The 273,390-nt window shown below is 42.6% G+C and overlaps 9 protein-coding genes and 1 pseudogene across 20 annotated transcripts; 6 read left to right on the top strand and 4 right to left on the bottom strand.

The window, feature by feature from the left end:
- Positions 1-13,038: 13,038 nt before the first annotated feature.
- Positions 13,039-36,085, top strand: Tekt1 (tektin 1). 2 transcript variants are annotated; one of them, XM_046424956.2, is made up of 8 exons: positions 13,039-13,154; positions 14,693-14,898; positions 22,588-22,753; positions 25,134-25,262; positions 25,668-25,811; positions 27,770-27,992; positions 35,116-35,312; positions 35,761-36,083. In XM_046424956.2, exons 2-8 carry the CDS (start codon positions 14,709-14,711, stop codon positions 35,966-35,968), a joined length of 1,257 nt encoding a protein of 418 aa, XP_046280912.1. In that variant the 5' UTR covers positions 13,039-13,154; positions 14,693-14,708; the 3' UTR covers positions 35,969-36,083. The 2 variants fall into 2 exon arrangements, with proteins under 2 accessions (XP_046280912.1, XP_046280913.1); XM_046424957.2 differs by lacking the exon at positions 25,134-25,262 and having other exon boundaries at positions 35,761-36,085.
- A 21,563-nt stretch (positions 36,086-57,648) lies between these two features.
- Positions 57,649-60,874, bottom strand: Fbxo39 (F-box protein 39). Its single transcript, XM_046424977.1, has 3 exons — positions 59,849-60,874; positions 58,398-58,574; positions 57,649-57,777 (listed from the first exon to the last, which is right to left on the bottom strand). Exons 1-3 carry the CDS (start codon positions 60,872-60,874, stop codon positions 57,649-57,651), a joined length of 1,332 nt encoding a protein of 443 aa, XP_046280933.1.
- A 4,079-nt stretch (positions 60,875-64,953) lies between these two features.
- Xaf1 (XIAP associated factor 1) lies at positions 64,954-80,411 on the bottom strand. Of its 3 annotated transcripts, XM_046425094.1 has the most exons (8): positions 80,307-80,374; positions 78,808-78,900; positions 78,499-78,634; positions 77,293-77,488; positions 76,006-76,091; positions 68,106-68,447; positions 65,209-65,276; positions 64,954-65,109 (listed from the first exon to the last, which is right to left on the bottom strand). In XM_046425094.1, the coding sequence occupies exons 3-7, from the start codon at positions 78,529-78,531 to the stop codon at positions 65,220-65,222; spliced, it is 714 nt and encodes a 237-aa protein (XP_046281050.1). In that variant the 5' UTR covers positions 78,532-78,634; positions 78,808-78,900; positions 80,307-80,374; the 3' UTR covers positions 64,954-65,109; positions 65,209-65,219. The 3 variants fall into 3 exon arrangements, with proteins under 3 accessions (XP_046281050.1, XP_046281049.1, XP_046281051.1); XM_046425093.1 differs by lacking the exon at positions 78,808-78,900 and having other exon boundaries at positions 80,307-80,411; XM_046425095.1 differs by lacking the exons at positions 68,106-68,447; positions 78,808-78,900 and having other exon boundaries at positions 80,307-80,411.
- Positions 80,412-109,280: 28,869 nt separating this feature from the next.
- On the top strand, positions 109,281-109,917 carry LOC124079510 (large ribosomal subunit protein uL16-like; annotated as a pseudogene).
- Positions 109,918-122,423: 12,506 nt separating this feature from the next.
- Positions 122,424-152,122, top strand: Slc13a5 (solute carrier family 13 member 5). 3 transcript variants are annotated; one of them, XR_006847383.2, is made up of 13 exons: positions 122,429-123,244; positions 128,885-129,013; positions 129,274-129,410; positions 131,849-132,036; positions 133,343-133,511; positions 135,016-135,138; positions 139,437-139,649; positions 140,418-140,518; positions 141,569-141,687; positions 144,482-144,643; positions 147,929-148,066; positions 149,215-149,618; positions 151,777-152,122. XR_006847383.2 is itself a non-coding variant. In XM_046425069.2 (12 exons), the coding sequence occupies exons 1-12, from the start codon at positions 123,143-123,145 to the stop codon at positions 149,344-149,346; spliced, it is 1,713 nt and encodes a 570-aa protein (XP_046281025.1). In that variant the 5' UTR covers positions 122,429-123,142; the 3' UTR covers positions 149,347-152,122. The 3 variants fall into 3 exon arrangements, 2 of the variants coding, with proteins under 2 accessions (XP_046281027.1, XP_046281025.1); XM_046425069.2 differs by having other exon boundaries at positions 149,215-152,122; XM_046425071.2 differs by lacking the exon at positions 147,929-148,066 and having other exon boundaries at positions 122,424-123,244; positions 149,215-152,122.
- An 18,993-nt stretch (positions 152,123-171,115) lies between these two features.
- Positions 171,116-180,551, bottom strand: CUNH17orf100 (chromosome unknown C17orf100 homolog). The gene is made up of 2 exons (XM_046424972.2): positions 179,555-180,551; positions 171,116-176,900 (listed from the first exon to the last, which is right to left on the bottom strand). Exon 1 carries the CDS (start codon positions 180,208-180,210, stop codon positions 179,872-179,874), a length of 339 nt encoding a protein of 112 aa, XP_046280928.1. The 5' UTR covers positions 180,211-180,551; the 3' UTR covers positions 171,116-176,900; positions 179,555-179,871.
- A 17-nt stretch (positions 180,552-180,568) lies between these two features.
- Positions 180,569-187,352, top strand: Med31 (mediator complex subunit 31). Its single transcript, XM_046424968.2, has 4 exons — positions 180,569-180,710; positions 181,681-181,758; positions 182,030-182,126; positions 185,995-187,352. Exons 1-4 carry the CDS (start codon positions 180,683-180,685, stop codon positions 186,185-186,187), a joined length of 396 nt encoding a protein of 131 aa, XP_046280924.1. The 5' UTR covers positions 180,569-180,682; the 3' UTR covers positions 186,188-187,352.
- On the top strand, positions 181,697-255,788 carry Kiaa0753 (KIAA0753 ortholog). 6 transcript variants are annotated; one of them, XR_006847373.2, is made up of 20 exons: positions 189,741-190,050; positions 195,117-195,276; positions 202,482-203,106; positions 206,438-206,544; positions 207,949-208,011; positions 208,488-208,703; positions 210,870-211,077; positions 221,868-222,100; positions 223,750-223,916; positions 226,490-226,606; positions 227,750-227,839; positions 228,059-228,148; positions 234,755-234,833; positions 235,799-235,882; positions 239,618-239,803; positions 240,895-240,976; positions 245,564-245,696; positions 246,438-246,662; positions 246,966-247,099; positions 254,254-254,391. XR_006847373.2 is itself a non-coding variant. In XM_058572814.1 (19 exons), the coding sequence occupies exons 2-19, from the start codon at positions 195,184-195,186 to the stop codon at positions 254,369-254,371; spliced, it is 2,916 nt and encodes a 971-aa protein (XP_058428797.1). In that variant the 5' UTR covers positions 181,697-181,758; positions 195,117-195,183; the 3' UTR covers positions 254,372-255,788. The 6 variants fall into 6 exon arrangements, 5 of the variants coding, with proteins under 5 accessions (XP_058428797.1, XP_046280920.1, XP_058428798.1 ...); XM_058572814.1 differs by lacking the exons at positions 189,741-190,050; positions 246,966-247,099 and adding an exon at positions 181,697-181,758 and having other exon boundaries at positions 254,254-255,788; XM_046424964.2 differs by lacking the exon at positions 246,966-247,099 and having other exon boundaries at positions 254,254-255,788.
- On the bottom strand, positions 187,427-189,727 carry Txndc17 (thioredoxin domain containing 17). 2 transcript variants are annotated; one of them, XM_046424971.2, is made up of 5 exons: positions 189,593-189,727; positions 189,393-189,513; positions 188,980-189,061; positions 188,491-188,566; positions 187,427-187,665 (listed from the first exon to the last, which is right to left on the bottom strand). In XM_046424971.2, exons 1-5 carry the CDS (start codon positions 189,608-189,610, stop codon positions 187,597-187,599), a joined length of 366 nt encoding a protein of 121 aa, XP_046280927.1. In that variant the 5' UTR covers positions 189,611-189,727; the 3' UTR covers positions 187,427-187,596. The 2 variants fall into 2 exon arrangements, with proteins under 2 accessions (XP_046280927.1, XP_046280925.1); XM_046424969.2 differs by having other exon boundaries at positions 189,466-189,684.
- Positions 190,371-194,503, top strand: LOC124079441 (collagen alpha-2(I) chain). Its single transcript, XM_046424973.2, has one exon. It carries the CDS (start codon positions 190,371-190,373, stop codon positions 193,572-193,574), a length of 3,204 nt encoding a protein of 1,067 aa, XP_046280929.1. The 3' UTR covers positions 193,575-194,503.
- Positions 255,789-273,390: the final 17,602 nt, after the last annotated feature.

Here is a 273,390-nt window from a genome sequence, read left to right as displayed (position 1 = left end):
TCAGAGCTACCATAAGGATTAAAGAGATAATCCATGTAAAGCACCCGGCCTAGTACTCAGAGTTCAAAAAAAGCTAGTGATGGCTGTTATTACCTTTCCCAATTTAACCCTCCTGCAAACTTGGTAGCTCCAGGCACAACTGCAGATGAGGACTCTTATGGGTAGGAAGCTTTTCCAAGGGCTGAAGCAAAGGAAATGTGATCTCCTTGATTTTGTTTGTAGCATCTACTAGATCACATAGCAACAGAGCAACAATAGCAACTAAATGAGAGCAATTCCATTTTGTTCCAAGTCTGTCTACTTGCCTTTTTTAAAAAAAATCATTTGGACTTAAAAAAAAAAAAAAACAAAACCCAAAACTTCTTGAGTAGTTTTGACGTCATGCAGAGAAACTCTAAAGTAAAGGTGGTATTTCTCATCACAAATTTTAAAACTGATCAAAATTCCCTTCCTCTGCTCTTCTGAGCCAACAGTCTTAGAAACAAGTTACTATACTGCCCTCTAATGGAACATAATGATTTCTCTGAGTTTAGGTCCTGGCTTAGATTTAGACTTCCTTATTTGAACTCTAAAAATCTTACTTATTTGAAGGTTTATTTGAAGCTACAGTATTAGGATTTGGATCTGGAATGTTCCCCAAAGACTCAAGTTGAAGGTCTGGTCCCTAAGGCAGCAACGTTCAGAGGTGGGAATTTTGGGGAGTGACTGGATCATGAGGGTGTTTATCAGTGGATTAATCCATCAAGGGATTCACATTTGCTGACATTATTGGGAGGTGGTAGAAACTGTAGGCAGTGGGACTTACTTGGTGGAATTAGGTCACTGGGGGTGTTCCCTGGAAGGGCATATCTCATCCCTGCCCCTTCCTTGCTCACTCTCTCTCTGCTTCCCCTCTGCCATGAGACCATCACCTTTGCTCCAGCATGCCCTTCCGCCATGATGTTTCTGCAATGGAAACTGCAAGTCAAACTAAATCTTTCTTCTTTCAAGTTGACTCTTTCAGGTATTTGTCATAGCAACAAAAAGCTAACGTGTACGGTTTATCTGTATATATTACAAGACCATTACAAATGACCTATTTAAGTCATTTGAACTATGAGACAGTTTTTACCAAGATTCTGTCCCTACGGAGTCATCCTACCTGGTGGACACATCAAATTTCTTCTGTAGCTTCCACCAGAGGGATAAGGTCATTCATAACCCAGTTTACAGCAGTCAGGGATGGTGGGGAGACCAGGCCTCACCAGGGCACAGGCCAGTCCTTCAGCCAAGGGTTGTGGTCAGCAATCAAAGAAACTGCCAGAAAACACCCTTTTGTTCCAGCCTTGTCCAGCTTCTCCCCAGCTGGATGTGCTGATGATAATAACAAGGCTCAGAATACACAATCCTGAATGTGTCATACTGGCAGAAGGATTATTTTGAGCTATAGGCAATAAAGAAACAGATGTAGGAAAAATTCCCTGCTGTTCCCTTCTCTGCAGAATAGCAGTGTATAAATTCTCCTTTGAGGAAGATGCCCCTGTGTACTAGGAAGAGGAGACTGACTCTTATCTCTGGTGATGGGGAATCACATTGAGCTGAGTCTGCAAAAGCAGATCCTACTAACAGAATCCTTGTCTTCCATTAGTTTCCCCCATATATTTCCTAGGCACCTTTCTACAATTTATTGCCCTTAGAAGCCCCAATCCCCTTCCCTTTTTTCAGTCACTTCTTCATAATGTATCACATTTTGTTAAAATGGTATAAAAGTCCCCAAGGCTCATCACATCTTTTGAGTTTTGACTTCTTTTTTTGAACACATGCAGATAAAAATATTAAGATGAATAAAAATTATATGCCTTATCTCCTGTTGTCTTTCATCAGTTTACTTTGCAGGCCCCCAGACACTTTACATATGAGGGTAGGGGATAACTTTTCCAGGTGTGGAGTTGGTCATGAGAGGGGCAGGTGGTGGGTCAGCAACCTTGGCTCCCCTCTCTAGAAGTGCATCTTGGAGTCGATTCTGCTCTTGACTGTTACTACTTTGTCAGATTCAGTAGTATCAGCTGCTGTGCCTGACAAATGGCAAAAAGACAAACCAACCACACAAAGAGTCCAGCATGCCCTTTCCCCTTTCTCATCTTGACTTTCAGGTGGCTTTATGTGCCTGTGAAATGGTAATCCTCTAGGGTGAAATCTAAGCTGGCTTATTCTCAGAGCCACCAGGGCCAGCTATGTTGGTGAGCAAAGAAACACTGCATTTCTTCCCCTAAAATACAAGGGATCTATTCAGTGGACTCACGGTCACAGCACAAAAAGCCATTCTTGAATCAGATTAGCAAAGGAAACTGGTCCAAGCGCAAAGGCAATTTTAGATTTATGTTCTGTTTCCTGTCGAAAAGTGAAACCCAAGGGCGGGTCGCTGGGAGGAGAGGGCAAACACCCCTGAAGGTGAAGCATTTCTTAAACTCAAGTTCTGATTCAGCAGGTTTGCAGGGCAGCCTGGGAATCCATCCTTTTCACAAGCATCCCCCTGGGGGGTTCTGATGCTGGGTGCTGGAGGGCTGCCTGCATTCTTAGAGACTTTGGGTGCTGTCTGCCAAAATTCAACAACAGACATCATTAAAACTATGAGGAGACATGAGGCTGGGTTAAAGAGGAAGAGGATAAATATATTTTCATTTTCCAGGGTTTGGCCCAATCAGACTTTGCTTGGCCTACATCATTGCCAGATGATAGGTATTTACAAACAATAAATATATGTTTAGCACCCTGAGCTGTACTTTTAAAATAGAACATTAAGAAACTGTCATGATTTGTGCAGTTCCTAAACCTGTAATTAACATTTAAGAAAACTAACAGTCAACACATAATTTTTTACTGTGCAATTCTAAGTTTAAAAGACCTTTCATAACACCAGGGATAAGGCCTTGTTCAAACTTTTGCAGAAAGTCTGGCTTGCACCAGTATCCATTACCAACTCCTGGAAACTGGACCTTCAGATCTTGTTGATGTGTCTGATAATTCCATCATAAAGAACAAAGATAACTCTATACCTGGACATTGTCTGCCAGAGTGTGGAATTCTTCTTTGTGAAATCTGTTAAATACATTTTTTTTTAGTGAAAAAAAAAAGGATGCTCTTCAAGAATGCTCTTCAAGAGAAAAGAAAGCCCTCAAAATTTACTTTTTCTGGAAGATTCCAATATTGGTATTAGAAAATGCAATCCAGTTTAGCATATAGTTTTAATTTATAGGCTAATTAATTTAAAAAAAATTACTAAGTGCCCGTTTTATGCCAGGTCCTCTTCTCAGTATTGCACTTTGGAGCAATTTTTCAGTGAATATACTTTATGCTGATTATATCTTATATAGTTTCCTGTGATTAACAGAAAAAGAATATTTCTTTGTGGTCCCTGCTGAGTTCCATAGGGGTGGCCGTCACACACTTGTGCCCTTGGATGCCCCAAAGCCCATCCTCCATCTGGTCCCTTTATCTCCTGGGGCTTTGGAAGATCAGGGAAGGGCTGTCTCTGCCTCCAAGCCAATGTCAGGATCAGAATCATGGATAGAAGGCGCCGTCAGCTCAGCCTGCACCTAGAATCCTTTAGGGCCCTCTCTCTGTTTTTCTCATTGCGTTCTGGGAGCCCAACTCTGGCTTTTCTTGGCCACTTTTCATCCCCGTGGGTCTTGGGAAGGCCTGTTTTCTGCCTTCCCTGACCAACCCTGCCCAGAGAGGTCAGGATGGAACTACCTCATTCGGCAAATTAGCCCCAAGTCGGAGCATTGAATCACGGTTCCCATCAGATCAGACATCATCTCTGAAGTCTCTGGAAATCCTGATCCCTCCATTCCTCAGCTGCTTTCTCAAGGCAGTCCCCACCCCCACCCTGCCACCCCTGCCCAAAGTTCTCCGCCAGGGAGACCTCCTCCAGCTGTGTGCGGGTCCAAAAGCTTTGAGAGATGGAGATGAGCCAGAAACCACATGGGGTCTGTCTCCCATGGTGTCCTGTCCAACACGGGGCTACCCTGACCCCCACTCTCCCAGGCTGCCCACCAAGGGCTTTTAGGGCTAGGTCATTCCCACATGGGAGACAGGTTAGGGGCAAGGCTTTGTCAAGACTCCATCTGCTTAGGCAAGATAGGGTTTAGACTGCTGTCCCTTGTATGGGCATTGATTGCAGACTCTCTCGTTGCTATCCAGGTGTGTCCTGCCACCTGGGCCTCCAGCTCCTCTGACCTTTCCAGAGCCCTGTACCAAGCCCTTGCTTGGTGCCAACACCTCCTTTCCCTCTGTCCATCTTCCCTGGAGAATCCTGAGCCAAGCATGACTCGGGAAGCTTTTCAGCACTACCCCTGGGTTCAGCCCGCCACTTTCTTTCTACAGCAAACACCATCTCCACCATCTTAGCCTAGAGAATCAGCCTGAGGGGGCTGGGAGAAAAAAATTGACCCAGTGAGCAAGGAACAGCTTCTAGCCAGAAACCCCTGCCCTGAGAGCCCACCTTTCTTCATCTTTCCCATTGATGGCTTTCGGCTTGACCCTTCGGTCTCCCATGGGGGCAGAATTCTACGAGCACAATTCACGGATCTTTCCCTCCGCTTTACATTGCTAATAATGGATGTTAATCTTGAATCTTTCAGCATCTCTTCCATTGAATTAGAATGGCTTTCTCATAGATGTTCAATATACTAAAGCAAACCAGAAAAAAAAAAAGAAAATGGAATATTCAAAAATTATTTTGTTGAGTGTCATTTTAGTAGAAGTTCTACTTCCTTTTCCTTTATGCAGAGCAAATATGTTTTCCCCTAATGCTGAAGGGCAGAGACAGTGAGTGGCCAGGAGAGAATTCTTTCTGTTCAAGAATAAGTTGGAAAGCTGACATTATTCTAGCATCTGAAGGACAGGTGGCAAAAGTGTTCTCATACCCTAATTGTTGCCACCTAAAAAGTTCAGGAGCTTGGCTGAGATCATGCCCTTTAAGTTATATGCTTACAGAATGAGGCACTGCAGAAAGATCCCAAAATTTCCAATTAAAAAATATGTAAAAATGTATATTGGTGTCTTCCTATTCAGATCAGCAGAATATATGCTGTTCCCATTTACATTGGATGTATGAGATAGTTTTCAAATGATAAATTCCTAATAAAGGTTTAAATTTAAAATTGCTTGAACAGGGCTGGGAATGTGGCTCAGTAATAGCTTGCATAGCAGGCATGAGGCCTAAGTTTCCATCCTCAGCACTAAAAAAGAAGAAGAAGAAGTAGAAGAAGAAGAAGAAGAAGAAGAAGAAGAAGAAGAAGAAGAAGAAGAAGAAGAAGAAGTCGTCTTGCAGGATGAATGAATAAAAGGATTTTAAAAGATTGAAATCATTTTATTTTTGTGAAGATTATTGAGTCTCATTCTTTCTGCTTCACATACTGGCTCCACCTGAAAATTAAATAAAAGTGGAAAATATATATATTTTTTTGCTTTGATGAAGGGTTACTATATCTGTGATAAAAACTGGACATAAAGGAAAATATATTCATAATGAATTAACAAATAGGAAATTTCATCAGAAAAATAGAAACTACTAAAAAACCTGAAATGGTGGAATTTTAGAACAAAAAAAAAACACATATAATATCTGAAATAGACAATTTATTGGATGGGCTTACAGCACAATGGAAGTGACCCCCTCCCCAAAAGTCAGTGAACTTGAAGACAGATCAATAGAAATTACCCAATTTGAAGAATGCAGAGAAAAAAAATTGTGAAAAATGAGACATATTTTTGGAAAATTTTTGGCCCTTGGGAGGGAAAAAGGAGCCAGGGGCAAGGAATAGGAAGTTTGCTTTTTATCGTATGTTATTTGAAACTTTAGAGCTGGGAATGAGGCTCAGTAGTAGAGTTCTTGCCCAATGTACAAAGCCCTGGGTTCAGTCCTCAGCACTGCAAAACAAAAACAAAACATCAACATTTATAATCTACTTAAATAAATACACACTGTATCCATATGCCTTATCCTTAACCTTGGTGTTCCAATTGAGTTAGTCTAAGAACTGTCCAAAAAGGTTTTCCATTGCTGTTGATATGAACTGCTGGTTAGGATCTATGGTCCTCTCCTTACTGGAGTGGGGCTCTTGGGTCCAGAAACTATGGAGATGAGACGACCCTTGGAAGAACTCAAACACAGGCAAGGCTGTACCAGGGCTTCTGCTCCAGCAAGAAGCTGATGCAGCTCCAACCAAGAATGTGTCAGGCTGGATATGCCCCCAGCAAAGAAAGGGACCAGTTTTTATTCTTGGAGGAGGAGGGCTAGAGTCTCGGAATCTGCCTTGGTTTGGGGCATGGTTTCAAAAGATGTTTTCTTGTTTTGTTCATTATGGTCACTGGGACACTGTATTGACATTCATTCCGACCTTGAGGAACAGGCTGTCAGCGTGGAGCCCAGGGACTGCTCATTCCCTCCATTGGTGCCTCATCCTGCATGAACATCCTGGTCCTGGGATGAGGGTGAGTCGCTGCAGCCGTCAAGAGAGCACATAGATGGGAGTGGGAGAAACACAAATCATGTGAGTGACAGGTGACCGGCCCTGGGGATTGCCTTTAGCCCTTTGTGGCCATCCCCACAGATTTATTCTTTTATCCTATTCTCCCCGGATTCCTTATGGCGAGGGCATCCTGGCTTTAATGATGCACCTGGTTTTTGAGGTTGATAAGATTGTTTGGGAGAGCGAGAGGGTCGGGGAGAGCATGTGCCATACTTTTAAGGGGAAACAGCTAGGAGTTAGGGTTCTTAGAATGTGTGTCCTCTTTTTCATGGGGTCCCTGACTGTCTCACTATGATAAATGCCCTTTTTGTATCACTTATTTGTTAAATATATTGCTTTTTGAAAGAATCCTCCAGAGCACACAAAGGCACCAAACACTTTGAAGAGAAATGAAGGACATAGAATGATTTTTGAGCACCCATAGCCCTTTGCACATATGATTTCATTTAATTCCTAGATACCTCGTGTGCTAGACATTGTTTTGACCACGTTTATGAATGAGGACACTGAGATGCACAGAGATCAGTGACTTGTCCACGATCTCACAGCTGGTAGGAGCCTGAATTGGACTTGAATTCAGGTCTGAGACCAGAGGCTGACCCCATGGTACCTATCCCAAAGCACCTAGAACAATACTATGCGGTGAGTGGGTTGAAGCAAGCATTTGTTGAATGAATGCTTGAATAATAGAACTTCCTGAGATGTAGGCACTTAGGGATGGTGCGGCAAGTGTCCCCCAAGGCCCATATGCTAGAGGCTTGGTCACCAGCCTGTAGCGGTATTGGAAGGTGGGGCTTGGGAGAAGGAAGGTAGGTCACTAGGGGTGTGCCCTTGAAGGGGCCATTGGGATATAGGTCCCTTCATCTCCCTTTCTGCCTCCCACCATGAGATGAGCAGCGGTCCTCCACCCCTCCATAGCCACAGGTCCAAAGGCAATGGGGTCTAAGGATCATGAACTTAAACCTCTGAAACTATGCACCAACTAAAACTTTCATCCTTATTTATGAAGCATGTATTATATGTCAGGGAATCTGCAAAGTGATTTGTAGATATTATTCCATTTAATCTACATGACAACTGCCATGGTTGAATGTCCCCTGAAGACCAACGTGTTAAAGGCTTTATCCCCAGGGTGGAGCTACTAGGAGGTGGTGGAAACTGTAAGAGATGGGGTCTCATGGGGGAGTCTTTAGACCTTTCGGAGGATGCCCTTGAAGGGGATGGTGGGACCCCAGCCTCTTCTTCTTTCTCACTTTTATTTCCTGGCTATAAGGTGAGTGGTTTTGCTCTGCCACATGCCTCGTCCATGATGTGCTGCCTTGCCACAGGCCCAAAGCAAAGGGGCAAATGGATCATGGACTAGGACCTCTAAAACTGTTAGCCAAAATAAAACTTTTCTCTTTATAAGTTGATCATCTGAGGCATTTTGTTACAGTAACCGAAAGCTGGCTAATACAATAACCCTTTGTAGAAATTGAACATACAAACAAAAACATTCTTGTCATACCTATCTACATTTCTGACTTAGGAATTTACAAAAAACAAAAAAGTTGAGAAATATTTAATCAAGCATTTTGGGAAGCAGGATTTTCATGCCTTTCTTGTTTCTGCTGGATAATTACACTTGCCTCATTGATCCGAGCTCTAAATCACAAAGAAAATGATGCCAGTTTCTTATTTTCCCTTTCAAGTGTCTGAAGTGATTGCTCAAGAATTCAAGTTGCCAAACCTACAGACTGAAAGGAAAGGAAAAATAGCAATGTTTCTTAATCTAGGCTGCAAGGGGCTGTGCTACACAGTGCAGAAAACAGACTGAAACATGAAACATCCAGTCATTCGATGGAGTCGATTGCGTGACGCTCCGTAACCATTCCCAGGATTAAAAAATATATATATATATATGTATTTTTTAGGTGTAGATGGACACAACACAATGCCTTTATTGAACCCGGGTCCCGCCGGTGCTAGGCGAGTGCTCTGCCTCTGAGCCACCATCCCAGCCCTCCCAGGGTTTTTTCACTAAACCTGTCCAATCAACCAAGTGTTTTGCACCTTACCTCCCCAGGGGAGGCCCAGCTGTTAGTGGGGCAGGGCTTTCCCACCCACAGGTGCAAGTGCTTCTTGGTATGATATGGGTCCTCCACTCCTGGAGCTTTAAATCTTACTGTTATGTTCACCGGGACAGAATGGAATGGTGGTGTCCCTGGAATTAGAGCCGGCAGGACGTTTAGAGTTCAAATCAGTTGTTTATGATATGTCCCCCTTTTTTGATGTCATTGTTTTAGCAAAGGAACCTCTTTAGTTTTTTTTTTTTAATTGAAATCTTGTGTAAGACCTCAATGTATAAGAGAGAGAAGGGGACATGAGGTTATTTTATAGAAACTCAAATTTATAATGTAAGAATAATGAAGCTGTTCAACAAATATAAACTTTAAATGAACTTCATATTATAGGTAAAAATAATATTTTTATGAGCTCTATTGTGCCTTAAGTGCTATTGCAACTGTTTTATAAGTATTAATTCACAAATATTCATTGCTATCCTATGAGTTAGTGCTTTAATTTTTTATTTACTTTTTAAATATTTATTCTTAAGTTTTAGGTGGACATAGTATCCTTATTTTACATTTATGTGGTGCTGAGGCTCGAACCTAGTGCCTCATGAATGCTAGGCAAGCACTCTACCACTGAGCTACAGCCCCAGCTCCGAATTATGCTCTGTTTTGCCCACAATCCTGCATTGCTTAAGGATGAGGATGTGTTCTAGGAAATGTTAGGAGATTTCATTGTTGTAGGAACACTGTAGAGTGTACTTATGCTAACCCAGGTGGCATGTCCTACTACACACCTGGGCTATGTGGTACACACACACACACGCACACACACGTACACAGCATAGTCTCTTGGCCCTGTGGAGACTATAAACAAAACAACAAGACTGAACCAAGTACCAGAGAAGATGATGCAGACAGGCACTTGGGTGTAAGAGGCTGCTGCCGACAAAACAAGGCCTAGTTTTAAGCAGACTTTTATTTATTTTTTATTATTAGAGATAAATTCTAAAAAATGATAAAACCTTAGTGTGGTAAATACATACACAGTAACAGAGTCACTATCCCAGCCAGAGCCAGTTATGCAGCTATTATCGGAGGTTTCTTCTCACCATACGTCTGCGTTGGTTCTACTCTTTCTTGTAGCCAGTGCCTTCCTCTTGCTGGATGGTTTTTTTTTTTTTTTTAAAGGTGTTGAGATTTTAGTTTTTTGTTTTGTTTTTAAGTTGTAAAAACTATGTATGAATTTTGTTCCAGACATCTAATATTACAAAAAATAACAAGTAAAATTTCCCTGCCTTCCTTCCATTCCATTCCACTTCTCAGAACTGGTTACTGTTAGCAGTGGTACATCTGTTTTTTCAAACAATTAGAGGCTACTTTAAAATACATAAAATGTATAATCACATGTATATTCAACTTATGTACATATACAGATATACAACTGTGCATGTATATACATGTAAACACAGTATACACACACCACAATGTATAAGATAACACAAATATCAGGAGGATTTTTCTTTCTTTTTGAATACTTCCTTTTTCCCTGCCCCTGAATGATTTATTGGTTTCAAAGAGGGTATGCTCTACTTTTTTTTAGAGCCAGCATGCCTACAAACATCTTTATTTTGATATGTGGGCCAAAATAGACTTTTCCTCCTCAAAATTGCTCTTATTAGGTATTTTGCTCTTATACAGGAGCTGTTTTGACTTGGTTTTATGCAATTCCAGATTTGGAATAATTTCCACTCGAATTTTGAAGACATGATTCTAGCATCATTTCTTACACCCTCTGTTAGAGACGAAAAGCTTGATGTTGCTTCATTCCTTTTCTCCTTATTCTTGAATTTCCACCAGAATAGGTGTGTGTGTGTGTATATATATATATTTTTTGTGTGTGTGTGTGTGAGAGAGAGAGAGAGAGAGAGAGAGAATTTCATGGGCCTTTCAGCCCAAAAGCTTGAGTCTCCAGCTCAAGGTCTACATTCCCCTCTTTCCCATCATCGTTTGGCTATTTTGTTGCCATTGGTAATGAAGTATCCCTCAAAAAAACTTATGTGTTAGCTAACACAGGAATGTTCAGAAGCGAAATGATTAAATTATGAAACTCTAACCTCATTAGTGGATTAATCCACTTGGTGGATTAATAATTTGAACTCACTACTGGGTGTTAATGGAGACAGGTGGGTGTGAGTGGAGGAAGTATGCCCCTGGAGGCATGCCCATGGGGTCACATTTTGTCCCTGGCTCCTCCGACTCTCTCTGCTTCCAGGCTGCCGTGAGCTGAGTATCTTTCCTGCACAGTGCCCTTCCACCATGATGTTCTGTCTCACTTTGGACCCAGAGCAATGGAGCTGGCTGGCCATGCACTGAGACCTCAGAAACTATGGGCCAAAAAAGACTTTTCCTCCTCTAAGTTGCTCTTTTCAGGTATTTTGCTCACAGCAAGGAAAGCTGACTAGCGCCATTCATTGTTGTTTTACCATTTTTTCCCCTTTCCTTCTGGAAGTCCTACTGCTACTGGTCTTGAGAGATCAGGTCCTCGCCCCACCCCTTCCCTGGTGTTGAAGCTTAAATACCAGAGAAAGGCCGAGGCAAGAGTAGAAAGTAAATTTTATTTAAGGGATAGGAGAGAGAGAGAATCCTGGGACCCAGAGCTGGTGCGTGTGGGAGTGAAGGTGTCCTGCCCCTTTATAGATTTTACTTTTCCTTTCTTCTCCTGTCCCTGTCCCCTCCTCCTCCTATGTACCTACTTGACCAAAAGGCAGAAAAGAAAACAAAAAACAAAAAACAAAAAACAAAAAAACCTGATAAAAGCCCCGGGGGTGGGGGTGATCTCTTGTGTTGGAAAGTGTGATCCTTCTCCTCCCCAGGAGGTGTTAGCAACCTGCTGTTGGGGAAGTATTAAATACCCATTTCCTTTCTTTGTTAACCAATTATCTGTCCTTTGTCCCATCTCACTACTTTAGAAATATTGAATCTCCTGGAGTGGTCCTCTCTGGCTTAATTTTTCTCCCATACTTCCCACCTCCCAGTAGATAGAGAGGGACCTTTGGGGTACTGGTAGAGTGACCCATTCAGGCCTCCCACACAGAAAAAAACCAGTCATAGAAACCTATACAGACTCTGGAGGAAACTCATTGTCACTTAAATAAATGACTAAGTTGGTTTCCTGATTCTAACTCCCACTTCCAGGGTGAAAGTGTTGAGAGGTGAAGTCAGATATGGGGTTCACCTTCTCTGGTTCTTCTATGGTTCCTGAACCCACAGGAGGATTAAACTTATCAACTCCCCACTGGATTGGAAAAAAATCATTTTGATCTTTCTAAATAGGTTTACTAGTGAGTTGGGATCCTAGTACTGATAAACACCAAAACTAAAAATCAAGTGATCTTTGCCAACATCAAACCAAACATCTACTTATTAGAAACAAGTTCATTCTCCTTACTGAGGAACTTGGTTTCAGATGTAAATTCTTAAAGAATAGGTTAGGTTTGTCATTACTTTTGTTTCATTGTTTTAAAACAACATTCGATTTTATGTTGCTTTGTTTTATTTTATTTGTATTTATGTGTTTTATTTTATTTCTATTTCTGTCACACAGGTGATATTAATTTTCCATTTCTGGTAGTGGTGCAGTCTCCTTTTAAAATAAATATGCTACATATAAAATGAATGCCTTGAAGAATAACATCAAAATAATTTTACAGGTGGTGCATTGACAGGATACAAAGTTGGTGTCAGACTGGGAGTTTAGCTCCGTGATAGAGCACTTGCCTAAAGAAAAAAAAATTGGTATAAAATGTTGCCCATATGGAAGCTTAACTATTCCAATCCACAAAAATCTCAAGACCACATAAAATTGAAATACACCTTGCATTTTTTTTTTTTTTTACCTTGAGGAACGGCTTTAGCTGTATGCTCATTCATTTAGTAAATTCTAAGCCTTGGGCTGCATATCTGCTTGGAATCCATTATTTCCTACCCACATACTGGGGCTAGCTGTGCATTGTGTATAATCCCACACCTGCAGCTGCGCTGTGCCAGGATCCCCCCGGGGTCCTGAAGTTTCCTTTCTAAAGTTGAATGTCTGAAGCTTCTTCTTCCTACCCCAGGCCGTGATAACCCCAGGAATCTCTCTCGCCCCCTCCACCTGCAGGGCTGAGTCTGTGGCTGGGTGGTCCTGCACCCGCCTGCGCCTGCGCTCTCCAGGGCCAGGCTGTAACACCCAGCCGGACCCCATTGTACACCGGGGGAATCCGAGACCCCGCAGGGACAGAGCGGCCCGAGGTGACCCAGACCTCGACGCTGGCCACTCTGAGTGGTGGATTGCGAGGGCCCGGGGTCTGCCCCCACGGTCCGCTGCATCCCTAAGTCTCCGACCCTGGGACGGGAGAATTCGCGCTTGCGCAGTGTCTCCCGGCGATGCAACTTGGTGGGGGAACCCGCCCCCTTTGCCCCGGCGACGCGTCACCAGTTGTCATGGTGACCATCTTGTTTCCCAGTTTTGCAAGAGCCGGAAGCTCCAGTTGGGGTAAGGAGGTCCCCATCTCGAGCTTGTTTAATAGTTCTTTTTGGCGCTGAGGTAAGTAGACCCAGGCGGGCCCACTCCCCTCCACCCACCCCTCCTCGCTACCTGTACACTTGGGCGGGTTGGGGTCAGCTCTAATTTTAGGTCCCCACCCACTCCGAGGGAGGGCTACCTAGACGGAGCCAGGAGACTTGGGGTAAATTTTGGACCCCACACTCGGACAAACTTGGGAGAGGTCATAGGAGGGACTGGACTAGAGAGAAATGGGGAGACCCCAAGTGTCTGAGGGGCTGGGTGGGCTGAGGTGCTCAGCCTAGCCGAGATCTGACTCAGCTTTCAACTTTGTGTGAAGGATTCAGAAATCCAGAGGTCTCTGAGGGCAGGAGCTCAGATTTTGGGGGGGCTGGGGTGGGGTTGGGGGCACAGCCCAGCCCTGTTGGTAGAAGGCAGCTCTTAGTCACCCAAAGCTGTGTGCTGAAGAGGCGGGTACCTTTTAGTCTTGGTGTTGCTGCTAGAGCTGGGTGGGGAGGGGGGAGGTAGGGAGGAGTTAACTCAGTGGAGCACTTGCTTAGCCTGAGCCAGGCTCTGGGTTCAATCCCCAGCCCTGGGGAAAAACAATGCTGGAGACATGTTACTGCTGGCCTCTGCTGGCTGCCTTCCTTTGAATTTCCCTTCTTGTTCTTTGCCTTGGGAAGTTATTTTATTTTATTTTATTTTTATTTTTTTGGTGCTGAGGATTGAACCCAGGGCCTCAAGCATGCTAGGCAAACACTCTACCACTAAGCCACATCTCCAGCCTTCAATTCTTTTATCTGTCGAATAGGCTTGAGACTGAATTGTCAGTTTACACTAGTCACACTTACTCATTAAAAAATTTTTTAAAATTGTAGATGGGCACAACACCCTTATTTTACTTATTTATCGGTGCTGAGGATCGAACTCAGTGCTCCACGCAGACAAGGCATGTGCTCCACCACTGAGCCACAACCCCAACCCACATTTATTCATTTTTAAGGAAACATTTCTGGGCTCATCTGTATGGTAGAACTTAATTCCATGACTCAGCAATTCTAATGAGTCATAAAAAAGAACATATGCATTTACCAAAAGCTGCACATGAGAATAGTCACAGCATTCTCATTATACGACTAAAGTGGAACAAGCCAAGAAAAAAGCAGTAGAAAAAGATGAGTTTTGATGTATTTATCCAATGGCACACCACACAACAATGAGAAAGAACAACCTCAACTATACAAGTAATACAGATGAATCTTATGAATATTGAATGAAAGAAGTCAGATGCAGAAGAATGCATAGTGTATGATTCCATTTATATTAAGTTTGAAACTAGAGGAATAATTTGGATTATTAATGCTCAGGTTAGTGTCACCTTGTGGGGCTTAGGCAGTGACTAGTGACTAGAAAGAGGGTTGAGATGTTCCTTGATCTGAGTGCTGGCTACATAGATGTGTTCATTTTGTGTGCATGGTTTGTGATGTTTGCACTTTTTGATATGTCATACTTAAATAATAATTTTAAAAATAAAAAAATTGCTTTTATTTAACCTAAAAAAAATGTCTGCCTTTGATCAGGTTTTGGAAATCTCAAATGGCTAAGCTACTACAATCTCCACCCAAGTTTCTGCCCTCAGAGTGGCACATCTCTAATAAGAATCAGTACCACAGGGCAGAGGCCCAGAGGTCCCAATCGGAACGCCTGGTGGCAGAAAGCCAGAGGCTTGTGGATGAAATTGATAAGACCACAAGGAAATCTCAAAGTGATGCTAACAAGAAAATTGGTAAGACCTCCCATATTCAGATGAGGCTACTGAGTTTTGTCTGTAGTGTCACATTCAAGTGTGGCAATGTATCACTCTTGAAGTATTAGGTGACATCCTGTATATTCCCCAGGCTCTGTGTTTTAGCTCACTGCTCTCAGACAGACACATAGTAACTCAGTCTGATTTTCAGCCATCTTCCAGCCATCATTGATTTGGTACAGGTTTAGAGATCTGTGGATCTATGCCCTGGGAATGATCAGAATCTCTGCTTTTTAGGGGCTCCTGGTTAGAGAGGAGAAAGATATAAAAGTTGGTGTTCAGACTATAACCAGATAGGTGCTGGAATAGGAAAATTAAGGGAGGGATGGGGTAGGAATTGGAAAATTGGGAATGTTTTCCTAGAGAGAAAGGAAGAATAATTTTCTTAAGGAAGAATAATTTTCTCTTGACAATTCCATACTTAAAATGGTATTTAAAGAATAGTACCCCTAAATAAGTAAGAACAAAAATAAATATAAAGCAAAACAAGCAACATCTCCTGAACACCAAGAGATGATAGGCCAGAGGCTACAATTCAAATATCTATAGTGGCCAGGTAGGTAACAAAGGGGTTGGATGTAAGACCATAGTGAGTGGTGACAACTGATTTTCAAACTCTAAATTTTAATGTCATTGATTCATTGAATAATTTAGAAGCTTAGTCATTTATAGTGTCATTAAAAAAACATCAAGGGCTGGGGGATGTAGCTTAGTGGTAAAGCATGTGTTTTGTATGTAGAAGGCCCTGGGTTTGATCTCTAGCACTGCAAAAACACAACAATAACAATAACAAAAATCTCATGCTTAGGAATAAATCTAACAAAAGATGTGCAAGAGTTCTACACTGAAAATTACAACCCATTATTGTAAAAAACTAAAGTGGTTATAAATAAATGCAAGGATATATGAGTTAATGGATTAGAAGAATCAGTATTTTAAAGATGCCAATTCTCCCTACGTTAATCTATAAATTCAGTGCAATACTAATAAAAAAAAGTCTCAGCAGAATTTCTGGTGAAATTGGCAAACTGTTTCTAAATTCATGTGGCAATACAAAGGGTCAAGCATAGACATGACTAAGTTCCAGAAGAACACAGCTGGGAGACTGTGGATTATAAGACCTATTCTTATAAAGCAACGATAATTAAGGCAATGAAATATAGGCAAGGATAGACAAATTGACATAGGAACAAATTGACAAGGATAGACAATGAGACATAGTGGAGAGTTGAGAAATAAACCTATACGTTTATGTTCATCTGATTTATGATAAAAGCAATACTGTAGTGTGATGGAAAGGGATTGTCTTTTTTAAAATTAAAAAAAAATTTAGATGTTGATGGACTTTTATTTTATTCATTTATTTGTATGCTGTGCTGAGAATTGAACCCTGTGCCTCACACACACTAGGCAAGCACTGCACCACTGAGCTACAACCCCAGCCCCAGGATCATCTTTTCAATAAATTGGCCAGTTGGACATTCACATGAAAAAATTATATCCCAAGCCCTACTTCATATCATGTATTAAAAAATCAAATTGAGGTGAGTGCATATCTAAATGGGAAAGATAAATTAATAAAACTTTTAGCAAACATCTTAATGACTTGGAAAAGGAAAAGATGTCTTATTTTTAAAAAACCATAAAAGCAAAAAATAATAAATGAGATTAAATTAAAGGGTACATTTGTTTATCAAAGATATAGGAAGAGCTTGTTGAACTTCATTAGTCATTAAGGACATGGAAATTAAAAACACAGTTTGAATGTCATTATACACCCACAGTGACTGAACTGAAAAAGCAGAGGCAATCCAAAAGAAAGGAAAAAGAAAAATCTAAGCATTAGGAAGGATGTGGAGTTACTGGAACTCTCTTCTGGTGGAAGTATAAATTGTTATGACCACTTTATAAAGCTTTGGCAGCATCTACCAAAGTTGGACATGTATAACCTTTCACCTTGCCATTCCATTTTGAGGTACCAGAATCCATCCATCCATCCATCCATCCATCCATCCATCCATCCATCCTTTCCTTTATTTGTTCATCTGTTAAAGAGGTCCATCACATGCTAGATTTACCAGAGTATAAAGTTGAAGATAGACACGTTTTAATAATTGTAAGATATAAAACACAAAAGATAAGTTAATACAATTATTCCATGTTAGCCTGGATTAAAGCAATGGTTGGAAAGATGAAGAGCAGAGGTGGTCAATAATTAGCATGTTGGATCCGTGAATTAATTTTAACAATGGAAGACAAGGACAAAATAATAAAGGCAAGATGCAGGTAGCATTTATGGGGAATGAGAAGAGGTCCAAGTTGTGGTACCGAGTACAGGAAGGAGAGCAGCATGCTGGAGACGAGTGGACCTGAGTGGGAGTCAAGGCTGGACCCTGGCTGAAGGAGACCTTGAATTTGGAAGGTTCAGTTCAGTAAGTAGCTAGTTAGAATTTAGGAGGCAGCATTAGAAATCTAGAGACATCACCTTAAGACAGGAAGTAGACTACTCAAAGAAGATGTTGTAAGAGAAGAAAAGAGGGCAGATAATGAAAAGGATTTGGGGAAGTGTTGGGGTACAAGAGCTTGGGTAGAAGAACAAAAAGATCAAGGTCAGGAAGTACAAAAGACGGGGGCTCTGTGGGCGAGGAAGTCTTGTGTTGTATCCAAGTCTGTCTAAATGTCAAGGAGGCGGAGAGTTGAACAAGAAGGAATCTGAACAGGTGACTTGAAGATTATTGGGGACCTTGGAGATAACAGGTCTAACAGAGAAGGTAGTGAAGGATGCAAGGTGGGGGTGGAAGTAAACTCCAAAGTAAGGGGGGAGACTTCCTTTTACATGGTGGATGGAACACAAGTGATGGTCTCCTCTCCCTTTTCAACTTCCAACAAATAGCAGTAAAAGATTCATGCAAGCTATGTCTCCAGAACAAAGAGACAGGTGGAAGGAAACAATAGTAGCCTAGTGATGAGAAGAATCTGGAAGCTAGAAAGCAATAAGTCAAGTGGTGACACACTCAGGAACTGCAAAAGGCCAGGAGGAGTAGAGGACAGTGAGAATGTTGCTGATTGGTGCTGCAGAAGCTCATTCAAAGCAGTCGATTTGCCAAGTTTCCATGATGTTCACGTTGGATAGATCCAAGTTACTTCTGAAGATGAAGCTTCAAGATAGAACCAGAAACCAGATGGGTTGAAAGTCTTTATCAAAAGCCCCTTCTCCACTCCACAGAAAGCTCAAAGCCGAAGGACTCAATGAGAATCTACTGCTGAATGGTGGTTCTTCCCGCTAGCTCCCAGGACAATGGTAATGCAACTTCTTCCCCCAGACAGGGGAGACTGAAAGGTTTTTCTATGGAGAAAATAACTGGTCCAAAAAGAAAGCTCTACCAACATTAACCTTTGCGCGTTCTCCAGTGAGATTCCTGGACTCTGCCTGATCAGTTTGTATAATAAAGCATTCTGGTTGACAAGCACTGTCCTCCACAAGTGGAGCCCCTGGTTAGCCTTTTAGCACACCATTCTTAAATCAGATAAGGACCACTGTGTTAAGTCAGCTCTTTGTCATTGTGATAAAAATACCTGATGAGAACAAATTAGAGGAGGAAAAGTTTATTTTGGGCTCACGATTTCAGAGGTCTCAGTCCATAGATGGCCATCTCCATTGCTCTTGGTCTGAGGTCAGGCAGAACATAATGGCAGAGGGCTTGGTTTGGTGGAGGGAAGTTTTCAGCTCATGGTAGCCCAAAAGGAGGGGAGGGAGATATCATGGAGAGAGAGAGAGAGAGAGATAGATAGATCATGGATCGAGAAAGAGAGAGAGAGAGAGAGAGAGAGAGAGAGAGAGAGAGAGAGAGAGAGAGAGGTATCATGGATATCCAGGGACAAGATATAATCCCAGGACATACCCCCCAATGACCTCATTCCTCTAGCTATGCCCACCTCTTACAGTTACCACCCAGGAATCTATTCAAAGTATTAGCCCATCAAGCTGATTAATCCACTGATGAGTTTACAGTTCTTATCATTGCCTAAAAGCCCCACCTCTGCACCTTACTGTACTGGGTACCATGCACCTAAAACATGTGCTTTTCAAGGGGACATTTCCAAATCCAAACCATAACAATCACTAAACATTTAAAGAAAACCTCTAACAGAGCAGACACCAAAACAAACAGTCAAGCAGATGGAAACTTGGGAAATTGATTGCATTGAACAAAACACAAAATACACTATCAGCTCCTTGAGTATCAAGAGAAGATATTGAGTTGAGTACAAGTTAAAGAATGGTTACTAAGGTCTAGACAATCATTGTCCAATCCATGGAACAAGAAGAGGAATCTTGAAAAAGAACATTCAGTGAAAAGTTATTGGAAATTAAAAGCATGAGAGCAGAAAAAAAATATATTAGACATCCAAATAAATGTTGAAAGATAAAGTTGAAGAATCCTCAGAAAGTAGAGGTAGGAAAAGGCCAGGCACGGTGCATGCCTATAGTCCTAACTGGTTGGGAGGCCGAGGCAGGCAGATCCTTTGAACTTAAGAGTTCAAGACCAGCCTGGGCAATAAACTGAGTGAAATCCCATCTCAAAAACAAAAACAAATTTGAGAACACCAAGAAAACAGAGAAATTCCTAAAAGTTTTCAGAGTGGAGAAAACAGACTACATAAAAAAAAAAGTCAGGAATCAGAATGGATTCAGACTTCTCAACAAAAACCCTGAGAAGTAGAAGAAAATGGAGCCAAGCCATCAGAATTCTCAATGGAAAGGATTTACAATCTATGAACCAGTGCATAGTCAAATGTCATCAAAGGGTGAGGGTAGAATACATGTGGGTTTAGACTTGCAAGTTCTTAAAGATTTTAATCATAGAGGCATCCATTTCTTAGGAAGTTGCCAAAGGATGTGCTTCTGCAAGTTGAAAGGGTAATTCAAGGAGGAGGAAGAAATGCAATCTAGGAAATGGGAGTCCAGCTCATGAGAAAGGTGAAGGGGATTCCTTAGAGCAAAGTCATAAGATTGTAAGCGTTCAGAATGTTATGGCTAGATTGCAATAAATCACCCAGTTGATCTGAAAGCAGGAGACAGAACCATCTTTATTCACCAAATGGCAGTCTGGATTCATCAGCTGGTGGGCTGTAATGCCAGATTCATGGGACCCCAACAGACCTCCAGGAGCCAAATCCAATGCAATCACACAAGAGTCTTTATTGCAAGCTCGAGCTTGGACTCAGCGGCCCAGGGAGTGAGTCCTGGTCCTTTGTTTAGTGAGATTTTATAGGTTTTGGAGGGTTATTCTATGTGTCAGAACATCACACAGCAAATCATTCCATACAGAGGGAAAATCAAACAACAACTCTTAACATTGATTAGCACATTCACTGGCGGGAACAAGTTGGGTAGGGGTGATTGGTTAGTACAAGAGGGGGATTCCTTTGAACTGATTGGTTTAAGCCACGAGGGGTGTACGTGCTAAACTACATGGTTTCCCAATATGTTATCAACCACCATAAACTACTGGGGGGTCATCTGGCATCCCAGGTATTTTCCCTGTCTCATGCTGATTGGTGGTTGCTAAGGGGTTGCTATGGGTCCTCCCCTAGCCTAACTGAGTCAGGGACACCTGGCTCCGCAGATCTCTCCTGTTATTTACAGACAAACAACTCAGCAGGATGGCTATCTGCCTAGAAAGGCTCTGTGGGTTTTTCCAAGGACAAGGGTCACGCCCCCTTCCTCAGGACAGGCCTTGAGGTAGAAGCTGCTGTTATTTATTTATTTCAAAAACGGAGTCACATCATTTTCTTAGGCCAAGGGGCAGGCTGCAAGTCTATACCCTTCAAATCCCTCTAAGGGTTAGAGTACACATTTATAGTCCCAAACCACATTAAGTGTAAGTGGCTGTTGCTATGATTCAAGACCATAAACAAACATCACGAGATCTAAAATCATCAGCAGAAGGGGTCAAAACGACCCTAGTTGAGTACAAGTTAAAGAATGGTTACTAGCGTCTAGGCAATCATTGTCCAAGAAAAATGGGAACCCAAAAGAGAACAATTTCACATTGTATAAGAACTGCCATTTTGTGTTGCCAAACACACTATAAGCAACTGTTGATGGGCATAGAGGTGGGGTATTGCCATGGGAGAAGCATTTCTTATGGGACATAGAGTCTCAGGGTAAAATGGAGTCTGTTTAGTCATTGCTCACATAGCCTGGCCCGTAACAAAAAAAAAATAGAGAGCCAACCAGGAGGAGAAAGGGTTCTGGGAGAGATGCCTCCAAAGAAGAAATAAAATGGTTTGGAACATATTCAGAGGATACTTAAGGTCCTGTCAGAAAGTTTGAGAAGTTAATAATAAATAAATAGAAAGTGAAACGATCACTACCATAACCATTTTGCTGTCTCTGTGTATCCCACAGTACAGTCTAAACTTCAAATATACACAATAAAATGTACCTTAAGAAAAATAAGAGTCATTTTACAGAAAGGAAAATTGATAGTTTTACAACCAATACTTTATGAATTTATAATTCAAATACCAAACTGCTCATTCTGAACTCATTATGTACTATGTAGTTTTCCTATTACAATCAGTTATCTTTTCCTTAAAATGCTTAGTAAAAAAAAAAAAAGGAATATTGTAAGAAATTTATTATAGCATAGTATACTACATGATTCAGGTGCAAATGATATTTACAAACTTACAAAAATATGACTAGAAAATAAGTCATTATTTAATGAAAAGGTGATGCAAATATATTGGGAGATGGAAGGATCATGTTGTTTGAGTTGGTTAAAAGCAAATCATGCCAGATGTGGTGGCACATTCCTATAATTCCAGCTACTCAGGGGTCTGAGACAGGAGGATCACCAGTTTGAGGCCAGCCTGGGCAATTTACTGAGAACCTGTCTGAAAATAAGAAATTAAAAGGGCTGAAGATACACCTCAGTGGTAAAGTATCCTGGGTTCAATCTTCAGTATGCTCAAAAACAAACAAGACCAAAACAACCCCCCCCCCAAAAAAAAAAAAACTCCAAAAAACAAAACTAAGAAAATCATTATCTTTCATCATAGGAAATCAATAGATTCAATATTAAACTAATAATGTGTAAATATCAGTGTAAGCAAATGTTAGAAGAAATAATAAAAGTGTTTAACTTGGTTGTTCCCTGAGAGTGGGAGTCTGTGGGGATGGGTCAGAGAATTGTAATACTTTGTGATACTTGTTGGACTTTTCAAGCAATGTACATTTATATCCTTGATAAAATTAAAAGTTATTCCAAACAGTGGGCATTGAAGAATTAGTGTAGAACGATAAATCTGATGTTTAACGTGGGAAGAACTGTCTTCCTTTCTGTTAATAAACATCTGTAACGATAAAAAAAAATGCTCCAAGAAGCACTAAGAAGAATGAACATGTCTCAGGTGGTTTCTCAATAGTTCTCTAGGTTCGAAGTTAGTGGTTGGCTGGGGCTGGGGTGCAGCTCAGTGGCAGAGCGCTTGCCTATCGCCTCACATGCGTAGGCTCTGGGTTCCATCTCTGCAAAAACAGAAAAGCTCACAGCAGAGAGAAATATGCAAGAGAAATATACTACCCACTCTAGGGGGAAAGAAGAAAGGTGATCTTTTGGGAATCCATTAACCCTGGCATAACTTCTCTGTGTGCTTCAGAACAGAGACTCGAGGAAGTCAGGTTCTGGAAGAAGGAGTTAGATGACAAACTTGAGCAGCTTGTGAATGAAACTGATGATCTACTCAATTATAAGATACGAGTGGAAAAATCCCTGGAGAGCTTTAAAGAGCCCTTATTCATCACCGAGAGGTGCCTGGCTTACAGGTAGGAGGGGAGTTTCCTCAATGAGTCATCTGCTCTGAGAAGCGCCATGCTAGGTAGCAAGAGCTGATTGTGCCAGGTGATGGGTTAGAGTGAATCAGATGAGCAGGTGTTCCTTTAACACCTGCAAATGCCCATGGTGCTGGGCAGTGGGAGAAGTATATTGGGTTTGGTTCATGTCTAAATTCTGCTCTTAAATAACTTATTATAAGTTAGGACTAAATTTGGTTGTGAATATCAGAAAACTGTAAAATGACATTAAACTCAAACAAAAATAATTTCTGTCTTACATTTAAGTGGTGTAGAGGTGGTCCGTTCAAGTTGGAATGATATGCCACAGTTTGAAGGTTCCAGGCTTTTTTTCTATATTGTTGTTTCTCTGCCCATGGCCTTAGTTCCCCAGATTACTTCATGATTTAAGATGGCAATTGGAGATCCAGCCATCATATCTACACTCTCCAGCAGGTAGGAATAAGTAGGATTTGGCATTCACCATTTCTCTTTGCATGCCACTCACCAGAACTTAATCACATGGGCACACCACTAAAAGCTAAGAAAAAATGATTGTATTTATTTCAGGCAACCAGGTGCTTAGTTAAAAAAATTAGGGGTTCTATTGCCAAAGAAGAAGGTGAGTACAGATATTATAGCTCCTGGGAGACAATAAATCTGCCTGTGATCCAGGGAGCCACACAGAGGCACTTTGTAATCCAGAGACCACTATACACACATACCTTTTTATTATTATTTTTTTCTTCTGTAAACCTGAGTCAGATGATCCTCTGACTCTGGGGAGATGCCGATTTCCAGACCCGTTCCCTGTTGGCAGCCCTAGCTAGAGCACCCCGACAGGCCTTCTAGCTGCAAGGATAGCCCCGTCAATCTAGTATATCCTCCACACTGGCTACCGAGTGACTTTTTCCAAATGCAGGTTTGTATAGGTTACCCCCATGCTTCAAACCTTTTAATTAGAATCCCAGGCCCCAATGGCTTCAAGATAAAGCTCACGCTTCTTACCACAGCAAACAAAGGTCATCACGACGGGGTCCTCAGTGATCTCTCCAGGCCACAGTAGGGGCTTAGGAGTGCTGAGCTTTTGCAGTTTCCCAAATGCACCTGTTCCCTTCAGGATCCTGGCCTGTGCATCAACAAGGCAGCAACGCCACCCCCCCCCCCCGCCCACAGCCAGATTTAGAGGTATGTGAAACAAAGGTGATGGCAGCTGACCAATTTGCTCAAGCTCACACCCAATTACCCAATTTTCTCATGTCTAATCCTAATGATAATACAGAGGTTGTTAAATTTATTTAGGATGTACTTACTATGTGCCAGGGACTGTACTGTATGCTTTTTATCTCGTTTGCTCCTTGGCATACCCCATGAAGTACTCATAGTTATCCCCATCTTACAGAAGAGGAAACCAAGGCACAGATGAGTTATGTAATGTGCCTCAGGACAAACATCCAGTGGTTAGGAGAGCTTTCCTTCCAGCCATGATCATGCAAAATAGAAAAGAATAAAGCATGAGGCAGTGGAGTAGGTTTGGGGAATGAAATAGCACAGTGATTGAAAGCATGTGTAATGCCCAGTTTGTGACCCTGGGCAAGTTGCTTAACCTGTCTGAGACTCAGTTTTCCTGATCTGTACTTGAAAAGGTTAAGCAGGAATATTTATATAAAAACCCAGTGCCTGTCACTGTGCTCCATGCTCACTGAGGTAATATTGATATAAACTCAATATTATAATAATATTTATTAAAATGTTTATTAAAAGAAAACATCTCACTAAATTCAATTCCTCGTCAAAGATGAGGATCAAGGAAGGAAACACGTTGGAAATTCTAAGTCAAAAGACAATGTTCTCTCCGTGTGTGGTGGCCATGCCTGTAATCCCAGTGACTCAGGAGGCTGAGGCAGGAGGATCACAAGTTTAAAGCCAGCCTCACCAATTTAGTGAGACCCTCAGCAACTTAATGAGATCATGTCTCAAAAAAAAAAAAAAAAAAAAAGAAAAAGATTGAGGATGTACCTCAGTGATAAAGTGCCCTTGGGTTAGATCTCCTGTACTCCTCCCCAAAAAAGACAATATTTCCAATGAATAGGTAAAAGGATGAGGCTTCAGGATCAATGGCCAAATTAGGGGGGGAAAAGTCCATTTGACACTTTTCAGACCCAGTGGCCAGTCCCCATTCAATTGTCCTTCCTTGGGTTTTGGGTATTTTGAAGTGGGACATACACCAACTAGTGTCCATCTTCAAGTGTGTCACCCGGAAGGATCTGGTGATACCCAAGTCGGTTGTCCAGGTACCTTTACAGGTCCTGATGTGGGCAGATACCGAACTGTCCCTGCATGCATTGGCTGACCGGCCTCTCCCCCTGGCCAGGGAGAAGCGTGTGGGCATTGACCTGGTGAATGACGAAGTGGACCAGGAGTTGCAGAAGGAGGCGGAGATCATCCGGGGCGTCATGGCCCTGCTGACCCGTACTCTTGAGGAGATAACAGAGCAGATTAGGTATCGCCTTCTGGGCCTGCCCTCCGAGTCTCCACTGTGAATTTTGAGAAGAAGTGGTGCCCACCAAGGCTGGCTCCAGAGGACTGGGGTTCACCACTCCCCCTGGGGTTGTGGGGGAGGGTGGGCTGGTTTCACTGGTGGTGATGAACTAGGGGACACTGGAGCCCACTGCTGCCAGGCCTGACCCCTTATATCAAAAAAATGTCACCATGGAAGGGAGGATCTTGAAGTCCAGGTTTGGTTATGTCAAGCCACCAATCATCAAAAGGCCACGTGGGTGTGTGTTAGTGGGATAGGGAGGTGGGGATGGAAGTGTGGCCACCCTGTCGCAGACCTGGTCCCAAGAAGCTGTAGTGCCACTTGGGCTTTCCAGGGGGAGAAACCCAGCTTACCCTCTCCCTTCAGGCTGAACCGTTCTGCCAAGTACAATCTGGAAAGGGATTTGAAGGACAAGTTTGTGGCTTTGACCATTGATGACATCTGCTTGTCACTCAACAATAACTCACCAAACATCAGATATTCTGAAAATGTCCTGAGGATCGAACCCAAGTAAGTGAGGCCCTGATGTTGGTAATGTCCCAGACCCCTTCAGGCAGGCAGGACCTGACAAAGCATCCTACCGACAGCCAGGAGCTGGGGAGAGGCGGGCTCAGGGCAAAGACAGGCGCTGACCAGTGCCCACCCAGACACAGTGCCCAGAGGCTCCTCTCTCTGAAAGTCTGCTGTTACACCTTCTTTTACCTATTCATGTTTTTAAAAAGTAAAAGATCCTAAAAACATAAAAGGTGAGTTAATAATTTTCCTCTACCTTTCTTTTTCCATCTTTCATCCTCCAAGATAAACAGTGTTACCTGTGGGCTCATACAAATAGTTGTATGCACACTCACCCACACAAGTATATTTTGTTTAGTTTGCAAGGATGAAAATATACTACATACCTCTTCTGTAACATCTAACTTGCAATTTTCAATTAATATTAAATCATAGACCTAACTCATTCTAATTAAAAAAAAATCACTTTGAAATAACTATACATACAGAAAAGTGCACAATACTGTACAGTTAAGTGGACTGTATTATAATAATACAATAATATCTTTTGCTGTATAACAGTTTACTCCAAAATTTAGCAGCTTGAAACAATAAACATTTATTTATTTTTTTCATGGTTTCAGTGGGTTGAAAGCTGAGGCACTGCTTAGCTGGGTGCCTCTGTTTAACCTCTCCCAAGGTTGAGGTCAAGCTGGCTGTGATGGCAGGCCTGAGTTCCTTGCCACACAAACTTCTCATGACACGACAGTCTCATGACATGACAGCGGGCTTCTCCCACACTGAGTAATCTAAAAGAAAAAGAGGGGGAAGGGGCCAGGCTTGTGGCTCAGTGGTACAGCGCTTGCCTAGCATGCGTGAGATGCGTGAGGCACTGAATTCGATCCCTGGCACCAAATAAAAACAAATAAGATAAAGGTATTGTGTCCATCTACAACTCAAAAAATAAAAAAATAAAATAAAGAGGGAGGTGGAGGGAGAGGGAGAGAACCCAAGACAGAGGCCACAGTCCTTTTTACACCCTAATCCCAGGACTGACATCTCATCTTTCTACTTGTGAGAAACAAGCCAGTTTCCTCCCATACTCCAGGTGAGGAGACTACACAAAGATGGGATGACCAGGAGGCAGGGATCACTGGGGATCAGCTCAGAGGCTTCCTCCAATCACAAAGTGGACAATCCTCATGTAACCAACAACCAGGGCAAGAAAGAAAACATCTCTACCCCTTCACCACCACAGAAACCCTTCCGGTCCCCTTCTGACCAATACTTTTTCTTTTCCCTAAATATAGCCACTCTCCTCTCTTCTAAAAGGTTTGTTTTGACCGCTTTTTATTACACAGCATCATATATATATTCCATATCTGTTTTCTTGCAATTAACTTTGAGGTTCGTCAATGCTGTCAAAGTTCCTCATCAAACTAGCAATTATTTCTCCCTCCTCTTCCTCCGCCCCCTCCCCCTCCTCCTCCTCCTCCTCCTCCTCCTCCTCCTCCTCCTCCTCCTCCTCCTCCTCCTCCTCCTCTTCTTTTTCTTTTTGTATTTGTATGGGCTCATGGTTTCCTATGTTATCTAGCTTGTTACAGCCCATTACTATTTATTATTCTGATGCTCAATTTGTTCCTAGCCCTGTGATCTAGACCAGGTTACTTCATTTTTCCAAGACTTAGTTTGCTTCCTCCTTAAAAAAGGGTTATAAAAGTTAGCTCACTAGGCTGTTATGAGGATTAAATGAGGCAATGTCTATAAGGTCCCCGTCCAGTGGGAGGTTTCCCAAAGATATTGTCATTGACAGACCACTGTTCTCTCTCCCTGGAGACAGGAAGAACATTCTAGGTGCTTCTGCTGGTGAAGGTAGACTTAACTTCCAGAGCATTTCCGGGGCTCGGGCCCCTCCCTGCCCTTCTTCCCCAGCCCAGACGTGCTATGAATGGCTGAGTGTGTGGGTTGCGTTTCAGCTCGGTGAGTCTGGAAGACTGGTTGGACTTCTCCAACACCAATGTGGAGAAGGCTGACAAGCAGAGGAACAATTCCCTGGCCCTGAAGGCCCTGGTGGATAGCATCCTGTCCCAGACGACCAGCGACCTGCGCAAGCAGTGTGAGGTGGTAGACTTGGCATTCGAGAACGGGCTGAAGGTGATCAAGGACGCCAGGGACAAGCTGGCTACTCATCTGGCCAAGGTGAGGCCCCTGGGGAATGGGGGACAGAGAAGAGAGGATTTGGGAGGTTTTGCCATGGAACCAAAAAGGCCATCTGGACTGGGTACTGTCATCCTGGTTTACCTCATAAATAAGGGTCATTTGCATCTCTTCATCTTAGCAGCAGGCTTTGGGTTTGGGGGGACTGGAGTGTGGCTTTTCCCCACTCTGGGTTTCCAGCGTCAGAGATACGAGGAATACAGCACAGAGGCAGGAGATGGGAGGCTTGGGGGTCTGGCTGGCTCTCTGACATCCCAGGCTTCAGCCCTTTTTATGTGACATGGAGATATGAGCTGCCTGGTCTCAGACATCTTTTATGACTCTGAACTCCCATGAGTTGATGCTACCGGCTTCTCCCAATCCAGCTGTCACTCTGGGTCTCTGGCCAGTCGTCCCTCCCATTATCCAGGTGTTCTTGTAAACTAGCTTTTGGGGTTGGGTGCAGGAGGGGAAAAAGGCTCTGAGTTGTGGAATTTGCAGATTTCCACGGTGTAAATATTTCCACTGTGGTCAGTTTTGAGCTACCTATTTAGCAATGGGCAGGCAGAGTTGTTGAATACCTAACAACCAGGCTCCAGCACAACTTCCTCACCGTCCCATCCTGGATCCTGATGACCAGCACCCCCGACCCGCACCCCAGGCTAAGCCATCTAGAGGAACGGTGCTACATTTGGTCCAAATGTAAGAGACGGGGGCCAAACTCCAGTCTGGTGATAGCTAGCTGGGTTCCTTTAGCAGACACCTCAAGCTTTCTGAGCCCTTTGCCTCAACTCCAACACGGGAGTTGGGGCTCTGCATTCCAGAGAAACAGAGTCTAGGGAACCGGAGTCCAACACAGTGCAAGCCATACACGTCATTTTACATTTTCAAGTAGTCACTTTTAAAAAAAAGCAAAAAGAAACAGGTAAAATCAATTGTTATGTTTTATTTAACCTGCTATGTAAAAAAACCCTATTACTTCAACATATCATCAACATAACTAGTGATATATATTAATTTGGTGGTGGGGGGGAGTAGGGCAGGGAGTGCTGGAGTTTTAGCCCTGGGGCTCTTTACCACTGATCTACAGCCTCAGTACTTTTTAGCTTTTGAGACAGGATCTTGCTAAGTTGCTGAGGGTCTCACTAAAGTTGCTGAAACTGGCCTTGAACTTATGATGCTCCTGCCTCAGCCTCCCAAGTCACTGGGATTTCAGACATGCACCACTGTGCCTGGTTATTTTACTTTTTTTTTTTTTTTTTAAACCAAGAGGTGTATAGCTATCCCTTGATATTTTTAAGGACTAATCGCAGGACCTTCCTTACATACCAAAATTTGTGGATGCTGAGTGGTTTTATATAAAAATGGTGTAGTATTTGCAGCTAATATTCATACATCTTCCCATACACTTTAGTTCATCTCCAGATAATTTATAATCCAAAGTGGTGTAATGCTATGTAAATAGCCATTACGCTGTATGGTTTATGGGATAATGACAAGAAAAAAAATCTGTACATACTCATTACAGACATGATTGTTTTCCAAATATTTTCTATCCATGGCTGGTTGAAATTAGCAGATGCAGAACCTGAGGATGCAGAGGACTGTCATTTGACACTAACAGCACAGCTCAGTTAGGGCTAGACACATTTCACATACTAAGTGGTCACATGTGACCAGTGGCTGCTAGGTTAGTCTTCACTGTGGAAGGGTGCAAGAAGGTTCATATAAGAGGGATGGGCTTGGAGACTGCGGGCACCAAAATTTAATCTGAAATCATTTTAATATTCAGAACAGTTGTGGTGTAAGAGAAAGAAAATATATATATATATATACACACACACACACACACTTTTTTGATTTGATTTCATCAAATGCAAAGGCATGAGGAGTTAACAGGGGAAATCACTTAGGCCTCCTAAGAGCTAAAATATTCAAAATCCAACTAAGAGACTTAGCCACCTGGATGGGGGTGGCATTGCTATGTGAACTGAAAGATTAGGGAGTGTGTGCTTTGAATAACTCTGAGGCCCTTCACCCTTATTGGGAGGCCACCAACCTAGGTTTTATAAGAAAAGAGTCCGCCTGGCTGTCATCTTGCCAGAAGCCTCCTTGGTCATGGGGGACTCACCAAGCTCAAAAGAAGACCTCCAAATTAAACAGAGAATAACCTTCACTTTGTTTATAATGACACAATTGTTTTCTTATAGGGCAAAACGTATTTTAACCTCAGATTTACAATTAAGTCTAGAATTTTTTTTTTTTTTTTTTTTTTTTTTTTGTGGTACTGGAGATTAAACTCAAGGCCTTGTCCATGAGAGGCACGCACTCTACCATCTCAGCTATATTCCCAGCCCTAGTCTAGGAATTTTTAAGATAATGTAGCACAGAGGTAGCCAACTGTTTTGATGAAAAGGTCAAGTTGGAAGTATTTTAGGCTTTGTGGGAAAAGGGGAAAAAATAAAGGATATTATGTTGATATTTAGTAAGGGAGAAAACAAATTTCCACAAATTCATTTGTGAAATTCAAAATAGAGTAATAATAATGACTGAGAGTGTGTGTGTGTGTATATACACACAAACATATAGTAATATAGGTCTACTAAGAAGAAGAAGGGAATTATGTTTTAGAGAGAAATGTAACATATTGCTTTGTTGGGATTCAAAGTTAATGTTTTCTATAAATTCATTTGCAAATATTCATCTGTTAATGTTGATCTGTAGTGAGACTTTACATAATCCATCTCTGAAAATATCTTTGCATTCAGATAGGTACTGCCAATTTATGCTAACAAGTTGTGAGCATATGATTTTAATTGAACATATTCATTACTTGGAAGGCATTTATAGAATGCTGTGAGAGTCTTTTGGTGTTTGCTTTTTAGCATGTCATTCATTACCTTTCAGATTAATCACTTCCCATTGAAGATGAGGTAGAAGCTCCTTAACTGAACAAGTTAAGTGGATTTTGAAATATGAAATTTCCTTTGGACTTGCTGTGAGGTCCAAGAAAACACTACTGGAACTTGGAGAATATTTGTTGCAGATTTCTGTGGGAGTAGAGGTCTTGCTTCTTGTTTTAACATTTGCTAGCACAGGATATGCATAAAGCAGGGCATCATTTGTAATTAAAATCATGGTTAGTTTTTGAAATGACTTACATTGGAACCCTCAAGAAATATGAAGTCTGTGGCAGAAGCTAATTGAGGGTATCTTTTTTTTTTAAATTTTTTAGGGTGATTTTTTTTTTTTAAATGTCAATCTTTGTTAGAATCTGTAAACAAGTCAAAATAACACCTGGCATTTTGCCAGGGGAATGTTAAAGTTCATAAACAAGTCTGGATGGTGCCTGGCAAAATGCCAGAGGGAGTGGTTTGAGAAGTAACAAAAGCGAGCCATTAAGTGTGGAGATTCCTTATTGGTTGACTGATGTATCTAGTTTATGCTAATTAGATAAGCTGTGTGGAATGTATAAATACTGCTCCTGTCCAGCAATAAACGGCTCCTACTCCTGCTGTATCAATCTACACAAGTCGTTCGTCACCCCCCGGGCTATTTTGCCCAGCCAGCCGGGCTGCGGCAAATCTTGGTCCTGAGCTAAAATTAATCACAAGAAAATCTTACCACTACTGAGACATTGAATTACTGAGTGGTAGGACATATTAGGATATTCAACTTCTATTTCTGACAAAAATTCACAGAAATATAATGGTTGAGAGCTAATGAAGTTCACTGTTGTGGATGCTGGCTCAATATCACATGATAGATCCAAATATTTTCTTAGAAGTTCCTTCTGATGAATAATACAACGATAGGCTCTAAATAACATATTTTTTGCACGCTCTATAAATTTGTTCAGCCAAGCCTTTTTCTGTTCAACACCACTTCTTAGCAGATTCCACTTCATGTTGTACTTAATTAGCATTTTCTCTACTTTTTGGAAATACTTATGTCATGCAGAATATATTCATAGAGCTAATTATCTAGTTACTTCAAACTCAGCATTGACTCCTTGAATAAACATCACTAAGCAGTATCAGAACACCTGTCAACTCATTAAGGAGAACCATCTCCAAATGACTTGCCTTTTTTCTTAATTGATTATTAATCTACTCCCTATGCCCTCAACACTTTGCAATCGTTCTATAGAAAGACTAATGGTCTCAAATAAGTTTATATTCTCTGGACACACTTCCTTAGTCACTGCAGTCAAACATGATTTCATTAGCTAGCAAATGGCTTTCCTTGCCTGGCTAACGAATGAGCCATTGGGAACTTTAATTTGATTGTAGCCTCATTTTCATTTTTGAGATGCTCTGCAGTGATGAGATACTCTATTTTAAATTTTCTAATTTTTCTGATCATTGCTTTCCTGTGAGTTGAGATTATTGCGATCAATGCTTAGTCTGAAAACTCATTGTACTTTTTTGGCACAGCTACAGTGTCATCGGCTAATAAATGCACTGATTTGACATCTAATTCATTAACAAAACCTATGCTCCACTGGGCCATTAAAATGCATCACATGAAGCCCAATTTTCTTGTTTTAACATGATGAGTATGCTCTGTGCTATGGTTTGACTGTTTATGACCCTTCCAAAATTTACTTTGAAACTCAATCTCAATCAACAGTGTTAAAAGATGGAACTTCAGGAGTGATCCTCAAGATCTTTTTTTTTTCTCTTTTTTTTTTTAGAGAGAGAGAGAGAATTTTTAATTTTTTTTTTATTTTATTTTTCGGTGGACACAACATCTTTATTTTATTTTTATGTGGTGCTGAGGATCGAACCCAGCACCCTGCGCATGCCAGGCGAGCACGCTATCGCTTGAGCCACATCCCCAGCCCTCAGGAGTGATCCTAATGGATGGGAATGAAAGCCTTAATAAAGAGCCAGATGGAACTAGTAAGGCCTTTTTGCTCTTCTGCCATCCACATGGGTGGGTGGTCATTCATCTCCTCTTAAGGTCTTTGCAACAGGGTACCATTTTGAAACAGAGAAAGTAGCCCTCAACAGACACTGAATCTGCTGGTGCCTTGATGTTGAACTCCCTAGCTCCAGAATTACGAGAACCGAATTTCTGATCTTTATAAATTAGCCAGTTTCAGGTATTTAAAAAACAGCCGCAGGAATGGACTAAGACATACTGGAACTAAAACAAGAAAATAAGATGTCATGGTATGTGTGGTGATACGTGGCTGGAAGACTCTCAAGTTACATCCATGTCACTGTGATTTGCAGTCCTCTGGGCAACACTGCAAACCAACCACATACAGTCTGTTGCAACCCCTTGGCTCTGCCACTGTAGTAGACAGAAATAAACGCATGAGCATGGCTTGGTTCCAATACCACTTTATTTATTGACACTGAAAACTGAGCTTTATGTAATTTCCACATGACATGAGATATTCTGCGTTTGATCGTTTCAACCATTTATAAATGTAAAACTTCTAAGTGAATAAAAAGATAAGCCACAGTCTCAGGTGAAATATTTGCAGGGAACCTATCTGATAAAGGACTGTTATCCAAAATATACAAAGGACTCTTAAAACTCAACAATAAGGAAAGAAACAGCTAAAAATGGGCAAAAGATCTGGACAGACACCTTAGAGACAAAGATACAGCCATGGCAATTAAGCATATGAAATACGTTCAACATCATATGCCATTTGGAAATTGCAAATTTAAAAAAAACAATAAGATACCTCTATATGCCTATAGAAATCTCCAAAATATGGTAAACATCAAATGCTGGTGAGGGGTTGGGGCAACAGCAACTCTTAGGCAGTCCTGGTGGGAATGCAAAATGGGACAGCTGCTTTGATAGACAGTTTGGCTTCTTCTTACAAAACTAAACATACTCTTACATTATCAATCTCATGTCTTAGTATTTGCCCAGAAGAGTTGAAAATTTACGTTCACACAAATTGCTGTACATGTTAGTAGCAGCTTTTTTTTCTTCTTGGCTTTTACTGGTGCATTATAACTGTATATAATAGTTGGGTTCGTTTTGACATAATCATGTATGCTTGGAATTTTATTTATTCCATTTCAGTCCCCAGTGCCCCTGCTTTCCTCCCTTCCCCCTACCACTTTTTCCTTCTATTTTAATGGTCTACTTTCCACACATTTCCACTGTGTATAAATATACCACAGTGAATAAAATTCACTGTGGTATATTTATACATGCACATCACATAATTTTGTCAAATTCTGTATTTCCTCCCCTTTCCTGTACTTCCTCCCTCCCTCTCAGTCTCCTGCTATCTTAGACATATTCACTCAAGTATCTGAGACTGAAATGACATATGATCTAGGTTTTGCTGATTGATGGAGGACCTGGGGAGAGGGAGATATGGATGAAACAAGACTGGCCATCTATTGATTACTGTTTATATTGATATGGGTACATGAGACTCATTAGTCTATTTATCTTGGTGTATGTTTGGAAATTTCCATGGTACAAAGTTAAAAAAAACAATACAAAACAAACCAACTCAAGGAAGAAATGCATTTTTTTTCCCCCTTGTTGGTACTGGGCATGCTAGACACATGCGCTATCACTGAGCAACATCCCCAGCTATAACTAAATAGTATTCTTTTTTTTTTAAATATTTTTTCGTTGTAGTTGACACATACTTTTATTTTATTTACTTATTTTTATGTGGTGCTGAGGATTGAACCCAGGGCCCCGCAGGTGCTAGGTGAGCGCTCTACCGCTGAGCCACAACCCCAGCCCCACTAAATAGTATTCTTAAAAAAACCAAGTAACTTGTGAGTGATCTTTCTGTGCACAAAGCCACCCTCAAGAACACTGACAAAGCTCAGATGTCTCTGCCACACTCTCTCCCCAGGCTTCAGGAAGACAGAACCTGGGGGAGTTCATAGGAAATAGTCTCTGCTCCTATCTGAAGGTGCTTTGTATCCAGGTAGTGAGGCCTGAGCAGGCCTGGCTTTTGCTGAGGGCCTTCTCTGGGGGTGGAAGCTGTTTACATCACATTACATTTTGCGGTTCTGCTCAGACAGAAATCTGAGTTCCCTTCTCCCTAACACACATAATCACAACAGGTCTGGCTGTGCACTGTTGAGTTTTGAGGAGTACAACCTGGCCTAATTCTTTCCATAAGGTCATGGAAGAGATTGCTTCCCAGGAGAAAAACATTTCACTTCTTGAAAAAGCCATCCTTGATCAAGAGGGGCCTGCCAAAGTGGCACACACACGCCTGGAGAACAGGACCTACCGGCCCAATGTGGAGCTGTGTCGTGATGTTGCCCAGTACCGACTCCTCAAGGAGGTTCACGAGATCAACCATAATGTTGCACGGTAGGGCAGCAGCCAGGGGCAGAGAGGCCCAGAGTGCCACCCAATCTGGATTGTAACCCTAACCTGGATGGCAAGCAGGGACTAGCCAGTGGCCTTACAGGGAGAAACCTGCTCTGTATCAGAGATTTCCTTCCTCTACTAACTCCAGCCAAAATTGTTGCCCTGTGGGAAATGGATCCCCATGTTGAGATTTTTTCCAAATCCAGATGTTTAGGTAAAATCTGCGGTTTTAAATATTGGCATTTTTATGGAAAAGTCACGAATCTGGCCTAAGGCCACCAATCAGAAATATTTGTTCCAAAGAGAGAGGGAAGGGAAGAGCACATACCAATTTGGCTTCCAGTTGGATACCCAGACACCTCCCACCCCCCCACCCCCCCAAAAAAACCCAAAAAACAAAAAACGATGCAGAGAGAGAAATCATTCCTTTGTGTTCTCCTTCCTGCAGATTAAAGGAAACCTTGGCCCAAGCTCACGTGGAACTGAAGGGGCTGCATCGCAGACAGCTTGCCCTGCAGGAGGAAATCCAGGTGAAAGAGAACACCATCTACATAGATGAAGTGCTGTGCATGCAGATGAGGAAGTCCATTCCGCCCCGGGAAGGCGATGAACTCTCGGGCTGGTCCGGGGGCAGCTGCCCGGAGGCGGTCTGCTAATAGTAGGGACAGTTGAGATTTTCATTAAACTACATCATTAAACAATATAAAGAACTCTGGTTTCAGGTCGGCAGTGAAACTTGAGTCAGCCTGCCACAATTTCTGGGGAGGTGGGGGAAGGATTCCAGCTTCCTTGCGGGGGCTGAGATGCTGGGGTGAGGTGGTGGTGGGGGATTTGGTGGGCGGCGAGGTTCAATTCTGCCGCTGCTGGCGTGGTGGGTGCTTAGTAGTTCAATGCTACGCGCAGGCCGCTGATAGTATTACGGGACTCAGGGTGGGGGAGGGGAGTTCAAGATGTTTTAATTGAGGTTCATTTTAATAGAGTGGCTGGGCTGGATCCCCTATCCAGGCAGGTCCCTCTTACTCAGGAGATGGGTTGCTACTATTTCTCTTGGCTCTCAAAATCCCTTTTCCCTAGAAAGCAAGGTGGTGATTGCTGACCTAACCCCTCCTGGCTGGTCAGTGGAAAGTCTACTGAAAACTCACAAAACTTAGGCGAATGAGGGCAGTCCTGGATCTGGAGCCCTCCTGAGTGAAATGAGAAAGGATTAGGGACACGGGACCTTCCAGGTTTTAAAAATTAGATCTAGCATGAAGAAGGGAGGAGCCAGGTTGCTGAGGTTCTGGGGTCATGGGTAATAGAGTGGGACGTCTCTGGACTAGGAAGCCAGGACCCCTCTGCACATATCTGCTGCGGGGTGGGCGGGGCTTGGCTTGTGCACCGACCTGTGGATTTCGAGTTTGGGAAAGAACCACAACTGTTCCTGGGCTCCGGAGGCGTCTTCTACTGGTGAAGCGTGTCCTTTAGCGCCCCCACGCGGCAAGTAATTATATACATACGTTCTTTTGAATGGAAACCCTTAAGAGTGTGTTTGGTGTTGGTTTCCAGACCAATTAGTATATTTTCCCTATAAATAATCAAGTAATAATAAAAGAAAGGAAAAATACTCCAAATTCTTGTTCTTGCTACACCTTCAAATCTGTGGTTAAGAGGGTATATTCTGGGACTGGGTGTGTAGTTCAGTGGTAGAGTGCTTGCTTGGTACATGTAGAGGCCCTGGATTTCCTCTCCAGCACCAAAACCAAACCAAATGATTAAAGATTCTGGAGCCAGAAATCCCTGAGCTCAAGTTGTACTGTAGCACCTACCTCATAGGGCTACGGGAGGACTGAATGAGATAACCCGCGGGAAGGGCTTCATGCAGGGCCTGTGTCATGCATACAAGGTATGAATAAGTATGAGCCATTGGGAACAGTTCCTACCCCATACCAGCATACTTTCTGCACAGTTATTCTCATGGCATAGTCTCAACTTTGTATAATTATTTTTTCCCTTAATTGTATGTTGCAAGCAGTTTTCCATGTTGCTATGTCATTATTTTAATGCTTACATACCTCTTTAAAAGTTTCCACTAAGCTTATTTCCATATACTCACTGTTTCTTTAGCTCTGCTTATAGCCAACTGCCTTCTGCTGAGCACAGCAGCTCAGGAACGTGGCTGGGTAGTTGTCAAAGGAAGACCTTTACTGTTGGCAGTTGCTCATTCATTCATTTAAAAAAAATTTTTTTTAGTTGTTATAGACCTTTATTTTTATTTATATGTGATGCTGAGAATCTAACCCAGTGCCTCACACATGCCAAGCAAGTGCACTAAACTGCTGAGCCACAGCCCCTGCTCATTCATTCTTCCCATAGCAAAAGAGCACTTTCCAAGAATGAAGCTCTCTCAGTGTCTTGTCATGTGTGGAGCTGTTCCTATACTCTGTGCCAACGTTTGGTTCCTAATGCTTATTGGACACTTGGTGATGAGAGCACAGCACATTTGGGAGGCAGGAAATCAAGATTCTGGTCTCTACACTTCCAGGAAAGTCCCTCCCTCTCATAGGGTTATCTGTAGTGTAAGAGGATTAGACTAGATGGTGTAGAACCCTTTTCATATCTGATGTTCCCTAAATCTGGCTGCCTGGCTCTAAGTGTGCTATTGTAGGACACAAGGACAATGTAGGATGTGAACCTAACACCTGGGAGGTTAGGAATCTAAGTGTCCGCTGATCCCATTTTAGAATCTAAGTGATCATTGCTGTCAGCAAAGAGTATTCCCAACCTGGGGTGGAGAAATCCTCTCTGAAGTCAAGAGCATGGGCTTAATGCTGATCTGTGCCATCTTAGTTCTGCACAAAAACCTCTCAGGGTGCTGAGCAAATGGGCAGCCCTGCCCATGTCCTGAGCAAGATGGGAACCCCATCTTTGCCCCTTGGGAAGTCTCTGGGTGCTCTTCTGCTCAGGCATGGAAGGATCCAAATATCCCTCCTCAGTTTGGAGAAAAGATCTCAGAATTTGTGCTAACTCGGTGTGGCTTGTGAAGCCTGCCCCAATGGATGTAGCCCTCAAGGTTCTAGGGGAGACTCCTCCTCTTGAATAGAGCTCTTAGGGCCTGGCAGGCTCCGAGGTTAGTTTAGTTCACAGGTTCTGTAATGAGACATGGTTCAGAATAGCTCCATCACCTGTGGTGGATCCAGAACAAGGTACTCAGCTTCCCTGAGCTTCAGTTGCCCCATATGTAAAATGAAACTTAATAAAGCCTGAATCTGAGAGCTAGGCACGCTGGCACATGCCGGTAATCCCAGCAATTTAGGAGGCTTAGGCAGGAGGATCCTAATTTTGAGACTAGCCATGGCAATTTAGTGAGATCCTTAACAACTTAGTGAGATTCTGTCTCAAAATTAAAAAAGAAAAGAAAAGAACTAGGGATGAGTGATAGAGCGACCTTGAATTAATCTCCAGTACCTGTCCCCAAAAGCCTTAACCTGTGGCATAAAATATGTTAAGCCTCTCAACAGTGTCTGGCATGAGCTATCTTTATGGGAAATATTATTTTGGTGGTTAAAGCTATTTCTCAATATGTAGATACCAAGTGCAAAAATATCAAGATTTCACGAGAACAAATTTCTGTTAGCAACCTGGTTCACACACTTCCTAGCTCTCACTTGGCCTCCGTGTTTTATTAATGAAATCCAGTATCACTCCATATTTCATTGAGGGCACTCCAACTATCCTGTAGTCGCAAAAGCCTTTGTAGCTAGTAAGTCCACCCTGTGCCATCCCCTCCAACTTATGCAAACCAAATATTCTTTCAAGATAACAGAAAACATTATTCTTAGATAATAAAAATTTTTATTTTTAAAATGTCATTCTTTAAAATGGGAGTCATTTAAGCATGTATTTTCTCTAGTTAGAACCAAAGTTGATTTGTCTATCACCAACATAAAAGAAACACAGCATCAAAATTTTACAACTTCAGGATTCAGTTAGCAGCAACGAGTGGAAATTCTCCCAAGCAGAATTGGGCATGCTTGGAAAAAAATCTCAGGAAGTTTGGGCCTGTCTAGGTCATTTTATAGATGAGGAAACAGCATTGTGGATGAATTCTTGTGTCATCCTGAAATTCATATGTCGAAATTCTGTCTCCTAATGTAATGCTGTTAAGAGTTTATAAGGATTAAATGTAATCAAGAGGACTGTAGCCCTTCTGAATAGGATTAAGTGTCCTCATAAGTGTTTTGAGAGCTAGCTTCTCTCTGCTATGTGAGGACACAGCAAGAAGGAACCATCTATGAACTAAGAAACGGGCTCTCACCAGACCCTGAATCTGTCCATGTCTTGGTCTTGGACTTCCCAGTTTCTAGAACTATGAGAAATAAAGGTTTGGTTTTTAAGCCTATTAGTCTATGGTATTCTTAGTCAGAGTTGATGAAGACATAGAGATTCAGAGAGAAATGGGGGAAAGAATGCTCTGTTTCTCAGGTCACCCTGAAGTTTCGGGACTCTTGGCCTTAAATTCATGGTTGTTTTCACTGTGGCTTGAAATCACTTCCCAGGCCCCAGTAATTTCTTCTCTGAGAGCCACACTTCAAGAGGACTTTCCAACCATGTCCATATAACATGACTTGCCCTCCCTGGCCACTACTCTGTGACCCAACTTGGGCTGTTCTGATTCTGCCTGAACAGGATTTTGAAATTGGAACACACTGGGGGTGGAAGTGACTAAAGGAGGGTCACAAACTCCTTACTAGAGTGGAAGAAGCCTGGGTTCTCTCTTTCAAAGAGTCGAATGACTACCTTCCAATGAAATGTTCCAATATTGTCCCTTTCTTGGCTGAAGCTTCCAGAAGTTTCTGTTCTCTTAGGAACCTTCACCAATAGAGGTTGAAGGAAAGAGAGTTGGTGGCTCTGTTGGGACCAGAGAACGTGGGGACATTGCTTTTGAAAGTGAAACAGGACTCTGAATAGGTAGCAGGGTGACTTGCTTATCTTCAAACTCCTGCATTGCACTGTGAAAGAGTCCCCTCCCAGGGACCATCCCTGCCCTCTATGGGATTCCGCAGAAGCCACCATATTGCCCAACCTGCTCTCTCTCCTCCTCACCTGTTGATTGGGTCAGGAGTGAGCTGCTAATGGAAATTGGGTCAATGGCCCCTCTCCTGAGGAATTTGAACTTGGGACTTGGAGATTTCAGTTCCACCTGGCTGCTCTCTTGAATGGAGGAGATGTCAGCTTTGGATCGTGGATGACAGCCATCCTTTGTTACGTGGATGGGAAATAGCCATTTTGCAAAAAGAGAAAAAGTGGAAGCCAAATGCATTAAGACAGAGAGAGGAGAATCCCCTGAAGCCCCTGCAGCTCCCTCTTCCTTGGCTCCAGAAGCTTTCTGAGGCCCTTGGGTGCAGTGACACACTCAAGCATCCTTAGAATGCACCCCTCTTTCCGCTCACTGACTCCCAGTGGTTCTTCCATGGCTCCCACCAGAGAGAGCAGCAACTCACAGATCATCCCTGAGGAGTGGTTTGAGGGTAGGTGGGAGCAGGACCGCCCCTGCAAGGGGATCTTGAGGGAGAAACAGATGCTGGCCTTTTGCAGAAACAGAGGGGGACATTCCAAATAGTGGCACAGCATACACAAAGTCAAGGGGTCTCAGTTAAATCTGTTTCCCGAGCAGTCAAGAATGGGGTGTGGGTCCCTACAAAGGATGTTACCATCTCAAATCAAAACCAAGGAGGGGTTTTTATGCCTTAGGAGACAAGTACCCTGTTGGCAATGTTGACGATCATGACAATCATGACAACCACTAACGCACTGAGCGCTTATGAGTGTAGTGCAAACGGTTATTCCCATTGTACAGGTGGGGAAACTGAGAGCTTGGAGGCTTCACAAATAACATTCAGATTCAAGTAGCCTAATGATAACTCACACACTTCTAAAACCATGTCAGCCCACCATTTAGAAGCAAGGAAAGATGCTCTATGGAGAAACTGAGGCACAGAGCCAATCACTTGCTCATAGTGACTCAGTGTCAGATATAGAGACCAAGCTTCAAGTGTTCAGATCTGACCTGAGGTTTTAATACCTTAATCTTGGGAAATCTGTTTCCTGTGATGACTTAGACTCTATCCTTTGCCTCAAGATTTGGAAGGGGCTGGGTAACCACAGGTCCCAGATGAATGCCAAAAATGGTCTTTTGAGAAACCGCAATCAGTGACTCCACTTCCCAATTGCAGAAGAAAAGCGTTGATGGAAATTATGAACTCAATCCCATGAGCTGATTTGGTTTGTGGATTTCCTAACCACCCTGCATCTGAGGGTACTTGCACTTGATTGTGGCTTTGGGGATACATCCTGTTGGTGCAATCCCTCCCATGCTCTGGATGGTCAGCCACACACAGATCTCCCAGGTGGGGAGGACACGGCTGACTCAGCAGCCATGCAACCTCTGGGGTCTCCCTTGCTCACCACAACTGTGGATGTTACAGGAGCAAAATCCATTCTCAGTCTTCCTTGCAAATAGGGGTGGCTATGAGATTCGGTTCTGGCTAAGGAGGTAAAAGCAAAAGTTGGCTGGGGGATTTTGGAAAAGCCCGTGCTGCTGTCCTTTCCTTCTCTTCCTCCTGCCTTGACAGTGGATGAATGTTTGGGGCTATAGCAGCCCCTGAGAGACCATGGGGAAAGGCCAAGAGAAGCATAGAGTTGAAATGCTGGTGCCAATCTTGGGGAGCCCCCAAAGTAAACCAGCAGCCAGTCAACTCTAGATTTCCTATTAGGAAAAAAAAAAGCCTTCATTTGTTTAAGCCACAGGTGAGTCTGCTTATCTAGATTGGAGTATATTCTGACTGATACCCTACTTCAGAGGATGGACCTGGAAGTCAATCAGCTAGCTCAATATTTCAGTTCTCTTTTTTCACTCCAGAAATTTTTGGCAGAATTGACTTTAAGAGGTGGCGTCTAATGGGAGGTTCTTAGGTCACTGGGGAATGTCCTTGAAGGGGACTGTGGAACTCCATCTCTTCCTCCCTCTCCTCCTGGCTCCCTGGCCATGAGGTGAGCAGGTTTACTCTGCCACACACTTGCGTCAAGTGCTGCCTCACCCAAAGCAACCAGGCCAACTAATCTAAACTATGAGCCTCTAAAACTGTGAGCCAATATAAACCTTTTCTCTATATAAGTCAATTATCTTAGATATTTGTTATAGTAACAGAAGGCTGGCTAACAAAGGGGGTGTATCCACATTTGCTTATTCATTCACACACAAGTATTTACAAGGCTTCTATTTACAGAGCGAGGGGCTGTGCTAGGTGCTGCTAACAGGGATGCATGAGAGCTCTCTGTTCTCTTGGAACGCAATCCAGAGGCTGACCGTACTGGTGAACAACAAAGCCATTCTAGATAGTGCAAAGTGCCAAGATGGAAATAGGTGATGTGATAGGAAGCAGGTGGCAGGCCAAGTGCAGGGCCACTTGAGACTGGGTGGTCAGGGAAGGCCTTTCTGATGGACTGACACTGAAGCTGAGATAAAGGTGACTAACAAGAAGAGGTGGTCATGTGAGTACCTGGGGGAAATTGTTTCCTCTGGGCTCTTTAAGTGAACAGCCAGTGAGCCTGGAGAAAAAGGGAAGGTGGTATGAGATGAGATCAAAGAGGTAGACTGAAGTCAAATTATGTAGATCCAAGAAAAGTTCAAGCCAGCTCCTGGAAAAAGACTTCGAATCTGGCAGGGGTGGCCTAGGGGTGCGTTCTGGGAGGTAGCTAGAAATGAATGAGTCCTTCAGCCCATTGATCCAAATACTCCCGGGAGCTGGGCATGGTGGCACAAGCCTGTAATCCCAGTGGCTTGGGAGGCTGAGGTAGCAGAATCGTGAGTTCAAAACCAGCCTCAGCAACTTTGCAAGACCCTGTCTCTAAATAAAAATATAAAACATGGCTGGGGATATGGCTCAGTGGTTAAGCACCTCTGGGTTCATTCCCTGGTACAAAAAAACCAAAACCAAAACAAAAAACCTCAGGAGGATGAGGGGCGTGGCCTGAGGCCTGGGCTCTAGCCAATCAGAGGCTGGGGGTAGATCTAGGGGCCAGAGGGTCCTGACCTCTCCAGCCTATCTCATTTCTCTTCATGCCATCTCCCACCTACCCAGGAAAGGAGCCCTGCAGGGGCTGCAGGGAATTCTTTATTTCCCGGTTTCCTGGACAACCCAGAAAGGAAACCCTGGTCTTCCAGCATCCCATCCTCTTCCTGCAAGGAGAAGGAAGCAGTGGCCTTTGAGCTGGAGATAATGGCTCCCACCTGTCAAGATAGCTTCCCAGCAGTTCAAAGCAGAGAAATCCATTAATATGTCCATTTCCTCCCAAAGCAAATCGACTTTTTGATTGAGCATCACTTGTTGAGTTACATTATTCATTGATGCATCAGTTTCTCCTTGCTCAGGTGGGGTGGTGGTGATAGCTGGGAGGCGGGGTGGGGGCTATGGCGAAGAGTGTGGTGAGCTCCAGAGGCCTGAAGGGCCTGAAGGGCTGGCTGGTTCTGTGGAGAGGGTCAAGTCCTGACCACAACACTGACCTCATGGTACTGTGGTACTGAATGATGTGTGCGAGGTGGGGTGGGGCGGGCAGATCTTGGCAATCTCCGCCCAGCCCACCAGCTCCTGTGTGCATTTACTTCATATAATGTTTTTTTTTTTTTTTGCTTAATAGTTATACAACTCCATATAGTTTTAAAAAACATAAATAGTATTGATCTAGATGTATTGTCCTGCAACTTGCTTTTTTTCTTTTATTTATTTATTTATTTATTTTTTTGCTTTGCTTTTTTTCCTTTTGGCTATCCTGAAGGATGGTCAAGTGAAGACACGAAGATCCAACCTAGTCATTTACTTATCACACGACAGAGAATTACCAGCTTTTACGTCACCCATTCCCAGCAGATGAACCTTTTAATTGGTTGTAATTTTCTGCTATTAGTAACCGCCCTTCAGTAAACATCGTTGTCATTCTTTCCTGAATTGTATTTCTCTATGGTGGTTTTAGTCTTCCACCACAGGCAAGCTATCAATTACATGGATTAGTGATAAGGTTAAATTGGGATCTAACAAGGTTCTGATGGGGACAGATTGGATGGAAGGGGATCTGGATAAATTCTCTGGGGGATAGCTTTGGTTCACAGAGCAAGCAGGCCTGGACTCATTCCTGGTTTTGGTCTCAGCTGTGCTAGAATCTTAGGGTAGGTAGGTCCTCCCTGACTGGAGCCGTATTTTTCTCATCTGCAAAGAAAAAGCATTGAGGTTGGGTGAGAGGGCCTGGGGAAGTGATTTGTGAGGTTTCTGCCTGCTGAAAATTTTTTAAAAAGACAAAACAACAGCAACAATAACAACAACAAAACCAAATAGTGAATGCTGCCATTGTTTCTAGAACAGTTCAAGGCCCTGGGGACTCATGTTGAATAAAGCCAGATTTCATGTTCCAAGGAAGTTACTTCCACTTGAGCATTTAAGATTGTGTATGTGTGTCTAGATCATATTTTAAACCTCTGTGCTTTTGCAAATACAGAGAAATATTAATCTGATTAATTTTCTAAGCATTCCTCAGGGAAGTCTCACAATGTGATTCCTCTCCCTGTGTGGTATTCAACCAATGAATATAGGATTCTGTGGTTTTAGATTGCCAATTCAAATTTCTGTGGGCCCTCTCTCTGCCATAGCTGTTTGGGTAATATGCATAAAGGATTTATGCCCATCAAAGAAGAGGGATATTTTATGTTTATAAAAAATTGCTTCTTTCAAGTTGCAGTTGGTGATGTTTTTTTTTTTCCTGAAACAATGACATCCATCATTCTTAACCTGTCATAATTTTCACCAAAATCGATGAAAGTGGAGGACATTATGTTAATGAAAAAAGCCAGACACAGCAAGACAAATATTGTGTGTTATCACTCATATGTGGAAGCTAAAAAAAGTTGGTCTTGAAGAAGAAAGAGAGAAGAATAGGGATTACTAGAGGCTGAGAAGGGTGGGGGCAGATGGAGGGAGGTTGGATAATGCATATCAAAATATAGAGTTAGGAGGAATCAGTTCTAACATTCTATAACAGGGTAGGGTGACTATGGTTTACAACAACCTATTATTTGATTATTATTTTTAAGAACTTAAAAAGAGAAGTTTGAAGGCTCCAAACACAAGAAATGATAAGGAGTTGCAAATGTTAATTATTCTGATTTGGTGATTATACATTGTATATATGTATTGAATTATCATATTGTACCCTATAAACATGTACAACTATGTGTCAGTTAAAAATAAAAAATAAAATTATAACAAATAGTAAAGGCATCCTAAAGATATATTCATATATTTGTTTTACTTCAATATATTTGATTTTTATGAGCTGTATCTGTTAAACCAAAACTCTTTGAGACCAAGGGATCTCTGAGAGTGTTATAGTTTGGGTCTGGAATGTTCCCTAGAGGCTCAAGTGTTGAAGGTTTGGTCTCCAGTACAGTAATGTTTAGAGGTGGGACTTTGGACAGTGACTGAATCATGAGGGCTCTGACCTCATCAATGGATTGATCCATGGAAGAACTCAGTGTTGAATGGAGTGCTGGGAGGTGATAGAAACAGGAGGTGGGACCTAACTGAAGGGAGTGGGTCCTTGGGAGGTATGCCTCTGGGGACTATATCCTGTCCCTGGCTCCTTCCTTTCTCTCTCTCTCTCTCTCTCTCTCTCTCTCTCTCTCTCTCTCTCTCTCTCTCTCTCTCTCTCTCCTTCTCAGCCATCATGAATTGATCAGCTATGCCCCACCATACCTTCTCTACCACCATGTCACCATACCCTCTCCATAATGATGTTCTGCCTTACACAGGCCCATAATGATGGAGCCAACCAATCATGGACTGAAAACTCTGAAACTGAGCCAAAATAAATCTTTCCTTCATTAAGTTGTTTTTGTCAGGTATTTGGTCATAGCTTCTGGTTAGCCCCATTACAGGGGCTAACCAGAAAAAGGACCATGTCTGGGGATAATTCCTGCAAGGACCAGCAGGGGTTTAAGTAGAAATTGGAAAACTGTCCACTGGAACCAGAGCTAAAAACAATTTTATGATGAAAATCTGGGGAAGCAAAGTATCTGAATCTTCATTGGCTGTAGATGAGAGGGGCAGGATAACAGGAAGCAAGAAAAGGTTGGAATAGGAGGATGAGCCATGGTCTCTGTTAGGTGCAGGACAGGCTGAGTAAACTGTCTGCAGGGCATGCCAAACAAAGTTAGCTGCAGGATGACCTGGCCACTCAAACCCTCTGTCTGGTTCTTTATCAACTATTTGCTTCAAGCCCAAACGCCCAAGCCCCCGCTCAAGGATGAACACTCAACCCCCTGCTCAAGGCCGAACACGTAACCCCCCTTGTGCCAACAAGGCAGCTTGCAGACCCAGAGACCAAATTAGATTTGGGCTATAAAAACTCCCTCCTGCCGGGCCCCTCTCTCTCTTGTTTTCTCTGTCTCTCTTGCTCTCTCTTGCTTTCTCTGTCTCTCTTGCGCGTGCTTCCCCCCCCCCCTCTCTCTCTCTCTCTCTCTCTCTCTCTCTCTTTCTCTCTCTTCTCCTTTGTTGCACTGCTGCAATAAAGATCTCTTGGTTGCTCTGAGTGTTGTGGTCACTTTTCTTTCATTTGGTGCCGAAAACCTGGGAGAGGGTTAAAATCCACTTTTGGGTCCCTCTTCCTTCGGAAGTGCCACTCACCGGACGACCTGAACCCATTTTCTCGATCGCCAGAACTCCATCCACCACCGGCCTTCGATTGGTGAGTTTCCCCTTCCTGGAGTCCTAAACCCAATGGTGGTTTCAGGAGGATTTGACCGTTGATTGTCCGGCAAACCTCTTTGCCCACCTGCGGGGAGGAAAACACCCCACCACAGCCTTTAAGGCCATGGTGGCCCTCAGGGACTCCTTCCTAGGGCAGAATAGACACCTGGGTTCAAAATTATTCCCTTCCCTTCCCAGCTGGTAGTTTCCCAGCATAGGCTTTGTAGGTCTCCCTCAAAGGACTGTGTACCCTGGGGACACATAACAGAGAACTGAACATCACACCCCACCCAGACCTTCACAGTCTCAGTGGCTCTCCTAAAATCCTAATCCTCACACCTTCAAGACTCGGCCGCTAGAGAGAACCTTACCCTCCCCTTCCTCCCTCTTCCCCTGTCTCTCTCTTTCCCCTCTTTCCGGCCCTGGGAGTATCTGGCCTCTCTAGGAGTGGTCCCAAAAAGCCTTGGCCAAGGTCTCCCACGGCTCCGGCTCTGTCCAGGACAAGAGCTTCGACTGTCAGGATTCGGTGACGACCAATCTCTGCAGCTTGAACCTGCCACTAAGGCACTCCTGATTTTTGGCTCTAATGGGGACGCCCCTTTTGCCAATAAATCGGTTTCCCCTACAATGCCTCTTGGATAACCTCAAAACCCTCTCCTTGACACCAGACATCAAACCCCCAAAATTGATCAAATATAGCACCCAGGCCTGGCCCACTTATCCCTTAGACAACCAAAGCAGATGGCCCTCTTTTGGGTCCCTAGATCCCTCCATTCTAAGGGATCTCTACAATTACTGTGAACATTCAAAAAAATGGGTAGAGATCACTTTCTTCTTGCTCCAATCCAATCCTGCTCTCTGCACCTCTTGCAGACCTCTACAAATTCTTCCAGCTTGCAAACTAACTCCCCCAACCACAATCCCCAACTTTCTCCTCCTCCGGACTCATCCACTACTTTTGATCCTACTAATGAACCTCCACCCTGTCGCCTGGCTGGAATAGGTCCTCACCCTCAGCCTTCTCCCACCTCAGTTAACCTGCTTTCTCCCCTCCAATTACTAGATCAAAAACCCAAACCACCACCCTTCCTCAGACTGTTGCCCCCTTGCTGAGGTAGCAGTTACTGAAAGAATCCCTCGACCCACTCACTCCTCTCTTCTACTGTTAGCACCCACACCGGGTCCCACCAGGTCCTCTTAGCAGCTAACCGAAAGCTCAAATGAGCTGAGGAGAACCCTTAGAGCCCTATCCAAGATCTGGTGAAAATGGCCTTTAAACTTGCTTTGTCATCACTGAAAACAGGTTACTAAGAATTAAAGTCCCTTATAGGCTTTTTAGGATATTCACTCCCGTCTTCCCCTCTGCTCTACCTGTTCTGCTGCTCAAGTTTTCCTTGCTAGGGAAAATCCCAAACCCCTTTCCCATTATTCTTTTACATCTCTCCTTTCTCATTCTCAGATCCACTGGAGCTGCTCTCAGCCCCGCCTTCCTGTCTTCCCCCTCCCTACCCAGGCCCACAGAAAAGTCTTAACTGACCTTCTCCAGAATATTCACCATGGCTGATTTTAGGACTTTCAGCAAAAGAATCTCTACAAAAGAGTTCAGTGTAGATAAACTTCTTCTTTTCGTGTTGCCCTGTTCTACTTGGCCACTCTCTGGGAAAAATCAGCACTTCAGGTGCTGGATACCCCCTTACTAATTTTTCACAAAAAAATGTAAACAAGGCCTTTGGCCTTGAGCTGGGCTTCACAGTGATGACTACATTTCTAAGATAAGGGAGTTACTAACTGGGCTCCATGGTAACAGCTGGCAGGGGGAGGAAAGAAAAAAAAAAAAAAGCTCTCCCCTTCCCAGGTGTCCTTGAAGGGTTAACTTGCCCAGAACAGAAAAAAAAAAAAAAACCCTGCTATTTATGAACTTCTGCAGACTGTGAACTTCTGAGCCCCTCCCTTTACATGCTGGGTGCAAAATTCTGAAACTATCTAAACTTGGGGTTCAGGGTATTAATTGATTACAGCAGAAGCAGTGCCCTCTGAATCTGGCTGCAACCAAATAAGACTGTTTCCCTACCTTCAGTGCTATCTTAGGTGCCTTGCCTTGTCCATCCCTACAACAGTATATCCTATATACTTAAACATTGTTAATGTTTTCATGAAATGGTAAACAGATGTGATTAATTGTGTACTGCAAATAACAAAATATCTCTTATTAAAATGGAATAATTTACCTAAATTCAGAAATTTATAAGGATTAGTTCAAAGTGCAAATAAAGAAGGAGTTAACAGATAGGAAAGAAAAATTAGAAGGTTCTAAGTATGGATTTAATAGAAGGAAAAGGTGTTTCTGAATAAGAGAGTCTATTAAGTAAATAAGAGTCTATTAAGTAAATAAGCAAGTGATAAAGAAGGTCTGTGTACGTTGGCTATATAGGTGTAAGTAAGTGCTAAAGAAGGTCTGTGTATACAACTATGGTTAAACAACAACTGTTATTTTGCAATATTATAATATGTTATTTCTTTAAGAGCTAAACTTGATTAATATAAAAAACATCAATGTAATGGTGGTACTATTACTCTTCTCTGTATATTAAATGTGTTCATATTTTCCAGGTATATAAGTCTTTAAGATAGAAGCTTTAAAAAAAATTGTATCAAGCTGATGTTCTCCAAAAGGTTGCATGGTAATTTTAGGCTTATAAAAATAACATATTGGAGATTTATTTATATCATTTAATTTTCTATAACTGGACCTGTTATCAATAAGATTAATATAAAGTTCTATACCCTGGGTACAATTTAAATGTAATATACTGTATTACCTAGTATTCATGTGACATCAAGCAACAACATATATAAACTTTATAAAATGATATTTAAAAACAAAGATGAGTTCGATACTAGAACATTTTACCTAAGATTTATAAAGAGCCCTGCCTTACCTGAGATAAGGCTGTGCCTCCCATCTTACTACATGTCAGAATGACTCCAAAGTAGGCCAGACTTCAGCTAAAGCCCAGTACTCTTAATTTAAGGTGAAACTGACTTTGCTGGATGTTTAAGATCAAGACTTAAACTTAAATGAAAATGGCCAAGAAAACCAATATTTGACTCTGGCCCTCTGAGTCAGTCTGAAATCCAAGGAACAGGGAACTTCTCTAAAGAGCTTTGCAACTCTGGGCCACATAACCTCCTGATCAGGGAGATTAATGAGACCACTGGAGAATGAAAAGCCAATCAGTGCATTTGCTATGAAGGGGAGGGTCATTAGAGACAAGAGACATCCCTGATGCTTCCAAGGGAAGCCATATAGTCAAGCAAGACCTGGACCCATCCTAGTGCAAATGGCACTAGCAGAACTAAGAAGCTGCTCTCAAGTTCCCCCACGAGTGACCCATATGGGAACTCGGCTGACTTTTAACAATAGATAAATACAAAGTCAATTTTGACCAGCTTGATCTTAAACACCTACCAAACAGTTAAGCCAAAACACAGTCATTCCTGGGAGTAATGAAGGACAAGAACAGCTAGAAAAGAGGAGTCAGCAACTAGGCCAACAGGCTCCATGGGGAATGTTCAGTCAAGTATGGCCTTGGCTTCTCCCCCTTGCAGGACCCCTATTAGTCCTCTTTACATTTAACCTAATAGGACCATGACTATTAAATTGCCTTCAGAAGTTCCTGCAAGATCAGATACACAAATTCACCAACCAGTCAGTCAATCAATTACTTCTTTAAGACTACCAGCCCCTGATGCCCAAGTCAGAGACCTATGACTCATAACCAACTCCTCTGGCTCCAGAGACTCTGCCCCCACCTAAAACCCTCTCTAGCCCCTTTTCCAGGTTTTACAACCTTTCTTTCACTTCCTAGGAATGAGAACTACTCTCTGGCAGGTACACTCTGCTTGTTCTGTCTGCTCTACAGTATCCCCACAAGGAAGCATCAAAACTAAACTCCCCAGGCATCAGATGAGGAGCCACTAGCCAGGCAAAGACTGGTAGATCAACTTTACTCATATGCCTAGGCACAAAAACCTTCACTGCCTACTTACTTTGGTTGATACTTTTCAGGTTGGATAGATGCCTTCCCTACATCCAGGGAAATTGCTGACACCATTGCCTCCATCCTCATTGAGGGGATCATAACCAGGTTCGAACTTCCCGCCTCCATCCAGTGAGACAGTGGTCCAGCTCTCACTTCTCAGGCTGTTCAACTAGTCTCCAAAGGCCTCAACATCACTTGGAGGCTCCACATCTCCCACCAACCCCAATCCTTGGGTAAGGTTGAGAGGCCTAACCGCATTCTCAAAGATCATCTCACTAAACTTCCTATTGAACTTAGGCTCTCCTGACCCAATCTCCTGCCGTTGGCCCTCATCTGAATTCAGGCAGCCCCATAGAGCTCCCTCAGGCCTTAGCCCCTTTGAGCAATTCTATGGATGCCCTTTCTTAACCACCCAAAGCTTTACAGTCACTTCTCCTCCCCTGTGCCCTACCTGCCCTATCTCACACTTCAACGCAAACTCCTAAGGGAACATGCAGACCAGTGCCTTCCTGCGCCATTCGCCTCAATCCTGGTACAATCACAAACTGAATTGGACCCTCTTCAACTGGGTGACTCAGTCTTACTTCAGGAACTGCATTCTCAATTGTTGGAACCTCACTGGACGGGACCCCATATAATCATACTTACTACCCCAATGGTGACGAAGCTTTTGGGCCATTCCCCCTGGTACCATGCCTCCTGCCTTAAAACGGCACCTGTTCCAAATGTCCAGTCCTGGACTTTCACCACGACCACCAAACTCAAAATTTCTCGCCAACTCTCTTCTTCGTTTACTAAGCATTATTCTCTCTCAAGTTTTTATCTCAAAGCACAGATGCCGCTTCTACAACCAAGCCACCAGGATGACACCACCCACTCTCAGTTTATGGGTCAAGGCGATTGCTCTTCCACTGGCTGCAATCAGGCTGTCACCCTTAACATTACTGGATTCAACCAAGCCACTTCAATACTTCCTAGAGCCCCTACAACAAGACCAATGACTGATACCAAAGATCTCCTCCGCTCAGAAATGGTTTGATGCCATTGACAACCTATGGCTTCAAGGAACTTTTATGGACTTTACCTCTACCAAAGTAGTTATCTATAGCCACTGAGTGTTATTTTTGGCTGCCCTGGTGTTCTTAGACCTGTCCCCCGAACATTCCTCCGCTTCCCCTTCTAGGCCCAACGCCGCCCACCATTAAGCAGGAAGTAGCCAGAGGACTTTACGTCGTCCCCCATGTCACTTAGAAAAACAAAAAGGGAAAAATGTTAGGTGCAGGACAGGCTGAGTAAGCTGTCTGCAGGGCATGCCAAACAAAGTTAGCTGCAGGATGACCTGGCCACTCAAACCCTCTGTCTGGTTCTTTATCAACTATTTGCTTCAAGCCCAAACGCCCAAGTCCCCGCTCAAGGATGAACACTCAACCCCCTGCTCAAGGCCGAACACGTAACCCCCCTTGTGCCAACAAGGCAGCTTGCAGACCCAGAGACCTCATTAGATTTGGGCTATAAAAACTTCCTCCTTCCGGGCCCTCTCTCTCTTGCTTTCTCTATCTCTCTTGCTTTCTCTGACTCTCTTGCGCGCACTTCCTCTCTCTCTCTCTCTCTCTCTCTCTCTCTCTCTCTCTCTCTTCTCCTCTGTTGCACTGCTGCAATAAAGATCTCTTGGTTGCTCTGAGTGTTGTGGTCACTTTTCTTTCAGTTTCTGGATTGGTTGAGATTGTAAGCAGGATGCGATGGCACCCGGAGAGTCATCCGTCTGGGATTCTGAATCAGAGTTTTAATATCCATTCAGGAGTGTGGAATAAGCTCACTCCATTCTCTGAATAATTTTCCTTAAGTCTTTCCCTCCTCCCTCCTCTGGCTCTTGTAATTAAATGGAAGACTTCTCAGAATTTTTCCGTTATTGTATTTTACACAGTAGCATTTCTAGGCTAAACAGAAATTTTCACTGAACTTCTCTTCCAAATGCTCTTGCACTTAATGGAATTCCAGAGTAATGGATTCCAAATCTTACTGTGGGATGCAACCTGTATGTAGTGATTAGGAGGTTGGCTCTGGAATTGGGGTGGGTTTGACACTCACTTTCAGCACATTCTACACAAACTTCAGGCAGGTTAGCCTTGCAAAAACTTCAGTTTCCTTATCTCTAAAAGAGGGGTGATGGTAGTCTCTACTTTGCAGAGCTGCTGTGGGGATTACATAGGACTGTGTGAATTAACACCTAGCATGAACACGCTCAATAGGTGATCACTTTAATTACCTGTCTGACCCGGGCTAGTGAGGGAAATGGGAGGAATTGAATTCTTCCCATTTTATTGTTTATGTAGAAGAGCAAGCTCTGGGCTCTGAATCAGGAAAGTACAGTATTGGTTCTGCCACTGGTAGACTGTGTGGCTCTGGGCAAGTTACCTTCCTGTCCTCCTTCAAGTCTCTTTTTCCATGTATTAAACAAGATACAAACCAACATTCACTGAATACCCATGGGCCAGGGTTGTGTATTGTATCACGTGCACTAATTTATTCTTCTATTTATTAATATATCCCTCTCTATACAGAACAGCTGTCCAGGAGGTTAAACATTCACCCCAGGGATGCAGGTAGGTGGCAGGCCAGAACTCAAAGCCAGGCTGCCTGGTTCTCAAGGCCAGATGCTTCACGCCACTGCAGCCCTTCACATCCCTGCTCAGCCTCCCAGACCTGTGTCCCAAGACTGACATCTGAAGGACCTCAGAGATAACAGCATTTCTCAGCTCCTCCCATTTTATACATAGTGAAAACTAAGGCCGAAACAGAGTAAGAAACTTAATTCAGGTTCACACAGATGGCCCAAACTGTCTGCAAATCTAGGCCTTAGGCTCCATCTAGCCCAGAAAATTAAAGGTCCAACCCTGAGTCTTTTCAAAAGCAAAAATCCGCCCTTATATTGTCAGTGTGTCGGCAGATAATGATTTACACTCTAGTTTGATCAAATCCCTACTTTCCTTACATATTTGTGGTTTCAGTCAGTTCAGGCTGATGTAGCAAGATACCACAGAGTTGAGTAGCTTGTGAACAGCAGGAATTTATTTTCCCCAGTTATAGAGGCTTGGTGGTCTTAATTAGCACACCAGCATGGTTGGGTTCTGGGGAGGGCTGTCTACTAGGTTGCAGGCTGATAACTTCTCTTTGTATCCTCACATCATACTAAGAGAGTGAAAAGGCTTTCTGGGGCCTCTTTTATAAGGACACTAATCCCTTTCATGAGGGCCCTACCCTGGTGACCTAATTATTTTCCAAAGACCCCACCTCCAAATATCATCACCTTGGGGATTACATTTTATAATACATAATTTTTGGAGGGTATACAAATGTTCAGTCCATTACAACTTGGATATCTTGGGAAATTGACCCCAGTCACTTTGTCACCAGAGCTGCTTCAGCTGTAAGCCAACAACCCAAGGGGATCCTAGAAAGTCAGTATGTGTCTCTTGCTTCTAAGGATAGGACCAGGAACACATTGGAGCTGTCCTATGTATTTCTGCAAAAAAACCAGGTGCTCTTTGCAGACCCTTAACCCTGTGAGCCATGTGGGAATCTGTCCCTCCATCTTCTTGCTTTTTATTGGAGAACAAGGACAAGTATAAAAAAAGAAGCTGTTAGCCCTCTCCTCGGTCTATACCCAAATGACTTAAAAACAGCATATTACAGGGACACAGCCACATCAATGTTTATAGCCGCACAATTCACAATAGCTAAACTGTGGAACCAACCTATATGCCCTTCAGTAGATAAATGGATAAAGAAAATGAGGTATATATACACAATGGAATATTATTCAGCATTAAAAGAGAATAAAATCATGGCATTTGCAGGTAGGTTAATGGATGGAACTGGAGATTATAATGCTAAGTGAAATTAGTCAATCCCAAAAAACCAAATGCCAAATGTTTTCTCTGATTTAAGGATGCTGATTCATAATGTGGCTGGTGGGGGTGGGGAGCATGGGAGGATTAGATGAACTCTAGATAGGGCAAAGGGGAAGGAAAGGAAGGGAGGGGTCATAGGGGTAGGAAAGATGGTGGAATGAGATGGACATCATTACCCTAAGTATATGTATGAAGACACGAATGGTGTGACTCTACTTTCAACCAGAGATATGAAAAATTGTGCTTTATATGTGCAATATGAATCATAATGTATTCTGCTGTCATATATAACAAATTAAAATAAAAATGTTTTCATAAAATAAAAAAAAAAGAAGTTGTTATTCAGGAATACAGAGGTCATAAGTCAGTTAGCTGACTCTATTTACCCCTGGGCCTTTGAAGATGGCAATTAAAAAAAAGGGGGGATGATATTTGCTTTAATATTTTAAATAGTATTTAAATATGTGGCAACCTCCTGCACTATGACTCTCCTGCTGTTGAGCCTGGTTCAGTTCCTCTGGGGAGCCAGACTGATTTAGTGTAGTTCTCTGTGTGGTCAGGGGATCTCTGAGGGTCCCCGAGTTCCTCCTTTCAAGGGATCCGTGAGATTAAAACTGTTTTAACAATTGTGTCAAGATATTACATGCCTTTTTTTACTCCCATTTTATCTGGAGTTTTCTGGAGGTGACATGGTATGTGATATCTCAGCAGACTGAAGGCAGAAGCATGGAGAGAATCCAGCGGTCTACAATTCCACCAGACATGGCAGATTTGCAAAGCTATAAGATGAACCCTCTCCTTATTTGGAGAGAATTTTCATAGAACTTGAACACACCTGTTCATGTAAGAGTTACCTATATGTAGATTCCATGTTTGGGATGAAAAGAATCATCCATAGTACAAAGAAATCACACCCATCGAACCATCTGCCAGGTGGTCAGAATTCCAGCCGAAGCCCCTCTCTGACCCCAGGAAAATCACCTCCTTTGGGCCACTGAGTAAGGGATTGCTTCCTTGGCCCCTTTAGCTTTTAGCTTTTTATAATTTAAGGTGTCGTTCCCCATCAGAATCAGGAGCTTCCTCCTGAATGCTCATGAAACGGTGACCGTGTCTACCAAACAGCATTGCAGGAGAATGAACCAGATGATCGTGACCATGAAAGTGCTTTGAGAATTAAAAAGCACTAGTTTGGGGCTGGGGATGTGGCTCAAGCGGTAGTGCACTCGCTCGCACTTGCCCAGCATGCACGGAGCACTGGGTTCGATCCTCAGCACCACATAAAAATAAAATAAAGATGTTGTATCCACCGAAAACTAAAAAATAAATATTAAAAAAATTCTCTCTCTAAAAAAAAAAGCACTAGTTAAATACAAATTCTAATAAAAGGTTAAAAAGCATAAATATGGACACGCAGCACACAAAGGCAAGCCAACAAGTCTGAAACTAATCACTTATTAAAAATATTCTGGAATTTTATTTATTTATATACACTGAAAAAGAGAATAACAGGCTACTATGAGCACAAAAAAAATCTCAAAGGACCAGAAGTAAAAGATGTCTATGGCATGGACTCAGGAATTTAAAATTACTCATTATTTTAAATACACTAGATTTTTTCCTAATGATAAAAAATTAAAAAATGGTCTTTGTAGAAAAGTTCAGAAATATAAACATAAAAAGGAGAATAAAAACCACCTATAATTCTATCCCCTCAGAAATAACTCCTAACATTTTTGGGTTAAAAAAAAAAACCTTAGATTTGTTTTATATGATTGATATCATACTAAATATGGAGGTCTGTGTTCTGCTTTCTTCACTTAGCATCGCATTGAGAACACCTCCCCCAGGACATTACAGATTCTTCGTAAACACGAGTGCAGTGGCTGCTTCTGTTTCAGCCCCACATTGAGGACTGAGCGTCCGCAGCAGGCTGGGCCTGAATAGAAAACTAAAGACATAGCAAAGCCAAGGCAGGAGAACTGAGTCCACAAGACTGAAAAAAATCAGGGCCTGAGTTCCTCCTCCCCGGGGGGAGGGAGTTCCAGCTCTGAACAGGCTCCTTCTGAAAGTGGGGGATTCTCCTGCTTCGTCCTAGGACAGGCTGGCGGATTTCCATTTAGGTGAGGTCAGTCCCTGACCATGTCAATGTCAGGAGACTCTGACATGAAGGATCTAGTTCTAAACTGGCAACGTGGGTCATAGATTCTTTTTTGCTTACTGGCTAGTCACACACCTTTTTAGGAGCACTGGTAGCGTCTCCTAGTAGGAAGCTACTTCTGGTGACTTTCGGGTGTGTGTGTGTGTGTGTGTGTGTGTTTTTCCCCCCTCTGTGGCTGAATGAGGGTGTCAAAAAGCAAAAAAAAAAAAAACCCAAAATGATAAAAAGAGAAATTACTCCTGGATAGTTGGTAAAGATAGCACTTTAAAGTCACCTAGGGCCTTCACATCCCCAGCAGTCCCAGCCTTTGCTGGGCTGTTCATGATGGTGTGGGATTGGCAAAAAGGAGAGGAAAGAAGGTTGGAGGTGGGGTGCCACAAGGGTAGTTCTCTGAGAACTGGATTTTCAAGTTCAAAGTGCTCCTAGCTTTCTTCTTCCGGACAGTGCTCTTCACATCATGGGATAAGCGATGACAAAATAATTTAGCTCTGAATCGATCAGCTTTCTGTACTTCCTGTAAATTTCCCGGAGGGTCCTGTCTTCTTCATTTGTCTCGTATCTGTTTGTATAAATTCTCACCTGGACCAACAGAGAAATGCACCCCCCCCCCCCCACACACACACAGTGACCACATCATTCAGGACCTAACAATTAATCCAAAGGATCTGATAGAATTAGGAAAAGTTTAAACTAGCTACAGTCATCCCTTGGTATCTATAAGGGATTGTTTCCAGGACTCCCCCCTGTTCAGATACCAAATCCATGGATGCTCAAGTCCCTTTTATAAAATGGCATAGTATTTGAATATAACCTATGTGCATCCTCCTGTATACTTTGAATCACCTGGAGATGACTTATAATACCTAAGGCAACGTAAATGTTATGTAAATAGTTGTTATACTGCATTGTTTAGGGAATAGCAATAAGAAAAAGAGTCTGTATATCTTCAGGACAGACCCAGCATTTTTCCCCAAATATTTTCTATCTGTAGTCAGTTGAATGCACAGATGTGGAACCCATGGATACTGAGGCCTGAGTGTAATATGGAAGGGAGCTCTCTGTGAAACTGTTCGATTCAGGTGTGATGACTGCCCCCTGCCCAGCCGTCACTTCATCTCTGACCTGCATCTCAGAGCAGAATCACCATGTCCAGACACCAAGGGTGTCCAGACACCAGAGAACCAATTGGGGGCTCTTACCTTGAGGGTGCGCAGGGCACACTGCCCCTCCTCTTGGCTCTTCAGAATTCGCTCTACAAATCTAACATCGAGGAAAGCCCAGATTTTAAAGTAAAACAGTTTTCTGCAGTTTAGAATGAGAAGGTGCAGCTCTTCATCCAGTGACTCATGGTTGTTGTTGAACTCAAAAATTAATTTCTGGAAAAGTACCAAAGAGGGGAGTGTGTGGGCAGGGTTGCTGGGACTGGCTGGGTCATTCTACCTTATCTGCAAGGCCCAGCTTTGGGCCTGATGATAGCTGGAGTGGTTTGCAAGCTTTTTAGATAAGGGACACTAGATATTTAATTCTCAAAGGAAGAGATTTGAGAATAAGTGTGATTGCATGCAAATTTGAAAAACTTGGAATGTGGAGGCAAGTGCATTTGGAATCCAGAGACCAAAGTGCTGACCTCAGCCCTGGGATGGACTGGCTGGGTGATAGTGGGCAGGCTGCCAAACTTCAGGTTTTTTCTGTAGCTCTGAGAAATCATAGTGATGTCTGCCCTGCACGCCTCATGGTTATGCGGACATCAAATGAGCTATTAGCATCTTCATCCATGCTCATAATGTTATTTATAGTTATTCATGTCAATTGTTACAACCACTGGGAGGCCTTTAGGAGGGACAAAAATGATTTTATATATGGGGGGAAAATGCAAGATTAGAGAATAGCCCAGAACCTCCAAGCTCTTCAGTGGACTAAACTGAATTTAGCTTTTAGGTTAGTTTGGTTCTCTCCCAACCCATCTTTCCAAGTAGCAGGCACTTCTGTAATCCAATAGGTCCCTGCAGAGCACCGACCACAGGAGCCACAGGGACTCTGTGTTCTGCTGTGGCCTGGTAGGAAGGTGGAAGAGGCTGACCACCTGTCACTTGGAAGGCTCCTCCTAACTCTGACTTCACAGCTCTGAGCTAAGGATATAGAGGATTTTCTTGGTTAACAACCAACCAGAAAATTCCTGTATTTCAGGAAAAGCTCAAACCAGCTACAGTCATCCTTTGGTATCTATAAAGGATTGCTTCCAGGACTCCCCCTGTTCAGATACCAAAATCCATGGATGCTCAAGTCCGTTTTATAAAATGGCATAGCATTTGAATATAACCTATGTGCATCCTCCTGTATACTTTAAATCACCTGGAGATGACTTATAATACCTAAGAACAACGTAAATGTTATGTAAATAGTTGTTATTCTGCATTGTTTAGGGAATAGCAATAAGAAAAGAGTCTGTGATGAGCAGCAGTCTTTGTCATCTGCTGTGGTATTGGGGACACGGGGGAAGTTGGTCTGGCAAACATTTCTTAGACCCTCAATTTGAGATGTGTGGGAGCTGAGCTAAGAACGGGCAGCAGAGGGCTTTCCTCTGGGAAAGCCAGTCACCTGAATGACAGTCGCTCTTCTCAAGCCTTCCTGAGTCTCACTTCCCACTTACCTGCAGAGTGTGCCGGAAGGTGGGGAGGAGGTCCATCAGAGTGGGCCGCATGGACCAGTCTGGATCACTGAAATAGCAGCTTCTCAGACTGATGCTCCTGACCGGGATCTCCTGCAGGAGGATCCGGGCCAAGCGCTCGAATTTCATGACCCGCTCAAAGAAGAAGTTCACCTTCAGGTTGTTGGCCTGTCTGGCCAGCTTGGCCCAGGACATGCCCCAGACAACTTGGCCATGGGGATCATGAATATGGCATTTGATGTTCATGGTCCAGAGGGTGCTGGCGTTGTTCTCACCCAAGTTCTCGAGCAGCTCATCGGAGATACAGTTGTAGTTGAGCGTCAGTGACACCAGGTTGTGGAACATGGCCATGGTCTTGTTGAACTGGGGGCTGCTATAGACGGCCAGGTGATGGCTGAAGTAATCCTCAATGTTGAGTTCCGAGGCGATGCTCTCGTTCCGCAGGTAGCTCAGGGAGTTGAGGACATGGCAGCCTTGCTCCACTGTGAGCCTGGCCCCTTTCAGGCTGAGGTAGTCCAGGTGTTTGCCCATTTTCTTCAGGAAGAAGCTCAGGCTCTTGATGAGAGAGCTCCTGATGCTGTTCCTCCAGACCAGACGGTCCAGTTCCAAGTGCTGAATGGAAAGAGACTTCAGGCGGTTGTTACTCTTGCCCAGGCACGAGAGAAGACCTCGCATGGTGACCTGAAACTTCTTAGTCAAGACAGCATTGTAAGGATTCAGGAATTTGATCTCCAGGTGTTCCAGATAACGGCCAAATTTCTTAACATACCAAAGTGCTGACTCAAATTCGGATGCATGTACCCGGGAAGGTCTCCCGCTGAAGGTGATGGTCCTGTATCGCCAGAGGTCAGCTGAATACATCATCTGGTTCCACTTCCTGCAGACCAGGGCTGCCCTGGACCTGTCCCTGTCTCCCAGCCACCAGAAGACACGTCGCAGGCATACATCGGGCAGGGTGGCCCAGCAACTCTGGTCTTGAGGCTGGATGGGTTCACTTTCTTCATCCATCAAAGAACCCAGATGTGTTGTGCAGCTGCGTGGTAAGCAGGGCTTCCAAAAATGAGGAAAGACAAGCAATTGTTTTCTGTGGGGAGTACAAAGGAAGAGCCATTACCTGCCCAGCAGAAGTTAAACTCAGTTGAACCAACTTTCTCTGTGGTCCTCTGTGTGCTATATTAGGCATGGTACCAGCTGAGGGGGGTTCAGATTCACCTCATGACACAACCCACACCTGTAAGGATTGCACAGTCTATCCAGGGACGAGGATCGGTCCTCAATTTCACCACAATGCAAGAAGTGAAAAGGTCCAGGCATAGTCACTGTAGACCAAGAGTCTACCATTTATTGTCTCTGGGCAGGGAGGAAGTAGAGAGGGCTGCTCAGAGAAAGTGACATAGGTGACATGGTTTTGAAGGTCAGATCTGCAAGGCAGATCCACTTGGCCTGGTGGTGGTGGTGGAAGTACTGATACATTCCAGGCAGAGGGGACGATAAATATGTGAGAGGCCACAGGGCTGTGAATGCATAGGATGTGTTCACCTTCAGGGAAGTAAAATATTGGACATGTGGCAAAGGTGCTAGATCCAGTAGGACCTACAGGAGGTCCTGCATGGAGGGGGCCTAAAGACTGTGTCCAAGAGGCCAGGTTTCCTGTTGTTCCTTCTCCCTGAGTGTTTGGAATTCTGACATGGTCTGCCTGCTTCTCTGGATGCGAGCCTCTGTGTGCTCTGAGCTGCATTGCTGATGTACATTCAAGAGGTAGAGCAGCAGAACAGCGGTGGAGAACCTCAGCTAAGGTCAGGGACCACTATGAAGAGGAAGGGTCATCTGTGTGGAGGTGATGTGGTCAGTCTCGGGTGTAGAATGGACATACTGGGGGAGTAGAGGAAGGATGGTCGTGGGAAATCCAGGCACTGCGGTGGAAACTGGGTCTGTGAGGGCCTTAGAGGATATGATTTGACAACTGGTGTTTCTGATTTGGCTGTTGGATTGCAGGTGGTGCCACCAGCCAACCTTGGGAGTCCCACTGACCCCATGGGGGTCTCCCTGTCCTGCCTGATACAAAGAATCTGCTGAAGTTTTCACAAGTTTTTTTCTTTCAAAGTTTCTCCTGCTCAAAACTTCCTTTATTTTCCTTGCTTCTCCCAACCCCCTACCCCCGTACGTCCAGGTTCAAGCTTTTATTGGCTACTCTATCAAGGAAGCCTAAGATTGTTGGTCCCAGCTCATAAAATCATAGCACTGGAAATAGACCTGAGAATTGGTTTCAGGTGCATGCTGGAGCCTAGAGAGGTAAAGGATCTTGCCTGAGTTCACACAGCAAGTGAGTAACAGGACCCCAGAACTAGAACCTGGGCTTTCTGACTCTTTTCTCTTGAACTTTTTTTCTTACCTCTATTTTTTGGGGGCCTCAAATGCAAAGGGGAAAATTATATTTTTCTTAATGTGGGATAGACATTGTTTGTGCACGAGACACCACTTTGGTTTTACTTATTCATTTATTCCCTTTAGCTCTTTATCTCATTCCATCACTCTCTTCTGTACATGGTAGACAACTAATCCAGTATGTTTGATGTGCCCCTTTTTGTATGTGTGTTTGACAAGTGTGTGTTTAATGTCTGTAAGATTCCTTCCGTGGCTCTGTGTATATTTCACCCATTGCATCCTGCTGAACAGGACCCATGGTGGTTTACCTGTCTTTGTCCCATCCTCTGTTTCCCTTGATGGGCCCAGGTCTCCTCCTGCTCCCATCAACACCACAGACAATGAGCATCCTCTAGCAAGTGCTATGTGGGCCTTCCTGGTGACCTTCTCTTTTATTATTCCTCCTCCATCAAGTTCCCTTCCTACCCACTGAACAGTTTGGCCCCTGCCTGCAGCAGGCCCTCCCCCTCATTCAGATCTGGACAGACTTCCAAGAAGGATTTAATAGTAGCCTGCTGTCACCCGTGACCCCAGGCTCTAGCCGGTTCCCAGAGTCCCTGCCTGCATGTTCAGCATGCTCCCTTCTCTGTTCCTTCTTACCAGTGTGCATCACTGTGTATGATCTGTGTCCTTGTCTTTCTCTCCTAAGGGATCCACACTGCTTGGGACTAGGGCCATCCCCAGTCTTCTACCGAGTAAGTACTTAAACATTTAACAAATGAAAAATTTGGGATGTCTCTTCAATCACTTGTAAGCTACTCAAGGTTGGGGAACCTCTGCAGGCCATACTACGGATCAAGACATTGAAAAGGTGTGCCCCCAAATCTAAACCAATTCAAAAGCCAAACTGAAGGGGTGGAGGTGTCACTCAGGGGTACAGTACTTGCCTTGCATGTGTGAAGCCCTAAGTTGCATCTCTAACACTGCAAAATCAAACAAACAAAAACAAAACAAAGCTAACCCCCTCTCCTCCTCAAAGTCAAAAGTGGGAAGAACCATAGATATTTAAACAGTCGGGGTGTGGGTAGAAGAATATGTTTGGTGGAACTGGAGAAGTTTTTTTGAGGAACCCCCAATCAAATATGATGACTGAGAGAACCCTAGACCCTCATCACAAGTGAGGCAGTGTAGCTTTGTGGGTTGGGCTCTGGCCTGTTGATTCCTTCTGTGTTACCTTAATTTCTTTGTGCCTCAGTCTCTGCATCTGTAAATAGGGTAATGGTACCTTTCTCCTAGTGTTGGGAGTATTATATGAGCTGAGTTAGGGAAAGTGACAGAAGAGCGCTTAGAACATTGGAAACCCTACCCAAACGTTGGCTGCCATTAGGAAGTAGGAGGGGACCAAGATACTTCTGCCCCATCCTCTTCAGAAAGAGATGAATCCATCCACTTTACAAATGGAGAAATAAAAGGTAAGACCTTGGATTCCAACCCAAGCTGGGACTCCAAGCTGGGCTCAATCTACCATTTCACACAGCCAGTCAGGAAACCTAAGGATGTCCTATCCATCGGGCGATGCAGGGTGGCTGGAGAAACTCCCAAGGACGTCCAGGAGGAGGCGGGCGAGGAAGGCAGCCCGCCCCTCGCGCTCCAGACCTCTGGGCGTCCCTCCGCCACTCCGCCTGCGCCTCCCGGAGGGACTTGGCAGCCTGCAACCCGCGCCCCCTCGCCAGTTACCCACTTGCTGCGCCCCGCTCCGGCTGTGCCCGGTTTGGGCTGCAGGGATGGCGAGTGCCTGCTTGCTTTACCCACGCCGCTGCTGCTCGGACGCCAACTCTGAGCACCCGGGGTCCGCACCCTGCCATCGCCCAGGTAAATAAATGTCCATCTCCGGGTCGCCTTTGTGACGCCCCGCCCGCCCGCCCGCACGGCTCTGCTCAGCACCACAGGTCTCAGGGGCTCACACTTGGAGTCGCCAAGTCAGTTGATGGTGTGTAGAGGGCATCGAGCAACCCGCGCTGACTGCCCAGGAGAAGACCCTACCGGCGCTTGGAGGCAGGGGGCTCGCGTGGCACTCGGGGTAAACATGGTCATGCACTCTACCCTTCCATGCAAGGAAGAGGTTCTGTTGGGAAATTGGGGCTCAGTCCACAACCTGTCGGGTCCTGACCTAGCCTCTGGGTCCCTCCAAGCCTCTGGAGACCCAGCTTTTGCGCCTCTCTTTAGGAAGTCGCTGTTGCAGGCTTTACCCTGGGGCTCTCCTTTCTTCTCTTTGGACAAGGCCCCCCCAAGAAAGGCCAGAAGCAAATCTGAACGTTTGCTAGAGAGCTGCCCCACCTTTTCAATCCCTGCCGCCTCCTCCTATCCAGGATGTGGTTTTCCTAACCCACCCACCTTCCTTGGCCCTTCCCTACTCCAGCCAGGGAGTTGGTGCCCAAAGAGATCTCCTCAATGTCCAATGCCCCCGAGAAGAAAATTGAGTGTACTGTTTGTCCCCAGGTAGGCTGCATCTCCAGACTCCCCCTCCTTCCCTACCCAAAGTCTTCAAAGCTGCCCCTTTGTCACTTGACCCTTGAGCCTCATTTCTCCCTCTAACTGCTTTCTTTTCTTTCCTCTTCTGTCCCCCACCCCCTCCTTTCCCCTGCTCATCCTCTTATCCTGGCTCCTGCCATCTCTTGCCCTGGAAAACCAGCGAGAAATTCCAAAGAAAGTGAACAAGAAGGTTCCAGGAAGGACATTTTTATTCTTCAGGGCAAAGCTGAGGTCTCTTAGACATGGGCCAGCTGTTGAGTCCAGATGACTAATCAGAATGCTCAGCCAGAAGAACTGGAATCCTTTTTCTTCTTGGTCATTTGTATCCCTTGGGTAAACCTATGTCTCTGTTCAAAAGAAGAAATATGGTTAACATGCAAAGCTTTTCTTCTAAAGCCTAAAGAATAAGGAACACCGGTGTAATAGGAAATCTAAATTCTTAGTACCTTTTCCAAATCTAGCTGGACTTTCTCACTTGTTTTCCTTTCCATGAAGCTAACCGCAGGCATTTCTCCTAAAAAAAAAAAATGGATATAAAAAAGTTCAATATGTTCCCAGTGGCAAGTGCTGGTTTCTGAAATGTCTCTGAATATTGCTGTCCCCTGTTCCTGAGCATGAGCTCCAAGATAAAGATGGGGTGGGATGGCATAGAAGAGGCCCCACTGAGCCAGGAGGGGATCAGGAGATTCTAGGAGAGTGTTAAAAGAGGCTGGTGATCATGGGGAAGGAGCAGAAGAGAGACTCTCATGCAAGGACTCCTATGTAGCCATTGAAAACAATAAGCCACATTGTTTGACTCAAAGGGATTTTACTTGGGTATTGCTGGATCATAATATTAAGATGCAAGGAAATGTGTATAATAGTGCTCCAAATGTACATGTTTGCATATGATTATATAACAAGAATATCCAATATAACATAGGATGGATACGCAGTTAAATTTTAATTTCAGAGAAACCAAGAATCATTTCATGGGGGCATACGTATATTTAAAAATGCTTTGTTTCTATGAAATCCAAATTTGATTATCATCTGGTAATTTCATTTGCTCAATCTGGCAATCCTATTGTATAAGAATGGAGAGGGGTTGGGGATTTAGCTCAGTAGCAGAGTGCTTGCCTAGTGCAAGGCCCTCAGCCCTGAGTTCGTTCCTCAGCCCTGAAGGAAAAGAAAAAAAAAGAAATGAAGAAAAGAGAAATAGCCCTAATAGCACCCCCAGTAAATATGAATTAGTTCATTTTTAAAAAATCATTGCATATATTGATGATAAAGAAGTTAGAAGAAAAGATTTAGATCTACCTTTGTGTAGAGAGTATGTGACATACATTAAATGGAAAAGGCAAATGACTATATAAAACTAATATGTGAATATAATGAATATATAAAACTAATATGTGGGGAAACCGAAACAATTCAAGCCATGCATATGTTTGTCAGGGTTTGTGTGAAAAAAAAGATAAAGCTTTGAAAAAGGACACCCACAAGGCTGTTGAAATCTCAGGGCATAGGAGTGGGGAAGGGTAAGAGTGGGGAATGATTAATTACCTTTGATTCCATACTCTTTAATATGATATTATATCAGGTAGTTTCAACAAAAATCTAGTACTTTGTATTTTAAATAATATCAAACAAACAAACCAGTCCAGAGCTTAAGAACATAAATTTTAGAGCTATATATGTGAGGATTATGGACTGGGTTCTGGCACTTTATAATTGCACAATCCTGGGAAAGGTAGTCTACCTTTCTGTTCAGTTTCCTCACCTGTAAAATGAAGATAAAATACCTGTTTTTATTGTTTACAATGAAGATTAAGTCAGCCACTCGACCAGCACGCTAGCTTCATAATAGAGGTTCGAAGCATAGAAATTAACTAATGAGTTTAAATTAAATTGACATGACTCTCAGTTACCTTTTTTGCTCAGCTCAGAGATGGCTCCTCCTAGCTCCTGCCTCCAGCCACCTAATGCGGTAGCGAGGTTAACACGAGAGGCCATCGAGAGAGAGAGAGAGAGAGAGAGAGAGAGAGAGAGAGAGAGGGAGGGAGAGAGAGGGAGAGAGAGAGAGGGAGGGGGGGAGGGGGGAGAGAGGGGAGGGGGAGGGGGGAGGGGGGCGGGGAAAGAGAGAGAGAGAGAGAGAGAGAGAGAGAGAGAGAGAACACAAGCCAGGGAGTGAGCTTTTATTGGGGAACAAAAAATTAAAGGGAAAATTCCATCCAATGAAGGTTGAGGGGGGCAGCATTCCAAGGTCAGGGTCAGTGATTGGTCTTCAGGTCAGTGGTCAGGCACACCCCCACACGGACAAGCCTTCGCACCTGAGACAGGGTGGGGAAGGCTCTGACAAAGCTTGCCTGAGAGCCTCTCACCCAGCCAGGGAGGTAACTCAAAAATCATGTTCGAGAATGGCTTCCCACAATTAACCATTATTCAAGAGCTCAGCATTGCAACTTGCATACAATTGTTAACTACCTCTAATACCAACTCACAATAAAATGACCTAGGATATTAAAAAAAACATAATATTGAGGGAGATGGCTGCAAATCCTGATCTGCTTAATTTTTTTTTTTTTTTTGGTGGGGAGAGGACTGGAGCTTGAACTTGGGGCACTCAACCACTGAGCTACATCCCCAGTCCTATTTTTAATATTTTATTTACAAACAGGGTCTCACTGAGTTGCCTAGCACCTCATTTTTGCTGAGGATGGTTCTGAACTCTTGATTCTGCTGCCTCAGCCTCCTGAGCTGCTGGGATTTCAAGCGTGTATCACCACGGCTGGCTTAAAGCAATCGTGACCTGCTGGAGGCAAACCACCAACTGACTTAGAATCTGGAGCAAGACACGTTTTCTTTTTTTTTTTTTTTTAATTTTTAATATTTATTTTTTAGTTATCGGCGGATACAACATCTTCGTTTTGTATGTGGTGCTGAGGATCGAACCTGGGCCGCACGCATGCCAGGCGAGCGCGCTACCGCTTGAGCCACATCCCCAGCCCGCAAGACACGTTTGCTCTCTGACCCTTCTGCACCATTCCAGGCCCATGTCTCCCTCAATGATCTACACCTTCAGGAAGAGAGAGACTGGCTATCCTTGGTTTCACTCCAGTTTTAGAGCATTTTGCCATGTGTTGGTGCTTTGCTAGGAGCTGGGGACTCAAGAGATCTGGTTCTACTTTCTAAGGTGATCCAGTATCTAGGAGGTAACACAAATAAACCTTGGGCACACAGAGAAGTTAGGGAAAGGCCCGTTCAGTTGCAACACTGCGTAGCATCCTGCAAGTCTTGGACTTCTGTAAGATACTATCCAAATGGTTCACTGCCATGTAAGGAGAGAAGAGAGGCTGCTTACCTGATGTTGACATAGGGTGGGAAGGGGAAGTAGGATACCACACTGAGAACATCCCCTTAAAATGTCATAGGCTGCCTCATCTTCTGTAAGAAAGGCAGTCTTTGGCTTGTGCTCAGCCTTCAAAGGCAGGTTCATGGTTCTGTTTTTGTTTCTCTGTGCTTTCTGTGTTGAATTTTCAGAAAAACGAGGAAATTTTTTTCTATATTTTGTCTTTGGACGAACATCTCTCTCAGCGGTGGATGTTTGATTTCCAGCAGGCTCACTTGGAAAGGACAGAGGAAGAATTTTTGGCTTTCCAGATGGATGATGTTTCCCAGACTCTGAGACTGAATAACACTTACCCTGCAATTGTGAGTAATATTTCAAATTAAATAGTGACCTCATTGGTTGAACAGTATAGTTGATTAGATTATCTGAAAACTTTCTACAAGAAGCACCTACATAGGATGGATGAAATATGACAGATATTCAATTGAAATTCATAGTTGACTTTTAAGTGAGAGAGAGAAAACCAAGTTCCAGGAATGAAGGTCTGAATGGTTGCTGTGGTTTGAAGAGGTCCCCTCCAAAATCCACATATGGCCAGTGTGATAGTATTAAGAAGCAGGGCCTCTAAGAGGTCATTAGATCATAGGAGCCGGAGACTCAGAGATCTGGCTCTCCCTACAGTTGCCCAGCACTGTGGTGCATGCCCATTGATGGAATTAAGGACTTTATGAAAGCAGCTTCATGCGGCATTTGAATTAACTCGCTCTTCCACCTTCTGCTCCAGGAGGATGAAGCAAGAATACCCTCACCAGAAACCAAATGCTAATACCTTGATCTTGGATTTCTAACTTTCAGAATTGTGAGAATTAAATTTCGGTTCTGTATAAATTACCTTGTCTGTGGTATTCTGTTACAGCAGCACAAATAGACCATGACACAGGTTAAGCAAATGAGCAGACACTTGGTTTTGGGAGGAGATGTGGGGTCAATCTTGTAAGTAGGGGCTTGGATGAGAGAAATGTCCCATTCACATAAGGTGGGAAAATGGAAGTAACAATCCCCTCTCCCTGCCCAATGTTGGGACTCTTAAAGGCTAAATTATGGTATCTAAGAGAAAAGAATCAGCTAATTAAAAAAGGAAAGTGGTAGAGAGCTTTCCTATTTTGGGCAGAGTTTGAATGTGGAGAAGCAAAAAAAAAAAACAAAAAACAAAAAAATGTGTCCCTGCAAACTCAAAATCACAGGCCCATACCATTGCAGTGCTTAGGGTTCAGATTTATATTAGCCTCATTTTTGGAGAAAACATAAGCAGAAAAAATTAACATAAAATTGGGAAGTAATCACACAATACCTCTGGAAGGTACATAACCTCAAAATAGATCATAAAGGATTCTCACAAGTAGAGATCCACCAAATAGAAACTCACAGTTCAAATTTACAAATACTTGTGGGAACAATCCACCTTGAGTAAATCAAAACAAATAGTAGTGTTAATATCCAAGAAATTCAGATAATAGAATTATATCTAGCTAAACTATCATTCAGAAATTCAGGGGGAAAAAGCTCATTTTCAGGAAATTAAAAATTTACTACTCACAGGTTCTTGCTGAAAGGACTACTGATACATACATCAGGCAGAGAGGAAACCATGGCAAGAAGGAAAACTTGTGATCCAAGAAAGAATGTGAGCAAAGAGAAGGGTAAACTTGTGAGTATAACCAAATAGGCATGAATTGCATATCGTAACAATAACGCTAATGACTAAAGAGGAGTAGTATGAAAACAAAGCAGATCAGAATTATGGAAACATTTTAATATAAAATAGGATTAAAGGGTTTGAGTTAGCATATTTTCAAATCCATATACGTTTGTAAAGAGAGTTGAGATAAAGATTCACTGTGGACTTTATTAAGTTTTCATATTTAAATGTTATTAATATTTCTATTATTAAAATAATAGAAAGAAAATGCAAAATTGCCAAATCAATAGAAAAGAAGAAAAATAAGAAAATAAACTTGTTCCATGTAACAGAAGGCAGGGGAGGGAAAAGCAGCTGAAGTAGTAATGAATAAGTGTGGTAAATGGAAGGCTTCTCAAAAGGTGGTGAAAAGAACTACTGTCAGTATGGCAGTATGTAAAAACGTGGATGTATAACTGATGTGATTCTGCAATCTGTATACGGGGTAAAAATGGGAGTTCATAACCCACTTGAATCAAATGTATGAAATATGATATGTCAAGAGCTATGTAATGTTTTGAACAACTAATAATAAAAAAAAAGAAAAAAAAAGAACTACTGTCAATATCATTAGATGTAATAAAGGCACCATGGTTAAGTGAAAAAAAAAATGACCATATTTAAAAATGTATCTTTAAATGGTGAAATAGCAAGATATCTTGAATTTGCTTTGAAATATTTCAGGAAAAAATGAAAGAAAAAATAAAAATACAAAAAGAATGGAAAAAGTAAATATGGAAAACTTTTAATTATTGTATCTCAGGGATGAATACATAGGTTTTCTTTGTATTAGCTTTCTACTTTCATTTAAAAAATTTTATAGTTCTAATTGCCTTTATTTTATTTGCTTATTTTCATATGGTGCTGAGAATTGAACCCAGTGCCTCATGCCTCAAGCTCTCCGCCACTGAGCTATAGCCCCAGCCCTCTACTTTCATTTTATTTGAATGTTTTTATAATAATTTTCTTAAAAATTAAGAAGATTGATTCTATTGTCATTAGGTCTAAAAAATTTATTCCCTCGCTTTCTTTCTCAAGAGACAATTGGAGAATATATCTATCAAATAAGTAATAAACCAAGAAAAAAAAGGAAGACCTGACCTGAGATTTGAAGAAAAGAATTCTAACTTTGGAAAAAGTGGAAGAAATTCCCAGGATGAGCTAGGGAATAACATGCTCCCAACATGAAATCAATAGAATACCTGGTGTGTTTAATTAAACTGAGGGGAAAATTTCTGATCTGGTAGAATCTTTTAAGGATGATTTAGTGATAGGTAACTAGAAAGTGAAACAAATGAAAAAAAAGGAGGCAACTACTAACTTCAGGGGAAACAAAGAGTTGTATAAAAAAGTAAATCTGATCATATGGCAAATCATTTATAATGTTTACATGGTCAGAGTAATGTAATATTCAGTACTGATTTAACCAGAATGAATGAAGTCAATAAATTGAGGGGAGGGAATGAAGAAACTTGAATGAAACCTGTATTCCTAAATCCTAATAAGTCAGTAGATAATATCTAAAATTGAAAAGAATCAGTAAAAGAAAGTGCTTTAGAAATATGGAGGTTGCCGGGGACTATGCTGCATGCCTGTAATTCCAGCAATTCAGGAGGCTGAGGCAGGATGATCAAGTTCAACCAGCCTCAGCAACTTAATAAGGCTTCCTAAGCAACTTAGCAAGACCCTGTCTCTAAATAAAATATGAAAAGGGCTGGGGATGTTGCTCAGTGGGTAAGTGCCCCTGGGTTCAATCCCTGGGACCAAAAAAAAAAAAAAAAAAAAAAAGAAAGAAATATAATATGCAGGTAATTTATCATAGGAAACAGCGAAAAGAGAAAAATAAGAGTATTTGTGTCTATGAAGCCATTAATATGAAAGGAAGCGGTGGGGATTTTATTTTAATTTTAACTGAGACTATAGGAGGCAATTAATAAGGGCCATAATAAATAATTAAACTAGATAATATATTAGAAGTTGATAGATACTATGAAAAATACAGAGGAAGGTGAGGGGTGGTGGGCATGTGATGGGGAGGGGTTGCAATTTTAAATGGGTTGTCAAGGGATGCTCCTTGTGAAGGTGTCATTTGAGCAAAGACTTGAGGTGGCTCTTTGAATATGGCAGGGAGTGGGGTGACGGGGTGACTTTCCGGCAGAGGAAACAGCCAGGGAAAATGCTCTAAGGCACCGTGTGCTCAGGAAAACCACCAGGAGGCCAGCGGGCTGGGAAATGAGATGGAGAGGTGATGAGGAGGAAAGAGAGGCGCAGAAGACGCAGGGCCCAGAGGCCCTTGTTCAGATTTCGACTGTGTGAAATGGGGGCGGGAACGGTACAGAATGTTGAGCAGAGGAATGAAATTATTGTATTTTTAAAGGCTCGTGTTGACGGCCGTGGTGAGAACACACTGCAGTGGGCAAGGTGGGTGGTAGGGAGCCCAATGAGGAGGCGACAGCAGCAATTCGGGGTTGGAGGTGACGGTGGCTGGCACCAGGGTACCCACACTGATGGAAGGATGGCAGTCAAGGATGCACCTGAAATTGTGGCCTGAGCAGTTGGAAGGATAGAGTTGCCATCGCAGGAGATGGGCAAAGCAGTGGCGGAGAGGATGCCATTTCGGATGTGTTATGATTAAGCTGCCTGCCCAGCATTCAAGCATCGATGCCTGAATCGGCAAGGATTCCTGAATCTGGAGTTTAGGGTAAAAAGTTGAGACTGAGATATAAATTTAGGAGTGTCAGTTTACATATGGCATTAAGAAAAAAAAAAAGGAGATTAGATGAAATGACTGAGGCAGCAGGTGTAGGAATAATAGAGACCAGAGACCACAATGGTGCTCCAAGTGTGGAAGGAAACTCCTGTCCCTCCCAAAGCTGAAGCTAAAGCAAAGGCTCCCAAGACAGTGCTAAAAGGTGGCCACACACACACACACACACACACACACTTGCCCATCATCCCACCTTCTGCCCTAGGCCCTGTGACTCCCCAGTCCACCCAGATATCCTTCAAACAGCACCGCTGGGAAAGATCAGCTCCACCCCTCTGCCATCAAGCTGCACCTGACCACTGGGTCTGCCATAAAGAAGGTACGATGACAACACACTTGGGTTTTTCGTGGGTGTCAAGACCAAAAAGCATCTGAACATACTTTAAAGAGGCTCTCATATATCGATGTGGCCAAGGTCAACACCCTGACCAGACCTGGTGGAGACAGAAGGCATGATTAACTGGCTCCTGATTATGATGCTTTAGGTGTTGCCAAAAAAAAAAAAAAAAAAATAGGATCAGCTAAACCGAGTCCTGCTGGTTAATTTCAATTACACATATTTTCACCATAAAAAAAGGAGATAAGAGACTGAGCTCTGCCCTGTCCCCATTTATTAGGAGGTTAGAGGGGGTGTCTAGTGGAAACCAGAAGAGTGGAGTCCCCTGGAAGCCAAGAAAAATGAATTGAGGAAGAGGGAGGGATGAGCTGGGGTGTTAAAAGCTCATTATATTTTTTAATTTTAATATTTATTTATTTATTTTTAGTTTTTCGGCGGACACAACATCTTTGTTTGTATGTGGTGCTGAGGATCAAACCCGGGCCTTATGCATGCCAGGCGAGCGCGCTACCGCTTGAGCCACATCCCCAGCCCTAAAAGCTCATTATTAATTGATGACTAAGAAATGAGAATTAGATTTAGCCAGGCAAAGGTCATTGATGATTTTGAGAAGAGCACTTTTGGTAGAGTTGGAGGAAGTAGTGGGTTCAAAAGCCGGTATGGAGTGTTTGTGAGAACATAGACAGTGAGTTCAAATATTTTGCTACCAAGGGAAACAGAGATAATATGATGGCTCTCTGGCAGGAAATGGATGAAGAGAAGTATTTTTTGTTTTTCTGGTTTTGGGTCGTTACTATTAAAGTTAAGGACAGCACCATGAAACTACCTAGTGTACACTATATCAGTCCCCAGTTCTCAAAATAAATAAATAAATAAAAGATGCCTTCCATGTAAGGTCAGAGAGAATACCATGGGTAGAAGTGTTACTATCACCTCTTTAAACATTCATAACAAATATTTGAACATAGCGGGGAGAACTGTTTTGAGATTTTGTCGTTGCTTGCATGTACAGCGCATTTAACCTCTCCGTGTTGCAGAAGAGAGAAGAGAGAACTGCTCTAATGGGGTAGCAGTGACCTTGTGCAGGCAAGAAGGAAGGATGTGGAGCATCAGGAAGGGATAAGTGTTTGACAGGAGCACAGAAAGCCCTTCTATGATAGTGGATGGGAAGGCAGCGGATGTGAATATAGATGCTGGTAAGGAGGGGGCTCTGGTGTTGAGTGGTTGTGGCTGTCCTCTTTTCATGAACAAGTAGATAAATCTTTGTCCCCATTTTCCACAAAATAAGAAAGAAGCTCAGGGAGGGTGCACAGAGTAAGTTGCAGATGCTTTAGATGTTGCCAAAAAAATTAGGATCAGCTAAACCGAGTCCCGTAAAACTCAAGAGTTTCTGACCACAAATAAATCCAGTCCCATGGTTATTATAGCTCCCCCCACCTTCAAACAAATATGTAGGTGTCCTTGGTTACAGGTTGGAGCATTTTGAAGGGGAGTAATCATCTTCACTCTTTTTAAAAAAATTTTTTTTTAGTTGTAGATGGACACAATACCTTTATTTTGTTATTTTTTTTTAATGTGGTGCCGAGGATCGAACCCAGTGCCTCACACATGCTAGGCAAGCGCTCTACCACTGTGCCACATCCCTAGCAATCAACTTCACTCTTATGTTGGTGCATAACAAGTATCTGATCAAACAAACAAACAAACAAAAAACACAGGCAACTTAGAGATAAATATCAGTATTAAGGTAACTTATAGGTGATTTTGATGTGCAGCTAAGGCTGGTCATCACTTGGCTGAGGCAGCAATTCTCAAACTTGAAACACCCAGGAAATCTTGTCATATTCTTTCAAAATTTTTTTTCCTATAGTTGTAGATGGATAGCATGCCTTTATTTTATTTGTGTATTATTTTTTTTTATGCCGTGCTAAGGATCGAACCCAGTGTCTCATATGTGCTAAGCAAGTGCTCTGCCACTGAGCTACAGCCCCAGCCCTCACCCTGCATATTCTGATTTAGCATTTCTAGAGAAGGGGACTGAGAGTCTGTCTTTCTAACCAACTTCTGGGTGATGCTGAGGTTGATGGTCCATAGACCTGCAGTTTAAAAAGCAAGGAGCCAAAGGCAGAAGGAACCCAAGCATTCTTGTCTGGCAACAGATTGGATAAACATAAGGCAGCATGACTATAAAAAGATCCTAAAGGAGGGCTGGGGATATAGCTAGTTGGGAGAGTGCTTGCCTTGCATGCACAAGACCCTGGGTTTGATCCCCAGCACCAAAAAACAAAAAACAAAACAAAACAAAAAAAGATCATAAAAGGAATAAAGTTCCCATACGTGTCAAAGCTACAACATGGATGAGTCTTGAAAACGTTATGCTAACTGAAGGAAGCCAGTCACAGAGGACCACAGAGGATTTGACTAATATAAAATGTCCACAGAACCTGGGAAAAGGAAGGAATGGGGAGTAGCTGCCAGTGGGCCCAGGGTTTCTTTTTGGGGCGATGAAAATGCCCTGGAATTAGAGAGTGGTGATGGCCACATAACACTGTGAAAGTCAAATATGTCACTAATGGTGAATTTCATGGTATCTTACTATAGTGATAAAAAAAGCAAAAAGATCTCATTAGTTCTGATATTCTGTAAGTTCTATGAACTGAAGGGTTTAGAAAGGTAAACAGCTCTCTGTCCAAAGAGGAGTTGAGGTCTTTGGAGAGAAGTTGTGGTGACTTTTCTGTCTTGTACAAAAGAAGGGAACAACTTGGCACAGCAATGCACTAACAAGGCACTGAGGGCCCTGCAGGTCCTGAAAGTTGTAGAGGGTCAGAGGTGATCAGAAATATCAGGGGAGGTCATGGGTACTCCTTGAAGGTCAATTATGTATGCTAAATTCACTGAAAGGAATTCACTAAAATCCTTTTTGGAACCAAGCAAAAAATAAATATGGGAACCTTTAATATATGTGCTATGACAAATTGGGCCAGTATCTGCTCTTTCACGTCACTTTTTTTTTTTTTAAGAATATGAATTAGCTATTGGCATCATGATAAAACGACTAATTGCTACTCACCCTATGGAGGACGTACTCATTTTCTGAATACTTTTGGTTGCAATAAACACGGTGGATCTTCCTTTCAGGAGCTGAAATTCTCTTCTCTGAATAAGCACAGAAACAACACCACAAATGATCGCCCTTGACAATGGTTAGCCCAGCTCTCCCCTGACTGCCTGCATGGCGTGTACCTGTGAGCATGAACTGCCCCCAGGCCTGCCCCATCGTAAGTCTCCTGCGTTGCCAGCATCCTCAGCCACACAGGGATGTGGTCACATTGTGCACTCAGGGCAGCGTGCCACCCTGGGGAAGAGACATTTAGCAGGGCTGGGTTTTTAAGGAGATAAGGGGAGCCATTACCACAGGGGCCACACCTGTCTAACAACTCTCTCGTTCTACTCATTTCCAAGATCTGTGATCCAACTAGATGTTGACTGTACACATCATTAGGTTGAAGCCATGTTGTATTGAACTTGTGTTGATGAAGTTGTGGTGCAGGTTGTGTTGGTTGTGTGGAAGCCCAGGCACACTGGAATGAAGGAAGCATGCATGGATCTCTCGCTGTCCAGTTTTCATTGGTCAATTTTGACCCTGGGTAGAGAATTATCATCTAAGGGGTTTACCAGGAAAGATTTATCATCTAAGGGGTTTTAGGCTTTCTCCACCCCCATGTTACCACACGGTGGTAACAAAAACATCGGCCACATTGAGAGCTGTGTCCTCAACACACCTTCACAAAGAATTAATTGAATTGGGCCAAGAGAACAGAAGGTGATACCAAGTGGCCAACACACAGGCCTGATGAAGTTTAGGAGCTACAGATAGCTCTCGTCTGGCCATTGCAGATGGTGGAAAGAACTAGATTTTGTATCAGGAAACATGAGTGTCCAGTCTTATTTCTGCTTTGAGAAAGCCCTGCTTCATTCTTAGATTTCTCATTTATAAAAGGATTCAGGAGCAGGTCTCACTAGGCAAAAATTGTGTGGAGGAGTTCAAAGAGACCCCCCCCCCATTTTGATGACTCCCCATGACTTCCTGACTCCTATGTGTGGTTCTCAGCCCCTGCCCCCATCCCGCCCAGGCCTCTTGGTCTTCCTGGACCATTCATTTAAAGACCTCAGCAGACACACAAGAAGACCCCTCTAGAGCCTGGTGCAGAACTAGAATAGCAGATGAACTGATACACACAAGGAACACCCTTCTCCTCTGCACCATGGAGGACATCCAGTCCCTTGCATCCTGCCCAGGAGAGGCTCTGATCCTTGAGGCTTCCTGCTTCCTCCCCAGGCTTTCCCTGATGCTCACCTTTTCCAAGCTGAGCCTGTCTACCCGGACAGACTTCTTGGTGCTGGGCTAGCACTTGAAGCCTGATGAACTGGCCACAGTGTAGGCAGCACTCTGTCTGCTTGTCACAGCGGGACTCGTGGATCTGCAGCTCCTTCAGGGACCCCGTCAGCTCACAGAACTTGCACTTGATGGAGTCTTGCTGGCGTTCCTCGGTCTGTGGGAGGCAGCAGGAAGGGTATGATCATTGGCCTCTTGGACAGAAGACAGGTCAAGAACCCGAACCCATCTCCCTAGGGAACTGAAGCCAATCAGAGAAGGCGAGGGCAAGGGCCAGAGTACAGGACAGTCTTCTAGGAATCTGAACTCTCTTGGACCCCTGGACCTACAGAAAACCCTCCTATCCAACATCTGAGGATGGGGGGAATGTGTTTTCCTGAGGGGGGCTGGTTCTTCATTGCTCTCTGAACCCACTTGGGTGAGAAGGCAATGTTTAGAGGGAATTTATGACTAGCTGCTTCTCCCTTTTGCTCTCCTTCTCCCATGTTGGACTGCTTGACTGTAGAGGAGGAATCGCACCTGACTCTTACTGCATGCAATTCCAGCAAGAGCTTCTGTACTTTACTGACACATCTCACACCTGATTTAAACAGAGAAAGAATGACAGAGAGAGAGAGAGAGAGAGAGAGAAAGAGAGAGAGAGAGACTTCACCCCACACTCCCAGCCTTCCCCACATCCACCTTGGTGCTTGGTGTTTCTAGAAGGTGGGGATCAGGTGTGGCTACCTCACTCCTTCTAGCACCTAGCCCAGGGTTCAAGAAGCATTTGCTGGACGAGTTTGAGCTGAAACAGATGCCCAAGCCTGAGGACTTCCAGACAGACAGACAAGGGGGCCCCAAGACGGACTGACATAAAAAAGCAGGAAAGAAGAAGCGATGCTTGTCTGCCCTCCTTTCTTGCTTTCCCTGGTTAGGAATCTTGAAAGAATATTTAAGCTTCCCTGAAACAGGAACCCCTGGTCTTGGCCAGACCCATGAACCTGTAGGGAAAGAATCTGAGAAAGAGAAACTGCAGGCAGAGTCACTCTAGTGTGAGAAAGACAGGGTCATATTCCTTTTTATACATAGGGGCTAAACAGGGGCTGAACAGCTTGCCCACAGGGACCAGGGAGGACTGGACTCTGGCCCCCAAGCCCTAGGTTCCCATCCCTCCTGCCACCTGCTTACCTGCTGGTGCTCATTTTCAAAATGCTCCTTCATCTTCGACTGTGGGACAGGCTCCTCACACTCTGGGCAAAGGACCAGGAACCGCAGGCAGTGGGCCTCGTGGAGGGTGAAGTGGGCAGAAGCCACACTTCTTCTGCTGTGGGAGCCAGGGGGGAGAAAAACAGGCTTATTGTCATGGTATAGAACACAGAGCTTATTTTCTACCCAGGGCCAGCTCCTCGGAGTCCATCAGCACTGAAAATATGATGGCGTTGACCCCACCTGCCCTGCCTTCCCCAATGTTGGTCCAGAATCAGAACAATGCAGTACCTCGTAATAAGTCTAAGGACGATTTACAAAGTTCCTCCAGTGCTGGACCCAGCAGGTGCGAAGAAGCAGGAGGCAGGGATTGCAAGGGGAAACCTTTGGGCGGGGGGGGGGGGGGATAGATAAATTCATTTCCTGGATCGTGGAATGGTTTCATGGGTAATGAACATACATCCCAAGTGGTACTTTAGAGACATCCAGTTTATAGGTCAATTATACATCAGTAAAGCTGTAATCAAAATAAGTAACAAATATTTAATTCTTTCAAAGCTTTTTCCTCATTTTCTGGTGCCTCTGCTGATTCAAGCCAGTTACCCTGCCAGTCCCAGGCTTCCTGCAAGGATGACGACAACTGAGAATCTCCAATGCGAGAGTGATCCATGTCTCTGAGAGGCCACCCACCTGTTCCCTGCTAGAGAGGTCACAAAACCCCTTCTCAGAAACCTCAATGAATCAAGGCTTCTGAGCCTCCCACTTCCTGGGCAGTTAGTTTTTCCAACAATCTTTGTCACTCTCTCAGCTCAGCTATTTTGGACATTCTGGGTCAGGCCTGTCCCAACTGGGCTACTCATACGTGTCAGAACTTAGGTCCTAACTTGGAGTTCTGATAATATGATCTTCACACCAAACTGTGAAAGAAGGGGGCCCATGGAGATTCCCCCCGGACCATTCCCACCCTCGTTTCCATCAATTCTTGCTGGCAGCTTGGGAGGAAGAAGACTATAGAGACTGTAGCCCTACAGGCTCAGATGTCCAGAGAAGAGCCTGTCTAAGTCCCTAGCATGTGGGACTGGGCCAAGAGTGACCATCAAATCTCACTGCTCTTGGTTAGAACAAGCTGCCTGGTCAGAGGCACGTAAGTGGCTTTACCTCCCCTTTCTCCTGTTCCCCACTCTCTACTCTGCCTGTTCCTGTTCCCTGAGATCTTCCTAAGCTTGTTCCGAGGACCAGAGATCTAGAAAGGTCTGGTTGGAGCAAAGCTCTCTGGGGATGTTCCACCCTGGTTCCTGCCGCTGGTAGAGAGCGTTGAGAGTGAGGCTCTTCCACGGGCCAGCTGCCACTCACAGAGAGGTGTGGGCCTGGTACCTGCTCAGCTCGCTCTCAAGGTGATGGTGGAAATGGTCCCTGGGAATCTCCGTGGGTCCCTTTCCTCCCTAAATTGGTGTGGAGGCCACATTATCCGAACTCCAAGTCAGTTTCTAAGTTCCAAGTATGAGTAGCTCAGTCAGGACAATTCTGCTGCATGTTTCACTCCAGGCCTGATCCAGAAAGTCTGAACTAGCTGATCTGAGGGAGGGTACTGAAGCTCAAGTACTGCTGACTACCCTATCCAGAGATCCACAGGGTTTCAACATCCCAACCCCAGGGGATCCCAGTCCCCACCCTCCTGCCCTCCTCGGTGTTTGAATGCAAAGATCACATTGTGTCCTCCTCACTTCAAAAACAGCCTTCTCTGGTCTGACCCTCACTAGTGGTCTCTGCTAGAGAAAGTGCCTTCTTACCAGTTCCCGCACACTTGGAAGTCTCCCTCCATGTTCTGCTCCCTGGACTTTCTCTATTGAGTTTCGTTTCTCAGGACGAGAAAACAAAACCGAAAGTGTTACAACAGCCCAGCCCACAACCCCAGGGAGGGAGGGGAATCTCTGAATTTGGAACCCAGACACTCCCAGGAAGCCTCTCTGCAGCAGGTGCAGCCCCTGCCAGTTCCCTGGACCTATGCTGTCCCCCTGTGCTGCTGTCACAGGCTGTTTCTACAACCTCAAGAGCAGGAGTCAGAGGCCAGACGTCCCCACATGCTTTGCTCCCTCTGGGTCTCCATCCCCTTTCCCTGCCATTGACTTCCCACTCCTACCCCTTTTCTTGCTCTTCTGTGGTCCTTCCTCTGCAGGGAAGAGATGGCTTTTCATGCTGAACTCCAGGGCTGCTCTCTGAAGAAGCTAATCCCGGACCCTCTGCACCCTGCTCTTGTGCCAGTCAGTCATGACTTTGAAAATGGGGTCGGTGGCAGCTATCCCCACTCCTCGGCTTATACCCAAAGGACTTTAAACAGCATATTACAGGGACACAGCCACATCAATGTTTATAGCAGCACAATTCACAATAGCTAAACTGTGGAGCCAACCTAGATGCCTTTCAATAGATGAATGGAAACTTTGGTATATATATACACAATGGAACTTTACTCAGCATTAAAAGAGAATAAAATAATGGCATTTGCAGGTAAATGGATGGAGTTGGAGAATATAATGCTAACTGAGCAAGCCAATCCCCAAAAAACAAAGGCCGAATGTTTTCTTTGATATGAGGATGCAGACGCATAGGTAGGATGCATGCGATTGGGGAAGAGCATGGGAGGAGTGGAGGAACTTTAGATAGGGCAAAGGTGAAGGAGGGGAAGGGCGGGGATATGGGGGTAGGAATGACAGTGGAATAAGTGAGACATCATTACCCTAAGTACATGTAAAGACACGAATGGTGTGGAAATACAACCACTGACGTGAAAAATTGTGCTCTACATGTGTAATATGAAATGAATTGCATTCTGCCACCATGTATAACAAATTAGAATAAATAAATAATAAAAAAGAAAAACGCAAACTAAGAATAAAATTGAAGAAAAAGAAAAAGAAAATGGGGTCGGTGGAAGAAATTTGGATGCAGAGTGCTGTGCCGGGTTTCTGTTCTCATGACTAAAAGGCTCAGGGGTCACTCTAGTTAAACTGGGCTAACTGGGCTGCATGAAATAACCACACAAGAGACACAAATACCTTTTTCTTTGGGGTTGCTGTGACGGCTCCTCTGACCTTAACGGTCTGCAGAAAGAGAGAGAGAGCGCGAGAGCTTGTGCTGACCCCTTTTATAGAGGAGAAGCTATTCAAATGAGGCAAGGGGTCAGGTTTCAGGGGGCTGAGTCTATCTTCATGATGTCCACTGTCAGCAGGTTGACTGACACCTGGGTAGGCCACACCCAAGGGCACAGTAAGAGGAGGGGACACACACAAGGCACTTCCATGGAAGATTCTCTCCTAAACAGGGCAAGGGGTTATATTACAAAGGAACAGGTGAGCATAGCTTCACCCATGGGGCTGTAGCAAGACACACCCATTTCTGTGACTGAGCGCCTCAGCACCCAGCTGGGGAGTGTAACTCAGTCACTCGTAAGGTTGGCCTCCCACAGTGCTGTGTTCCCAGACTATAGGCTTTGGATCACATCGTGGGAATGGAGTCACATATACCATTTGGCAGGTTGGTGGCCAGGGGAAAGTGCCTATCTCCCTGAACTTTCCCCACCGGCACCCGCCCCAGTGCTGGGGATCCAACCTGGGGCTTTGCATGCTAGACTCTGCTATTGAGCTACAACGGCAGCCCTTTTAATCTTATTTCAAGACAGGGTCTCACTAAGTTGTCCAGGCTGGCCTCAAACTTGCAATCCTCCTGCCTCAGCCTCCCATGTAACTGGGATTAGAGGTATGTGCCACTACACTCAGCAAGCTTGTCCTTCTGATTATAAAGTAATCATAGCAAACACTGATATAATGCCAAGTGGTAGGCATTGTGAGAAGATCCTGTTATTGTCATCCCATTTTCAGCTAATGAAACTAAAGTACCAAGGGGCTTTATAATCTGCACAAGTCGCATAACCAATAGGCAGCTCAACCAACCAGGCTTTGAACACAGGCAACCTGGCGTTAGGTTTCTCTCCTGGAATAGCCAGGGACTGATAGCTTGAGTTATCTTAGCCTTTTTGAGATTCTGTTGACATTCTCTTGTTTATTGGACCACATGGTTGGGGGGATGTCCCAGTAATTGTGTGCAAAATTGTTTTTGCCTGAGGAGGCACCCAGAACCCCAAATAAATAAGAATGACTAGACCAGTCTTTGAATCTTTGAGGGTCAAAGAAACCATGTTCTGGGGTTGGGGCTGTAGCTCAGTGGTAGAGCATTTGCCTTGCATATGTGAGGTACTGGGTTCGATCCTCAGCACCACACAAAAATAAACAAATAAATAAAGATACTATACCAACTACCACTAAAAAGGAAAGAAAGAAAGTTCTGTTAAAGGCAACACATGTCCAAAGTAATAATGCATAATTGAATTAAGTGAACATATAACATTTGCAAATTTGTCTACTAGTGTTTGTTCTTTTCAAAAGAAGAAGTGGTGTGTGTTTAGTTAGATCAATAAAAGTGACAAAACAGGGTTGGGGGCATTGAGTAGTGGTAGAGTGCTTGCCTAGCATGTGTGAGGCCCTGGGTTTTGTTCCCAGCAGACACACATTCAATAAATATGACAAAAGAGTGTATTTAGCAGCTCAGTGAAAACTGAAATATATTTGCACTGCATAATGTTAGTTTGGTCAACAATGGGCCAGAACAAGACAGTGGTCTCTTAAGATTATAACTGAAAAACCCCTATCACCTAGTAATGCTATGGCTTCTCTCACATCTTAGCACAAAGTGTTATTTGTGTTTATGGTAATGCTGCTGTATGCAAACCTATCGTGTGGATACAATTACCAGTTGTATACAAGTATTTCACACACAATTGTGTACAGTGCATACTTGATAATAATGGTAAATGACTAGGTCACTGGTATATGGGTTTGCTACACTTTCTACTGTTATTTGAGAGTGCTCCTACTTAGAAATCATCATTGAGGGCTGGCGATATAGCTTGGGGTAGAGCACTTGCCTAGCATGTGTGAGGCCCTGTGTTCCAATCTCCCACAGGGCAAAAAATTACTTCATTAAAAATCTAAAAAAAATTTACTGTAAAACAGTTTGCTGTGTTATGCCAGCTGCCGCCTCACCCATCTCATGATTACTGCATTTCTTGGTTCCACTGAGAGGGCGCATTGAGTAATTGATCTACACGGCCTAGTTTTGTTGAGCATGTTCTAGAAAGTTCACACCCCAATGAAATCCCCCAATGACTCATTTCTCAGGGCATGTGCCTACTTTTGAGTGCTGAATGACTGCACTTGTGACTCCATTAAAAACCTTTGAAGACTGAGCCTGTGCTGCTGCAAAGAGGAGAGCCAGGACCAGTATGCTGGGGGCCCAGGAGATGCTGAAGTTCCTCCTGGGTGGACCTGCTGAGGATGGAGGGGAGCCAGCCCCAGGAGTAAGGTAAGGCAAGAAGTGTCTGGGATATAGTGAGCACCAAGCCTTCATGCTGCTCCCCCTGTGAGTGAGCTCACGAAGAATCCCACCCAAGCCAAGGGGCAGTAGGCATGCTGTCATCTAGCTGGCCTAGGATAGCACCCAGGGGGAGAAGAGGGGTGGCCAGAGGGGTTGGGGTGCCACAGAGATGTGGGAACAAGATGCTGAGCTGTTTACATCCCCTCTGGCTCAAGAGACCTACTCCAGAGTGCTCTCTACTGGTGTCCTTAGAGTGTCCAAGATTCAGGCATGGTTTTATTAACAGAAGCACTTTAAACTATGGTGTTTTTTTTTTTTTTTTTGGTATCAGGGATTGAATCCAGTGGTGCTTAACCATTGAGCCACATCCCCAGATCTTTTTAATATTTTATTTAGAGACAGGGACTTGCCCCATTGTTTTAGGACCTCACTAAGTTGCTGAGGCTGGCTTTGAACTCGTGATTCTCTTGCTTCAGCCTCCTGAGCCGCTGGGATTATAGGTATGCACCGACAAGCAGGCTCAGAGAATTCTGTGCAAACAGGGTGGGAGCAGCCTCTCTGAGGAAGAAAACAGGATTAGAAAGTGCCCAGAGTTGGGCTCCAGCCTCCACATAGACTCTAAAATTCAGGCAATAAACAAGAAATTGTGTGTGTGTGTGTGTGTGTGTGTGTGTGAGAGAGAGAGAGAGAGAGAGAGAGAGAGAGAGAGAAAGAGAGAGAGAGAGAGAAAGGAGATACTAGTGAGTGACTGTATCAACATTTCTGTGTCCCAGGTACTACACTAAACATCTTGTAGGTATTGTCTTTCATTCTGCTGTAAACATTATTAGCCCCATTTTGCAAATGTAGATAAGGAAGCTCAGAGAGGTGAAGCTCAAGGGCACACAGTGAAGTTCAGAGCTGGGTCCAGATGGGTTCATCTGACTCAGATCTCTATGTACCTCACCAAGACCCCATCTGACTCACTGGACAGCTGGAGTGGGGAGGGCACTGGGCTAGGAGTCAGAGAGGCCACAGTCGACATCCTGATCCCCTTCCTCATCCTGATCCCCTTCCTCATCAAGGGGAAGTTCCTCCGCCTCCCACTCCTGTCTTCCTCTGGGCAGTTTGTAAATACCAATAATATTAATAATACCAATAATAATAATAATCTCCTGCTGAGATGCCCAGGGAGGATGTCATAAAGGACAGAAATCTGTGACAGGGCGGTAAGGCTGGCATCAGAAGAGATCGTGAGTTTTCTTCCTTTACATTCTAATTTTCTTCTCGTTCCATTTCCAGCCCTTCTCTTCCTTTCCCTATTGAAATTCCAACAGTCCTTCAACACAAGTCCTCTGCCATCCCCGATACAGGACCTACCTCCTTTGTCCCTGGTTATAGATACTGGCTTGTCTTTCTGTGTCATCTCAATTTGTCCCCACCCAACCACAGGTGCAGGTGATTTGAGAGGAAGCTCTGTCACAGTTTGGATCTTGAGTGTTGCCCAAAGATCCACATGATGAAGACCCAGTCCCTGGTCATGGCCCTACTGCGAGGTGGTCAAATCTTTAGGTGGCCTGGTGGCCTGGTGGGAGGGATTTGGGGTTGGGGGGCGTGCCCTTAAAGGGGATATATTAGGACAGGACCTCTTCCTCTCTCTCTGCTTTCTAGTGTTATGACGGATTCTTGGGACCCCAATAGACCTCCAGGAGCCGAATCCGATGCAATCACACAAGAGTCTTTATTGCAAGCTCCAGCCTGGACTCACAATGGTTTCCGACGCAGCGGTCCCAGGGAGTGAGTCCTGTCCTTTGTTCAGTGAGGATTTATAGTTTTTTGGGAGGGATACTCTATGCGTCACAACATCACACAGCAAATCATTCCATACAGAGGGAAAATCAAACAACAACTCTTAACATTGATTAGCACATTTACTGGCAGGAACAAATTGGGTAGGGGTGATTGGATAGTACAAGGCGCAGGGTGGGGGGGTGGGGGTCCTTTGAACTGATTGGTTTAAGCCATGAAGGGAGTACGCGCTAAACTACATGGTTTCCCAACATGTTATCAACCACCATAAACTACTGGGGGGTCATCTGGCATCCCAGGTATTTTCCCTGTCTCATGCTGATTAGAGGTTGCTAGGGGGGTTGCTATGGGTCCTCACCTAGCCTGACTGAGTCAGGGACACCTGGCGCCACAGACCTCTCCTGTTATTTACAGACAAACAACTCAGCAGGGTGGGTATGTGCTTAGGAGTGCTCTGTGGGTTTTTCCAAGGACAAGGGTCACGCCCCCTTTCTTAGGTCAGGCCTTGAGGTAGAAGCTGCTGTTATTTATTTATTTTTTAAAATGGAGTCACATCAGTTTCTCACTAGCTGTCATGGGGTACAGGCCTCTTCTGCCATGTGCCACTACAGGCCCCAAACAATGGGGCCAAGAGACCATGGACTCAAACCTCTGAAACCATGAGCCAAAATAAACCCTTCCTCTTTATAAGCTGTTTATCTCAGGTAGTTTGTCATGGTGATGGAATGCTGGGGAACAACACCTGCGCACATCAGTTGCCCTCTGTATTTCTGAAGGGATCAATGTGCTTTGGGCCCAGGAGACAATGAAGTACTGTGGTTTGCAGTAATGGGCATTCAAATGTTGGCTGACCTGAGTGGATGTGGATGGACGAACATTTAGGACAATTAAGCAGTATTAAGAATCTCCCCCGCCACACACGCAACACCCCAGAACCTGAGGACCACAGTAATGGCCATTTCCTTTTGATTCTAAAGAAAACTCATAATTACATAACTATGCATGGATATGCTTTCTTTTTTCTTTTTCTTTCTTTCTTTTTTTTTTTTTTAAAGAAAATAGACTATTACAGAGAAAGCAGACTTTCTTGCCCACCATGCCCGGTTCCTGTGCCATGCTATTTTAAACCAGGGTGTGTGTGCGGGCACATTCTGGTTAGCACAAAAGATTGTCCCCGTTCCCATTACAACCAGGAATCAGTGCTGTGGGCTTGCATGATTTCATCACTGTCACCCATCCTTGGCCTGTCGCCAACCCTCCCCCCTAAAACCCCACTCCATTAAAAAAATAAAGTAGATGAGACACGCTTTGTTGTGGGCTTAGAATTCCTTTCTAGGACACTGTGGCTACCCGCTGGGCAGATGTCAGGAGTTTCCGGCAATCTCTTTGTGTCAGGCCTGCGGGTCAGGGGAGGGGGCGTGGCGAAGGTTGTCACCGGGAACCAATCCTGCAGACGTGATGGGGCCTGGCTCCCCTGTAGTACCTTTCCCTGGAACCAGGAACTCTGGGCTGCACCAGGAAGCACGAATCAATATATACTTCGATGCATTGTTCTGAAGCTAAATATAGAAATTTAGCATGAAAGCTGCTGGAGGTCATGAAATATAAGAGAATATGCAAAGAAGATTGTTTCAATAGTTGGCCTGGGAGGGATCTTATTTAGGCTTTCTTCTTTCAAGAGATCGCTATGCGAAGAAAAATGATGTAACGACAGAGATATTTCACTTCCCAGACAGAAATTACATGGTGGGATTGTACATACTTCTGTTGGCTGTGCCCTTGAAGGATTCTGTGGTCAGAGTGGGCCTGAGTTCTGGGAGACATGATCCTATAGATTTTGCAGCCTCCCTAAGTACAATGTATTTGAGTGGGAGTTTGATTTTTAGACCACATGCAATTGCATCAGATGACTGGTCTCTGGATACAATTCAAGCCTGCGGGTAGCTGTGATTGCGTGTGGGGCTAACTCTGGGCCTGACTGGGCAGCAATGCAAGGGAATGTCCTAACAGCTCCTGCTTAGTTGGCAAGTGAAGGGGAGGAAACTTGTCATTAAACTGATGGGCAACCTTGTCATTATACTTCATGGCATTCTCTCTGTGTCGGTGGTCACCAGTAGTTTTCCCTTCCTTTCCCCCTGCAGGAAGTCTGTTTTCACAAGTTCACAGTCTTTCTCCTGGTTAATGCACCTCCTCATCAACTCCATCACCAACCCCCAGATCTACCCAATCAGCAATCCCAATCCAAGTGGCAAGGGTCATTTCAGGGTCCCTCTAGGGGCCTTCTCCCTCTCCTACTTGATGTTGTCATTCTTATTTTTATTGATTGATTTGTATTTGCTGTTTATTTAGTTGCTTATTGCAGTGCTGAGGATCGAACCCAGGGCCTTGTGCATGCCAGGCACACACTCCACCACTGAGCTCCACCCCAGCCCAGATGATGCTCTTAGGTCTCACTCATGCCACTGCCACCTTGGTCGCTGCCAAATCTCATGGGACACAAGGTAAATGACCATGTATATCATATTTTTGTTGTCCTTCCTTGGGGAGAACACGAAAGGGAAATATTCAGGTTCGGAAATATTCAGGTTGTCATATTGGGACAAACTTAACTGTGTATTGTGAAATCCTGGTGGTTAAGCAGTCACTTGGACTCTCATTTTAGAGATTAGTGTCTTTTAATTTTTTAAAATGGAATCTTATGTGTATTTGTATCTTGAAGGATAACATCTTCTACTCTTTGTCTCTATGAGTGTTTCTTTTTACCCTGACCTTGACCTCAGGTGGTCTTCCTGCAATGGCTTCCTTTGACTCCAAGATCTTCTTATGCCCGTCTCTTCCCAATTTTCCATTCATGAGGTCATGTTGGTAACTTGAAATTGGCTGTGGTGGGAGTATTTACACCATGAAAATTGGAAAATACTATAAACCAGGCCACCACTTCCCAGAGAGTTGGTAGTTAAACCTTTAGCAGCACACTTCTGCCTTTCTATCACGGGGTCTGTGCAGAAGGCCAGGAGGTCCCTGGGGGAAAGAGAAGTTCACTGCTGTTGAGAGCCACAGCCAAAGGGGCCCCAGCAAACTTCCAGCTGCCAGCAAACTTCCAGCTGCTGGCTGATGATTGGCTCACAGCGGCCCCAGCAACATCTAGCTGATTGGCTCCTCGGCCCCAGCAACATCTAGCTGATTGGCTCCTCTGCGGTGATGCTCATTGGGCTGTTTCCCTGCCCTTTCAGACCACGGAGCTGCTCATTGGGGGACTTTTTTGGCTCCGCCCACGTGACCCAGCCAATCGGCCTCAAGAGCAGGAGGATTGTGGGAGGTGGGGAGAAGCTTGGGTGGGAGAGAGAGGCTTGGGGAAAGCCGGTGGTGGCAGTTGAGGCTCTGAGGGTTTTTCCTGAGAGGCTATTTTGTTTGTCGTGTGTGGTTCTAAAAATAAAGTTAGTTTCTTTTGACAAGTGGCTCCTGATTGTGCCCAGCCAGACTGCGGCATTTGGTGGCTCGCACGGGGAGCGACTGAGGGTAAGTGAACTGCTCGCCCCTGAGGGCAGGGCGAGAGGATGGGTAGCCATTTTAAGATTCTTCTTTTGTTATTTTGTTTCACTTTTGTTTTAAGTTGCCTGTCCCTGGAGATGTGTAAGATGGAAGAAAAACCGCTCACATCTGAGGAACAGATAGGGAGAAAGGACGGATGGACATTTCAGGAGGCTATTATAATGATTTTGTGTTGTTCCAATTTTGTTTCACTCAGTTTCAGTTTTGTTAGGCGTTATCTTGTTGGGTTGTATTATAGTAGAAATACGGGATCAGAAATTAGTAAAAAACAAACTGAAAGAGTGTTAAGTAAATTGTTAGAGGAAGGAGGCATCTCAGTAAAATCAAGAACAATCAGGGCATACGTTGATACAATACAAAAATGTAGCCCATGGCTTTTTAAGGAGGAGTTGTTAAATATATCACAATGGAACCATCATGGTGAAGATTTAAAAAGAATAGAAAAGAAAAGCCCAGGGACTCTGCCAGTTGGCACATTGCCATTGTGGACATTCGTATCTTGGTTGCTTAGTCCAAAGCCTTCAGTTCAGACAATGGTAGAGGAAGGAGAAGACATAATGATTCAAGTAAAAGAGAAGGTCTCTCAAGTTAGTCAGACAGAGGAAAAGATTCAAGTAAAAGAGAAGGCCTCTCAAGCTAGTCAGACAGAGAAAGAAAGTGTAAAACAGAAAAAGCCATCAGGGGGAAAGTTACAACAGGAGACTGCTACTAACACCTTTCTATCACCAGAGGGTGTAAGTGTCCAACCAACAGCACCACCTCTACAGGAGACTGCTACTAACACCTTTCTATCACCAGAGGGCGTAAGTGTCCAACCAACAGCGCCACCTCCATATGCTGGGAGGCCCCCAACCCCCGCAGTTGATAGTTGGGATCCTGAGACAAGGTCTCAAATATTAACATGCCCTGTATTTGAGGCAGGAGGGCAGCGATTTTACCAAGTTTTAAATTTCAAAACAGTGAAGCAGCTAAAAGAGGCTGTAACAACCTATGGTCCTCAAGCACCCTTCACTGTAAGCTTGGTCGAATCCATTAACAACTTGAACATGACGCCAGCAGATTGGGCTAATATGTGTAAAGCTGTGCTAAATGGAGGACAATACCTGTTATGGAAGGTTGCCAATGAGGAATTTTGCAAGGAGACGGCTAGGCGAAATGCAGCAGCTGGTTATCCTCAGAGAAATCTAGATATGTTGTTAGGAAAGGGACCTTATGAGGATCAGCAGCAACAAATTGCATATGATCCTGGCGTATACGCACAAATTGCTGCAGATGCAATTAAGGCATGGAAGACTTTACAAGGACATGGAGGTTTACAAGGTCAATTATCTAAGGTAATACAAGGAGCTAATGAACCTTATGCTGAATTTGTAGATAGGCTTATTCAAACAGCTACCAGAGTTTTTGGGAATACAGAACAAGCAATGCCATTACTAAAACACCTGGCTTATGAGCAAGCGAATCGTTGGTGCAGAGATATCATTAGACCATGGAAACATGAAGATTTAAACACATATATTAAATTATGTAGAGACATTAATGAACAAGAGCAAGTCGTGGCAGCTGCAGTAAAACAGGCTTTAGATGCCAGAGACATTAATGAACAAGGGCAAATTGTGGCAGCTGCAGTAAAACAGGCTTTAGATGCCAGGCCAAGAACATGCTACAATTGTGAACAAACAGGACATTTTAAAAGGAATTGCCCCATTGGAGGAGGGTTTAACAAAACTAGGTATCAAAGGAGTAGAATACCAGGTATTTGCCCACGATGCCGTAAAGGGAGACATTGGGCTAATGAATGCCGTTCTCAAACCACCATAGAGGGTACTCCATTATCAAAAAACGAACAAGGACCAGGTGTTTATCCACGATATCGTGGAGAAAGGCATCGGGCTCCATTGCCAAAAAACGGACAGGGGGGCCCAATGCTCCGGGGCCCAAAACCACAAATATACGGAGCACTGGAGGAACCCAGCAACCCCATCAGGGTAGTGCCCAGGACACATTGTCCATCAGATCCCTCATCAGACAAACCAGAGGGAGCGCAGGGTTGGACATCTGCGCCTCCGCCAGAGCAGTACTAACTCCAGAGATGGGAGTTCAAATCATTCCCACAGGGGTGAAAGGACCTCTTCCCAAAGGAACAGTAGGCTTATTATTGGGACGCAGCTCTTCTACTCTAAAAGGACTTATGATAAGTCCTGGGGTAATTGATCCCGATTATGAAGGTGAAATAAAAATTATAGCCAGTTCTCCAAAGGGTATATCAGTAATTTCACCAGGAGATAGAATAGCACAGTTACTAATAATACCCAGCCTACATGATAAATTTTCCAGTCGTACTGTAGAAAGAGGTTCCAAGGGATTAGGCTCCACAGGTGTAGATTGGGCTATGCTTTCTTTAAATTTAGATTCTCGCCCCATGCTAAAACTAAATATTCAAGGACATGAATTTAATGGGCTACTGGATACAGGTGCAGACCTTAGCATCATCTCTCGTCAAGAATGGCCAAAACATTGGCCATTACAACAAGCCACTCAAACGCTTCGAGGCCTAGGAGTGGCAACTAATCCCCATAGAAGTGCAATGGTATTAGATTGGAAGGATCCTGAAGGATGTGAAGGAACTATACAGCCATATGTATTGGATCATCTTCCTATAAATTTATGGGGACGAGATGTCCTAGATCAATTAGGTTTGACATTAACAAATAACATCAACCAAAATGCACCCACTATTATGACTAGACAAGGTTTTAGGAAAGGAAAAAGATTAGAAAAACAAGAACAAGGTATAGCAGCACCAATACAAATAGATCAAGGAACAGACAGACATGGGTTGGATTTTCAGAAAGGGCCACTGAGACAATAAAAATTACTTGGAAATCAGAAAGACCAGTATGGGTTCCTCAGTGGCCCCTGACTAAAGAAAAGATACAAGCAGCCCATGACCTGGTCAAACAACAATTAGCAGAAGGACATATACAACCTTCTGTATCTCCCCATAATACTCCCATTTTTGTCATCAAAAAGAAATCTGGTAAATGGAGATTATTGCAAGATTTAAGAGCCATTAATAATGAGATGGTTATTATGGGACCTGCTCAATCAGGGATTCCTCAGTTGTCTGCTTTGCCAAAAACCTGGTATGTTTTAGTTATAGATATTAAAGATTGTTTTTTTTCAATTCCAATTCATCCTGAGGATAGTCCACGTTTTGCATTTACTATCCCTACACTGAATCATGAAGGTCCTGATCAGAGATATGAATGGAAAGTACTCCCTCAAGGGATGGCTAACAGCCCAACTATGTGTCAAATTTATGTTAACAAAGTAATCCAGCCACTTAGAAATCAAAATCCTGAACTACAAATATTTCACTATATGGATGATGTATTATTAGCACACAAAGATAAAAACACATTGCTAGAATGTTATGCCACACTTACAAACTTATTAAAAAATTATAATCTAGAGATAGCAATAGATAAAGTACAATTAAATTTTCCAATTAATTATTTAGGAGTTCTATTATCCTCAACCATGGTCCGTCCACCAAAAATTCAAATACGAGTAGATCAACTCAAATCACTTAATGACTTTCAAAAGTTATTAGGAGACATAAATTGGATAAGGCCTTATTTAGGTATACCAACAGGAGAGTTGGGACCTTTATTTGATATCCTAAAAGGTCCATCAGATCCAAATTCACCCCGAATGTTAACACCTGAAGCAAGAAAGGCATTAAAAATCATTGAAACATATATGGAAAATATGCATTTGGATAGAATTGATATAAGTTTGCCTTTATTATTTATTGTACTACCAACAAAAAATATTCCTACAGGAGTATTTTGGCAAGAAGGTCCATTATTATGGATACATTTATCTTATTCTCCTAACACTATTCTTACTAGGTATCCTGAGGCTGTAGGACAATTAATACTCAAAGGAATAAAAGCAGCAAAGGGAGTGTTTGGAATTTCTCCCAATAAAATTATTACTCCATATACTATGAATCAAATTGATGAGTTAGCTAATGAGTTAAATACTTGGGCAATAATCATGTGCAAATCTAATGTTTCATTTGATAACCACTTACCATCTAATCCTTTATTGTCTTTTTGGTCATTGCATCCTGTAATTTTTCCAAAAATGACAAGAAAAACACCTATCATGAATGCTCCAAATATATTCACTGATGGGTCAAATAATGGTACAGCAGCAGTAGTTACCCCTGATCAAACTTTTACATTTTTAGTACCCAAACAATCAGCTCAAAAGGTAGAGCTTAATGCAGTTTTACAAGCTTTTGTGATGTTTAAAGATTCTGTATTTAATTTATTTTCTGATAGTCAGTATGTAGTTAATGCTATAGTATCTCTTGAAGATGCTGGTAGGATTTCCCCTTCTTCTACTGTTTTCTCTTTGCTTTCCACTATACAAAGTCTAATCTGGGACAGAAAAGATCCATTCTTTATAGGACATATCAGGGCACATACAGGATTGCCTGGAGCCCTTAGTTTGGGCAATGATTTAGCAGATAAAACTACACATGACATACATATTTTCTCTACACTAGAAGAAGCTATAAATTTTCATAAAAAGTTCCATGTCAATGCTAATACTTTACAAAAGCGTTTTAAAATAACTAAGGAACAAGCTAGACAAATAATAAAACAATGTCAAAATTGTGTGACCTTTTTACCACAAGTTAATCTTGGAATCAATCCTAGAGGATTGATACCTAACCATATTTGGCAGATGGATGTCACACACTTGCCAGAATTTGGAAAATTAAAATATTTGCATGTTACAGTTGATACTTCTTCTGGATTTTTGATGGGCTCCCTTCATGCCGGAGAAAAAACTAAAGATGTTATAGCTCATTGCTTACAAAATTTTGCCACTGTGGGTGTTCCAAAACAGTTAAAAACAGATAATGCCCCTGGTTATACTTCTACCTCTTTTAAACAATTTTGCTCAACATTTGGCATTACTCATATAACAGGAATCCCATACAATCCACAGGGACAAGGCATAGTTGAAAGAGCTCATCAAACTATTAAAATGTACTTATTAAAGCAAAAAGAAGGAATTGGGAAGGGGTATATATTCCCCAAAGATAAACTTAAAATAACCCTTTTTACTCTAAACTTTTTAAATTTGGATTCATCAGGACTTAGTGCTGCGGAAAGGCATATGTGTCCAAAAAATGTACATAAGCCCAAGGTACTTTGGAAGGATATTCTAACAGGACAATGGAAAGGTCCTGACCCAGTAATTGTCTGGAGTCGGGGGTCTGTTTGTGTGTTTCCACAGGGAGAACAGCAGCCGATTTGGATTCCAGAGAGATTAACCAAGGTCCTGACCCAGTGATTGTCTGGAGTCGGGGGTCTGTTTATGTGTTTCCACAGGGAGAACAGCAGCCGATTTGGATTCCAGAAAGATTAACTAAAGCAATTTCTACAGACCAAAAAGAAGATGATTTGGCTCAAATCCATAACAACTGATATCCAAAACTCCAGTTTGGCTATTCTTACATCTGCAACAGAACCAGGATGCTTTTTTCAATATCTATTTTATTATTGCCCTTTGCCATATCATGAAGTTCTATTTTGTTTTTTGAGCTCATACAGACCTAGGTTAATGTTTTGCTGATCAGTTCTATTTTTTGACTATAGAGTTTTTAAGCATTGCAATGGAGATTTCACCTGTAAAAAGTTATAAGGCCTTTACTATAATGTTATGTGTTGTATGTATTATATTATGTGTGCACACTTGTGTTTTGTGTTATATGTTTGAATGTACGTATGTCCATATATCATATATGATGAGCGCTCATGATAAAATGGATCCAAATATTTTTTTTTTCACGTGATTTATATGGTTTAATTTAAATTGGGTAAACAACTGTTGAGGATTGTTTTAATATGTAAACAAAAAAGAAGGTTAACAGATCTGTTTGTTTACTTTTACCTTTCCTTTTCATTATATTTAATAATTCTCTTAAAGATAATGTAAATTGTTAAGAAAATTGTTTTCTTTTAGTGCCTTCTGTAGTGTTACATAATTTTTTCTTTAGCCATTATTGCCAGAATTCCTATCTTCATCCCAGTGCCGGTGAAGACAATGTAAATTGTTAAGAAAATTGTTTTCTTTTAGTGCCTTCTGGAATGTTACATAATTTTTTCTTTAGCCATTATTGCCAGAATTCCTATCTTCATCCCAGTGCTGGTGAAGTGAAAGATAAAACCAATCTACAGCTTCTACAATAGCCATCACTGAACTGCTTGCAGAACTTGCCTGGACACATTGTGAGCTCACCTGTATGCATTGTGAACTATCTGTTGGTACAGCGAATTGTGGTAGTGCTGGAGTATTTTTGCTGATGCTGTCACCGGTGGTACAATTTTTCAAAGGAGCCCTCAATTGGCTTAATGTCATGGCATTTTGCATCCTCCTCTACTAGTGATGGTCTAAAATTTGGGGGCCAACAGAGGTGAGGCAAAGAACCTCACCCCCCCACAGGTGCAAAGGCCTATCCACAAGTATGGCTGTATGCTGGACCGGTAGTCAGTGACGGGTATGATCCAATTGCAGTGGTACCAACCTAAGACAGGAGGCTGACGCCTAGAGGTCAGTTCATCTGATGACGGGTAAGGACCATATGTTGAATTGGACTGCCTAACAGGCACGGTCCCTAAGCCACATGCTTGTTGTTTAAACAGAGAGGGGGAGATGTTGAGAGCCACAGCCAAAGGGGCCCCAGCAAACTTCCAGCTGCCAGCAAACTTCCAGCTGCTGGCTGATGATTGGCTCACAGCGGCCCCAGCAACATCTAGCTGATTGGCTCCTCGGCCCCAGCAACATCTAGCTGATTGGCTCCTCTGCGGTGATGCTCATTGGGCTGTTTCCCTGCCCTTTCAGACCACGGAGCTGCTCATTGGGGGACTTTTTTGGCTCCGCCCACGTGACCCAGCCAATCGGCCTCAAGAGCAGGAGGATTGTGGGAGGTGGGGAGAAGCTTGGGTGGGAGAGAGAGGCTTGGGGAAAGCCGGTGGTGGCAGTTGAGGCTCTGAGGGTTTTTCCTGAGAGGCTATTTTGTTTGTCGTGTGTGGTTCTAAAAATAAAGTTAGTTTCTTTTGACAAGTGGCTCCTGATTGTGCCCAGCCAGACTGCGGCACACTGCTCCTTAATAATTGTCATAAAAATGTCAGAAATTCATCTGAGGGATGTTAAAAGAATCAACATTTGCATTGACACATGAACTTATTTCCTTCATATAAGAGAATTAAGGAAAGAACGTTGATTTGTTTGAACAGATCTGTCTATATTGGTTGGTGAAAAAATATGATACCATGCTGAATTGACAGGATGTTATTTCACAAAGCAGAGGGCATGGTCTGGATTGAATGATTATGTTCATGTGTATAAGGGTAGGTGTAGCTTATCATATTCATCACTTATATTTGTTTACTATTAATGTAATTGATAGTCAAAAGGCATATATATGTATATATGAGATTAGTGTCTATATATATGAGATTAGTATATATCTGGCTCAGGGGCTATAGTCACAAATAAAATAAATTCCAGCATTTTGTGCATTCACATACCTAGATCTAATCTCACCCATGCAGGTGAGCAGAAAGATGTATTTTCATTGGAGTGTTGTGTGTGGGGTAAATGGTCAGATGAGATCACCTTCATGGAAAGGTAAGACCTAAGTGTGTGTGTGTGTGTGTTTTGCATGTTGGGGGTGAGGGTGCAGCGAGATAGGATGGACACTCCAGGCTGAAGGTGTATGAAAATGGAATAGCATATTACATCACGTGGACACAAACCAGCTCTTTCATATGGGTATAGCAAGCAATTGGGGTGGAAGATCCATTCTTTGTCCCCAGAAAGCAAGAAGTTGGGAAGTTGCTTCCAATTCCATATGTTAATTGAGGAGCTTAGTTTTAATATGTTAATATTTATACACTTATTAATATGGTTGACTTAAGGTCTGCTACATTATTGTCATTTTTCCTATATGTCCCCTGGTTTTTGTTTCTTTGTTCCTCCTTCCTTGACTTCTTTTGGATTTTTTGGATATTTTTTCTTTTTTTTTAAGAGAGAGAGAGAGAGAGAGAAAATTTTAATATATATATATATATTTTTTAGTTTTCGGCAGACACAACATCTTTGTTTGTATGTGGTGCTGAGGATCGAACCCGGGCCGCACGCATGCCAGGCGAGTGCGCTACCGCTTGAGCCACATTCCCAGCCCTCTTTGGGTATTTTTGAGAATTCCATTTTCATCGATCCTTGGGGTCGTGTCACCTTCCTAGCACATTAGTGCTGATCATTAATGAGGGAGCTTCTCTGAGCCTTGTTTCTATTGAAGATCTGAGTTTTCATTCACTTTTCTTTTATCCTGAAGCACTTTATTTTGTAGTGAGGTGTTTTGGCAATTAATTCTTTTCTTGTTTTTTTTTTTTAATCTGAAAGCATCTTTGTTTTGCCTCAATTCTTGAAAGATGTTTTCATCAAATATAGAATTTGGGGTGGAGAACTTTTTTTTTTTCAGTACATTAAAAATGCTGCCTGGCCTTGATAGTATCTGGTAAGAAGTCCTTGGTCATCTGAGTAATGATTTCCCTCTAAGAACTCCGTCATTTTCTTCTGGCTACCACCAGGTTTTGATCTTTGATTTTCATCAATTTGATAAGGATTTGCCTGGGCATAATTTTCTTCATATTTATCCTGATTGGGGTTTCCTGAACTTCTTATCCTGTTATGTGTTTTGCCAAATTTGGGGAAATTTTTAGCCATCATTTTGCAAGTATTTTTTGTCCCATTATATCTCTCCTCTTCTGGGATTCTGATTAAATGTGTGTTAGACATTTTGATATTTTCCCACAGGTCTGAGGTTTTGTTCTTTTTCTTTTTCCCACCTTTTCTTCAGATTATGTATTTTCTATTGATCTAGCTCCAAATTCACTGATTTTTTCCCCTCTGTCATCTTTTATCTGCTGCTAATATTTAATTTCATATATTGACTTTTAAATTTTGGAATTTTCCATCTGGTTTATTTTTATAGTCTTTAGTTATCAGCTGAGCTCTTCTATTTATTTGTTCATTACAGATATATTTTTCTTTATTTCATTAATTGTGGTTACAATAGCTTTTTCTAAAATCCTTGTCTACTAATTACAACATAGGAGCCCTTATAGAGTTGCGCTCTGTTGATTGGATTTTCTTTTGAGAATGGATCACATTTATCTGTTTTTTTTTTTTTTTGTTTTTCGCTTGCCAAGTAAATTGGGACCAAATCCAGGATGTTGCAGATACTGTGTTGTAGATAGTCGATTATATTCCTCTGAAAAGGATTGAGTTTTTAAAAAATTTTTTTTTTATTTTAGCAGATAATTAACTGATTGTATACAAATGAAAACTTTGCATCTTGGATCTCAGTTCAGATTTTTTATTCCTAACTTTATTGCTGCGGGTCTGCCTTAAGCATGTGTGATTCAGGGGCCAGCCAGCGATTTGAGCAGAGTCAATACATACAATTTAAGGCTCTCCTTCTCTGAAATCACCTTCCTGAGATTTTCCCCATCATTTTCCAGCTGCTGAGGCTGTTGACAGGTCCTTCAGGCCAAAGAGAGTGTGAATTTTCTATTGGAGCTTTAGGTAGCCCGTGTGCCTGCCCTGAGACTAGAAAACGTGAAAACAGAAACTCACCAGTGCTGTTTCCTCCTTCCAAGTGCCAACCAGTGTCAGGTTTTCCCAAGTACTGGGTGGTGCTACTCCTTTCTTTTAAATGTTGACTCCCTCCAGAACCTTCTTTTTTCTTGTAGTAATTTCAGGTAGTAGTTGTTTTGGACTTTGTCCAGAATTAATAGTTATTGTTTATATAGGGAGATGTCACTATGAGTGCAATGACTGGGGAGGGACTTGGAGATGTGAAACTCGCAAGGACACTTTTCAAGAAGGAGTTTGGTTTTTCAAGAGTAGGAGGAAGGTAATGTGGTCACTGATGGGGCTGTGGTGCCAGATCAAGCAAGAGTTTTTAAACCTGGGGGACACTTGAGCAAATTTTCATGCTGAAGTTAAAGTTGGAGAGTCAGTGGAAAGAACATGTACCAGATACAAGGGAAGACTGGAGACAAAGATGGAGGTCAAATGCAAGTCGTCATGTGGAACAAGTGGGACCCTAAGCTCTTTCTCTCCATCCATTTCTCAGGTTTGTAGCAGCCAGGCAGGCATGGGCAAGATTATTCCCTGAGCAGCTCAAGAGAGTAGATCCACAGTTACTGACACCTGGGAGTCTCTCAGTGGGAGTCTCTCAATGACAAAAGCAAATAGGACACCCAACCCCAACAGTGAGTGAGCAAACCCATGCTTGCACTGCTCGGCAGGGCCTGACACCAAACCTGGCAGCACACTGAAGAGTCTCTCTTGAGAACTAGAAAAGCAAGCAGCAAATACACCATCAAATACAGCCCCCTGTGTATCTTGGTTCTACATCCATGGAATGAAAGTATTTGGGGAAAAAAATCGCGTCTGTACTGAACATGCAGACTTTTCTCCTTATCATTATTCCCTAAACAATATAGAATAACAACTATTTGCAAAACGCTTACACTGTATAATTAGGTATTATGAGTAATCTAGAGATGACTTAAAGTACATGGAAGGCTATATATATAAGTTATATGCAAATACTATAAACTACATTTAAAATAAGGGACTTGAGCATGTGAGGATTCTGTTACCTGTAGGGGCTCTTAGGACCAATCCCCCATCAGTGCCAAGACATGGCTATAAAAGCATTTTAGAAGAAGCAAAGATAGGGAAGGAAAAAAACTTATGGGAAAAAGACACCTTAATTGCCACATACAACAACTAATATCCTCGGAGAAGGGAGGTATTACATCAATAAAAGAAAACCCTCGATAGTATATAAAAGCAAACAACAACATAAGAAAGTTTGAAGCCAGGTGTGGTGGTGTATGCCTGTAATCTCACTGACTTGGGAGGCTAAGGCAAGAGGACTGCAAGTTTGAGGTCAGCCTCAGCAATTTAGCAAGGCCCTCAGTAAAAAAGAAAAAGGGCTGGGGATGTAGCTCAGTAGAAAGTAAAAATGATGACTTAGCATGCATGATACCTGGGTTCTATCCCCAGCACTGAGGGGGAAAAAAAAATCAACTGAATGTGTGTCATTGTTTGGATCTTAAATATGCTTTTGTGTTGAAAGCTTGGTCCCCAGCTGATAGCACTAATTGGCCCATTCCTCTCTCTCTTTGCTTCCCAATCACCATTAGGTGAGCATATTTGCTCCACTGTAAGAACCCCACCATGATATTTTGCCTTACTACACATCCAAAATCAATAGAGAAAACTGACCGTGGACTGAAACCTCTGAAATTATGAGCCAAAACAAACCTTTCCTCTCATAAGTTGATTATCTCAGGTATTTTGTCACAGCAATGAAATGCTAATATAGAATTATTACCTACTCAAACTATCAGTTAGGTCATTCACTTTGGTCTCATAATCTCTCCTTCTGGGAAGCTACTAAAGAATATATTCCGTCAAGATGAGGGCATAAACCAAGAAAGAGTATGGCTATTGAATTAGAGAATCCAACAAAAAGAGAGACAAAGAGAATTTTCAGGATGATAGAGAAATCAGAGGTGACAGCTGTACAAGCAGGTTTAGTGAATGAGCACTTCAAATTGCAGAAGAATGGAGGATCCAAGGAGACAGTCATTTACTTGTGGTTAAAAAGGGAAATCTTCTGTGTTTGACCATGTGGAAGATGGTCAGAGGCTATTTGAAAATGCAAAGAGAGTTTGGGAAGTATGAGGTACTTTAAAAACTTAAGCCAATGGAAAATGAGTAGTAGCTCTAAGAAAAATGAAAAGCTAGAAAAGAAGTGAAACTTAATGATGGTGCTTGGCTCAACATCTCATCCTCCTGATAATTTAGAGACCAGTTTAACCAACAGGTGGATATTCAGTATTGAGAAGACCCAAGGAAAAGAATGTGCAGATCTTTTACAATGGGAAATCCAGAAAAATGTTTTTAAGATCGGGAAGAGATGAAACAGTTTATTTTATTGAAAAATGTGGAGGTGAATGCTGGAAGAACATACTGGAATAGTACTTGCTGTTCCAAGTGCTGCTCTGGGGAATGAGAGGGCAGAGGGCGGGTGGGCAGGATGACTCATTAGTTGTTGAAATATCTGTTGAGTGCTGTTGAACATCTCATTCTGGTTCCTTCTTGGGGCCCTCCCAGCCCTTTCAAGTGGTACAAGGGTCAAGGAAAGCAGAAGAGATTGCAGGCTGCCACAGTGACCACTATTTACCCGTCAGATGGGAGCTGTCACTAGAAAAATGAGCTCTGTCATCTTTCATTACAGGGACACTTGTATGTGGGGATGCTGGCCGGAAAAGCAAGTGAGGCAATGCAGATCAGGCCACAGTGGCCTATTTGACCTCACCAGTAGCCTAGTTGGTAGAAACAAACACCAGGTTTCAGAGTAACAAAAAACATTCTAGAGCATGAGGTGGAGAACACTCAAATTTTTATACCATCCAAAGTTTTATCTCCCCATCCTTATTCTTCCGAAGCTATCTATACTATACTCAGGGCAGATGACAAATACCGCATCTAACAATTTTCAAATTAGTTCAAATATCCATCGTTTGGGAATTTTAATAAGAGAAGTCATTTCAGCACACTGGGAAGCCTTACCTTCTGCTTGCATAATTTTCTTTCTGTTGCAATTTCTTCTTGATTGTTTTTTGTTCAATTGCATACAGGTCACTGATAAAATTAAGCACAACTAGACCATTTTCTTACATCTTGTCAATGACAGGTGGGGTTTTAGGAATATCTTCTTCTGCTATCCTTGTATGTTTTATTCCAACTTGTCTAAAGATAGACCTGATTTTCCCACGTCCCCATTCTGTTTCTTTTAAATAATATTTGAACTTCCTATAAACTTTATTTTTGAGCTAGTCCCCTCATTTGGTGCATTTAAGTGAAAATATTGCTATGAAAAAAATTTTAAATTAAAAGCAAAGAAATGTCATTAATATGTGCCCATTACTCAGCTTTAGAAAATTATATTAGGATAAAAAGTTTGTTATTCCTTTCTGTTTTCCTGCCTTCTCATCTGTAACTTACTCTCTGAACTTGGAGTTTATGATTCCCTTGCATGGTTTAAAATTATTGATTACATATATGTGGCCCATACACAGTGTTGAATGTAGTTGGAGTTTAAATGTGTACATCTCTGTGCATCTTGCTTTCCCCCCACAGTTTTGTGATTTTGAGATGTATTCACATTCAAACCTATAGTTCTAGTTTATTCAATTTAATTCCTGTAAGATATCCGATCATCTGACAATGAGGTATTGTTCCATCCACAACTAAAAGAAAAAAAAAAACACAACAAACTAAAGGAAACCTAGATATAGAACTACAGAAGCTTGGAGAATGATGTCTTAACAAATGGAGACTATCAACTACTAAGTTGATAATCTATTCTCCTGTGAATTATGATTTAAGATTTTCCATTTCTCTCATCCTTCAAAACAATGCCAAAATGAAAGGTCTTCAAAAGAGCTGACACAATACACTTGGAAAGACATTAGAAAAATGATATTTCCTGAAACAAGAGAATGCTATAAAAAGACTAAAGAACAACAACAACAACAAAAAAAAACTCACACTTAGATATTAGAAGCATAATAACCGAAATAAAAATAATTCAATAGAAATCTTAGAAGATAAAGCTGAGAAAACTGCCCCCAAATAAAGTAAAAGACAGACAAAAAGGAAAAACAGGAGAGAAACTATGGTGGGGTTGAAGCAGGGGGTGGGGAGGAAAATTGATTTTAAGGAATTGGTTCATGTGATTGTGGGACAGGCAAATCCAAATCTTCCAGAGCAGGCTTACAGTCTGGAAATTCCAGCAGGGGGCGATGTTGCAGTCTTGAGTTTGAAGACAGTTTGGGCATAGAATTTCTTTCTTTGGAAAGCCTCAGTCTTTTCTCTTAATGCCTTCAACTGATTGAATGAGACCAACCTACATTATGGAGGATAATATACTCTATTCACTGTCTTCTTATTTAAATGTCTATTGTATCTAGATCACCTAGATATGTTTCGCCAAAGAGCTGGGCACCAAAACCCATCCAAGCTGAGACAAAATTGACCATCACATTCCCTGAGGGAGCAGAGACATTGATATCAACTGTCTTAAATATTCTTCAAAAGCTAAAGGAGGGCTGGGGCTGTAGCTCAGTGGTAGAGAGCTTGCCTAACATGTGTGAGGCACTGGGTTCTGTCCTCAGCACCACATTAAAAATAATAATAATAATAAAATAAGGTATTGTTCCATCTACAACTAAAAAAAAAAAGAAAAGAAAAAGAAAGAAAAAATGCTAAAGGAAACCTGGATATAGAACTACAGAAGATTGGGGAATGATGTCTCAACAAATGGAGACTATCAATAGTTACAGAAATTATAAAAAGGAACCAAATAGGAACTTTGGAGCTGAAAAGTACAACTGAAAATGAGAAATGCACTAGACGCTTTCAATAGCAGATTACAACAGACAGGAGAAATAAGGTAGGAACTCGAGGATAGATCAATTGAAAATATCCACTCTGAGGAAGAGAAATACAGATGAAGAAAAATGAACAGAGTCTTGTAAGAGTCCTATGGAATGTCATGGATATACCAACAGGGCAAATGGGAGTCCCAGAAGGAGAGGAGAGAGAGGAAGGGCTAAAAGACTACTTAAAAATAACGGCCATCACCTTCCCAAAGTTGATTTAAAAAAAACCATGAATCTACACACCCAAGAACTCCAAGTATGATACATTCAAAGAAATCCACAATTTTTATCTCTATAATGTTTGAATGCCTCATCCCTTTTTTGCTTCTCTGGGTCTGTACTCTCTATTAAATAGTTCCCTGTGTTTCCTTGGGCTCCCTTTTCTAGGAAGCCTGAGTGTCCTTGTTCATTTGGGCTGCTAGGACAAAATACCTTACATTGGGTGATTTGTGAACATCAGACGTTTATTGCTCACAATTTTGAAGCTGAGAAGTCCAAGATCAGGACAACAGCTGAATCTGAATTTGGTGAGAGCTTATTCTGCTTCAGAGATGGCAACTTCTTGCCGGGTCCTCCTATTGGGGCAAGGGCCAGAGAAGGTGGAGCCCTCATGACTTGATGGCTTTCCCAAAGCCTAACTCATTAATACCATAACATTGGATATCAGATTCCAACATAGAAATTCAGACCATAGCATTGAACTCCAAAAGAAAGGGAAAAGGAAGCTATCATAATCTGCAGGTACACAAGGATACATTTAGATAATCATAAAGAATCTACACTTAAATTATTTTAAAAATTTAAATGACGTTAGTAAGATTTCTGGATGCCAAAAATAGGCCAAATATTCTCTTTTGTTAAAAGTCAAATGTAACCAGATTGCTGGGTATTGTGGTGCATGCCTGTAATCCCAATGACTCAGGAGGCTGAGGCAGGAGGACTGCAAATTTGAGGTCAGTATTAGAAACTTAGCCTCCGAATCTTGTCTCATAAGATAAAAAAAAGTCTAGGAATGTAGCTTGGTGGTAGAATTCCCTTGGGCTCAATTCCCAATATACACACAAAAAACATTAAATAGATAGAAGGAGGATTGCAAGTTTGAGGTTAGAGAGGTTATTTTATATAATGATAAAATTTTATCATCATTATAAAGATGATGTAATCATCATGAGCCTTTTACATAGAAATGATTATGTAGCAAAATACAAAATATTGATAGAAATGCAAGTGAAGTGGAGTATTTCAGTACCTTTGAGACACTTCCCTCAGACTAAGAATTGAATAATACAGTCAATAAACTTGATTTATATTTATATTTAGAACTGTGTACCTCTCAAATAGAGAATATACATTGAAAAATGCCCATGGAACCTCTCTATAAATCAATCATGTACATGCCTTGCTTATGACCTAGCAATTCCATTCCCAAGCATACATGGACAGAAAAACACATACATCTCCACCGAGTTTACCACAGTGTTCACGGCAGCATTTTTAATAAGAGTTCCCAACTGAAGCTGGTGCAGGTGGCACACACCTGTAATCTCAGAGGCTCAGGAGGTTGAGGCAGGAGGATTGTGAGTTTGAGGCCAGCCTCAGCAACTTAGCAAGACCGTGTCATAAAATAAAAAATAAAAAGGGCTGGGGATGTGATTCAGTGGTAGAGTACCCTTGGATTCATCCCCAGCACACCCCTGCCCTGCCAATAAAGAAAAAAGATTCTATAATATGGATAAACTTTGAGAGCAATATGCTCACCGAAAAGACAATCACAAAACACCACATAGTATATTATCCCATTTATATATATTATCCCATTTATGTAAAATAGGAAGATCTGTAGACTTAAGGTAGATTAGTGGGTTCCTGGGGCTGAGTGGGGGCTGGAGGGGGTGGGGATGGTGACTGCTAATGGGTTCACGGTTTCTTTTGGAATATTTTATTTTCAAAAATTGATTGTGATGATGGTTACACAATTCTGTGAGTATACTAAAAACCATTGACTGTATACTTTAAGTGGGTGAATTGTATAGGATGTTGATATTTTCTGAATAAAGCTAATACATATTTACATATATAAATATGACCTCAACAAAACTTATACATAAATACATAATAATTTTGTATGTATAATACAACATGTATTTTATATGCACATCATAATGCATATTTTGTTATAATTTATATAAAATCTAATTATATATGCACACATAGGTGGCTGGATGTGGAAAACTGGTGCCCCGCATTCACTCTACTCTCCCCTCCATGTGCTGCATTCCCCTGCAGCTAGGATTTCAGATGTGCTGCTCCTCTAACAATCCAAAGCCTGGCAAGAAATTTCCAAGAAAGGTAGAGGGCAGAGTCTGGGCGTCCCTCTGCTTTCTATTGGCTTTGGGTTTTCCTGAGTCCAGCATCAGCAGAGGTACCAGTGTCTTGTCACCAGCTTTATCATGACATGAGCACAGAGCTTTTCCTTTATTCCTATTTCTTTTTCTTTTTTCTTTTGGCTTGCTTTATTGCTGTGAATCTTCCTGCCCCGCTACGTGGCCCTCTGCATCCTCACCCACCCTTACCCACGGCCCCATAGTCCCTTCTTCCTGTCAAGGGTAAGTCCACTCAACCTTCCATGATGTTCCTTCATAGCATTCCTACTTTCTTTTCTTTCCTTCCTTCCTTCCTTCCTTCCTTCCTTCCTTCCTTCCTTCCTTCCTTCTTCTCCTCCTCCTCCTCCTCCTCCTCCTCCTCCTCCTAACTGTCCACTTCTTCCTTTGACATATAAAAATGGGCATGTCTCTCCCATTATAAAAGCCAACCAACCAACAACTAAAAGCAACAACAAAAGTCCTTTAAATCTCCAACTCCTCTCTCTCTCTCTCCATATATATATATATATATATATATATATATATATATATATATATATATATATATTTAACCCCTTGTGATCAAACATCTGAAGAGAGAGGCTGGTCTAGGTGCTGCTTCTCTGCATCACCTCCCATTCTCTCCTTACCTTGCTGCAAGGTGGCTTGTTCCTCCACCATTCCAGTGAACCACACGGACCATCTGACAATGACCTTGTTGCCCAGACTCATCCACCTGCCAATCAGTACTGTAACCCTCTCCCTCCTTCATGATGCCCTTTTGGTCCTTGATATCTGTGGGTTTCCTCTGGCTTGGTTTATCCTCCTTCTTTAGACACACCTTTTCTTTTTTTTTTTTTTTCCATCAGCATATCTTTCCCCTTCCACCTGCCTGAAGCTGGTGTTTTCCAGGGCTCTAGCCGAGACTGCTTTTTTCAGGGTGTATCTTCTCCCTCTAGGAATCATTATTAGATGACTCCTACCTCTTCATTTCCAGCAGATCCACTCTCCCGATCTCAATGGAGGAAATTAATTGTTCTGACAGCAGGTGACTCTGATCCAACCAGTCAAAAATGAATCTTCACTGACTTGCTTTCTTTACCTCCATTCACCTCCATCTCCCAGATCCATCCTTATCTCAGCAAATGATGCCACCATTCACTAGTCACCCAAGCCAGAAATCTGGAAGTCACATTGGCCTGTCCGTCTCCCTTCCACCTTTATTCACTGAGCAAGTGTTTGTTAAGCACCTAATACATGTAAGACATCATTCCAATTCTCTGAACCAAAAATGGTCTCTGCTCGAATAGAGTTTATACTCTAATGGGGGAGAGAAGAGGCTAACAAAAAATATAGTTATGCTCTATCAGGCCATGGGAGGAGTTATAAAAATAAAGCCTGGAAGACGGTTGTGAGTTATGCACAGTGATGCTATTTGTACAGGGCAAGCAGAAAAGGTCTTCTCATAAGATGGCATTATTTAGAGATCTGAAGGAAGTGAGGGAGACAACCACATGGATATCTATGGAGAGAATGTTCTAGGATGAAAACACTGTACTTGCAAAGGTCCTGAGGTGGAAGTAGCCATGGCAGGCGACAGGATCAGAAAGGAAGAGCAGCAGGAGTAGAGTGGACAGGGCAATTAGGAGGCCAAATCATGGGGTGCTGTGACCATTTTAAGGACCTTCACTTTGTGGAACATAGGGTAGAAAATCAGGGGAGGATTTTAGCAGAGAAGTGGCATGATGTGGCTTGTTTTAAAAGGTTATTTCTGGAGGCTGTGCTGTGGATATCCTAAAGGAGGATAAGTGTGGAGGCAGGGAGATCAGTTAGAAATTCAGGGAAAGTGTCTGTGATTGCATTGGTCCCCGCAGAAGTGACGGGAGGAGTCACCTTATGGGTATATTTAGAAGGCAAAGCCCACAGGATTGCTGCTGATGGGTTGGGAGTCTGGGTGTTCAAAAGAGTCAAGAATAACTCCATGTTTTTTCAGCCTCAGCAATTAGAGAGACAGACTTGCTATTTACTACGATGGGAGAGATGTCAGAAGAGCGGTTTATGCTGGGCCAGAGCATCCTGGAGTTATTTTGGACATGTTAAGTGTGAAATGTTCCTAAGGAATTCAAGTAGGCAATCCGAGGTGCAAATCTGGCATTCACGAGAGAGGCGTGGACTGACCCAGAGACAAAAATGTGGGAGCTGTCACCAGGGATAGTGTCTAAAGCCCTGGGGCTGGATGAAATCTGGAACTGAGCCCCTGGGACACTCCAATATTTGGAGTGTGAAGTGACCTAGTAAAAGAGACCAAGAAGAAGCCACCAGGAAGGTACAAAGAAAGCCAGAGAGCATGGTCTCTGGGAGGCAAGTGGAGGAGCTGGTAAGAAAGAGCGAGCAGGTGAGGTCAGGACTGAGAGTTGGCCATGAGAGCCAGCCACGAAGAGGTCATGGTGACCTTGACAGTCTAAGTAGAATTACAAGGATGAAATCCAGACTGGAATAGGTTCAAGAGAGAATGGGGAGGGGGGTTAGAGAATGGAATGGGAAGTATAGAGGACTCTTCTTGGACCTTTGCTATGAAGGCCACAAGGAAACAGGGCTTTCCCTGGTGAGGGATGAGAGTGTAAGGGAGAGAAGGTTCTCTTGGGATGGAGATGTGGCTGAATATTTGTATACTGTTGAGAATCTTTCAGTAAAGGGAAAAAATTTCTCCAACAGTGTCTTTCTTTTAAATAGCTACACCAGCCGGTAATAGTAGCATGGAACTGTTAATTCTAGTAACTTGGGAGGCTGAGGAAGGAGGATCACGAGTTTTAAGTCAGCCTGAGCAACTTAGTGAGACCCTGTCTAAAAACAACAAAAAACAAAAAACAAACAAACAAAAAAACACACACACAATATTGAGGATGTAGCTCAGTGCTAGAGTTCCCCTGAGATTCATCCCCAGTACCAAAAAATAATAAGAGTGCCTCTTTTCCTTTGATGTGCCACCAAAGATCCTGATGTCACCATGGGCTACCACCCCTCCTGGTGCTACCTGTATTGTAAAAACAAGCCTTACCAAAGTCTCATTTCTGCTGGGGTGTCCCTGACGCCAAAATCCGCATCTTTGACCTTGGGCAGAAAAATGCAAAAGTAGATGAGTTGCACCCTGTGGCCACACGGTGTCTGATGAATATGAGCAGCTATCCTCTGAAGCCTTGGAGGCTGCCGGTATTTGTGACAAGTACATGGTAAAATCTGTGGCAAAGATGGCTTTCATATCCGAGCGCGGCTCCACCCCTTCCATGTCATCCGTATCAACAAGGTGTTGTCCTGTGCTCTGACTGACAGATCCAGACAGGTATGCGGGGTGCCTTGGGAAACCCCAGGGCACAATGGCCAGGGTTCACATTGGCCAAGTCATCATGTCCATCTGCACCAAGCTGCAGAACAAGGAACATGTGATTGAGGCCTTACACGGGGCCAAGTTCAAGATCCCTGGCTGCCAGAAGATCCACATCTCAAAGAAGTGGGGCTTTACCAAGTTTAATGCTGATGAATTGGAAGACATGGTGGCTGAGAAGCGGCTCATCCCTGATGGCTGTGGGGTTACATATATCCCCAATTGTGGTCCCCCGGACCAGTGGCGGGCCCTGCACTCATGAGGGCTTCCACTGTGCTCTCCCCTCTTACTCTCACACATACCAATAAATTTTGTATTGTGTTAATAATAATAATAATAATAATAACAATAATAAATTATTTCTGGGCATGGTGGTGCATGCCTGTAATCTCAGCAGTTCTGGAGGCTGAGGGAGAAAGATCACAAGTTCAAAGCCAGCCTCAGCAAGTTAGTGAGGCCCTAAGCAACTCAGTGAGATGTTGCCTCTAGAAAAAATACAATAAAGAGATGGGGAGGTGGCTCAGTGGTTAAGTGCCCCTGAGTTCAATTCCCAGTAAAATAAATAAATAAATAAAAATTTTTAAAAATTACCTAATTAAATTCAGAGGGTGAGAACTTTATATAGTGTCTTTAATAATGATGTGCAGTGCACCATAAAAATTTTGTTGATGCAAAGATATCCCTCACATATGCACACATTTTTATCTTTTCTATTGATGAGTGTAGCTAGAAAAGAAAAAAAGGACTTTGGAAGAGCAGTATAGGCCATTCAGCAAGAAGAGAATTAATAAATAGAGCAAAGGGGAGAATTTGAAACCTCATTCAGTCCAAAGGAAACCATGGATTTAGATTTGTCATTCAAGGCCACTATTACTATTTAGTGATACTAAACTTTGAACCCAACGTCAATTTGGGAAAAGAATCAAAGTCCACATTTTAATCCAGACATCATTTATATACACAGTGATAAAAGTAAACTTGCTTAACTTAAAAACACACAATACAGTCTTTTCATTTCTGGGCTGCTCTCTAACTGAACTGCCTCCCATTGTCGCCACCCCCCCTCCCCAAAAAAGGATAGTTTTAGAAGGAATTAACTTTGCAGTGAGACATTAGCTGTTCTTATTTTGTCTGAGATATATTTTTCCTTTATTTTATGACTTGAGCCTCATTTAAAAAAAAAACATGTTTGAGGGGCTGGGGTTGTGGCTCAGCAGTAGAGTACTTGCCTAGCACATGTGAGGAGCTGGGTTCGATCCTCAGCACCACATAAAAACACATAAATAGATAAATAAATTAATTAAAGGTATTGTGTCCAACTACAACTAAAAACAATTTTTGAAAAACCATGTTTGAGGAGATTAATATGGTTAAGTTGATTTAAATACACAGTGTATACACATATAATAATATATCACTACCTCATATATCAATTTAAAAATAAATATGAAGTTGATACTTTTTAACATGTATCCAATGAACAAATAAAAATTCTTTAAAGTATCCAATGAAATCTAAGCAACACTGTTTTAATACTTGCCATTATTCACTTTAAAAATGCCAAGACTCTTCCTTGACAGACCAAAATTTTATGTAATTGTTTCTTCTTATTTATCTTGTCTTTCCATTCCACGGAACCCATAAGACCTCTGGCAAGGGCTGGGAATATAGCTTGGTAGTAGGGCACTTGCTTAGCATGTGCAAGGCCCTGGGTTCAATTCTTCGCACCCCTCCCCCCAAAAAAACCTTTGTTAACTATTTTAAATTAGAAACCTTCTATTGTTTTCCCAATCATATTTTACTGTAATAAAACTATGTGCATAAATTGAAATATTGATATTTTACATTTTCTTATGACAACCAAACTCCAAATATGAACATTTTTTTTTCTGCTTTTCTTACTGGGGTCAAGCTTCTGGGCTCCTTCAATTCAAGTATTCAAAGTTTATTCACGGCTGGCCCTGAAGAGGACACATGGGGGCGGGGCCTCCAAGCTCCATCTCTTTCTGGGCTCAGGAAAGGAGACTCTTGCTTGGATTTTTTTTTTGTTTTTTTGAGACAGGGTCTCACTAAGTTGCTTAGGTTCCTTGGGATTTGGACCTCCTTTGGTTAGCTACTACAAAAGGGAATTATGAATATTATTCGAGTTGGGTGAATATAGAGATTTCACACCTGTAATGCTAGTGACTCCGGAGGCTGAGGCAGGAGGATCGAAAGTTCGATGGCAGCCTGGGCAAGCAATTTAGTGAAACCATCTCAAAATTAATTAATTAATTAATTAATTTAAAAGACTGAGGATGTAGCTCAGTGGTAGAGCTCTCCTGAGTCTGATCCCCAGTGCCCCTCCACCCCCAAAAGTTTAGGTGAGGCCTGTCCTCAAATTTTAGATTATTCAGGGGAGGCCTCTCCTTAGAGTTTGGAGTACAAGGTAAAAAGGGAGGAATACCAAAGGATTAGGAAGGAGAGGTGAGAGCAATCCTGCCAAGGACAGCTTCCAGAAGGGGCTGCCCTGTAACAGGGTGAGCTATTCTAACAACAATCATTAGTACACATTTGACCAAAGCAGTGTAAGTATAACATGGATTCTGACAAATAATTATATATAAAAAGTACCCCCCCAAAAAAAAAGTAACCTTTGATTTGAAAGTCAGCTCGGTCAGGTTAGCAGGGCTTTGGTGTTTCCATTTAGTCATGGGTGAGTGTTTTTTTATTACTAGGAGGAAGCAGGACTCAGCACCAAGTCTATTCCTTATTTTCTGCTATAGATATAAACCCTGAGAAATTTTTAAATTAATAGATAAGAATGTAAGAAGTTTTTAAGATCTGAAATGCACCCCCAAAGCTCATATATTGAAGGCTGGGTACCCAAAGCAGCAGTGTTCAGAGGAAGGGCTTATGGGAGGTAAATCCCATAGGCTCTGACCTCATCGATTAATCCATGGATAGATTCATAGCTTAGTGGGTTATTGTGAGGTGGTGCTTTAAATATACTTTTGTCAAAAACTAGGAGGTAGCGTCTAGTTGGGGAAGTAGGTCACTGGGGGCATGCTCTTGAAGGTGATATTTTGTCCCCATTTCCTCTCTTTCTCCTTGTTGGCTGCTGGGAGGTGAGCAGCTTTGCTCCACTAAGCCCTTCTGCCATGATGCTCTGCCTGACCACAGGCCCAGAAACAATCATCTGGTCAATCGTGGACTAAAACCATGAGCCAAAATAAATCTTTCCTCCTTTAAGTTGATTTTCTCAGGTATTTTGTCACAGGATACAAAGTTGACTATCAAAATCATGTTGTTTTTAATACTTTATCGTGCAACAACTTGATTGGGTCCTCATCCCATTTTGTTGACAGCAAGGTCTTAAAAATCAACTGACTTGGAAAAGCATTTGTTGCTCAGTCGTCAGAGGTATTTTCGTGTTCAACAAAATATATTTAGAAAGTATATTGTCTTAGTCTGTTTGGGCTACTGTAACAAAATTCCATAAACTGGTTATCTTATGAATAACAGATTTATTTTCCCCCCTCATAGTTTTAGATGCTGAGAAGTCCAAGATCAAGGTAGATCTGGTATCTGGTAAAGACCTGATTTCTGGTCTACTGATGACTCCTTCTAGCTGTGTCCTCATAAGGGGAAAGGGGCAATTTGACTTATGGGGTGTCTTTTATAATGGTTCTAATCCCATTCATGGGAACTCACCCTTATGACATAATCATCTCCCACAGATCTCACCTTCTCATATAATCACTCTGGGGATTAGGATTTCAGCATATAAATGTTAGGGAGACACAATCATTTTTAACATTGTATACACCAGTCTTTATTAATATCTTCAAATAATAACTAAATATCTCACTGGGGTGTGTGTGTGTGTGTGTGTGTGTGTGTGTGTGTGTTGGTTAGGATATGGTTAACACTAGGTTACAGTTACAGTGTGTGTTTTACTGGGGATTGAACCCTGGGTTTTGTACAATATAGGCAGTGCTCTACTACTGAGATATATCCCCAGCATCTTTTAAGATCCAGTATATTCAGGAAAACTTAGGAAAATGAAAATATTGTTACTTTCAATACATCATGGCCAATAGAATAAAAAGTTTTCTGTTATCATATGCTTTAAATATACTTTTGTCAAAACCTTGGAGCTACTAATTTAGCTTAGTCCGCTTATAAGAAGCATCCTCTTATAAAAGCTAATGGGTAAAGTTAGTCTTAATTATCAACTTAATCATTAAATCAGACATACTTTTATCAATAAAAAGTCTGATTTCATTTTCCAATTTGATTAGATATGTTAATTTGCATCCCTATGACCATCATGTGCAAATTCATATAACTCATAGAACGGAACTCATGTAAGTTGGTCCCATTTCCACATGCATCCCTCTAAAGATGTGCAAAAGCAACTCCCTAGACTTAATAATATGTATCATGGATGGTATATTTTACTATCTGCTCACAATTATTAATCTGCTCCACCTTTTCCATCCTTCCTGATAGATGAGAATATTTCCCTACCCTGTTGACTTTGAACTTGGCCACGGGACTTGCTTTGGCTACTAGAAGGTGAGAGATGGGAAGTGCAGGAACCTCAACAGAGGTTTTTAGAGTTACTGCAAATTCCTATCAGCCCTCTGGGCACTTACTCTCTGTTGTGAGAACAATGTGCTCCCCAAGTGCATTTGCTTCCTCAGCCTGGGTGAAGTACATTCAGAATGAGAATATAGAGCTGCCCACCATCCACCCACAGCAGGACGCAGAGTTCCAGACTTCTAGATGATCCATAGTGCTCATGCAAATATTTGTCATAAGTCAAATCTGGGGGAAGTTAATGTCAACATCCAGTACCTGACTTTTTAGCAACTAAGGTTTGTTTACAAATAAAACAGCATTCCCAAGTTAAAGCATGAAAAACAATAATTAGACCGCTCTTGTGATCAGTCATTGTAGCAGTCCTATCCAAAGAAATATTCCCGCACTATTCCCAAATAAGTGTGAATAAGCCCAAATGGAAGTACCCAAAGTCTAAGACAATCTACATACCATCCGTGTGTCTTTGCATGTCACAATCTTATCAGCAATGCCATTTTCTGAGCTGTTAATATTGATCATTAAATAGGAACTGGAAAGTATTGGATTCAGCTGTGTAAAATATATTTAATTTACCACAATTTAAAAATGTTTTTTTTAATTTTGAAATAGTTTGACTCATAAGGAGTTACAAAAAATAGTACAAAGAGTTCCTATGTAGAATTCCCCTGATTCCCCCAATGACGATACCTCAATGACCACAGTGAATTATTAAAAATAATAATACTAGTTAGGTGTGGTGGTGCACATCTGTAATCTCAGCTACTCAGGCAGGAGGATCACAAGTTCCAGGACAGGCTGGGCAACTTAGCAAAATAAAATATTTTTAAAAAGGGCTGGAGGAACCAGTCTAGGTGACCACCGATGCATGAATCGACAAAGAACATGTGTTACATATACACAGTGGAGTTTTATTCAGCCATAAAGAAAAATGAAATTTTGTCTTTTGTAGAGAAGTAGGTGGAACTTGAGAAAATTATGTCAAGTGAAATTCAGAAAGACAAGGGTCATATGTTTTCTCTCATTTGAAAGCTAGAGAGGAAAAAGGAAAAGAAAGGTGGGGGAATCTCATGAAAATCAAAGGAAGATTGTCAGGGGCTGCCCTGGACAGGAGCTATGCACATACCTTTAAGCCCTGAGTAAAGAGGTACCGGACTGGTATTGCACCCATTGCAATGCATGGTGAAGCTCTGGGAGTGGGCGTCACCCGATGGGGTTGAATCACACCCACCTGTTTGTTGTAACCCTACCCTTTGCCCTTTTTTGGATAGAATGTTCCATGGATAGCTCCCCCCATTAATAAAACCCGGGTTCGAGGCATGCTCCCTCTCTTTGTTGCCTGCCTTGCCTCCTTTGTGGGAACTGGGTCAGAGGGGCCGTCACAGAACCCAAAGAAAAAGGTATTTCTCTGTCATTATTTCATGCCAGCCCAGTTCACCTGGAGTGACCCTGACTGGTTATGTTGGGCCAGGAGATCAGTAGCCTAGAGGAAAGGGATCAGGGGAGGGAGGAAAAGAGGAACAGGGAAACACTGGGGAATGACATTGACCAAATTATATGGTATATTGTGTGAACGTAAATATTACCATTATGTACAACTATAATGCACCAACAAAAAAATGTGAAAAAAGATTTTTTTTTTTTAAAAAGGAGTGTGAATGTATCTCAGTGGTAGAGTACCTCTGGTTTCAATTCTCAGTACCACCACCACCACAACAACAATAAAGAAAACAAATGAAGTTTGAGGAGAATTTAATTAAGAAATGCTATCACTACATTGATTTTTCTATGATAGTTATGTTATAAAAAAATAATATCTAATTTTAAAGGACTTTTTTTCTTTGTTCTCCCTTTAAGATGAGATCAAAATCAAGCTTAAAAAATTAGATATGCTTATCAGTGGTGGTGCATGCCTATAATCTCAGCATCTCATCTCAGAGGCTGAGACAGGAGGCTTGTGAGTTCAAAGCCAGCCTCGGCTAAAGTAACTCAGTGAGACCCTGTCTCTAAAGAAAATACAAAATAGGGCTGGGGATGTGGCTCAGTGGTCGAGAGCCCCTGAGTTCAACCCCTAGTAACCACCCCCCCAAAATTAGATATGCTTAAGGGGATGAAATATTATACAATGTATACATGTATTGAAATATCATATCACATGTTGTCCCAGAAATATGAACAATTTTGCTGGGCGTGGTGGCTCATGCCTGCAATCGCAGTGGCTTGGGAGATTGAGTCAGGAGGATCACAAGTTCAAAGACAGCCTCAGCAATGGCCAGGCACTAAGCAACTCAATGAGACCCTGTCTCTAAATAAAATACAAAAAAGGGCTGGGGGTGTGACTCAGTGAAAACATACCCCTGAGTTCAAATCCCTGGTACCAAAAAAAGAACAATTTTTTATGTATCAGTTAAAGATAAATTTAAAGTAAAATAACATGAAACCAGGAAATTGATGTTGGTATAGTACTACCAATTCAACTAGAGATCTTACTTAGATTTAGTAGGTTTTAATGTATAATTGGTATGTGTGTGTGTGTGTGTGTGTGTGTGTGTGTGTGTTTATAGTATTATAGAAGTCTATGAAAATTATAGATTTAGGTGACCATCACAATAATCAGCCTTCACTACTGTTTGATTATCACAAAGAGACTCACTCTGGTTGTCTTTTATAAAAAAGACTAATGAGATGACAATCTCATCCCTGGCAAACACCGGTCCATTCCACCTCCCTCTAATTTTGTCACTTGCAATACATTGTATAGATGGGATAATGCCACATGCAACCTTTTGGGAGTGGCTTTTCCCATTCAGCATAATGCCCTTGAGATCCAACCAAGCATGTTATTTCTTTACTGCCAAGAAATAGTTCACTGTGTGGATGTACTGTAGTCTGTTGATCTACTCACTCATTAAGTGCATGTGGGCTGTTTCTACTTTGGTTTGTAAATAAAACTGCTATAAATATACACATACAGGTTTTTGTGGTAATGCAAGTTTTCAGTTCTCTAGGATAAATATCCAGAAGTATAATGGCTGGGTCATATGGCAAATGTATATTTAACTTCTTAAGAACCATGCCAAGCTGTTTTTCCAAGTGTTTGCACTACTTTACATTTCCACTACCAATATATGAGAGATCCAGATTTTTGCCAGTACTTGATATTGTCAGTGTTTTCTATTTTAGCCAGCCTGATTGGTGTGTATATGTACTATAATTTTTAACAAAATTTGTTGAGCTATGTCTTCACCTAGCTAAATCAATGTGGAGTATGGGGACTGACAAGGAAGCAAACTTAACGGAAGAAACAAACTTGGCACCCAACATCTATTTATCTATCAACAATGCTTGAGCTGTGGATATTTTAAGGCTATTCTATGGCTTTCAGTCTTTACACTGAGCAATGCCAATTTGTATGCATTTTCCAGAGTAAACTTTGGTGATCATGTGAAAATAGTAAGTTTCTTAAGACTGCTATTAATACTCTCAGCTTTTCTTATTAAAGAATCAGTGGGAGACTGGGGTTGTGACTCAGTGGTAGAGCACTTGCCTTGCATGTGTGAGGCACTGGGTTCAATCCTCAGCACCACATAAAAATAAACAAATAAAACAAAGGTGTACTGTCCATCTTCAACTACCAAAAACAACAAACAAACAAACAAACAAACAAAACACAAAAATAGCACTGAAGAATCAGTGAGTACAGTTTAGAAGCAGTTTTGTGAATTATGCTTTTTCTCAATAGATAGTTTTATATATTAATGATTTTGCTAATGAGATGGCATGTAGGATTCCACAGAGCATCAATGTTTTGATTGAAACTCGATTTTGTTGTACTTGGAAATTTTTTAGAGTCTGTAAACAAGTCAAAATAACACCTGGCATTTTGCCAGGGGAATGTTAGAGTTCGTAAACAAGTCTGGATGGTGCCTGGCAAAATGCCAGAGGGAGTGGTTTGAGAAGTAACAAAAGCGAGCCATTAAGTGTGGAGATTCCTTATTGGTTGACTGATGTATCTAGTTTATGCTAATTAGATAAGCTGTGTGGAATGTATAAATACTGCTCCTGTCCAATAATAAACCGCTCCTACTCCTGCTGTATCAACGTTCACAAGTTGTTCGTCACCCACCGGTTATTTTGTTGCAGCCGGACTGCGGCAGAAATTTGTAAGATCAAAAAACTTTTACTATATTTGTATCTCATATGAAGTTTGCTTTTTGAGAAATCACATCTGCCACCTTATCATAATCAAGAGAATTAAATGAATAAATTCTCATCTTGGTTTTTGTCAACATCCTCATTTCTATGTATTAGAAATTCAACCTTAGACTGGTGCATTTTCAAGTTTATTGCATATGATGCCAATTAACTCTGACCAGAAGGTAACAATTGCAAATTTAAACTGAAATTAAATTGATGAAACACACCACCCTTTAAAACTCTTGTATTGAAAAGTAGACTTTTTAAAAAAATATTTTTTTAGTTATAGATGGACACAATACCTTTATTTTATTAGTTATTTTTATGTCATATGGGGGATCAAACCCAGTGCCTCACACATGCTAGGCAAATGCTCTACCACTGAACCACAACCCGTCCCTGAAAAAGTAGACTTTTACTGACTCAGTTTTAAGATTAAAATGATATTGATTCAGGTGAGGGTAAAAGTTGCATAACACATTATTTACTATATGCCATTGTAACTAAATATCTCCAAATAATTTCATGTACATAAATAACATATTTTCAATAGGGAATAATTGATTACTGAGTTCAAAAATACACCATAATGTTTGGATTCAAATTTTAAGGAATATTAAAAAGACAATTGAGAAATAAAATACAGATTGCTAAAATGGCTATACTACAACAAGATAAAATTATAAAGGTATAATAAATTCATTTAATGGTAAATTATTAATACAAGATATAAATTAACATATTCTTAATTATTTCATTTGTTATAATGCAATGTAATATGCGATTAAAATTTTTTTTTATTTTATTTTATTTTTATTTTTTTAATTTTTTATTGTTGGCTGTTCAAAACATTACATAGTTCTTGATATATCATATTTCACAATTTGATTCAAGTGGGTTATGAGCTCCCATTTTTACCCCATATACAGATTGCAGAATCACATCAGTTACACATCCATTGATTTACATATTGCCATACTAGTGTCTGTTGTATTCTGCTGCCTTTCCTATCCTCTACTATCCCCCCTCCCCTCCCCTCCCCTCCCCTCCCCTCTTCTCTCTCTGCTCCCTCTACTGACATTCGTTTGTCCCCCTTATATTATTTTTCCCCTTCCCCTCACTTCCTCTTGTATGTACTTTTGTATAACTCTGAGGGTCTCCTTCCATTTCCATGCATTTTCCCTTCTCTCTCCCTTTCCCTCCCACCTCTCATCCCTGTTTAATGTTAATCTTCTTCTCATGCTCTTCGACCCTACTCTGTTCTTAGTTACTCTCCTTATATCAAAGAAGACATTTGGCATTTGTTTTTTAGGGATTGGCTAGCTTCACTTAGCATAATCTGCTCTAATGCCATCCATTTCCCTGTAAATTCTATGATTTTGTCATTTTTTAATGCAGAGTAATACTCCATTGTGTATAAATGCCACATTTTTTTTTATCCATTCATCCATTTTAAGTTATTTGTGAAGAAGGTGTAGGACCAAAAGCAGAGTATGAACTTGGTAAGTAAAAGTGCATACATAAACTGATCAACCACATTCAGTTTTGAACAATAATTAAATAAGCCTCAATACAAAAATCAGAAATAACCTTATTAATTAACAATAAATCATCATCAGCTGGGTGTGGTGGCACACAGACACAACCATCCTAAGTCTAATTACAAAATAAACATCAGTGACAACCTAAGATTTTGATGGGCACTGAGGGCCAACTATATGGGAATCTGAGCCCCAGCAACTTGGGAGGCTGAGGCAGGAGAATAGCAAGTTCAAGGCCAGCACGGGCAACTTAGTGAGACCCTGTCTAAATAAAAAAAAGTGCTGGGGATGTAGTTGAGTGTACCCGAGTTTAATCCCTAGCACTGTCAAAACAAAACAAAACAAACAAACAAAAAAACCCACCATGACCAAATTTTCCCTGTATGTATTAAACATATTTAATAAAAGTAAAATGTCTACATTGCTAAAAACTAATTGACTCAGCAGCTGAAAGTTGTCATTGGAGAGTTTGTGTACTTGGCTGTATTATTGTTTCCAAATAAGTATAAGTCTGTTTCTAGGTTCTATCATAATCTATTTTTAATCTATCCTCATCCCAATAGTTAATGATTACATCAATTATTATAATTTTATCATTCTGTGAAGTCTGATAGCATTTCCTCCCCTTCCTTTTCTCCAGAAGTGTCTTGACTGTTCTTGGCTACTTGCTATTCTGCTTGAATTTTAGACTTCAAATAATCCTGTTGTGGTTTGGGTTGAAATTGAGTTGCAATTATAGACTCATTTTAGAGGAATGAATATTTTTATAATGTTTGGTCTTTATATCCATGAACTTGGTATAACCTCTACATTTATTCAGCTTTTTGTTGTAGTACTTAAGTTTCCAGCATCCCTGAACTAGTTTAGGATTTTTCTCAATTATCTTAATACTGTCTTTTTAATTTAGTGGTGATTTTGACTGGTCTTCACTGCTCCCTGGTAAATCATTACTTAGCCTTGAAGTCTCAGCTCAAATGCCAACTCTTCCTTGACGCCTTCCTCTAGTACTTTAGGCAGACTTGGAGGATCTTTCTTTCAAGGTCCCTGCCACCCAGAATATGTTGCATATAATTACAAGAGCAAATACTTACTGATTAATGACTATATACCAAAGTACTATGTTAAGCACTTTCTGAACATTAATCAGTCTTCAAAATAACCATTTGAAATCAAAGTTGGTGCTATTCTTTCCATTTATGAGAAAATGAGGTCAGAGAGGGCCACCTGTCCCAGGCACATAGCCAGGAAGAGATAGGGCTAGGGTGTGGATCCAGGCAGTCAATCTCGAGAGTACTTGCTCTATGTTATACCCCCTTTAAAGCAGTTGTATTATGTACCAAAGTGGTTCATTTGTGCACATTTGTACATCACAGAGAACAAATTTTGAATGTACACCCTGGATCAGGCACAGTAATAGACGCTGGCTGGACAGGCTGATGAAATAAATCTGACATTAAATAAAAATCACGCCCATAAACACAAAGGTACAACTTGTGCTAAGTGTCCCCTGGGGAAAGAGGGAGGGGGAACCCAGGGTTATACAAACGTGAATTACAAAAGGAGGAGCTTGGGGGAATGTGTGTTCTTGGGTACAGGTCACAGGGAAAGAGTCATGAACTTGATTCAAAATGTGTTGAGTTTTAGAGTCTGGAACATACATACGCTGTGAAAAATTGCAAACAGTGGTCTGCTCCTGTGGTGGTTGGGGAGACTGGTTCCAGAACCCTCAAGAATACCAAAATTTGTGGATGCACAAGTCCCCTAAGTAATGCATAGTATTTGCATATAGTCTATACACATCCTCCCTATACTTTAATTCACTTTATACTTATTTTCACTTAAATTCTACATTTCTTATAATACCTAATACAATGTAATGTTATGTAACAGCTATGTAAATAGCGGTGGTTATACTGTATGGTTTAAAGGATAACAAGGAAAAAAATCTGTGCGTGTTCAGTACAGACACAACCATCCTAAGTCTAATTATAAAACACACGTCAGCGACAACCTAAGATTTTGATGGGCACTGAGGGCCAACTATATGGAAATCCGAGCCTCAGGCATGTGGCACGTAATCACTAAGGAGCCGGCTTTGGTTATACCATGTGTAGGCATACGAGTCATCAAAAGGAAGCTCCAGAATGAGAAGGTAGAAGAGACACAAAGAAGAAATAGAGGTGGCTGTGTCTTTGCGTCCTTCAGTCTCCTTCACAGAATAGGTGCTCAGTCCAGCTTCATTGGCTGAATGTTGGCAGCCGAACGAATGAACGAATGACTCGGCATAGCCTTGATTGTGACCCTTCCTCTCTAGATCCCTACATCCCTCGGTAAAATGGAAATAGCGACCCGGTTTGCGCCGGCAGCAGCGTCTCCTGGGATTCAATGCCGCCGCTCCAGGCTGCACACACTTTGCCAAGAGGGGAGTCCGCTGGCTGCGCGCATGTCCGCTGGAGGGCAAAAGCCGTCCACACTGCTGGAGACAGTCATCTCGCCCCCCTTGGCGTTCCCCGGAGAGCGCTCAGGATGCCCTGGGTGAGCGCAGGGACTGGAGATGGGGTCTTGAGTCTGGAGTAGAGCCAACGCCGAGGGGAACCAGAGGATCCTGGGGGGAGTGGGGGCAGCGATACGGAGGGCAAGGTGCGCTGTCACCGCCCCTTCAAGAGACCTCTCCAGGATCAGCGTGGAAAAGGAGAGAGATTTGGTACATATAACTGAGAAAATCAGAAGCCGGTGGAGACTTTCATCTAGGAGCACCCACCCCCCGCGCCCCCGCCAGAGCCCAGGAAAAAAGCAGGCGTGGATGAAGGAGGCGTCTGCACCCCAAAGCTGGTAGAATGCATGATCCCTACAGCCCGCTTAGCGCCCCGGGTGCGCGCCTCTGCGCAAGGCAGCGCAGGAAAGTTGTGAGGTGCCGGGGTCCAGGCCGCCCCTAGAGTCCGAAGTGCTGGAATCCGCAGAAGCCTCCCGCCACCGCGGGGTGGCAGAGTTGGGGGCAGGCTAGCCCCACGGACCCCAAGGGATGGCCCCGCCCCGTAGCCGTCGGGAGGCCAGCCGTAGGGGGCGGAGTTGTCGCCGCCCCCCATCTCGTGGAACTGCGGCCCCTTCTTAAGCTCGGAGCCTCTGGCTGTCTCTCATTCGTGTCTCCTGCCAATCTCCCGCGCGATGGCCTCGGCGCTGAGCTATGTCTCCAAAATCAAGTCCTTCGTGATCTTGTTCTTCACCCCCATCCTGCTGCTGCCACTCATCATTCTGATGCCCGCCAAGGTCAGTTGCGTCTCTCGTCAGCCCGGAGGAACCCGGCGCTCAGTGCCCTATAACGGGCACGGAATTCCGGGAGCACTGAGCTGCAACGCACCGACTCCCCCCCGGGACAGCTCCCCTGAGGCGAGCTCCAGGTGCCACATGGGAGGTGACCTGCAAAGAATCCCGAGGGGTGCAGAGACCAGATCCCAGGGCACAAGAACCGTCCGGGAAAGCACAAAGATCTAGACGTGAGCACAGATCTTAGCCACACAGACTCCAGTCAGAGGCTTAGCCTTTGGCTCATACTCTCCCCCAGAGTGCATAACCGCTGTCCCCATCTCTCCCCAAGATGTCATTCATGTTAGCAGGGACTCTGAGTGCCTCGCCTCTCCCTCCCTCTGTCTTTTCTCTCTTTTCCCTCGGTGAATGGACACTTCCCAGCTGCAAGTGTCTTCTGACCTCAGTGGGGACCCACACAAAAAGACCATCACTTAAGTGATTCCTGAGATCTGCCTTTGCCACTCTCTGTCCCCTTTTGGGACCTCAGTTTTCCCATCTGCCATCCACATTTCTTTCCCTCTCTGAAACCAGCAAAGCCACATCTGATTCAAAAGTCCTGCTCCAGGATGAAAAGCAGGTCAGAGTTGGTCTCTTTGCCTGCTGCCTGCTGTGGCTGTGGCAGGAGGTGGGACATGTTCCCAGAGCTCACGCCTTGGGTGGCATGGTCCTGGGTAGCAGGGAAGCTGCCTTGGCCTCCTAGTGCTTCTGGGAAGGAGGGAGAGAATGAATGAATGGCCTTGGTGGCGGGGTGGGGGCAGGGTGGCCTGCTCAGCCTGGCCCAGACTCAGTTGTGCTGTGCACAGCCAGTTTGGCAGAGGCCCAAGCGCTTTGAAGCCTTTTGTGGCTGCTGGCTGCTCCTTCCTCCTTCCTTTTTTCAATCCTTTCTCTCTGAGCCCTGACAGGAAACCTCCAGTTCCTGTGTCCCCTCCCCAGGCAGGTTTGAGAAACAGAACTCCTCAAGGGATGATCCAGCAGGGATCCTGGAGGAAAGGGGCGCATTGGGGTATCAGGAAGCCAACCTGCAAAAGAACTGGACTTCCACCATTCCCTTAACCTCACGACTTTAGCCAAGTCCCTGTGTTCTTTGGGTCTTGGCGCACTCGTCTCTATAATGGGGTGGTTTGATTCTGACACTTGTTTTGGTTGTCAAAAGAGATTGTTAGTTCCTGGGATGTAGGAAGAAAGACTGGGAGGAGCCCTTGGTATAGTGGAGCAGAGCCTCTGGTTGGGCCAAAGACAGTAGATTGAACTCTGACAGCTCTGTACACCATCAGTGAGCAGCCATAGCTCCTCGTTGAAGAGATTTGGGGCTGTTACTGCCCGTGGGAGGGAGCCAGGCAGGAGTGCTGTGATTTTAGTTCTGCTGGCAGGAATAATTATAGTTGCTTGATTGACCTTCCTGCTCCAGGGCAGTGTGACTGAGATCCCACTTGCACCCTGGCACACTCACACACACACACACACACACACACACACACAGGTGGGTCCTGAACTGAGATCCCTACTCAGATGTATGTGCATGTGTCAATTAACCGCCATGGCAGTGAGGCTTAAGGGAAGTGAGTGCTTAAGAGAGGAGGAGACACCAGTGATAGTTCTTCCAAGGCTACCTTCCCATGGCTCCCTGCAGCCCATGCTGGGCTAGGGGCTTGGAAGCCTGGGTCCCTGGTTTCTCGTTTTCTCCCTTTGTGTGCATCTGTTTTGAGAGTTCCCTGCCCTCACCCTCCCTCACCCTCCATGTCCTCTCACCTCCCACTTTGTGCAAGGAAATCCAGAGGTCCAAGGCACAGAAGGAGCTTGGCAGCCAGGGCAGCGCTGTCCTCATCCAGTGGCGACTCCCAGGTCACACCGCCCTCTGCTGTTGCCCAGCTCCTCTCCTCCAGGCTTTCTTCTTTCTTTCCTTTCATCTACCGTGTTTGCTTCCTGGCCTCATCTTTGTTCTGCTTTTTTTTTTTTTTAACTCTTTCTCTTGGTCCCTTTAAAAAAATCATTTTTATAAAATAAGTGATAAACTTATTATATCGTTTATTTTATTAAAATCGTAAACAATTCTTTTTTACAAGTTTGCAAAGTATAAAGTAACAATGAAAATGCCCTCAAATCCCATGACCAATTAATATTTTGATAGAAATCTTTCTAGAAACCAATCATTAATCTTGTCTCATTAGATACACACACACACACACACACACTGACAGAGAGAGAGACTGTTTTGCCTATATATATATTTAATACAACACATTGAGGACACTTTTGCTGGTGGATACAGTCATGTGTCACATGGCAATGTTTTGAACAATACTGGACCACATATATGACAGTGACCCCATAAGATTGTATCACCTAGGGACATCGTGTTCATTCTAGTTTCTGTAAATGCACACTGAGATATTTACACCATGAGGAGATTGCCTGAGGACACATTTCTTAGAATGTGCCCCCATTGCTAGGCAATATGTGATTGTCATCATATCAACAATGACTCCTGTTTTTATTCAATTGTGCATTTATTCACATGCGCACTCAGTTGTGCACATGTATTTACTGAGCCCCTCTATGTGCTAGGCACAGTGCTGAGTACTGACTTTTAAATCCCATGGATTATGTCTCCTTTAGTCATTTTTCCAACCCCTTCTCAGTTGCAGGAAAGTGTTCTGAAGTTATACAGCAAAAGCCAGGATCCTCTCTGAAGGTAGAATCTACCTCATTCTTTAGGGTTACTACTCTCTTCCTAGCTTGCCCTTTCCATTGATGTCATGGGAGCTTTCTGGAAATAGGGAGGGTCAAGTTTGTTGTCTGGTATTATTAGTCAGGCCTGAGGCACTTCCTAGACTTTCTAATAGTGTAATTGAGGTGAAGGAACAATTTTCCTTGTGTCCCATCCTCTTTTCTAATGTTTATCTTTGGTTTCTCCAGGAGTCTACAATGAAAATTGGTTACAGGTGTCATCCACCGTTTCTAAGTTTAGATACTAAAAAATTACAAGGTCTTTCTGAGTGCCACTCATTAAGAATAGGCCCTTGGGCTGGGGATGTGGCTCAAGTGGTAACGCACTCACCTGGCATGCGTGGGGCACTAGGTTCGATCCTCAGCACCACATAAAATAAAATAAAGATGTTGTGTCCATCGAAAACTGAAAAGATAAATATTAAAAATTCTCTCTCTCTCTATTTCTCTCAAAAAAAAAAAAATAGGCCCTCTTAAATCCCCAACTTATAGATGAGGACATGAAATGACCCTGGAGAGGGGCCTAGACTGGGAGCAAAAGATGTAATTTATCAATGACATTGTTTAGAATTGCTATCACGTGATGATCATAAAAGCAGCCTGATTTTTATTAGTATTGTTTTAAAATTCTCTACAATGCTCCCTCTTGCCCACACCTGGAGGGAACCACTCCCTCTATACATGGCATACCCCTGACCCCAAGGCTCAGAGAACTTAAGTGACTACTGAAAGTCAGACAGCAGAGGACAGTGGACATTGATCAGGCTGGCTGGTGGCAAAGCCTGTCTTCTAACCACACTGCTATTCTGACTTAAGTCCAGTGGCTGTCAACCCCATTGATTCTGTTGGAGTGAAAGGAAAGGCTTCCTTTTGGGCTCTGAAGGTTCACTGCCATGAACTGACAATAGACAGATTAAATAGGAGAAAAGATATACAAATTCATTAGGTGCATGGAGGCAATCACAAAGTGTGATTCCCTATTAGCCCAACACAATTTTGAAGCTTATATACCCTCTTTCATAGGGGAAGGGTACAATAGAGAATGTAGACAGTTTTTAGGGAAATAGTAAATGATTTTTAGGGGAATTCAGGGAGCTTGGGGAAATGTACAATGTCCTGAGATAAAGTTCATTGGGCCCATAGAGCATACAATGTAAGTGATTCTCTTTGGAATATTGAATGGAACCAAAATAAGGGACAATGCTGTGTGATAAATGTCTGTCCATCTGCCTTTCTTCTGCAACATGGGTTCAGTTAATGAAAACTCAGGGAAGGGACCAGAGGTGGTTGTTTCTTCCTTGGTGGGATGGGACTTTAAGTAGACATGGAGATGTCAGAGTAGCATCCCTTCCTGCATCTGCTGCTCTGAGTTTCTTAAATTTAAAATAATCAGCATGCCAGGCCACCATATTTTGGGGATGACAGTCTCTGGACTTCCTCAATCATCTGACCTTCTCACAGCAGGGGGCAAATGATGGAGTGGCCTTTTTGAAGTTGTCACCCGGAGTCTCTTGGGTGAGAAACAAGGATGCTATTAAACCTCATGGGACAGTCTTAGCAACAAAGAATCATCAGTCTTGAAAAGTCAATGTGCCAGGGTTTAGAAACCCTAAACTTTCCTGCTTGGAGCAGTAGGAAGGTATCCTGAGTTGCTTGTGGAATGCTGAAGAAAGATTTATTTTCCTCTCAGCTGATGCTATTTGGTTCCTTCTCTGAGCACCTGCTCAGCATCTACCAAGTGCTGAGACTACACAGGATGCTGAGGACAGACTGAATCTACAAATATTGCATGTTTCCTCAAATGGCATGATTGGATGGTGGTGCTGGGTGGAGGCGGGGAGAAGGTGAAGAGAACGATACAAATCTAGTGTGGGGGGGTGCTTTGAGGAAGGGCACAAAGCAGAAACAAAGAACAAAGATAGATTAAAGATTTAAAATTAAAGATGCTTTCTTTGAAGGTGGGGACAGGGAGTCAGAACAGTAGAAAAATAACTGATGGGTAAATTTCAGGTGACTATTTTGTAAGGACTAAAGGAGAGGGAACTTCATTATCATTCAGATTGAACTTGGCCTGTTTGGGAAACTTGGCTCTTATCTCGCCTAATTTCTCAGAAGATCAGATAAGAACTTGGTTTGGGTTTAATGACATGAATGAAACCACAACACGAGTGACTCCAGTCTGATTTTTGACTGGTCTCTTGGGACCTGGTGCAGGAGGCTGGTCTAAAACAATGGTCTATAATTTTTAAATAACAGGATAAAGGTAGAAAAGGGGACGAAGCCTGCAAATAAGGGATAGAAGCCTTGGTGACTGGTTTTGTGGAGGGGGCTAGAATGAGGGAGGGGGCTAGTGAAACATAAAACAGCTAGGGATGTAGGAATTATTGTCCACATTTTAATAGGTGACGAAACCGAGGGCCAAGGTGGTTTAATGACTTACTCCAAGTCCTAAAGCGAATGAGGGCCAGGATGGCAGGTGCTTGCATTGGAACCCAGTTCTGCCTCACTGCAGAGCTAAGAGTCTGGTGGCTCAGTGGCTAACGAATGTGACTTGACTATCTGTTAAATTAAATATAAAACGAGACACCTTTGTAATGGGAGAGATGGTGACTAGTCCAAGGTTTGAAAAGATGAAAGAACTTGCCTGGGACCACGCAGCTGGGAAGGGGAAGGCACAGGGTGGTTAGGGGTGGGGCTGGAGTCTTCTGATGACAGATCTGTTGCCCTCCTCACCGTCCTGAGCCTGGAGAGCTGTGCTGGCAGAGGCAGGGCACAGGATCCCTCTAGCAGAGTCCCCACCGGCTCCCTTCCACTGTGGTGGAATGGGGCAGTGGGGGTGGTGAGGCTTGTGAGGCCTCAGGGCGGTCTCTTCAGTTTGTCAGGTGTGCCTACGTCATCATCCTCATGGCCATTTACTGGTGCACGGATGTCATCCCGGTGGCTGTCACCTCCCTCTTGCCTGTCTTGCTCTTTCCGCTCTTGCAGATATTGGACTCTAAGCAGGTGAGCTGACTCAGAGGGTCCTGGTGACTTCCCAGTTCTCTCATGGACCCCTTCCTTCTCCAAGCCCCTCTCTGGGGGGCCTGGGGGTGGAGGTGGCCAGATAAACCCCACTGGTGGATTCTCCCTGGTGTGAAAACATACCACCCCAAGCTGCTCCCGAAGTCAGCATCTGGCCTGCTTGCCTGTCCCTGGTGACAGGTAGCCCTGGGCCCAAGCAGTATGTGGAACAATCCTCCTAGGCCTTCCATGATGCCCTCTAGGTGTGTGTCCAGTACATGAAGGATACCAACATGCTGTTTCTGGGAAGCCTCATAGTGGCTGTGGCCGTAGAGCGCTGGAATCTACACAAGAGGATCGCCCTGCGCACCCTACTCTGGATAGGGGCCAAGCCTGCACGGTAATTAAGTCTTCTCTCTCTCTATGGCCATGTGGCTCTGTGTGGGCCAGGGCTGGGGAGTGGAGTGTGGCACAGACCAGATCACCCCCAGTCAGTGCAGGAGGGCTGGCCACTGCTTCTCGGGACATGGCAGGGTGGCCTCTGGGTGGGGCACGTTCCAATCTTAGCTGGGAGACAGATGCCTGAGGGGTGGTTGCAGATGGTGAACAGCAGTAGGCCAAGGTTCGCTGCCTCCAAGGGCAGACTGGCTAGCAAGAGCCTTTGTAGGTTCCAGAGGTTTCCCAAGGGAAGTGGCTATGGGGTTCCACAGGGACCAAGCTGGATGGAGGTTGGAAAGCAGACCTGAGATGGTTCCACTACTCAGCTCAGAGGGAAGCAGAAAGGTCTTTCCTTCAAAGCTTGGCCGTCTACCTGAATGGGTAGCTCCTTACCTCACTTTCCCCCATATCGCTCTGCACCTCCCAAGATCCCCCTTCCAATCAACACACAAGCTATTCTAGCCATCCCATGGGGCCAGTGTATTCTAATTACAATCATAATGGCATGGTGGATGTCTACAAGGCCAGGCATAACACTGGGAACTTATTTATCATCTTATTTAACTCTTATTACAACTCTGAGTGTTGGGGATTATGAGGAATCTGAGGCAAAAAGTGGAGAAATGACTTGCTGACAGTCACATGGGGGTTGGACTCAGTATGTCTGATAAAGACTGTGACCCTCAAATGGAGAACTCAGGGCGCATCTTTTGAAACAATGTGCTCTGTAATTAATGGTGCATTCTCCACCCAGCCCTTGGGAGGCAGCTGTGGGTTAATTCACAGTAAATACCTCCTGAGATGTCCATGTCTCAGGGACTTTGCTGGGCCATGAGCACACACAGATCCTAGCTGGCTTTTCAGGTGACCATGCCTGGGTCTCCCTTGGTGCCTGCCACTGACTCACCTGAGCAGAGAACTCTGTGAGTCGCTGACTTCTTTGTGGCATAGATCTTCTCTGGTGATGGGTTTATAGGGTCAGATCACAAATCACTGTATTTTTTAGAAACACAAGTGCTCAGGAAAGTGGATCTTGGTCCCCTCAGCATTCTTCTCTTGGAAACTTTAAGTGGCTAGCTTTGGGCCCTCAGCAGGTGGGAAGCCACCATAGCAGCCTTTGCAGGAGGCTTTGTCTTCTCTGCTCCTTCCTGCCACCTGGATCCTCCTCGGGGCCTGGCTTCCAGCTGTCCTGGGGTGGACCTGTATGCAGAGGTCTTCTTGGTGCCTTGAAGCTTTGTATAGAAGCCATGGTCCTTCTGAGACCGCCTGCACTCACCAGACTATCATCTCCTCCAGGCCTGGATTCCAGTCTTTGACTTTACAGGTCCATGAGGTCAACCTGTATGGACATCAAATTGAGCCTTAGTGTAGCTCAGTCCCCAGGTCCCTTCTTCATGGTCCAGCCCTCAGGCACATTAGTATCCCCAAGGAGGAGTCTGATGGCAGAGGGCTTTGGAGACCTAGAGCAGTTGAGTTCCATTCAGCCAGCCTCCCCGAGAGCCTTCTGTTCCTGGCATGGTGCAGCTGGGGTATGTAGAGCCATAGAGGAGAGTCAGGCCCTATTCCCACTATAGCCTAAGGAGAGAGCTCACATGGAAACTGGTCCTCCAAGTGCCACTAGGTAATGAGTGTAGAGGGAGGATGGAGAAGGGTGTGACAGCCCTGCTTGGCATGCACTTGGAGGTGGCCACAGAGGAGGGTTGTTGTCTGAGTCCACTTGGGGGGAACCAATAGGAGCTCTCCAGGTGGACAGTGGGGTGAAAGGAAGAGAGGAAGCAGCAGTGAGAATGATGAGGGTTTATAAGCAAAGGGAACATATTTTCTAAACACTGTTAGTTTAATCTGGTTTACTACAGAGTGAGCCGAGCAAAGTGTGCAGGTACAGGGAGCTGGCCCGAAGAGGGCCAGCCATCAGGAAGGTCACAGTTCCCTTAGCTCCCTCCCAGATATCCCTACCTCTCCAGGCAGATTCTGCATATCTCTTCTGAACTTAAGAGAGGAGAGCTGAGGCTGAAATGTGGCTCTTTTCGATACCCATGCCTGCACACAGGGGTGCTCCAGCACACCCCTAGGGTCATACTCCATACTGAATTGACACCCTCTGAGTGTTTATGCCTTTCCTCCTAGCCACAGCTGCCTCTGGAGTCTCTTGCTGTTCTATTAGCCTGCAGAGTAGGTGTAATGTTGGAGAGAAAGGAGTAGCAGGAAGGGAGGAAAGAGGATAGGGAGGAAAGAAGGGAAGGAGGAAAAGAGAGAAGCACCCAAACTGTAATCCTCTATTGGAATATCCAGTCTTGAATTGGCCTGCAGGGTTGGACCTAGCCTCTGGTTGCTCCTGGGGATGAAGGGGTTGGGGAGTGGGGGATTCTCTGGCTTTCCTCTCGTGCCCCGTCTCTGCAGGCTGATGCTGGGCTTTATGAGCGTCACTGCCTTCCTGTCCATGTGGATCAGCAATACAGCCACCACGGCCATGATGGTACCCATTGTGGAAGCCATGCTGCAGCAGATGGAAGCCACAAGAGTAGCTACCAAGACCAATCTGGAGGCACTGGAGCTAGTGGATAAGGGCAAGGCCAGCGAGTTGCCAGGTGAGCCCCAGGCTGGGTCAGTGCATGCGCTACAGTCGCAGCTTTCCCTTCCGTTGCCAAACATTTTGGCAACCTCCTTATCCCTCCCTCCTTCCTGGAGCCCATCCCTAAACATGCATAGAGAACAATATTAGGAAGTACTGTTTTCTTAAGTTTTAGAAATGTCAATTTTGCATAAATTGACACTTTTGCATAAATGTTCTAGGAGAGCTATAACGTTTCATTTCCGTTAGTAAAAGCTTATAATGAGGCTGGGGATGTAGCTCAATGGTAGGGCACTTGCCTAGTATGTATGAGGCCTTGAGTTCCATCCCCAGCACTGCAAAAAAAAAAAAAAAAAAAAAAAAAAAACTTATAAGAAAATCCCACCCCTAGTTCTTTCCAACCACAGAAATCAGTGTTTAAGTATTCGTTTTATTCATTTGAGTATCTTTTGAACACCTACTGGGTACTCCTCACCCCTTGCTACTCCTACCATCCTTCAGGGAGGCCTTCTCTGACCCAGAGCATGTCAAATTCCTCTGCTCTGCTCTCACAGATCTTGGGGTTGTGTCCTGCCTTTGCTTCGTACTAGGTTCAGAGCTCAGGGAATACAAGATAGCATCTGTCTTGCCCTCTCTCTTCTCTGTCTATCCCAAGACCCTGCACTGGGAACTCAGACCCATGATTGATGTCCTGATTTCCCGACCCTGGGTGGGGTCCTGGGGCCACCGTGGTGACCAGGTACACTCCAACCACCAACTCTTGTGGAGTCCAGTGGGATGGCATCAGTGGGTCCCACAAACAAATCATCTGACTTGGAGGAAGCCATGGGCAAGCCATAAACCAGATGCTGAGGGAGCTCAGAAAAAAAGGAGAAGCCTTGTTGGGAGGAGAGACACTGGAGATAGATAGATTTACATACCCACTAGATGCAGGGAGCATCTCGAGCAACAGCAAAGAACCAGAGAAAAGGGATATGCGTCTCAAGTTGCTGATTTGGGGGCTGAGAGTGTGGTTCAGTGGTAGAGTGCTTGCCCAGCATGAATGAGGCCTTGAGTTCAATCCCCAGAACTGGAAAAAAAAAAAAAATTGCTGGATTTGACAGGAGCATGGAGAAGACTTAGGGAAGTCTTGGGAAATGACTGTGGGAAGGCAGATGGGACCTGACCATGACTTTAGTTCGGAAGCTGAGGAATTCACGTGGAGGGACCTGCCAGAGGGTGGGGGATGTCTCCTTCCTCAGGTTAGGAGCAGAGTCAGGATCTGAGGTTGGCTGGGTAGCCCCCAGTGACTGGCTTAGCTAACAGTGCTGTGCTCACCACAGGAAACCAAGGTATTTTTGATGGATCTGCCATGGAGAAGCAGGAGGACCAATACAAGAAAAGCATGTGCAAGGCCATGAACCTGTGTGTGTGCTACGCAGCCAGCATTGGGGGCACGGCCACCCTGACTGGGACCGGACCCAATGTGGTGCTTCTGGGCCAGATGCAAGAGTGAGTCATTGGCCACAATTTCAGAGAAAACAAAGTGGGCCCTGGGGCTGGAGAGACCCCTACTCACCTCTCCCTCCTCAGCTGGGCCCTGGGGCTGGGAGGCCAGTAGGAAGATGTGTCCCATCCAGCCTGCAACCACTCAGAAACACTCAGAGGTCATGGGAACCTGTTGCCAAAGGAGTTAATGGTGGGCAGGGTTGCTTTCTCTCTTGGAGTGAGTTCCATCTTTCTTTCCTGGGCTCAGAAATCCCAGCTCAGACAGGGACTGTGAATTGAATTCTCAGCTCAAGTCATGGGAGATGACAATGTAGTCACAGATACCTGAGTTAAAATTTGCAGGAATTAGGCATCTCTAAAAGAGTCTCCCCCACTCCCTTGACTCACTAACATGGGGGTTAATGGCAATGGTCCCAAGATATGGAGGTTCTACAGATGGTATGAAGGGTTGGAGTTGGGTCATTTTTTAACCTTACCGTCTCACTCACTATAACCTCACTCATTGTCCTGGAGGTGACATATTCCCTGTGAGGCTCCAGGTGGACCACAAGGGTAGTTTGGAACTTTCTAGCCTTGGCCAGAAAGGGACACAGGCCATGAGGATTCCCTATCTGTGCCCAGCCTTGTGCTGGGTGGGGCTGGGATTACTGAAGTGAGAGAAGCCTGGGCCCTGTCTGGGGCTCTCATGGTCTGCTGAGGGTGCCAGATGCCAAGGAGCTACAGGTGGGTCTGGTAAATAAACACGTTAATTGAGGTATGGATAATTGGTAGGTGTTGGAATAAAAAATAAATGCAGACAAGAGCCATGGTCAGGGGCAGGGAAAACTGCTGGCACAGGAGTTGGGAGACAGAAAAGACAGGACAGCAGTCCTCAGGGCAGATACTGAGGTTCAACAGCCAGAGTGTTTTTAATCCTGGGAGGGTTTTCTCTAACTATATCCTTAGGCTTCTCCCTGCAATTCCTCTGGGAAAAACAGCCTGTCTGGGCTGAGTGGGAAAAAAAATCTGGGTCTGCTTTGACAATCTTGGGCTACCGGGGGCCTTGGGACTGCTAGTACTGGCTTGGGTTGGGAGGCGGGCCTAAGGAACATCTTTTTTGTCCCACCCTGGGAAATATTTTTGAGATTGCTTAGAAACCTACAGGGTGAGGGGGTTACAGGCATACACAGACCCCTGAAGCTGTCAATCAAATTACATGCATATGTTTGCAAAAGTGTGCTTATCTTAAGGGATGGAGCCATAACTTGATGAGATGCCTAGCAGGGTTGGGATCCATAGGAAATGTTTGTTGGTCATTCTTCAACCTTGTCTTGTGCTCTGGCCTCCTTACTTGATCAGAGCATAGTGTTACAAGACAATGATCTTGGATGGCTAGACCTCAGGAGGATGTGGCCCTGAATCCTACCCCTCTCTCAGGATCCAGCTACTGCTCAGCCTCTGCTCATTGCTGGCTTGCTCTGCACAGCTCAGCCTGGGTTGAGGTGTAGGCCAGTATCTCTCCTTTCAGATTGTTTCCTGGGAGTAAGGACCTCTTGAACTTTGCCTCTTGGTTTGGATTTGCCTTCCCCAACATGCTGATAATGTTGCTGCTTTCCTGGTTGTGGTTGCAGTGCATTTATCTGAGATTCAGGTAAGTCAGAGCTGCTCACAAGATGCCATCCAATTGTGCCACCACATCCCTGCAGAAATGTCCTTCAGTTCTGGCCCTGTTTCTGCAGCTCTCTCTCTAGCTAGGCTGCCCTCCCATTCCCACCATCCCTGATTGCTCAATGTGGCTTTGCGCACATTGTTCCCTCTGTCTGGAAAGCCATTTCCTGCTTTCCCAGTTGCTTACCTCCTCAGCCTTCAAGGCCAGTTCAAGTGCTACTTCCCTGGCTACTCCTTCCCTGGCTTCCCCTCACCTCCATTCCATCTCAGAAGAACACTTGCTCCCTCCCTCCTCGGAGATGCCCTGGGGCATATCTCAGCCCTATCCCTTGCTACCTGTCTGTGTTTCAGTGCTGCTTCTTACCCTTGACCATGAACTCTTCCAGGGCCTCTCTGACCCCGGCACCCAGCATAGCTCCTGGCCCAGGGAGAAAGAGCAAGTATGCCATCAACTTGGGCTAAAGCAGAAATTTGACCCATGTGAACAAACTTTCACTTGGCCACCTGGCTCCATTAGACCAGGTCACAAACAAAAAACAAAAAACAACAACAACAACAACAAAAAAAAAAACAAAAACCCTCCTGATATCATCTAAATCAATCCAAACCCAGACCTTTACCAAAGGCCTACAATGTTCCCAACAGATTGCTCATCCTGGAAAGTTTACCTTCCTCTTCCCAGCAACTGTCAAGTTCACCTGGAGTCAACCTTCACCAGGGCCAGACTTTGGACAGAAACCGTGACGTGCAGCTGACAAATACCTAAAAAAAAAAAAAAAAAAGTTGTTGTTATTTTAAAAGACACAAATGTATCTGTGGCAAAAGGTGATCATGCCACTCTGGGATGAAAGTACTCAGCTAGGAGCTAAGTGTGTGTGCTGTGTCCCACTTCACAGGGAGCTTGAGTCAAGTGAGACGCAGGACCCTATAGGACCGGAGGGAAGGGACTCAGAGTAAAGGTACAGAAGTGCCTACTCAAGCCTGTAACTTAATGGGGGAAACAGGTGTTTTTCTTCATTTTCTTCTGAAGGAGGACCTGTTTGGAAGCTGCCATTTAAAATTTGCTACACATGTTCAAAACAGTCACTTTAATGATCATAATAGTAGGCAGGGCTCCATTCTACCCACCCTGCCTGGGGTCCAGTCCCCCACTCTCTGGGAAAGGGACGCACTTCCATGATCACCTGCTGCACAACTTGACTTTGATAGCAGCTTTCTTTGCTCTTCTTTCTGAAACTGTGCAAGGACTAAAGTCCATCTGGTTTGCTCATATCAACCAGGGAGGCCTGTCAGCAGACAGTCCCCAGGACCTTCTGCAGGGGGCACCTGTGTCCATTCATGGGGCAATAGAAATATCAATGACTAATGTTTTATCCAGTGCCTATTATGTGCCAGACCCCATTTAAATGCTCTACATTTATGAATTTGTTTAATCTTTACAACAATCTGTGAAGCAAATGTTATTATAATTATTATTGCCAATTTGCAGATGAGGTAACTGAGGTCTGCAGAGGTTAAATGGCCTACGCAAGTTTGTGTGGCATGGAAGTAGATGGCCTGAAATTGGAACCCTGGCAGTTTGGCTCCAGAGTCTGTGCCCTTGACCTACAACCCTACATCCATCTCCTCCTGGGGAGGTCAAAGGTTGCTGTGCTGAACTGCCATCAAGCCAAGCATGACTGGGTGTCAAGAGCACTAGTAGTGGTCTGGGGGCGTCCCTAAAGCTCAAGGGCCAAGTAAGAAGAAGGAACTGACCTGGTAATCAAGACCACAGGAACACAGTCAGCCTCTCATTCAGCAGCTGAGGTGGATACCAGGCACCTCAGGAACTCAGCCAGGAACCTGCTGCTGCAGTTCACCCAGCCTGGTGCAGCCTCCCTCAGCTCTTCTGGGCCATCAGGGAGCCTGGAGAGCAGCTGCCATGCAGCATGGGGACTTTGGGAGCCTGGTGGTGGTGGAGGAGCTGGGCAGCCATCTGATTCCATCCCTCCCCTACGTGCTACTCTAGCTTGGACACAGAGCAGAGGGTGGATCACAGGTCAACTAGTTTCAGTTCCAGATCCTGAAGGTGGAGGACAGCATTTTCCACTTGGCTGGAATGGTGGGAACAGGTCATATTCTGGTGCAAACCAGGACCTGGAGATCCCCCTCTGCCTCCTTGGCCTCTGGGACCATATCACCTAAGGATGAGGAGTGCATGTCTTCGCCACAGGAACCACCTCTACAGTCTAGCAAGCTTCACTCTCACTCGAGTTTCTCATTTGTGTGGCTGTGGAGAACAACGACAAGATCTCATCCTCTAGCCTAATCCAGAAAAACTTTCTTGCTGAAATTATGGGCAGCTTCCTGGCTACATTCTGCCAATGGGGCCACAGACCCTCACCCAGGACTGCCAAGAACATGGGATATTACTGCTGGCTGCTAACCAACTGTTCCAACCAGGCTAAAAAGGGGATGAATGCTCTTCCCAACCCCTGCCATGTAGAGGCATATGGGGGCTCAAAGATCTCATGCCCTGTCCTTGGCTCTGCAGCATAGTCAGTCCACGTCTACCACGATGCATCACAGTGAAGGCCATTTTGCTACAGGATGCTGTGGTCACCACCTCAATCCCTGGGCTCCTGCGGGCCAACTGGACCCATGTACCTGCCTCTCACGCCAGATCAGCAGTCACCTGATGAAATGAACCCAGATACAATAGCTAAATTGCTTAACACAGGAGGATCAGAAGGCTTGGTGGCACCGGAACGGGGGGCCAGGTTCAGTGACTGCATATTTGATGCGGCCCCAGAGTCTGTAGCCACTGTGTTGTTGGGAATGTGTTACCAGAACCAAATGGGCTCAGCTCCTTATGGCCAGTCCTTATTGTTCCTTATTGCTGGACAGCCAGGAATACCAAGGTCACTCCTTATTCTGGAAACCTGAGGCCCCTGGCACAGCTCCAAAGTCACTGGGATGACAGATGGCAGCAGACTAATGCTTGGAAGAACCTCATGGACTCTATGGAGCCAATGAAGGTCCCCTCCTATGTCATCCCTACTCCCAATGATCTCATGACCTGGGACTTTGCCCCACGTCCAGCAAGGAGATCCCAGCTGACTGCAGACCTGAGAGTCCAACACTACTGCCCATTTTCCTACCTCTGAGCACCCCAGGAGGCCATGTCCTGACGTCCTAGTGTCCCTGTGCTGCAGGCCATGCCACCATTGCCAGCATGACTCTCATGATCTCAAAGGTGGTTCACATCCAGCAGTGGATTTGGAATCAGCATCTATTCCACCAACCCCAGCCCTTCTATGAATCTTGTCTTAGGCCCCAGGAGGACTGTCATGGAGAAGGTTCTCCAGGGACAATGCTCTTGGCATTCTCTACTCCCTTCAGACCGACAGTGGTAGGAATGGGTGAATGGAACCCTCAAAAAGTATCTCAGGGCCTGCAGCCTGAGTGCACCAGTGGCCCCAGTTACCCCTTCCCTGCAGCTGAGTGACCTTCTATACCTCCTCCACAAATCCTTCCTCCTTCCTGCACCTCCATACCAACACCAGAGATTCTGCAGGGCAGCCTGGCAGGCCCCTTCTACCAACAGGCCATCCAGTAACAGTCCCTGGTGATTTCTTTCCTGCTCCAGCAAGAGTTAGCTGCTAACTCCAGGGTCTCCTAGATCCGTAATCCCACACCTTCAACTCCTGTCCCCTCCTGGCCCAATCTGCTGGGATCCTTCCTTGCTCCCTGTCCCCTCCTGAGTCACCTTGGTGATAGAGTCTGTCATTTCAGGACTGTCAAGGGCTGTGGTGAGAGTAGGAGGGCTTGGGAAGCATGTGAGGGAACCCTGCCCCCATTCTGGGCAGGCTCCAGAACTTTTCCTGGCCTTCTTCACTGGTGACCCTGGAGCAGTCTCCAGGGGACCAGGCATCTTTGCTAGTGACAGCCTGAGCTCTGCTTGTTTCTGTGTGTATTCTCCTGTCCACTCTCCTGGTTCTGCTCTGCCTCTCATCCTTCTGGCCATTCTCTCCTTTCCTGCCTCCACTGTCCCTAAGACCTGTATCCTCATTGGTGCCATCTCAGGCTTCCTCTAGGAACACACCCTAGCTCTGGAGGTGCCCCTGGGGCATGCCCTGGGGAACTCAGCCCTTTATCTCTCCACAGACTTTCCCCATGACATCCTGGGAAGCTGGGGAGGCAGATGAAAGTGTAGAAAGAGGGAGGAAGGGCTTGCCCCACCATGTGTCCTTCTGCCATATTCTGCTGCGCAGCGTTCACGCTCATCTTTGTATTCTCTAGCTTTAAAAATTCCTGCAGCTGTGGGGTAGAGAAGACTAAGGAGAAGGCCGCCTACAAGGTGCTGCGGGAGGAATACCAGAAGCTGGGGCCTTTCTCCTTCGCGGAGACCAATGTCCTGATCTGCTTCCTCCTGCTCATCATCTTGTGGTTCTCCCGGGACCCCGGCTTCATGCCCGGCTGGCTGTCGCTTGCCTGGGTGGAGGGTGAGAAAAAGTAAGTTGTTCGTTTGGCCAAAGCCCCTGGCTTAGTTCATCTGAACCAGAATGCTGTTTTTCTCCATCATAGGTGGCCAGAGGAAGGTCCAGGGTTGGGCTCTTGGTTCTGGAATGGTGGGTTTTATGACTCATTTTATTCTGATGGATCTTCATGATGAAAATGCAGATGTGTTTGTTTCTTCAGCATCCTCTCCTGCAATGAACTGAGCAGAAAATGCATGGTCAGGCAGAGGGGCCTGAGAGTTTCTTGGGCTAGGAGTAGGTCTCCTAGAGCAAAGCAGGAATATGTAGAGTCTTTCCTGGCTCCAATATTGCCATGGGAGGGAAGGTTGAGAAACTTGTAAATCCTAGGAAAGGCAGGAGATATGGGCAGAGAGATGACTGCCTGAAACTGGATATTCCATTTTGATCTGCTTGGGTATTCCAAAAAAACCTTGTGGTCACCCTGGTGAACATGCAATTCTAAAGAACCTGGTACAGAAGTCCACCCATGCAGCAGTGCAGGCTAAAAGAGGGAAGTGGGCTGCTGAAACTCATCCAAATTATGTGCCCAAGAATGTGAGCATCTTGTTTTTAGCCAGAACATAGTCTTCTACACCACCTTGACCTTGGCTTTGGGAACTTCAGTTTTCACACCCAGTTGAGCTTATTTCTTCATGTAGGAGGATTTAGACACAGAACTGACAGAGTTAGAACATGTTTCTTGGTTGACTGTCACTGCAGCAGTCGAGCTGGGCTAAACCCCTTTGTCCTCTTTCCCCGCTAGGTACATCTCTGATGCCACCGTGGCCATCTTTGTGGCCATCTTGCTTTTCATTGTGCCTTCACAGAAGCCCAAGTTCAACTTCTGCAGCCAGACAGAGGAAGGTAAGGCCTCTCTGTCCTGACCTCCCAGTTCATCAGGATCGGGGACCTGGCAGCAAACGATTATCATAAGATAGGCCCTGGGCCTAGTGGAGAGAAAAATCTTGTTCCACCAATCATGTTAGAAAAGCTTAGGGAGATGAGATTTTCAAGCCAATTATTATTTAGAGCAAAATCTTTTCTTTTTCTTTTGTACCAGAGGTTGAACCCGGGGGTGCTTAACCACTGAGCCGCATCCCCAGCTCAGGGTCTTGCTTAGTTGCTTAGGGCCTCGCTAAGCTGGCTTTAAACTCTCAATCCTCCTGCTTCAGCATCCTGAGCCGCTGGGATTACAGGCGTGTGTCACCATGCCTGGCACAAAATCTTTTCTTTTTGTGCTTTTTAAATATTTAAAATCTTATTTATATCACACAGGGACAAAAAGTGTTTTGGATTTCCCTTAATGCCACCAGTATTTTTTCATCTCTTCCTGCCTGTCTTTGTTAATATAAGTTATGTAGTTATAATAAAAAGACATGCAATTATTTCTTTGTTGTTTAGGATTTTGTCTTAATTTGGTACTATACTAGAAACATTTCTCACTATTACCACGGTCTCCAGATTCACTCTGTTTAATGAAAGCATCCTATCGCCTGGAGGGGGCAGTGCCCATTCTCCATCTTGGCCACTTTGAATTTTTTGTTAGTATAAATTGATGTTTTCTTGTGCATAGCTTTTCATTTGGGGGTGTTTTTCTTTAGGATAAATTTCTAGCCATGATATTTCTGAGTTAAAAGAACATAAATGTCTTAATGGCTTTTAAAATGTGGGGCCAATTTTTTTTTCTTTTCGAAAAGCTTGTTCCATTTTAAAATGCCAGCACGGAACAATCTTACCAAACCCTCACCAGCAATGGTTACAAGTATTATTGTAAATTTTAGCTAATTTACAGATATAAGCTGGTATCGCATTAATCTTTTTGCCTTTATTCTCCTTTGATTATGACTCTTTTTTGTCTTCTAACACTGTTCTTGTGTGTGTGTGTGTGTGTGTGTGTTTGCTTTTTCTTCTCAGAAAGGGAAACTCCATTTTATCCCCCGGCACTGTTGGATTGGAAGGTGACGCAGGAGAAGGTGCCATGGGGCATCGTGCTGCTACTGGGGGGCGGATTTGCTCTGGCTAAAGGATGCGAGGTAACTTCATCAGCCATCACTGCCTGGGGCCCTCAGATTCCTACCAGGAGGGAGGCCAGAGGTGCCACATTCCTCCACTCCTCCATCCCTGGGCTGCTGTATTTCTGTCTCCTCCACAAAACTGCACATGCTGTGAGGGCAAGAACTCTCTCTTGTCATCTGAGAACCCTGTACCACAGACAGTGCCTAGAAGGGAGGAACCCCTCTTGAGTGACTACAGAAATGAGTGGATAAGTGACCTCAGTTTTCACACACTCACACAGAGGTCAAGGATACACTGCTGGGCCCGCTTTGGGGTCTGGTAATAATAATCTCTGCTTTGGTTATCTTAGGGAAATCTTTCCTTCAAGTCTTCATGAATATTTTCAGCATTTTCTTTGGTTCTTCTATATGCTGATTCTCTCATTGCCCATCACATGTTTCTGAATAAACCCTGGGTCAAAGAGATCACAATAGATATTAGAAGCTACGGTACTTTGAACTGAACAGACACTGTCCTAGAAATGCCCCTCAGGGCCTCGGCTGAATCACAGCCTGTGTGGTTTCAAGACTGAGAACCTTGCAGGGGACAGCCACTGGGAGGCCTGCTGCCCAAGAGAGCTCCGAGGTCACATGCCACCAAGATGATGGCAGCACTCTGGCCAAAGCAAGGTGAAATAAAAATTATAGCCAGTTCAATCCAACAAATGCTCACTGATCACCAGCTACCAGGCAGGCCATGTTTTAGAGCTGGGGACACAGCAGGGATAAATGCACACATATCCCTCCCTTGGGGGATCATCCAGAGGGTCAGAAGAGTGCATACTGAAGTTATCCACTGTCTAGCTTACCCCCTTCATCTCATAAATGATGAAGTCAATACACAGAGAGGGAGGTGAGCACGAGTCAGCTCCAACACCCTCTTCCCCTAGCCCAGGCTGAGGGCTGCCCCCCAAAACGAGTCCTAAGGGTGGGCAGCAGTTGCTAGGAGGAAGCTGGGGTGCAGAGAGGGCAGGTGAGGGATGCAGAGAATCCAGGCCGATGGCCCCTGGGAGTGCAGTGGGCAGAGCTGAATCTTGCAGACCAGGGGGGACAGGGCACGCTCGTTGGGAGGCCGTCAGCAACCCCAGGAAAGCACCAAGGCGTCGGTGGACAAGGTGTGCACCATGGACAGAGGGGTGCAGGTGAAATTTCAAAATTTCAATTTTTTTTTTCTCTAGCTAAGTATTTAACAACATAGGGGAGAGGAACAGCTTTTAAGGGAAAAATACCCCAAAGGTACCTTTCTCTACCTTCTTTCTTACCCCTTGGGGAAGAAATGAGACAGAGGGAGGGATGAACGAGCTCAGTGCTGCTATTCTCCCTCCCTCCCTTCCTTCCTCCCTTCCTTCTTTCTTTCCATCTATCCAGGAATGGAAGATAATAGATAGGCTTGGTCTATCTTGTATTTTCTGTTTCTTCAACATCTAGGATAGAATCTGGTGTGTAGTGGATACACACACACACACACACACACAGATATTGATATATATGTATATTGTTATATATACATATATGACCAAACCCAGGGCCCCATGCCTTCTAGGCAAGTGCTGTGCCACTGAGCTACATCCCCAGCCCAATAAATAGTTTTGGGATGAGCAAATCCACCCATCAAGTCGCCTTTCCACCATTCATCCACCTACCTGTTCATTTCTCCATCTATCATTTTTACATTCCTCAAACATTACCATTTCATCCCCCTAGTGTTAGGTTAGGTACAGGCATTATGGAGGAGACTGAGACATGATCCCTCTTTTTAACACTTCATAGCCGAAGCAGGGGGGTTTACCTGGAAGGACATTTCAGGAGGAAGTGACTCATGAGCAAGGGAAAAACACAAGGTATCTGGCTCGAGAGCACATGAGGGTGGAGAAGCCTTTGTCCTGGGGTCTTGAATTCAGAATAGCATGTGTGGAGTTAGTGGACGTTCCACTGAAGAGGAGAGGCCAGGGGAGTGACTTGGCCTCATGTGCATTTGAGAAAAATCTTTCTGATGTTCGAAATGGAGACTTGGGGCAGGCGGGAGTTGGGGCAGGACAAGCAGATGCCCTATAGTCTTCACCTAACTCAATCTGAGAACGTGGACTCTTAGGTCATTCTCTCCTTCACACCTTCCCCCACTTTGGCCTGATTTTCTTCTGACTGTTCCTGCTCAGCCTCCTTTGCTGACTGATTTCTCCTCTGTTCTCCCTGAATTATGATTGCTTTCCCAGGCTCTGGCCTGTATCTCTGATCTGTTTACTTTTCATTCTCTGCCTGGTCAATCCCTTCTCATCCCAAAGTTCTAAATTTACATCCAAATTTCTGGCCTAAATCATTCTCCTGGGCTCTAAGAACTGTGGGAGACTGAGAGGAGAATGGATGTGAGTGAAATGTTTTGGGTGATGTGGTGACTGGGTGCAAGGAGGAAGGGGACAGAGACCCATCTGTGTGACTCCCAGACCTCTCGTTGGACAGCAGCAGATGGTGAGTCCAGAGGGAGAAGTGGATTCTGAGCTAAAGAGGTTCAGGTTGGAGCATGTTGAGCATAGTGCTCACAGGACACCTGGGTGCGAATATCTTGAAGGCATATAGACGTTAAATGCAGATAGTAGACCAGCTGAAAAGAAAATAAAGATTCAGGAGATTGCAGAGTGAGGATGAAGTGGGGGTGAATGAGATCACTTAAGCGATGTGTGTGAGGGATTGGAGGTAGAGAATGGCCAAACCATGGCCCTGGAGATAACTGTAAAGCCAGAAGCCCTGAAGTCACTGGCCTCCTGCTGCTTCCCAGGCCTCAGGACTCTCCGAGTGGATGGGGAAGCAGATGGAGCCCTTGCAAACAGTGCCTCCTGCAGCCATCACCTTGATCTTATCCTTGCTTGTTGCTGTGTCCACGGAGTGTACAAGCAACGTGGCCACCACCACCCTGTTCCTGCCCATCTTTGCCTCCATGGTAAGTAGCCACGCCAGTGCGGGTGGAGAGGGTGGTATGTCATTTCACAGGAAGCTGTCAACCCATGATGATATTCTGGGGCCCTAGACAGGTGGTAAAATCAGGCACCAGAGCTTGACCAGGCTCAGAGACCTGGATCTGGCCCTGGTTCTGACCTAGACTTGTGTGCCCTTGACGACCCTGGTCCTGAGGCCCTCACTGTTTTCCTATTTCCTCTTTGTATTTTGTCTGTTGGTCAAAGCACCAAATATGGACTTTTTTTTTTCCTTCTTCTTTTTTTTTCTTTCAGAGGTGCTGGGGGTTGAACCTAGGCCTTGCACATGCCAGGCAAGTGCTGTACACTGAGCTACATCCCCAGTCCTTTTTTTTGTTTGTATTTTGGGCCATGGACTTGCTTAGTTGCTGAGGTTGATCTGAAACTTGCAATTCTCCTGTCTCAGCTTCCTGAGTAGCTGGAGTGTCACACGGCACCCAGCATTGAACTTTATAAATCTCACTGGATTGTTTTTCGAGCTGGGGAGACAGGACTTGTGCCCAGGAGGAGGGGCCAGTGGTGTGGTTGCTGAGTATGTCACGAAGGTGTGCAGGAGGACTGCAGAGCACCCCTGGGAATACTATTGACTGGGACTCCCCAGGAAGAGACTTTAGAGAACGAACGGCTTGGGGATGAGTAGAAGGGAGAGGACATTCTAGGAAGATGAAGCAGCCTCTGAAGGAGAGGTATGGCAGGACTGAGGACTCCCCACAGCTTTGCTTAGAGAGCTCAGGGATGAGAGGTCCATGTGAGCTGAGCCAGAGAGGTTGTTGTTGGTGGAAAAGGGGCCTCCTGAGTGCCAGGTGGAGCATTCTGTTCATGGGCAGGAATGATTTTGAACTGGAATTGAGATGAAAACAGAATTAATAGAAAAGTCAGCTCTCATCACTTCTCACATTTCTTTTGTCCTTCATTGCAAAGCAGTGCTGCCCTCGGGGGTGGTATGGGAAGAGCCCTGGGCTTGGAGCCAAAAGACCTGAGTTCCCCCAACACATCCCTTAAGATCTTTCCTCCTAGAGTTGTGCTGGGTGTCTGTCAGATGGGGCTATGAAAAGCCTCTGTAGACTGCAGAAGGAGCGTGGGAGATGCTGTAGTTATTCTGCAGCCAGGAGACAGACTCACAAAAGGCCCAAACAGACCATTGAAGTTGGTAAATTTCCATCCAGCTGCCTGGGCGTCCATGTGCATAAAAAAGCAAACCTAAGTGGTTTTTTCCTTCCATTCCAAGTGAAGATGAAAGTGTTAAAAATAGCAAGGTGGCCTCTCTTCTCCCCCTAAGCAGGCTGCCAAGCAGATGCCAAAGAGGAAGAGGTGGAGAAGGAGGGAGATGGTGTGGTGCAGAGCCTTTTTCTGATGGGCGTGTGTTGGGGGTGCCTCCTTTCCCCGAGAAAGGCCTTGGCTTTGACATCTCCAGCCCTTGCTGTGAGCACCAATGGCCCTAGACAGACAAATGCAGGCCTTAACCCAAGAGGGTGGCCAGACCCTTTGGAAACAAGCTTGTCTAGAACCAGAAACCCTGAATTAGGTGTCCCAGAGCTACCTCTAAGGCCCCTTATGCCCCTGCCTGGGTGCCCATGTGGGAAAGGGAAAGGTGGTGGTCATCCAGCTGCGTTATCGAGGAATGAGGGCTGCAAACACCATGTGCTACACAAAGCCAAGGGAAATGAAGATGTAGAGGGGGACGAGGACACAGCCTGGCCCTATCTGGGACCTCTCAACAATTCTCAAAGGGTACACAGCCTTTTCAGAGGACTGTTAACCAATGGGAGTTGTAACCTTAATCCTGCTCAGACCCTTTGTCTGGGCAATTTCCCATCTGGAACTAGGTCCTAGGAAAATAATCAGAGTTGCCTGTAAGTACATCATTGTAACAATATGTGGCACCGAATTATTTGTTATAAAATATATTCATAATAATAGGGGGTTGGTGAAATAAATGACCACATGTTTGTATCATTTAATACTATCAAGCCACTAACAATCAGTTTTGAAGGATATTTAATAAACTGGGAACATGATTATGCTTTGATTGTTTCAAGTTGAAATGTAATATATACATGGGGCTAAAAATTGCAAAATTGATATAGAAAAGTATACAGACTCTAATCTTCTAGCCTCTTTCCTAGAGACAAGGTGTCTTAATTTCTTAGACATTTTTCTGAATATATTATACATGTGTATAGTACACACATACAAACATACAGACACTCTTTTTTATCTTTTTGGGGAGGGTAGGAGTACCAGGTATTGAATCCAGGGGACCTTAACCACTGAGCCACATTTCCAGCCCTTTAAAAAAAATTTTAAAAATTTTATTATGAGATAGGGTCTCACTAAGTGGCTGAGGTTGGTTTTAAACTTGAGATCCTCCTGCCTCAACCTCCCAAGGTTGCTGGGATAAAAAGTGTGCATCACTGCACCAGGAATACACACTCTTTTCAAAGAAATGGGACCATTCTATGGACATGTTATAGACTTTATTTTATTTTCTCTTTTGAATCTAACTATAGGTCTTGGATATCTTTCCATATTAGCACATTAAACCATCTTTATATCTGCATATTATTCCATCTTTTGTGTATACTGTATTTTATTTAATCATCTTGCTACTGATGGCCATGGAGTCTGTTTTCTATGTTTTGCTGTTACAATGTTGCAGTGAACATCTTTGCCTATGTAAATACACATGCATGATAAAGGTTCATTTTAACCGATATTACAATTATATCATTCATTCTTCATCAGATACTTAATGAGTGCCTCCTCCTGTGTTTTTAGAGTAGCTGAATTTTAAAATGTAGAATGAAAGAAGTGAATAGCAAATTGCAGACATAAAATGATCACAACTGTGTATAAAAACACATACATCCATAGATGAGGAGACCCAGTCCCTTCCTTGTATGTTTTTTCAGTTTGTGACAGGACAGAAAGAGATGTCCACATGGCATTGTGAGATTCAGTGCAATCCAGAGGTCCAGCATGGTCTCTGGCACATAGCAGAGGTCAAAGGCATAAATGGTGAATGAATCGTGGAGACTCAGACAGACTTCCGGGGGGTGGGGACCTTTGAGCTCAGCCTTCAGTGTTCAATAGTGTCATTGGCCAGAGAAGTGGCAAAACCCAGAGCAACCAGCAAGACAAAGGCTTGGAAGTTGGAACTTACCCGGTGCCTGCAGGGAATGTTTTTTTAGAATGAGGGCCCAGGAGCTTTTATGTTCTGTGCTGTGAGCTTCTGTGCTGTTTCTCCCCAGTCTCGTTCCATCGGCCTCCACCCACTGTACGTCATGCTCCCCTGCACCCTGAGTGCGTCATTTGCCTTCATGTTGCCCGTGGCCACCCCGCCTAATGCCATCGTGTTTGCCTATGGACACCTCAAGGTTTCTGACATGGTAACACAGCCGCTTCTGTTTACTTTTATGATGCTATTGGTATATATGATGAATGGCGTGTGAGTTTCCAAAGGATGATATGTGATTTGGAAATACCACAGAATGTCCCAATCTATAGTCATCATTGGTGTTTATAATACAACTTTTCTTTTTTGAAATGATCTCAAACTTCATAGGCTGTTCTGTCCCCAAGGTGGGTAATAGAATCTCCCACTGAGAGAAGCTTGTGTAGGCACCAGGGGGCCCCGGCTGAGCACTTGGAAGAGGTGGGGGACTCACTTGGCCAAGGGTGGACTTCACAGGCCAGCAAGATCCCTGAGGAAAGTTGGGGAGGTGCAAGGCTTATATTGGGGGAAATGCTAATGTAGAGGTGTAGAGGTGTCTGAAGAGGTAGAAGAAGTGAGGGGTAGGAGGAATGAGAGACTACGGATTGGAAGCAAACGCTGTCACAGGAAGAACTCTCATCGCCTCTGATGGGGGAAGGGCAGATTTGCACAACTCTGGATGAGGGATGGGCAAGTGGGTGAACCAAGGAAACCAGAAGCAAAGGTCCCTATGTGGGACCAGTCAGTTTTTAGTTAATGTGGAGCCTCCATTGGGTATCTTTGGGACTTCATGGAGCATTTTTTACAAAGAAGGTCGATCCCCGAAACCATGGATTGCAAACCTGATTCCAGTCCCCTGTAAAAAGTCTACAACAGGACATTCAAACAATGGTAGAAAAGAACACAGAGACAGCATTGGAAAGAGCTAGAGGAGGGCCACAGGGAAGCCAGCATTTTGTGGGGCAGTTAAGGCACTGGGGTGACCACTGAACCTAGAGTCACACCCCAGGCTCTGCCACACTCTCCCTTAGTGGCTGTTGCCTCATGTCACCTCCCTGAGGCCATTTTCCAATGCCCACTTGGACATAGAGAACCCATCTGTCTTGGCATCCCTCCCAAGGACACTGTGAGCATTTGATGACACTTAGTGGACATGATGTTGCTTTGTTTGGGGCAGGGGGGAGCTCAGAACATGACTCAGAGACGTTGAGGCCTAGCAAACACCTCTCCAAGAGGACTGGTTCCCAGTGTCCCGTTCGCTCTGTCCTGACCACAGGCAGACCTGAAGGGGCTGACTCTGACCCTGTTTTTATTTTCTTCCAGGTGAAAACAGGACTAATGATGAACTTGATTGGAATCTTGTGTGTGTTTTTGGCGGTCAACACCTGGGGACGGGCCCTATTTGACTTGGATCATTTCCCTGACTGGGCTAATGTGACACATATGGAGACTTAGGAAGAGCCACCAGACCAAGCCCACAGTCCCTTCCCTCCTGAGGATTACAAAGCTTCTGGCATGCCTTGCACAGAGCTTTGGGGATCGTACCCCAAAGTGACCCAGAGATTCCCACACCCCTGCAAGACCCAGCCAACCGGCCATCTCTTCCTTCAGACCCGGATTCAGAGATGGTGATGGGCAACTGGTGGGCAGGCTCTGAAGTGAGCGGAGCCCCTCCACAGGCTCAGGGCTCATCTTTCTCTGGGCTTGTCATCATCTCTCTGAGTTAGGTAGGCTACAGAGAGACTAGGATGCAGGCTCCTATGTCATGCGCCCTCTAGTGGCCACCGTGCAGGCCCCATGCTGGGTTCTGGTTCTCACCTGCTTAGTCCCAAGTAGTCCACCTGGGGATCAGATAGATCTCCAGGATGGGAGCTGAGAAAATAACCTGCCAGTGCCTGCGCCTCTTTCAGCTGCCTCAGATCATCCCTGTCACTCTAAAGGGCACCATCCAACCAGGACAGAGTGTGTGGTCTTGGGTGGCCTCCCACTGCTGGAGTGACAGTGAGAGTCAGCACCTCCCTGGGGACTTTCAGACTCTTGCATGGCATCACCACCAAAAGATGAACAATTTGAGGTGCCAAAACTTCAGGATGATGCCTGCTTCCCCTCCTGCAGCTCACTCCTGGCCGACCTGTTCCCTTCCTTACCTTGTTCCATTTTGACTAACCATTTGTACCCCAGCTCTCTAGTGAGTCTCCTTCAACTTCTGGGTCCCTTTGTTGTCTGGGCCTGAAGCTGCTTAAATCCTCTTGTGGGGGCCTCAGAGTCCCCACCTTTTCTCCCAGGCAAGTCAGTTTGGCTTTTCTGGGAAATACTTTTTCTGCCACCCCACACAGCTGGGGTCACACTCCAAGTATGGTAGCGATGGCTCTTTGTGGACTCCAGTGGGGTATCTAGGTCATCCCTCAACTGCAGACCCAGAGTGGACACCACAGTTAATTTCCAATAGCTGGGTCACCTCAGAGTTAGTCATGCTAAAGTCTGAGTTACTCTGGAAAGCCTCCTCTTTGTTGACTGGCCATTGCAGCCCAGCCTGACAGCAACAGAGCACCATTGAAAATAATCAGGGCTTGGAGGTCCCTGAGTACATACTCCTGCCCTTGAGTGAATCTTCCTGAAGTTACTGGGCAATGACTCCAGACTGGCCATGAGAACCCTCAGAAGCCCATGAGGGAGACAGGAGAGGTAACCACCTCTCGTTCCTCAATTCCATTTTCTTTCCTTCTTGTATTGCCCTGAAGAGGGGCAGGGGCAGATAGATGAGGTCCCTGGATGGCATTTTCCAGGGCAGGCAAATGTATAAAAACCTAAGGAAACCCCATCAAAGGACCAAATGTGTGTCTAGGTTCCTTGGGAGGGATGATTCCTGACCACATTGTCAAGGTCTTACCCTCGTTAAATGCTCTATCTCCCATGGAAAGTTCCACTGTGATGACTGGTCTCTGGTTTTCTGCTGTGTGATGGGGATGGGGGAGGTGGATGAATGGACACTGCCTCGCTGTCTCTCTCCTGTACCTGGTGAATCCACTAGTTATCTTAGTTGATCTTTGCAGCAACCCTGTGAGACATGCAGTTGTTATTATCCTTGTTTGTCACTGAGGAAAACCAAGGCTCAGAGGGGCCAAAGTGATATGTCTTAAGTCACGCATCAAATTAGTGGCAGTTACGGTTACAGCAAAGATCTTTCGGCTCTGTGCCCACTGTTCATCCCGCTAGTCATTAAGGGCTTTGGCTTTCTAAGTCTTGTAGAGAAAGGTGAGTAACCAAGAGCAAGTCCATCTTAAACCTCTGACTTGTCCAGGGAAGATCACCAAACATGAGTCCTTTTTTTATTGCCTCTTCTGAGATGGGCTCAGGACTGTGCTAAATAAGAGCCAATCCCTGCCCTAAGACATCAAGTATTTGACTGGGAAGAGTGTTGTAGAAATGGCTACCTCCCCCGCCACCAACACACACACACACACACACACACACACCCCAAAGTCAAATGATTGCTTCCTTCTTATCTACCCATCTCACTGCTCTGCCACCATCACTGTTGACTGGCCTGGCCCACAAGACTGAGGACTTTAACTCTCGCTGGGTCTAGAGCCAGGAACTCTGGCTGACCCAGAGCAGGCTATGATGAATATGACTGATAAATGAACGATTGATCCAAGTGGTCATTGATCTGTATGCTCAATGGGCACACAGTTGTTGGTCAGTGAAGATCATCCAAGGTGGTCACTAAAAAATGAGTGATGGCCAGGTGTGAAGGGACTCTACAGACACCATCTGGCTGAGGGCTGACAAGGGAGGTGGGTGGAGGGCTTCAGGAGAGCAGAACCCACAGCTGAGGAGGTCGAGCAAAGGCTATTTCTAAGCAATGTCTCTTGCAATCAACAGGAGTTGCTCAAACATTATGGCCTGTGCTATTGAGAAATGCATTTGACTGCAAATAAGAGAAAACCCGTGTCCAGTGGCTGAAACCATAGCGACATTTAATGTTGACCTAACAGAAGTCTGGAGGAGGGAGATGGTCCAGCAACTTATTTAGGCCACCAAGAACTTGGGCTCCATAGTTCACTCTGTCGTCTTCAGGAGATCTCACTTTACCCTCAGGCTGGACCCTCAGACTGTGTATGCATCTCAGTTCCCTCAAGGCAGGAAGAGAGAGGTGTAAGTGAAGCCTGGTGGTGCCAGGGTGCACTTTCCCCTTTTATTAGGAAAATAAAACCTTCCTCAGAAGCTCCATGCAGACTCCTCTTTGTGCCTTATTGGCTCAAACCAGGTCACAGACCCATCCGTTCAGCAATCATTGACAAAGGAGGGTTGGAATACTGTAAGACTGATAGAGACTTGTCTCTCGCTGTTGGGGAATTGGCCTATGCTTCCTGAAATTAAGGTATTTCCATTCACTAAAAATAAATAATAAATAAATAAATAAATAAATCTGGGTTTTGGCAGAGCAAAGGAGGGGAGGTCGGGGAAGCTGTCGGTAGATGATGGACAGCGCCTGGGGTTACTGCTCTAGGTTGTTTGAGCGGCTCTCATTTTTGTGGAATTCAGTAGAAACATGGCTGCTAGGTAGCAAGAGAGCCTGTGGCTGTCTGGTTAAGAGCTTCAGCAATGCCTCCATTTCCCAAAGGCCAGTCTTCCTCTGAGGGACCCACTAGACTTGGAGGCCAGAGTCTGAACCATGGCTAGCTCGGTCCTAACATCCGACAATGAGCAAGCCATTTTCTCTGGGACTCCATTTCCATCCAGAAGGGGACAAACTAGAGGGCCTCTAAGGGCCTTTGCCCCGAGTCATAGATCTCCTTATCCCAGCTGGCTTCCCTTTGCTTGTGCCAGATGCAGTTCCCCACCCTCAACCCCCATGCCCACCTCCCACGAAATCTCAGTTTATAGCCTATTTCACGGGCCCACTCCCTGCTCCCATCTGGGGCTCAGCCACTTACCGTCTCGGGCCTTTTCCCCATTTATATTTTGCCTGAAATATTTTGTAAAGAACTTCTATCCTAGATGCTTGAGTTCTCTCTTCCTGGTGTCTTAATCAGACATCTAGGCCCAAGGTTAACTGAGCACATAATTCTGACTGGAATTACCGTTGTTTGTTTTTGCCGGGACTCAACGTCTCCACAAGAATGTCAAGCCCCCAGGCTCCTTACCCTCTGATTCCTGAATTAGGAGCAGCAGGCCCTGAGCCAAGAGCTTTCTTGGGGAGGACTGGGGCCTCCCCTTCTGGCAGGGCCATCCATCTGCTTAGAACAGGTGAGATCTTCTCTCTTCTCCTCTGGGCATCTCTTGCACACTCTAGAGAGGACTGGCTGCAAAACTCCAAGCAGCACATTAACTCACTGGCAGATTCTTGTCCTTGAAATGAATAAGGATGTTCTTGGTAAGACCCTTGATGGAAGGTTCTTTTTTGTGGGAATAAAGGTCAAATTTATATATAACTATAATGCACCAATTAAAAAATAAATAAATAAATATAATGAAGACCAATAGAGTAAAGGGATCAGGGAGAGGGCAGAGAGGAGGAAAGAGGAGGTACTAGGGATTAAAATGGAGTAAATTATGTTATAGACATTTATGAATATGTCAAAATGAACCCCACTATTATGCATAACTATAATGCATTAAAAAATAAACCAAATACTGCCAAGCACAGTGGCACACGCCTGTAATCCCAGCAGCTTAGAAGGCTGAGGCAGGAGGATCACAAGTTCAAAGCCAGCCTCAGTAATGGCGAGGTGCAAAGCAACTCAGTGAGACCCTGATTCTAAATAAAATCCAAAGTAGGGCTGGGGATGTGGCTCAGTGGTTGGGTGCCCCTGAGTTCAATCCCTGATAACCCCCCAAAAATTAAAATATAAAAATAAATAAACCAGATATTGGATTGCTAGGTTAAAAACTACACCTGGTTATTCCATTCTTAGTGCAAAATCTCTTCTTCCAGATAGACTCTCCCTTAGTCCCATGGTCTCTTAAATGCCTAATCTTCTAATCTACCAGAAAAGCTTTTGATCTTTTCACATTAAAAAAGAAAAGTTTCACCCAGATAAATCTTGCACATCATTGGATGAGCTTTGACATTGTGCACCCAGAAGGTTGCCATTGAGGTTGAAATCTGAAATTTTCTGTATTTCATTTGGAGCCCTCAGCAGGACTCTGACACTCATTTTCCTGCCCCCAAGAGGATCTTCCGCATGCTTCCCTGGTCTGTCTGTCCAGATGTCCACTCCCCTCATGGAGATACAGCTGCCCATTGCGTCCTGCTCTCAAAGGTAGAGACATATCAAAATTCATCTCAAAGCATCCTTGTGTTTTTATCCAATCAAGAATGTTTAACTAGGTTTCATAGCAAAAAAAAATTAATATGAATGTAAGAAAAAATTCCAATACTACAAAAAGATATTGAAACATGTCCCTCCCACCTCAAAACTTGAGTCCCCCAGACTCCATCCAGAAAGGAATCTGCTGTCAACAATTTCTTAAACATCCTTCTAGAAATTTCCATATACATGATTATGCAACAGACACATAATCTCTTTATAACATATGGGAGTATATTATATATAGTTTGTCTTTGTTTCTACCCCTCCACCCTACACTTAATATTTATTTGGAGATCATTCTATCTCAGGACACATTAAGTTTAGCTAGTTTTTTTTTTTTTATTCAATAGGTAATTTGGTGTTTAAATTGAGATAAAATCAAATCAGTGACTTCCACAATAATTTTGACGAATGGCATATACCTTGCAAGCAATACTCCAATTCTATCACCCTCCCCCCATGAGTTCTCCCTGTCCCTTCTAGCAATCTGTTCCTCCCATAGGCAAGTAAGCTATGATTTGTCACCATGGATTGGGTTTGTCTCTTGAACCTAATATAAATGGAGTCACCCAGTACACAGTCTTTTGTGCCTGATTTTTCCTGCTTAACAGAATATTTTTGAACATCACTCCTGTTGCTGTGCATATCTATTCATTCCTCTTATTGTTGTTGCTAAGTAGTGCTTTATAGTATGAATATACCAAAATTTTTCTAGTCTTTGGTGACATTTGGGCTATTCTAGTTTGGGGCTATTATGGGTAAAGTTGTTATACATGCCTCTGTGCAAATCTTTTTGGTGGGCATGGGTTTTCATTTCTCTTGGATATGTGCCTAAGATTGAGCCTCAGTCTTTCTAAAAGCTGTGCAGTATTCCATTGTAAGTACGTACTGTAAAATAAACAGTCCCCTATTGATGGACATTCAGGTTGCTTCCAGTGTATTGTTAATGCTATCATAAATGATGCTGTGCATATTTTTTTTTTGCATATGTTATGCTGTGCATCTATTTTGTGAGAAGAATGCTTTCCTAGAACAACATGATGCTCCAAGGGATGTGTATTTAATTCTGGGAGAGATGTTGCCTAATGGTTTTCCAAAAGGCTGTGCCAAGGTATGTTCTTAAGAACTGTGCATAAGAGTAGATCTTGGCAACCCTTAGCAACTCCATGTAGAATTATATTTTAATCTTGGCTCATTGAAAATGTTATTTTGTGACTTTTGTTCACATTTCTTAATTGTTCTATTTTTTACTCTTTGGTGGTGTTGGAGTGTTGATGCATGCTAGGCACATGCTCTCCCACTAAGCTATATCCCCAACCCTGTATTTGTTTAAATAAGTAAGTAATGTTGGCTATTTTTTCACATGTATATGATCTGTTTGTGGGTCTTTTTCTGAGATCTCCCTGTCTTTTGTTCATTTTTCCAAGAGCTTTCTTAAAAAAAAAACAGGTTTTCTCATATTCATTTGTAAGAACTCTTTATGTATTAAAGAAATCAGCCATTTGTCTATCATAGGAATTTTTATATGCAAAGATCTGCTGATGCTAGTTACTCTGTATTCTTCTTTCTCACTCCCCACCCCTAGCTACTCTTGCATATTTTTCCATAAGAATTTCTGAATCAGCTTCTCCAGTTTCAAAAAAAATTCTGATTCTCCAATTGGCATTTACCTCTCTGTCTCTATTTCCTGTTCCTGTTCCCCTCACTCACTCCAGGGTTTCTTGACCTTAGCATTACTGACATTTGAACCAAATAATTCTTTGTTGTATGGGGCTGTTCTGTGCGCTGTAGCATACTGAGCAGCATCCTGGCTTCTAATTCACTACATGTCAATAGCAACCCTCTCCCTGACTCCAGGTGTAACTATGAAAAATGTCTTCAGACATTGCCAAGTGTCTCTTGGAGGACAAAACCACCCATGATTGAGAACCACCGACTCCCTCTGATCTAGCTGCATGAGAGTAGGAGAAATCTACTCCTGTCCCTTCATTGCCTTGATTCTTTGCTTAAACGTCTTCTCAGCCTATTTTTAATAGTAACTCCCCTCCCTGTTCAGCATTCTCCATCATGACCTTGATTTTTCTCTACTGCCCTTTTCACCTTCTAACATACTATGTAATTTACTTCTTCTGTATTTGTCTGTGACTTCCCTGTCTCTAAGAACATAAGCCTGAGGGTGCTTGTGTCCACCTCAGGATCTTTTGTGCCTAGAATACATCAGGCATCAGCAAGTACACCATCAGTATTGGATGAATGAATGCATCAGGTTGGCTGTGGCTTGTTAGGTGAAAAATTGAGATAGATTGGCTTTCAGGGAGCCCCAGATCTATGAGTGTGACCAGTCACACCTGTCTCTTTAGTTAGATGAAAAATACCTCCAGCATATGCTTGTACCAGATCAACGAGAAAAAAACAAAATCAATTTAAATGTGATCAGATTCAAAGACTTACACAATGTGCCCACAATTGATTTATGGCTAGACTACCCAAACAAGAAGAAACATTCTGAAATATCAAATATCAAATGATGGACATGGGATTTGATTTTCACAAGAGCTTGCCTGAGAACCTGCACATTTCTTTCCAAGAAAGTCCCATATATAGTTGGAGAGGTCAACCCCTCGATGTGTTATTCATCTCCTCTTCTCTGAGAAAAAAGGGGCGTCCATCCACATGTTGCCTTTGGAGTGTGTGTATCTTTGCTTTGCTGTCTTGGAATTGATCTTTGCTGGTGCCTTGCTTTTGAATTCCTAAAATTCTTTCCACAGTGCAAGTCAAGAACCCAAGGCTGAGTTGAGATCCTACTGTCCCCTCAGAGGGACCAACTCAGACCCCTGTCTGGTGATGAAATTATGTCTTTACAATAACATATCTTATGTCAGAAAATGGCATTTCCCTTTATGTTAAAATTTTCTTTCCTCTCCTCTGTAATGCTTTATTTTGATTTTTTTTTTAAATTTCAGTCTGGGCATGGAACCCAGGGCCTTACATATGCTAGGCAAATGCTCTACCACTGAGCCATATCCCTAGCCCTGTAACATTAAAAAGTTTCTTATGAATGAGAAGTTGGAATTTTTTCCCCTCAGTTCTTTGCTCACAGCCTCTGTTGGCCATCCTAGGTATCCATCTCCACCCCTCCATCTAAGGGGACTGTACCCAAGGGACATTGAAGAGACTTTGAGGATGATCCTACTGCGGTATCCTCCCCAAGGACACTGGCCTCAGCAAGTCAGCCTCTGGGAAGGGCTGCTTGGTATACCTCTGGGTTCCCTTCTATAAATTATGATGCTCATTGGAGTTCTGAAGGCTAGGTGATGAACAGGCTCAGGAGAACGAATCCTGGCCAGTTCCCTAGCCCAACAGGAGGGGCCCTGCCAGATGACTGCTCATACCCTCAATGTCTTCCCTAGATGGTCCAGTGGAATAGGTTGTTGGAGGAGAGAGCTTGCCTGGGAGGGCTCTGAGAGGACAGAGGGGAAGGGGCCTTTTCCATTTCCCCAGACTCTTCCAGATGGGCCATTCTTGTCTAGGCCTGACATGTTGTGGGAGACTGGATGAAGACCCTCCTCTGGGTGCAGTTTCTCGCCTGTGAAGTGGCTACTTCAAAGGCTCTGAGAGCATTCTCATGGCTGCTCCTCCCAGGGTCCCCTTTTCTACAGTCCAGATGAGATGCCTGCTAAGGCCACTTGAGTCTCAGGCCCACCAAAAGAAACCCTGACTGTGCCCCATGCACCATAGATATAGGTCGGAAGCTATGACCTGGTGCCTCCTGGGGAGGTAGTGAGACCTTGAGAAGCACTGGGCACCAAAATGGGACCCTTGCCCCCTTCTCTTGGGTAAGTTGACAGAAAGCAAGATTATGCTTGTGAGATGAATCCTTGTCACTGACCGTTGGTGTAGGAAGTGTTGTATGGCATCCTGTCTGCTGTACCCCCAGCTGGGCCTTGCTCCGTCTCCGGGACCCCCCTTCCACAGGAACCCCAGAAGCCCTGCTTAGGACCTAGTGGGCGGTCTGGGCTGTTTGGGAGGCTTGGCAGGTCAGGCCTGCAGCCTGCAGGGCGGCTGGGAGCAGGCTCCTACCCACTGCTGGGCTGCGGCAGTGTCCGGCGGTTCGCCACTTCACATTTATAGCTACAGAGCTTCTCAGTTTACTGTCCCTGCGGTGGGAGACCTGGCTCTCTAGAAACCTCAGCTGTGGTTTGTTGGGAGGCTGCCCAAGTGCCGAGCTGTGAGGGGGGGCTCAAAATGTTCCTGGGTTGGAGAGGCCCAGCCCCCAGCCTTGGGCTTGCCCAGGTCTCTTCCTAGGTCCTTGCCGAGGGTGGTGGAAACTGTCAGCATACTGAAGGTCCCTTGGAACCCCTTCCCTATCTGCTGTTCTGTTAGAAGTAGGAACTCTGTCGGAGCACAGGGTGCCCCTTTAGCCCCAGGGGGACCCTTGAACCCAAGGGAATGGGTGGAGGAGCTGGCATTAGAGAAAGAGGAGCCAGTGACAGAGGGCCACTTGGCCCCCATGGTGCCAAGCCAGTGCTGATTTCAGAGTCACTGGCTCCTTGTCTGCTTCCAGGAGCCAGGGTGGGCTCATCATGGGGCTCACGGAACCAGGGCTGGTCACCTAATACTTGAGCTTCTTTTGATTTTGAGAAAAAATCAGGAAACATCAAGATGATGACCCAGCTACTAAAGCTGCTGCTCTCCAGTCCAGGTTTCTTTCCTGCCACTGGCCAGTCCTGTGACTTCCCTGCCTCCCAATATGACTCAATTGGTCCTCTCAGCAGGTGACACTCATCGTCGATCATCGAGAAGTCCTAGACTCAGGGTGGTTCAGGGAGGTAGATGAGTCCTCTGGCAACCATGGTAGAACAAGGGTGGGGACATAACCCTGACTCCAGAGCTCCCTTCCCTTTTCCTGTACCACTGCGTGTTGTCTGACCTGGCCTGAGAGCTGGGAGAAGCAGGCCTGGCTACTCCTGTGCACCCAGCCATGATTCTGCCTGCTCTGGGTCAGTGGAGGACACATCTCCTTGCAGCCTGACTCTCCCCTGTCCCTGCTTGCCCCATCTGCCCCAGGGCCCCAGGCCTGGTTCTGACCTGCTCCTCACTAACTCCCAGGTCAGAGAGGCAGGGAGGGAGAGAAGGAGTCTGGGGCCAGGCAGGAAATGGCTCTTGTGATGTCTGGAAGCGCACACCCTGCAATCCAGGGAAACCCCAGAGGGCAAATGAAGAGGGAGGGAGGGCAGGTAGGGCCGTGATTACTGGGTGGTGAGTAGAAGGGATCTGCGGGATCCTTGAGGAGGTGAGGCCAGAGGGCTACGACCTAAAAATGGAGAAGGTTGTCACATAAATAGAACACCTATGGGGTGTGTGTGTGTGTCTTTTTTAAAGTCAGGATTTATTTCAGTGTTCCTTTCCTCCACAAACATCCCTGGTGTGCCACTGGGGTGGTTTTAGTCAAGTGACACGGGCAGCTGTCTGATTAGGGTCATGGTGCCCTTAATCTGAGGCAGTGTGTATGAGTGTGTGCATGTACATGTGTGGTTGTGTGAGATGGTAGAGGCATGTGAGTGTGTATGTGAACCTATGTGAGGGTGTGTGTGAGAGAGAGAGGCACAGAGAGAAAGTGTTTGCAATTGCAAAGAAAAATTCAGTTCTACTTTCACTGACCCCTGCTAATTGCCAGGTCTGTGCTGAGGGATGGGGGTCACAGAGAAGAAGCAGGCTCTGTCCCTGCCCTGGAGGATATGCCTAAGTCAACAATCATTCTATGGATTGAATCAGACAGGGGAGGCCAAGGTCAATCTTGTGACTCCAGAGAGGTTTCCTCAGATGGATTCCAAGCAGAATTTTGAAGACGACTCATTCTTCAGACTTTCCTTTTTTCTTGCAAAGAACGGTTACTGAGCACACAACGTGCGCCATGTATTGACCTCGTCACAAAGAGACAGGCGCAGACCCTGCCTTGAGAAGTCTAGCCGGAGATAGTCATGTGAATGGTGGTGATATGATGTTGTCTGGGTAAAAGTAGGTGTGGGTGTAAATTGCATTGAGGAGGAAGAAGGAACCACCACTCCATTTGGAGAGCAAGGGCCTGTTTGGGGTGCTGGCTTGTCCTATGGCTTGATAGGGGCAAGGGAACAATGAGTACCAGGAGAAGTCACCCTGAGAGACAGATCCTGTGCTTAGCATGGGGGTAGCCAAGGGGCAGTGGGGGCAGGACTGGTGGTTTCAGTCTATGGATGAGCTGGGGGTGTTGGGATAACTGTGTCCCAGCCTGGCTTCTTCACTTTTGAACTGTGTGTCCTCGAGCAGCACACTTCTCTTCTTGCATCATGTCCTTATGTCTCTAGTGGAAATTGAGGTGACACTGGTCACACCTAGCTGGCAGGGTTGTGTGAGGAGTAAATGAGAAAATGCATATGCCGGTGGCCTTGGGTAGAGCAGGGTCCTGCAGCTTATGGATGGATGGGAGGCGTGTTACCTCCTTGCAGGGATGTGAGGTGGGGCCAGACTCTCCTGGGAGGCCCAGGTGGAAGGGCAGTATGTCCTACTGACCCTTCTGTTGCTCCAGGTCAATATGTGGGACCCAATCCCACCCTTACTCTGTCTAGGGTGTCACTGAGGGGCTGAGAGCTGGTGTTCTCTGATGGACCTGCATCAGGAGGGGAAACTTAGTTGGCCCAGTTATGGTTAGTCACAGGGGCTGTCCACATAAGCTTAACTCTTTGAGTCTCTTTGTTTTTTCTTTCTTCCTTGTCTCTATCTTTATTTCTCCTGTCTCCCCTGATCTTTCTTCTTTCCTTTCTTTCCTTCTTTTCCTTCTTTTGTGAACTAGTCTCTTTGGGCAATACTGGCCTATCCGGGACTACTGTGCCAAACATCAGGGGTTGGCCCACCCACCCCTGGGACCCAGATCAGGGTCAAGGAGAGAGCAGCATTCCAGGGCCTGACCCAGGCCTGCTCCCAGGATAATGCTCACCTCAGCCCTCCAGGCCCCTGGCTCAGACCTGAGGCCCAGGGCTTAGGTTGGGTAATGCACAGCATCCCAACGGGTCGCAAACCATCTGTGGTCTTCTGAAAACCTGGTGCTGACTTGGCCTTCATGAAGGCTGCCCTGGGAGGGACTCCGACAAGATGGGCCTTGTGAGAGCCCTGTTACCTGCCAGTGCTTGGCATCCAAAATAGAATCTTCAAGGGCAGCAAACCCTTTAATTCAATGTGTCCCAACAGTGGGTCGGTGTGGGGATAACTATGATCTGACTGGTCTTGAGCTATAATTATGGAGTCAGAATAAAAAATTACAGGCATTGTGTGGGCTTGTTTTAAATATAACGTAATCCATACCGTCCTCTCTCTTATTTGCTAGATTTGAGGTGAAGACTTTGGCAGTTGGCGTAGGTTTTTGCCTGACGTGTAGCAGATAAAAATGGCCCTTTCCCAGCAAAGAAGACATGGTGGGAGGCCTCCCCAGACCCCTAATGTTCCCGACTGCCCCCTGCCCACAACCACACATACACGTATGCATCTGTGCCAGTCCTCTACGTCAAGTCCATTAGCTGTATGCCGTGTCTCTCCAACTGGTCTCCCTGTTTCCAATCTCCCCCAGGCCAGTCCACCAGAAACGTCCTTGTCAAACTTGGCCTTGATGCTTAAGAATCCACTAAGGTGCACCTCTGTCTGTAGGGTAAACCCATAAAACTAGAGTGGCAATAGAGTCGGGTGAAGTATGAGGGCCCTGGAGTCCCACTGCAGAGATCCTGCCCAGGCTCTGCCTGGTAAGAACCGTGGGAGTCTGAGTAGGCTGCTTGTCTGTGTGCTTGAACTCTTCCACCTAGAGAGGATGGCAGCACCTCTCACTGGGGGTGGGAAGTTGCCATCAAGTCTGAATGAGACAACACATTCCTCGTGGCACTAGGGATGTCCATTTTCCTCTCCAAACCTCCACTACCTTACCATGAAAAGGAGGCAGTAGACTTACTTTCAAATCAGTAAATGTGTGTGTGTGTGTGTGTTTAATGGTATTTGTGGTGTAATTGGTGGTGTGTGGTGAGCTGGGCTGTGTTAGTTCAACTTCTCAGGAAAGCAAAATAGAAATACATATGCAGAGTCTTAAAACATATTTATATCCCATGAGCAGTTCTCTAAACTAAGGGAAAAACTGAATTGTGGACAAAGATTCATGTGTGAAGAATTAGTTAGTATCTTTTTTAGATTCTTAAAACCCCGAGTTCTTAATTGCCCAGCATCTGGGTAACAGTAAAGTGTGTCAGCTAAAGACTATTATGTGGTCAGTAAAAGTGATTATGCGGAGTATTTTATTATGTCAAAAAATGCTTATAATGTAAGGTAAAGAAAGCAGATGCAAAACTACATATGCCATATGATCTCAGTGATAATAAAAATATAGATGAGCACAGAACAAAGTTGAGATGGAAATATAATAGCAGTTATCTTTGATGAGTTGTTAAGGGGGGTGCTATTTTCTTTTTTGTAGTTTTCTATATTTTCTAAATATCCAAGAAATGGGCTTATATTACTTAATAACGATTTTCTTTTTAAAAAGATGAATGTTAAAAGTTAAATGAGAATAGAACTTGATGTCTGAGTTCCCTTCTGACTTTCAACAATCTGATTCTAGTGCTCTAGGATCACCTGCAGGGCCTGAAGGGTGACAGCAGAGACCCAAACTCTCACAACCCACCAGCCTCTCTGACCAGTAGCGGCAGGGCAGGTCCAGTGCTAGGAGTCAGCTTGCCCGCCATGGGGCTCACCTAGGGCATCTACATAGACTTCCCTCAAGGTCAACCACATTCCTTAATCTTTCTGAAGTCTTTCCAATGCCATTGGAAGTGGGGCAGTATGAGAGTCCTGCTCTGCCCCAGCTGTTCCAAGGGTTGCTTGTGGCCCTCCACGTGAGCTTTCTGACACTTCAGGTAAGGAACTTGTTGGTGCAGCAGGCAGGCAGGCAGGCAAGCATAATCACTGCCACCTCCAAGCCCCTTTGCATGGACATCTGGATTCAGGAGATCCCATTGGTTCCTCAGAGCACATATTCCCAACTGCCTAGGCATGCAGCTCCATATAGCAGCAAATTGCATTGGTAGAGCACCTGGAATACTTTATTGGAGGGGGTCACAGAAGGATGATCTTGACACTCTCAGCTACTTCTTGAATCTAGAAACACTGGATCTGACCTAGCTGGTCAGCCTGGATGAAGCCATCTGGAGAGATGAAAGAGGACCTTGATGAGGCCTGGTAGAAGGAAGGGCACCATCTGAGTGCAGTGGTGTACCTCCCCAGGGAGGGAGGCCTCAGTGGTCAGAGCCTAGAGCCTCATGCCTAGAGATGGGTGCCCAGAGCCTGGTGCCCAGGGTCTTGCTGGTGGCTTGTTAGGGCTTGGTTGGACCTCCAGGAACCAGCCACATGCCTGGCCAATTAGGAACCAGAGAAAGAGCTGGGTGGGAGACAGAGACAGGCAGGTTTAAGAGAGAGAGAGAGAGAGAGAGAGAGAGAGAGAGAGAATGAATATGACAAAAGGCAGCCAGAGGCTGACAAATGTAAAAAGACAGAAAACAGGCTGAGAAGTGGTGAGGACATCAACAAGGGCAGACTTACATCAGCACCTACAGACAGGCTCACCCTCGCTATAATCAGGGAAATGCAAATTAGAGGAACCCTGATGTGCCATTTTACACCTACTAAATTAGCAAACATTAGCAAAATTATAACATCTCATGCTATTGAGGCTGTGGTAAGACCAGCCTAAGCACCCTGCCGGTGTCAGTGTAAATTAACACAGCTTTTTAGGGAAGGAGTTGGGCAATGGGGCTCCAGAGCTATTAAAATGCTCAGACCTTTTTACATGGTAATTCCACTGCTGGGAATGTGTTGCAAGGAAGTAATTCAACACAACAATAAAGGATTTGTGCATAAAGATGTAAGTAAAGTGCCTTGTAAGGCATCCAATGTTCTGGAGTCGGCCTTTATGAATATTTTTTAAAAGAGGGAATATTTTTTAAAAGAGGACCACATGATAACATTTCAGGATTTTTATGTGAAAGTAAGTGGAAAATAAAAGCATCTGTACACTAATAGTTACATAAGGCAGTTGATCCGGAGCTTGCGGGGCCCATTCTTGCTGGTGAACAGTGAGCCTCCTTGATCCCTGGCTGGCTATCCAGACACTCCTGTCTACCTGCAGGGGTGGGGTGGTGGGGGGAGGTCTGCCCTGCTGCTCCCTGTCTGGAGCTGCCCCTCCTTGAAGCCTAATCCTCAGAATTCAGGCTGATGGGGAGGGAGTCAGCCTCAGGGGAGCCTGCCCACCTGGCCAGCTCATATGGTGACCCCTTGGGATTTGGAGGGATGCTGACGTCACACCTTGAGAGGCCAAACCAGAAAAGGCATGGTGCAGTAGGAAAGGAAAGGGATAAAGTGGTTTTGCAGGTTCTGAAGTGTCTTGCTATTTGCAAGCACAGCAATCTGTTTAAGCTGGCTGACGGCTGCCTCCTGGGCTCCCTGCCCCGCTGCTGTTCCATCATGGGGTGAAGGCAGCTTAGTACAGATTGAAGTCAGAAGGAGGGAGGGACATCCGTCACCTTTCCCCACCTCCCCTGACCCAATAGTAGGCACTAGTGACTTTGAACCTGAATCATCTGGGTGTCCATCTGTCATAGGAGCTGGCAGTCAGTGGAATTCAGTAAATCGTGGGTGAATGAAAAGGCAAAGGGGATAAGGCCGTGCAGTATGTGAATGAGCATGTGTCATCGGACAATTCCCTCTTTATTCAAAGCCTGTCCAGTTTCCAAATGTGCCCCTAATCATGTTCTGGGGATGCTACACCCCTTCTGCCTGCCCTGCTTACTGCCAAGGGATGCCCTGGCCATACAGAGGTTGGGAACATTCGGTGACCATACCCGCATCCAGACAAGCCCAACCTTGTTCGTTCTTTCTACGGGAAACTGCTGAACACAAAGAGGCTTTATGACAACCTCTGCCCTTGATGTGCTTTCAATCTCATGGGAGAGACAGGAGTAAATGGCGAAGAATAATTGATGGAAGAGTCACATGGGGGCTATGAAAAGAGGTGGCAGCAGCAGGAATGTAGACACGGAGGGTGTGGGCTCAGGTGGGGCAGAGGGCTGGCTAGGCTTCTTGGGGACGTAGAAATGGAATAGGGCCTTGGGGACAAGCAGTTTACCAGACATGAGGAACATGGGAGGTCCTGGGGCAAGGGTTAAGTGCACCTTGGCCTCCCCCAGCTTCTGGTCCTTAAACCCACCAATGACCTTGGCTCAGTGCCAGCCAGTTTGGCCCAGATTGAGGCAGAGAATATGATGGTGGCCTCAGTCTGCATCTGGACTGCTAAGGGCCCTGCAACTCACCTGGGCCATTTGTTCATTTGTTCATTCCTCAAAATTTACTGCACACCTGCTCTGTACAAGGTACCATTATAGGTTCGGGAATTTAGTGGTTAAAAGTCAAAGTCCTTGTCCTCTGTTGGGGAACATAAGACCATCAGCAATTATACAATTAGTAAATAATAGAAATGACCCCATTGTGATAAGTGCTATGGAGAAAGAAAATAAGGGTTGGGAGATAAGATTGGTGAATGTAGGAGACCTAGAGGGAGTATTTAATCAGGGGAAACCTGGGTAGGGAAGATATATTTGATGTGACACCTGATGTGATGAGACAAACCATTCAAAAATCTAGGAAAGAACATTTTTGGCAGCATACATGGCAAATGTAAAGGTCCCGAGGCAGGGATAAACTTGGCATGTTTAAGAATTCTATGAGCCGGGCGCGGTGATGCGCTCTTGTAACCCCAAAAGCTTGGGAGGCTGAGACAGGAGGATTGCGAATTCAAAGCCAGCCTCAGCAAAAAACAAGGCGCTAAGCATCTCAGTGAGACCCTGTCTCTAAATAAAATACAAAATAGGGCTGGGGATGTGGCTCAGTGGTTGAGTGTCCCTGAGTTCAATCCCTAATACCAAAGAAAGAAAGGAAGGAAAGAAGGAAGGAAGAATTCTATTGAAGGTGAGCAAGGCGGATGTGTTAACCTTCTGATATTGTAACAAATTTCTGAGATAATTAACTTATGAAGAAAAAAGGTTTATTTTAGCTCTTGGCTTTAGAGGTTCTAGTCTACAATCAGAGGACCCATAGCTTTTAGGCCTCTGGAAGGAGTTTAAGATGGTAATGATGGAGGGGGCATGAGGGGACAAACTGCGTGCCTTGCGGCCAGGAAGCAAAATAGGAAGAGAAGGGGGCCAGAGTTCCACAATTCTATTCAAGAGCATGCCTCCAATGACCTAAAGACCTCCTTCTAGGCCCCACTGCTGAAGGGTTCCACCACCTCTCAGCAGCACTACCAAGGACCAAGCCTTTAATACATGGGCCTTGAGGGTGGTGGTACTCATCATTTACACTCTAGCAGTGGGCAAGGGGGAAGGAGAGGAGGTGGCTGGTGATGAGAACAGAAGCAGTGGAAAGCCAGGCCAGGCCATGGGGCTGGTTCCTGGGCTCAAGGAAATCGCAGCACCTCCTGCATCACAGCCAGCTTCTGCCTGATGTTCAAGGTCTCGGGACTGGATCCGGGCTCTGTACACTGATGTGCTTGACTGGGTGCTGGTATGGGCCATGTCCTCATCCAGAAGTGCCTGCTGGGTCAGATAAGGACAATGGACAAGCCCAGCATGCTGCCTCCACAGGACACCCGACCCTGTAGTTTCTGTGGTTTCACCAACTGCCATGCCTGGGGCTCTCCTCTTCCTGTTCCTGAAGCCAAATCACACTGAGTGTGCCCCTCAGAAGTGAGCATTGGCAACATGTGGCTGGAGCATGGAGAGCAGAGAGCGACCCAGTAATAGGCGATGCCAGAGAACTGAAGAGCAGGCTAGGTACAGCGTGAGAGGCAGGAAAGCCTCAAAAGTGTCTGAGGAAGGGGGGTGAAGGAAGGTGTGACATGTATTTTAAAAACATGATTTTGGAAACATTTTGGAGATGGCTCGGAAAGGAGGGAAGGAAACTAGGCAGAGAGAGGATGGAACCCTGAGTTTGGACAATGAATGACTCTGGGGCTGGCTTCAAGAAACAGAGTGGACAGATCCATCGGGCTGACTCCCGTGGGTCATGAGGTGATTGAGAGAGAGAAGTCAAAGGTAACGGGATTCTACTAGCACTCTGTAGCTGACTACAGGTGATTCTACTGAGGAAAGGCAGGCAGAGGAATGTAGAAATAGGGCCAAAGGTGGAGAGTTGGGGACAAGAAGCAGATGGGCATTTTGGACTCTTGGAATCTACTTCATCCAGGATGAGACCTTGGGGCTGTGAAGGTCTGGGGCTCAAGAGAGGCATCTGGATGTGAGGGACATCAGCAATCAGGCAGCAGTTGACACTGTGAGTACTGAGGCAGTATGTGCAAAATAAGAAAATAAGGCCAAGACAAGAATTCTGGGGCCATATGCAGGGTTTGGGGGTGGGAGAAGAGAACATGGAAAGATGAGGGGTCAGACAGTTCAGGTTCATGGAAACAGTGGTGGATAAGATTTTGAGAAAGGAATTTCCCAAGTCTGAAGCTACTGGAAGTTCAGGGAGGATGGAGACTGAGAAGAGACCAGTGGATCTGACATTGAGACTAGTGGGAAGAGACATCAGGGAGGACAGATTTGGGGAGAGAGATAATCAGGATGGGACATATAAGCAATGAGTACAGACAGCTCTTTGAAGAATCTGGGAGGCAATAACATAAAATGGACTGGGGGGTTAAGGAGTGGGGTGGGGCTGGCCAGAGGTACAGAAAATGTTCTCCAATTTGGGCAGAGCCGGTGATGAAACATTGTGTTGCCATTCGTGAGGAAGTAGGAGGATGGGGAAAGGCCAAAGACTGGCCAGGGAGATGTGACCCAGGGCTTCCTTTTTCTCTCCCTCCTCCAGTTGCGGGGGATCTTCCAGGCATCCCAGGTGATGACAACATAAATTCCCTCTGTGCCTGTCTTCCTCGGTAAGTTACCCAGCCTTTGTCTGTTCTTGCTGAAGGGGATGGAGTGCGCTCACTGTTGTGTGTCAGGAAGCAGCCAAGCCCATCGCTAGAACAGCTCAACCCTTAGAGAAAATTTCCTTGTGGATCTGACAACCATGTGGCATAGGGTTGGGATTTCAAATGGAGCTGGCTGATGGGTATTGCTTTCTAAGTCTGTCTGTAGATTTAGGATTTTATAATAAATATATTTTTAAAACATTTCCTTTTTTTCTGAGCCCAAACGTGTCTCTTTGACTTTTTTTACCTTTTGATCCTATCTTTTGAGCAGAGGCAGCTTTGCTCTCAAGGCTGCCTCTGATAAAGACAGCCCTTCAGATAGAGAACGAAGCAGTGTCTTTCTGTCTTGGGCTTGATCATCCCTGCTCTTCTGATGACCTCTGCCCAGGATTTCTCTTGAGAGCTCTGTACCCTGACTGTCCTTAGAAATTGAAACGTCACATTGAGGACAAGGCATTGACCCTTACACAACAGCAGCTGGTGGTTAAGAGTACCAGGCTTGGAGCCAGCTTGCCTGGGTTTGGATTCTGGCTCTGCTTCATCCTGGCCAGAACATGGGGCAAGGCACTTAACCTCCCCACCCCTAGTATCCTGACCCACTTCACCCAAATGTGCAGAGGCATGAGTTAGAATACAGAGTGCTCTGAACGGTGCTGGGTGGGGGTGGCGGTGTTGGGATGAGTGCTCAGCGCAGGTTCACTGTTCTTAGGTGCCCAAGCACCTTTGGGAAGGGAATGTTGAAACATTCCTCCAGAACTGGGGGAGGACATGAGTCCTTCCAAATCTATGTGGGTATGTCCCACGAAGATGCTTTGATTTTCCAAGTGAACAATGATTATGGCCCAACCCTGAATCACAGGATCCAGTTTGAGAAAAACTGGACACCTGAAGCATCCCCAGGAGGTTCAGAAAAGTCTAGAGACAAGAATCAAACCTGGGGGTGAAGACCCGAAGAGAGCTACAATGCTGGGGCAGGCCAGGGTACTTGTGCTGTCTCATTCGGAACTGTCACCCCTGGAGGCAGCAAGCTGGATTTCCTGTTGACAAACTCAGGCTTCTATTCTACCAGGTAGATATCTATCCCCGACCCACGGTTTCCAAGACTCCAGAACTCCGAGTTCTGTCAAAGTGATGCCAATGCAGGTGGGGCTTGGCTGACCTCTGCTGTCCACTATCTGTTATTGCACAAAGTTAAAGATGGTCATGGACTCCTGGGGACACTTAGTAGGAAGGCACTTCACAGATGCACTTTTCTCCAACTTTTTTTTTGACAGTGACTCTTTTTTTAAAAATTTTTTTTTAGTTGTAGATGGACACAATATCTTTATTTTATTCATTTATTTTTATGCAGTGCTGAGGATTGAACCCAATGCCTCACATGTACGAGGCAAGTGCTCTACCACTGATCTACAACCCCAGCCCCTGAGAGTGACTCTTAACAAGAAACACATTTTTACCCTGTGATGTTGTCTACAAAAGTTTCATAGAACAAATTTCACCTTTATTGTGAGTGAGCACTCTGGTATTTTCTATACTTTTAAATTTGATTTCATTAGTAACAAAAAGGCTAGATGAAGTCTACTACGTTGATTCACATTGCCAGGTTTTCTGGAACTTGAAAATACTGCTTCAGTTACTAAATGAGTACAATAGTTTCACAAACTTCAGGCAGTGTGCACTGTACCACTTTCAAACCTTTAGTCACATCCAAGTCCAATTGTTTATAGAATCAATTATCTTTTCTTTAAATCAATTCACTTAAACATTTTAAGTGTCTGTTATGTAAAATGTTGGCAAAATTACAGATTTGGAGGGCTAGTTATATTTTACCCCTCAGGGCATACTAAAGTAAATATTTAGCTATCAAAATAAAAATGCTTGTTTTTATGCCTCCTAAGAATCACCTTGCATACCATTCCTCACTTGGGGAATCATAGATCTAGGGATTTTTCTAAACATTTCATTTTAGTGGGGGAAGTGAGCCCCCTTGAGGTAAGATCACTTATCTGAGGCACCTAGTAATCATAGTTGCCCAAATACCTCAATGAGAAGAAATGTAGCGTCTTAGGCTGCCCCTGGCCAAACCTGCGCTAAGTCTATCAGTCTTAGCAGTTTTGGAGAGAGGCTCACCTATTGAGACCCAGGTATCAGTGTGTAGATACCTTGGCAGAGCCATTTGAAGACCTTCCTGGGTTTTATACATTCTAATTTTTGGAGGTCTTTTTTTTTTTTTAAAAGAGAATTTAATTAATTTATTTATTTTTTAGTTTTTGGCGGACACAACATCTTTGTTTGTATGTGATGCTAAGGATCGAACCTGGGCTGCATGCATGCCAGGCGAGCATGCTACCGCTTGAGCCACATCCCCAGCCCTAATTTTTGGAGGTCTTGATCCCTATCATATGGTGCATTAGAATTAGAGCTTATTAATTTCAATTTTGTTTCCTGTTTATATTTTGAAGCCAATGAAGTTTTAGACCTTAGCTATTTTTTGGAGTCCCTTGTAAACTTTATAGGACCTAGAATAACAGCTTCTAGTAACTATTAGATGAAGTGGCCTTGAATCTTAGTAAAGGTGTCTCATCAATGAATACATATTATGGAACAATTTACTTAAGACCTCTCTCCCACTTTTTTTTTTAACCTTTACTTATTTTTTAATGTGGTGCTGACAAGTGCTCTATCACTGAGCCAGAATCCCAGCCCCTCTTCCCAGTCTTTTTAAATGGGCCAGTGACACAAAATATATGAGTTTCCACTGGTAAAAGCTTTGCTATTCTGGCATATGGGTGGGGGCAGGGCCATCTCAGGAGGCCCAAGAACCGTGTTTCCTTACAGTCAACAAAGGGATCAGAACAGGTTGATGGTTTTCAAATATTTTATTTTAGCATTGGGACCCTTTAACAAATGAAATGAAGCCTTATGAGGAAGTTCTTCTGAGGAAAGAACAGAACTGGGGTGGATTTGAGTCTACCAGGAATACAGATAAGTTTGTGAGGGTATCCAGAGGAACACCCAGATGCCTGCAAAGATGGAGCAGTTTCCCAAAAAACAGAAACTGGTACCCTTGGAATTTCTGAGGCGTTGAACAGATATCAGCTCTGAAAAACAGCATAGTGTTTTCAAACCACTTTAAACAGTCATGCACAGTAAAAGTTTACTTCAAGACATGATACGCATCTTCAGAAACAATGTTCATGAAACATGCCTTTACACTATAAAATGAAATTATCCCACACCTTAGCTGGCTCAGGGATGTTTTGGGAATAGAAGCTACAAACTTCTTTTGAGGGATTATCTTTTTTTTTTTTTTTTTGATACTGGGAATGGAACCTAGGGATACTTAACCAACAAACTACATTTCCAGACCTTTTTATTTTTTTTTTATTTTGAGAGAAGGTCTCACTTAACTTGCTTAGGGCCTCAATAAATTGCTGAGGCTGGCCTCAAACTTGTGATCCTCCTGCCTTAGCCTCACAAGTCACTAGGATTACAGGTTTATACCGTCATGCCCAGCCAAAGGGATGAATTATCTTTTGATAAAATACTTAAGCAATTTTCTGATGGATTTAATGGGATGAAGACCTCTTCTGAGAAACTAATTTCTTGTACACTTAGCTTATGTCAACCTTACAGGACATGAAAGTCTTTTAACAACTTTCAGTAAATCTACTAATCCTTAACTAGAACTTTTTGCTTGTATCCAGGCTAACAGTGATTGTCTTACTATTCTCTTCTTTTCAAAATGTTCTTACCAATGGGTGCTTGATGGATTGACCCAGCAGAAGCCTATTCCCTTTCTAGTAACATAGTACTTTTGACATTGAATCATAATTGAATTGTTCAAATCTCTCCTTCTTTCTCTTCTCTATTTTAAACAGTGTGAAGCACTCTGATATATTTTCTTCTTTTTACTTTTTTAAAATGCTGGTTATGACCAGCCTTTAATAGTTTTGACTAGAAGCTTAAAAAACCCTGGGATAGCACTCCAGGGGGGTCAGTTTATTAAGACAGATACACATGGCTGCCATTATGAAAGGAAGCCAGTTAAGATGGAGGCACATGGTGGAAAGTGAGGAACTGTCTTCTGAAACTTAAAAAGAGGAAGGCAAGCCACAAACTTTGCTTACAATGCAAATAAATGAAAATCTGTATTCAGAATATTTAGGACTCAGAAAAATCAGTTTAAAAATTAGAAAGAAGAACATGAACAAAGGATATGAATAGGCAATCCACATGAAAAGGAAACCTGCCTGGATAATAAGCATATGGAAAAGATGCCCTGCCTGTTAGGAAGAACTGGACACAGGCAACACCATTTTGAAACATATCCTCCATCTTAGAACAACAGTTATCTCACACCCTGAATCACCCTGACCTAAACCCTAGGCAATACTCCATTATCATGCAAAGAAAGAAAATTGTTTTGAGAGACTGCAATTCTGAAAAGCACTGGGTTTGACATGTCACAGTGACCACCTAAACAATGGAGGTGATGACTACAAGCACGCTTCCCTGACAATCCCCTAGCAAAATCCCCCACTGCCTCATGCCCCTATAACTACCCTAGGCTGTAAATGGAAGAAAGGACTCTCCACTGGGCCCTCTCTGCAGGTTTGTCTGAATAAACCTGTGTTACTGTGAGCCACCTCTCCTCTCTCTTGATTTCCTTCATTCAGTTCTTTCCTTACATTACCTCCAGGAAAGAACTGAGATCAGAACTACTAAAACCTAGAAACTTGGAGGAATACTGGTGTTTTGAAGAGGGGCGCAGTAAAATGGGTTCTTCAAATAGAGAATTAAAAACAATATTCAACCACCACTAAGGGAAGACATTGCTGATTCCTGGGTGAAGAGTTAGTTGTTGGTGTCAGTATGCTCACAGGAAGCACATGGGGGAAGAGGGAGGAAGAACATAGCAGTCAGGGAGAAGACTTGCTGTCCTCCTCCAGACTGAATGCTCCCTCTGGTGCCTCCCTGTCCCCTGAGCTTAACATGAAGGTATTTCAATAGAAATACCTTGAGACCTAGTCTTAGCCATAAAGCTGAGTACAGAAGGGGTGTTTGGAGTCAAGGGACAAAATTCCAACTGCTACAGTCAATTATATTGGCCAATCAGCATTTATATTTAAACTTCTATACTCCCCGATCTAATTAATCTAATAGTTACATTGTGTTAGAAACATAATGCAATGATTGTTCAGAGAAATAAAGATACTTTCTCCTCAAAAAAGAGAGACACAAAGTCTCAACAGTCATTGTATCCATCTCTGGAAGATAGTGATACCATCCATCTCTAGGCTACAATGATTACTCCATAAATTTAGTCACAGTCTCATCTGAATATTCTGTTACGTGGGAACTAAATGGCAAAGTTCATCTCCAACAAAATTTATGTTAAATAATAAGGAGGAGAGGGCTTCCAACCAGAATGGAATAACAGGGACTGGATTTATCCTCTTACCTGGAATAGCTGAAGAAACAAAGGCAAGCCCTATGATTGCCCCAGCTTACTATTTGGAGAAAGCTTTCAGGCTGCAACGTAAGGAGGAACTTTGGCAGAGTACTTTCACTTCTCTGAGATAAGAGCTGGGATAAGAGGCCAACATAGCTAGAATTCACAGAACAGCATGCTGAAAATGGGAAAGTTATGCAGAAAGAGAGAGATAAGCAGAGGTCCCCATCAAGTATCCAGCTGAGGGCTGATCCTTGCATGTGTATGAGAAAACTATTCAAGGGCAAGAAAAGTACCACCTGAAGGAGAGGACCACTCCAAAGCTCATATGCACTAAGAGCAGGGGTTATCAAGGGGAGACTTAGAAAGTTTTGCCTTAGTAGTAGGAAAACATTAACCCTTCATTTAACACTACTCTGACCCAACAACACCTTAAAATCAAGACTCAAAGATCAAATTATTTCCAAATAACTTAAAGTTAAAAGTTATTAGAACAAAGCTCAAGAATATTTGTAAGAATACAAAAATATACAACATTCAGTGAGGTTAAAATTCACAGCGCTTGCCATTCAAACAAAAATAACCAGACATGAAAAGAAACAAACAAGATACAACTCTAATAAAGAGAAAAGTCAATCAATAGAAACTGTCCAGAGATAACAAAGATGATAGAATTAGACAGGGTATTAAAGTGGTTATTAAAACTATATCGCATATGTTTAAGAAACTGGAGGAAAGGTTGAACATGGCAAATAGATATACACAGAATATATGAAATCATTTATATATGGAAAATATTGCAAAGACCCAAATTCAACTATTTAAACCAATAATGAGTGAGATAAAAAGAAAACATGAGGTAATGTTTATGATAAATTGGACAATGCAAAAAAGAGAAAAAAAAGATTAGTGAACTTGAAATAATAAAAACTATCTGATGAAAAAAAAAACTATCTGATGAAATACAGTTTTAAAAAAAATGAACAGAGCATCAGTGAGATGTGGGATAGCTTCAAGAAGCCTAATATGCCCGTAATTGACACCCGTGGGGGGGGGGGGGGAGAAGGACAGAAAAACTAAAGAATTTCTGATTTTATTAAAACCAAAGATCCAAAAGGTACAATAAACTCACAAGAAACATTAAGAAAACTTCACTCTGGCACTTCATAATCAAATTGCTTAAACCATTGATAAAGAGAAAATTATATGAAGTCATAGAGAAGCATTGTACAGAAGAACAAAGATAGGAGAGAGCTAATTTTTTAGTTGGAAACAATGCAAATAAGAAGATAGTGAAGCAACACCTTTAAAGTTCTGAAAGGAAAAAAAAGAGAGTAATTTATCCAGTAAAAATATATTTCAGATATTCAAATCCATAGCACCAATATGAGGCAAAGGCCATAAGGAAGGCCTTCTGACAGTCCTCAGGGACTTACTCTGGTCAATGATACACTAAAGATGAAAAGAGCAAGGTAACTGCTAAGACATTTGAGAGAACTACTAACGATCACCTGAAAGAAGTGCCATACTTGATTTCCTTACCTCCCTTGCAGCTAAGGGTACCCATTATGATTCAGTTTTGGCCAATGAAATACAAACAGAAGTCCTTGGGAAAGGTTTGCCTTTCCAACTAATAAGGCAAAATCTTGGTAGGAAAAAAACACAACTCAATCCCTTCCCTGGTCCCTTTTGTCTGATTGGATGCAGGTGGGAGAGTTGGAGGTACAAAAGCACTTGTAACCACGAGGAAGCAGGCAGGAAGGCAAAGATAATGTACTAAAGATGGTATAACAGAAAAACTGACGGGACCTCTGATGGCATTACTGGGATGAAATGCCATGGGACTTACTGTTGTGTGAGACAAATTCCTACTTGTTTCAGCCACTTTGGGTGGGTTTTTGTTATTGCAGCCATGCAATTCTAACCATATATATAGCTCAGGGTGGTAGGTAGAATAGAAAGGGCTGAGGCTATTTGTAGGAGATACATAGTTAAAGGTTATTAAACCAAGAGGCTGGATCAAGTATCCAGGCTTGGATATTTGTATTGGCCATACTGGATGGGAGTAACAGAAGGATGGAGGAACAGAAATTCTGGAAAATACAGGTCAGGACTTGAACCAAAAACCTTGCTGGTTAGACTCATGGTTCTTACCCATGGTTTGTGTAGTTTGGGGAAAGAGAATCCCATCAATATCATTTTTTCATTTCAAGTATTTTTCAATACAACAGATGTATCAATTTTGTAAGCTGCCCATAGCTTATATATAAATGAGAGGGGATTTGGAGGAGCATAAGAAGTGCTAACTTCTTCCTTAGATGGACTTGTACTTAATTTCTCAAACCAAAACCTGGCTGGCTGTGACTGAAGGCAAGTCACAACTACTACAGACCACAATAAATCCAATGGATTATTAGATTGAGCCATTAAAGGCTTTCTTGGCTGGGAATGGATAGAATACTGCTCTTCACTCATTATTAAGTACACACATTGTGCTTAGCATTATATAGCATGTCATAGGTACAACAGCACCACGTTCCTTTGGAGCTTCCAAGAGACAACCATGTGAGGAGGATGACCCACAATATGGCTAACACACATTTACAAAATGCAGTAAGTACATTAACAATTATGACAAACAGGTTTCTCCAACATACAGAATCATTTTAAAGCTGTGGAATCTGTAAAAGATACTTGTATGGCTGATGTCTTTTTCTTCAGGACTTTGTCCTCTTCAACACTTTCTTGCTCTGCATGTCTCTTTGGATTTAAGTTCTGAAACATGAATAAATAAAAATTGGAAGAAAAAACCTAGATAAAACCTAGATACAGGCAGTCAGTTACAGGCAGTGCATTGTGTGCACACCTGTAATCCCAGCAGCTCGGGAGGCTAAGACAGGAGGATCGAAAGTTCAAAGCCAGCCTCAGCGACCAAGAGTCAATAAGCAACTGGTGAGAACCTGTCTCTAAATAAAATACAAAATAGGGCTGGGGATGTGGCTCAGTGGTTGAGTGCCCCTGAGTTCAATCCCTGATACCAAAAAAAAAAAAAAAGAAGAAAAAAACAAAACAAAACCTCTTATGAAACAAAGATTGCAGGAAGAAACTAACAGGATCCTGTGTCCTTCCTGGAGAATCAATCATCCAGAAATCAGGTGTTTTGTCTTTTTCAGAGTCATGTTCAAACAAGTCTTCTAGGTAACTATTAAAAAGAAGATACAGGCAGTCAGTTAATGGAGAAAGACCTGGAAGGATATATACCAAGTTTCTGATATCAGTTATTTCCAGAAGACAGAAATGGAAAGATTATAAATTATTAAATTTTTCTTCACATATCTTAGAATTATTTCTAAGAGAGAGAGAGAGAAAGAGAGAATTTTTAATATTTATTTTTTTAGTTTTCGGCGGACACAACATCTTTGTTTGTATGTGGTGCTGAGGATTGAACCCGGGCCGCACGCATGCCAGCGGAGCGTGCTACCGCTTGAGCCACATCCCCAGCCCAGAATTATTTCATTTGTTAAGCATATATCACTTTTGTAATAAAAACATTAATAGGGAACCCCACTACTATGTATAACTATACTGCACTAATAAAAATATGAAAAATTATCCCATGATGAAAAAAATTTAAAAACAAAAAAAAAATGAGGAATAGCATTAAACAGAAGCAACTACTTTGTTCATTTAAAGAACACTTATAGGGGCTGGGGTTGTGACTCAGAGGTAGAGTGCTTGTCTGGCATGTGTGAGGCACTGGGTTTGATTCTCAGCACCATGTAAAGCTTATTTTTTTTACATATAGATGGACACAATGTCTTTATTTTAGACATTGTGTCCATCTATATGTAAAATAATAAGTATTCTAAAAAAAAAAAGAACACTTATAAAGAGTGTTTTTACATAAGGTATACACTGTCTGTCATGTTAAAAATAATTAGTAAGCTCACCAAAGACTAAAATTCCAAAGGCTAATTATTCATTTATAGCAGAAGTTTTATATGGCAGAGCAGTGGGGTAGCCTCTGGGGTTTTATAACATTTCTCTTGGCCTGAGTCACTATTCTAGGGAACAGCCCAGTGCACCCCACCCCCCCCCACCCCCAAGTTAAATGAAGAAATGTGAGTGATGATCTAGCCCAGTGCCTGGAAATAGCAAGTGCTCTAATTCACAAGGTCCCACATGATCAGGTTCATTAGCAGACTTCTAGATGGTACCCTTTTGTCCTCCTGGGGTAAATATCACATAAATTATTGAAAGCAGGGATGGAGGGCTCCTCAAAAAGCAACATACACCTTTCCTCTGAGAGTTCCCACCCTGCTACTTACCAAACGACACTACCTTTAACCCTTTTTCCTTAGTGTTTCTTAGTCCTCCCCACAATCCTGCTATGCAGAAGTGGGGTGCTTTCCCAGTTGATCATGCTCTAGCAATTTTCCAAATTGCCCGAATCTTCAGTATTTTTCAACATTGGCACTATTGACGTTCTCTGGACCCAGTAATGGTTTGTTGGTGGAGGGATGGGGTGCTGACCTGTGCAGTGCAGGATATTAGTGGCATCTCTGGCCTCTACCTACTAGATGCTGATAGTGTCTCCTATGACCCCCTCCCAAGCAAGAAATATCTCCAGACATTGCCAAGTATGCTTGGGAGACAAAATCGGCCCCAGTGGAACCACTGTCCTACAGCCTACGTACAGAAAACAGGTATTTTTTTCTTTTAATGTAAATTGAATCCTGTCACTTGCCTGCTAAAATCCTCCAATGTTTTTGTACTGACATTAGAATAAAAGTTGTGACTTACAAGACCCTCTATAAACTGGCCCCTGCCTTTTTTTTTTTTTCCTTGTAGTAACTGGGGATTGAATTCAGGGGTACTGTACTACTGAGCTACATTCCCAACTTTCTTTACTTTTTTACATTTTGAGTCAGTGGCTTGCTAAATTGCTGAGGCTGGCTTAGAACTAGCAATCCTTCTGCCTCAGCCTATAGAGCTGCCAGGATTATAGGTATGGACCACTGTGTCTGGCTCCCTGCTTACTTTTAATCTCTTTTATTCCATACCACATTTTTTTCCCTCTCTAAACTGAAGCTGTACTAAGTGTTTCTGTTCCCTAAATATCACAAGCTTGTTCCCATCCCGCTTTGAACTTGCTATTCCTTCTGCCTAGAATGCATTCCCCCTAGATCTGTATATGGCTCACTGTTTACTCACAAATATCTCAGGTCAAATGTTATCTAATTGGCAAGGCCTTCCTTGACTACCGTATCTAAAGAACTGCCTTACGTCCATTATCTATCACATTGTACCTTCACAGTGCTAATCACAATAGAAAATTGTCTTATTTTCTTATTATTGTCTGCCTCTTCACCAAAGTGTAAGCTCCATCAGAGCAAGAACTTTGGAGGGACATTTCACTGGTATAGTTTGTGCTGAGAACAGTGTCTATAACAGAGTAGGTACTCAATAAATATTGCTCTTCTGTACCTTCCTCAGACCTCAGGTGAGGATTGAATGACCTCCTCTTGCTTTCTCTTCTAAGATTTTTTTTTAAATTATTTTTTTCTTTTTAAGATTATTTTTGATTGTCGATGGATTTATTAGTTTTTAACATCTGACCTGTTAGAAAGTTGTGTGGGTTGGGGGTACCACGTATAAAGATTTAGCACATTATTTTGAAACATAAAAGCCAATGAATAATACATGAGAAATTGTTCCTTGCCCCCCAGGTTTTCAGCATGCATATAATTCACTTGCAGGCACATGATCAGTACATGGGTCATGGCTTCAGTTTGGTCCTTCTTCCCATTTCAAATGGTGATGGCCCATTTGAGCACTAAAGAATCCCAAACTCACCTGGCTCAGAGTTTCAAATAGCCTCTCTGTCCATCAACTTACTTTACACAGTATCACGGGCCTGAAAACCTTTTATACTGGCTTCAAGTTAAATAGTTCACTGGGTCAAAAGCGGAATGATCCAAGGTGCACCATGGTCAATAAATGTTGGCTGAATCCAGAAACCGCAGCTTGGCTATTTCTTACATTGATTTATGGGCTGTTTCCATGAAACGAAATATGATTGGTCCTCCTGACAGCTGGCTAGCTGGAAAGTGGAAACAATTCTGCCCTGGCTATGGGCCACGACCCTTGGGAAGCATTTCAACAGGCCAGTTTTATGTTTTGGCACGAGGTCTTCTTGTCCCGCCTGGCGGGCTCTCTGCACGTTGCAGAGATGTCTCCACTTGCAAAGACGAGATCCTGACGTGGCGGGACCATGTTTCTTTGCGCTGTGAGGAGCTTTCCACGTGTTGGGAGGAAACATCAAGGACACGAGGAAACTGCTTTCCAGAGGGGGAGTGGGAGGTCTCCACCTGCCGGGAAGACGTTCGCACCTGTAGAGAGGATGTCTCCACGCGATGGGACGATGTCTCCACGCGGACTGTCGACGTCTCCTTGTAGTGGGCAGTCTCCACCCGTGGAGTAGACGGCTTGCCCCCAAGGGGCGAGGCCATTCTGAGGGTGTAAGAGGACCAAGAGAGTCAATGAGGCTTCCGGAGGCCCACAGCCTCCATGATTACGTCATAGGATAAGAAATGACGTCAGAATGGCATGTTACATCACTCTAGGCGCAAAACTCGAAAACTACGAAGTTGTCACAGGTAAGAGTGCTACGACAAGATGACGGAGAAGCACCACGGTCCTGTGAGGGCTGAAATGTCCCTCCAAACACTGGACCCTGGTCCTCAGACACCACGCGGCTCCGGCACCGCCCCCTTGCCAGTAGTGAGCCTCTGCGAGCCAAGCGGGGCAGGCCCGGCGAGCCAGGGATGGGCGGAGCCGCCCGCCTCCTAGCGAGGCTGTGCCCGCCCCCGAATCCCATACTGCCCCGCGACCGGAAGGAGGAGCCATGGCTTCCGGAGCCTCCCCCGACACTCGGGGCTGTTCCTCTGTCAGACTGCTGGCGATTTAGTGTCTCTGCTTGTTATGGCCGCTGCCGTCGCTATGGAGACAGGTGAGTACTGCTCCGAGCCTCGAATCTTCGCGGATCTAACCATTCTCCGACCAGACCCCTTCTCCCGTTTCCCCGGGAGTTCCTTTCAGGTCTGATTCTCGGCAGGGTTAGAGTTGGGACCGAGAGGCGAGCAGCGTTGGAAGAAGGGCGAAGGCAGATTTGCCTTTTTCAGAATTTGATTTGTTTAAACATCTTTTCTCCATAACGTGCTTTGTAGACACCATCTCCCCGGTATGGGCGAGACTGAGAAGACCGATCTTAAACCGTCTCTTTCACTAATTTTCTGCTTCTCACATGAGCTTACATAAGTTTGAAATATCGTCGATAAACTTGTGTATCATTCTATCTCTGAAACTTCTCAGGATTTTTCACTCTGAAGTTTTTCTTTTCAGCTTGAATTCTGAACTTTTTAAAAAATTTACTTAGCACTTGGCTTTTGCTGAACTTAATCACTGTTAGCAATTGTGGTTATTGCCTATTATTAAAATAGGGAAAGACACAGTTATAATCTACCCCAGTGATTGCTGTTCACATGCCTTCCTAGTGGCCCTAAAGGTTGTAGGCCGCCATTTGTTTTCCTTTTTTTTTTTTTTTAAATGACTTCTCTTTGGGGCTGGGATTGTGGCTCAGCAGCAGCGCACTTGCCTGGCATGTGTGAGACACTGGGTTGGATTCTTAGCCCCAAATATAAATAAATAGGTCTATCAACAACCAAAAAAAAAAAGGTAAAAAAAAATGACTTCTCTTTAATTGTAGAGAAACTCCTAATTTATTCCTTTTAACCAGGGCTCCACTTTTCATAGATTTCTAAGAAAGCTTTTCTTCTCTTACACCCAGTTGAGGAAGACCACCATATGCTTTTCTTTATATAAAGATCTCCTAGGTTTCCCCATTGCTGTTTCTTGTCTACAAATAAATATTACATACAGTAACATTTATTTTGGTTGATTTTTGCTGTCTTTTCTCCTAGATGATGCTGGAAATCGACTTCGGTTTCAGTTGGAGTTGGAATTTGTACAGTGTTTAGCCAACCCAAATTACCTTAATTGTAAGTCATTTGATTATTAAGGAGCTAGCTGTACATGGTTTCTGACAGAAGAGATGCAATTCATAGTAGTATTTGCTTTTTATACATTCTCAGTTGAATGGAATTTTACTTATGCTGGCTTATATATATAAATGAGCAAACTAGGACTTGTGAATTGAATTCATTTGTGGGAAAGTTAAATAAGTAGATTCTTTATATCAGGGGGTCACAAGTCTGTAGTCCAAGGATTGGTTTGACCTACAGATTTTTTTTTTTTTTCCATGCTTTTCAGTTCTTGCCCAAAGAGGTTACTTCAAAGACAAAGCTTTTGTTAATTATCTTAAGTACTTGCTTTACTGGAAAGAACCAGAATATGCCAAGTATCTAAAGTAAGTTTAATTTTTATAATTCTAAATATGTATGTACTTTATTTAATCTGAAGCACTGGTATTTAGCAGACTTCTTAGTTTCACACTGGAAAAAATATGAATCTCCATTTTTAGTTATCACCACCTTAATATAAAACTCCCTTATTTCTAACTTGGAATATCTACTTGTTGGTTATTTCTGCTTCCATTCTTACCTCAGTCCTCTCAAACTCAATGAAGCAAAATAATTTTCTGCACAGAAGCCAGTTTGATCTCTTAAAAATGAAAATCAGAACATGTCACTTTCTTGCTTAGAAACCTTCAGTGGCCTTCCATTCCATGCAGGAAAAGTCCAGTCTCCTTGAGCTAAAGTCATATTATGATCTGTTCTGTTCTGTTTGACCTTTTTACCACTGTCCTCATCTCACTGAGTTTCTGATCCCAAGGAACCTAATGAAGTGACATACCCATAGACTGAAAATTAAAGATCACACAGGAAGCGATACTTGAATAGACGGTGTTTGCTAGAGGAAGTAAACCTGAGTCTTAGAACTGCTGTCTTTTCTTCATGGCCTCATGCACTGTGTAAAATACTTCACATCCATTAATTCACTTAAGAAAATACACACACCATTCAGATTCAACAGATACTTTCATTTTAAGACTTACTAGATTTTAAGAAGCATGTTGTAACCACAGACCTAAGTTCTTGTAATGGTAAAAATAAACCTTGAATTCACACTTGTGATTTGTTTTAACCAGATAGTCAAAAAGCAAACATGAAATCTTTTTAAAAAACAAAAGTTTGAGAAGAAAAATTTCAAACTTATTCTTTGTCCAAATCACTTTCCTGACCTGATTCATAAAGCAGACATCCCATGTGCTTGCTGTAAGACTCTGCACCCTGACTGGTTCTTTATGAAACTATTGATTCATTTAATAAGCCAAAAGAAAAAAAAAAAAAAGACTTTACTATATGTTTGTATGTAGGCAGATTTACAGCCTTAGTGTTGGAAGCCTTAGGCACCATCCAATTCAATCTCACATTGTTGCTGAGAGTTGGTTGTTTACACTCTGCCTAGAAATTTCCAGTGACTGTGTTACTCTATCAGGGAGAGCTGACTCCAGATGTTAACAAAGTTCTTTCTTATATTGTGATAAAATAAACCTCCTTGCAGCTTTAACCTCTTCCAAGTTTTGTTTTTGGGTTAGTCCAGAATCACTTTATCACCTCTTGGAGACTACAGCCATATAGATATTTGAATTCAGAAACTTTTGCAAATTAATCCACTGGGCATTTCATTCCATCTGCACAGGTTTTTAGATTTTTAAAATAGTAGCCACCAATTTGAAGATGGGAAGGTTTTTTGTTTTTTGTTTTTTTCCTTTTGGTGGAACTCTAGGGATTAAATTCAAGGGCCCTTTACCACTGAGCTACATCCCTAGCTTTTTTTAAATTTTTTATTTTGAGACAGTGTCTAAGTTGTCCAAGCTAGCCTTGAACTTGAGATCGTCCTGCCTATGCATCTCACGCACCTAGGTTGACAAGCATGAACATGCTGGGTTAAAAATGGGAAGGTTTTATATAATAATCCAAATTTCTAGCTACTCTAAAATCAGGAAGAATGCCAGGTTAAGGTGCACACCTGTAATCCCAACAACTTGGGAGGCTGAGGCAGGAGGATTGCAATTCAAAGCCAGCCTCAGCAACTTAGCGAGTCCCTAAGCTACTCCGCAAGACCCTGTCTCCAAATAAAAAAAATAAAAAGGGCTGAATATGTAGCTCAGTGCCCTGGGTTCAATCCTTATCTTATTTTTGAAAAAGTCTAATTGTAAGACTCCCCTTTTGTGCCTCTTCTATTTCATCTTGTGGATTTATGACCTATCAGAGAATATTAATATCCTTTCAAATTATTTATAATTCCTTACTTGGTCTGTTTGACCTGTCTTTTTACCACTGTCCTCATCTCACTGAGTTTCTGATCCCAAGGAACCTAATGAAGTGACATACCCATAGACTGAAAATTAAAGATCACACAGGAATCGGTATTTGAATAGACGGTGTTTGCTAGAGGAAGTAAATCTGAGTCTTAGAACTGCTGTCTTTTCTGAGCATTGTTTTCTACAAGTTTGATATGATAAATGATAACTGTGTCTCAATTCCAATTATTGACTAAATGTTTCTTGAGACCATTTTCTTGGTTGTCTGTCACATTTATTTATTTTTCAGATGAAGAAATGGTACTTAGAGTGTTAAGTACCTTATTCAAGGTCACTCAGCGGGTACTGTGGACCAGATCTTTTAACTACTGATGATGTCTTGGAAAGGAATTAGCCAGGACAGTGTGAATAAAGCATTCTAGGCTTCTTCCAATAATTACAGGCAACTATTTACTTTTGGAGTATGAATAGAAATCTTTAACATCTTGGAAGGATCTGTAGTGTTATCCCTTCTATTCAGTATCCTTTCCAGACCTTTGCAGTATTGGTTTCATTTGAAAGCTTGTTAGAAACGCAGAAGTCAGGCCTCAAAAACCTACGGAATCAGAATCTATTAGTTCTTTTTTTAGATTGTAGTACAGGGGACTGAACTCAGGGCCTCATGCATGCTAGGTAAGAGTAATACCACTGAGCTGTACCCTTAGCTCCTAAATCAGCATTTTGAGAAGTGATTTTTATGCACATTAAAGAAGCAATGCCCTAGTCTATAAATGATTAACAAACTTTAGTCAGTTTGCATATCACTTGCAGTTTGGGTTTGTGTACTCCCTATATGATTTAATGTATTTTAATAGTCTTAAACTTTACTTCTTTTTAATTTGAAATAAGTTCACTTACAAAATAACTAAGAATAGAAAAGAGAATTCCTATGTATTCTACATTCCTATATACATCACTGTGGACTTGGGTTTTTTTGTATCCTGTAGATTACGTCTATTCTATTCCAAACTTGGCCACTGAGAGCATCTTCAGATGGGCTTCCAAGTGCTTTTTCGACAGTTTCCCATCAATGCTTAGCATTTCTTTTTGGCACAGCATACCAAGCTTATCCTTATTTTTCCCATCCTAGACCTGGAATTACTCATTTCTCTAAAGAACTCTGGAAAATGCTGTTTGAAAACCACAGTCTGGGCACTAAGCATGCTCATTCGTCATTGCTTCTAAGCCCTTTTAGAATGAACACAAAGCTAGAAATTGTGTACATGCACACACATACACATCTGTTTTCTATGTCTGTATACATTTAAAGCCATGAGTACATACTAGTGTTTTCAGTTCTAGCTCAATAACTTAGGGTTCATTGGAGCCTCCCTGCTTTTCTTATCTATAACTTCTTTTCTGACTGCCAAAAAGTTGGCTCTGTTTATCCACAATATACTTGTTAACTCAATTGAGAGTATAATAATTTTAGAATTGCTCTAATACCTGTGAAAATCTATAGAACAGTGTTTGTACATAGTTCTTTTTGAAGCTGACTCACAATAAAAATTGTCTTTTTTCACTATTGGTGGAAAACCAATAGTTATAAATTAAATACATAATTGCTAAAATTAAAAGTGTTCATGTTACTTTCTGGCTATTAGAATAGAATGATTTATCTCCAGAATTTGACTCTGTGTATCACTGTGTTGTGTGGTCTTGGGCAAGTTATTTAACTACTCTGAACTTAAATTTTCTTGCTTTTGAAAATTTTTTTCAATAATGACTTTTGTTGACTAGCTTCTCTACATAAGGAAGGGGTTTGGGGGTGGACAATGGATCTATAGTATACTACCAAGGTGCACTAAGTTAATGTTAATAGAAATGGTAGGCTGTACAATTAGATGTATTAGAACTGGCATTATTGACTTAAATTATGTTGGTCATTAACTTATAAACTTAAACCCAGGTACCCTCAGTGTTTACATATGTTAGAACTGCTCCAATATGAACACTTTCGAAAGGAGCTGGTGAATGCTCAGTGTGCGAAATTCATTGACGAACAGCAGATTCTACACTGGCAACACTATTCTCGGAAGCGGATGCGCCTTCAACAAGCCCTGGCAGAACAGCAACAGCAAAATAACACGTCAGGAAAATGAAAAGCTGGAAACAGATCAGGCTCTTAAAACTATATATAATGTATTTCCATTATACAGTGAAGACAAAACAAGAGACTTCCTGCCTACCTTTATCGTGGTAGCATCTGGATACTTTAGTGTGCTTTTAAATCCAGCTAACTTTTTATTGTTAATACATTATTTCTGTTAAGCCAAACTTGTTCTACTTTGATTTCCGGATGGATTTGTAAATTTTTATTAACATTTAACAGAATCAAGAAAGAATGGAAATGTTAGGTGCAGGGGATTGGGCTATCAAATGTAATTAACTCTAAGCCTATTTCATGACTTACAATAGTCCCTGGGGCAAGTCCTCTCTTGAATCTTTTTATCTCTTGGATCACCTTTTCCACCCCTCTTATCTACTGAAAGAAAGGACTAGAGTGGAGGACCTCTTGTTAAATCACAAAGCAAAAATCCCATAAAGGTTTTTACATTCTATAGGAAAGGAAATACTTTGCCAGATTTTTTTAGTTGTAGTTGGACACAATACCTTTATTTCATTCATTTACTTTTATGTGGTGCTGAGGATCAAACCCAGGGCCCCATGCGCCCCATGCCCCACGCATGCTAGGTGAATGCTCTACCGCTGAGCCACAATCCCAGCAGCCAGATAGCAACTTTAAGAAAGAATTGTTAGTATGTCACTGACCTAGTGAAAGGTATGGAGAAGATTGGTGTTTGGACTCTTGACCTCAAGTTTGAACAAAGATGAGCCTCAAATGCTTGTGTTCATTTGGGAAAGTTAATATTTGGCCAGTACTACAAAACCACATGCACCTTAAATGCTGCCTTGCATTCTCATTGATCCTTATTTGTAAAGGAGGAAAAAAGCTATTAAGCACTAAAATCAGTGTGTCTGACTCACATTCTAGAGTTCTTATAACTATGTTATCTGGTCTCCAGTCTTCCTCAAGTGAAGCACATTCACACAGCTATAAAACAGAACTGCCTGAATTAAGCAGCTGGATTAGATTCATGCTGTACTTTCTCTAAGTGGTTAAATTCTACATTCCAAAAGCAAAGAAGTGGTTTTAAAAATATCTATTGTTCTGCAAATTCATGGAATTTAAGATCCTAATCCCTTCAGAGATTTGGAAGTTGTCTATTTTTTTAACCTCCAATAATATATTCCTTTGAACTATGACTGCCACTGCTGAACTTATTTTACTCAAATCTTTAAGATGGCTATATGTTACAAGAAAATTGAAGGTTCATGAGTATTTTTAAAAAGCATTCTTTATTGTTTAGACATTAGCTAATTTTCGTATCATTTATTTACTGCTAAAATGAATGCAAATTTTCATATCATTTATTTACTGCTAAAATAAAGTCATTATTTATAACTAGAGCAAACCAGGAAATCAAGATACAGTTGCCATCATTAAATTTTAATCTTCAGAGAACAGCATCTCCACAAGGTTGGCGTGAAGGCACTCTGATTCTACCAGTTTTTGAGGCTGTAAGAAAAGAACAGTCAAGTCTTAAGCATTGCCACATGGTGTTATTAGGAGTGGAATAAGTTTTAGCTTGAATAACACAAATCATTGAATATAAAAAACCTGCCAGAATAACAAGTCTTATAAAAACAGTTAAGACATTTTGCCTTAAGGTGAATCATTAAAATACTTGGCTTAAAGGCCTTAAACCCCAAATACCAGGAAGCTCCACTAACCAAAATAGGAGACAGCAAGCCCAAAGCTGTCCTTTGCCCTGAACTCCTTAATTTAGGATCCCAAGTGCATGACTGAAATAAAGGAGTTGCCCTTTCTTTTAAACCTGAATAATGTATTAACAGAAAATCATTATATTAGTGCTTTAAGGAATTGTGAGTCAACCAACTTTCTGGCTATTAAATTTTTAAAGAAAAGGGATTTTTAAAATGTAAAAAAAAAAATCAACTATTTAAATATTTGCATTATTTTAGCAGTTTATTGGGATTGAGTAGGGGACGGTCAGCCTGGTTGTATATCTTTTAAAGCATGCTGAACAACAATGGGATGTTTGAGATGGAATGTCAACATCTTTTCAAATATGACTCTAGAACAAGTTAAAAGTGTCTTGACAAAGTGAATTAGAATTCCTAAGGTATTTAAAGAACGATAACCTGTTAGGCTCAGAACCTCACCTGTAATCCCAGTGACTGGGGAGGCTGAGGCCAGCCTCAGCAATTTAATGAGGCCCTAATTACCTTAGCAAGACCCTATCTCAAAATAGAAAGGGAGTGGGATGTGGTAAATGCCCCTGGATTAAGTCCCTGGTATCAAAAGAATAAATACACTCACCGTTCCATATTTAATTAGTGTAGGCACTGCAGTTACTTTCAGTTGTTTTCTGAAGTCATTATTTGGATCTTTCCAACTATTCCCCAAAAAAAGTTATGAAAAAAAAAATTTACTTGGTTATACTGTTTGCTTAGTATGTGATATGTCCTGATAGTTAGTATTTTAGTAATCACTGATGTTGTAAACATTTTAAAAAGTTGAGGACTATAAATTACTACCCTTTGCAATTTTTAATTTAAAATGTGACTAAGATGCAAAATACTATAAAGCCAGTTAAGTACTGAACTGAAACAGGCCACATTCATTCAGTTACCTCTACTTAATTCAAGAGTCTGAATATATGCATTATAAATTTGAATTTAATAGGTCCCCGTTGTTTTAACTTATTACAGTTTATCTTATAACAAAGAATCTGTGCAAATCTGAGGGCCTTTTCACCTGTAAGTCTAGTGCATGTCCGAAACACAACATATATACATTGTTACTTACTAAGGTTTTTCTCCTACTTGGCAGTGGATGAACACACATTCTTTACTAATATGCTTCAGCCCCTCTCGAACGACTGGTTCCGCTTAAAAAAAAAAACAAAAAAATTAACATAAAATAATTGCACATCAACTCCACAATCCTCTCCCCTCTTCCCCAGTCTTGATAAGTACTCAGACTTTAACCTGTAGTTAGACTTTTCACTTAACAGAGGAGTTTAACAGAGTCAGGTGTTCTCTTCTGGTCTTAGAGCCACATTGATCTACACCACACGCCCCAAACAATGAAAAGCAGAAATATTTGCAGACTGAAAAGTGACCAACTCACGTATACGACTAGATCATTTGGGGAAATGAAGTTTTAAGAACCGGGCTTCAAGGGGGCTGGGGTTGTAGCTCAGTTGGTAGAGTGCTTGCCTTGTATGCACAAGGCCCTGGGTTCAATCCGTCTTCCCACCACTTCTGGGCAGTACCCAGATTCCGGCCTCACCCTGCACGCAGTCGGGACACCAGCTTTTCCCTTCGGCGTCCTTAGAACCTGTAAAGTAGGCGAAAATAGTCTTGCCCAGGTGCTGCTTCACAGCCTGATTGAACTCCTCGAAGCCCGACACGCTCACCTCCTCGTAGATAGCCATGAGTACTGCGTACTGGAGGAGTCTACGTTGCAGCTGCCGCTGGGCGGGTCGCCCTCGGGGTGGGGAGAAGCCATTTCCGGGTGGGCGGGAATAGGACCGTACCTCGGGATCTAGCGCCGCTCTGCCAAGCTACGGAGCCTGTGAAGGCCATAATTAACCAGCACCGTATTTATCCTGTTGTTTTTCAGTTCTTTCAGGGCGGTTTCCCACCCAAACTCAGGCTTCTTCCCTGATCTGGGTCCCGGTTCCGGCCCCATGGAGATTAGCTGCAAAACCTGCAGCCCTGCAACACCTGGACCCCTCAAGCGGCTGGGGAGTCTCTTCGGCTCCCAAGCAGCCTTGCGCCTATTGCTATGGCGACTGGGAGAGCGGCCGGAAGCGAGGCCTAGTTGGGGGCCCCACTGCCCGCCTACTGGTAGCCGCGCCTCGCCCCGGGCCAGGTGGGCTTGAGCTGGAGCTGGGGGGATTCTGGGAAGTTGCGTTAGGCGTCACTGACCTGAGGGGAAGGAGATCTTGACCCGGCAGATCCTTCTGTTTCATTTCCCCGATGAGTTCTTCTCCTATCTAGCTTTAGTGGGGTCCGGGCCCGGGGGGCGGGAGCCCAGGACTGGGCGGGGGTGGTTGGGGAGGCTGGGTAGGAGAAAGGCTGCGAGGGCCGGAACCGAATGTGTGAGTGCGTGTGTGGAGCAGCCTAGGGGGCCAGGTGCTAAGACACACAGTGCCCCGGAGCTGTGTTGGGGAACGGAATTGTCCTGGAGCTATGAGTGGGGCGACTGGCCGTGGGTCCTTGCCCAGGCTGCGCAGGGGCGACCTGGCGGCAAAGATGCTGGGTCGCTGCGTGGGCCCTAGCAGGTTGGGACGGGAAGTTCGTCGGCCTTGGGGGAGGAGATGGGGTGCAGGGACGTCTCGAGGCTTTGGAGCGAGGCGCCGGGCGAGGTCCTCGGTGTGGGAGACGCGGTGTGTGAGTGTCGAAAGGCGGCAGCGACCATTGGGGAGGAGACAGTCTTCGGAGGTTGCCGGAGCGAGCGAGGCTTTGGGAACACCTGGGGCTGCAGGCTTTATTGAGGCTGCAAGGGACCGCAGGGTCGTGTGGGTGAACGGGACTTTGGGCGAGCCCGAGGTGGTGGGACCCACAGGGTCTGTGTGGGTGACTGGATCTGGGGAGGAGGCAAGTGATAAGAGTCCCCGAGGTTGTGAGAGAAAAGGTCGTCCAGGAGCTCTGGGACATGGGAGCATTCTGGAACTGTGGTTGAAGGTGCAGGCTATGAGAGCAGCTTCAGGATGTGGGGATGGAAGCAGAGTGGAGCTCTGTCCTGTGCCTTCAGGAGAGGGGCCAGTAGAAAGAGGTGTTCCTGGCCGGGCTTCCTGGGTAGAGACAAGCCGAGGTGGTGTCACAGGACCCTGGGTAAAGGGACAGGTGAGGGGAATTCCCCGGGCCTCAGAACTGCCCAGAACCATGGGGTTAAGGGCAGTCTGTGGGCAGGGACAGACTGGGAGTGTGCTGCCTCCCCTGAGCTTTTCTGGGGCTGTGGAGAAGATAGGCTCTGCATGTGCCCCAGGTCCTTGGCAAAGAGGACAGACTGGGGGTGTGCCTGGGACCATGAGGTTGCCTGAAGCTGTGGGAGTGCCCAGAGCTGTCAAGGTTGAGGTGGGTTGTGGGGAGCCTCCAGGTCTGTGGGGCAGAGGACAGCTAGTTCCTGGGGCTCTGGCACAAGATACAGCCTGTGGGGATACCCCAGGCTTATGGGGGAGGGTACAGACTGGGGGAGTCCCTAATGTCATGGTGGTGCCCAGAGCTGAGGAGGAGGAAACTACCCCTGTGTGTGCCCCAGGCATGTGGCAGAGGAGACAAGAGGTGGATGATATAAGCTCTGAGGGTATTCCTGCCTTATGGGGCACAGGACAGCCTGTAGGAGTACCTTGTGCCACTGAAGAAGAAACTAGATATGTGGGTGACCCAGGATTAAGAGAAAGGGGACAAGCTATGTGGGTAGAGACAGGTTCTGGCAGTGACCCAGGGATATTGGGAGCTGCACAGACTGCAGAGCTGTCTGGTTCCAGGGAGCAGGAGACAGGTTCTCAGGGTGCCAGGGATCTGTGGGGTATAGAACATCCTGTGGGAGTACCCAGGGCTTTGGGGAAGGAGACAGGCTGTGCAAGCATCCCAGCATTGTGGGAAATAGGGCAGCTTTCTAGGGTGTCCCAGGCTGTAGTGGTTCCAGGAACTTTGGAAGAAGAGAGCAGCTATGGTGGCGTTCCAGGCCTGTGGGAGAGGCAGCAGCCTCTGGGAACGCCTCTGACTGAGGCAGTGCCAGAGCTTAATGTCAGGGAGACACATACTGGGAATGTCCTGAACCTGTGGAAAAGGAGGAGCACAATGGAAGGGCAACAGGACCTGGTACCAGAAGCTTTAGGGACAGATCAAGAAACCAGCTCTGGAGCTGTATCGTGTCTGTGTGGGAGTAGGCAGGCAGTGGGGGTATCTGAGATAGTGGATGTGCCTCAGGCAGCTGGTGTGCCCAAGCACAGGTATGCCCCAGCAGGGGTACCCATAGCTCAGGAAGTGCCCGGGCCTGGAAAGGTACCTGCCAGAGTGCCTGCTGCAGTGTGGGCATCTGGCCCTGTGTGTCAGGAAGATAGTGCTAGAGATGTCATGAACCCATGGGAAACAGCTTGTACTGCTGGAATGCCTGTAGCTTCAGGGGGCCCCATGTCTCCTGAGGAGCTGTGGTCTGTGGGAGAGGATAATGGTTCTGGGGCTTTTCCGGGTTCTTGGGGAAGAAGACAGGCTGTTGAGATTCCCATGGCTCCTGAGGTACCTGGTTCTCTGGAGGTACAGACTGGTTCTGGGGGTTCTTCAGGCTTCTTGGGAAGGAGACAAACTGTAGGAATGCCTGTGATTATGGGAGTATCCCCAGCTAGTAGAGGGTCTTTGACTCCCAGGGCAACTAAGCCTATGCGAGAGGAAGCTGGAAGTGTCTCTGGCTTATGCAAGGAGAGACAGACAGTGAGAGGACCTGCAGATACCAAGGGTTCCACAAGGATGCCCACTTCTGCCAGGATGCCTGAGCCCATGGAGGGGAAGACTGGCTCTGGGTGCATCTCAGGCTTGTCAGGGGTCAGGCAGGCTGCAGGGATATATAGGGCTATGGGATTCCCTGAGCCCTTGGGAGAGGAGAGACACTCCGAGGGTCTCTTGGGCTTATCAGGGAGAGGACAGGCTGCTGGAGTGCCTGTGACTGCTAGAGTGTCCATGGCCATGGGAATTCCCACAACTTCTGGGCCCCCGATGGAGCCAGATAGTAGTTCTGGCAATGACTCCAACATATGGGGAAGGAGACGAGTCACTGAGGTGCCCACTGCTGCCAGTATTCCTGGATCTGTGGAGGAGGAGATGGGTTCTGAAGGTGTCTCGGGCCTGTGGCAAAGGAGAACCAGTGGAACAGTCCCTGAGGCTGTGAGGGTGCCTGTGCCTCTGGGAATGCTTGCAGCTATAGGAGTTCCCACAGCTGGGCGTGTGCCTGCTGCTGTGTGGGTGACTGGGTCCTCAGGGGAAGAAGCAGGTGTAGATGTCTCGGGCCTGACAGTAGTGAGGAGGCAGTCCACAGAGGGAGCGGGGCCCTTAGGGGAGGAGTCAGGAGGTACAGGTATCCTGGGACTGTCAGGGACATGCCAGGCTGTCGGGGTGTCTCACACTTGTGGGGGTCATGCCAGGTTATGGAGCTGTCCAAGGTCTGTGGGTGAAGAAACAGCCTGTGAGAATGCTCCTGGAGTGTCTAGGACAAGATTGGCTTTGGTGGTTCCCCCAGTTTCAAGGCAGGAGATGGGTCTCAGCCATTTCAGAGATCCCCCAGAGCATAGAGGGAGGAGACAGGTTGGAGAAGGGTCTGGAATCAGGGTGAGGGGGAATGATTTGAGAGACAGTTATGTGGGGGAGGACAGACTGTGGGGGGGATTCCAGTAGTATGTATAAGGGAACAAGTTGGGGCTCTATGGGAGGGAACAGATTGTGGGGAGGTTTGTCCTGGGTTATGGATGCAGGCACAGGCCATAGCAGTGCCAGAACAGGGGGAAAGATAACTTGATGGAGATGTCTCAGAATATGTAGGGTGACAAATTGGGAGGTTTCTTGGAACAATGCGGAATGGGCTGATTGCTAGGAGAGGAGTGTCCCAGGACTTTGTATAGGGGAACAATTTAGTGGGGGTGTCCCTGAACTTTATGTGTTTGTATGTGTGTGTATGTGTGATCACTCAAGGTATCCTGGAATTCTGGGACCACATAGTTTTTTCTTGGTGGAGAATGGACTGTCAGGCCTTTGGCATAAAGAAGCATCCAGGGGAAAAGTACTTATCATATAAAAGTTGTGAGTGCTCTGGCCCCAATTCTGCAGTGCATTCTGTGGCTTTAGTCCCTGACCCTTGGTGATGTGAAGACCGTTTCATTGCTTCAATCATGTACCCCTCCCATCTGCTTCTTGAATCATGCCTCTGTAGCCTTAGAAATAAGGAATCTTGGATAGCTGTCTTTATGTTTCTAGAGGTGTTATCTGTCTTTGGGCAAATGTAGTGTGTAAACCTTGAATTTATTCAACGGCTTAAGTAGGAATTTTTTTTTTCTCTAACCCTTAATTTTCCAATTGATTTACCATAAGAGTCTTTGAGAGAACTATTTCCTAGTATATTTAAAACTAGTCTGTTCTCAAAAAATCTACTCAAGAAATGTTGAGTTAAATTGTCTACTATGCTCAGAGAACTGTGTTGTGGGAAATAGAACAGACAGGGTTCCTTAACCTCAAGGAACCTTGTCTAGCTGGCAAGATGAGACATTTACCTGTGAAATAAGTAAATAACAGTATGAAACAACACTGTGTGACAGGCACCTGAGTGGCAGAGCTATTAAAGTATACAGAGGCCTTCAGGATAGGCAACAATAATGATAAGGACATAGATCCTTTCAGCTCACTAAATGCTTTAGTGTCTACGTCCTCATGAAGATTTAGAAGGGCCACTCAGCTAATTAATGGCAGATCCTGGTTTAAATTTTAGGAATTCTGATTCCCCCAGGTTTACCTAAGAGTCATTCAAAGTTATGTTTATTTGGATTATTTGGAAGAGTGAAGCACATTGCTTTCTGACTCATGGTTAGAATTAGTATAGAATATATACCCATAAAACCACCCTGCCTCAAAATGTTAGTTTATCTTAGCAGAGCTCTGTTTTGGGAATAATGTCTTACTGGAGACCATTAAGATTTGAAGTTTGGAATGAAAAGGGCTGAAGAGATTGTCATTAAAATAGTAAGTGTTCCCCTGTTCTTTTGAAAATGAGAATTTCAAAAGTGTGTTTGCTTTTATAAATGAAAGAAACTGTCTCTAAGCAATCATTTTTTGCATGATGTTGGTATGAGTTACTTTTAAAATATTGTTAAGTGAGCATGACATGTATGTTTATCTGTTTTATTGTTTGAATACTGTTGGTCTGAAATTAGCTCTGTTTCATTTTAGGAATGGTTTTTAGGGAAGACTTGCCTGATGACTAGGCCATTGCTATTGTTCTTCACTATCTAACATAATGGGACCAGGCCATCCAGCTCCTACCAGTGTTCATCTAATGTCCAGAACCCAACTAGATGGAACAAGTCACCTCAGGAAATTTCAGACCCAGGTAATTTTATTTATTTTGTTTTTCTTCAGATGTTTATTATATTTCAAAGATCAAGAAAGGGCAATGAATACTCTGAACCACCTTCTAGATTTAACAGTTGTTAACAATTTGTCCTGTTTTTCTACCTGTCTGTCTCCCTAAAATTTTTGTAGAATCATACAAAAGTAAGTTGCAGACATTATAAATGCCTTACTTTTAAATACTTGTGCATGCTTTCTCCTAAAAATAAACTCTTATATTTTCTCATAATACCATTGTCACACCAAATAAAATAGACAGAAAATAATACCCTAATATTTATCTAATAGCCAGTCATTGTTCACCTTTCTTCAGTCATTTATTCTTTGATCCATCCTTCTAGACATCCATCCATCAAACCCATTTTATTTTATTTATTTATTTTTTAATATTTATTCTTAAGTTTTAGGTGGACACAATATCTTTATTTTACATTTATGTAGTGCTGAGGATTGAACCCAGTGCCTCTTGCATGCTAGGCAAGCACTCTACCACTGAGCCACAATCCCGCCCCCCCCCCCATTTTATTTTTTGACACATTTGAAAGTTATGCAAATGTTGAGTACTCATAACTACTTGTACATGCATATTGTCCTCTAGAATTCACTCTTTGTTTGCCAGTTTTTTCTTTTGATATAAATTTTACATCAGAAATGTATGCATCTTATCACATTTCCTGAGTTTTGACAAACACATCCACGTTTGTAACTTTTGCTTCTGTGCAAATAGAGATTTCAGTTACCCTAGAAAACTCTCATATGTCCCATTTCCATTTCTGTTCTCCAGAGGATACCATTATTTTGATTTTTTTTCCTATTGTAGATTAGTTTTGCATGTTCTGGAACTTCATATAATTGTGAACACACAGTATGTACTCTTGTATAAGGTTTCTTTCACTAGGTGCGTTAGCTTTTTATTTCTGTGACCAAAATATCAGAAAACAATGATTTAGAGGAGGAAAAGTTAAAATTGGGCTCATGGTTTTAGAGGCTCAGTCCAAGATTGGCTGAACCCATTGTTCTAGGCCTGAAGTGATGGAGAACATCTGGCAAAAGGGCATAACAGAGGGAAGCTGTTCAGCTTGTGGCAGCCAGGAGGCAAAGAGAGAGACTGTGCGAGGTACCAAGGACATGATATAATCCCTGTGGGCATGCCCCCAGTGGCCTGTTCCTCTAGCCATACCCCATCTTTCTAGTTACCACCCAGTAGTCTTCTCAAATTATTAATCCCTTGATGAGGTTACAATTCTCATCATTTCCTAAATGCCCCATCTCTGAACCATTCTGCATTGAGATCATGCTGTCAAAACATGAGCTTTTCAGGGGTTATTTTCAGAATCCCAAACATAACAACTAGGTGTGAATTTTTTGAGATTCTTCTATGCTCTTGTATGTATCAGTATTTCATTTTTGTAACCTTCTTGCTGATTCCATAGTATAAGTGTACCAGAGCTTATTTATCCCTTCTCAATTGATGGATACCTGGGCTATTTCAGTTTGTGATTATATATAAAGCTGCTATGAGCATTCTTGTACAGATCTTTTTATGAATATATTTCTATTTCTCTTGGGTAAACAACCTAAAAGTGAAATTGCTGGGTCCTGGGGTAGGTATTTAGTTTTACAACTAATCATTGAATCTTTTTACAAATTGATAGTACCATTTTACCTTCCTACTGACAATGTATGAGAAATCTAGTTGCTATAAGTTTAGTTATTTCATGGCATGTAGTAATATCTTATTTTGGTTTACAAATACGTTTTAAAAACTTTTTTGACATAATTTCAGATTGACAGAAGAATTGCAGGAATAATACACAATTCCAGGATACTCTTCTTTCGGTTCTCCAAATATTAACATTTTACTACATATCCCTTCCCTCTTTCACTCTTTTCAAATACACATATTATTTTCTAAACTATTTAATTAAGAGTATGTTGTAGATATATTGCCTTTTTTTAAATCCCTAAGTACTTGTCTTTCCTATAAACGAGGAATGTTCTTATATAATCGTAATTACCCAAATCTCCAAATTACAATTCAAATGATACCATTTTGTAATTTACTGATCTTATTGAGATTTTTGTAAGCTGTCCTTGTGTTATAGTTAAAGCATCATCCTGGGGTTTCATAAATTGACTTCCAGACCACTCATGTGCCTTTATTGAAGCACATCTGTGGCGACTGACTGGGAACATAAAGTCTGTTCCTGTGGTCACCCCCTAACGTTGTAAGAGCACCCCTTTTAAGCCTGAAAACCACAAAAGGGATATTTGGGGGTCCAGCCAATGCAAGCAAGCCAAGTTACGGAAATGGGAGATTGCAGTCAGGCGGCGGGAAGCTTAACCAATCACAATTAGCCCAGTCACCCCAGTTACAGAAACACAGCCCCATTACTCTAGTTACAGAAACAATGCCACTTTAGGTAGTTCCGGGTTCTTAAGGGTTTCTATAGCAAAAAGGAAAAGGACAACTTGCCCCAGTCATGACCTTTCTATTTGGCATGGTTGTTTTATAAAATGGAGTTACTAAACAAAATGGAGTCACTTTGGCTTGACTATCACACTAGTAATGTTTAGAGCAGCAGAAAATCCAAGATGATGAATTGTATTCATTTGTTCTATCTCTTTAGTTTCCTTTAATCTGAATTATTTTTGAATCTTTATTTTTGTATTTCATGACTTTGACATTTTTGAAGACTACTGGCTAATTATTTGAGGATTTTCTCTCGATTTGGGTTTGTCTGATGTCTTCTCATAACTATCTTCTAGATTATGCACCTGGGGCAGGAAAATCACCAAAGTAAAGCTAAGTACTTATCAGTGTATGGTATCAGAAAGTACATGCTGTGTAGATTTAGACCATTGTTGGCAGTGTTGGCTTTATTAAAGTGATATCTGCCAAGTTTTTCCATTATAAAGCTACTCTTTTACGTTTTGTAACTAAGAGTGTCTGTCTACCTTTGAGATTATGTTAATATCTTTTTATTTCCCAGACATTTACTTACTAGTTTAAGCATTCATTGATGATTCTTTGTTGAGACAGTTTTTTTTTTATTACAGTAGTTGGCAATGGTGATTTCCAATGTTATCCTTTCCTCTACATTTATCAGTTGAATTGCTACTATAAAGAAGAGCTTTCCCTTCTCTTCCTATTTATTTATTTCAGTGTAGACTCTTAGTTACTTCATTGAGTTGATAATCTTTTACTGCCATTAATTTGATGTACAAATATTTAATTTGATATTGATGTGTCTTTCTATCTGCTGTCTGTCATGAGAACTCATGAGTTCACACAGATATCTTCTGATCCCAGTCTAGCACTGCATAGTTGTAACTCCCTTGTTTTACAAAATCTGGCCCTCTTTATCCACATATACTTATTTAATTGCTTAATTCTAGCGTGTATAAAAAGTGATTTCAGAATTGTAGTACATGCCTGAAGAAAAGAAGCCTACCAATTGAGTTTAATATTTATTTAGAGTGCTTTGGTCTTTAGCCTAAGGGTGTATAGTCCAAATGCTGTGTTCAAAAGTTAATTGGGTTACCTTTTTTCCACTCTCACTTTTTAGTGTAGTTTTTTATTTGAAATTCAATCTGGTTCATTGGTTTCTTTGAATATTCATTTTTAGGGCTTTCCTTCTATCCTTACAGATTTTGTGTGTTTCCTTTTTTCCTCCCTTCCTCCATTCATTTCTTCCTTTTTACCTATCTGTATTATAATGTGAAGTAGGAACATGGTTGCAAATATACCTGTATAAAAAGATATCTTCAGAAGTGTTATCCTCTGTGTATTTCTTTCCATTCAATTCCCATGCTCTCCTTGTAGATATCTAATTTTACCAGTCTCTAATTTTTCTTTCCTGTATTTCTTTGCACACAAATAATCAGATGTATATATATTTCTCATGTTGCCTTCTTTTTTACATATATCTGCAATGTATATAGATATTCTTTTTTTTTTTTTTTTAAGAGAGAGAGAGAAAGAAGAATGAGAATTTCAATATTTATTTTTCAGTTTTTGACGGATACAACATCTTTGTTTGTATGTGGTGCTGAGGATCGAAGCCGGGCAGCACGCATGCCAGGCGAGCGCGCTACCGCTTGAGCCACATCCCCAGCCCCAGATATTCTTTTTGTACTTTGTTGCTTTCTCTAAATGATATATCCAAAAAATTTCTCCGCATCAGTTCATAGAGATCGTTCTCATTTTTTTACATCCTCATAGTAACTCCATTGTATGGCTATTCCAGGGTTTATTCAGTTACTTTCTTACATTGGCATTTAGATTGGTTCAAATAATTTGCATTTACAAACAATACAGCAATGAGCAAGTCTGTGCATAGGTATTTTGGGGGTTGTTTTTGCAGGGTAAGTTCCTAGAAGTGAGACTGCTGGTTGGTGAATGAATACTGCCAAATTCCCGCCTTACAGGGTGTTCCAGTTTGTCGACAGTCAGCACTCTATGATGGGTTCTGTTCCAGCAACCTCACCAAAGCATCTAATATTATGCTTTTTAATTTTTGTTTATCTTTTGGGAGATAAACTGGATTTTAGTGTACTTTTAATTTGTATTTTTATGAGGTTTAAATGTTCATCTAGTTAAGGGCTGTATTTATATCTTTTTTGGCTGTTGTTCAGTAAATTGTTGTTTTTTCCATTTTCTATTGAGTTTTGATCATTTCGTCTCTCTCTCTTTTTGCAGTGCTAGGGGTTGAACCCAGGGGTGCTTTGTCACTGAGCTATATCTCCAGTCCTTTAATATTTTTTATTTTGAGACAGAGTCTCTCTAAGTTGTTCAGACTGATCTTGAACTTGTGATTCTCCTACCTCAACCTCCCTAATATACACCACTGTACCAGGTGCGTCACCTTGATTTTTTAAAGATTTATTTATATAGAGGGAGTCCTTTGTATTAGCAAATATTTTTCTTTTAGCTTTTCAGTGCCTTTGGCTTTATGATTTTTAAAAAATATTTATATTTTAGTTTTTTAGGTGGACAAAATATCTTTATTTATGTGGTGCTGAGGATTGAACCCAGTGCCTTGTGCATACTAGGCGAATGCTCTACCACTGAGCCACAACCCCAGCCCTTGACTTTATAATTTTTTTTTTTTTAAACAGGCAGAAGTTTCAAATAATCTTTTTGTTGTTTTAATGTAGTCAAATTTATTGTTCTTTTTTTCTGTTGAATATAGATTTTGAGTCATAGTTAAAAAGACTTTCCATATACCTATATTAGAAAGGAATTCACCTGTGGTTTTTTTGTTTGTTTGTTTTTTCGCTAATACTTATATCAAATTCCTAAGATATTTTGGTATTTTTACTTTTAGAGGAAAAGCTTTCCCCAAGTAAGGCCGTAGGTCTCAACAGTTGTTCATGTTGGGAACAGTGTTGCATGCCTGTAATCCCAGCAGCTCTGGAGGCTGAGGCAGGAGGATCTTGAATTCAAAACCAGCCTCAGCAACTTAGCGAGGTGTTAAGTAACTCAGCAAGACCCTGTCTCTAAATAAAATGTGAAAAAGAGCTGGGGATGTGGCTCAGTGGTTAATTGCTCCTGGGTTCAATAACTGGTACCAAAAAAAGAAATAAGAAATTAAAAGAAAAAAAAAAAAAAAAAACCTGCGTTCTCCCCCTACCTTCACCCTGTATGTGTCACTTCTAATAAAATTGTGTTCATAAGTATAGTACTTAAAAAATATATTGTTCATCAATCTATGCTCCTTTCAGATGGTTCTTTTTTGGTTATCTAGTGAGGTTTTTCACTTTTTCCCAAAAAATACTTTCTGAAGTTTTATCACAGTGGGTTATTTTAAACTGACTGTTCACACATATGGTTATATAAACACAACTCCAAGATAAAAGGCATTCCAAGACAGAAGTCAATTGGATTCAGAAGCATAGATTCTCCTACTTTCCTATTGTGTTTGACAGGTCCTGTGGGGAGCTGCTCTGAATGACCATTTCCAGTCCTGAAGCTCGAGGCTCTGACCAATCACTACATTTTGTGGTGATTTGCGGTGTGGTCCCAGCTCTGATAGCAAGGCGGGTCTTCAAGTGTAGGCGTCACCTCGGGGGGTTGAGCTACACTCACTATTCCTTTGTGATCCTACCCCTTGCCCTATTTGAATGGCTTCTTCCCCATAAAATGGCTTCTTCCCAATAAAAGGGTTCAGCATTGCTCCTCTCTCTCTCTTTCCACAGACCCCTAAGGTCAGAGGAGCTGTCACAGGACCCAAAGAAAAAGGCATTTCTCTGTCTCTGTGATTATTTCATTCAGCCCAGTTCACCTGGAGTGAACCTGAGTGTTTAGTTTTGGAACATGACAAGGTCCATTTAAATAACTTTCAAAATTTAAAGCAATAAAATTATTTATTTCCTTTGATCTAGTAAACTTAGATCAAATCATTTATCCTAAGAAAATAATTTAAAAGAAGAAAAAACTAAATATATGGAGATGTTAATTGTTAATGTTTCTACTAGTGGAAAAATGGGAACAATCTAAGTTTAATAGTGACATTATAGTTAGGCCAAGTAAGAAAAGTCCATTGTTTGGCTTTTTGAAAATGTAATGAGAGAAAATTTAAAACTATAGGAATATGAAAACATACATAACAAAACTTGTATTGTGATGAAAACTGACAAAAACTTCAGTCTCTATTAGACTTGGTAAGTGGACTTTTTAAAGCAAGATTTACTTAGGTGCAGGGTGAAGGATGTGTATAACCACAGGGTGAAAGATCTTCAGGAAGGCCTGCAGAAACACCATCACATTACGTACCCAGGGTAGTATGTCTGGGGTAGTTTTTAGGAAGGTTGTAGTGGATTATATTGGTCACTTGCTGGACCTTGACATTTTGAAACAGGACAAATAATCCTTAGCTGGGAGTTGAGGAATTTACTGGTTACTGCTGCAAGCTCTCTGGAGAGATTTTAGAGGAGGATCTCGGTATGATGTTAGTAAGTGGAAAGATAAAACCATGGGACTGAATGATGTAGGATAGAACCACAGCCATGTGTTGAACTAAAGGTGTATGAGAGCAGCTGATTGGGTAAGTACAATGGAAAAATGTCTTTTCACACAAATAATCTTGTGGGTGAAATATTAGAAGCTTGATTATATACATATATCAACTAAGCAATATGTTATTTTTCTAACATGTGCTTAATTTTGTTTACTTTTTAAAGAACCAGCTGCAGTTTAATAGAAATGTTCCTCCACATTCAAGCAACTTGGCAGTCCAATATTCTTGCCCACATGCAATTAGAATTGAAAAACTGAAGCACTCGTACAATGAAACATATTGTGGTAAAGATTCAGATTTTAGAGTTGGTCCTGACCTGAGCAGTTCTGTTTCATTTTCCGTCATATCAGAAGAGAGACTTAGCTATGCTGTCCACCTAGCCAAAAGAGATGTGAAGCGAAGACAATTTGAAGAACACGTAAAAGAACATCATCTCAAAAGTCAACCCCAAAGCTCTCAGAAATGTGGACATACTAAGTATAAAATATCTGATCACAAGGTGGAGAGGAAGGATGCAAAGGATCAAGAAGTCTGTCGGTGCAGCCACCAGCCATCCAAAGTAGGGATTTCCAGCTCAGGTGCCAAGGTGTATGTGTACACATCTCATCCAGGACATTCAGATCTTACCCTGCTAAATTCACCACCCACCCGAGATCCAGGCCTTCAACTACAGTCCAGGATAGCTGACCACAAAAACGTATGTGAACAGAAAAGCCTGTTCGAAGTTCAGCGACTTCAGAAAGAATTGAGCAATTGTATCCATAGAATTGAAGAGGTAACTAAAAAAGGTGAGAAAAAATAGATCCTTCTCTTTGATAAAATCCCATGAGTATGGGATAGTTAAGATGCATTCATCTGGGCTCCCTATGCCCTCTACCAAGTTCTACCACCTCCTGTCTTTTGGTTGGTTCCCTAGAGCATAAGCCTTCATAAGTTTGACTGGTGTCTTCTTTCTCTGAAGAGTTTACCCTGCCTATTCCTTCACTATAAACACTATAACTCAGGCCTCAGCCAAAAGCTAGAGTTTCTGCTGTCTAGTTCTGAGGTCTTTAGGCACCAAAGTACAAATTATCCTATAATATTTTTCTTCTGGCAAAATTTTAAAAATTTTATGCTTATTGTAGATAAAACCAGTTCCTGCTTGGGTGATGTTATGATGAGTACACACCAGTGAAAAGGGAAGTCATAGATACCTGTACAAAATATCTCACCACAGGGTGGAAAAGAAGGAATATAGTGATCATATACTTATTTTTTGCAATTGTCTGGCAATCTCAGTATCCTTGCATTTCCCTAGGGAGTAGAGGATTAGTTTCCTATGGAAAATTTTGGGTTACTATTGTTATCAAAGTAGAGACTCAAGCCTAACTTTTAGACCACAAGGAGAAAGGAGTTGAGTATTGAAAGGAACATTGTGCTAGGATGGTACATAGTCTAGAATTATATTTTGCATTTTAAATTTAACTGCTGTATGCATATGTGTACATATGCATACTATATAAAGAATTTAAGATATTTTAGAAAATAGTTGTTGATTTAAATAAGATAAAACTCCATACCTGAGGATATTGTGGCATAAGAAAAATAAGGAAAGGAAAAAGATTTACTAGGAGAGAGTTAAAAAGTTATTTCTGAGTTTAGTAGGAGCCAGCTACAGAGTGTACTGCAATCAGTTATAGAATTTACAGCTTAAAACAGAAAAAACAATTATGTAAAATTGTGTAACAACTTCCACATTTTGTGGCCAAAAAGAAGCTTCATCTGTGGAGTATGTTGTGTAATATCATGAGGAATTCAAAATTCCAACAGAAACCCTCTAGCTGTGTCTTGTTATAATATTTCCCTAGTTTTAGTCTGTGGCATGACCATATACCTTAGGCAGAAGTCATGCAAGGTAACAAAGCCGTGAGGCCCTCTGTTTTAGTGATCTGGCCTAATACAGGGGGACCTGTAGAATGGAGTTTTTCAACATTGTGGGGAAAAACTGGATTAATTTATCTTATTTAAAATTTCAGTCTATCATGAACCAATACTTTGTAAACTATAATAAAAATGTCACAACTATGGTAATTGCTTTAAAGACTTGTAAATGCATATTTTCAACTGCTGCACTTACCTTGTTGTGGACTAATAATAGTTTGCAATGGCTCCTAGTTGCAGACCACTCTTTCAGTAGGCCTGAAGTGCCCATTTGTGCTTCCCAAATGCTGCTCTGTAGACTGGTTGCATCGCCAGCCCTCATCTGCAAGGTGAGCAGTTAAAAACCCTACCTTAGGGCTGGGGATATGGCTCAGTTGGTAGAGTCCTTGCCTTGCATGCATAGGCCCTGCGTTTAATCCCCAGCACCATAAAAACAAAAACAAAAACAAACAAAAAAAAAAACCCTGCCTTAACCAGTTACTATTTATATTCTTATTATATGAATATAGTTCTTTCTCCCCACTGTGCAACATAAAAAAGAGAAATAATTTGGCTTATAGGCTCCTAAGAAACTCTGTCTATAAGTATAACTCCGGACTTCCAAAGTTTTACATTCTTCCAAGTAGCCTTACTCTTTTCCTTGTTTGATTTTCTTTTTTCTTTCTTTCTTTTTTTTTTTTTTTGGTACTAGGGATTGAACTCAGGGGTACTTGATCACTGAGCCACATCCCCAACCCTTTTTTATATTTTATTTAGAGACAGGGTCTCACTGAGTTGCTTAGTGCCTTGCTTTTGCTGAGGCTGGCTTTGAACTCCTGATCCTCCTACCTCAGCCTCCCTACCTACTGGGATTACAGGCATGTGCCATCATGCCTGGCCTCCTTGTTTGACTTTTTAATGAGTAAATAATTAAAAAATTGAATTAATAAAATACACTTAGGCTTTTATCTGACTGTGTATTGGACTTTTATAAAAAAATATTTTTTTGTATATTTGAAAACCACAGACTGGAAAGAATGGAGAGACTGTATCTCCCTCAGGCAGTCTTCTAGAAACAGTTTCTTTGAACCAGTCTTTTAAAACTATGGTGCACCGGGCACAGTGGTGCACGCCTGTAATCCCAGCGGCTCAGGAGGCTGAGACAGGAGGATCTCGAGTTCAAAGCCAGCCTCAGCAAAAAGCGAGGCACTAAACAACTCAATGAGACTCTCTCTAAATAAAATATAAAAAATAAGGCTGAGGATGTGGTTCAGTGGTTGAGTTCAATCCTTGGTACCCCCCTAAAAAAATAAAATAAATAAAACTATGGAGCACCAAAATGTATAAGTGTATGTGTGCTTCCTGGCAAATATATGAAGACTTTAGATATTTACATGATTTTAGCACTTGCTATGTGTTAGTGAAAGGATTTCTCACTTGGAATCAAGATAAGAACATGTAAAAATAATCTTGCTAAACATAAAAATGTCCAATAAAGAGTTTTTTGGGAAAAAAATAGCATAACAGATTTTGCCTCAATATAAAAATTTTATAAATAGTAAGAATTGCTTCACCGTGGGCTCTCTGGGGAATTGGCTCAGGGAATTCCGGCATGGATGGGGAGCTTGCCACTGTCTTCGTGTTCCCTCTACCTCTGAGACAGTATACAGATCCATGCACTCATTCCTGCTTGTTTCTTTCCTTTCCATACTGGGGATTGAACCCAGGGCCTCACTCATGCTACTCAAATGCTCTTTTTTTTTTGAGAGAGAGAGAATTTTTTAATATTTATTTTTTAGTTTTTGGCAGACACAACATCTTTGTTTGTATGTGGTGCTGAGGATCGAACCTGGGCCGCACGCATGCCAGGCGAGCGCGCTACCGCCACTTCCCCAGCCCTCAAATGCTCTTATCACTGAGCTCCATCCCCATCCCTTTTTATTTTTTTATTTTGTTTAAGAGGGTCTTACTAAATTGCTAAGGCTGGCTTTGAATTTTCGATCATCCTGCCTTAGTCTCCCAAGCAGCTGGGATTTCAGGCATGTGCCACAGCAACTGGCTCATTCTTAGTTTCTCAACTGATAAAAGATAAATTTTTTATTATGATAGCCTTATTTTTTTTTTAAATCAAATTAGAGAGTTTCAACCTTTGTACCTCTTTAAATAATTTTAAGTTTCTCTGTGTGGTTTATAATCCTCTTTGGGGGAAAATATTTCCAGATAGACTAGAAGAAGCTTTGGATCCAGATGAAGAGCGACGAATCCGTGTCAGGAGACAGGAGCAAGCTGTTCGTTGTGCCCGGATGCTCTACGTCCTTCAGCAGCAGGTATAAAAAGCCCAGGGAGAAGCAGGACTAGCAGCCTGGATGGCTTTCTTATAGAATTTCCATTTTCCTTTTGTCTCAGAAAGTTTAATATCAAAGTACCCTACATTTATTGTAACAGATTTGTGAGGCTTAATTTTCTGACCACATAAACAAGTAATTCTTATCCTTTTTGTTATCTGTGTGTGTGTATGTATGTGGGTGTATTATGTGTGTATGGTCAAGCTCCTTAAACAGTGGCTCTTGACTTTTTGAGGTCATATAGTCTCTTGAGAATCTATTAAAAACCATTTCTTTCCTCTGGGGGAAAAATGCTTATACATTACACAGCACATATTTTTGTATATGAGATCAGGTAGATCAATTATCTTATAGACCTTCGTCCCCAGGTATGAACCCTCCTCTTAAAGGAAAGGGACCATCTTTGGTTTGCCATTTGTCTCAGATTTATAATATATTTAAAATATAGTAGGTAACAAATAATTTGATTCTTCTTTATTAAACGATAAATAATCAAGGCCTTGTTAAATATTTTTCAGGACACATTTAGTGGTTGATATCTGGTATCTATATTCTTTACATTATGATGGATTTTTAAAAATATGTGTTTTATTTATTATGTTTATTTATAAATGTATGTTTTATTTATTAATAAATAAAATATGTATGACTCATTTCTGGTCACTGGAATCACAAGTTGATCTTATTACTTGAACCAACAACTGTACTTTTTCATTTAAAAGCTTGAGTTAGAGTTTGTTCTGTATTATTTTATAATGCTGCCACAGAGAATGTCCTAACACACGAATCTTACCATCTCTGACCCTTGCTTAAAAGACTTCAGTGGCAACTGGTGAGGTGGCACATGCCTATAATCCCAGCAGCTCAGTAGGCTGAAACAGGAGGATTGTGAATTCAAAGTCAGCCTCAGCAGAAAGCAAGGCACTAAGCAACTCAGTGAGACCCTGTCCCTAAATAAAATACAAAATAAGGCTGGGATGTCGTTCAGTGGTTGAGTGCCCCTAAGTTCAATCCCTGGTATCACCCCAACTCCGCCCAAAAAAAGACTTCAGTAGCTCTCTGTAACTTAGAGTATGAAAGCTAAATTCTTTAGCAGGACACTTAAGACTTCCTGACCTAGCCTTCCTACCTTTCCAGAATCATCTCCACATTCGCTCCTTATATTGGGGACCAAAGGCTGTAAGGTGAACACTGTGCTATATTCACCATCTTGAGTTGAAATCAGTACTGATTTTTGGTTACACAGATGAAGAGTTTTTCTCATTTTCAAGTAACTTGAGTTAAAAATGGTTGTATTTGTCTTTTTATTATTATTATTATTATTATTATTAAAAATACATCAATGGAAAGGTTTGAACTTTTCATTTTTTCTCCTTTACCAAACAGGTAAAAGAAATCCAGGAAGAATTAGATAAATTGAGTCCACATAAAATTAAACACACCAAGAAGGTATGATTAAATTATGCTTAATACTTTGTTTTTCCTCAGTGTTGCAGGTGAAATCCAGGGTCTTATGCATGCTGGGCAAGCGCTCTACTACCAAACTCTACCCTCTATCCCAGTACTTATTTATCAAGTACATTTTCCATTGTTTTGTTAGTATTGTGTGGGTTCTCTGCACTAATATTACTGTCAGTGCTAATAGAAATCTGTGAGGAAGTGAGCACCTTAAATATTCTGAATATGGGGTTATTGTTCAAGGAACAGCTTCTGAAAATATATTCCTGTTGTAGTTGCTACTAGCATAAAGAAATAATAGAAAGGGAAAGACTTAATTCATTACTAGAAACTTTAAGCTTTATAATTCCTTTTACTATGAAAAAGTTTTACAAGAAAAGAGTAGACTACAAATATTCTTAAGGCTTGTGTTAATGTTAGGAAGTTCTAAATATTGAAATAACTTCTCACATGTTGTTTATTGCCAGTCATGGGCAATGTCTAGGCTGGCTGCTGCCCATCGAGGAGCCATTCGGGCCTTACAGATGTTTGTTACTCAGTTTACCGACAGAGGGGAGCACCCAGTTTCTGCTCAGTGTAAGGAACTGGGCAGCCTTATTCGCCAGCTTTCACTGTGTTCTGCCAAGCTAGATGCAGATCCTTCTGTTCCTGATGTGGTTATAGATATCCTGCAACAAATTGAGGTAGGAAATTATCTCCCATTTTTCTTAAAAGTCTGTTGGTTCCAAGCAGGGAAGTAATGCTTATGGTCACATAGTTTCATTAGGTGAGAATACAAGACAAAACTGCCACCTGGTAAATTAAAGCTTTGCAGAGCCCTTTATTTTTATAGTCTAGTCTATATTATTATATTTCACTTATTTGAGAATTGGTAACTTGAGTACGAAACTTGTAATGACTTTAAGCAGGGTCCATCAATTCAATAGAATGTTCCATTATCAAGTCATGCCATTTAATAAAGAATTTATTAGCATAGAAAAGGAAAACAGTGAAGTATTCTTAGATTATTGCTTAGATTAGGATATCATCGTTCAAATGGATTATAGAAAGGGAGGAACGCTTCAAGCAGAGCCTCAAATCTTGGGATATGACTAGACACTCAGAATCACAAATGGCATGTACAGTCATGAATGTACAAGGTTCTTAGTTCTCATTAGTAACAAAGGCAATAATAACAGTATGCCCATTAATTTTTTAGTTCCTTGACATTTGCAAAGTGTTATCACATAATTATGCCATTTCATCCTTGTTGTGACACTGTGGTGTATAGTTGATTTTATTACTGTTTTATCATTTAAAATATTTTTAAAAGCAGAGATGACACAATTATTTCTCTTGAGAGTAGCAAATGAAATTCCTGTCTTCTGACTTCCATGTCAGTGTTAGTTCCACTGTGCCATACATTTTAAAAATAAAAGGATAGTCTTTATGTTACTGTGGCATAGTAAACTGTTAGCTGTAGAGGAAAGGTGGTATCATAGGGAGAATTGGGGGTAAGTGACATGCAGGTTCTCCTATTACCTAGCTATTGGTGGTGTTGAAGGCCCTTTCTGCCTTTACAGTCCCATTGTTTAGCAAATATATTTGTGATTTGCTTTGGTTACATTCATATAGATAGAACTCCCCATTGGGAATGTTATTGTCAAATGCAAACCTCAAAACCTTGGCAGCAAATCAAATTGTGTGATGTTTGTTACACTAACCCATAAGAAAAGTTTATCAACCAAAATGATTTTATTTAGAGGACTTATCTTCAAAATCCTAGAAAGTATCTCAAGAGATTATCTAGTTCTCTCAAATTTTGAGCAAGAGTGTCTTTAATGTTATGTTTCTTAAACGTAAAGTTTTTCTTCCTTACTTTGGAAAATATTCAGTAATGCAAGAAATTAATCTCTCTTGATGTTCTATGCCATTTTATAGCTTTCTATCTTCTTATTCCTTTATTATGATCTGAACTCAACCTCCCAGGCTGTGTCTAGTTGTCCTGATCGTGTACTGCTCAGATGGAGACCCAGACCTCACTGCCCAGTAATAGTGGATATACATTTATTAGAAGATGTGCCTTTTTAGGAAAGGGGGACACAGACAGATCTCCTGCCATTACTGTAGTAGACTAAGGCCACTGAATCTACTACATTTTTTTTTTTTATTTTCAAGAAGTATATTTTAAATATAGTATGTTTGCCCTTTTAAACCCCTACTTGAGTTTATGAAGTTTCTGTCAAGATTAAAATGTTTTTAAAATATATAAGATACTTTTCTGGAGATTGTAGTTAATTTTTGAAATGATGATCTTTAAATTTAGGATTTGGATACCTTTAAAAATAGCCTTTAAAAAATAGCCTTATTCATTTTCTTTTTGCTATTGGTTTTAGTGAGTTAAATATGTAAAAGAACTAATTAATTATGTGTCTTAAATAATGAAAATTTCAAATTAAGTTGAAGTGCATTTCATTAACCATTAAGAGATAGCCATTTATTTATTTATTTATTTTTTAATTTTTTATTGTTGGTTGTTCAAAACATTACATATTTCTTGATATATCATATTTCACACTTTGATTCAAGTGGGTTATGAACTCCCATTTTTACCCCATATACAGATTGCAGAATCACATCAGTTACACATCCATTGATTTACATATTGCCATACTAGTGTCTGTTGTGTTCTGCTGCCTTTCCTATCCTCTACTATCCCCCCTCCCCTCCCCTCCCCTCTTCTCTCTCTACCCGCTCTACTGGCCATTTAATTACCCAGTTTTTTTGGAGTCCTTATTTTTCAGTTTTGTGGCTAGAAGTCATACTTATTTTAAGATAAACTAAGAGAATAATTGACTGTTTCATGACAGGCTTTGGAATCTCTCCTGGAGAAGAAACTATCTCCAAAAAAGGTGAAGAAATGTTTCAGTGAAAATCGGAAATATCCTATTAGTAACCAGAGGACATTAGGGAAATGGCCAGATACATTGCCAAAGGGTGAAAGGAGACCCTTTGTATCAAAAGAGACATTGCCACAGGATACAATTCGACCTTCAGTGGCAAAGAAGCTTCTTTCTGGTATGTGTCTTAAAGTATTTGTTGTGAGATGTTTTATTGTTCAAGTTGTCTGGGCCAAAATAATTAGTGCACTGAGGGGGAAACTCAGGATTTATAACCTAGCCTACAACAGTAGCAACAACTAGGATCAGCAAATGTCATCCAAGATTCTGAAGACTGGAGTACTCTGGTGAGGAAAGTAAGAAGGGAAAATTCTCTTTTTCTACATAATAGTGTTGTTTATTATACTTAATGGTAGATATATGCATGTATATAGATATACATAAATGAATTTGATATATGTATATGCATTTAAACAGATTCTGTCAACTTACCTTAAGAGTAGGCATACAGTTATGTTTTTACTAGCAGTGACATCAGTATATATTTTCCCATATCCTCATCCAGTAATTTATATAATAAAATGTAATTTTTTTTCCAGTTTGTGTAAAATCAAATCTTACCGCTTTATATTTCATTTCTGTCAAGGATTACTTCTTTCACATATTCCTTAGTTTACCTGTAGTTTACCTGTTGGTTATATTTTTTGTCTGTCTTCTGTTGAGTTGCAAGTCTTTTGCTTATGCATGTATAGAGGTTCTTAATATATTCCGAATCCTAATCTCTTTTAAAATATTTTCTCCTACTCTAGTCACTATTTTTGAAATTTGATTATGATTTTTTTTTCTGAAAAAATACAGAAAATTTTAATTTTGTGGGCAAATCCATCTTTTTTTTTTTTTTACATATTTAATATTTGATTAAACAATTCTCTTGTCTTTGTATTTCTTTTTCAAAATTTTGCTACCAGTCATTGCTCATCTTCCTCAGGAACTTAGGGCTTCATGCATGCTAGGCAAGCACTTAACCCTTGGGCTACATTCCCAGCCCCTTCCTAGGAATTTATAATGAGCTTGTCAAGTTTATGAAAAATGCTTTTGGAGCCCAGTGGCTTGGGAGGGATCTCGAGTTCAAAGCCAGCCTCAGCAAAAGTGAGGCGCTAAGCAACTCAATGAGACCCTGTCTCTAAATAAAATACAAAATAGACCTGGGGGTGTAGCTCAGTGGTTGAGTGCCCCTGAGTTCAATCCCTGGTACCCTCCCCACCAAAAAAAAATGATGTTGGGATTTTGTTTGTTATTACATTAAGTTTATATTAGAGGAGAAATGATATCTTTATAATATTAAGTCTTCCTATCTATTCATGCCCTTTTTCTGTCCTGTCAGAAAGAGAATTTTGTAATTTTGGGTATATGTGTTTTATAAATTCTTTGCTAGGTTTTTTTTTTTTTTTGCTAGATTTATTTTTAGTTTTCATATTTAAGTTTTATTTCTATTATAAATGAGATCTTTTTCTATTACATTATGAAATTGGTTATTGTTACTTAAAGGAAAGCTGTTGGATTTATATATTATTTTTATATATGATACTAGCCTGAAAACTTATTCTGATAGTGGAGTTTGTTGTGTCTGAGGTACACAATTGAAAGGGGGCATTGATATATTACAATCGTAACATTTTAAATTTTAAATTCCAATGCCTAAACAACATTTTAAAATTCATATTGACACATAAAGTAATGATTTATCTTACAATGGATGTTTTAGATTTGATGAGATATTTTTTTTAAATAGTTAATACTTTTGTTATTTTCCAAATAGGTGAAATTACTTATAAATATTGGACAAATCCAGTAAACTGGTTTTTCTTTATTCTTTTCTTTGCAGTGTTGGGGATCAAACCCAGGGCCTCACATATGTAGCAACCACAGAGCTACATCCCCAATACAGTTTTTCTTTTTTAACTGAAGTAGAACATAACAGATAGAAATGTGCACAAAAAATAAACTTACAGCTCAGCTAATATCAGAAAACAAAAATATTTGTGTAATTATTATCCAAGTTAAGGACAGGACCCTACTGTGCCTAAGAAATTTCACTGTACCCTGTTTCCAGTCTCTCTTCCTCCTCCCCCAAATTATTATTATTATGATTTTAATGCTTTATTTTGGTTCTGCCTGATTTGGAACTTTATAAAAATGGAATTTCGCAATAGATACTCTTTTGGGATAGACTTCTTTTGTGTTATATTTTGTGAGATTCATCTACTCTGTATAGCTAATTTGTTTATGTTATGTTCTTTGCTCTGTTATATTGATTGTATCACTCTGTCATACTTTATCTGTTGTTTTAATTATTGGGTTGTTCCCAGTCTTAGATGATTATAAAGAAAACAACTATGATTGTTTTTACATGTGTGTCTTGGTACCTGTGCACACATATTTCTGTCGGGTATGCTTCTAAGAGTATAATTGTTAGGTAGGTCATAGGTAAATGTTAGTTCTATTGTAATATAGTTTTATTTCCAAAGTAGTTTTATCAGTTGATATTCCCACCAACAATATACTAGAACAGTGGCTACTCATCCTTGCTCACACTTTTCATTACTAATTTTTAAAATTATGGCTTACTCAGCTGGCATATTAGTCGTATCAGGCATTTTAGTTTTAATTTAAATTTCTGAATAACTAATAGTATGAGCACATTTTCATGTATTTTTAGGCCATTTAGAAGCCTTTTAGGAAGTACCAGTTCAGGTCCCTGGCCATATATCCCTCCCTTCTTCTCTTTTTATATCTCTTAACTCTCTACTGTCTTCCTTCCTTTCTCTCTCTCTCTCTCTTTTTTTTTTTTGGTGGTGCTGAGGATTGAACCCAGGGGCCCCACATATGCTAGGAAAGTGCTCTACCACTGAGGTACACCCCTAGCTTCTCTCTCTTTTTCCATTCATTTGTTAGGAGTGTTCTGTATATGTACTGGATCTTAGTCATATGTGTTTTTAGATATCTTAGAAGTAAGATGTGACTTGCTTTTAAATATCTCAAATGTTCATCTTTTAATGAACAGAATTCTTAGTATCACTGTAGTTCAATGAATCATTCTCTTCCCATATACTTTTTTGAGGGGTATTCTAAGAAGTTTTTCCCTAATGTTAAAGTTAAGACATTTTTTAATGTTATTTCCTATTAAAGTTTCATTTTCTTCCCAATGAAGATCCAGATAACTTAGCCCTCTTTGTTTAAAAGATTGTTTTTTTCTCCCAAGTCGCATGCATTGAAATCAAGTGTTCATATATGTGTGGGTCAGTTTCTGGGCCCATTCTTTTCCTTTGATCTGAATGTGGGTCTTTTTATCAGTGCTAAACTACTTTAATTGAATTATTTTAAGTCTTCATATCCAATGGAACAACTTTTCACACTTGTTTTTCCCCTAGAGTATCTTGACTAATCTTGATCCTTGGCATTTCCATAGAAATTTTAGAATCAGAATTTGTTGATTCCACCAAACATCTTTCCGACTCCAAAAAGCCAAAAGACATCTATTGGAATTTTGATGGGAAATTATCATTTTTATAGTATTGAATTTCCCAATCTGCAAGCAGGGTATATCCCTCCATTTATTTAAGTTGTATTTATTTTTTTCTTCTTTTGGTATTGGGGATTGAACCTAGGGGTGCTTTACCACTAAGCTACATTTTTATTTTATTTTATTTTTTTAAATTTTGAGACAGGGTCTCACTAAGTTGCTGAGGCTGGCCTCCAATTTGCAATAGCTGCCTCAGCCTCCAGGTAGTTGGTGTTTCAGGCATATGCCAGGTAGTTGGTGTTTCAGGCATATGCCACCACACCCGGCTGTTTAGGTTGTCTTTAATCCCAGTAATTTGGGTGTGCATATGTGTGTGTATGGGTTTGTTTGTCTTTCATTACTTTTATTCTGCGGTATTGATACTTTTAATACTCTTACACATGATATCTGTTTTATGTTTTATAATTTGATTTCTCATATGTATTGCTGATTTTGTGTGTGTGTGTGTGTATATAATTTTTGTGTATTGACCTTGTATCCAGCAAACTTACTAAAAGCTTATTTCTGGCCATTTATCTGTAGAATTATTTTAATTTTGTCTTAAATATAATCATATCATCTGTGAATAATCACTAGTTTATTTCCTTCTTTTCAATCTTTATTCTTTTTCTTTAATCTTTCTGTTTTGGTTTGCTTGACCTGTGGGTGACTGATTAAAAGGAGAGGTTCAAGATTCTTGTGATACTTGAGACTTGTTTGATTTCTTGTTGCATTTCTGTTAATTTTTTCTTGATGTGTTTTGAAATGTTGTTCTTACACTTATAATCCCAGTGACTCGGTAGACTGAGGCAGGAGGATTGCAAATTCAAGGCCAACCTCAGCAATGTGGTGAGGCCTTGTCTAAAAAATAAAAAAGGGCTGGGGGTATAGCTCAGTGGTAAAATGCCCTTGGGTTAAGTGGCGAAAAAAAAAATTCCTGACTTAAATCTTTTTTTCATGGATTTTATATGTTGTTATTATTAAATATTCTCTTTATCTCCTTAGGATCATGTTCACTTTGGATTCTGTTTTGTCTGATGTTAATATTGCTTCACCTACTTAACTTGTTTGGCATTTGCCTGGAATAATTTTCTATTCCCTTAAACTGAGTCTTTCTTTGCTGTTTTAAGAATGCCTTTTATACACAGTTTATTGTTGGTTTTGTGATCCCTGTTGTAGAGCTCTATACTTACCCTGCTTACATTTGCTGAGATTAATGACATGTTTGAACTTTGCTTTACCTTATTTTATGTGTTTCATTTGCCAAGGTATTTTTTCTTTGTTGTAATTGACTATATTTATCATGTTTTTTTTGTTGTTGTTGTTTCGTCTTTCTTTTCTAGTGATGTGAAATTTACTTATCAATTTGTATTCGGTTGATTGATTGAATGATTCATTGATTTGTAGTTCTAGATGGACAACATGCCTTTATTTATTTTTATGCGGTGCTAAGGATCAAACCCAGTGCCTCACCATGCTAGACAAGCACTTTGCCACTGAGATACAATCCCAATCCCTTCTGTTGATTTATTTGTACATCTGTTGCTATTTTGTGGAACCTTAATAGCTTAGCTCTCTACCTCTTACATGAGTGGAACTGTAAGAAACGAGCAAAGAGTTCACTCAGTTGTATGTGGGGTTTTCCCCACATCATGTAGTTCTCCTGTAATTCAGTTCAATTTAGAGACTATTTACTTTAGGTAAAGTCAGATCCCACAGGTTTAGAGCTCAGTTTCAGAAGACCACCTCTACTTTAGACATCAATCACAAGTCCTAGGTCATGACCAGCTTCTCTAATAAATCAAGGCTTGCTAGTATGGCGCTCAGAACTCATTTACCCGTTTATCATAAAGAATATTACAAAGGATAAAGATGAACAGCCAGGTAGGGGAGATGCATAGGCAAGGTATGTGGAAAGGGCATGGAGCTCCCGTGCCCTCCCCGGGTGCATCACCCTATAGGAACCTCCATGTACTCAGCAACACCAAATTGCTTAGAAATTGATAGTCTAGGGATTTTTCTGGAGGTTTTATCACATAGGTATTATCAATTATAACTCAATCCCCAGCCCTTCTGTCCTTCCTGGAGGATGAGAGTGGGGCTGGAGGTTCCGTGCTTCTCATCATGGCTTGGACTTTCTGGTGACCAGCACCCCCTCCAGAAGCCCCCAAGAGTCACATCAGTGGAATCAAAGACACTCTTATCTGCCAGGAAACTCCAGGAACCAGAGTTAATATTAGAACAAAAGGTACACCTAGCACCTCAATTGCTGGGGAAATTATAAGGAGTTTAGGGGCTCTTATGTGGGGAACTGGGGAAGAGACCAAATATATAAATATATTAATATATATATATATATACACATACACACAGAATATCACATTGACAAAATCTGTTTAATTACTAGATATTTATTCACTGTAATGGGATATCCTTCCTTTCAATCAGAAGGCCTTTGCTAGCCTTTACCTTGAGAATGAGCATCATGTCTATTTGTCTTTATAAGTCTCTCTGAGGAGCCCTGTCTAGTACATAGTTAGGCACTTAAGCTTTTGTTCAAAGACTCTATGAAGAAATGTAATTAAATAAGAAAGGACTCCTAAGCAATAGATTACAGTGATGTGGATCCTGGGTGCTGGGAAGCTCACTTTTGATGTTCTAGAGGAAGTTCAGAGAACATTCCAGGCCTCTATACAGTGAAGTGTTTTCCTGAATGATTTAGAAGATTAAAAGTTAGATGATTTCAACTGACTAGTGAAAAATGAAGACCAGCTTCAGAGAGAAGTTGAAAAACCTGCTAATCTGGGGCTGGGGCTGTAACTCAGTGGTAGAGAGCTTGCCTGGAATGTGTGAGGCACACTGGGTTCGATCCTCAGCACCACATAAAAATAAATAAAGCCATTAAAAAAAAAAAAAACCCAACCCTGCTAATCTAAAACCCATCATGAGGTCAAATGTAGGAAAGCTAAAAGACAAATGGGGAAAATTTCTATAGCTTTGAAAAGCATCTGTAATTAAAAGAAAAGTGCTACAGAGGAATCTGACTATTGTTAAGGAAGTCTGGATGTAAGTTTTCTTTGATTGTAAAATATTCTAAACATAGAAAATAGTGAAAATAATAATCTCTGTGTATCCACTATGCAGATTTAAATATTTTTGCTTTACTTACTTTGGAAATTTGTAGACCTGTGATCACAATCACTGTGAACCTTAAAGTTTTCATCTGGTGAAAATTTCAAATGGTGATAATAGTCCTTCTTCCATGTGACTTAGTTGTTAAGTAGCAAATTAGATAATTATTAAATTCTATGAAAATGGAAGAGGTTATTTTTGTTCCTAATCTCCAATTTATAAAGTCTAGATTATGTTAGGCACATTCTAAATAAGAAAGCAGGAAGGAATTTTGTATTGTTATGAAAAAGCTTTTATTCTCTGGAAAACATATTTATGTGGAAAAGATCCACAGTCCCTGACATCACAGAATGAATGGGCCTGGCCCTGGACCCAGTCAGAAGACTTGACTCTCCACTTACTTTCCTTGTGACTTTGAACAAAACACTTTTATTTCCTCATCTGAAAAATTTTAGTAATCCCATTCTGTTTGCTCTAGGGTAAGTCATGCTCTGTGGTGAGGCTCAGATGAGATGGTGAGTGCAAATTACGTTTTAAATGGGAAAAGTGTACAAAATGTGAGGGATGATTATAATCATCATTGTCATCATTATTATGAATTGAAATGTGTTATTGTTAACTGCTTTGCAAGTTTAATACATTTGCTCATGGGGAAGAATATGGTGACTTTCATTTTATTTTTGGCTTTTCTTGCCCTTATAATCTGAAGGTCACATTTTTCTCTATCATTTTAAATATAACTCACCTAATTCTTCCTTCCAATTTCCTAAGGTTTCTCCTCTCCACCTGACCCCTAAAATTTGTGTGGAGAGCCACATGAATGGGAAAACCTGTTTGTGCTTTCTTCATTTAGGATATCTAATTGAGCCTGATTGGATCACCTATCTTGTGATTTACATAATTGTTGGCTGGTGCAGTTTGTTAATGACTTCTCCTATGTACTTGCAATGGTTGATTGCATTAGTATAACTTGTCAGCCAAAAGATTGGTGGCTCTCACCCTACCACTGCCAGTGACCTTAAACTCAGCTACCTCTGAAACTTGTACTGCATTTACTTGCTTATTTACATAAAGCCTAACTGGAAAAGATGACAGAGGTGATTCAATGTATGTAAACTGGGAAGGTAATAAATATATTACAGACTGAGGATCCAGTGTTAGTATTCTGTTGTCTTGTATTTCCTTGATGTGTAATTTCTGTAGCTTTGAAAAGCATCTCTGATTAAAAGAAAAGTGATACAGAGGAATCTGACCCTTGACTTGCTATTGTTAAGGAAGTCTGGATGTAGGTTTTCTTTGATTGTAAAATATTCTAAACATAGAAAGTAGTGAAAATAATAATCTCTGTGTATCCACTATGCAGATTTAAACATTTTTGCTTTATTTACTTTGGAAATTTTTTTGAAAAATAAAATATGATAGGTACAGTTGAAATCCCTTAAATATTTTTCTCATTCCATTTTCCTCCCTCCCTCTCTGGAGATTACTATTGTTATCATTATAAAGGCAAATCCTTTCTATTTTTAAGTTTGTACTTCTTTTATATCTATCCATGAAAAATATAAAGTGTTGTAGTGTGCACGTGATATCTTACAGTATGTGCCATTCTGTTTGCCTACCTCCACTAATATTTGAAAATTTGGTCATATTGATAGGTGAATTCCAATTTTTAAATTTAACTGTTGTATAGGTCTCCCTTATATGGACATACAAGTTTATTTTTTAGTTGTTCTTATGTATCAATGGATATTTGGGTTGCTCTCAGTTTCTTGCTTTTTTTTTTTTTTCCCTCTATGAGACTGTGTCCTGCTATGTTTCCCAGGCAGGCCCCAAACTCCTGGGTTCAAGTGACCCTTCTATTCTGCCTCAGCCGCCCATTTTGGGACTACAGGCAAATGCCACTGCACTGACTGTTTTTTTGCTTATAAAGCAGCAGCGAATTGGAGTGAATATCTGTGCGCCTGTGTTCCAGTGCATGTGTGTGGGAGTTCATTTAGGCTGAGTGTTTACCTGTGAGTGTAACTGCTGGATTGCAATGTATACAAATTGTAACTCTGCTAGAGCCATAAGGTGCTCTCCAAAGTCCTTAGGCTGTTCACTCCTGCACAAGTAGTTTGTGAGAATACTTGTTTTTCCACCGCTTCTTTGTACTTGGTATCAGTTTACTTAAAATTTCCCCCACCCTGGTAGATATTATGGTATCTCGTTATACTTAATCTTTCTTATGGCTAGTGAGTTCAGTCATCTTTTCTTTCTTTTTTTAAAATTTTTTTTTTGTCAATGGATCTTTTATTTCATTTTTTTTAAATATGTGGTGCTAAGGATTGAACTCGGGGCCTCACACATGCCAGGCAAGCACTCTACCACAGAGCCACAACTCCAGCCCCAGTCATCTTTTCATGTTTTTATTGACAATTGATATTTTCTGCCTTAATTGCTGGTTTCATTACTTTGCCTGTTTCTCAATTTGGATTATTTTTCTTGTAGATTATTGGCCTTCTTTTTGTGTATGTGTGTGGGAGTACCGGGGATTGAACTCGGAAGCACTTAAGCACTGAGCTTTTTTGTATTTTATTTAAAGACAGGGTCTTACTGAGTTGCTTAGGGCCTCGCTGTTGCTGAGGCAGGCTTTGAACTTGAGATCTTCCCGCTTTAGCCCCACTCCCAACCCCCAGCTACTGGGATTACAGGTGTGCTCCACCATTCCCGGCTAGAAGGTCTTCTTATCATCTGGATATTAAGCTTATGTGCATTACAGATATCTACTATTGACTTTATGATGAATTTCTGTCAAGAGGAAGTTGTTGTTTAGTATAATTAAATTCAAATATGTCAGTATTATATTTTGAATTTAAGAAAGGCTTTTCTGCCCTGATGTCAGATGATATCCTCCTGTGTTTTCTAATTTGAAATTTCCTTTGCACATTCAGATCTTCATTCCATTTGGCATTTAAGTAGTTTTCATCTGTGGAGACCAGTGGTTTTAGCTTGGCTTTTGAACATCCTAGTTCATACTCGCTGATTTGTCATGTCAATTCTGCTCTTTCCTGCATGGCTCCCACGCAGTCCCAGCCTTACAGCTCTATCACCAGTACTTCATCTCCCTTAGAGAAAGACTCCCACCTCCACCCCTCTCCCCACTTTGTTGTTCTTTAAATTTATTTAGATAATTTCTTGGAATTTACTCTTCATGTGAATTTTTGGATCAATCTATTTAGATCTACCCAAAAAATCAATTTTAACTGAATGTGCATTCAGAACTATAGATTACTTTGTGGAGAGTTGACGTCTTTACTAAGTCTGTTCAATTATGAAAACAATTTATTCAGACATTCTTTTAATGCCCTTTAAAAATACCCTTTAATGGGTGGGATATAGCTCAGTGCTAGAGCATTGCCTGGCATGTGTGAGATCCTCGGTTTTTTTGGTCCCCAGTCCCACAAACAAAGCAAAACAAAACTTTACAGACTTTTTCTGTAAAAGTCTATTACATTTTTCATTAGATTTCTTCCTAAGTGCCATATAGTTTTTGTTGCCAGTGTTAATGGGATATTTTTCCTCTTATATTTCCTAATTAGTTATTTGAAAAATGGGGATGATACTGACTTTTGTGTTGTTCTTATATTTAGAAACCTTGCTAAACCCTCTTCTTAGTTATAAGAGTTTGAACTCTGATTTCCTTGAATTTTGTAAATATACCTTTATCTCCTCTTCAAATACAGGTTTTCTTTCTTTTTTTTTTTTTTTTGCATTTCCCATTGAGGGTTAAAATGTCGTATATAGAGTTCACACTATTTTGTGTCAGATTAGGAGCTCTTAAAGATGTTGAATAAAGAAGCATCATTAAAATATTCATATTTTAGAAAAATAGTTTTGGTAGCTAGGGGAAGGTGTGATGGAAGATGACTAGGAATCAGCTAGGAGATGCTCTTATTATGGTTGAAAGATAACTGCAGGGCCAACCTTAGGGTGTAGTAGAAGGAGAGGAAGGGCAGAAATAGCACAAGAGGGTTTTTAGAGTTAGAGACCATAGGGTCCAGGGAGATGAGTAAATATGGGCGCTAAGACTCAGGAAGTCAATTGTGATGCTTCAGTTTCCCGCTTTTAAAACTTACTAGTATTCATCACAGGAACGCAAGTTGACAGCAAAACACCTTGGTTTTCAGCAGGGGTAGGCTAGGTATTTGGAGATTGGATGTTACAGATAATCATTCTCAACCAGCATGCCTTGAATAATATTTCCCTCTCTTTATTTTTCTGAAATCTCTGTGTAGATAAGAATCAGCCAAATGCAGAGTTTCCAGTGACCCAGAGGTTGGAGAGGGAGCTTGATGTATTAGATGTGGATATCCTTCCGGAAGAAGTCCCATTAATTCCAGACCAAAATGCAAGCTTCAAAGACGAGGCATTAACCCTAGCGAAAACAGGAGTGGTGAAAACAAAGCCTGTGACTGAGAGTGTGCCATTTAAGAAAAAAGATACTCTGGAGCCGGCAAGACCACAGCAAGTAAGACACCATTCCTTTCTTTTGACCCATATATTAGTCTGACACTGTCAAGGTCATTCAGGCTAGTAAGTGGTATGGCCAGCATTTCATTTTTCCCACAAGTTGATTTAGCTTAGGTCCAGGTTGTTTTTATATTCTAACAAAAAAACAGTTTTTAATATTGTTACTAGGACAGAGCATTCTTTGTTGTCCTGGTTCAATAAGATCTTAACTAATTTGATAACAAGGTCCTAATTGGGCAGGGTATTTTAAGATTCCGGCATCTTATTTGTTTTCTGCTTCCAACTGGGAAGTATGAGATTTGAGAGGATTTAATATTTGTTTCCTGACAAAGATAAATATTGATCAATTGTAATCACTGAATATTAAAAGGGTATCTTTGTGTGACTGCTTTTTTTAATATTTATTTTTTAGTTATAGGTGGACACAATATCTTTATTTTATTTTCACGTGGTGCTGAGGCACCCAGTGCCTCTCGGCTCACATGCTAGTTCAGTGCTTTACCTCTGAGCCACAACTCTACCCCGTGTGACTGCTTTTTAATATGGCATAGGGGAGCATATGTGGAGTTAGAACTTGGTTTGAAACTAAATTAGATTTAAAACTTCTTTAATGTCATACAGTAGAAAACTGGCCAGAAGAGTACCTCCTCCTGTACATACCCTATACAGTGTGACTACCATTTGATGGTGTTGTCTAGCCAGACATGGTACCGACTGCCTATAATCCCAGTGACTCGGGAGGCTGAGGCGGGAGGATCACCAGTTCAAAGCCAGTCTCGGCTACTTAGTGAGGCCCTGTCTCAAAAGAAAATCTAGAAAGGGCTGGAAATGTTATTCAGTGGTTAAGCACCCCTGAGTTCAATCAAAAAAAAAAAAACAAAAACTGATGGTACTTCTACAGCAAACCTATAAATTTTCTGGTGGCATCAGAAAAATGAGAATTGGAAGTTGTCATTAGTTACTGACATCATGGATTAGGATCTAGTCTTCATTCCTTCCAAAACAAACTCTGATGGGGTTCTTTGGGAAGTCCAGATTGAGCCTGTAAGAATTCAACTTGATGTTCTTCTCTAGAAACAAAGTCTTATGCTCTGAGGTGTTTAAATAGCTTCATTCAGGGGCTGTGGCTGTGGCTCAGTGGTAGAGTGCTTGCCTAGCAAGTGTGAGGCAATGAGTTCGATCCTCAGCACCACATAAAAAAATAAAATAAAGGTATTGTGTCCACCTACAACTAAAAATATATATATTTTTAAAAATAAAATAGCTTCATTTATTCTGTTTAGACCTTAGGCTCAGAGAGAGCAAGTATTTTTATCAAGAATGTTTTATAATTTACCTTTAAACATTATGGAATTTAAAAATTGAGGTTTAATTGGAAAAAAACACATATAAATAAATAAATATATATTTGGGGGGTGTGTGTGTGTGTGTGAGTGAAAAGGTGGTGGAGTGAGGGATTCCAATTTTACCTCCTGTCTCCAGAGCTGCTTCAGTCTAATTTCCTTACTCTCTGCCACAGTGCTTTCTGCTTAGATTTTACTGAATAGATGGCTGAGTAGCAGAGAGGTACTTGGAGCTTTAGTTAGAGGTTGAAGCTAGGGTATTTGATATTTGTATAACTTTGTAATTCATTTTTCCCTCTTTTAGGGACTCCACAAAGCTGAAAGAAATAGACCCAGCCACCCTCCCAGCAAAAGCAGGGTGCAGCAGACAACAGTTTCATCCAGATTGAAAATGAACCAACAGCCTGTGAAAAGCCACAGGGCTCCCTGGATACCTGCGAACCCTACATCCCCACCAGCATCTCCTAAGTGGTATGTAAAAATTCAAGGAACGATTTGGGTATGTGAATTTATTTTCCTCCATAGATCAAAGGTGACATATAGCTTAGAACAAGTGGAATAGCAGCTTTAATTCTTCCCAACATGGGCTGGGGTTGTAGCTCAGTGGTAGAGGACTTGCCTAGCAAGTGTGAGTGAGGCACTGGGTTCAATTCTTAGCACCACATATAAATAAATGAATAAAATCAAGGTCCATCAAAATCTTAAAAAAAAATAAATATATTTAAAAAAAAAAAAAAAGAAGAAGAAGAAAAAGAGATGCTTTGACATGTGTGAGGTCCTGGGTTCAATCCCCAGTACTGTAAAGAAAAAAAGAAGTACTTATATGCTTAATACATGAGAAGTTTGTCCAAAAACCTGCTGTTTCCTTTTTCTATTTGGTTATGGTTAGAGTAGCCTTCTTTGTGGCATCCTAATGACCAGTGGACACAAATCACTGTATAGAGAAAATTGTGGGCTTCCTTTGTCTTTCCCCCAACAGTTACTTGAGACGAGGAACTTTGTCTTTCTTTTCTTTGCTTTTCTTTTCTCTTTCTCTCTCCCTCCCTTTCTCTCTCTTTCTTTCTGTACCTGGGATTAAACCCAAGGGATGCTTAACCACTGAGCCACATCCCAGCCCTTTTTTATTTTTGATATTGGGTCTTGCTAAGTTGCTTATGGCCTCTAAGTTGCTGAGACTGGCTTTGAACTTGTAATCCTTCTACCTTAGCTTCCCAGGTCACTAGGATTATAGTCATACTCACTGCTCTCAGCAGGGACTGTATTTTTTTTTTTTTTTTTTTTGGTATTGGGGATTGAACCCAGGGGCACTTAACCACTGTGCCACATCCCAGCTATCTTTTTTATATTTTATCTAGAGACTGGGTCTCGCCGAGTTGGCTCAGTGCCTTGCTATGTTGCTGAGGCTGGCTTTGAATTCATAATACTCCTGCCTCAGCCTCCTGAACTGCTGGAATTATATGTGTGTGCTATTGTACCCAATAAGACTGTGTCGTTGTCTTTTTTTAAAATATTTTTTTAGTTGTTAATGACCTTTATCATTTATTTATTTATATTCAGTGCTGAGAATCAAACCCAATGCCTCACACATGCTAGGCAAGCACTCTACTACTGAGCCACAACCCCAGCCCCAGCCCCAGCCCCCGCCTGTGTCTTTCTTATATTTAAATGTTCAATGCCTGGAACATCATAGGCATTCACTAAATCTTTGCCAAATTAGTAAATATTTTAAGATAATTTAAATTGTAAGTTGAGATAATTATGAACCATAAAACTATTCAGATCTCATTGACACTTTCTGAACTGCAGGAGGCAGTTAGGATAGTGCCGAGATTACTGTCTTGTCACCATCATTCATGGTACTTGGAAAATAAGGAGTTACTGTACCATGGGGCTAGAGAGAAGCATTGTATTCAAGGGGGAGCGGGGTCTAGTTAGGAAATAGTCTTTTGGGAGCTCAGTTAAAGGTAACACAGAACTAACTTGTTTGCCATAATTCGGTAGTCCTTGCCAACACAATGGAAGGAACCAGGACGTAGAATAATACGAAGAAGAAAGCAAAAAACAGTATTTTGAGGAGGAGAAGGGGGAATATAGGTGACTAGAGGTTTCCAGCTTTGGGGAGGCTGTCAAAAGACATGTTTAACAGCCTGGCTCAAAAGATTCTCCTGAAGATTCCAAGTGGGTTCTGAATCAATGGTAATACTTATTTATTGACCCTCATTAAATGGAAGAAAATATGTTGAGAGAATTTAATGTCTTGCTCATGTAACAGAGCTTGAACTAAAATTTGGTCTTCTGATTTGATCTTTATTTTGTCTTATTTTGTTTTTGCAGTTCTTGGGATTGAACCCAGGGCCTTGTGCACTGAACTAGTCGTTTAAATTTTATTTTGAGCCAGGGTCTTGCCAATTTGTCCAGTTGGCCTCAAACTTGCCATCCTCCTGCTTTAGCCTCCTGAGTAGCTAGGATTAATACCATAACTGGCTTTATTATGTCTTTTTGTTTGTCTGTTTTTATTACTCTCATTTCTATATTTTAATATATGTAAGTATTAATACAGAGATACGAGTTCATTTGATGACCTTGTAAAAACATCAGCAATTGAGGTTTGTATTGCAAATCAAATATGCAGTGGACTGTCTTCTAGTATATGTATGGCAGGTGGAGGATAAGGCTTTTTGGCTCACAGTGGTGCTAGGCCTTATAGAGATACATCTAGTAATGTAATATGGAATATTATTAGTGACTCAAATCTCTCTATATATAAAAGCAGGTTTTGATGAAGTTCTGTTACCTATAATTGAGTGTTGTTTCATTTAAAGTAGTGACAGCTTCTTTGAAGCAAAGGGAATGTCTCTACTTTGACCCTGTGCCCTGACTGCTGGAAGATCTCAGACTTCTTCAGGTTCAGCTTCTAATTTGGGGCTCTTTGCTGTAGATCACCATGACTTTAATGCTCTTGTCTCCTCTGAGCCAGCACCTTTGGATGAGTCACTGGATGTGGACTGAATGATTATAAAGGTCTACTTTTCCATTTTATGCAGTGCTGCATGGCTAAGGGTGAAATCTAGCCCCACAGATGCTGCAAAAGAACAGTCTTTCCAGCAAGAAGATACTCATGAGGGAAGTCAGTTGAGTGCTGTCAAGCATGAAGCAAATAGGTTTGTGCTGGTATTTTTCAAATCTTTGAAAATTGAAGGGCTCCTTTTATGTGGACTCTAAAGTAAGCTCCTTCTTGTCTTTCTTATGATTGAAGTTGGTTATTTAAAATGTAGATTACTAAATTTTTCTGTTAAATTCTCCAGTTTATAATGAGCCCCTTTTATTCCTTCTTATTTAATTTGTTAAAAAATTGTATGTGTGTCGATTGTATATCCATTGCTAGTTTTGTGTATGGCACAATTGTGAGCTCTCTGGAGATGTTTTTTTTAAAAAGAGTGAATAAGACATAATTCCAGCACCTGCTTATTTATAATCAGCAGGGAAAATGTATAATTAGCTATAATTTAAGATAGAACATGGTACATACCCTACAAACTGCGGAAGAGTAAAGAGGGTTTAAAAGAGGGAGAGGTTACTTCTTACTGCCAAGATCTAGGCTTCATGAAGGAGATGGAAATTGAACTAGAACTCACACAGGATTTAAATATGGGGGGGATATGGGGAAAACATTCCAAAGAAAGAACGGTGAAAAGAGGTTGCTCTGCACTTTGGGGCTGAAATTATTTTTGCAACTATGGGAAAGCAAGTTGTTGGGGCTGGGGGTGTAGCTCAGTGGTGGAGCACTTGCCTGCCATGCAAAGGCCATGGCTTGATCCCCCAGCACCTTAAAAAAGACTGGGGTCATTAATTAATTTGATAATATTCACATAACTTAAACCAAAAGAATCAAAGCCCTTTCATACACAATAAAATTGTTTAGAGTTAACACTATCCTTTTTATTTTTATTTGACTTCACTCTCTTCCTACATGGGGATTCATTTCTTTATCTAAACCTAAAGGGCTGTGTTTTCGTCAAACAAGAAATTCTGAATACAGCAATGCTTAATTTTCTTGAGAACATTTGTAGGCAGCTTTTCCTTATTCTACACACTAACTCAGTTTTATACATAAATGTCTCTTTATAGGAACATAATACAGAGAGCTTTATGGGTACAGACAAGTTACATTACCTACTGAGTCCTTAATGGAGCCAGGATTGGTGCTGGGGCTCAAGGGTCCCTACTTCTACGCTGTTTCTCTGGTAATGATGCCCTGCTGTGTAAAGGCATAATTGATTTGACTCTTTTGTACTGTCTGCTAGGCTTGCTTGGCTTGATGCTGAGTCTTCCAAAAGATTGAAGGAATTAGAAGAATTAAAAGCCAAAGAAATGGATCAAATGCAAAAACAGAGGTAAATACTTGTTTCTGAGGTAGAAAAGGGTAATTAGGCCTGTTTTGTATCATCTAGCTCTAAAAGAGAGTTGAAGGTCTCCCATGCTTCTTATGCTTCTTGGCTTTCCACCTCCTTAAAATTCTGTGAAGCCTATAGTGGAGCCCTGGTTGTAGGTAGACCCAGGGAGTCCTGGCTGCTTTGAGGAGAGTTGGGGTGACCCTTTGTACTGTTGTCTAGGCTCGACTGGCTTGATGCTGAAACTTCTAGGAGAACAAAGGAACTGAATGAACTGAAAACTGAAGAAATGGATCGACTCCAAAAATTAAGGTATGTGTTTGCTTTTGAAGAATAGGGGAAGCTTCCCATTCTAATTGATCCAGGGTTTTAACAACCAGCCTGGACTGTTTAGGCCTAACCTTATTACATGAATAAGTGAATGAATGAGCACCTACATGCCTACATGTATATTATACCATGTTTTTGCTAGGAAGTGTTTCCTTTATGTGCAGTTTGAAGAAGAATTGAAAAGAACATCTATCATTTGAGGGAATTCTGTCTGAAAGATCAGAGTCTTAAAAGTACCTCAAAGATACTTTTCTCTAGCCAGATGCCAGTCCTTCTGAGGGCAGAAGGTTAGTACATTGTGTGTGTTCTACTTGTGTGTGAGTGTATGGATTCTTTCATTTTTCCATGTTAGCTTGAATGCAGTGTTTTCAAATGAGACTGCTTTTTTTCCATTCATCTCCTAAGAATGCTACCACCTAACTATAGGCTTGAAGAGATTTGTTAAGATTTACTGAAGGACATGGTTAGGGAAGAATAGCAGTTCATTGGATTAGAAAAAGGGAAATAAAGAGAAGGGAATGGGGATGGGAATGGGAAAGACAGTAGAGTGAATCAGACATAACTTTCCTGTGTTCACATATGAATACATGACCAGTGTAACTCCCATAATATGTCAAAATACATCCTACTGGCATGTATAACTAAAAGTAAAAGATTTTCTGGAGCTGCTGCTGCTATAGTTGGCTCATTTTTCCAGCTCTGACAATCATTCGTCCTGCAGTCAAAATGAATAGAACACTTGTTGAAACATCTGCATTTCTGACACTATTCATGATAGAACATTCAATCCCGGTTATAAGGGTTGTGGTTTCTCATGAGAGGGCCAGGATGTCTGTAGTTAAGATTTCAAGTCATACAATCAAAATCTTAGGACTTGAGGGATCGTTTTTCCCCAACTGATGCTTCCAAGCCACTCTACATGTCTCCACAAAATAACAGTCTAGCATATGTATACACACCCTCTGTGACAAGCTGGTTACTATTGTCAGAGGGATTCCATTCCTTGGTCATCTATAGCTATTAGAAGGTGCAACTTTAGGTTGTGTAAAATTTGATTCCCTGTGATTCCTACCCACACATAGGTGAACCACATAGCAAAAGCTTAATCCTCTGTACCCATTTATCCCTCTGTGTGTCTTTTATTTTAAAAAAATACTGCACATGTTGTGCAACTCTACATCATATACAACCAGAGAAATGAAAAGTCGTGCTCTATTTGTGTATAATGAATTGAAAAGCTTTCTGTTGTCATGTATAACTGATTAGAACTAATAAAAAATTTTTTAAAATTAAACATATCAGACATGTGGAACATAATAAATACCCTTGAACAATCCAGAACATGAAATGAACACCTTTGCAACCCAACCCAAGAAATAGGTCATTGCCACTAATGGAGAAGCTTCTAATGACCCCCTCCTCAGTTGCATCCTCTTTTCCCCCAGAGGTAGCCACTTTTCTGATTCCTGTATTAATCTTTTCATTATCGTTTTTTAAAAATAAATCTACCACCTGTGTATGCATTCCTACCAATATATTATTTAATTTCGAAAACTGAGAATAACTAATCTAGCTAAACCAAGGTAACAGTGTTGCTGGCATTAGATGAAGGCTCTCGGGAAAAGAGGTTGCATGGAGTCTGGATCATAATCTGACATGCACTTCCCTGAGAATTTTTAGGAGCCTTGTCCCAGGAAATCAGTGAGCAAGATCATGAATGAGTTCTGGCAGGGATTGTGCTCACCATGTCTGGGCTACAGGTGAACCGGATCTGCTGGGCTTTCGAAAGAAGCCTCACCAGGGTAGTAGGCTGCCCTGTCACACTCTGCTTCTCAGCTCCTCTGACAGCTTTAATGGGGGTAAAACGAGGATCCTCAGCAGACACTGGGGCACGAGGATTGGGAATTTTATCAGTTTCAGGGCAAGATGAGCCAAGCATCTAGGCCAGTTTAGCTTGTATGGTTTTTCACATCTTGTACTTTTTTTTCTGTTTACTTACTTGTTTTGATAGAAAATTTAGCTTCCTTAATCCTAAATTAGCTTCTTGAGAAAGGATGAATAGAAAGTAAATCTTCTCAATCCTGTCAAGCTTAAAAATGTCTTCATTCTACTCTTATATTTGCTAATAGTCTTCTTAATGTGTATAGAACTCTTAATTGAAGATTATTTTTGACAATTTTTAAATTAAACTTTTTATTATGAGATAATTATACATTCACATCAAAGTTGTAATAATACAGAGAAGTCTTTGGAACCCTTTACCCAGTTTCCCTAGTACAATATTTTAGTGAACGATAGCATAGTGCTACAACCAGGATATTGACCTTGACACGGTCAAGGAGCACCTGATGGGCAGTGATATAGTCAAGAACATTTCCATCACCACAAAGTTCCCTCATGTTTGTCCATCTATAGCACACCTGCTTGTAACCCTTGGCAACCACTAATCTGTTCTCCCTGTGTATGATTTTGTTATTTCAAGTCTTATATAAATGAAAACATAGTTGCCTAACCTTTTGGAATTGACTGTTTTTTACCCATACATCCTTCTCTGGAAATTGATCCAGGTTGTGCATGTTTCATTTGTTCGTTCTTTTTGTTGTTAAATACACTCCATGTTATGGATATACCACTGTTTTTTAAATTGTTCACTGGTTAAACATCTGAGGAACATCTACGTTATTTCTAGTTTGTGACTGTTATGAATAAAGTTTTCTGTAAACACTCAAGAACAGTTTTCTTTTCTCTAGAATAAATGCCAGAGTGCAATTACTGGGTCATATGCAGTTGTGTTTGGGTTAATATAAAACTGCCAAGCTGTTCTCTAGAGTGGCTCCCTACCCCCCCAGCAGGATTGAGGGGTCCAGTCGCTCTGTAATTCTGCCAGCATCAATTGGTTCACTGTTTTCTTTTTGATGTTGTGATAAGTGTTTAATACATGGTGAACATCCTTTCATGTACTTATTTGCTCTCTACTCTCTTTAATGGCACAGGTTTCTTTTGTGGTGTTTGGCTGTAGTTGGGGAGTTATTTTCTGACAATTTTCCATCTTCCTCAACTGTCCCTTTGGCTAGAGAGAGTGGGCCTTTATTATATCTTACTTAATCTTATACATTTGTGTGCATACGTATGTCTGTACCTATTGGCATTTCTGATTGCTGGCTTCTCCAGTGTCTGATTCTGGGATATCCGAGGCAAAAAGGAAACCCAGGGAACTCGCAACCTTGTCTTTTTTTGGTTCCCAGAGTCCCTTGCTGATCTATCTTTGCTCTACCTTTTCTAGTCCTTTTCTTTAGTTTACATTTAATGTCTAAGATTCTTAGTTGTACTTAATAAAAAAAAAAAATGGGAAAAGAACATATATTCCTCCTGTCCCAAAGCAGAAGTCTAACCAGAATTTTTTAAAGTATTATTTCATTGTCTTGTTTTCAATGAGAAATCAGAATCTTGCTTTTTAATTCTCTATTTCTTTTTCTCCCCGCAGTGTTCTGAAATTTCACAGAACTTGGTGTGCATGTGTTTTCATTTATCAGTGGACCTTTTTCAATCTGGCAGTTTATTTCCTTCAGTTCTGACAAATGTTCTTGCTTTATTTTGCACTTGTTTTCTTTGTCTGTTTTCTCTTCTCCTATTCTGTAACTTCTGTTCTTGGATGTTGGGCTTCCTGGATTGGTCCTCGAATTTTTTTTATCTGTTTTTCCTATTTCCTCCTTGCACCCCAGGAGGCAATTTCCTCATACTTAGTATTTAACCTGTTATTAGATTTGTTATTTCTGCTACAGTGTTTTTAAATTTTAAGAGTTCTATTATATTTTCCAAATTTCTGTCTCTTAGTCTCCTTTTATGCTATTTTTCTTCTCTTTGAGTATATTAACAATAGTTTTTCCTTACTGCTCTACATAATCTTTTCCTTTCTCAGCTGGTAATCCTTGGCTATCTTCTAGTGTTTAAATGGAGGGGACTGATTACTGATTGAAAACTCTGCCATTTGAATTAGAATTTGTATTTAGTTTTAGGGTTTTTAAAAAATTGTTTTTTTGTGGTATACTTTACATGTAGTAAGATGCAAAGAACTCAGTGATTTATACTTCAGTGAGTTTTGACAGATGTATATATCTGGGTGACCAAAACCCTAATCAAGATAAAGAAAATGTCCATCAATCTAGACTATTCCTAGGTGTTCTTTCTGGTCATTCCCTACCCCCACATGACCAAATCCCTCACAGAGGCAGCCACTTTCTGATGTTTTGCCCCATAGACCAGTTTTGACTATTATTTATTTTTATTTTATTTTATTTTTTAGTTGTAGATGGACACAATACCTTTATTTTGCTTATTTATGTGTTGTGCTGAGGATTGAACCCACTGTCTCCCATGTGGCCAGGCAGGTGCTCTACCCGTGAGCTACAACCCCAGGCCTAGTTTTTGCCTATTCTTGAACTCTGGTAGAATCTTCACAGTCCATTCCTTTGTTTCTGGCTTCTTTTGTTTAACAAGATATTTGAGTTGGGCATGTAAATCCCAGTGGCTCAGGAGGCTGAGGCAGGAGGATTGCAAGTTCAAAGCCAGCCTCAGCAAATCAGTGAGGCTCTAAGTACCTTAGTGAGACCTTGCCTTAAATTAAAAAAAGAAAGAAAAAGGTATTTGGGATTCAGCCACATGGTGCCTATATCAGTGTAGTTGATTCCATTGTATTGCTGAGTGGTATTCCACTGGGTGAATGTACCACATATTCTTTATCCATTCTTCTGCAATTTAACATTGGCAGTGTTTCCCATTTTTAGTTAGTTTAAATAAAGTTTTTATAAACATTCTTACACATTTTTTTTTTGTAGACATGCTTTCATTTCTATTGGGTAAATATTTAGGAGTAGAATTTCTGGGTTGTAAGATAGGCAGTTGTTTATAAAACTATCGTACAAACTTTCCAGAGTAGTTGTAACCTTTTGTACTCCTATCTGCAGTACACAAGAGTGTTTTTCTAGTTGTCCTGTTTCCTTGCTTACCTGTTGTCTTTTCGATCTTTCTCATTTTAGCCCTTCTGGTGAGGTTGTGGTGATCTTTCCTTGTGGTTTTGATTTGCATGTCCTTGATGATTAATGGTGATGAGCACCTTTCCTAGTGTTTATTAGGTGAAATGTCAGTTCAAATAAGTTGCCCATTGTTTTTGGTCACCATTGTTTTCAATTATTGGTTGGACTTCTTTATACATAGTTTTTGGATATAAGCCCCTTGCCAGATATATGTGCAACAAATATTTCCTCTCAATACTCTGGCTTTCCTAAGTATCTTTTAATGTTATTCGAATGGTGATTAAAGTTTTAAATTCTGATTAAGACCATTTTTATCAATTTTTCTTTTGCGTGGTTTTTTTTTTTTTTTTTTTTTTTGGTGAACTAAGAAATCATTGCCCAAATTAAGATATCAAAGATATTTTCTTCTAAATGCCTATAACTTTTTAATTTTTATGTTTGTGTCTGTGATTCATTTTGAATTAATTTTTGTATTTGAAATGAGATACTGATCACAGTTACATTTTATTTCTTATGGATATCTGGCTATTCCAGCACCATCTGATGAAAGGATTATTGAACTTGAGCTTTCTTCTGGGGCCATGTGAATTGACCCCTGTATTGGTCTTGAAGTCTTTCCTTTGGGATGGGGTCAGCCTGCCCAGAAAAGGGGTTTTTGATCTTCTGCCTGGAGGGTAAGGATCTGGATGTGGGTGTCCCAAGAGCTCAGTTGGAGGAGGGGGCTGAGGGTCTCATACTCAGCATTTAGCTCGCACACTTGCTCCCCTCTTTTGAGTATGGCACCTATACAACTGTGATTGGCCACCACTAGTCTGGAGACTCTGGAGAATGAGCAAACTGACCTTCTCTTAGAGTTTCTCTTAGAGAGGCAGTTGTCCAGTTGTGTGAAGTAGGACAAGGGACCTGGGGATCTGACTTCTCAGATATCATTAAACTCTTCCATTTTTAAGTTACCCTTTCCCACTTTCCTCAGACTTAGACATACCTTGCACCACTAGTTGCATGCCTGTTTAAGTCAGAAGTGCAAATTATGTGTGTTCTTAGTTTCTCTATCACTGGCCTAGATTTTGGCATTCACAGGTCAGCTCAGTTAATTATCATTTTGTCCTTTGTCTTCCAGAACCATTGTTTTTCCTCCTCGTGTTTGAGTGTGTATATCTATCTCTTCTATTGTTTTCAGTGAGATTTTAAAAGGGAACAGTTTAACTACTACCCTCTTTAGCTATTTAGAGGAAATTAATTTGTCTTCAATGTCCCCAGTTCTGACACACTTCCTTAGATGTTATCTAAGCCCTTGTGCACAAAGTGGGGCCTAGAACCAGCAGTGTTGCCTCACCTGGGAGCTTTTGGGAATGCAGAAATGTGTCCTCATTCCACCAATTAAATCAGAGTCTACATTTTAATAACATCTCCAGGAATTTGTATGGTCATTGTAGTTAGAGAAGTACTCTGGGTCTTATAATCATTAGATTTAGTTTCACCTAGAGTGGGTGGGTATGCAAAACAGGACATTTTCTTGCTTTTGACATGAATTTTCAATTTTATTTCTAAATAGCATTTCTGCCAGCCAGTTAGCGGACAAGGTAGAGGAGGCAGTTCTGGAACGTTTGAAACCCCTCTTGGTCAAGGCCCAGGTAATCTAGTTCATCTCCTCTGCTTGTCTTTGGAAGTTCTAGAATAAAAAGAGTTGCCACAGAGGTCGTACTGACCCTTTGTTGGGTCAAGTGTCTCTTTAGCCTGAAGCTGCATTGCACAGCACAGCCCTCTCTAGACACCTGCAGACCACTGCACACTATATTGGTATGTCCTGTGTTACGGGGAAGGGAAACAGATGGGGGAAGAAAGGAAAGACTTGCTTTTGGGAGAAGTGAGATTTTAATTTGGGGAACAAGCTTTGATTGCAGTTTCCATTCCTAACCCCGAAAATTTATTTAGTTTCCTGCTTCCACTCTAATGCTGTCCTCTCTCACCACAGCGATTTGGAATGCTTGGCTTTAGGAGAGGGAGAGTATGACACTTCTCTGCACAAACCAGTACTTTCCTGAAGATGAAATAATATGTAGCACCACCAAGAGGTTGTGCCATCCTCCCCTAAACAGTGAGCTAAATTCTACAGGTCCTGTAGACTCACTGTACAAATAGAAGCCATCATGTTTGGATGAATAGATGAAGCTTAAATAGGATGAATACCATCTGGGTCCCTGCACAGACCACTAAACTTCTGTGTTTTTAAGTTAAGGAATGTTGAATTATTATTCAAGTCCATGGAAACTTCAGGAGTAGTGAACTAATGGGCTCTTGGTGATCGAATCATCTAGCCTCCTCATTTTATCATTGAGGAAACTGTGGAACATAGAAGTTGAATGATTTGCATAAAAGGACACATCTACTGTGGCAGTATTTACAAAGATGAGGGAGGAAAAAGCATGGTGAGCCAAGAGCAACACATGGCATTTATTTTCATGAAGACAAAGTACTTTAATTGCTGCAAAAAACCTAGTACTGCTACAGCTGAAGTTATTCTGGTAACAGCATCCATTTGTACTAATATGAGTTGTAAGTTTTTATAATCCATGAATGTATTTGTCTGTTTTAATAGAGAGTTAATTCTTCTACGGAAGCAAATACTCATTTGAAGGATCATCCATCATTTAACACAGCAGCAGCCCAGCCTGCAGAGCAGGTGCGTGTTGTAGTGTTCTGGTATTATTACATGATGATGTCTCCAGTCGAAGGAAAATGATATGCAGATTACTTTGCAAACACTACATTATCCTATTCAAGGAGGGTGAAATTATTTTTCGTATCTGGCATGTTAATTCTTACATTGTATATTTAGCATTATGGCTTAGATCACCCTTGCAAACAGCACACAGACCTCTCAGGAGCCACAGGTTTTTGTCAGTGGCTCTTTCATCTCTCCTCCTGATGACAGAATGCGGGTGCATGTGGCCCTGAATGTTGATGGCTGTGGCAGAAGAATGGCTGCCCTCATTTCCTTTCATTCAGCTTTGTTGTGCTCATTGCTGGCCTAATTTCCTTTATACTTAGGGCCTAATATTTTTGTTAGGCAAGCATGTTTTGAGTACCTAGCATGTGACCAATGTCTAGTCTGGCAGAGAGAAAAAAAAGTCTAGGAAAGAAATAAAAACAGTTGAGAAAAATAAAAACATCTTTGGGGGGAATGCTCCTTCCTTGCATAGGCTTAGAAAGTGCAAGTTGCATCCTTTTAATCTTTGCAGAGGTTGGAAAGATATTTATTGCTTCAGTTAACTCAGAACAAGTAAAGGGCAAGGCAAGTATAAAGACTTCAGAGTTAGAAGGAAGTTGAACTGACATCATCAGCCAATGACCTCAGGAACAGGAAGAAAGGTTTGGAGAAGATATCCATCCTATTCTAATTATTAAGCAATATTTTAGCTGCACCATATTTTCATAATCTTTGTGATCATAATTCTCTTGTACCACTATCGTATGACCAAATCTCATGTGAGGTGAGACTCCTAAGACTGGAAGCTAAAACCACATTTGGTCATTACAAAATCATTTATGCTCTGGTTGGTGTTTTGTGCAGCATAGCCACTAAATGATTTTTCTCCTAGCAAAATAATGTGCTCATATCTAACTTAGGGAGGCAACTCTGTTCTGTATTTTTTTTCCTCTGTATTGCATTTTAACTTGAAGGAAAAGTATAGTGATTATAAATGCTGACAGTGGAATAGACATGTCTGAATATTGCTAGGAATGATCAGCCTTGAACTATTCTGTAGGCATTAAATAATCTCCAATACAGTTTATTGAAAGAGAGTATTTAGAATTCTGGGCTTTTTTTTTTTTTTTTTGTACCAGGGATTGAACCCAGGGGCACTTAACCATTGAGCCACATCCCCAGCCCTTTTTTTTTTTTTGTGTGGTGCTGGGAATTGAATCTACTGAGAGCTAAATTTGGCTTTAGGAGAGGGAGAGTATGACACTTCTCTGCACAAACCAGTACTTTCCTGAAGATGAAATAATATGTAGCACCACCAAGAGGTTGTGCCATCCTCCCCTAAACAGTGAGCTAAATTCTATAGGTCCTGTAGATTCACTATACAAATAGAAACCATCATGTTTGGATGTGATGTGCATGCGAGGCAAGCACTCTACCAATTGAGGTATATCCCCAAGCCTCGCCCCTTAAAATATTTTTTAATTTAGTTGTAGATGAACACACAGTATCTATTTATTTTTATGTGGGGTTGAGGATTGAACCTAGTGCCTCACACATGTGAGGCAAGCACTTTACCATTGAGCTACAGCCTCATCACCCCCAGCTTTTTTTGTATTTTATTTAGAGACAGGATCTCGCTGAGTTGCTTAGGGCCTTGCTGAGTTGCTGAGTCTAGCTTTGAACTTGTGATCCTCCTGCCTCACACTTCTGAGCCTTTGGGATTATAGGCGTGCATCACCACACCCAGTGAATTCTGGGCTGTTATAAACAGCAGCAGCATTGCTAAGAGTTTTCCAGTGAGTACTATCAACAGTCATTGTTTATAAATAACTGGACAAAAATAAACACAAACAAATTCATGCAAGTTGTCATGATAAAAGTAGAATTTTCTTTTACAATGTTAACTTATGAAGAGCTGTAGGACCTTAAACACAAATTCTCAGAGTAATTTTCTTTAAAATGGAGAAGATAGTTTGCCCCCTTTCACTTGTAAATAGATTTAGCTCTCAGTAGATTTACCTATAAACCAGATGATCTCTATATCAGGAAAAAGCTCTTAAAAGGGGACCATGATAATATATTTCTCTTACAGTTACTGTTTTCATTAAACATGCATTTGAAATTTATTTTTATAAAATACGTGAGGTTTTTGTTTTAGAATTTAAACTTGTATATGCTTGTCATCAAAAATTCAAATTAGGAAAGAATAAGTATAGTATGAAAAATAAAACTTCCGCAAAGACAGACCATGTGCTTTTCTGTACCATGCTGCTTTCTTTATATTTTGTCACTCTTTCCATGACAGCACATTGAGATTTCCCTTATCTTTTTTTTTGGTGGAGGTGGTGGGGGGGAGGGGGTAACAAAGATTGAACTCAGGGGCACTTGACCACTGAGCCACATCCCTAGCCCTATTTTGTATTCTCATTGAGTTGCTTAGCTCCTCGCTAAGTTGCTGAGGCTGGCTTTGACCTCTCAATCCTCCTGCCTCTATCTCCTGAGCTGCTGGGATTACAGGCATGCACCACCACATCTGGCTGTCCTTATCTTTTTTAATAGAACATGGTGTTCTTGGTATTCCATTCTTTATAGATGAAAAATATTACATATACAACACACATGCACACACACCACACCACACCACACACATATATACCACACACACACATACACACACACACATATCACACACACACACACACCTTAATTAACCATGTTTGTGTTGTTGGTTATTTCTAGTTGTTGGTTGTTTTTTTTTTTTTTTTTTGGTAATTCTGTTGCATTTATTCCCCTGATTTTTGTTTTTTTAACTTTGATTAAAGTTGGGCATTTTTTCTTTATTGGCCATTAATATAGTTTCTTCTGTTAGAAGATTTTTTTTTAAATGCTATAGCTGTAACCTTTTGCTGGGTGTCTTATTTCATGCCAAGCACTGTGCTAAGTGTCCCAATACCCAAGCTCTTCTGAAACCTTTCACCTCTGAAATACAAGATTATTATTTCCATAGAACAGATGAGAAGATTGAGGCCCAGAGAGATTGAATAAACTTGTCCAAAGTTGCAAGCTGATGAGTGGGCTGCACCAAGCTTTAGTCCCAAGAGCGTCTCATTCTTTACCCAGCAGACATTCTTGCAAGACATATATTAGGATCAAGAGCAATATAATGCATGTAGAAATGCTTTGTACATGTTAAGGATACATGGTAAAGAAAGGCTGGTGAAATGCTCCCAGATTACAACTACAGAATCTCAAGCAAATATAAAGAATTCTGAATTTTGTGATGTTTTGAGTCTTTTATATAGTATAAAACTATTGACCCAAAAGAAGGTACCATATTGTATACATTATTATTATATTCAGGAGAAGGTACCATATTGTACATTATTGTACAATGTATGTGTACATTATTATAATGTGTACAATATGATACCTTCTCTTGAATATAGCAGAAGGAAGAGATTGTTCTACTAATGGGCAAAATATCTAAATTATCTAATTTATATGGACAATAATGCTATTACTTGATTAATGCCATCATTTAAATAACTATGATAAAAATTGTACTGATGTTAGTGCTTTTGATGTTTAGTGACTTAGAAGTTTTAATATAGAAACTCTACCAGTTTGATCATTATGCTTTTGGTTTATTATTATCAGCAATAATCTTTAAGTTTTTAATCACTTTTCTACCCTTTCCTTATTTTGTAGGCTACAGCTGTTAATTCTGAATCTATCAATATTCGTCAGTTGGATTACTTTTTGGAAGATACTGCTCATGAGCTCTGGGCTATGACTCATGCTAAGATATTTGGTTCAGAAACCTCACCCACCTTGAGGGACAGCAAGGACATCCCAAATCTGGAGATCATGATGCTCCGAATGGAGGAAATGGAAGTAAGGTCTAGGGCTGCTGGTCTGGTTTGCTGCTTGGGCTCACCTCTTCCTCCTCGTGTGCCTCTGGAGCTTAATAAGCCAGAGTCATGTGGTCCTTCTTTTAAGTCCCAGCTATATTGCCAATTAAGTGTATGACTTTGTTATGGTCAGTTACCCTGTCTAATGAATAAGATGAGGTATAAAGCATTCAGCATATAGTCTGATGCATAACACAGTAAGTGATAACTATTATTATCCTCTTAATAGTAATGATTTGTGATTCCCTAAACACTGGGACCATAGACTTTTTCATCCATTAGCTTATAAGTTTTGTCTCTTCTGCTCTTCTGTAGTATGATCATATCAAATCACAGATAATTTTACCTTTACTTGCTATACTATTACTTATGCTTTTCTCAAAAATTTAACCCATTCCCTGGATTATTCAGAGCAGGAAATTGAGATCCAGTAAGGGAATAAGTTGAGATCCAGTAAGGGAATAACAAAAAATTACAGGGAGAGCTTGGATGAGAATTCAGCTCTCCTGGCAGCAAGTTCAGCATTTTCTTTTCATTGTACCATGATTAAATTTCAATTGACCTTTGCTGCCTAAAAGAAGCATTATAAGGAACACAATTTTTTGTTGATTTTTGAAAATTCTAAGATATATACTTTATTCTGGTCTTGGAACTGATTTTCCCTTGTTGAGGATAACTTTCCAGACCTAAGCCATCCCAAACAATGGCCACTAGCTGCATGTGCCTAGAAATATTAAATAATTAAAATTAAAATGCACTACAAGTGCTCAATAGTTAGTAGCTACTATATTAGACAGGGCACATAAGCAATGTTTCTGTCATCACAGCAAGTTTTAGTGGGCAGTACTGGTCTAGATTGCAGTCATGTTAATCACCTTGTTTTATTTTACTTCACCTCATGAGCTAATCACTTCTTCACTTCATGAGCTAATCACTTCCTATCCTGGCAACCACCTATTCCTGGCCCTGTGTCTGTATTAATCATGTCTGAAGAACTTTTCCATCCCTACTAGTTCTGTTTACAATGAAACTCATCTCTTCTCATAAATTAAACTTTTTTTTTTTTTTTTTAAGAAATACCAGGAGACGGTTCGCCAAAGATATAATAAAATTGTATATGCCGATCCTCATTTATGGATTCAGGAAGTAGGAAATGGTAGGTATTCCCCCCACTCCTTCCCCCAACATTTTATTCTAAAAAGTTTCAAACACCCAGAAAAGCTTAGAAAAATTATACAGAGAATATTTGTATACCCACCTTTGAGACTATAAAATGAACATTTTGCTGATTGTCTATCCATGTGTTTATCCCTCTGTCCATCAGTTCATCTTGTCTTTGCATTTCAGATGCATTTTCACATTTCAGTGTTGCCAGATATCAGTAGTTTATCCCTAATTTTGTAGCATATATATCATCAGCTAGAATTTAATATTTATTTATAGTCTTTTTCTTTTGTGATTTAATATTTAAATATAATAAAATATATAGATCTTAATTGTCATTTGATGAGTTTTGACAAATGGGTACATGTTTGTTACCCAACCACTGTCCAGACATAGCACACATTGTCATCTCAGGAAGTCCCTTCATGCCCTTCCCAGTCAGCTCCCCACCACCAGGCAACCACTGTGCTTTTTAAATTAGTTTTGACTTTTCTAGAATTTTATATAAATGTAATCATAGTATATACTCTTGTCTAGATTCCTTTCATTCAGCTTAGTGTTTTAAAGATTTATGTTGCTTATTCTCTTGTTGCCACTGGAGCAAATTGAAGTTTTTAACAAGTTTAATCCATAAATTTAGTGACTTAAAACAGGTTTATCCTCGTCTGGTTCTGGAAGTCAGAAGTCTAAAGTGGGAGATGGGAGGGCTAATTCCTTCTGAAGGCTCCAGGGGAAGATCTTTTCCTTAAGTTTCTTGCAGTTTCTAAGATTGTTGGCATTCCTTCATCTGTGGCCTTTGTAGCGCAGCCTCTGTTTTCATTCCCACGTTGTCTTTTTTCTTCTGTAATCAGATCTTTCTCTGTTTGTCTATTATAAGGACCCTTCTGGTCACATTTAAGGCTCTAGTAATCCAGGATTCTTTCCTCATCTCAAGATCTTTAGCTTGCTGGGTGTGGTGGCACATAGATGTAATCCTAGTGGCTCAGGAGGCTGAGGCGGGAGGATTGCAAGTTCAAAGCTACCCTCAGCAATTTAGCGAGGCCCTAAGCAACTCATTGAGACCCTGTCTCAAAATAAAATACAAAAAAAAGGGCTGGGGATGTGGCTCAGAGGTAAGTTCCCTTGGGTTCAATCCCTGGTATGGGGGGTGGGGGGTAGGGGATGGTCTTCAGCCTAATTGAAGTCCTTTTGGCATAGAAGGTAACATTCACAGGTTCCAGATATCAGGTTGTAGATGTCTTGAGGGGCCTTATTCATCCTGCTACTCTATTGTATTCTCTTGTATTGCTGAGTAGTATCCTGTGGTATGAAGGTACTACGTCTGGTTTATGCATTTACCTGTGAATCTGCATTTGATTGCTTCCAGTTTGGAGTTATTAAGAGTAAATCTGCTGCTATTAGGAGTAAATCTGCTATGAATACATGGGTAGCCTTTGTATGAACCATGAGTTTTTATTTTTCTTGGATAAATAACCTAAGAGTAGACTTGCCAAGTCATATGATAGGTGTATTTAACTTTATAAAAAACAGCCAGACTTTTGCCAAAGAGGCTGTACCATTTTACACTCTGTTAACCTTTTCATTTACACTGAGCTCCAGTTGTTCCATGTCCTTGTCAGCATTTGGTGTTTGTCAGTTTTTTAAATTGTAACCATTCTTGTAGGGGAATAGTGGTTTCTCATTGTGACTCTAATTTCATTTTCCCAATGAATAAATACAGAACTTTTTCAAGGGATTATTAACCATTGGTATAGCATCCTTTGTGAAGTATCCAATATCTTTTATCCAATTTTTTAAATTGTCTTTTTATTTTTAATTGTAGAAATTCTTGTGTTCTGGATACAACCTCTTGTCAAATATGTTTTGTTTGTTTTTTAGTTTTTGTTTTTTACGTGTTTTACTTTGTTTTTGGTGGTGCTGAGGATTGAACCCAGGGCCTTGTACATGCTGAGCAGCTACTCTACCACTGAGCTACATCTTCATCTCTGTTTTTGTTTTTTAATTTAATAGCTTTAAAGAGATATAGTTCACATAAATACACCCTTTTTAAAGTATACAATTCATTAGTTTTTAATATGTTCACAAAGTTGTACAAACCATCACTACTTTCTGAATTCCAGAACATTTTCATCACCCCCCAAAATCCCTGTATCTGTTAGTCCTCCCTCCCCGTTCTCCCTCCCTCTGTCCTGGCAGTCAGCTAGATATTTTGCAAATATTTTTCCCTGTAAGTGGTTTATCTGAGTATTTTCTCAAAGGCATTACATTTTTAATTTTGATAAAGTCTAACTTACTAATTTTTTTCTTCTGCGATTTTTGCTTTCTGTGGTCTGAGGAACCTTTTTCTATCTCTGAGGTTAGAAGATGTTCTCTTGTTTTCTTCTAGAAGCTTTTGGGTTTTATCTTTTATATTAAGGTCTGTGATCTTTGTTGGATAAAATTTGCCTGTGGTTTGAGGGTAGAAATCAAGGCTCATTTATTTTTTATCCCAGTGGATTGCTACTTGTTCTAGCACCATTTGTCATGAAGATGTTTGTTTTTCTCTTCCACTTTTTGGAATTCATACATACACATTTTGGCCTCAATTGCTAGGTTGCTATCACAATTTTGGCTGGGAAATGTTAATCAAATTCTCTTTGACTCACACTTGTCAGTTACTGCCTTACTCAGTGAAAGGAAGAGAATAAAATGTGGTTAAGTATTACCTTTAAAGGAATCTAAGTACTATTTGTCTACACTTACTAAGAGACATAAAGGAAATTGGGTGTAAAGAAGGTTTACAACAGCATATGTCATACATAATTATTTTAAAATATGTGTTTGGGGTATTGTCTTAAGAAAAAATAATTTCCATGTCATTTTTCCCCCTCTGTGTCAGTTTTGTTCTGACAGAAAGATGAGCCATCCAAACAAAATATTAAAGAATTCTTTTTGTTTTATGTAGATTTTAAGTACTGGTTTTTGTTGAAGTTATTCTCTTTTTCTAACAGTCCTCCAGCCTCCGTTTGTATCATCACATACCAATTCAGTGACCCTTCAAGACCCGGCTCATGTGACCTTACTTATAAAGTGATTTTCCTCATACAGGTTGAGCATCCCTAAGCCAAAAATCTGAAGTCCAAAATGCTGTCAAAGTTTTAAAGTTTTGAATTTTCAGATTAGGGAAAGCTTAACTGGTAAAGTCTATGCAGATATTCCAAAATCTCAAACGCTTCTTATCCCAAGCATTTAGGACAATGGACATTCAACCTCTATCTCTGTATTAGAACTGTGCTCCCTTCCTCCATTTATTGCTGATGAATTCACATAACACATTCTAGCATGCTCTATCATGTGTTAGAACTGTTTGGTAAGGTGTCTTATCTCTCCCAACTATGCTACCAATTCTTTGAGGCTGGAGAGTTTCTCAGGGTTTATCATGTTTCCCTTTTTGCCTTCTACTGTGCTAGCACAGCAAGACCTTTCTAATTATTATCTAGTCAATCAGTGGTCATTTTAGCTTCTTTTCAGGAAACAGAGTAAAGAGAAACGAAGGGCAATTTGTTTTACTTACGATTGGCCCTTGGCCACTAAATTAGGTTGCATCATGTTGAAGACAGTCTTGGGAGGACTTCTTTTCAAGGATGATTTGAATTATCACTATCTGACTCTGCATAAAATCTAGGTATGCATTGAAAAGGACCTCTTTAGAATAGTAAAAAATTAGTTTTTGCATACTTGTAATTCCAGAATTATGAAATTGTAAGAAGAATCCTGTTTTCAGTTTATTTTGTTCTGCTTGTTTGATGAAATGTATCACAAAACCAAATTTAAAGTGCTCTTTGGATTGTGCGGTATCTATACCTCTTATCCTCTCTGTGACCATTGGAAAATTGATTTAATAATCTAAATAATATTTTTCAAAAGCTGACTTGTTTAGTCTTTGTTTTGACAGTAAGAAACCATAAGGATTAAAAATGAGAGTCAGAGAAAGTTACTTAACATACAGATGCTCCCTACCTAAGAAAAGGACAGATTTTCTTCCTATACTTGCAACACATTTAAAATTAGAAATAATCTTAAACGCAAAAGAGCTGTCAAGCCTGCAAGTTGTGGTTAATAAATTAATGTTTTGACTATCATCATGTAGATTTTTCTCCAGCATTGCCCAGAAACAAATTAGCTAATTAAGTGTTCAAGTGTTTTTTTTTTTCCTTCCCTTCTTCTTCTTTAGTAATCAAAGCATTTAAAGGTTAAAAAACAACCGCTTCAGACTCCTTGAATGACTTACTGGGTCCTAATGGAACCTGCGTAGCCTGGGGCCCCCACACGCCTTGTCAAGAAGTCTTCCTCAGAGCTGGCAGAGATTTCTGAAGGAGCTTAATATTTCTTAAGACTGATTTTTCATCTGTTTCTCTGTAACTTTTAAAATTTACCTTTGCATGTAAAATGAGCATTCTTTCCCTTTGCATGCTCTCTGTGCGCTTTATGCTTAAGAGAGGTGATGTGACATCTTCACAGGTTATTGGCACTAGGACGGCTCTAATATGGACATCAACTTTTCCTTACATGCCGTCATTTTATGCTTCTCCTTTTCTAGATCAGAAAATCCCAACAGTAAGTGAAAGTCCTCTGTCTCCTCCTCTGTCTCCCCATCCAATCAGGATCACGAAGACAGCAGCTCGCAAGGATCCAGCTGTGAACATCATGTTAGAAAAGCCCTGCAATGGCAAGTAAGTTCCAGGATGCTGTTAGTCTCCATGGTGGTCGGCTGCCTTTGACGTCATTAAAGTCCAAGTTTCTTCAGTTCCCACTTGACAAAGAAGGTTTTTTTGGAGGGGCAGGGGTTGGGGGAGGTGGGGAGGATGGTAAGCAGGGATTGAACCACTGAGCGATGCACATCCCCAGCCCAATTTTGTATTTTATTTAGAGACAGGGTCTCGCTGATTTGCTTAGCACCTCGCTGTTGCTGAGGCTGGCTTTGAACTCACAGTTATCCTGTCTCAACCTCTGGAGCTGCTGGGATTATAGGCGTGTGCCACCACGCCCAGCAACAAAGAAGTTCTTTTGAGCAAGATCTTGCAAACTCCAAGATGACTAAGTAAAACAGCATGGTTATAGAAAGGCCATTGAGCATGTTGTATCTTGAGCCCTTCAGCACACCGTACGTACCATGCATCTGGTTTTTCATGTTGAGAGCATTACTTTAGTGTATATGGGTTGTGCTAATACTTACTGTAAGATTTGCTCACAGAACTGCTTTGTGTAAGGAACACTAACTAATGCCTGCCGTGTCAAGGGTTAGTACACTGAGAAGGAGAACAGTGTCTGGTGATAGGATATTGAGCTTTGTTTAGTGTGAGAAAGAGAAATGAAGGTGAGCCTTTGGTTATGAAACCACTAGGATAAATTAACAGTTCACCCTTGCTTGCCAATGAAGTTTGAATGCCTTCATCCTCTTTATTTCTTCTCAGTTCCTTGGATGAAAGTGTGGGAACAGAGGAGAGATCAGAGAAAAGAGAGGCTTCCCTTCCCTCTCTTGCAGAAGATTCCCAACAGAGAGAAGGCCAGACTCCCCTCTTTGTCCCACCTGGTATGCGGCATAGCATTGGCGACTACTGTAACCGTTTTGAACAGTACCTCCGAATCATAGCTCATGAGGCCGTAGGCTCCTTCAACCCATGGCTGATAGCTGAAAGGTCAGTAAAATGTATGTGCCTGTGTTTAGGAACCAAGTGCCAAATTTTAGACTCATTGAAAAGCTGGAGAGAGGGCCAGCCAAGGTCTCATACTGTGCTTTTGGGCCCTAGGATTCCAATTGTTGCTAGTGGACAGGCTTTCCCTGCTGACTGCCTTTTTTCAGATGCAGGAGACTAAAACCGCACAGGCTTTACTACTGCTCTGCTGCTGCCTCTTCTGATGCGAGTATCCTAGCCAGCTCAGGCTGCCATAAAATGCTGCAGTCTGGGGGACTTAAAACAACAGGAATTTATTTCTCATAGTTCTAGAGGCTTGGAAACCTAAGATCAAGGTGTCTGGTGAGCATCCTCTTCCTGGCTTGCAGATGGTGGCCTGCTTGCTGTGTCCTCTTATGGCAGAGAAAGGAGCTGTGGTCTCTCTTCCACCTCTTATAAAGGTACTAACCCCATCCTGAGGGCTCCACCTTCATGATCTTATCTAAACCTAATTACCTTCCAAAGGTCCTACCATCAGATGGGAAATTAGGGCATTGACACATGAATTTAGGTGGGGACACAAACATTCAGCCCCTAACAACAGATATAGTATTCAGGAGTACAGTCGGGGCTGGTTTCCTGTTGCAACTAGTGAGGGTGGTGTCCCATCCGAGAACACAAAATATGGCTAGGCAGGAAATATCATAATTATGAAATCTGCATGGTCGGGACATGCTTGCCTTTGCAAGCAGCAAGTTCTGACTCCACATTGTTATTAACCCTTGTCCTCCTCCAGGTCGTCTCACCTGGGAAAAGTAGTTTTATGACTCATAAAACAAGACCCTGCAGCTACTAAAGTTAGAAGGTTGGATAGCCTTCTTTTGTTTATGTATACCACACTTAAAAGATATGCGTAGATTCATTCTTTTGAAAAAGGACCAAAATTTAAATTTCTCATGGGTATCGCTTTATTATAGACATGCAAGGTTATTTTTTGTCATTAAGAATAAATATTTTACTATGATTATTATATTTTTTTCTTAAACAGGTTTTAAACATGTTTCAGGAATTAATAATCACCTCTTTATTTGCCTGTGCTTTATATATTTATCATCTTTCTGTACACGCTACCAACAATCTCTCAATATAATTTTCCTGATGAACAGAAATAGCATTTGACCCCTGCTTCCCAGCCTCAGCCCTCCTTTTTCTGCTTGGACTCCCTTTCCTCCTGCCCTAATCTGGCCCAGCTGTTCTGCAGCTCTGCTCTGTGGCTTTTGTCCTGGAACTTCATCAGCAGCCTGAGTGTTGAATTAGCCCCCTCCTGATGTCCTCGTGCCCTTGTATTTTACTCTCTCGTTTTGATGGAACTTATCCTGCTTTGTGTATTGGAGGCAATTTCTTGAGACTTACAAGTTTGAAAATATATACCTTCATATGTGATTGATACTTTTGCTTGCTTATTTATTTATTTATTTATTTAAGTTGTAGTTGGACACAATACCTTTATTTTATTTATTTATTTTTATGTGGTGCTGAGAATTGAACCCAGAGCCTCGCAAGAGGTAGGCGAGTGCTCTACTGCTGAGCCACAGCCCAGCCCCTACTGGTTCCTTTTTTCCAAAGAATATACCTTCATTTTTTTGTGGGGGTGGAGAAGGGATTGTCAGTTCACTGCAAGAGTAGGAGTGGAAATCTATCAGCCTAACTGCTGATAGATCTGCAGATTTTCTTAGAGAACAAAAACAAATTTTCTTATTCTTGTTCTAGAAAATTTGTTTTTGTTCTCTAAATTTCAACCCTTTTTCTTGTTTTTCTATCCCCTACCACATTATATCTTCCTGATTTCAGGTACTCTTACTTCCTGAGCCTTTCTGATGTCTGGTGGGATAGTCAGCTTACTTTTGCCTGGTGTCTCCCTCAAAGACTTCGGTTTCAGTTTCCTCCATATTTCCTCTGTACTGCTAAATCAGTCATGATTTTTCATGTGTTTTTTGCCTTCTGAAAATTTTGGACGTTTCTCATATACTTTGTGTCTCTCTGTCTCTCTCTTTTTTTTTTTCCTTGTATGTGTATGTATTTGTTTGTATATTTCTTTTTATTTTAGTGGGATTTAGGCAGAATCAGGGATAATCACTCACATTCAAGCCTTATGTTAAGATTTAACACTGCTCTTTAGTATATGGTAGCCTTTGAAGCTTATAAAACCCTTTGTTCTGGGTGACTCTTCAGATGCACATCTGTTGTGACATGTGCTCTGAGGATTTTCTGTGGGGAGAGAAGTTAACTTGCTTCCATGTGTTCACTTATAGTTCTGTAGCATACATACTCATTTTTCCATAACCTGTCAGGATCCCTTAGGCTAACCACCGTATTGGGAAATCCAGAAGCAAGCCTAGGAAGATAGACTATTCCTTGTTTGTTTTTACACCATAGTAAAATGATATATTTTGTTCATAGTTGTTTTTGTAGGTGTAGGCAAAATTCTCCCAGTCTATAAGGATAATAGGTTAAAATATAAAGGACGGAACTAATTAAAAAATCTGACTGGATTTTTACAGATGCTTTCCTCTGGCATCCTTTGGCACCAAGTGACAGTGTATCTGAACATTCTAGTTCTGTTGTTTTATTATTATTTTTAATTTATCCTGTTTTAACTTCTGAATGTTCCAAAGATGAGAGTTTTGTATTGATCAAATCATGAAAAAAGCATCCAAAGGCAGTTGACTTCATCTGGTAGTAGTCTCTAGGGTAAGAAATTCTTCTAGCAAAGAATTTCTTTTCTGTATGTCTATTCTTCCTTATTCCTGAAGAAAGACAGTGTTCCAGTGCTCAGAGGGAGAATATGATATAAACTGGATACAAGTAAATAAGTAAAAGGGAAAGATGAAGGTATTTGTGGTTTTTTTTTTTTTGTTGTTGTTGTTGTTGTTTTGTTTTGGTTTGGTTTTTGGTACTAGGGATTGAGCCCAGGGACACTCAACCACTGAGCCACATCCCCAGCCCTTCTTTATTTTTTTATTTTGAGACAGGGTCTCACTAAGTTGCTGATGCTGGCTTTGAATCTCGATCCTCTTGCCTTAGCCTCCCAAGTCACTGGGATTACAGGCATATGTAATTGCATCCAGTTGTGATAGTGATTTTGATAAAAGCAAATTCTTAAAGATTTACGGGCTTTAAAAAAATGAGATTTCTAGTTGAAAAGGACAAATTGAATATATGTATTTATCTCTACTTCCTTTGTCTCTCTCACTGTTTGTCACTAAAACAACAAAGAAAAAAAGTATAAAATTATAAATGATAGCAAGCAAGAATATCAAAAAGAATTTGGAAGCCTTAAAGCAGTTAAGATAAATGACAAATGATTTAGCAGACCAGGAAAAGAAAAATACCTAGTAGGTGAAGAACCGAGTTTATCTGTACAGAAGAACCTCGGTAAGACTTAGAAACTAGAAGCACCAGATGTGCTTGTGAAGGCGTGGTTGTAGGTGAGCCAGAAAATAGGAGGTTTGGTTCAAATTCTTATTCTTGAAAATGAGCAGACATTTGATGAAAACAATACTGAAAAGTGAGATAACTGATAAAGAGAACTCTAATGAGGTGGAGACAATGCAATGAACTGAGTAAAATATTAAAAACAAACTAGAATTAATATTCTCAGAGAACTAAATGAAGCTGTTATATCATGAAACAAGAACAGGCTAGTATAAAAAATGAACTTTCCAAGAATGAAAAATTTCTTAGAAACATAGCCAGGTGTGGTGGCACACAACTGTAATCCCAATGACTTTGGAAACTGAAGCATGAGGATCACAAGTTCAAGGCCAGCCTCAGCAATTTAGCAAGACCCTGTCTCAGAAAATTAAAAAGAAAAAACCAACATTGAGGTCATAGCTCAGGGCTAAAGTGCCCGAGTTAATCCCCAGTCTCCCCACCAAAATGTGACTAGTGAAAAAAAAAAAAAAAGAAAAGAGAAAGACAGAAAAATATGATAGTCGAAACAAATTCACTAGAAGAATTCAAAGAAAAAAAAATAAGGCCGTCAAATAAAAAATCAAGGAGCTAAATAACAACAATAAAAAAAAAATTAGAGGATTGTCCCGTGAGACAACCAATATCTGAATAATAGGAGTTCTAAAATGTGGGAAAGGAGAAATGGGAAATTACTAAAGAAATACTATAAGAAAATTTCCCAGAAGACTATAGTCTTTAAATTCAAAGGGTTCATCAGTTGTTCACTGTGAGGGAAAAATGGAATGAATAAATGGATGGATGGAAGGAATAAAAATCCACCATGGCACATCACTATGAAAAGGAAGCATCCCAGCTTAAGAAGATGACAAAAGATACCTGAGAGTTAAAACTGGACCCCTTCAAATAATCGGAAAAGAGAATGACATATTGTTTTCCATAGCAACACTGGAAGTTAGAAGATATTTGAACACAGTTCCAAAGTGTAACCTAGAGTTCTGTGCTCAGCTAAATTATCAATTAAGGGTAGAATAAAAACATTGTTAAGCATTGAAAATGTCCAAAAATTTAGTTTCCCTGCATTACTGCATACTAGAGGATGAATGACACCAAAACAAAATGTACATTAAGAAAAAAAGAAGGTTGGGGTTTAGGAAGCTTAGATTCCACCATGGAACTTCCAGAAAAATGACAAAAGCCATTTCTAGGAGAATTTTTCAGCAAGCATAGAAAGTTACTGGTCCACATTGGAGTAGAGGGCAGAGGATCCCAGGAGCGAGGGAAGGCAGAGTGAAAAAGGTTAAAAAAAAAAAGAAGAAAACAGATACATTACCTGCTATGTTGGAAGTATTGAGAGTACCTTTGTATTTCTTTCATAATTTGGTGATGAATTGGTGGTAGGAATATAAAAGCAAAGCAAATGTAAAAACAAGGAGACCACCTCTGCTTCTAGCAGTGACACACTTGGTAATTTAGACCTCTTCTCCCACTGAGGATAACTGTTAATAGAACAGCTGTATTAAAAATAAAACATACACACTTAAAGGCACCAAGAAGTTAACTAGGCAATGAGGAATAACTAGGACAGAATCATGGAGAACAGAAGAGACCCAGAGAAGATAGCCCATCACGTGACACTGGATAGTTAATTCTGGAGGGAGAAAAGTAGCACTTTTGATAGCCAGAATCCAGGGGTTGCCACAGTAAGGCAATTGCCCTGGTAAACTTTCTTCATTTTTGATTGGGACCCAAAAATGTTATACTTTGCAAGTATGGGTGGCCAGATATAAATTGGCCTGCTGAGGGACTTCACTTAGCAACAAAATATCTCATTTCCTGAGTTTGGAGTGGAGTGACTCTAGATTATTATTGCCTCCCCAGTCTCTAGGCATAAGCAAACAAATTTTCCTTGGAGGAAGATGACATCATTTTAGGACTCAACTTTTTTCTACAATTTTCATATGCAATGTCTGGCATATGGTGAAAAATAACAAGTTAATAAAGAGATAAGACAATAACAAGAACAGGCCCACAGCAGGTCCATATATTAGAGCTATTTCATGGACATTAAAATAACTGTGCCGAGTATGTTCACAGAAATAAAAGGTAAAACTTAGAATTTTGGCAGAGAATTGGGAAATAAAGAAAATATAAAAATACATCCTAGAATGAAAGATTTAATTTCTGAAATGAATTCATTGGATGGACTCAGTAGCAGATTAGACACAACAGAAGAGAAAATTAGAGGCTTAGAACATAGGAAGGAAGAAAATATGCAGAATAATGCATGGAGACAACACACATGCACAAAAGATGAAAATTAAAAACAAGGGTTAGGAGCTAGGAATGGTACTGTCTGTAATCCTAGCAACTTGGCTTATGCAGGAAGATCAAAAGTTTGAGACCAGCCTCAGCAATTTAGTGAGACCCTGTCCTCCCCCCACAAAAAAAAGAAAAAGTGTTGGGGATGTGGTTCAGTGGTTAAATGCCCCTGGGTTCAATCTCTAATACCGAAAAAAGAAAAATAGAGGGTGTATGTGTCTCTCTGTGTGTGTGTGTATGTGTGTGTGTGTGTGTGTGTGTTGCTGAGAGGGCCTAGGAGTAGAGGCACAGTAGCAGTGAGCATACCTGGTACCTAGAGCTTGGTTTCTCAATACTGCACTCCAAGGCTCCTGATTTCAGGACCAGGGTTGGGTCTGGGAAATGTAAGATAATCCTGAAGTATCATGTTGTGTCAGACAGGAAGTGCTCAAAGAATGATGGAAACATGTCAAGAGGACAGTCAGCCAACTCTAAGGGGCTTTGACTGTCCAAATCTGGGAAATTTGTTTTGTTTTGTTTTGTTTTCATGATCCTGGAGCTCAAACCCAGGGCAGTGTGCATGCTGGGCAAGTATTCTGCCACCAGCTACATTCTCAGACTTGAGACATTTCTAAGTATCAAATTAGGTAATAGCAATGGATTCTAAAAATGAATCTATAGTGAACACCCACAAGTAGGAGTCTATAAGGCCAAACTGATGAATGAATGAATACACAAATAAGGGAGAAGGGAAAGCTTTTCATTATAAGGAAATGCCAAGTATGGAATGGAAAAGGAATGATAAGATTAAGAAATCATTGTTTGGAAACCCTGTAGTACTTGATTTAGGCAAGTTTGATGAGAAAGGGGTATTTTTTACATGGTCTTGGCGTGCCTCCCAACAATACACTTTGTAAATATTAATTTACGGGGGGGGGGGGGCGGCAGCTTTACAGGGGAGAAACCAGGTGTTCAGAATCACCATTCATAGTAATGGGACCAATAGATGCCGTGGAGTACTGAGGGGACACAGTCTCCCCCTGTGGCATCTGTTCCAGAAATGTATAGCCTGATGCTGATCATAAATAAACAGCAGACAAGCCCGTAAACATTCTGCAAAAACAGGCCTTTATTCCTTTAAAAATATGAAGAGACGGAGGAACTATTTCAGACTAAAAGAGACTCAACAAGTAAATGCAGCCCCTAATCCTGGACTGAATGCTGGACTAGAAAACACTGAATAAAGGGCATTGTTTGGACATTTGGCAAATTTTGAATAAGGTCTGTAGGTAAGATTAGGTGATGGTTTTGTATGGATGTTAATTTTACGGATTCTATCACTGCACCGTGGTTGTCTAAGAGCATGTCCTTGTCTCTAGGACACACTGAGTACTTCGGGGATATCACATCTTCAGTTTACCTCTTGAAACAGTTCAGAATAAAAAAAGGATGTGCAAGGGGGCGGGGGGGGACACAATTTGGAATCTCCTGCCCCCTCCCTATTAGAGAAGACACACAGCCTCTCTTCTATCAGGTGGTTAGTCCCAGGTGGATCTAAACTGGGTTGCACTAGTTATTTTCCAGTCACCTCTGGTTTCAGCCCTCTGGAGGTGGAGGTCCATTCTGTCATAGGCCTCTAGCACGACTTTGGGATCTGCACTCCATCATCTTAATATCTAGGAGAGAGATGCCTTTCATCTTGTTTTTCTTCTTCAAAACTACCTCTTAGCCTTTTGAATTTCTATTTAAATTTTAGAATTGACTTGTTAAGTTCCCTAGCTGAGCACCAGAATGGCTCCAGGTCTGGCCGTCCATACCTTTAGCTCTGTTGTTTGTCTTCCAGCTTTTCAGAAGAGCTGGTAGATGAAGCTCTGGGGGCCGTGGCTGCAGAACTTCAGGATATGTGTGAAGACTATGCAGAGGCCGTGTTCACCTCGGAATTCCTAGAAGCTGCTCCATAAAGGTTCTCAAGGCGAGGCCCCCCTGTGCCACACTGGAGAAGAGAGGGCACTGCACTGTGTTTTAGGCTACAAGAAACCTTTATCCTCAGCTGTACATCCAGGCACAGAAGGTGCTGCCCACCGCAGGGAAGGAGATGCCAGTGAGCTCAGCCTCACTTCAGTTCTCTCATTGTCATATCAGTGGTTCTAGAAGTTTATGATGGAATGTGTTAAATTTATCAGTGCTCAGGAAACATGAATTATGACAATATAATATTTTCAGAATGTATAATTTTCCTGTGGAGGTATTATATTCATTCGTCTGGCTCAGTTTGGTGATCACAATGTTTTGAAAGGTAATGGATAAATAAATATGATTCAGGCAGGGATTCAAGCTACTGTTGAACCCCCAGGTGGCATCAGCATTGAGGCCGAGTCCCAGCACCTGGCTCATTTTTTTCATTTTTGGCTGTGCCCTTACAGGACACCTGTCCTTCCTGGATCACAGACTGATGTGGAACACAGAGTTAGGTTATGCTGCCAAACCTCTGCGCTTGTGCAGCTAAAAATAGGAATCTGCCAGTGAATAGTGATAAACACACCTCTCTTTAAGGTTCAATCCCTAGGTAATTTTTTACATTTTCAGTTCCTCAAAGTCTTTTTATTGCTCTGTCTTGACACATTCTGGTATAAAAAGCTTTCTCTGAATTCAGAGGAAGTTTGAGGATATCAGGAAAGGACCGGGTCTTCTCCCGGGATTGGTAAAGGTGTGGAGCCCACTACCTCTGAGAAGGTCGGAACTCTCTCTGTGTCCACATTGCAGAGGAGCCCTGTGTGGGAAGAGGGGACAGAGCTGGACAGCGTGAAGACTCTGGGTCTCCCCAGAGGAAGGAAGACGTGTAAGAAACCTAACAGCTTGGTCCTCCAGTGTCTCGGGTCGTGGTACCAAGGGAAAAGCCTCTGTTATTTTAGAAACCAAATTCAGAAAAAGGAAAGGAGGTGCATTAAAAATAAGGCCACTGCCTAGAAAAAGTTTCCCTCAATTATTTGCCCGAGGCCTGGTGAAAGAAATGTGAAGAACAAGTGGGGTGAGCCACACCCCAGGGAATAATGTGACTCCTGTTATCACACGCTCAGTGCTGCTCAGTGCTGTCATCCAGGACTGTTTTTGAAGTGCAAGTCTTTCAGGTGATGATTTAAGCTGCTCAATCACACTTATTTGTGCAAAATTGATTTTCATTTAATGTTAACATTTTCCTCAATTTTATGTAACTTCAGAATGTAAAGAGCTTCAAGGGAATTACAGGTCTGTAATCTGGAGAGTTAAATGTATGCACTTGAATGGATGGGAGGACCTGTTATTGGTAGTATGAAGTAATTTGTGTGACAATTTTTACTGTGCTGATTTTTTAAAAAATAAACTCAGTATTTTAAAGTATGTGCATGTCTATTTGAAATAATTTACATCTTCTTTTTTTCCCCCGACAGGCAAAACACAATGTGATTTACAGAACCATTGAGAATACTTTTGTGTCTGCTATGAGAATAGTGGACTATCTGCCACCCCTTCCTCTCCCACAGAAAAAAATAAATTATAATAAATGCTAACCTTTGTTGAGCACATACTAGAACATCGCTCTCAGTGCTTATTATTATTCCCATTTTACAGATGACTGCACTGAGGCACAGAGGGGATACTTTGTTCAAACAAGCCTGTTTTCCATGCTAGGGTCATGGATTCATTTATTCCCATAAAGATAATTGTAGCAATTTGAAATGTTCACTTGAGTGCATGCTCCTGCTTGTCCTCCCCACTCAGCATGTCCTAGATACTGTCCTCTAGTTCCCTTTGCTGAACGCTTCCTGCTTCAGCCTGTGTTCTGAAGGGTCTGGTCCCACCGACTTGCCTTGTTTGAGAGTCTCTCCTGCACCAGATAACTTCTGGCCTCTGCCTCATGTGTGGGGCTCTTACCTGCCTCTCGATCCAGCTGCTACTCCCTCGCCCTGGCCCATGGTAAAACACTGCAGGCAAACCATTCACCAACACAGAACGAACGGCAAAAAGTACAAAACCTTTATTTGAAAATGGAAGTTGAATCTTTATAAATTTTTCTATTTACAGCCCTCTGGCTATCCCAGACCTCCAGCGATGTTTGCTTCATTCACAAGCATTGGGCACCTATAGGTCATTTTCTAATCCCCTTCAGTTTTCTCATGACCCGTTTATTTCCTATTTTCAGAAAGGGTCATATATGAATTTAGTACTTTAGTGTTGAACGGACTGTCCCCAGTTTATAGAGGTACTAAAATGTGTACATATCTTTCAGCACTGCTGCTTGGATCCCACTTGGTGGGAGAAGACCTGAGCAGTATCCCGGCCCTGGTCACATTGGGCTTTACTGATTTCCCTACTCGCCTCCAGAGTATTTAGGTCCTTTAGGGCAGGGGGACTCTGCCTAGCATGTGGTTGGTGCTCAGCGGATTCTTTTGAATTAATGAAAGAAGGGATCAAGATTGCACAGGGGCTCAGTATGGTCCACAGAAATTTGCTGACTTTGTGTGACCCTGACACAATGCTGTCTATGAGGATATGGGTCCCATTGCCAAGGTTCTGCTGCCTTTGTAATTCCAACTCCCTTCTCACTCCTCTCCCTTCCATACTCAGTCCCTGCCTCCCTGAGGTGGGTGGGTGGGCATGGGAAGTGGGTGAAGGAGGCTGAAAGGCAAGAGTAAGGGCCTGAGTCAAGCAAAGGAAGGTTTCCTGTGTCTTCCGGGCCGCAGCCTTAGTGCCTTAGCAGCTTGGCTGATGACAGTTCCCTGCCATACCTGCCCAATAGGGTGTTGGCCTCACCTTGGGCTCCTGATCGTCACAGAAGTGCCCTTTGGAAGGGCCCCTTTCTGAGCCAGCTCCTGGTTCTTTGGTCTCAGAGCAGAAAGGTAGTGGCTTGTTATATGTCCTTCTCCATATTGGCCGCCCCCCATTCAGCTCTGTTGGTCAAGAGCTGGGTGTCTGACCTGTTTCCCTACTGGCTGAACCCAATAGCCAGGCCTGGATTGGAAGAGCTGCCAGATATCCTGTGCACTTCTCTCAGGCCTCAATGAGGGCCCCAGGAGAGCCAGAATGGGACTTGAGTGAACTCCATGAATAATCCATCAATATCAGCAACCCCTGCCTGGAGCTTATGGTCCTGAGAGGCTGACTGCAGTCCGGCTTCTGTGAGCAGCCCCTTCCCTCCCCGCTACATCAGCTCTGGAACCTGGATTCCTGCCCCAGCCACACCAGGCCCTGCTCTGTTCTTGCCACTCTACCCACGGTCTCAATTGTGGCTCCAGCCTGAGCAGAGCCTCTGCCAGGTCTCCCCAGGCCTGCGCCCACCCTCCTGGATACCCCCTTTCTCTGCTGCCCTTCCTGGAATCCCAGTAGCCATCCTTGGTCTCCATGTGCCTGGTCACCCTCATAGACTTTTCTTGAACCAAACCCACTGCCTTTTGCTTTTTTTCTAGTTGACTCTGTCTATCCTGTGGCCTGCCCCTGGGTCCCCCCCTGAGCCTGCCTCACCCAGCACCCCAGCAGGTGTGTCCAGATGGGCATCACCATGTCCTGAAGCCCTTCACCAAGAGACCTCCACCTCCTACCTTTCCTCTGAGCCCTGGCTCTCATGGGCTCTGCCATGAGGCTGCTCCCTGCCCTCTCTTCTCCCAGGGCCCTGGGTAAGGTTTTAGTATCTCCTTGCTTCACTTGTCCCTTCTTGACCCCTCCTGCAGCCTCATCACAGGGGACTGCACCTCTTGCTCTGCCACCTGTCCTCCTTCCTCCTGATGGTATCCTTCCCTTCCCATGACCTCCAGGGTCTTACCGTTGGGACCCCTCCTTTCCAAGATCTTAACAACCCTTTATGAGAAACCTTGGAAAGTCTTTCCCAGTGATTTCTGGAGCATTTTCACACCTTCTCCAACCAAACTAGGGGGCCCCCTCTGGGAGTGGGGCATGGCTGAGACCCTGCCCACCTCCCACAGAGCGGTCTCTCCTCTGTCACAGCCTTAGCTGAGGCACTTGGCCCTTTGCTCTCTCTGCATCCCTCACCCACCTGCCCCCTGTTGGGCCTTCCCCTGTGCACGCCCCTCCTCCCCGCTTCACTCCCACGCTAGTCCTGCATTTCCCTCCTGCTCAAATCAGCTTCCGAGGACCCCTACCCCCACCCCGGCACAGCTGCAGCTCTCATCTGTCTGCACTGTCCAGCGAGGTCAGCTTAGGTTGGGTTGTAGGTCCCCATGCCTGTACTGAGAAGCCCACTGTACATTCCCGCCACCTGCTGGAGTGGGGCCTTCAGTCCCCCAAATCTGTCTCTATCCATGCCTGGCACCTCATGGGGTCATGGGAGGATTCCAGGGAGCCTCTAGCTCTGCAATGATCTTGTCAAGAGCAGGGGTCTTCAGAGCCTTGGTCACATGGGCTCTGCCATCTCCCCTGCCCACTGAGCTCCATTAGCCTGAGCTGTGTTTGACTGAGGAAGGTCTCAGCAGAGAACTCTGTGGGAACACATGCAGCCACTGTCCTTCAGGGCCCTAGCGGCCTTCTGGGAGCCATGGCTAGCTCAGTGAGAGGTGGTGCTCTTTAACCATCATGGTGTAACATGCCACCTTTGGAGAGGTACCTAGAGATTGAGAGAAGTTATGTGAGTAAATATTTACTTTAAATGTAATACCACCTCACCTTTATCCAGCATCTGACAATTTACAAGTGCCTTTAAATACATACTCTTCTCTGTAGGTCATCATAGCCACCCCTGCGGTATGTACCAGCAGTAATTCAACTAGTTAAGATTTTGAGGCACAAAGTAAAATGCTGTGTGACCTCTGTGCCTCAGTTTCCTCATCTGTGAAGTGGGTATTAAAAATAGTACCTGTCCATAGTTAATGTGAAGATTAAAGGGTGTGGCCATGAAAACACTTAGAGTAGGCCCTGGCAGAGGACAATTGCTCAATAAATGTCAACTATTAGGTTTCCCACAGAGGATCTTGTAAAAGGGAAACTAGCCCTTAGGAGTATAGCTCTGAAGTGCTTTCCTTATCTCTTGCTCCCATTGATTGTGTTCTTTCTCACTCAAGATTCCGTGTCTCTCCTTGTCTTGCCCTTCAAACTGGACACTTGACAGCACTTTTCCTGGTCTTGCCTTTGGCTGCTCCAAGCATCTCATCTGGATCAGTCCAGCAGGTCTGCTTGGGCTGCCTCAGATCCACATCCTGCTCCAGGGCTTCTAGTGCCAACAGAACTTTCTAAACTGGGTCAGGTTCTTATGGAGTAGATGTAGTATTGACCCCATTTTACAGATGAAGAAATTGAAGCTTGTGGAAATTTAGGGACTTGCTTGGGGCCATACAAACCCAATGACATAGCCACAACTCAATCTGCATCGTTCAACTTCAAGTCTAGTGTCCTTTTGTTCTGTCACAGTCGTGTCTTTCTCTGAAGCAGATGATCCTGAGATGGCCTAGAAAATTTTAGCAGCTGTCAAATATAAGTGCTATTTTTTTTTAACTGAGGATTTAACCCACGGGTGCTCTACCATTGAGCCATATCCCCAGTCCTTTTTATTTTTTATTTTGAGACAGGATCTCGCTAAGTTGCTGAGGCTGGTCTGGAACTTGCAATCCTCCTGCTTCAGCCTCCTGAGTTACTGGGATTACAGGCATGTGTCACCACACCTGGCTGCCATCTCCATTTTTAAAGTCAGCAAATACATGGTCCTGCTGTATGCCAGGCCCCGTGTTTATTTCTGGGTATGAGAAGATGCCTAAGATGTCCTCCCTTCCTGACAGCCAGTACAGTGATCAGGTTAGAGCTGAGTTGCTGACTCATTTTCCATCCACTCCATCCTAACCCACATTCCCTTGTCCCCTACACTCTTGCTAGGGCTGGGCCCTGTTCACAGAGTAACGATAATCACTCTACTACCTGGGTGCTAGGTGCTAGGTGCTTTATTTACATTATTCCATTTGGTTCTTATACTAACACTAAAAATAGAGATTATTAACCCATTTTACAGATGAAAGTGAAGCCAAGTGAGGTGGACATTTTCCAACTAGAAAGTGGTTGTCATGGAGTTTGACTGCAAATATTGTGTAGTGGTCCTTTCTGGGGTCCTGGTTGTTGGCCAGCCCCCACCCCTTCAGTCTCCTGCTGGGTGCTGGGCTCTGCCCTGAAGGTGTAAGTTGGCTGCAGCCACCTGCTGCCCTGTGGTCTTACCCCTGACCTTGGCCTGCTGTGCCAGGCAATGTATGCTGAACTGGAAGCAGCAGTGTCTGCCTGACCCAGGCTGTACCTGGGCTTGCTGCACCTGTTGAGTACTATTCTGTAGATGGACTTCTGCTCCTGCCCAGGCCACCTCAGTGGCAAGGTCTGTCCCCAGCTCTCCACTTTAGTTGCTTCTGTCACCCAAAGGCCTCATTCACAGGCGGCCTTCCCCTCATGGTGACGGAGTGGACACCAGCAGCCCAAGCCTGACAGTTTTCCCATTTAGCAACCATAGCAGAAAGACACCCTCTTTCCCAAGAGCGCCAGCCAATGCCCTTGGGTTGCCGCTCATTCCTTGGCTCTGATTGGCCCAGCTTGGGTAACAAGCCTGCCTCCCATCTAATCCCTTTACTCTGATAGGTCAGATTAGAATCGCATGCCCACCATTGGGATGATGGTTCAGCATCTTTGCAAGGGCGTGCACTGCACACGGTCCAGCATCCCTCCTCAGGAACACCGAGGCCAGTTACCTACAGCCAAATGGCAGGTGGAAATGCCAAAACACATACAAAAGGTAGCACATCCTCAGACTAGGTACTAGGACAAATTTGCATTAACATTCACTCAAGGGGCTGGGGTTGTGGCTCAGCAGTAGAGCGCTCACCTAGCACGGGTGAGGCACTGGGTTCGATCCTTAGCACCACATAAAAATAAATAAAATAAAGGTATTGTGTCCAGCTACAACTAAAAAAAAATTTTAAAAAACCATTCACTCAAGGGGCACACATACTACTGAAGCTGAGGGAAAAATAGCATGTTGTAGTTGCAAATGGAAAGGAAGGACTCTTTCTACTGAGTGCGGGCTGCTGGCTTTTTGGAGGGTCTTCGTGGAGGAGCTGCTATTTGAACTAGGCCTTGAAAGATAGTTGAGACTCTTGTCATTCAAGAAAGGAAGGATGGGCTCTCGGGGCAGTGGGAACAGCATAGACAAGTCCTGATGTCTTGAAAGGGCTGGGGGCACAGATGTGACGATGATAGTGCCATCAAACAGTAAAGGTGCTGGAGGGGTTTAGCCAGAGCTGAGACTTCACAGCATCTCACACCTGCTGCAGGTGAAGAGGAGAGCATCATGGACCGGAGATGGCTGAGCCAGGCGGTGGGAGCAGCTTCTGGAGTTGTCGTTCCTCCTGCCAAGGAATTTTGTCCAGGTTCAAGATTTATTTGAACTGGAGGAAATAAGCAGCAGCCTCCACCCCATGGTCCCTCCCTTCCCTTGAGAGCATGATTTGCCCCAGATTGCCCTGTTCAAGCTTTCTAATCTTTATTCTGTTTCTAAATGGGGGAGTCTACTGGGAGCCCCAGGCCCTTGCCAAGAGCTCCATCTGTATTTAATCAATCCCTCCTCTGAAATCCAATCCGTCATAAATTCCAGGCTCACAATAAACTTATGGAGAGGTCTGCAGGCACAGGCTTGTACAGTGAATGAGAAACAGAATCCCTGCCTAAACTATTGAATTGAGAACAATGGGAATCTGGGGGAGGCGCCTGCCAAAGGGGCAAATATTGAAGGCTGAGCTGGTGACGTGGACACAGCAGAGCCCGATGCACTGGGCCTGAGTGCAAGCCCTCCCACCAGGCCACCTCTGGCCTTGGCTGGCCTCCTCGCCTTCATTAGCTCTTCGAGATGGATTGCATATCTGCTCAGTGTGACGGAGGAGTCTTGGCGATCCATAAAGACCTGCAGAATCTGTTCCCAACCCTCCAATAAGAAGCTGCCAGTCTTGATAACCACTGTAGGTGACTCTCTGGCCAACATTTACTTGAGCATCAAAAAGAAGGCCAAGGCATGTTTGCTGCAGATGTGGGACTGACTGGGCTGTCTGGGAAGGGCCTTTTTCAATCAGGGTTGGTCCCTTCCTGCCCCATTCCATGTTGGAACTTGACACAGGCAGGGAGGAAACTGCTGTGAGCCTCTGATCTGAGGTATGTGTAACAGAAGCCACCTGCACCCCAGGGGCTGGGATGCTGGCTTCCCTCAACAAAGCTTTTCGTTAACTCAGATAATCATTCACAGCTTTCGATAAGAACAAGCCCCAGACTCCCCACACTGACTCAGGGGGGCAGTTTCTCATCTGAGCAAAGCATCAACTGAAACAGGAGTTCTTGCTGATGTGAGGGGTCGCCATCCCTTTACAAACCTGGCCAAAGCTATGGATACTTTCCTCAGAAAACACACACAGATATACATTCGCACACATGTGCAAACATATGCACACCTATGCACCTGCATGCAACATGTACACACACGCACACATTCTGTGCATTCATTTGCACATGCAATTTCATGTCCAGTTTCAGGGGACTCAATCCCTGGACCCAGACAAGCCTGATCTGAGTGATTCTGATTCCTGGCCCCTCCCCGTTAATACTCTCTGAGGTTGTTTATCTACCCAGCAGTGTCCCTGCCACCAAGCATTTTCCAGTCCCCTCCTCTGAGGTAGACAGAAGAGGATTTATTACCCCCTTTTCTGCAGATGAGAACAAAAACCCGGAGAGGGGTGAGGTCTCACAGGAAATCAGTAGCAAAACTGGGACTAGCTAGGCCTTAGATCTAATTCTCAGCCTGGTGATCATTCTACTCCAGATAGTTTCTTCTACTGTTTTTCTAGCCCTTGCTCCTTTTCAATCCATAAAACAAAAACACCCCTCTCCCCTCACCCCAGGAATTTCTAATAAATTTCACTAAGGGGAGGGGAGCAAAAATCTACTTCCCTAAATTGAGGTTCATTGGATGTTGGGCTAAGAAGCCTTATTAAGTTTTACTTTCGAAAGCTTGAAAGAGAATTTGAACTCTGAAAACCTTACTTGTTCTTATTTTCCCAGATGAAATGCTGCAATATTGAGACACTGCAAACCACAGAGCTGTGGCAGCACCAACACAAAAGCAGCCTCTTCCTTCCCTTTCTTTCCAGATGGGTGTGGTTGATCTGGATGCCCCCAGCCTCTTCACTGCAGTCCTGCAGAGGATGCCCCAGACACCTCTCATAGGGATGAGTGCCTGGCTCGGCTCAGGTACCCCTAAACGGTAGGCAGCTGTGCTCTCCTGACAGTTTTCCAGAACCTTAACTTTGGCAGGGCTTTAGGAGTGAGCTTCAGGAAGTCGTTGGGTCCATGCAATGACAGTCCCCAGTGTCTTAGTTTGGAATTCACAATGCGACCTCTTACGAAAATTGTCCAGCACTCACAATGGTGGTGTACATGCAGGACCTACCTCCCCTTTGAAGTTCCCAGATCTCCCTCCTGCACCTGAAAGCACATATCACACACCCACATATCACACCCAAGGATTTTGAATCCTGTGAAACTGTGTATGCAAATGAATGTACAGAAGCATGTGTGTACATGTTGTATGCCTACATGCACGTGTATGAGCACTCAGGCCCGGCTTAAATGATTGATGCCAACTGACCTTTCTTTCTAACCCCTTAATTGGTTGGGTGCTTGTGGGTGGAGAGAGCAGTCCTAGGGCCAAGGTCTTTCTGTGCAAAGATGGCTGCTTTATGGCTTTTGGCCCTCTCTGGCTGCCTCAGTCAGTTCCTGTCTGCTTTCCAAGTCAGTCCTCGCAGCCTCCTTTGAGCCTGTGAGACCCTGATAGACGGCCAGTAAATTCCCTTTTGGCCTCCGAGAGCCTGAATCTATGTCTGTTACTTGAAGCAATGGGAGGCAAGCGGGGTGCACGCGTGTCATCCTGACTTCTTATGGCTGCTGCCAGCAAATGCAGTCTGCACACCAGCAATACATGACCACTTCTCTAGGCAGCAAGAGGTGGAAGGGAGATTCTCATGGGGACATAGAGAAGAGTAGAAGAGACCCCATCCCCACCCTCTTAGGATTCACTCCCCAGGTGCTCTGAACCTGTCCAAGTCCTCCGATTCTAAACACACCTCACTTTCCTTCTCTCTCTCTCTCTCTCTCTGTCCCCTCTCTCTTGTAAATTCCTTGACTGGAAGTCAAAGCTTCCCTGAACATATTGCTTTCAGTCTTTGCCTGCCTGCCTTTAGACACGGATTTACATAAAATAACCAGAGGGCATTTCTAGAACTGCTTCTTCCTTCACCAGCCCTCCTGGGCCCAGATGCTTCCTGGATGGACCACCACTATCGTCCAGCCAGTAATTTAATTAGCACCTGCTTGGCAAAACGTCCCCCACCGAGTGACTGCGAAAGGCATGTTTCTGTCTGTCTTGTGAAAAGCCCCGAGATGCCCGGAGTCCCTGGTGTGTCCTTTGGCTCAGCATGTAATCTAGTATATCTTTAATAAGTGGAGTCAATTCACTTTCAAAACCCTTGTAAAATTCAGCCTTTTAGTCATTTTGACCAGAAGCATTCAAATTGCAATGTGAATAGATAGCCCCAGCAGCAGCCTGGGAGATCTGCCTGGGACATTGGGTTGGCAGCCAGATGAGGAAGCATGGGTGGCCCCAGGAGGCCTCTGCTCAGACAAAAGCAGCTGCATCTGTGTCCTGGAGAACCCTGCTGACACAGTTCCTTCCCTGCCTTCCCCTACCTGCAACCCTATCTCCCAAGGGGATGGAGAAAACCACAGGATCACAGCTGAGTTGAAATATTCTGGGAAAGCAGGCAAGTGCCCAGATAAGGCAGGCTGGCACACAGGCTGAGGCTGCACCTGGAGCAGAGCCTTAGCCTCTTGGTTCCCTATGTCTTGTTTATTTGCTTTTCTTCCTTCCAGTGGTCAAGGCTGGAGCATGAACATTGGAACACTCAGGGTTGAATACTTTTGTTCCACCACTTATCCCTTATTGAACTATGAGATCTCAAGAAAAATATGTATGCTCCCTGCGCCTCGATTTTCTTATCTGTAAAATGGGCATGGTTGTAAGAATGTCCCTCTTATTGTGTTGCTTTGAGGATTAAGAAAGATCGGGCACAATGGTGGTGGTGGGGGCGCAGCCTGTAATTTCATCAACCCAGGAGGCTGAGGCAGGAAGATCACAAGTTCAAGGCCAGCCTCAGTAATTTAGCAAGGCCTTAAGCAACTTAGTGAAACCCTGTCTCAAAAAAAAAAAAAAAAAAAGAAGAAGAAGAAGAAGAAGGAGGAGGAGGAAGAGGAGGAGGAGGAGGAGGGTTGGGGAAGTGGCTCGGAAGTGAAGCACTTCTGGGTTCAACTCCTAGTACCAAAAGAAGAAAAAAGAGGAGAAATGCATGGAAAGTACTTTAAACACTTTCAAGTATATAGTAGTCACTCTGCAAATATCCTTTACTGTTATATTTGCCATTATTTTCATTCAATAAAAAAATGTGTTGTTACAGTAGAGAAAAATAGAGCAAAGATGTAGAAGAGCATTAGGGAACTTGGATGGCCACTAATATAAGCCAAGGGATTTCTTCCCTTCAAGCTTCGAATCCAGCACAGGTCTAAAGCTCTCCTTAAACCACTTCTTAGCTGCTCCCTCCCCCAATGACTACATCCTAGCATTTATTCCGAAGCTGCCTGAGTACCTAGCCCTGTGGGTTCCTCTCTGGGGTTTCAAGACCAGCACATTTTGCCATCCACAAACAGCACAGATCTCAGCTCTTCCAAGTGGACCTGCAGCTGGAGTGTTCCTTACGTGCCCACTTGTTCAAACTGCCAAAGCTGTTTTTTGTTTTGTTTTGTTTTTGTAGGCTTGGGTTACAAACTCGTGGCTTCTTGGGCTGGTTTTGGCTCAGATGTGCTCTACTCATCTCCCCTGCCTCCTGTGGAAGGTTTGTGGTGGGTAGCACTGTGTTCCACATGGAGAAGAAAGGAGGGATTCTACCCAGGGCTCAGCGAGGCTGCAGTCTTTCTGCAGTGTCTGTGGGAGACTCCAGGAAGAGGCAGCGGAGCCCTGGGCTACACGTCACATTTGGGTCCTAAAAACTAGGCCAGGTCATCGGGCCTTGGTCTTACCATCCGTCAAAAGCAGGCACTGGTAGAACGACCTCTCCAGAGAGCTATTTGGTGATGAGTTATTTAAGGAAACAGAATGTGCATGCTCCTTTGGCTCAACAATTCCAATGCTGTCTGAGCCTCAGAAAATCTCTCCACACAGGAACAGAAGAAGAGCAGGGGTGTGTTTATGGTAGCATTCTTTATAACAGGGAGGCCATACCTAGCTTCTCTGAGCCTCGGTTGCTTTATCTGTAAAATGGGATCGGTCACAAGAATGTCTCCCTCCTTGTGTTTCGATTGTGAAACCTCAATTGTCGGATAGGATTAGAAAAATAAAATGATGCCAGGCATAATGGCGCGTGCTTGTAATCCCAGCTGCTTGGGAGGCTGAGGCAGGAGGACCACAAGTTGGAGTCCAGCTGGAGATCTTGTGTCCAATAAAAATTTCCTGAAAAGGGCTGGGAATGTAACTCAGTGATAAACCCTTTGCCTGGTATGTGCCAGCCCCTGAGTTCAATCCCAGAACCGTAAATAATAAATAAATAAATAAATAAATAAATAAATAAATAAAATGAGATGTATTATGCAAAGGGGAAAAGAAAGATACAGAAATCAAAAGGAATAAGGCAAATTTATAAATATCAATGTGGTCAGGTCATAAAAGCAATATTAAAAATAAGATAAGACAGAGAAAGACAAGTAGTGCATGATCTTACTTATTTGGGATCTAGGAATGTTGACTTCATCGAGGTGTAGAGTGGAGTGGGCTTCCCAGAGGCTGGGAGGGGTGGGAAGGGGATGGGTTGAGGTTGGTCCACGAGTAAAAACATACCTCCAGGAGGAAAAAGCTCCATGTTGTACTGCATGGCACAATGAGTAGAGTTAGCAATAATGTATTGCATGTTTTAAAATCTCTAGAAGAGAAGACTTTGAACGGCTTCACAAGAAGAGATGGTACATGTTTGAGGTGATGGTCATGGTAATTACCCTGATTGGATACATGTAGGCATATCTAAAACAACCATAAGTGTGGACCATTATCATGTGTCCATTAAAAATAAAATGAAAATAAATCTTGACTCAGGGTGGAGGTGCACGCGTCTGTGTCCCAACAACTTGCCAGGTTGAGGCTGGAGGATCACGAATTCAAGGCCAACCTCAGGAATTTAGCGAGAACCTGTCTCAGAATTAAAAATGAAAAAATAAAAGGGGCTGAGGATGTAGCTCAGTGGTAAAATCACATGTGGATTCAATGCCCAGTACAAACAAACAAAACAAAACAAAACAAAAACTTAAAAATTTAATATTAAGGGGCAAAGCAAGACACAGACATCTGTCTACTACAGTCCCACCAAAAGCGCACACGAGTAGGTATTGTTCATGTACACACATAACACAGGAAAAAGCTTTAGAAAGCTGGAAAACGTGCAAATTTCAGAGGGGATCCCTGGAGGAAAAGAGTGGAGTGGGGTTTGGGGACAAATTAAGAACTATGCCCAGACTGGCAGAAGTAGCCATGAACTGAGAAAAAGCACAGCAACCCCAAATCCATTGTACTGTTAGGTGCATCTTAGGTTAAAACAAAATAACTAAAGGTGATCCCTCAGGATCTTCCAACAATGCCATTCTGTGTTTCTCGGGTACCTGACCAGTATAGCCAGAGCCAAAACCAGCTATAGATTGCAGAAGATCAGGCAGAGTAGTGCAGTCCAAGAGGCAAGCTGTACCTGCAGCTAGATCACAAGAGCCAGAATAGCTCAAGATAGTGGAATCCATGCTGATAAAGCCCCATCTATTACATAATCTATTTACATAATCTGATTATGATTTCCTGCCCTTGTCTGATACTGTTGCATTAGTAACCAAGCAATCCCTTACACCCATTTATCTGTTGCTTCTTCTTTAGTGCCTTATCATCCACAACTCTGCTTGATTTTCTGAGTTCTGGAATCCAGGGGACGGGTCTCTGGGGAGGGACCTGGCTGAGATCAGAGGATCAATATCTGGATATGCTGTTTCTGGGCACTGGATCCCGATGTTTGCAGGAATGCAGACAGGAACAGCCAATCTTACCGGGAGTTTTAGATTTTATCCAGGTCTAATTTTTATTTGGTCTAAGTGTAACTTGAGAACAATTGGGTTTGCTTGGGGCCAATCTCAGCAATCTTGACACCACACAAGAGCAAAGCACAGATTGAACTGCAAAATCACGGGCCAGGTAAACTTGCTCACATTTCTGTGGTTGGGGAGGAGGGGTCCCACTATCTGTTAGACAATCACCTACTGTTAAGTTTGATGAAGCTCTTTCTCTATTATTTCTAGGAGAATTATTCTTTTCTCTATTATTCTGTCTGTCTCTGTATCCACCCCAACACCCCTTTCCTTGAAAAATCTGTCCCTTATCCTCTCTCCAAAATCCCATCTAGCAACAAACCCCACTCGGTAAGACAAAAGCAGACTAAACAGCAATAGACCAAACAGAATCCAGACTTGAGCCTCCATTCATCTCAACATCTCAAATCAAAATTGGATGAGGTCCAGGTGGGTACAATGGCGCATACCTGTAATCCTGGTGGCTTGGAAGCCTGAGGCAAGAGGATCAGGAGTTCAAATCCAGCCTCAGCCATTTAGCAGGGAGCCTAAGCAACTCAGTGAGGCCCTGTCTCAAAATAAAAAGTAAAAAGGGCTGGAGATGTGGCTCAGTGGTTAAGTGTTCCTGGGTTCAATCTGGTACAGAAAAAAAAAAAAAAAAAAAAACCAGGATGAGGTCTAATTCAGGATGTCCTCAAATGTCCTTCTGAAAATGCTGAAGATACATGTGCATGTCTGCTGTCTAGTTTTGCAGCCCACCTGTATCAGTACAGAGCAGGAATACACTGGAATATAAAAGTGAAGCATTCAGCTTGGTCTCCTGGGTGGGGGTCTGTCTTGGTGGGGGGGTTCCCCAACAGGTCATTGGTTGATCTCAAGGGAATTTTCCTGCCTTTGCAGAAAACCACAAATGAGACTCTTGGTAATATGGTGGTGTCTCCTTTATAGCATCTGCCCTGAGGCTGAGGCCATGTTTTTCCTCCTAACTGCAGAGAATGGGCCCTCGCATGGAGGAGGCAGGGTCCTACCCCTTTCCTGTGGGTGAAGCAGAAGTATACACTAGATGTGCCCCAGGTATCAGTAGGAAAAGGAAGAATAAGTGGCCCTGGATCAAAGGGCACATTTCACCCAGGGTCCTGTGCTGCGTAGAATTGGTGGCAGCCCAGGCAAGGGGAGGATGAGAACAAATCAGTTACTCTCAGAGCTATTGTGGAGCATCCAAAGAAGAGCAACTGGGTCAGGAGCTGTTTTTGTGATTGTAGATAGTCCCCATGGCTGGGGGCAATAACATATATATATATATATATATATATATATATATATATATATATATATATATATATACTTTTTTTTGGTATTTGTTTTTATTTTTGTGGTATGGGCACTGGACCCAGGAGGGCTCTACCACTGAGCTACATCCCCAGCCCTTTTTTCCTTTTGAGACTGAGTTGCCTAGGTTGGCCTTGAACTTGTGATCCTCCTTCCTCAGCCTCCTGAATAGCTGGGATTACAGACATGCACCACCACACCTGGCTAACCAACGGATTTTAAAAATACGTGACCCAGTGAGGAGGGGATCCCAGGCCGGAAGACACCTCAGGAAGTGAAGGAGCTGTCAGTGGTTCAGGTGAGGGATAGGTAGGTGTTAGGGCGAGGGGGCAGGACTAGAGGAGAAAAAGGACAGTGGAAATCTGGATGCGGGATTGAACACAAGCTGGGAGCTTAAGAGAGACTTCTGGAGAAAGGATGCTTGTGTCGGGCCTTAGATCCACTTGTTTGTCCATGTTCATCTCATCCTCTTGGCCTCAGTCATGGTCCCAGCTTGTCAAGGCCACTGTCAATGGCCATGCATCTGCCAGATGGCTCCCCATCCAGTCTGCACAAACTGCATCCTTCTTATGCAGCTGCTTCTCTGTGGTGAGCACTTTTGCTGACAGTGTGATGTGGTCCAAGTCCCGCCAGAGGCCTCTTTCCACTGGAGTCCATTCAGGAGTGGACAGGGACATGCGCTTGGGCGGGCCATCATCTTGCCCCTAACTACCTCTACTGTTCACAAAGTCGCCATCAGAGGGTAGAGCAGCAGCTGTGCCCAGGCACAGGCCCAGCAGGCATGGCAATGCCCAACTCCACCAGTTGCCATAACTGTGTCCAAAAAGGAAATGAACTTGGCCTGGCACCGCTGGCTTTCCACAGGGCCATACTGGCTCCTAGAGACCATCACTAACCTTTCCAAGAGTTTGGACACCATCTGTCCAGGACCGATAAAAAGGCCTAGGTATGTCATGTTGAGTAGTTATCCTGCCACCAGCTCCCACTCCCTACCTGCCCAGGGCGTTCTCCCGTCTGTCCACATCTGTGCCTGTGTTCTCCCTGGGAACTGGCAGGATTGCGCCCTGTTTTCCCCAGTTTTTTTGGATTTAAGTTTTTTTGTTGGGCCTAGGAGCCGCAGGCCACTGTGGAGGCAGAAGCAGAATAAACGGTAGTCCGAGAAAAGGGTCTGGGCACCAGGTCTGTGAGAAAGGATTGGGTCTGAAACCCAGTCACAGTCACTCTGGTCACGGAGAGCTGGGAGGCCCAGGAGGCCCTGATTGGCTCCTGCTCTTCCTTCCTCCAGGCAGCTGAGGTCAGTGACTCTAAATTGCTAGTTATTCCTTTCTTCAATTAAGGACGATCCTTGTGACGCAGGAAGTTAACTCCCACCAGTTAATCTAATGGCCTTGAGTCCTGATGTGTTTGCTCTGTCCAAAGGGAAGGCCGGAACTGCCTTGGCAGCTGGTAACAGCCAGTGCGGTCAGGAGCTGCCCTGGAGGCTAGGCCCACACTCCCTGTTGGACTCCACATCACCTCTCAGTGAGGGCTTCACTCAGGGCTGAAACTGCACGGAAGGTTTCAAGAGTCCTGGGGGAGTCTGGGTTCTCAGCCCTCCAGTCTGGTCCATTGTCTTCCCCTCTGAGAAATGGGATGGAAACGGTGGACTAAGGAGATGCTTTTTGAAATTCAACTTGGCATCTCCCCTTCAATGCTCCACCTACCCCTTCCCCACTAGTTTAGGGTTTGTGGTGACTAGATTGAGTGTTGGGGGAAGGGGTCTCAGTGTCCACCAATGGAACATTATCTGTAAACAGGTCTGTGTGTGTGAAGTACACACAAGCACTCCTGCAGATGCATGGGTGTGCACACACACTGGGCTGTGCCAGGAGACTGGGCTGCCAACAGCCTGCAGTCCATATTGGCTGCTGTGAGACAAGGGCTAGGGAGGTGCTCAGGCCCAGATATGTCCCCTCTGTGTCTAATTTATTGCTTTTCCTGTGGTCAGTGGTCTCCACTGTACCCACTCCTGCACCCACAGAACAGGTGGCCAAGCCTGAACATTAACAGGTTTTCTGGCATCTGAAACTCCCTCTGTGGCGGGGAAGGGTGGGGGAAGGAGAGGCACAGTAGAGAGAACAGGCCTGAAATCTAAGCCTGAACTTTCATAGCCTCTGTTTCCCTCTGTGGAAACTGGGAATAATGCAATATGTTTCAGAGAGTACTCGAGAGTTAAATAACAGGATATATTCAAAGCCATGAACATATTACCTGTCCAATAAATATTCATTACTGTTCCCATCCTGACCCTCACCCCAGTGCTGGGAAAGGGCTGCAGGGGTCCCAGTCACACTCACCCTGCTGATGATCAATGGCCTGTGCTGGGGAACAGCTCTGGATTCATGATTTCAGAGCTTATGAAATTCTATACCTACTGGAGTCTGTGTTGCTGCCTGGCTTGAGATCCAGAGTTCTTGGGACGGAAGGGTGACCTGGGAGTCAAGACTTTCAGAGCTAAACTAGGACAATCCTTCTCAAATCAGGATGGTTGGTGATCCTAAGTGAAGCCACATGAGGCGCTTTGGACAGAGGACCCTAGAAAGCCTTAGTTCTTAAATATTTTTTTGTAAGGTGTCAGAAGGCAGAGTTGAACTCATGAGTGGGTCATACAGGATGTAGATTTCAGCTCAAGGGAGGAAGAACATTCTCATGGATAGCTCTGTCCAAAGATCAAAGAGCTCAGCAAGACTGAGCTCTCAGTCTTTGGATAGATTCAACCAGCAGTTAAAGGACTGCTTTACTGGGATCCTGTAGATGGAGTCAAAGCCCCAGAGGGAGTGCTAGACTAAATGTCCATCGAGGCCCCTTGGCGCCCTGTATCCAATTTCCATGGAGGAGCTAAGGGGAATCTGGAATAAGGCTAGTCCTGAGGTGGAATTATCTCATGTACCAGGTGGAGTGGGGCAGGGTGGGTGTGATGCCTGGCTGCAGATTGTACCTGGGGTTTTAGCCCAAATCAATTGCTGGGAAGGAAGCAGCGTTTCTGGTAAGGTTGCATAGTCCTCTGAGGAGCAGCCAGGAATCAGGCAGCTGGTTTTGGGGGATCTTGTGAGCTGCCAAAGGCGGGTCAGACAGTCGGTGGACCTACAGACCTGGTTCAGTCCTCAGCTAGGGAAAGGCCTGCTCTCCCCTGGGGCCTCCCTCCTTTGGGGCCTCCCTTCTCTGGGGCATTACCCAAAATGATTGGCCATCTCCTGGTTCTCTGTTGGGGCTGGACTGTGGATCCCCTGCTGCTGTTAGACACAACCCATTCTCCCCAGCCCCCAGGAGGCCTGTTTGCTAGAATGCCTGCATCCCAGATGTGGGAAGTGGAAGGGGGTTACAGCTCACTGCCAGGCCCCTAGGGCCCATTAAATCCAGCTCAGCCTGGAATCCCAGGTGGGATATGCATGTGTTTTACTGTTTCCTTAGAGTT

This window comes from Marmota monax, unplaced genomic scaffold, assembly GCF_021218885.2.
Source record: "Marmota monax isolate L192 unplaced genomic scaffold, Marmota_monax_Labrador192_F-V1.1 WCK01_AAM20220418_F8-fsc00218, whole genome shotgun sequence".
In the NCBI taxonomy this organism is placed as follows: Eukaryota; Metazoa; Chordata; class Mammalia; order Rodentia; family Sciuridae; genus Marmota; species Marmota monax.
The sequence above is the reverse complement of the archived record's forward strand: the minus strand, read 5'-3'. Positions and strand labels throughout refer to the sequence as shown.

Bases quoted from the DNA above. Each gene is read 5' to 3' on its own strand.
- Tekt1 (XM_046424956.2), top strand. From the start codon at position 14,709: ATGGCTAAGCTACTACAATCTCCACCCAAGTTTCTGCCCTCAGAGTGG. The intron at 14,899-22,587 runs GTAAGACCTCCC...TGTGTGCTTCAG, and splicing joins TGATGCTAACAAGAAAATTG to AACAGAGACTCGAGGAAGTC. The intron at 22,754-25,133 runs GTAGGAGGGGAG...CCCCCTGGCCAG, and splicing joins GAGAGGTGCCTGGCTTACAG to GGAGAAGCGTGTGGGCATTG.
- Fbxo39 (XM_046424977.1), bottom strand. From the start codon at position 60,874: ATGGATGAAGAAAGTGAACCCATCCAGCCTCAAGACCAGAGTTGCTGG. The intron at 58,575-59,848 runs GTAAGTGGGAAG...GTACTTTTCCAG, and splicing joins CCTTCCGGCACACTCTGCAG to AAATTAATTTTTGAGTTCAA. The intron at 57,778-58,397 runs GTAAGAGCCCCC...CTGTTGGTCCAG, and splicing joins GTGCCCTGCGCACCCTCAAG to GTGAGAATTTATACAAACAG.
- Xaf1 (XM_046425093.1), bottom strand. From the start codon at position 80,338: ATGGAGGGAGACTTCCAAGTGTGCGGGAACTG. The intron at 78,635-80,306 runs GTAAGAAGGCAC...TGGCTCCCACAG, and splicing joins TTCCAAGTGTGCGGGAACTG to CAGAAGAAGTGTGGCTTCTG. The intron at 65,277-68,105 runs GTAAGCAGCCTC...TTTTTTTTTTAG, and splicing joins CCACCCTATGTCAACATCAG to GAGAAATGCCTGCGGTTAGC.
- Slc13a5 (XM_046425069.2), top strand. From the start codon at position 123,143: ATGGCCTCGGCGCTGAGCTATGTCTCCAAAATCAAGTCCTTCGTGATC. The intron at 123,245-128,884 runs GTCAGTTGCGTC...CGGTCTCTTCAG, and splicing joins TCATTCTGATGCCCGCCAAG to TTTGTCAGGTGTGCCTACGT. The intron at 133,512-135,015 runs GTGAGTCATTGG...CTCTCCTTTCAG, and splicing joins CTTCTGGGCCAGATGCAAGA to ATTGTTTCCTGGGAGTAAGG.
- CUNH17orf100 (XM_046424972.2), bottom strand. From the start codon at position 180,210: ATGGCCTCGCCCCTTGGGGGCAAGCCGTCTACTCCACGGGTGGAGACT.
- Med31 (XM_046424968.2), top strand. From the start codon at position 180,683: ATGGCCGCTGCCGTCGCTATGGAGACAG. The intron at 180,711-181,680 runs GTGAGTACTGCT...CTTTTCTCCTAG, and splicing joins TGCCGTCGCTATGGAGACAG to ATGATGCTGGAAATCGACTT. The intron at 182,127-185,994 runs GTAAGTTTAATT...ACTTAAACCCAG, and splicing joins GAATATGCCAAGTATCTAAA to GTACCCTCAGTGTTTACATA.
- Txndc17 (XM_046424969.2), bottom strand. From the start codon at position 189,610: ATGGCTATCTACGAGGAGGTGAGCGTGTCGGGCTTCGAGGAGTTCAAT. The intron at 188,567-188,979 runs GTAAGTAACAAT...TTTGGGGAATAG, and splicing joins CAAGTAGGAGAAAAACCTTA to TTGGAAAGATCCAAATAATG. The intron at 187,666-188,490 runs GTGAGTGTATTT...CTTTTCTTACAG, and splicing joins CACTAATTAAATATGGAACG to CCTCAAAAACTGGTAGAATC.
- LOC124079441 (XM_046424973.2), top strand. From the start codon at position 190,371: ATGAGTGGGGCGACTGGCCGTGGGTCCTTGCCCAGGCTGCGCAGGGGC.
- Kiaa0753 (XM_058572814.1), top strand. From the start codon at position 195,184: ATGGGACCAGGCCATCCAGCTCCTACCAGTGTTCATCTAATGTCCAGA. The intron at 203,107-206,437 runs GTGAGAAAAAAT...AAATATTTCCAG, and splicing joins TGAAGAGGTAACTAAAAAAG to ATAGACTAGAAGAAGCTTTG. The intron at 235,883-239,617 runs GTGCGTGTTGTA...CTTATTTTGTAG, and splicing joins CAGCCCAGCCTGCAGAGCAG to GCTACAGCTGTTAATTCTGA.